Consider the following 288,358-nt stretch of genomic DNA (forward strand, 5'->3'; position numbering starts at 1 on the left):
GTGCTACACTGTTTTATGATTCTATGATATAGATTACATTATAAAAATAGTGCTGGAACCTGATATTGGAGAGGTATTCTACATTTTAAGTACCTTTGAAATAGAGATTATCTTGAAAAATTAAATTGTTATTTGCGATAATACCTATCCTGCCATCAGAGAAACTGTTGACCACTGCAAGTTGCAGACCATAAGACATAGGAGCGGAAGTAAGGCCATTCGGCCCATCGGGTCCACTCCACCATTCAATCATGGCTGATTTCAACTCCATTTCCCCGCTCTCTCTCCATAGCCCTTAATTCCTCGAGAAATCAAGAATTTATCAACTTCTGTCTTAAAGACACTCAACGTCCCGGCCTCCACCACCCTCTGTGGCAATGAATTCCACAGACCCACCACTCTCTGGCTGAAGAAATTTCTCCTCATCTCTGTTCTAAAGTGACTCCCTTTTATTCTAAGGCTGTGCCCCCGGGTCCTAGTCGCCCCTGCTAATGGAAACAACTTCCCTACATCCACCCTATCTAAGCCATTCATTATCTTGCAAGTTTCTATCAGATCTCCCCTCAACCTCCTAAACTCCAATGAATATAATCCCAGGATCCTCAGACGTTCATCGTATGTTAGGCCTACCATTCCTGGGATCATCCGTGTGAATCTCCGCTAGACCCGCTCCAGTGCCAGTATGTCCTTCTTGAGGTGTAGGGCCCAAAATTGCTCACAATATTCTAAATGGGGCCTAACTAATGCTTTATAAAGCTTCAGAAGTACATCCCTGCTTTTATATTCCAAGCCTCTTGAGATGAATGACAACATTGCATTTGCTTTCTTAATTACGGACTCAACCTGCAAGTTTACCTTTAGAGAATCCTGGATATGGACTCCCAAGTCCCTTTGCACTTCAGCATTATGAATTTTGTCACCGTTTAGAAAATAGTCCATGCCTCTATTCTTTTTTCCAAAGTGCAAGACCTCGCACTTGCCCACATTGAATTTCATCAGCCATTTCTTGGACCACTCTCCTAAACTGTCTAAATCTTTCTGCAGCCTCCCCAGCTCCTCCATACTACCTGCCCCTCCACCTATCTTTGTATCATCGGCAAACTTAGCCAGAATGCCCCCAGTCCCGTCATCTAGATCGTTAATATATAAAGAGAACAGCTGTGGCCCCAACACTGAACCCTGCGGGACACCACTCGTCACCGGTTGCCATTCCAAAAAAGAACCTTTTATCCCAACTCTCTGCCTTTTGCCTGACAGCCAATCGTCAATCCATGTTAGTACCTTGCCTCGAATACCATGGGCCCTTATTTTACTCAGCAGTCTCCCGTGAGGCACCTCATCAAAGGCCTTTTGGAAGTCAAGATAGATAACATCCATTGGCTCTCCTTGGTCTAACCTATTTGTTATCTCTTCAAAGAACTCTAACAGGTTTGTCAGGCACGACCACCCCTTACTAAATCCATGCTGACTTGTCCTCATCCGACCCTGCACTTCCAAGAATTTAGAAATCTCATCCTTAACAATGGATTCTAGAATCTTGCCAACAACCGAGGTTAGGCTAATTGGCCTATAATTTTCCATCTTTACCTTAAACTGGAGATCTATTTCCAACATCACTTCACATCAAAACTTAAGCTTTTTGAAATTTTTTTTTTGGATCTGAGCATCACTAGCCAGGAAGTCTGTTATTGCTCATTATCATTTAGTAGCCATTTTATTTTGATCTGCTGCAAATAGTTTAATACAACTAAGTGAGTTGCTGAGCCACTTCAGAGGACAGTTAAGAATCAACCATCTTAGTCTGGGACTTGAGTGACATACAGACTAGACTGGTAAGACATCAGCACACCAATTAGGTTTTCATGGCACTGCACCAATTTCTTGGCCTTTTTACTGTTTATTTATAGTGTTAACAACACAGCTGATATGAATAATGGCAATTGTTATGGGCCAGGGTTGAGAGAACCCCAAAGTGTATCAAGGAGTTCACCTGACCTAAAACTTTTAATAGATTGTGGTTATGGGAAACACACGGGCCTACCTTACAGGTGTAGTGCAACAGAGAGTTAAAGTACTTTTAAATTAAAACAATGTTTATTTATGAAACCAGTTAACACTTTATAAACCCACAGTAAACATCTTAACAACTATCAACACCAATAAATCCCCCAAAGAATACAGTACTCGATAAGTAACTCTTAATCTTTCCTTGCAACATCCATAAGACAAAAAAAACCTTTTTACAGAAAGACACTAGGTTTAACATCTCTACTGAGAGCAGTTACCACTTTGAAATCACCAAATTCTTTAGCTTGCAGAGATTCATACACATCTTGCTGTAACTGCAGCTCCTCCAAATCTAAAACTAAACTAAACACACCCTGTAGCAGACAGCCCAAAGCGAAAGTAAAAGCAGACAGACAGCCCAGCTCCACTCACACTCTGAGAGCACTGATAAACACCCATTTCTCAAAGGTACATCCACCACAGCTATTTTATAAATACCCATTTTTTAAAGGTACTCTCACATGACACAAGTCAGATCCCATAGTGAAAACCTTGCTTGATAGATCTTAACTTTGTTATATAAACCATGGATGAAAGTTACTGAACAAATTCACAGGAGGAGTCTACTGATGATCTTTTCATACAAAGAATAAAATACTAAGTAAACAAAAATAAATAAATTATATTACACTAATAAAAACGTAAGTATTTCAATACAAACAGAAGGAACTGATTCAAACTCACACTATTCTTTTCCCCCCAGCAATATCTTTACAGACACATACAAATGCAGAAAGATCAAACAATTTGTAATATCTATCTCATACTATAACATTGAGTGTAAGTATGAAGCACATATGAATTAACAGGTAAACTGTGGTCATGCACGCAACACACCAAAGTAAATGGCAAATGCGGCCAAAGCTGATTCCATGGATTTCTCAACAACCCACCCTGACATTTGTCATATTGTGAGCCAACCATTCTCACTGAAACATTATCTTTCTCACGAGGATTTCCAATCTCTGCATTTAAAGAAATCTCCAAATGTCGCTCCCACTCAGATGGCTTTTAAAAAATAAATTTGGAGTACCCAATTATTTTTTTCAAATTAAGGGGCAATTTAGCGTGGCCAATCTACATACACTGCACATCTTTAGGTTGTCGGGGTGAGACCCACGCAAATACAGGGAGAATGTGCAAACTCCACATGGACAGTGACCCCGGGCCAGGATTGAATCCGGGTCCTCAGCACCGTGGGGCAGCAGTACTAACCACTGTGCCACCGTACCACCCAGCATGCAGACGGCTTTGACAAGGGACAACCTCCAAGATTTAAATCTCCCCCTCTGAGATTCTTCTCCCCTGGATCTCTGGGTCCATTAAAACTTCACCGTACAAGCAGAATTTCAGATCCCCAGCCATGCCAAGCCAAACACCGCTGCACCAAAAAGTCCGCATCAGGAACTCAACAACCTACGGCTGCCTTCTCGGATATTCAGGACTTCTCTCAAGCCTGTTTCGCTTCAATTCTGCCAAGAAGCAAAAAGGTTCTGGCTTCCAAGTAGGATCCTGCGAAACTCTCTCATGCCCCCTTTTATGGCACTAGCTGCCATATTCTGGTTAGTGTTCAAAAGTCCCCAAACCTTTTAGTATGTTTGTGAATTAGTATATGAATGAACAGGTGAGTGTGTAGCTGTATAACTTGGTAGGTGGGTTAGGTAGGTGAATAGGATGCTAGATGGGTAGAGTGACAGCTGGGAGTGGCAGCTGGGTGGGTGTAGTTAAATGAGTTGTGGGTTGGGAGCTGGTCAGGCCAGGTCAGAGGTGTGGCTGGTGTCATGGGGGCCAGTCATATGAGGTTTGGGAAGTCATGGGAGGTGGGGTTCAGAATAATCGGAGAGTTTAAGACTTTTCTGTTGTTGGTCCCTCAATTTTGAATTATTTGTCACAATCCAAAACATGAAATTGGTTGAAGTAAAACTCTTAGAATGGTTTCACATTACGTTTATGCAAATTAGGAGGCGTGTCAGAATTACAAGAACTTTTTTTCCCTTGTGAAAAATCCCTTAATATGTCAGGGAGTGAGGGAGGTGTGCTTCAGTCTGATTACCTAGAGCTACCGGATTAAAAAACTGACTGGGATGTTCAACAGCGTGTGGCATATTTTCCAAGAATAATGACGATGAAACAGGTTGTTAAGCGACCGAACAACACTTGGGAAGAAGGAACATTCTGTGACAGCGCTGGCAAAACTTCATAGCAGAGCCAAGTTTGGCTTTTGAGCAGGTCTGTGGTTATGGAGGATGCAGAGTGGGGTGATGCTCCCACTGGGGAGGATTTCCTTTTGTACACCATCGAGGAGGAGCGGTCGAGCCTGATTTCTGAAGGCAATAGCCAGAAGGTGGGGGAGCCAGGAAGCGACCCTGACAACGAGTTCCTGGATGAGCCGGCAAAAGGAGTCAGTCACCCGGACATGGCACCGGACTCGAACGGTAATACATGGTTGTTTTCACAAATTGTCCATAAAAGACTGTTTATTAATTTATTTACTAGTGACTGCAATAAATGGGTTCTATTTTGTTTGAAGTTAAGGGCGACTTTGCTTATTTAAAAAAAAATTGAACTGCGTGGAATCCAATCCTTTTTTGAAAAAAAAACTCTTAACATGTTATGTTAGCATAATTAGAGTACAGTATGACGCAGGCCACAAATAACTGCAATTCGGTGTGTCCTTGATTTAAGCCATTGATGTAAATATATGCAATTGTGGGCCCATTTAAACCCTGCTGAACTCCACTTATTACTCCCCCGCCCCAGCACACATCAACAGCGTCCACCCTACCACCATTCACAAACTTTATAACCTGAATCTCCACACCCTGGTGTGTAACCAGTTACCTCCGATTTGGAACTTTTAAATACTTCCAAGAAGACATTTTATGAGGGTTTACAACAAGTGACTCTTGATTTGACTTGCTCAGAAGCAATGGGGGATTGGCCAAATACATCTTCCTCCTTCCCCGTTGATTGCTGTTAACTTTTCTAATTAATTTCATAATTTGACCTGGCATTGAAATAAGACCATTGGGATGTTGTTTTGTTTGTCTGTTCTGTCGCCTTTCTTTGAGTATGGCCATCCACGGGCCTGTTCCAATTTCCTGCCATTTTGTCCCAGTGTCCAATGACTCCCCAATGATAATTGGGAACTCTCAAATCTGTTTCCTATTCCCTATTCTCTTTCTCTGTGTCAGCATTGTAATTTTAGAAAACTAACACTGCTTAAGACTTTCGCCTCATTTATATCACCCTGGGCTTTTCAACAGTTCTTTCATTTTTGGAGTAATAAAATATTCAAGGCCTTGTGAGTATGTTGAGGAAGTGATTGTTCAGAATTTATATTATTCCATGCTCGCCCTAAGTTTTAAGTCTGTTTGCGTGTTTAAATCTTCCGACCTCTTTAATAGCCTTACTATTATGGTACACCTCTACTTGGTGAAATTTGCTTTTATTTGACAATGTTAATTGACACTTCCACCAGAAATTAGGAACATGGGAGTAGGGCATTTGGCCGATCGGGTCTGCTCTGCCATTCAATATGATCATGGCTGATCATCCACTTCAATGCCCTGTTCCCACACTCCCACTCTATCTCCAAATTCCTTTGTCATTGGTATTTAAAAGTCTGTCAGTTGTTGCTTTAAAAACACTTGATGGCTAAAATTCCACAACCACAGCAGAGAATTCTAAATGTTTGCAATCCTCCTGAGTAAAAACGGTTCTCCTCATCTCGATTTCCCTCATATATATTTTGAAATCATGTCTTCTGGTTCTATACTCCAACCAGGAGGAACATCTTGCCTGAATCTATCCTTTAAATATTTTGTAGGTTTCAATTCAATCACCTCTCATTCTTTGAAACTCTAGAGATACAGGCTAATTGCTAAAACAGACTCCTGAAACAACAGCTCTATCTGGAACTTGACCATGGCAGGAGGACTACATAAACCCTTGAGGGATGTCCTCAACGCACCCCTGAAGAGGCCAACTCATTGACGTCCCTTGCTTGTGACCGATCAAAATAGAGAAGGTTCATTCGAATAGGTACGGAGAGACTTTGTCAGGAACATTCAGAAGCAAAGACAAGTCATCGGAGAGAGTACACAAACCTCCAAACAACTCATCCAACTGACCTTCCAGGCACCACCTGTCCTGCATGTGGCAAAGTCTGCAGATCACACATTGGATTTGGCCACCTCCGGATCCACCAAACTGAAGTGGAAGCAAGTCCTACTCAATCAAGAGGAAAAAGATAAGATCTAGATGGGGAATGCACGTTGGCGAAGGGGGCTCAAATGAGTTTGTCTCCTCATTTACATATGTTGCATATGTTTTTAAGAGTGGATAAAGGATGCATATTATTTGTCATTAGCAAATAGGGTGAGTGGTGTACTTCTGACTGGAAATGTGTGCATACTTTCTGCAGCTAAAACGGCTCGCGTTGGAACTACATTGATAAGTCTGGCATCTGAAACAGAAAAAAATAATTAAGATTTTGTATGATAAAAGAATCATTTTAGCGCACCACTGCAAAATGTGGACCTGTGCTCAAAGGAAACATAGGTCAAAGGGAGCTTTTTAGTACAACACTATTGTTCTTAATGTCCAAACCTTTTTGCTCTCGGCATTTGCAAAATGTAACCCATCTTTGTTATTTGGGTACTGCAGGGCCTGATGTGTATTTTCTGATTTGATTTTGAGTCAACCCATAGCTTCCCTTTTGTTATTATGTCAATTAGTATAAACTTTGGAGTTCTGTCACTTCATGTACTCCATTCACAATGAGGATTGGCAAAAAAATCTTCTAATAGAAAAGATATGGCTGTGGGCATCATGCTGTTTATCAAGAAAGCAATGAAACGAGGAAAGACTATTATTACAGTAACCCTGTATTTGAATGGAGTATCTCCGAGGAAAGAGCTAGAGGACAATAAGGCTTGCAAACATTTTGAACAGGAGGATTTGGAGCAGTAATATTTGAAAATGAGGAAAAATAGGGGGAAACATTTGATCCCCTGATGCTGCTTGAAGTGGTGGCTCTGCATCAAGTACATTGATTCCCCAAGGGTGGGCAGCACTGTGTGGCTCACTTGGCATACTTCAATGAGCTATATAATACATTTTTCCCCGATAGTATGCTGTACTGCCTGTTCTACTTTTTACAAAGATACATGTGGGACCCATGTTTTTGATGCTTGTTCTTCTAATTACTATGTGACAAAACAGTGTCCTAACACTATCAGTGATTTATAGGGGATTGAATTTGGATTAAAGCACAGAGTGTGTTCACTCTGATCTATGTGACGGATGGAACTTGCTGATTTCTAACCCAGTTTGTTTCATTTATGTTTTGACACTTTTTTCCTCAACTTATCTTGAAGGTGTTGGCTTACTAGGATACAACATTGCGCTTTAATAGCTTGTCAAGGTCCAACATCAACTGTCAGAAGAAAAGCAGTTACGTGCAGACTTTTTTTTTCCGCCGTCAGGATAGTCTTCATGAAGAATTTCCACCCAAAACAGTAAACCCTTTTTCTCTGATGAACCTGCTGTTTGCAGCAATTTATTAATCTGAAATAGAAATAACCCTTTGTTCAATTTATTCAAATCACCTTCTGCAAGTAGTCATTCTTTGTGTGTGAACCTAGACAATGGTGACAAGCTACTTGACTGAAGGGGCATCCCAGATACATCCTAGCCTGGCATCTGCACATATGAGCAGGCGCAAATGGTTAGAATTCAGAAACAAGTGGGTTGGATTTTATTCCTTCAAGCAGGGGCATGGAGGACCAAAGTAGCTTCCTTGTTGTCACCCTGACAAAAGCCATCTAGCAAAGCACATCAAAATGGACATGTCTGTTTTTGGTACACAGATACCACAAATCTAAGACTTGGTATTTGCCCAATTTTAGCATCATTACTTATAAGGAAAATTGCAGCTATGCAGGAATGCAATTCTGCACTTTTAGTGCAAGAATCCCTATTCAGATGGAGGAGATTTTCTTTGTTATCAATGTTATCGTAAGCTATATCACCCCAACTTCTGTCATCAAGCTGTAGTATGCCAATGACGCCTGCGTGTGCACACTCAGCCAAACTATAAACCATCGCGCATTCATCAAGGCGTATGAGAGAAGGAGCCTCTGAGTTCTCTCCTAGCCCACCACTGCCCCCCCCCCCCCAATCGAGATCCACGGCAAGCCCCTGGATAACATGGACAATTTCCCATACCTCGTGAGCCTCCCCTCAGTGCGAGCAGACATCGATAATGAAATCCAACATCAACTCCAATGCGCCAGGCTAACCTTCAGATGCCTGAGGAACAGAATGTCCAAAGACCTCCAGTCCAGCACCAAGCTCAGAGTACCCAATTCATTTTTCCAATTAAGGAGCAATTTGGTGTGGGAGCAAAATCCAGGCAAACACTGGGAGACTGTGCAAACTCCACTTGGACAGAGACCCTGAGCTGGGATCAAACCTGGCACCTCGGCGCAGTGAGGCAGCAGTGCTAACCACCGTGCTGCCCCACCAAGCTCATGTTCTACAGAGCAGCCGTGGTGCTCACCAACTTGTACGCATCAGAAACATGGACCATGTACAGCAGACACCTCATAATAACCTGGAGAGATAACACCAGGTTTGTCTCCGCCAAATCCTACAAATCCACTGGCAGGATAGGTATACCAATGTGAGCATCCCCCGCCCCAAGCCAATATCCCCAGTAAGGAGGCACTGGTCACATTCAACCAGCTGCAATGGGTGGGCCATTTTGTCTGCATGATCAACACAAGACTTCCTAAACAAGCGCTCTACTCCAAGCTCCACAATGGCAAGCGATCACTAGGAGGGTAGAGGAACCGCTACGTGGACACTCGGTGTCCCCACTGACACATGGGAATTGCTTGCCTAGAACGTACAAACTGGAGAAGAAGCATCTGTGAAGGCACTGGCCACCTTGTGCATCACCACATGGAGGCCAAGCATAAGCAGCGGAAAGAGCGCGCAGAATCCAGAGCCACAAAATCCAGTGTGAGTCCCACCCACCCACCTCATCATTCACCACTTGCGGCAGAGTCCATGGCTCCAGGATTGGTCTACTCAGGCACAGCAGAACTCGCTCTCTTTGAGTGGAATGCATAGAAGAGTGCTGAAAGGGGCATTAAGTCCATCGAGTCTGCACCAACCCTCCAAAAGAGCACTCTATCCTCATAACCCTGTGCATTAATCAAGGCCACTCTACCAGGATCAAGTCATCCTTGACCTTGAGGCTTTGAGGGTACAGCTCCGATTGCTGCCCGAACCTGGACACTGCCCAGTTAAGGAGTAGTAAGATACAAAAAAAAATTGGGAATTTGAAAGTTGATTGTGCTCATTATGAACAATGAGGTGAATTTTCTAAATATCGGGGCGGGATTCTTCGAGCCTGTGCGCCAATATCACTATTGGCGCGGGGCAGAGAATGGGTGTTGACTCCAAAATCCGGTGCGATGCGCTCCTGCGATTCTCCGGTCCCTGGAGAATCGCCGCAAATCGCGCGCACGCTGTGTACGCAGCGCGGGTAGGGGCCATTGGCAAGTGGCCCCCACGGCGATTCTCCCATTTGAAAACTGGCCGAGCTTCCGACGGCATGGTTCCAACCACGTTTTGCCTGTCGGGAATGGCCAGTGGCACGGACTCCCGACCGGAAGTGCAGGGCCCCGTATTGGCAGCCAGAGCTCAAGGAGTACTCCGGGGCCCTGCTAGCCCCCTTCAGGTAGGAGAATCACTCTGGACTCTTCAGGAAAGACTCTCTTCAGGAAAGTCCGTCCAGAGAGAAATGCCCGTGCTTTGAGTGGGGACATAGCCCCATTATTGGAGAATCCTGCCCAAGGAATACTACACAACAAACCTGTCATTAGAAAAGTATAGTATGGGACAATTTTGTTAATGTGTGCTCTTGACAGAGATTCACTGAATTGAGGTCTTTCTTGCTTGGGTAAAGAAACTCCAAATGCTATCTGTTTATAACAGCCTATTACTGAGATTCCCACTGGTGCTAGGAGCGATCCCGATAGGCCATGGCACTTAGAAAATGTTTTGAAGAATCGGCTTTTACAGACCCTTCCATGGCACACCAGGGTCTATGCTGAAGCTGAGAGGGGTGAGACTAATCTCTCCCCTCACTTCCTGAGATCAGAGTGCTGTTTTTAATGAGTGCTCCAATCTCTCATAACTGCTGTAGTAGCCCCTGCAGATACACTTTTTAGGAAGCACTGAAGCACAAAAAAAGCAGACTCTTTTGTTTTAAAAACATCTAGGAAAGCACCTGTTCCCCTGGGTGAATGGATCCCTGTAGAGGGATTTAAAAAAAAATAAAAAAATCTGATGCTCCCCTTTTTGAACCTGCCTTGACCTGTCAATTATGAAGCAGGCAATGGAATGTGAAATTGCTTTCCAGCCATACACAGATTTCCATACTTTAAAGGGCAAATGAAATTGACTGTAAAAACCACTTTCAATGGTTTCCACTACTTTTTAAAGGGCTTACTTTGTAAAGGTACGAGAGATATTGTAGGCCTCGTCAAAAAGAAACAGGAGGCATTTGTCAGGGCTAAAAGGCTGGGAACAGACTAAGCCTGTGTGGAAAATAAGGAAAGTAGGAAGAAATTAAGCAAGGAGTCAGGAGGGCTAGAAGGGGTCACGAAAAGTCATTGGCAAATAGGGTTAAGGAAAATCCCAAGGTTTTTACACGTACATAAAAAGCAAGAGGGTAGCCAGGGAAAGGGTTGACTCACTGTAGGGTAGGCAAGGGAATCTTGTGTGGAGCCAGAGGAAATGGGCGAGGTACTAAATGAATACTTTGCATCAGTATTCACCAAAGAGAAGGAATTGGTGGATGTTGAGTCTGGAGAAGGGTGTTTAGATAGCCTGGGTCACATTGAGATCCAAAAAGACGAGGTGTTGGGTGTCTTGAAAATATTAAGGTAGATAAGTCCCCAGAATACTGAAGGAGGCTAGAGAGGAAATTGATGAGGCCTTGACAGAAATCTTTGGCTCCTCACTGTCTTCAGGTGATGCCCCGGAGGACTGGAGATAGCCAATGTTGTTCCTTTGTTTAAGAAGGGTAGCAAGGATAATCCAGGGAACTACAGGCCGGTGAGCCTTAAGTCAGTGGTAGGGAATTACTGGAGAGAATTCTTCGAGACAGGATCTACTCCCATTTAGAAGCAAATGGACGTATTAGTGAGAGGCAGCATGGTTTTGTGAAGGGGAGGTCGTGTCTCACTAACTTGATAGAGTTTTTCGAGGAGGTCACAAAGATGATTGATGCAGGTAGCGCAGTGGATGTTGTCTATATGGACTTCAGTAAGGCCTTTGACAAGGTCCCTCATGGTAGACTGGTACAAAAGGTGAAGTCACATGGGATCAGGGGTGAGCTGGCAAGGTGGATACAGAACTGGCTAGGTCATAGAAGGCAGAGAGTAGCAATGGAAGGGTGCTTTTCTAATTGGAGGGCTGTGACTAGTGGTCTTCCGCAGGGATCAATGCTGGGACCTTTGTTCGTAGTATATATAAATGATTTGGAGGAAAATGTAATTGGTCTGATTAGTAAGTTTGCAGGCGACACAAAGGTTGGTGGAATTGCGGATAGGGATGAGGACTGTCCGAGGATACAGCAGGATTTGGATCGTTTGGAGACTTTTGTGGAGAGATGGCAGATGGAGTTTAATCTGGACAAATGTGAGGTAATGCATTTTGGAAGGTCTAATGCAGGTAGGGAATATACAGTGAATGGTAGAACCCTCAAGAGTATTGAAAGTCCGTGAGATCTAGGTGTACAAGTCCACAGGTCACTGAAAGGGGCAACACAGGTGGAGAAGGTAGTCAAGAAGGCATACGGCATGCTTGCCTTCATTGGCCGGGGCATTGAGAAAAAGAATTGGCAAGTCATGTTGCAGCTGTATAGAATCTTAGTTAGGCAACGCTTGGAGTACAGTGTTCAATTCTGGTCGCCACACTACCAGAAGGATGTGGAGGCTTTAGAGAGGGTACAGAAGAGATTTACCAGGATGTTGCCTGGTATGGAGGGCATTAACTATGAGGAGCGGTTGAATAAATTTGGTTTGTTCTCATTGGAACGACGGAGGTTGAGGGGCGACCTGACAGAGGTCTACAAAATTATGAGGGGCATAGACAGAGTGGATAGTCAGAGGCTTTTCCCCAGTGTTGAGGGGTCAATTACTAGGGCGCATAGGTTTAAGGTGCGAGGGGCAAGGTTTAGAGTAGATGTACGAGGCAAGTTTTTTACGCAGAGGGTAGTGGTACCTGGAACTTGCTGCCGGAGGAGGTGGTGGAAGCAGGGACGATAGTGACATTTAAGGGGCATCTTGACACATACATGAATAGGATGGGAATAGAGGGATACGGACCCAGGAAGTGTAGAAGATTGTAGTTTAGTCGGGCAGCACGGGCTTGGAGGGCCGAAAGGCCTGTTCCTGTGCTGTACGTTTCTTTGTTCTTTGTTGTTTTAGGGTTACAGATGCAAATAATTTCACTTTGTTATGAAAAAACTTGACTTTATGCATACTGACTGACTTGTTTAATGGGTGTAAAGGCTGCAAACTGGGAGCGCAGCCAGACCTGAGCTCCTCCAGCCCAGCACAAGCCCATGGCCCCAACCTCCCATGAAGGCATCCCTCTGCACCCTGGCAGCAATTGTTGGGAGGGTACTTGTATCTTGTCTCCCCTCGGATTGCAAGTCGCCAGGTCCACGTTCCTCAATACTTGCACCAATTCACACCAGCGGGAACCGTGGCTTGGGGGTGGTGGAGCATACCAGCTGGCTAGTGAATGGTGCATCCTGCCGTCAATCACAAATAAAATAGCTCTAATGAGCTATGCGCATGATCCCACCGGGTCAGGGCAAGAAGCCTGGCTGGGTCGTTGAGGAACTCTCTATGACCGGCAAGGTGGCATGGAGACTCCTGACCGGTCTGCCGCTTGGTGTCGTACCCGATTTCAGTTTGACACGGGATTCTGTGGGCCTTCGCAAATCCCACTCCTAGCAGGCAGAGCCAGAGAATCCCAACCATTTTTTATGCCACGCTATTCTCGTGTTGGCAATTATTAGAATTTATTGGGTCCTAAATCCAAGTTGACCAAATAAAAAGCACTGCTGAAATCCTCTAATGTTTACCTTCTCGTTTCCCTCCCCCCACCTTTAATTTTCTCACACTCGCTCTCCAACTTCTTTCTCTTCTACCAATGACTGGTTGAGCAATAAGCATTCAGAATATTGTAAATTGGTGAAAGGGTTAAAGTGAAAGGGGGTGATTTAATTGTTGATGAATGATGTTTGAATTTGCTTCGTAAACAGGAAATTTTTGTTCTGTCGAAATAGAGTTCGTAACTCTGATTTCAAGTTAATCATCTGTATCCGTTGGGATAAGAAGCCGAAGTGCTCAGCATCTACGGAGGGATGTGTATCCTCTTCCTGTAGTCAGCAAATTCTGAAAATGTTGTTCTAACTGTTGGAAGTTGAATTCGTGCAGGTTTTGAACTTTGCCTTTTCCCAGAGTGACATGGCAGATAACCGTGAAGGAGAAGCAAACATTTGGTTTAGTCAATAATGGTTCAAAAGATCCAGAATTTTTGGTACTTTAATAACCTGAATCCAGGGCCTTAAAATCACTAGACAATTCTGGAATTAAACACCTGATAGAACACTGGTTCTTGAATGTTCAATCATCATGACTAGATTTGTTGACTTTCGTGTAAAACTATAGACTAGTCTGCTACCAGATTTTAAAACATAATCCGTGTAATGCGTTGTGTGCTACTTGGCTGAAGTTTTAACGGGAAATTTGTAATTCAATGGCAATGGTGTGCAAACTAGTTTTTCTTCTCCCCTCCCCCGCAACACAAGTTACATTTGATTTGAATTGTAAATTATAGTGAAGGGCTATGTAAAGAAAAACCTGATGGTTGACATTCCTGTCATTACTATGCTGCAATGCTAGTTATTCATGAAAATCCTCCAGGTCAACTACCCTTGACAGGTTTGAAAAAGCGCCTGCTCATTTGCATTATAAAAAGTAAGTAGTCAATAACTTTACTGTGTTAATGATTTTTTTAAAAAACATACAATTTAAAAAAAAAACTGAAATTGCTCTTGATTTTTTATAAAACCCAGTTTTATTTTTATTGAAATAATCTGATCTTTATTATTGTAGGCTCTTGTCACAAGTGGGCTTACTGCAATGAGGTCACTATGAAAATCCCCTGGCACTTAGAAAATGTTTTGAAGAATCTGCTTTCCCTGGCCTTTCCATGCCACACCAGGGTCTCTGCTGAAGCTGAGAGGGGCGAGACTAATCTCTCCCCTCACCTCTTGAGATCAGAGTGCCCTAAGTAAAGTTGCAAGTACATAATGAAGCCGAAAATCATAATTGACAATTTGAAATAAGAACATTAAAATTAAGAGTTGGAATAGGCTAATTGGCGCCTCGAGCCTGCTCCACTAATCAATAAGATAAAATGGAAAAAAAAGATCATGGCTGATCTTCAGCCTTAACTTTATCCCTCACGAACCCCATATCCCAGGGCAGCACGGTAACATAGTGGTTAGCACAGTTGCTTCACAGCTCCAGGGTCCCAGGTTTGATTCCCGGCTTGTGTGGAGTCTGCACGTGCTCCCCATGTCTGCGTCGGTTTCCCCCGGGTGCTCCGGTTCCTGCCACAGTCCAAAGATTTGCAGGTTAGGTGGACTGGCTATGTTAAATTGCCCTCCGTGTCCAAAAGAAAAATGGTTAGGTGGGATTACGGGGATAGGGTGGAGGTGTGGGTATAGGGTGGAGGTATGATTTAGGTAGGGTGCTCTTTCCAAGGGCCAGTGCAGATGTGGATCATCTGAATGGCCTCCTTCTGCACTGTAAATTCTATGATTCCTTTTGAGCTTGTTTTGTATATACTTAAAAACTGAGCACCAGTGCTCTCTGGGGGAGAAAAGATTTCAAAGGTTCATGAACCCTCTGAATGAAAGAATTTCTCATAATCTCAGTCATAAATGGCAGACCCCTTGTACTGAGACTGGGACCTCTAATCCGAGACTCCACTAGCACAGTGGGTAGCACTGTTGCTTCACCGCTCCAGAGTCCCAGGTTCGATTCCTGGCTTGGGTCACTGTCTGTATGGAGTCTGCAAATTCTCCCAGTGTCTGCGTGGGTTTCCTCCAGGTGCTCCGGTTTCACCCCACAAGTCCCGAATGATGTGCCATCAGGTGAATTGGATATTCTGAATTTACCCTTTGTGTACCCGAACAGGCGGCGGAATGTGGCGACTAGGGGCTTTTCACAGTAACTTCGTTGCAGTGTAAATGTAAGCCTACTTGTGACAATAAAGATTATTATTATAAACCGAGAACATCCTCCCTGTGCTTACCCTGTCAAGGCTCTTAACAATTTTGTGTTTCGATCAGATTGTCTCTGATTCTTCTGAACTCTTCGGAGTACAGGCCAAGGCCGGGATTCTGCAATACGGTGGCTAGTGTTGACGCCGGCGTAAGCACCGGAGTGTTTCACGTCGGCATCACCGGGCCACCTGGCCCAGCGAGTCTGTGGCCCACAGGGGGCCAGCACGGCGCCGGCGCCGATATGTGGCCGTGCACTACTTCCGTGCTGGGCCCGCACAACATGGCGGAGCCACATAGCGGGCCGGAGTGGCAGGAGACGGGTACCCCCCGCATCGCGCGCGCCCACCGATCGGTGGCCCCCGATTGCAGGCCTGGCCATCGTGGAGACCTCCCCGGAGTCAGATCCCTCCTGCCCCCCCCACCAGGATGGCCACTGCTGCCGCGGGTCCGAGCTCCCACCGGATGGAACCATGTTAGGACCACGCTGGCGGGAACTCGGCCGGTCGGCCGCGGAGAATCGCCTCGTTCAATGACGCCACGCCGATTGCGTGACTGGCGGCGATTCTCCGGTCGCCAGAGAATTGCGTCCCGCCGTCGGACCGGCGGCGCGGGCCATCAAAGTGTCAACTCCAATTTTCCGAGCCAGCGCGGGCTCAGAGAATCCCGGCACAGGTCTGTTAAATCTCTTCCCCATAGGACAATTCTCACATCTCAGAAATCAGAACATTTATTGCAATCTCTTTGAGGCAAGTATTTTTTCAAAATACTTTTATTCAAGGTATTTCAACAAAATATAAATGTGCAAAATATCAAAAGAACAGCAAAACATCACATCAACCCACCCAACAACTCCAATCCTGCTAACCCACATCCCGCCTTCCCCTTTTTAACTTCCCTTATCGCCCCCTCTCCTCGCTGACCCCTCAATCTTCATTGAAGAAATCGACAAATAGTTTCCACGTCCAAATGAAGCCTTCTACCAACTCCTGCAGAACAAACTTGATTTTCTCTATCCGCAGGAATTCTGCCAGATCTCTCACCCAAATCCCATGCCTTCAGCAGCTCCCAAGTCCCTCCAACATAACAAAAATCCATCTCCGGGTTATCGGGGAAGCAAAGGCCAATACATCGGCCCCTCTGTTTCCCCACCCCCCTGTATTCCTGGGTCTTCCGACACCCCAAATATGGCCATCACTGAAGCAGTACCATCCTTGCCCCCAGAACCTCGGACATAACATCCGCGAACCCCTCTGTCCTGGACATGCCCAAAACATGTGGCCATGATTCGCGCATTCCCCCCCCCCCCGGCGCACTGCCCACACCTGAAGAAACCTTCTCCTCGTCACCGTTATGTGGGCCCTATTCTCTCATCTTAAATTGGATGAGGCTTAATCTCGAACACAAAGAGGACGCATTAACCCTCCGCAAAGCCACAGCCAATGACACAGCTCCTTCCCCAAATCCTCCTCCAACTTGCGCTTAACATCCTCCACCCGGGTGCTCTCCCACTCCATCAATTTCTTGTAAATATCCAAAACCTTTCCTGTATTTAGTCCTCCAGCAGAAGCTTATCTTACAGCGCCGGAGGTGGCAACCCCTGGAAGGACGGCACCTCTCTCCTCTCAAAATCCCGAACCAGCAGGCCCCTGAACCCATTGCCCTTGAGCAACTCCAGCCTTGCAAATTTGCCCCCTATTAACCAGTCCCTGAAGTATTCCATCCCCACCTGCCGCCACCCCCGGTACCTCTCATCCAGTCTCGCCAGCACAAACCTATGGTAATCGCAAACAGGCGGCCACAATGACATGCCCTCCAGCCCCGAGTGCTGCCTGCACTGCCCCCACACCCTCGGAGCCAGCACCACCAGAGGACTAACCGAATACCTGGCAGGTCAGAACGACAAGAGGCACCACCAAAGCCCTCGGGCACGTCCTCCTACACAATGCCGCCTCCACACGTGCACAAACCGACCTCTTCCACAGCCCATTCCCTCACCATCGCAATATTTACAGCACAATAATAATATATCAAATTCGGCAGGGCCATCCCCCCCCCCTTCCACCCCGCTCCAGAAAAGCCCGCTGCACCCATGGGGCCTTCCCCACCCACATGACACCCGAGGTCAACCCATTGACTTTTCTGAAAAACGACTTGGGGGCAAAGATGGGGAGGTTCTGAAAAACAAACAGAAACCTCGGTAGCACCTTTTATTTTAACTGTCTGCACCTACCCTGACAATGGCAAAACATTCCCCTGCCCCCACCCCATTCATTTCATTTTCACCTGCCTTCATCCCCTCCACCAATCGAGCAAGCTCTTCCCCACCACCCTGAACGGCAGCTTCCCTAACCTCCTTTCCTGTCCCCTAGTATTGATCGGGAACACCTCACTCTTTGCCATATTCAAATTATACCCCCAAATTCCCTCAAAAACCCTACCCCCCCCCCCCTGCTCAATCCCTTGACGTTCTGAGTGCCATTGCCAGTGGCTCTATTGCCAAAGCAATGGGGAGATCATGCGCTCCTGCCTCGTCCCCGTCTTCTCCCCCCCCCCCCCCTTCCCCAATCAACCCCGGCACACAGTCCTCAATTCACAACGTAAGTACCTTCGGCAGTAACTTCGCATCTACATTCAACAGGGACATCAGGTGGTATGACCCACACTGCTCTGGATCCTTATCCTTTTTAAGAATCAGGGCGATAGTAACCTGCGACAAAGTAGAGGGGAGTTTCCCCCTCTCCCTGGCCTCATTATACGCCCTCACCAGCAGTGGCCCCAGCTCCGCTCCAAACTTCTTATAAAACTTTACTGGGAACCAGACCAGACACCGGCTTTCCCTGCCTGCATCGCCCACATGTCATCCAACACATCCAGGAACCGCCTCAACCCCTCCTTCCCCTCAGGGACTTATAAAAGGCCTCAAATGCCCCATTCACCCTCTCTGGATCCATCACCATCTTGCCTCACTCGTCCCTCACTCTCTAATAATCTCCCTAACCAGTGCCTGCTTCCTCAACTGATAGGCCAACATCCTACCTCCCTTCTCCCCGTATTGATACACTGCCCCTCTGCAACTGCCCCACCACCTGCCCCATTGACACTAAGCCAAACTTCTTCTGCAACCTCTGCCTCTCCTTCCAGAACCACTCTTCCTGCGCCACTGAGTGCTCCTATTCAACCTCAAGATCTCCTCAACCAACCTTGCCCTATCGTCCCCACTTCACCTCTCAGTGTGAGCCTGAATCAAAATAAACTCCCACTTACTACTGAGTGCCTCCCACAGCCTGGCGGCTGTGACCTCCCCCACATCATTCACCTCCACATAACCCCGAATGGCAGCCTTCACCCGCTCTCACAGCCCCACGTTTAACCATCAATGTGGTCTCTCTCTCTCTCTCTCTCTCTCTCTCTCTCTCTCTTTCCCCCCCCCCCCCCCCGCCTGCATAAATCAATCCGAGAATACATGCCGTGCACATGGGAGAATTCTCTTTCCCTCCCTCCCCCCGGCTGCATAATCAGCTGAATGTGTGCCCCCCCCCCCCCCCCCGGCAATGGGAATTCCTGGCATTGAGCTACAGTAATGTCGCCTAAGCTGTCAAACACATTAAATAATTTTCACAGGCAGCAGACCAGGAAATGAGAAGCATTCATCTTTTTTTTCTCAAACTTTTACACCGAGCAAAATAAAAATGGGGACATTTACATGGAACAATGATAGAAGCTGAAATATATTGAGAGAACTTAATTGTGTTATAAAAAAAAAGGTATTCTTACATGGGAGATGGGCCTCGCTGGCTAGGCCAGCATTTTTATTATTCATCCCGAACTACTCACCAGAAGATGGTGGTGAGTTGCCTTCTTGAACTGCTGCAGCCCATGTGATGTAGGTACACCCACAGTGCTGTTAGGGAGGAAGTTCCAAGATTTGCACGAAGCAACAGTGAAGGAATGTTGTTATATTTCCAAGTCAGGATGGTGAGTTGCCTGGAGGGGAACTTCCAGGTGGTGGTGTTCCCATGTTTTGGCTGTTTTTGTCCTTTGTAGGTGGTAGAGGTTGTGTGTTTGGAAGGTACTGTCTAAGGAGCCTTGGTGAGTTCCTACAGTGCATCTTGTACATCACACACTGCTACCACTGTGTGCCAGTGGTGGAGTGAGTGGATGTTAAAGGTAGTGGATGTGGTGCCAATCAAGCAAGCTGCTTTGTCCTAGATGGTGTTGAGCTCCTAGTGTGGTTGGAACTGCACTCATCCAGGCAAGTGAAGAATTTTCTATCACACTCTCACTCCTAATTTGTGCTTTGGAGATTGTGGGCAGGCTTTGGGGAATCAGAAGGTGAGTTACTCTTGTGATGAATGTAAAAAATTGTATATTTGTGGCAGTAATGTTATTTTTTAAAAAAGCCCTGGTCTAAAATACATAAAGGCAGTGGGCTGGATTCTTCGACCGTGCCCACCTCAAATTGCCATGGGTGGGACGTGGACTATGTAAAGGTCCATTACCTTGGGCGTGAATTTCCAGCCACCGGTCAGGCACAGATGGAGAATCCGCCCAGTGTGTCCACGGAAGTTGTAACTAAAGGGTTGTGAAATGTGAGATAACCATGGTTTCTAACCGTCTACCTGTTAACATATAGTGACTGAGATATTATTTTGCTTGCTGGAGATTCCCTGGAGCATGGGTAATTTGAAGGATTGTGTTTAGTCCTAGGTATGAAGGTCATGGGACATATTAGTGGGATATAGATGATGTAAATAATGTGAGGTGTCGGGTCTATCTGTAGTTTACAGTTTTGCCAAATATTGTAAACGTTGGACTGCAGTTTGCCGTAGAATTTGAGTCTGACAAGACCGAAGGATTTGGTAGGTTGTTTCTGAAAGTGTCTCTCTCCAAACGCCTGCGCAGATAAGCAAGTAAACCTGTTTTGTTAACTTTATTTATAAGTGACATTTGAACTGTATTGGGTTGCTTGGTTGGACTGTATTTACAGTAAAGGTGGTGGGCATAAAATTTTTCATTTTATTTCAGAACTATTTAACTGTTAATTATAAAGCTATTTACTTGAGAGTGCTTAATTCTGTGTTTAAATTAAAGTTTGTTTCAGCATAAAAGATATCTATTGGTCAGAGTCATCCCTCTTGGGGTGAAGTATCCTTTCCTCACAGTTTTGCAAATTGTTAGGGTTTCTCTTACGATATCCTAACAAACGTTGGGGGTCTGGACTGGTATCCTAACACCCTCCACAGAATTACCAACCTCTGATTGGCTCTTGTAGCCACAGTATTTATATGACTGGTCCTGTTTAATTTCTGGTCAGTGATAACCTACAGAATGTTGATGGTGTGTGATTCCACAATGGTAATCCCAGTGAATGTCCAGAGGAGAGGTTTGATTCTTTCTTGTTGAAGATGGCCATTGCTTGGCACTTGTGTGGTGTGAATGTTCTGTGCCATTTATCAGTCCAAGTGTGAATGTTGCCCAGGTCTTGCTACATCTGGGCATGGACTCCTATCCGAGGAGTCATGAATGGTGATGAGCATTGTGCAATCATCAGTGAAAATCCCCACTTCAGACCTTTTGACAGAGGGGAAGGTCATTGATGAAGAAAGGCAGCCAGCATAATTAACGACCCCACGCACCCCGGACATACTCTCTTCCGTCAGGAAAAATATACCAAAGTTTGAGGTCACGTACCAACCGACTCAAGAACAGCTTCTTCCCTACTGCCATCAGACTTTTGAATGGACCTACCTCGTATTAAGTTGATCTTTTCTCCACACCTTGCTATAACTGTAACATTACATTCTGCAGTCTCCTTCCTTCCCTATGTAAGGTATGCATTGTTTGTACAGCATGCAAGAAACAATACTTTTCACTGTATACCAATATATGTGACAATAATAAATCAAATCAAAGATGATTGAACCTCTTACACAACCTTGAGGAACTCCTGCATTGATGTGCTCTGACTGAGTTGATTCACCTCCAACAACCACAACCATGTTCCTACATGCCAGGTATGACTCCAACCAATGAAGAGTTTTACCCCTGATTCCCATTGACTCCAGTTTTGCTCGGCCTACTTGATGCCACGCCCGGTCAAATGCTGCCTTGATGTCAAGGACGATCACTCTCTCCTGACTGAGTTGAGCTCTTCTGCCCATGTTTGGACTAAAGCTGCAGTGAGGTCAGGAGCTGAGTGGCACTGGCAGAACCCAAACTGAGCATCAGTGAGCAGGTTAATGCTGAGGCAGTGCCACTTGATCACATTGTCTATGACCCCTTCCATCACCTTTTTACTGATGATCAAGAGTAGACTGATGGGGCAGTAATTGGCCAGGTTGGATTTGTGCTGTATTTTGTGGACCGAACATACCTCGGCACTTTTTTCACATTGCTAGGTAGATGCCAGTGTTGTAGTTCTACTGGAATAGCTGGGTTAATGGCGCATCTACTTCTGGCCTATGGCCAGAATGTTGCCAGGACCCACAGCCATTTCTTAATATTCAGTGAAGTGAATCAAACTGACTGAAGACCGGTATCTGTGATGCTATCTCCGGAGGAGAACCAAGATGGATCATCCATTCTGACACTTCTGGCTGAAGATTGTGACAAATGCTTCAACTTTTTCTTTTACACAGATGTGTTGGGCTCCCCCATCGTTGAGAATAGGAGAGCCTCCTGCTCCAGTCACTTGTTCAATTGTCCAGCACCATTGGTGACTGCATGTGGCAGAACTGCAGAGTTTAGTTCTGATCTGTTAGTTATGGGATTACTTGGCTCTGTCTATCACATGCTGCTTCCACCTTTGGCCTGCTGTGCTGCAGCTTCACCACACTGACACCGCGTTTTTAAGTATGCATGCTTCTGGCATGCCCGCCTACATTTTTCATTTGAAGCAGGGTTGATCCCCAGTTTGATAGTAAATGGTAGGGTTGGGTTATGCCAGGTCATACGGTTGTATCCAATTCTGCTGTTGCTGTTGGCCCACATGCCTCACGAATGTCCAGATCTGTTCAAAACCTATCCCACTTAGCATAATGGTAGGGCCACAGAACACGATGGAGGCTCTCCTCAACGTGAAGACGGGACGTCTCCACAAGGATTGTATAGTGGTCATTCCTACTAATACTGTCATATAAGATGCATCTGTGATAAGTAGATTGGTGAGGGCGAGTTGAATTAGGGTTTTTCCTCCCTCTTGTTGCTTCTCTGACTGACTCACCGAGCAGGTCCAGCAGCTATGCCATTAGCACTCCTTCTTTAAGACTTCATGGGATCCAGAATCAATGTTGAGAGCTCCCTGGGCAATTCCCTCCTGACTATATACCACTGTGCCACCACCTCTATTAGTGACAGTGGTGTCCTCGACATAGTCATACTCATAGAATCATATTAATCAGTCTGTTACTTGACTAGTCTATGGGACAGCTCTCCCAGTGTTGGTACACGCTTAGATGTCAGTAAGGAGGAGACTTTGGAGGATCATAGATATATGGACAATAGAAGCAGGAGGAGGCCATTCGGCCCTTCGAGCCTGCTCCTCCATGCTGGTCATAATGTTGAATGCGCCCCCCCCCCCCCCCCCCCTAATAAGTATTAATCTTCTCAAATAGTCATGAATCATAATGGTGACAAAAAAATTTAATATCATTCCATCCTCTTTAAGGACCAGATCAGTAGCAGTTGTTACTCAGATCTCTGTTTTTAAAAAAAAATATTAAATTGCATTGGACAAGTCAAAACTTTGTAGGGACTTTCTACAATGTGAGAGTGGAAAAGGGATAGTGCCCACCGAGTCAATTAATTTCACATTGTTGGCCCTTGGTGGGGGTCTGTAAGTAAGCAGTGACTAACAGATACCAACTTTGTTACAATCCCCTGATAGACCAGCAACCGTGAACACCAATAATCTGATAACAAGATCTTGGGCGGGATTCTCCGACTCCCCGTTGGGGGGCGGCGTGAATCCCGCCCCTGCCAGCCGTCAAATTCTCCGGCACCGAAACTTGAGCGGGGCGGGAGTAGCGCCGCACTGGTCGGCGCGACTGTTTCTCCCCCCCCCCCCCCCTGGTGATTCTCCGGCCGGCGATGGGCCGAAGCCCTGCTGTTGTCATGCCAGTCCCGCCGGCGTGAATCAAACAACCTACCTTGCCAGCGGGACTCGTGGCGCGGGCGGGGTCCTGGGGGGGTGCGGGGCGATCTGGCCCTGGGGGGTGCCGCCACAGTGGCCTGGCCCGCGATCGGGGCCCACCGATCCGCGGGTGGGCCTGTGCCGTGGGGGCACTCTTTTCCTTCCGCCTCGGTCATTGCCTCCGCGATGGCCGATGCGGAAGTGTCACCCCCACCCCTGCGCATGCGCAGGGTTGACGTCAGCTGCCGCTGACGCTCCCGCACATGCGCGGACTTCCGCCGATGGGCGCAGTCCCTTCGGCCCCGGCTGGCGTGGCGCCAAAGGCATTTCCCTCCGGCCGACGGTGCGCCAACCACTCCGGCGCGGGCCTAGCCCCTCAAGGTGAGGGCTTGGCCCCTAAAGGTGTAGAGAAATCCGCACCTTTGAGGCAGGCCCGACGCCGGTCTGGTTCCCGCCACTCCAACCCGATGGGACCCCCCACCCCGCCTTGTAGGGGAGAATCCCAGCCCTAATGTTTTAAGACTTTTACTTTAACAAACAAATTCAAATCAACATTGCTTCCGCATTACTTAACAGGCAATGAATGCATTAAACTACAGAAAAGTTATTCCCTATTAAGTTCTGAGCACAACCAAAAACGTCATGCTATGTTTATACATTACACAACATTCTTCACAGAAATGTAGACTTGTGTCTAAGGACCTAAGTACTTCTTGGCTTTAATAGGATCACTTCTCCCTGCCCCAGCAGGGTGAATCTTAGTGTCCTTTTACACAAAGCCCCTTCAATCAATCTTCTAAGCATAATCAAATGATTTCCAATAATCGGGCACCCTCTGATCTTTAAATCTCCATATACCTTTTTCTTCCAACTAGGAATCCGTTCGTACTTGATAATTAACCAAGAAATAGTCCCTTTTCTTCTGTGTGACACAGAAGCACCTGCTGTGGGTCGTCTTCCCAATTCTATCTGTCTAACTGACTGAGAGTCTGTGAGTCAGTTTGCCGTAGAACAACCTGCCTCCTCCTTTGTACCCTAGTGTTCAAACATGCACTTTACTTTCAGTGAGTTTTGATGAGTTTCTGTCTCCATAACAAGTTTCATCTATGAAGAGAGGCTGGTTAGGATGGGGTTGGTTTCCTTGGAGCACAGAAGGCTGAAGGAGGGAATGATTGAGGTATACACAATTTTAAGGCATATAGATGGTCAATGGGAAGAAACCTTTCCTCTTAATCGGTGGTAAATAACCAGAGGGCATAGATTTAAGCTTAGGGGCAGGAGATTTAGAGGGGATTTGAGGAAATAACTTCAGGATTTCCACACTAACCTGCATTTGAACTTAATCCTGAAGTTGCAGTCAGATTCAGTGGGGAAATGACGGTGAACCGCTATTGCGTTGAGAATGATATTCTTTCTAATTCAATGCATTCTAGCACAGGGTACATTGGAAGAAAACAAAGCATCTTTTTTGCTTCCAGAAGAGCCATCACATGATTCTACCAGCGTGGGAAATTGGGAAACAGGTGAGGATGATCCACAACGTATATAGCAGCAACTACATAATTCACTGAGATTGGCACTTAATTTTCCTACTGAGCTACTTGGTGATGAATGAGAAAATGCATTCTCAAAAGCTAGTAGTAATGACAGGAAGTAATTAGTAGGAACTGACTATGCAGATAACAATTCCTAATGTGCAATGGCTAGTAATGTCAATACAAACTATTTGTTTATATATCAAAGTAAAGTGTAGTAATTTTGCCTTTTGTTTCCTTGATAGATATTTTACTCAAATTGATAATGAAGCGACAAACAACAGGACTTCCTGATGTTCAGCTACAGGACAAGCTGAGAGGAAAGCTGCGCATTCTAGAGAATGACTGTGGAGAGGTCATAACCCTCTTTAGTGTAAGTGACCTTAGCGAAGACTTTCCTCTTCATTGCACACTAGGCCAATTACTCATCCCAACAGTCTACCCTCCGTAAAGTGATGGAAGAGGTCATTAACACTGCTGTCAAGCAGTATTTGCTTAGCAATAACCTGCTCACTGATGCACGTTTGAGTTCTGCCAGGGTCATTCAGTTCCTTACCTCATTACAGCCTTGGTTCAAATATGGATAAGAATTAAGGTGAGAGTGACTGCCTGACATCAAGGTAGCATTTGACCGTGTATGGCATTAAGGAGCTCTAGCAAGGCTGCAGATAATGTGAATCAGGGTGGGTGGTGGGGGGCGTTGCGGGGGGTGCGGGGAGCGGTTGGAGATCGCTCCACTGGTCAAGAGTGTTGGAGGCCAATCATCTTAGTTCCTGCATAATACTGCAGGAGTTCCTGAGGGTGGTGGTCCTAAGCCCTACTGTCATTGTTTCATCAGTGACCTTCCTTCCATCATAAGGTCAGAATAGGGGATGTGCTCAGCACCATTCACAGCTCCTCTGATACCAAACCTTATCAAAATGTAGCAAAACTAGGACAATATCGAGGCTTGGGTTGACAAGTGGCAAGCAGCTTCGCACCACACAAATGCCAGGCAATGATTATCTTCAACAAGAGAGAATCTAACCATTATCCTTTGACATTCAATGGCATCACCACTGCTGGGTCCTCAATTAGCAACATCCTGGGGATTACCATTGACCAGGAACAATTGGACTAGCCATAAAGATACTGTGAGTACAACAGCAGGTCAGAGACTAGGAATCCTATGGTCTCTAACTCACCTCTGGCCTCCCCAAAGCGTGTGCACAATCTACAATGCACAAGTCAGGAGTGTGATGGAATTCTCCCCACTTGCCTGGATAATAACACTCTAAACTCAATACCATTCAGGACAACGCAGCCTGCTTAATTGGCACCCCTTCCACGAACATACATTCCTTCCACCACCGATAAATAATGGCAAGCGTGTGTACCATCTACAAGAAGCACTACAGGAACTCACCAAGGTTCATTAGACAGTGCCTTCAAATCCCACAACCACCACCATCTAGAAGGACAAGGGCAGCAGACACATATGAACACCACCACCTGTAAATTCCCCTCTGAGCTGCAGACCACCCTGAGTTGTAAATATATACCGTTCCTTCACTAGCCCTGGGTCAAAATCCTGGAACTCCTTCCATAACGGCACATGGACGATAGCAGTTCAAGAAGGCAGCTCACCTCCACCTTATCAAGGGCATTCAGGGAGGGGAATTAAATGCTGGCTTAGCTAGTGACATCCAGATCCCATGACTGAATATAAAAAAGGTGCGTTTAAAAATTAATAGGGAATGGGAAATTCACGCAGTTGGGTGTCTGTCCCCACTATGTGACCTTGGAATTTACTGAGGAACCCCCTACTGGACATAACTGAGCATGCACCTGCCCGTGGCACAGGCCCAGCATTATTACTGAAATGAGCGACTGTTCCTGATTCTCCTATTTTAACTTACAAAGTATCCTTCCCAAGATTCCTAGACTCTGATTCTCTGAAAAGCTGGAGCTGGAACTTGCAGGTAGATCCCCTGGGGAAAGGTATGCCTGACAAAGGGATCAGGAGCAACTGAAAGATGGAAGTAAGTTGCAAATACGATTACTTCCTTTCTCTTGTGGTGGTTCCAGGAGAATCCTTAAGTTTCAGGCTTTCTAGCTGTTGCTCTCTTTATCTAATTAACTGCCCACACATCTGTGGAAAGAGAAACCCGAGTTAACATTTCATGTCTGTGACCTTTCACCAGATCTGTTTTATTCTCTATTCAAACCTGCTTCTCTCCAGTTATTCTTTGCTAAACAGTCCGCAGCTATTGTACCTTCCCATTAACACACTCACCTCTCACTATTGTTCTGTTTCCCCGTCTCTGTCGTAACTGTTCAGACGATCCAATCGTCAGCATTAGAGCTTCAAAAATGTTTTCCTTTTGCTGAGGATTCTGTACGCTCCCAGCGTGGTTCACTGGCCCTCTGCCGTTTCATGCACTTCTGCTTTGACCCCTTCCTCCGCCCTCCCAGAACCCTGCTTCTCCTTACCTTCCATCTCATCAACCTCTGTATTCAATGGATCAGCGTCCGCCATCTCCATCTTGATACCACCATCGCAAAATTCTTTCCTAGCCCTTCCCTTTCAGCGTTCCAAAGGGCCCGTTTCCTCTGAAGCACCATCCACTCCCCAGTCACCCACTGCAACCCCTCCTTTTCCTACAGTAAATTTCTTGTTGCTTATCATTTTAATTCTCCACCTTGTTCTGTTATTGGGAAAAAAACTAGAATCAATTATTAAAGAGGTGGTATCAGGCAAAATCAACATAGGCTTGTAAAAGGCAATTGTGTTTGACAATTTAATAGTTTTTTGAGGATGTAACCAGTGGGGTGGATAAAGTGGAACAAGTAGATGGAGGTATTTGGATTTCCAAAAAGAGAAGGGCATATTGTTTTAGGGTGATATATTAGCATAGATAAAGGACTGGCTAACTTAACAGGAAACTGAGAGCCAGGATAAATGGGTCCATTTTCAGCTTGACAAACTAACTAGTCCGGGACCACAAGGATCAGTGCTGGGGCTTCAACTATTTACAGTCTAGATTGATAACTTGGATGAAGGGACCAACTGTATTTTAGCCAAATTTGCTGATGTTACAAAGATGGGTAAGAAAGCAGGTTGTAGGGAGGATACAAAGAGTCTGTAAAGGAGAGAGATTTGTGAAGTGACTGCAAAATTTGACAAATCGAGTATAATGTGTGAGGTTGTCCACTTTGAAAGGCAGAATAGAAAAGCAGAATATTATTTTAATGGAGAGAGACTACAGAGTTCTGTGGTACACGGGGACCTGGGTGCCTTGGTATTACAAGAAGTCATCATGCAACTATAGCCAGTAATTAAGAAGGCATATGGAATGTTTGCCCAGGGAACGTAATCCTCATGTGGTGAAGCTGGTGTATGGATCAGAGGATGAGCTATGCCACAAGAAAGCGAGTGCAGCTGGAGCAGGAAAGTTATTGTGGTGTACCACAGGTGCAGAGGGCAAGGGGGCAGCACTGCCCGCCCAATTTCCGATTGTAGCAGCTGATGGAGTTTTTGAATGGCAAATTCCACCAGCAGAGGAAAGAGGCTTTGTAGGAGTTGGCCAAGATGATGGAGCCGCTCAGAGCTGCAATTGAGAGTGGAGCAGAGACTGGAAGCTCGGGGCCTGGCGATCCAGAAAGTGGAGGAGGCGGTGGGGGAGCATGAGGAGTGGACGGTCTCGTTGGAGACGCAGTTGAGGATGGTTCTGGACTGCCAGAAGAGACCAGAGAAAGATTTGGAGGACCTGGAGAAGAAGGAGACAGAACTTGAGGATTGTTGGGATACCCAAGTGCATCGAGGGAGCGGAGGCCACCAAGTATGTGGTGAGCAATCTGGAGAAGTTGATGGGGGAGGGGGCCTTCAACCGGCCCCTCAAGGTTGATCAGGCGCATACCGTGTTGAGCAGGAGACCGCAGGTTGAGGAGCCGTCGACGGCGATGTGGTGAGGCAGCATTGATTCTTGGACAAAGAAATGATCCTGAAATGGGCAAGGCAAACCAAAAGTTCGGGCTGGATTTCGATGGGGGAAGAGGCGATGGTGAGCGTGCCCTTTTGTTTCTCTTTGTTTGTTGGCGGCTTGGAGGATTGGGGGCAGGTGGTGGACTGGAGAGATATGGGGAAGTCAGTGGCCTTGGGCAGGGGCCACCATGCTAGCTGGGTGGAATAGTTAACGGAAGTGAAGTGGGGGGTTGCCAGGAGAAAAGTGTGGGGGAGGGGGGTAATGGGGTTGGGAAGGGGAGGGTTACTGATGTGGGAGTGGTTGGTGTGGCGCAGTTGCGGACATCCGAAGGCGGGCCTGAAGAGATGCGTGACATGGGCCGGGGACTGGCTCAAAAAGGGGCATGGCTGATTAGGGCTGGGGAGCATGGAGCCCCCGACCAGGCTGATTACACCCCCCCCCCCCCCCCCCCCCCCCCTCCCGACCAGGCGGTCACGTGGGACGAGCGGGGATTAAATGGGTTGGTTAAACGGTCGCATGTGTTCATAGATTTGAGGAGTTTGAAGGCATGTTGTGTTTTTACAGGAGACTCACCTAAAGCTGGGGCACTAGAAGGGTTGGGTAGGGCAGGTGTTCCATGCAGGGGTGGATATGAAGACGAGGGGGATGACCGTGTTGGTTAATAAGAGGGTGGTGTTTGAAGTGGTGAGCATTGTGGACGAAATGGGGGGTGGGGGTGGTGTAGATATATGATGGTCAGTGGGAAGTTGGAGGGGATGCCGGTGGTCCTGGTAAACGTTTATGCCCCAAATTGGGACGACAAGGAATTTGAGACGGATGTTGGGAAGATTCCGGACATGGGCACTCATCGGGTTGATTTCAATATGGTCCTGGACTCTAGTCTGGACCGGTCGAGTCCTAAGTCGTTGAGGGTGTCAGCAATAGCTAGGGGGTTGAGGGAGTTCATGGAGTGCAAGGGGGCAGGGGTTTCTGACCACGCGCTGCACTGGGTAGATCAGGAGGTGGTTCGGGGGAGGCCCATTGGCCGCAATGGTGATTAAATGAGGAGGCAGTGTCGTACATAGAAAAATACAGCACAGAACAGGCCCTTCGGCCCACGATGTTGTGCTGAACCTTTGTCCTAGGTTAATCATAGATTATCATTGAATTTACAGTGCAGAAGGAGGCCATTCGGCCCATTGAGTCTGCACCGGCTCTTCGAAAGAGCCCCCTTCCCAAAGTCAACACCTCCACCCAACACTAGGGCAATTTTGGACACTAAGGGCAATTTATCATGGCCAATCCACCTAACATGCACATCTCTGGACTATGGGAGGAAACCGGAGCACCCAGAGGAAACCCACGCAGACTCCGCACAGACAGTGACCCAAGCCGGAATCGAACCTGGGACCCTGGAGCTGTGAAGCAATTGTGCTATCCACAATGCTACCGTGCTGCCCTTAAGAACAAATAAATCTACACTATATAATTTTACCGTAATCCATGTACCTATCCAATAGCTGCTTGAAGGTCCCTAATGTTTCCGACTCAACTACTTCCACAGGCAGTGAATTCCATGCCCCCACTACTCTCTGGGTAAAGAACCTACCTCTGACATCCCCCCTATATCTTCCACCAGTCACCTTAAATTTATGTCCCTTTGTAATGGTTTGTTCCACCCGGGGAAAAAGTCTCTGACTGTCTACTCTATCCCCCATATCATCTTATAAACCTCTATCAAGTCGCCCCTCATCCTTCTCCGTTCTAATGAGAAACGGCCTAGCACCCTCAACCTTTCCTCGTAAGACCTACTCTCCATTCCAGGCAACATCCTGGTAAATCTCCTTTGCACCTTTTCCAAAGCTTCCACATCCTTCCTAAAATGAGGCGACCAGAACTGTACACAGTACTCCAAATGTGGCCTTACCAAAGTTTTGTACAGCTGCATCATCACCTCACGGCTCTTAAATTCAATCCCTCTGTTAATGAACGCTAGCACACCATAGGCCTTCTTCACAGCTCTATCCACTTGAGTGGCAACTTTCAAAGATGTATGAACATAGACCCCCAAGATCTCTCTGCTCCTCCACATTGCCAAGAACTCTACTGTTAATCCTGTATTCCGCATTCATATTTGCCCTTCCAAAATGGACAACCTTACACTTTTCAGGGTTAAACTCCATCTGCCACTTCTCAGCCCAGCTCTGCATCCTATCTATGTCTCTTTGCAGCCGACAACAACCCTCCTCACTATCCACAACTCCACCAATCTTCGTATCGTCTGCAAATTTACTGACCCACCCTTCAACTCCCTCATCCAAGTCATTAATGAAAATCACAAACCGCAGAGGACCCAGAACTGATCCCTGCAGTACGCCACTGGTAACTGGGATCCAGGCTGAATATTTGCCATCCACCACCACTCTCTGACTTCTATCGGTTAGCCAGTTCGTTATCCAACTGGCCAAATTTCCCACTATCCCATGCCTCCTTACTTTGTGCATAAGCCTACCATGGGGAACTTTATCAAATGCTTTACTAAAATCCATGTACACTACATCCACTGCTTTACCTTCATCCACATGCTTGGTCACCTCCTCAAAGAATTCAATAAGACTTGTAAGGCAAGACCTACCCCTCACAAATCTGTGCTGACTATCCCTAATCAAGCAGTGTCTTTCCAGATGCTCAGAAATCCTATCCTTTGTAGTGGCATTGTCGCTGGACGAGTAATCCAGAGACCCAGGGTAATGATCTGGGGACCCAGGTTCGAATCCCACCACGGCAGCTGATGGAATTTAAACTCAATAAAATGTCTGCAATTAAAACTCTAATGATGACCATGAAACCATAGCCGATTGTCGTAAAAAACGACCTGGTTCACTAATGTCCTTTTTAGGGAAGGAAATCTGCCGTCCTTACCTGATCTGGCCTAAATGTGACTCCAGACCCACAGCAATGTGGTTGACTCTTAACTGCCCTCTCAAGCACAATTGGGCAATTAGGGATGGGCAATAAATGCTGGCACAGCCTACGATGCCCGCGTCCCATAAATGAATTTTTTAAAAATGTGGGGCTGTTGACGGATGAAGTGGTGTGTGAGCGGGTGAGGGCTGCAATACGGGGCTATGCGGAGGTGAGTGATATGGGGGAGATCACAGCCGCCAAGTTGTGGGAGGAAGGCTGTAGTTAGGGGGGAGTTTATTTCAATTCTGGCGCACAGGAAGAGGGTTGAGTGGGAGGAGAGGGCAAGAGATTCTGAGGGTGGACCGGAGGTATTCGGTGGCTCTGCAGTAGGGGTTGTTGAAGGAGAGGCAGAGGCTCCAGATGGAGTTTGGGTTAGTGACTAAGAGGAAGACGGTGGGGCAGTTGCGGAGGGCCAGAGGGGCGGTGTATGAGTACTGTGGGAAGGAGAGTAGATACGATAAATGTGTTTCATTTGAAAGAAAGGAAGATAAAATAAAGCATTATGTTCTCCTACATTGCCTGATTGCACTGTTTCCTGGAAGATTTTACATTTATGATTATGCAAATAGCTTTTAGTGGGAACCTGAAGCATGGGGCGGAATTGAATGGAAAAAATTTCTTAGTTCATTTGTGGTGGGCTTTTCAGGGATTTTCCTGCTGGCGAGTTCCTTACCGATATCAAATGTCACTTAGTCTCTTTTTTGGGCCCTGAGGAGTTTCTCACCGGTTCAGCTCAAACTTGGGGCGTGATTCTCCCCCCTCATTATGCTCTCGCTCAAGCGAAATGAGGCAGGTGAATAGCGGGAGGGGCAGAAAACGAGAACCGCGCCAGGTGCCAAACAGTTTCCGATGCAACCGGCCTGCTCCCGTAGGCGAAATCAGGATAGCGTGGTGAAAAAACAATTATCACCACCTAAGCCCCATTCGCACACAATTAACAGGAGCCACCATTTATCCTACGGCCTCCCACATTCAGCGGCCTCCCCAGCAAATGGGGATGCCGATTAGTACTCCTTTTTAAAAAGGTGAACCTGGCAGAAGGGCTTCTGTGGGGAGCCGAGGAGGTGAGTAGCCATCTTTGCTCACTGGCAAAGAGCCCTGGGATGCTGGGCTTACAGTACACTGCCCAGAGGGTTGCCTGCTTTTGTGGTGGTCTGCTATGCCCTCTACAATGTCACACAGCAGTGGGGCGATGTGCTGCAGATTGGTGATGAAGAACATGTAGCCACCTCCGAGGAGGAGGACAACGTCGTGCACCAGGTTCTCTATAGCGTCCGCCACCCTAGCGGTGTTGTCCTGGTGCCATGCATTGCCGGAGACATCTCCTGCTCCCGTAGCTTCTGAGACTCCTCCAAGCAGCTATGGATCTGCTTGTCACTGACATCTCCCTCTGAATGTCCCAGCCACTCCCTAACGTCTCCACCAGCTCCGGGTAACCCATGTCCAAAGGCTCAGCATCAGACAGGGTCCCAGCTGGGTCCTGGGATCCAGCAGGCCTCCGACTGCTGGCTCGTCTGGGGGTTCCTACCTCCACCTGATGTACATCACCAGCCAGTGCTGCCTGGGACGAGATGTCGGCAGCTGTGAGCGCCAGGAGTGTGACCAGGAGGATAGGCCTCCAGTGCAGGAAGAAGGTCAGTGTGGTGCTCACCAGATTGTGGCTCCGAAGCCTGTCCACTAACATTTCCCACCAAGGTCTGGGTATCTGTGCTGGTGAAGGGCAGGGATGACAGTTGTGCGGCGACTGTTATGGTGGCATCCTCCGAGCTCTCCTGTTGGGAGGCTGGAAAAAGTGCCGCCCGGGATGGGCCGGCTCCGTCGGCTGGAGGACCTGCGGGTGAATACACATATGGGACGAAATTCTCCGGAAACGGCATGATGTCCGCCGACTGGCGCCCAAAACGGCGCAAATCAGATGGGCATCGCGCCGCCCCAAAGAATACCAGTGCAAGGGACACCACTGCCAGTCTGGCTGCATTGTGGCTAACCAGTGACTCCCGGGGGAACAGGACATCCCTTTGGCCTCCACGGTGTCTAGCAGCCTCCTCAGGTCAGCATCCCCGAATCTTGGGGCTGCTCTCCACGCCTCCATTGTTGCGAGCTGGCTGGGGTTGGCCAAGTAAGTGCTACTCAACCTGGTTAGCGGAGGGCTGGCATGCACAGTGCCGGTGAATCGGCTGGCGAGCCTTCATTTGCGCATAGATACCCGTGAGGATTCGTTAAGTGGACCAATTAACATTGAATAGCGTTGTTGGCCTCGCTGGGCCGAGCACTGAGAAGCTCACGGCAATTCCCGCTCGCTACAAATCTTTTTTTTTAATATAAACATTTTATTGAGGTATTTGTGGTTTTACAACAACTAAAATAAACAATGTACATGAATTTATAAACATAGTGCAAAAGCCGTCTTCCTCCCTTACAGGTCCCACCTTTACTAACCCCCTACTCGAAACTAATCTAACCCCCAGCTCCCCCCCCCACCTCTTCTGATGGTTAATTTTCCGCAAAGAAGTCGCCGAACGGTTGCCACCTCCGGGCGAACCCTAACATTGACCCTCTCAAGGCGAACTTGATTTTCTCCAAACAACAGAGAAAGCTAGCCATGTCAGTTAGCCAGGTTTCCGTCTTTGGGGGCTTTGGGTCCCTCCAAGCTAATAGAATCCGTCTCCGGGCTACCAGGGAACCAAAGGCTAGAATGTCTGCCTATTTCTCCTCCTGGATTCCCGGGTTTTCCGACACTCCAAAAATCATCACCTCTGGACTTGTTGCCACTCTTGTTTTTAAACACCTTGGACATGACCTCCGCAAACCCCTGCCAGAATCCCCTAAGTTTTGGGCATGCCCAGAACATATGGACATGGTTCACTGACCCTCCCGCACACCTTGCGCACCTATCTTCTACCCCAAAGAACCTGCTCATCCGGGCCACTGTCATGTGGGCCCGGTGAATGACCTTAAATTGTATCAACCTGAGCCTGGCACATGTTGTGGACGCGTTGACTCTGCTCAACGCGTCCGCCTAGAGACCATCCTCTTTCTCTCCTCCTAACTCCAATTCCCACTTGTGTTTCAACTCCTCGGTCTGTGTCTCCTCTGACCCCAGAGTTTCTTTTTAAATGTCAGAAACCCTCCCTTCTTCCACCCACACTCTAGAAACTATCCTGCCCTGTATCCCCCTTGGTGGCAGGAGCAGGAAGGTTGAGACCTGCCTGCGTAGGATGTCCCGCGTCTGCAGGTACCTAAATTCATTTCTCCTCCAGCTCCCTCAGGCTAGAAAAGCTCCCCTCTATAAACTTATCTCCCATCCTCTCAATCCCTGCTCTATGCCATCTCCAAAACCCTCCCTCCAGCCTTCCCGGGCCAAACCGGTGATTATTACAGATTGGAGACCACACCAATGCTCTCTCCGCCCCCACATGCCTCCTCCATTGCCCCCAGACCCTCGGGGCCGCCACCACCACGGCGGGAATGACAGACGCCGTTACCGACGCCCCCAAACTGATGCCCTTGCATGAATCTGCCTCAACACGCTCCCATACCGACCCTCCCCCACCACCCACTTGCTCATCCATGGCTATATTCGCTGCCCAATAATAATTCCTGAAGTTTGGCAGTGCCAGCCTGCCCTCCCCCCAGCTCTGCTCCAGCATCCCCTTTTTTACTCGCGGGGTCTTGCCCGCCCATACAAAGCCAGTGATTACCTTATTGACAGGTTTAAAAAAGGACCGTGGAATAAAGATGGGGAGACACTGAAACACAAACAGAAACAACAACCTGACCCAGTCAATAAAGCCCAGCCCAAATCCAAATCGTCCCAGTACCTCCCACAGACCACTACCTCCACATCCCTACCTTCTGGGGGCATCATGATCATATTTAACAACCTTCTTGCATTGGCCACCAACTGCCTATCCTTAACGAAGCCCGTCTGGTCCTCCCCAATTACATCCAGAACACAAGTCTTCAGTCCTAGAGGACAAGATTTTGGCCAGCAGTTTGGCGTCCATGTTCAATAGGGATATCGGCCCGTAGGACCCACATAGCTCCGGGTCCTTGTCCAGCTTCAGGATCATGAGATCGTGGCCTGTGACATTGACGGGGGAAGCACCCCATGCTCCCTTGCCTCATTGAATGTTCCGCTCAACAGCGGCCCTGAGATATCTCAGAGAACCAAAGAAAAGAAAGGTTATCAGAGGGGGGATCAGAGGGGGGATTAGGCAGCCATGGCTGACAAAGGAAGTTAGGGAATGCATCAAAGAAAAAGAGAAAGCCTATAATGTGGCAAAGAGTAGTGGGAAGTCAGAAGATTGGGAAGGCTACAAAACAGAGGATAACAAAGAGAGAAATAAGGAAAGAGAGGATCAATTATGAAGGTAGGCTAGTCAGTAACATTAGGAATGATAGTAAAAGTTTCTTTAAATACATTAAAAACAAATGGGAGGCAAAACTAGACATTGGGCCGCTCCAAAATGACGCTGGTAATCTAATGATGGGAGACCAGGAAATAGCTGAGGAACTAAATAAGTACTTTGCGTCAGTCTTCACAGTAGAAGACATGAGTAATATCCCAACCATTCCGGAGAGTCAGGGGGCAGAGTTGAATATGGTAGCCATCACAAAGGAGAAAGTGCTAGAGAAACTAGGAGGTCTAAAAATTGATAAATCTCCAGGCCCAGATGGGCTACATCCTAGAGTTCTAAAGGAGATAGCTGAAGAAATAGTGGGGGCGTTAGTTATGATCTTTCAAAAGTCACAGGAGTCAGGGAAAGTCCCAGAGGATTGGAAAATCGCTGCTGTAACCCCCCTGTTCTTGAAGGGAACAAGGAAAAAGATGGAAAATTATAGGCCAATTAGCCTAACCTCGGTTGTTGGCAAGATTCTAGAATCCATTGTTAAGGATGAGATTTCTAAATTCTTGGAAGTGCAGGGTCAGATTAGGACAAGTCAGCATGGATTTAGTAAGGGGAGGTCATGCCTGACAAACCTGTTAGAGTTCTTTGAAGAGATAACAAATAGGTTAGACCAAGGAGAGCCAATGGATGTTATCTATCTTGACTTCCAAAAGGCCTTTGATAAGGTGCCTCACGGGAGACTGCTGAGTAAAATAAGTATGGTATTCGAGGCAAGGTACTAACATGGATTGACGATTGGCTGTCAGGCAGAAGGCAGAGTGCTGGGATAAAAGGTTCTTTTTCGGAATGGCAACCGGTGACGAGTGATGTCCCGCAGGGTTCAGTGTTGGGGCCACAGCTGTTCTCTTTATATATTAATGATCTAGATGACGGGACTGGGGGCATTCTGGCTAAGTTTGCCGATGATACAAAGATAGGTGGAGGGGCAGGTAGTATGCAGGAGGTGGGGAGGCTGCAGAAAGATTTAGACAGTTTAGGAGAGTGGTCCAAGAAATGGCTGATGAAATTCAACGTGGGCAAGTGCGAGGTCTTGCACTTTGGAAAAACGAATAGAGGCATGGACTATTTTCTAAACGGTGACAAAATTCATAATGCTGAAGTGCAAAGGGACTTGGGAGTCCTAGTCCAGGATTCTCTAAAGGTAAACTTGCAGATTGAGTCCGTAATTAAGAAAGCAAATGCAATGTTGTCATTTATCTCAAGAGGCTTGGAATATAAAAGCAGGGATGTACTTCTGAAGCTTTATAAAGCATTAGTTAGGCCCCATTTAGAATACTGTGAGCAATTCTGGGCCCCACACCTCAGGAAGGACATACTGGCACTGGAGCGGGTCCAGCGGAGATTCACACGGATGATCCCAGGAATGGTAGGCCTAACATACGATGAACGTCTGAGGATCCTGGGATTATATTCATTGGAGTTTAGGAGGTTGAGGGGAGATCTAACAGAAACTTGCAAGATAATGAATGGCTTAGATAGGGTGGACGTAGGGAAGTTGTTTCCATTAGCAGGGGAGACTAGGACCTGGGGGCACAGCCTTAGAATAAAAGGGAGTCACTTTAGAACAGAGATGAGGAGAAATTTCTTCAGCCAGAGAGTGGTGGGTCTGTGGAATTCATTGCCACAGAAGGCGGTGGAGGCCGGGACGTTGAGTGTCTTTAAGACAGAAGTTGATAAATTCTTGATTTCCTGAGGAATTAAGGGCTATGGAGAGAGAGCGGGTAAATGGAGTTGAAATCAGCCATGATTGAATGGTGGAGTGGACTCGATGGGCCGAATGGCCTTACTTCGGCTCCTATGTCTTATGGTCTATAAAACTCCACTAGGTACCCATCCGGCGCCGGGGCTTTACCCGACTGCATGGCCTTCAGACCCTTTATCTCTTTCGACCCGATCTGGGCCCCCAGCCCTTCTACCAACCCCCCACCCCGTCTACCTTCGGAAAATTCAGCCCCCCTAAAATGTGCTTCATCCCCTCTGGCCCCGCTGGGGGTTCTGACCCATACAGCCTACTGTAAAACTCCTTGAACGCCTTATTCACCCCTGCTGAGTCTCCAACCAGGTTCCCGTCCCAGCCCTTAACTTTCCAAATCTCCCTGGCTGCCTCCCTCTTTCTAAGCTGCTGCACGAGCATTCTGCTGGCCTTCTCCCCATGCTCATAGATCGCCCCCCCTTGCCTTCCTTAGCTGCTTTACCACCCTCCTTGTAGTTAACAAGCCAAACTCCGCCTGTTGCCTCCGTCATTCGCTTAAAAGCCCTGCCTCTGGGTCTCCTCATACCTCCTGTCGACCTGCAATATCTCCTTTTATCAGTCGGTCCGTCTCTGCTCTGTCTGCCTTCTCCCTATGGACCCGTACCGGGATCAGCTCCCCTCTAACCACCGCCTTCAATGCTTCCCAGACCACCGCCGCCGAAACTTCCGGACGTCTGGGAAGACCCTCACCAATAAATTCTGGTGGAGAGGAAACCCGAGACTCTACACGTGTAGTGTCTCCCACCCGCCCTCCTCCTCTAACCTAATAATAAAACCCATTGGTCTGAGGTAAGTACCATATTTTTATTATATTATTATTATTTTTTATAAAAATTTAATTTAGTTGTTAGCCAGATCTTGGTAGAAAGTTAGAGGAATGGCAGGGAAGGGAGTGCAATGTTCCTCCTGCAGGATGTTTGAGGTGAGGGATGCAGTTAGTGTCCCTGCTGATTTTACCTGCAGGAAGTGCTGCCATCTCCAGCTCCTCCAAGACCGAGTTAGGGAACTGGAGCTGGAGTTGGAAGAACTTCGGATCATTCGGGAGGCAGAAGGGGTCATAGATAGCAGCTTCAGGGAATTAGTTACACCAAAGATTGGAGATAGGTGGGTAACTGTAAGAGGGACTGGGAAAAAACAGTCAGTGCAGGGATCCCCTGCGGTCATTCCCCTGAGAAACTAGTATACCGCTTTGGATACTTGTGGGGGGGACGACTTACCAGGGGTAAGCCATGGGGTACGGGCCTCTGGCACGGAGTCTGTCCCTGTTGCTCAGAAGGGAAGGGGGGAGAGGAGCAGAGCATTAGTAATTGGGGACTCTATAGTCAGGGGCACAGATAGGAGATTTTGTGGGAGCGTGAGAGACTCACGTTTGGTATGTTGCCTCCCAGGTGCAAGGGTACGTGATGTCTCTGATCGTGTTTTCCGGGTCCTTAGGGGGGAGGGGGAGCAGCCCCAAGTCGTGGTCCACATTGGCACCAATGACATAGGTAGGAAAGGGGACAAGGATGTCAGGCAGACTTTCAGGGAGCTAGGATGGAAGCTCAGAACTAGAACAAACAGAGTTGTTATCTCTGGGTTGTTGCCTGTGCCACGTGATAGTGAGATGAGGAATAGGGAGAGAGAGCATTTAAACACGTGGCTACAGGGATGGTGCAGGCGGGAGGGTTTCAGATTTTTGGATAACTGGGGCTCTTTCTGGGGAAGGTGGGACCTCTACAGACAGGATGGTCTACATCTGAACCTGAGGGGCACAAATATCCTGGGGGGGAGATTTGTTAGTGCTCTTTGGGGGGGTTTAAACTAATGCAGCAGGGGCATGGGAACCTGGATTGTAGTTTTAGGGTAAGGGAGAATGAGAGTATAGAGGTCAGGAGCACAGATTTGACGTCGCAGGAGGGGGCCAGCGTTCAGGTAGGTGGTTTGAAGTGTGTCTACTTCAATGCCAGGAGTATACGAAACAAGGTAGGGGAACTGGCAGCGTGGGTTGGTACCTGGGACTTCGATGTTGTGGCCATTTCGGAGACATGGATAGAGCAGGGACAGGAATGGATGTTGCAGGTTCCGGGGTTTAGGTGTTTTAGTAAGCTCAGAGAAGGAGGCAAAAGAGGGGGAGGTGTGGCGCTGCTAGTCAAGAGCAGTATTACGGTGGCGGAGAGGATGCTAGATGGGGACTCTTCTTCCGAGGTAGTATTGGCTGAAGTTAGAAACAGGAAAGGAGAGGTCACCCTGTTGGGAGTTTTTTATAGGCCTCCTAATAGTTCTAGGGATGTAGAGGAAAGGATGGCGAGGATGATCCTGGAGAAGAGCGAAAGTAACAGGGAAGTTATTATGGGAGACTTTAACTTTCCAAATATTGACTGGAAAATATATAGTTCGAGTACAATAGATGGGTCGTTTTTTGTACAGTGTGTGCAGGAGGGTTTCCTGAAACAATATGTTGACAGGCCAACAAGAGGCGAGGCCACGTTGGATTTGGTTTTGGGTAATGAACCAGGCCAGGTGTTGGATTTGGAGGTAGGAGAGCACTTTGGGGACAGTGACCACAATTCGGTGACGTTTACGTTAATGATGGAAAGGGATAAGTATACACCGCAGGGCAAGAGTTATAGCTGGGGGAAGGGCAATTATGATGCCATTAGACGTGACTTGGGGGGGATAAGGTGGAGAAGTAGGCTGCAAGTGTTGGGCACACTGGATAAGTGGGGCTTGTTCAAGGATCAGCTACTGCGTGTTCTTGATAAGTATGTACCGGTCAGACAGGGAGGAAGGCGTCGAGCGAGGGAACCGTGGTTTACCAAGGAAGTGGAATCTCTTGTTAAGAGGAAGAAGAAGGCCTATGTGAAGATGAAGTGTGAAGTTTCGGTTGGGGCGATGGATAGTTACAAGGTAGCGAGGAAGGATCTAAAGAGAGAGCTAAGACGAGCAAGGAGGGGACATGAGAAGTATTTGGCAGGAAGGATTAAGGAAAACCCAAAAGCTTTCTATAGGTATGTCAGGAATAAGCGAATGACTAGGGAAAGAGTAGGACCAGTCAAGGACAGGGATGGGAAATTGTGTGTGGAGTCTGAAGAGATAGGCGAGATACTAAATGAATATTTTTCGTCAGTATTCACTCAGGAAAAAGATAATGTTGTGGAGGAGAATGCTGAGCCCCAGGCTAATAGAATAGATGGCATTGAGGTACGTAGGGAAGAGGTGTTGGCAATTCTGGACAGGCTGAAAATAGATAAGTCCCCGGGACCTGATGGGATTTATCCTAGGATTCTATGGGAGGCCAGGGAAGAGATTGCTGGACCTTTGGCTTTGATTTTTATGTCATCATTGGCTACAGGAATAGTGCCAGAGGACTGGAGGACAGCAAATGTGGTCCCTTTGTTCAAAAAGGGGAGCAGAGACAACCCCGGCAACTATAGACCGGTGAGCCTCACGTCTGTAGTGGGTAAAGTCTTGGAGGGGATTATAAGGGACAAGATTTATAATCATCTAGATAGGAATAATATGATCAGGGATAGTCAGCATGGCTTTGTGAAGGGTAGGTCATGCCTCACAAACCTTATTGAGTTCTTTGAGAAGGTGACTGAACAGGTAGACGAGGGTAGAGCAGTTGATGTGGTGTATATGGATTTCAGCAAAGCGTTTGATAAGGTTCCCCACGGTAGGCTATTGCAAAAAATACGGAGGCTGGGGATTGAGGGTGATTTAGAGATGTGGATCAGAAATTGGCTAGCTGAAAGAAGACAGAGGGTGGTGGTTGATGGGAAATGTTCAGAATGGAGTACAGTCACAAGTGGAGTACCACAAGGATCTGTTCTGGGGCCGTTGCTGTTTGTCATTTTTATCAATGACCGAGAGGAAGGCGCAGAAGGGTGGGTGAGTAAATTTGCAGACGATACTAAAGTCGGTGGTGTTGTCGATAGTGTGGAAGGATGTAGCAGGTTACAGAGGGATATAGATAAGCTGCAGAGCTGGGCTGAGAGGTGGCAAATGGAGTTTAATGTAGAGAAGTGTGAGGTGATTCACTTTGGAAGGAATAACAGGAATGCGGAATATTTGGCTAATGGTAAAGTTCTTGAAAGTGTGGCTGAGCAGAGGGATCTAGGTGTCCATGTACATAGATCCCTGAAAGTTGCCACCCAGGTTGATAGGGTTGTGAAGAAGGCCTATGGAGTGTTGGCCTTTATTGGTAGAGGGATTGAGTTCCGGAGTCGGGAGGTCATGTTGCAGCTGTACAGAACTCTGGTCCGGCCGCATTTGGAGTATTGCGTACAGTTCTGGTCACCGCATTATAGGAAGGACGTGGAGGCTTTGGAGCGGGTGCAGAGGAGATTTACCAGGATGTTGCCTGGTATGGAGGGAAAATCTTATGAGGAAAGGCTGACGGACTTGAGGTTGTTTTCGTTGGAGAGAAGAAGGTTAAGAGGAGACTTAATAGAGGCATACAAAATGATCAGGGGGTTGGATAGGGTGGACAGTGAGAGCCTTCTCCCGCGGATGGATATGGCTGGCACGAGGGGACATAACTTTAAACTGAGGGGTAATAGATATAGGACAGAGGTCAGAGGTAGGTTCTTTACGCAAAGAGTAGTGAGGCCGTGGAATGCCCTACCTGCTACAGTAGTGAACTCGCCAACATTGAGGGCATTTAAAAGTTTATTGGATAAACATATGGATGATAATGGCATAGTGTAGGTTAGATGGCTTTTGTTTCGGTGCAACATCGTGGGCCGAAGGGCCTGTACTGCGCTGTATTGTTCTATGTTCTATGTTCTATCTGTGTCGTTGACTTCCAGGTAGTTCTGAATACATTTCCTCAGCCGCCCGCACACCTCTTCATCAGCTAAAAGCCCACGTCCAGCCTCCAGAGCGGGCGCTGGCCACTCTCCCTGCTAACCTGTTGGTCAACCCAGTGCGGGGCATGATCCGAGATTGTGATCGCCGAATACCCCATGCCCACTATGCCCTTCAGGAGAGCTCTATTCAAAATAAAGAAATCAATCCGGGAGTACACTTTATGCACATGTGGATAGAAGGAGAACTCCTTCACTCTCGGCTGCCCAAATCTCCATGGGTCTTTCCCCCCCCCCCCCCACCGCCATCTGCTCCATAAACCCCTTTAGCTCCTTTGCCATTGCTGGCACCCTGCCTGTCCTTGAGCTCGACCGGTCTAACCCAGGGTCAATAACTGTGTTAAAGTCACCTCCCATGACCAACTTATGCGAATCCAGGTCCGGGATCGTCCCCAGCATCCTCTTTATAAACTCCACATCATCCCAATTTGGCGGGTACACATTTACTAGTGCAACCTGCAACCCCTCCAGTTTCCCACTGACCATAATGTACCGGCCTCCCACATCCGCAACTATTCTTCCCGCCTCAAATGCCACTCGCTTATTAATCAGGATCGCAGCCCCAACACAATTGCCCTAAAAAAATAAAAATAAAACACGATAAACAGAAGAAAAGATCAAACAGATGATCCAGCATCTACTACAAACACACCTCCAGCCCCCATCAGTGCAAATGTAAACTTTTAACTCACTCAGCTCTGCAACAGGCCCCAAATAGATATAGAAGGCATTACAAATAATGCCCCCAAAAAAAGAAAAACAAGAAACCTTTTTAACGTGAGCGCTGCTGCAAAGTTCAAAGTCCTCAGACCGCTACTAGTCCTTTCCTTCTAGCGAAGTCCATCGCTTCCTCGGACGACTCAAAATAAAAATGTTGCTCCTCGTACGTGACCAGAGACGGGCCAGATACAGCAGTCCAAACTTCACCTTGAGGGTCACCTTTATCTGATTGAACCCCGCTCTTCTCCTGGCCACCTCCGCACTCAGATCCTGATAGATCCGCAGGATGCTGTTCTCCCATTTACAACTCCGTGTCTGCCTGGCCCACCAAATACGCTCCTTGTTCAAGTACCTGTGGAATCTCACCACCATTGCTCTCGGGGGGTGTTCCCCACTCGCGATTTCCTTGCGAGCGCTCTGTGAGCCCTGTCCACCTCCAAGGGTCGGGAGAATGCCCCATCCCCCAGCAACGTCTCGAACATGCCTGCTATGTATGCCCCAGCGTCCGCACCTTCGGACCCCTCCTGGAGACCGACGATTCTCAAGTTCTGCTGGCGGGACCTATTCTCTAGATCCTCCACCTTCTCTAGGAGCCTTTTCTGCTGGTCTCTCAGCATCCCCACCTCCAACTCCACCACTGCAAATCTTTCTGGAGAATCGTGCCCTCAGAATTTTTTCAGCACTGGGGAGCTGAACTCTGAGATCAGGCTGCCATTTTGAAAGGGTGCCTGATCTCTAAGTGAGCTTGTGGGTCCCCCACCCAAGGGCCATGTCACCCCTCACACATAAGTGCACTACTCCACATCCCCCCCCCAAGTGAGGACACCCTGCTATGGGGTCCCTGGAGGCCCCCTCTTCAGGCCCTCCTAAGCCCCCTTACAGCACCTCCCCTACTTTGCTGTCATGCACCCACCCACCCTTCAAACCCCAGCTCCACCCTCCTTTCATGGGCATGGCCCACTCGGGCCCTGACCCTTGACCGTGCCATCCAGGCACCCTTGCACTGGCAACCCAGTTGTGCTCCTGCCAGGGTGGCAGTGCCATGGTGCCAGATGGGCAGTGCCAAGGTGCCCACATTCCAGGGGAGGGCCAAAGGGCCACCTTGCCCTGTCCCTGACCACCAGTGGCCTCCGATGGCCCGGGAGACCCCCCCAGGTGCTGTTCCGCCTGGTCCACTTTGTACTGGATCAGTACTGATCACCCCGCTGCAGCCTCCCTGGTAGATCGAGGGAGGCCAGTAGATCCCGGGTAGCTTAGCCTCAAGTAGGTTTAAGACCTACTTTAGCGAGCGCTGTTTGGTACCACCCCTTTTGGGTGGAGTTCCGATTCCGATGCTGCTCGGTACTCTAGTAGATCCTGTGAGGCACACAGGCTGTCGGGAAGCCCGTGGGAGGCTTTACCCAGGATCTACTGTCTGCGTTGTGCTCTCACTCGAGCGCATCGAGGCCACTGAATCGTGCCCATAATCTAACTTGTGGTTTCAGGTACATTTCAGACACAATTCCCTGGTGATGCCAAAACAACAATTCCACAACCTATTTCCTCCTTATAGCAGTTTCTCTATGTGTAATCTCCGGCCTGCATGATTCTCCGGTCCTCTGGACTGGGAATAACATGGACGAGAACCACTGCGGGTCCTGATCAACGTGGTCCTGACGCGGCGGACCTCGCAGTGTGTCAATGGGGTAACTCTTTGAGGGAGTTGCCCCCAAAGTTCATCTGAGGGCCAGCCCCTCCCCGATACCCACTAAATGTGAGACCCTTGTCAGGAAGCCCACACCCTCCAGAACAGAGACATCTGTCTGGAAGATAGAGCGCACCGCAGACAGTGGCAGTGAAAAAACTCACTGCTTTAACATTGACCTGGGCAATACACTTGTGGCTTAGACACGGGGAGCAGCACTTGTCAATTCCTGGAAAGAGAAAATGCGTCTCTTTGCTATTGATTTTACGAAGCTGTGATTGACAGCTTCCAACCCCAGCTCTCATTCACCTTCCTTCATGGTTGAGTAACTCTGAAGTGGTCTAACCTCAATGTTTTATAAACATAACGCTTTGATTGACAGCGCTTTGACCACTTCAAACATAATTAAGTGTTTTCCAATCACGACCCTTCACGCTCGACTGGTTTTAAAGTGGTCAGCTAGAAGTTGATGCAGGGAGCGAATCGGTTTGCAATGTAACCGGCTCGCTCCCGATGGCGAGTTCCGGATCACGCTCAAATATGGCGTGCATATCATTGACACCAATTAGCACCAATTTCCATACCATTAGCAAGATTGAAGTTGAGTGAGCATGACCAATCCATCTTTCACCTGTGGGAGGAAACCCACGCAGACACTGGGAGAAAGTACAAACTCCATACGGACAGTCACCCAAGGCCAGAATGTAACCTGGACCCTGGTGCTGTGAGGGCAACCATGCTAACCACTGTGTAACCATGCCGCCTACCTGAACATGAAGGGGTTGTGCTAGTGGGTGCCAGGAGGATCTGAGCAACAAGCACTAAAACCGATGTGGGGAGGATGTGAGCCAATGATTTGTGGGTGGGGGTTTTGAGAATTTGAGAGGAGGCAGGCAGAACCAATGCCTGGAGAGAGGTGGCAACTTACACTTGCAGCTAGGTGGAAGTCATTGGTCTTCTTCCTACATTGGACGGTGATCCTCAGTTCATGTCGCCAGCACTGACGTCCGTTGCCACTGCCTCCCAGGCGGCATTGGTGGCCCTGCTGCTGGTCCTCCCAACACCCTTGAGGGAACAGGATGTCCCATCTCGGATCCACTCTGTTCAGAAGCCTGGCCAGGCTGGTGCTGCCAAAGTGAGGAGCAGGTCTGCATGGTACCATGCTTGTGTGTCGACTGGAGTGAGTGGTGAGGAAGCGTTTAAAAGCAGCTCACTCTTGTTTGTGCGAGCTGCCGAGAGGCGAGTCTGGTGAATCAGATGGTAAGACAGCCAGTAATGGTGGAATGCTCGAGGGGTTTCATGTTCGGCACTTGAAGTGCCGTTAAATACGGGCCACAATTATTCTTGACGACGACAATTCAATCTCCTCTTCCACATTGTGGGAAGCTCTTAGGGCCATCCTTAGGGGGATATTATTTCTTATTGTGACAATGTGCTAAAGAAGAAGTTGGAGCAGCAGAGGTCGGTGACTCCATTTTAGAGGTAGATCACCAGGTAGATCACTCCTCACCCTGTCTTCACTGGCCCCTATCCTCACCTTATATTACCTTCGCTTGATCCACTCCAGAGCTAGCAGAAAAAATTTGCAGACCCAGTTTGAACTACTGACCACTAATCAGGCTCTACGTTAGATACAGCGCTCCCAGGATACTTTTTGTGAATATGGCAGAAGACCATATTCAAATAGAGGTCAAGCCTCTATTTCCTTGCTCCTTCAGAGGAACAAGGACCCGACCGAGTGCAGTTCATACTGCCCCATCTTGCTTTTAAACACTGATGTTAAGCAGCTCTCTAAGGTTCTAGTGCTCCAGGTGGAGCTTTGTCTTCCGTGTATAATTTTGGAGGATCAAACCGGCTTTGTAAAGGGCTGTTAATTATCAGCCAATATACGTCGCCTTTTCAGTGTTATTTTTTTACCCCTCCCCAGCTGCCGAGCCAGAGTGATGGTATCTCTCAGGGTGGAATGGGATTATTCATTTGATATTTTCAGGAGATTTGGACTCTACCATAAATTTGCCTCTTGGATCCGCTTGTCATACAATGCCCCTACGGCCAGCAGTCGCACAAACATTTTATATTCACACTACTTCCTCTTGAAAAGAGGCACTAAGCAGGGCTGTCCACTTTCTCCACTTTCATTCGTCCTGGCAATTGAGTCGCTCTCTATAACCTTGAGGATTTCTAATCAAATGGGGCTATTAGTCAAGATGGAGTGGAACACCGGGTATCTATGCAGATTACCCAATTCCCTTCATCGAAGGCAAAATGAAGGCACTTAATGCATTCTGCTATAGGTTAAATCTAGGCATGAGTGAATGTTTTCAGGTCAACCCCCTGGAAGACGAGCCCAGTTAGGCTCCCAGTACAAGTTTTTGTTATTTAGTTACTTGAATTCCCCTGGAGCTACTCTATGTATGAATATCCTGTTGTACGTCCTATTACCAACAGATGGGTCACTCTAGTCAAGTGATGGATGTCTGATACCACCTGCTGGCTGGAGGTCATACCGACAGTTATGTGCACCGATATACTAATATATACATTTATGTGTTCATGCATATCACCACATGGATCAACGATCCCGTTTCAATCTGTAGCCTAATGGAGGTTCGCTCTTGTACAACATCCACTCACTTTGCCATAGTTACTGCACCGTTGCCCTTTTCTCCTGCTAGATTTTCCTCAAACCCACTGGTGGTCGTCTCTCTTCGAACCTGGAAAAAAATTTTAAACTTTTAAACTTCTCTCCCTGTTTTCACTGGCCCCTATCCTCACCTTCTATTACCTTCTGGGCTGGACTCTGGAAATTGAAGGGTCTTGAACGCTTTTCATGGAGGGGAGGTTTGCTAGTTTTGAGAGAGTTAGCGAACAAATTTCAGCTACTCGACTCGCGTCTTTTTCGCTATTTTCAAGTTCGCGATTTCTCTCGTACTACTTTCCCTTCCTTGGCTCCACCTTCCTCTGCTTAGCCTGGTAAAGGGTCTATGTCAGACCTATATGGCCACATTCTCTTGCCTAAAATCTCCCCTCTGAACGGGGTTAGGGTGAAATGGGAGAATGAACTGGGCCCTATACTCACTAGCGAGGCTTGGAGAGGGGCCCTTTACAGGGTCAACTCCATGACCTCATGTGCCCGGCTGAGCTTAATTCAGTTTAAGGTGCTACATGAGACACACCTGACCAAGGCAAGGATGAATGGATATTTTCCAAACGCCAAGGACAGATGCGATCGCTGTTTGCATGCCCCAGCTGATCATATGCATATATTTCAGACCTGCCCAAGACTTGCCAGCTTCCTTTTTAGCACCATGTCGGAGATACTTCGTTTGGAATTACTCCCATGTCCGCTGGTAGTCATATTTGGGGTTTCGGTTTCACTGGCTGTTCACTCTGGGTAGAGGTGGAGGTTGTTGCCTTTGCCTCACTGATATAGCCCGGAGGCTGAAACTGCTTGGTTGTAGGTCTCAGTTCCACCCAATGCCTGTGGTTTATTAGAGGACTTAATTTTCTCAAAGAGCAAGGACATTAAATTTACCATCAGGGATTCAGTGGAGAGATTCTACCTGAGAATGGTGATGCACGATCAATGACCACCAAAGCGAGGTTGTAGTCCAACTGAAGGCTTTAATAAGCTAGATGTTTCCCCCAGCAGCTCAGGTACAGAATGAAGGCTGCTGGGGCGGCACAGGCTCTTATACCCCGCCTAGTAGGGCGGAGCTACCATACACCTTGACCAATAGAAAGCATACAGTTTCCACAAATGGTGCTCCAGCATACCAGGTACCGTAATACCGTGCATCTTGGCCTTTGCAATGTCTGCTTTGATGCGGCTGAAGGCCTGGCGGGCCTCTATCGACAGGGGAAAAGCTGTGGATTGGATCAGGGGACGGGCCTTGTCCGCATAGTTGGGGACCCACTGGGCGTAGTAACTGAAAAACCCTAGGCAGCGTTTCAGGGCCTTGGAGCAGTGAGGGAGGGGGAACTCCATAAGGGGGCGCACGCGTTCAGGGTCGGGGCCTATAACTCCATTTCGCACTACGTAGCCGAGGATGGCTAGGCGGTCGGTGCTAAACACGCATTTATTCTTGTTGTATGTAAGGTTAAGGATTTTTGCGGTCTGGAGGAATTTTCGGAGGTCGGTGTCGTGGCTGCAGATGGTGACATTATCGAGATACGGGAATGTTGCCCGTAAACCATACCGGTCAACCATTCGGTCCTTCTCGCGCTGGAAGACCGAGACCCATTGGTATCACCGAAGGGAACCCTTAAGAAGTGATAGAGCCGCCCATCTGCCTTGATGGCAGTGTATTTGCGGTCACTGGTGCGGATGGGGAGCTGGTGGTCGGCGGACTTAAAGTTCCACCGTGGAGAAGACCTTGTAATGCGCGATCCTGTTTACCAGGTCGGATATGCGGGGGAGAGAGTATGCATCCAGCTGCGTAAACCTGTTGATGGTCTGACTGTAGTTGAAGACCACCCTATGCTTCTCCCCGGTCTTTACCACACCACTTGAGCTCTCCAGGGACTGTTGATGGCTTCATTGACTCCTTCCTTCAGTAGCCTTTGGACCTCTGACCTAATAAAGATCTGGTCCTGGGTACTGTACCGTCTGCTCCTGGTGGCGATGGGTTTGCAATCCGGGGTGAGGTTCGCAAACAGGGAAGGCGGGTCGACCTTCAGGGTCGCGAGGCCGCAGACAGTGGGGGGGGGGGGGGGGGTATAGGGCCTCCGAATTTGAAGCTTCGACTTTGGAGGTTACACTGGAAGTCTAAGCCTTGGAGTGTGGCCGTGCAGAGGTGGGGAAGGACGTTGAGACGGAAATTTTTGAACTCCCTTCCCTGGACTGTGAGGTTTGCTACACAAAACCCCTTTATCTCCACTAAGTGGGAACCGGAGGCCAGGGAGATTTTTTGATTAACGGGGTGCACGAGGAGAGAACAGCACCTTACTGTGTCGGGGTGGATGAAGCTCTCTGTGCTCCCAGAGTCAATTAGGCAGGACGTCTTGTGCCCGTTGATAAATAGAGTTGTTGTAGCAGTTGAGTGTGTTCGAGGCCGGGACTGATCCAGAGTCACCGAGGCTAATCGCGGCAGTTGAGTGTTCTCTTCGGGAAGTGTGTGGTCAGCCAAGCTGGGGTCCTGGGGGTTCATCCAAGATGGCGGCTCCCATTGATCGCACGTGGCTGGGGGTGCACAAAATGGCAGCGCCCATCCCTCTAACGTGGCGTCCGCGGGACAAGATGGCGGTGCCCGGGTGCTGCACGTGGCCCTGGAGTAGGAAGATGGCGGCGACCGCTCGTCGCACGGGGACTGTGGAGAGGTTTATGTTGGCGATCCGCAATCGCCGCCGGAGACCGCGGCAACCGCAAGGGCCTGGCATACCCCCACGAAATGGCCCTTTTTACTGCATCCCTTGCAGGTGGATGCGCGGGCTGGGCAGCGCTGGTGGGGGTGCTTGGCCTGCCTGCAAAAGTAGACGCGGGGCCCCCCGGGGTTGCCAGGCCGCCTTGTAGCACAGGCTTGTGGGGGGATGGGGGATGTCTCGGGGTCGGCTGAGGAGGGGTTCCACGCTGCCCAGGGGACTGCCGCGCAGTCGGGAACGTACGAGCGGGCGTTTCTGGAGGCCACATCCAGGGAGCCTGCAAGGGCCCGTGCCTCCTTGAGACCTTGAGTGTCTTTTTCTAGCAGTCACAGGTGGATTTGTGAGGATAGCATACCTGCCATGAAAGCGTCCTGGACCAAGAGTTCAGTGTGTTCGCTCGCCGAAACTTGCGGGCAGCTGCAGTTTCTCCCCAACACCAGGAGTGCACGGTAGAATTCTTCCAGCGATTTCCCCAGGGGTTTGTCGCCTCGTTGCTAGCAGATGTCGGGTGTAGACCTGGTTTACCGGGCAAATATAATGTCCTTTTAGCAGCTCTATTGCTGCATCGAAGTCTTCCGCTTCCTCGATGAGGGTGTAAATCTCCGGGCTCACCCTTGAGTGCAGGACTTGCATTTTCTGTTCTCCCGTGGGTGTGTTTTCAGCTGTCCCGAGATACCCTTTAAAACACGCCAGCCAGTGCTTGAAGATTGCCGCTGAGTTCGCCGCGTGGGGGCTGAGTTGCAGACACTCCGGGAGCTTGATTCGGAGCTCCATCCTTTTTTTAAAAAACTAGCTTATTAAATTGATGCACGATCAATGACAACTAAAGCGAGCTTGTAGTCCAACTGAAGGCTTTAATAAGCTAGATGTTTCCCCTAGCAGCTCAGGTACAGAATGAAGGCTGCTGGGCCGGCACGGGCTCTTGTACTCCGCCGAGCAGGGCGGAGCTACCATAAATCTTAACCAATAGAAAGCATACAGTTTCCACCAATGGTGCTCCAGCATACCAGGTACCGTAATACCTCTACCACCACAGATGACAACAGTTAATTTCCTTTTTCAATGTTCTAGACACCATCAGCTCTTTGGAGGTTTTCGGTATAGTGCTTAAGTTGGTTACTTTTTCTTTGTTTAAGGTATTTGCATTGTTGTGTTTTTGTTGATTGTTTGTTAACATGTACGACTTTAAAAAACATATTTTTAAAAAAATAGTTTGTTCTGCCCAAAGGCTCATTGACTGCTGGTACTTCATCCTGAGCACTCTTTTTCTGAAATTTTGTCACTACTGGTTTGCCATGGCCTTCCACTCTGGGAAGCAGGGCACGAAGGCAGATCCCAAGTCTACCTTAGCTGGAATGGGAATCAATCGGCGGCACGGTAGCAACAGTGGTTAGCAAAGCGCCAGGATGCCAGGTTCGATTCCAGGCTTGGGTCACTGTCTGTGCGGAATCTGCACATTCTCCCTGTGTCTGCATGGGTTTCCTCCGAGTGCTCCAGTTTCCTCCCACAAGTCCCAAAAGACGTGCTGTTGGGTAATTTGGACATTCTGAATTCTCCCTCTGTGTACCTGAACAGGCGCCGGAATGTAGCAACTAGGGCTTTTCACAGTAACCTCATTGCAATGTTAATGTAAGCCTACTTGTGACAATGAAGATTATTATTATTAATAAACCCATGCTATTGGCCTTATTTTAAGTCACACGGAAGCCATCGAGCCGACTGGGCTAACTAGCCTCTCATAACATCAAAAATGCTTGTGTCATTTTATGACTAGTTATATTTTTTAAATTTAGCATTCTGAAGTAAATATGCTTTGGTTTAAGAGTATTGCACTCTATACAAGTTATCATTCTGCCATGCATCATCTCCCTTCTAGTCACTTAACGCAATATTTTTTTTCTCCCTCAGGAGCTTTCAGCCAGGCTGCTGTCCATACATAGTGACCAAGACGTGATTGTGATCACTTTTAAAACATTTGAAGAAATCTGGAAATTTTCAACATATTACTCATTAGGTAGTAACGTTTCTTCTTTCAATGTAATTTCAATATCACCGATGCGGTGATTGCTTTATAGTTCACCTTTAATTAAAACAACAATGGCCTGAAAAAATGCTATCGAAGAAATATGCTTTATATGCATTTGTTGTAATTTTTAATCTCTGTTGTGGAGATCTATTGTTATCAATAAGTAGAAAATAGTGAATGATAGATATCTAGATGATCAATGGTCTGCACTTCATCATAACCCGCAATTACAATTTCTGTTGCTGTTTAGGTTTTGTTGGCCACTGCATGGAGAACCTATTGTTAGATCAAGGCTTTTGGCTGAATTGTCTCGATGAAGAGGAAGCCAGGATTGAAGTGCAGATAAATCAAGAGTCTCTCCAAATAATGTGCAAAAGCCTTCTTTTACAGGAAGGTGAGGATCTGTTATTCTGAATTGTATTTCAATTTGGAGGGGAAAACTCCTAATAAATTCAACAACTTGCATTTGCAGAGCACCCTTCCCACAAAATGTCACAAAGCACTTCACAGGACCATTATCAATCAAAATTTGATATCAAGCCACATAAATTATTTGAACAGGTGACAAAAGGACTTGCTCGAAGAGGTAGCTTTTAGGGGCAATTTTAAAGGAGGAGCGAAGAGAAGAGAGAATTAAAGAGGCGGAGAGATTTAGGAAGGGAATTCTAGCGCTTGGGGCTGTGGTGGAGCCATGAAAATCGAGACTGCAAATTGGGAAGAGTCATGACATGAGAAGATTTAAAAATCCGGATACGAATTTTAAAATCATGAAGAACTCCTGCTCTGCACCTCACTGATATCGGATGCCTGAAATAAAAAGTCTTTCAAACTCTTAGTGCCAACACGCTTGCATTTAAATTAAAATTAGCACTGGGGCTATTGGACCAAATAGCCCTTTCCTGTTTCAGTTGCCCAAATTTCAGTTCCTTGTTCCAAACAAGGAACCCTAAATCCATGGCCCTTATGGTGAACTTCCATTCACCACAAACCAGGTCAAGTTAATCAGAATGGGACTTTATCAGAGAGAATGGGACTGTCAGACCAGAGGTTTATTTGTCTGTCATTTGGACACATCTAGGAGGCCACTGAATACCTTTACAGGCTGTGGTCCTCTCAAATTTAATGATCCCTACCAGAATAACTGCCTGTCACGTCAAACAGGCACAGTAGTAAACAGATAACATCTCTCTGATCCCACACACTCTGGCAGCATCAGAAGTGAACATCACCAAATGTTTGAAAGTTCATATTTACACCTTTTTTTCCCCCTTAGGAGTGTTTTTTGTCAGTCATCCATTCAGTCTTCAGAAAAGCGAAGAAAATGACCAGGAGCCCAAACAGAGTGATCTTGTTATTGTTGAAGATGCAAAAAGTGGTTCCAAATGGTCAGGACAGTCTTTGGTCAATGGAAAGAAGGTTTTGGTCCCCAACTCACATGTGGAGCTTCTCATCCCTTTTCATCAGTAGGTGCCAGAATTTTCCAGTTTCTTGTTAGGGAGAGGCTGGGAATTATGCAGCAAGTAAATCCGCTCCGTCATCTACAATGCAAAAATCAGAAGTATGATGGACTTGTATCCACTTGTTCAGATAAATGCATTTCCAACAACATTAAGATGCTCGACACCATCCAGGACAAAGCAATTACCATGATTGGCACCCCATTCACCACCTTAAACATTCACTTCCAACGCCACCTGCACACAGTGGCAGTGGTGTGCACTATCTACAAGATGCACTCCAGCAACTCACCAAGCCTTCTTCGACAGCATTTTCCAAACTCTCAACCTCTTATTACAAGAACAGCTGATGCATGGGAACATCACCTCTCCAATCTTGTACCATATACCACCTCGACACTTGCTAGCTCTTGGATTTTTCTCCCATTCATTGCTATGGGCAGAAAATGGCAGACAGGCAAAAAAAAAAAGTGGGAAACTTTCAAATATGAGCTATCACAATCCTAGACCAGACCCCCAATAGTGGCTAGTATACTGGACAAAAACCCCAATATTTTAGTTTATTTGTAAGACTGTGTAGAAAGAATGATTCGCTCCAGGAGTGATTGCGCAAAGAAATAGGGCTTGGTTATTTTTAAAACACAACTTATTATGAATACAACATTAAACTTTTCACCCAAAAAGAACAGCTTACCGCTTAAACGCTACTACTCAATTTCTCATTCAACAAGAAAAGAAACCTACAGCTCACAATCTATCTTACTGTGGGAGAATTGTGGACACGGTGCCAGGCAGATCAGAATTCAACTTCTCTCTCTGCCTTCCTTAGCTCCACCCAGCAATGACCTCATCTCCCCAAACAGAAAAACAAATGATCCCTGCAGGCTGCAAAGCACGTTGGTTTCCCCAGGAACTATTCCAGTTAAACCACAGTCCACTAGTCCAAACTGAAAAGCACATTCCTTTGTCAATTTCATCTTCCGGCTGCTAAAAGCACCCAGACCCTGCAAAACAGAATTATTTTTAAAAACATGACCATTGCAGCCAAACACAATCTAACCCCAGGCTTTATACTCTTCAATTGCCCCGGCGTAAAATTCAGTTTTTCTAAGATTTTCCACTCGTCACAGAACATATTTTACAAGCTGGCGAGAATATTCAGGCTCAAGGTTTAAAATAAATTATTACGTGGGCTGAATCATTTTGAACTGGATGTTTCTGTTTTTAGGTGGTTTTTCAAAAGGTACAGTGAAGGCATTGGTGTACGGAATAACGTGGCAGCAGAATTTTCTAATCCACTTGGTAAGTTGGTCATGTTTTACAAAGTGTCTGAATTATTTTAGAGAAAGATACAGGTGGAGAAAAGTGGTTAAAGGTGGCTGAGAAAAAGCAGCAAATAGATGACAATGTGGCAACAAGTTGGTTTTAACATTCTTTGTTTGTTTACCCAGGACAGGGGTCCTGCATGGCTGTGGTTGATTACGATGGTGTTGGACTTGATGAGCTGAGCTTCCAGATGGGGGACAAGATTGTGGTCATTGGTTTCCTCAGCACATGTCTGCAGTGGTTTCTGGGGAGGAATGAAGCAAGTGGAAAAATTGGATTTGTGAAAATAAATCATGTGAAGCCGAAAGACTTTATGCCACTGTAAGTACTTTTTCTTTTAGAGTTCATGTGTGAACACAGGTCATTAAATTTAGCTACATCCATCCTATGGTTCAACAACCTATTATTCATTGTCAATCTTAAACAAGGAATCAGAGACTGTGCATACCTTTGAAATTATACACTCCACTTAAAAAGAATAGCATCAAAGATTATATAAATCAAGAAATTGAGAACTGGATCTCGTACAAAAAGCATTTAAGAATAAGATCAACCATGTGCAAGAAAATGAAAGGGAGATCCTTTTACTGAATTAACTAAAATCCCTGAGAAATTTCAAAATCTGTTCATTATTAATATTGCATAGTACAGATTAAACCCATTCTGTGTAATTCTGATTGCTTTCCTCTCTAAACTATGTTAACATGCTTTCCTCTCTAAACTATGTTAACATTAACATGTTGAATAGAGCCTAGTGAAGGGTAGCCAGGATTCTAAAACTTAAAGCTCTGTGGCATGTGAAGAAGCTGAAGAACTGGAATTCAACCTGGAAAAGTGTGAGGCAATGCCCTCTGGGAGGCGGAACAAGGTAAAGGATTACACTATGAATGGTAGGACCCTGGCAAGTACTGAAGATCAGAGGTACCTTGGAGTGCAAATCCACAAATCTCTGAAGTTTGGCAGGGCAGCAGAAAAGGCAGTTTAAAAAGGCATATTGGGATATTTTGCCTTTATCAGCCGAGGCATAGAATACAAGAACAGGAGGTCATGCTGAAACTGTATAAAATGCTCCTTGGGCCACAACTGGAGTACTGTAGTTCTGGTCACCACAGTTTGGAAGTGCAGTCAACTGCCCAATATTAATTGGGATAGGCAAAGTGTAAAAAACTTCGAGGAGAGCCTTTTGAGCCAGCACATAGATAATCCTACAAGAAGGGGGTGGTACCTGACCCAAGTTTAGGCAATGACACTGGGCAGGTAGTAAACGTGTCTGTGGGGGAGCATTTTGGTGATGGTGACCATAACTCGGTAAGATTTCAAAAAGATATATTTTCATTCAAATATTTTCCATTTTATACATAACGTCAAAACAACACTCTACCCAAATCATAACCCCCTGCCTTACACTCCCCTTTAGCAATTAACGGTGACAAGCTCTTTGAAATTCATAATAAATGGCTGCCATCTGCGGTAGAAACCTGGGATTGCTCCCCTCGCGGTGTACTTGATTTTCTCTTGTTTCCTCCCACAAGTCCCAAAAGACGTGCTTGTTGGGTGAATTGGACAGTCTAAATTCTCCCTCGGTGTACCCGAACTGGCGCCCAAGTGTGGCGACTGGAGGATTTTCACAGTAACTTCATTGCAGTGTCAATGTAAGCCTACGTGTGACACAAATAAAGATTAATATTGTTGTTATTATTGGCCCCCATACCCGTCTGCAGCTTCAGCAAGCCTGACACCCCAAATATGGCCACTAAGGGACAGGGCTCCAGCTCAATTTTCAGAATTGCTAACGTGATGCTGAAGAAGTAGACCAAGAATCCCACAAGTGTAGAACACGACCAGAACACATGGTTGGCGGACTTCTAAATGCTCGCACTTGCCCTCCACTCCCACAGAGAACCAACTCATTCCAGACCTAGTCAGATGAGCCCGATATACTACTTTAAGCAGTATTAAGCCAAGCCTCGCATACGAGGACATGGAGTTCATCCTCTGCAGGATCTCACTCCACACCCCATCCTCCAACACCAGCCCCAACTCCTCCTCCCACTTGGCCTTAACCCCTCCACCGATACTGCCTCTTTGGACATAATCCTTTAATCCTTTATAGATGCCCGAGGTACTCCGCTCTGACCCTGCGAGTGAAAGTACCCTCCATCAACGAGGTTAGTGGTGCTACAGGGAATGTCGGAAAGATCCATTGCACAAAGTTGCGAACCTGCAGGTATCGGAATGAGTCAGACTGCGAGAGCCCAAATTTTTTAATTAACTCCTCCAAACTCACAAACCATCCCTCCAATGACAGATCTCCATTCTTCCAACTCTTCCCACCCCTTGCTATCCAGGAGCTCTGGAATGGGATCACTTGAGCTTCTGCCATCTGCCTCCAAAATCTCATCTATCAACCTTTGGTGTTCCTCCTTTTGTGTCCCAATCGATCTGCGCCTTATGTGAGATTATCTCCGTTCTTACCACTGCTGTCAGGGCCTCCCACAGAACCGAGGGCAATACCCCCTCATTCTTAATAAACCCCATGAAATCATTGATCTGCCAACAGCCCCACATCCAACCTCCATCCCAGTCATTGAACCAGTCCCATCTTCAATACCACATCTACCAGATATGGAGCATGATCCGAAATAACTATTTTGGAATATTCCGCTCACTCCTGGAAGCAGAGAACTCCCCATCATGAAGGAGTCAATCCCGAATATACTTTATGCACTGGAGAAAATCAATAATTCGGTAAGATTTAAGGTAGTGAAGGAAAAGGATAAAGATGGACCGGAAATAAAGGTTCTGAATTGGGGAAAGGCCGATTTTTAATGGGATAGACAGGAGCTGACCAAAGTGGACTGGGAACAGCTACTTATCGGAAAATACACATCATAGCAGTGGAAGTCATTAAAAAAGGTAATTGAGAGAGTACAAAGCCAACATATTCCTGTAAAAGTAAAGGGTGGGACCAAAAATGCCAGAGAATCCTGGATATTGATGGATATACAGGATTGGGTAAGGCAAAAAGGATGGCTTATGGCAGATACAAGGACTGAAAACAATGGATGCCCTAGAGGAGTATAGAAAGTACAGGGGGGGGAATTGAGAGTGAAGAGGTGGCATTGTGAAATACTGGAAGGTAAAATAAAGGAAAATCCAAAGGCGCTTGATAAGTATACTAAGGGTAACCAGGGGAAGAGTAGGACCCATTAGGGACCAAAGTGGCAACTTATGTGTGGAGCTGAAAGACATAGATGAGGTATTAAGTATTTTGCATCTCTGTTCACTATGGAGAAGGATGATGTAGGTTTAGAAAACAGGGAGGGGTCTATGATATAATTGGTTGGATTATCATTGAAAGGCTTGGATAATACTGCTTAAAGTAGTGTATAGTTGACCGTTTTAGTGGGCATAAAGTGGATAAATGCCCAGGCATAAAGTGGATAAATCCCCAGGCCCAGACAAAATGTATGCTAGGCTTCTGCGGGAGGCAAGGGAGGCGATTGCAGGGATTCTAACGTTAATTTTCAAATCCTCTCTGGCCACAGCTGAGGTGCCCGAGGACTGGAGGATTCTAATGTGGTACCATTACTTAAGCAGGATAGTAGGGAAGAACCTTGCCTGTACCTGAAGCAGCTCTTCTTTAAATATCAACCATTATTCTGTTACAGATTTTCCCATCAGTTTCTGGTTGCATTTACATTGGCTTCTCACCCCATTGAAATTAAGCCTCTTCCAGTTTAGAAGTTCTATATTAGATTGTTCCTTGCTCTTCCCCATTATGAATCTCAATTTTATGATGCAGTGATCCTTACCCAATGTTTCCTCACTGATACTGAGTCTACTCGTCCCAGCTCATTTCCCAGCACCAGATCAATGCCTCCCTTCTAGTTTGGTCAACGACATACTAATCAAGAAGTTTTCCTGAACATATTTCAGAAATTCCTCCCCCTCTTTACATTAACATTAATTACCCAAATATGGATTGGGATAAAGTCCCCTTGTGTCACCGCTCTCTATCGTTCTTCCACATCTGTGATTTCCCTGCAGATGTGTTCCTCTATCTCTCAAGACTTGGAGGCCTGTAGAATATCCCAAGTGATCTTACCTTTTTGCTTCTCAATTCTAACCAAATGGACTTTCTCCTTGCCCCTAAAGACATCCCTGTTTCCAACACTGCAAAGATTTGCGTAATTAATCCATCCACCCCACATCCCTTTTTTATTTGTCTAGTTTTCTGAGTACTTCTATCGCTGTACACTAAGCATCCAGTCCTCCCTATCTTTGAGCTCCCTTTTTAGTTGGGAAAAACTTTGTACCTTAAGCAGCTCTTTCTTAAACATCGCCCTGTTCTGTATTAGTTTTTCCTGTCAGTTTTTGGTTGCATTTTACACTGCTGGACCCCTGCTCACCACATTGAAATTAAACCTCTTCCAATTTAGAAGTTCTGTATAAGATTGTTGCTTGTTCTTCTCCATTAGGAATCTAAACTTTGTGGTGTGATGATCAGCCTTACCCAATGTTCTCCCCCTTATTATTGATACTATCCTATGCTGCTATTTGTGCTTGTAACTCACTAATCCTATTCACCACATTTCTCATTTCTCTACAATGATTTAAAATTATTTTAAACCATATACTTTATTAAAAAAAGTTTTTTAAAAATTAAAGCATGTTTATTTTAATTTGTTTTAATACAGTCATAAATTTATTTTACTATCGTTGAATTGAAGTTACAAATGAAGGTTTTAAGTACTTTTAACTCCTTGCAGCGCTGTGTGCGAATACTTCAAGTTGATTGTTTGCCTACTTGCTTGCTGATATCACTGCTGCTGCACAGCAAGACATCCCCTTGACTCCTTGTCAGATTTAAATCAAGAGTGGGGAAACTCACGCCACAAGAGATTGCTAGATCTTTGATGTCCTCAACGTTTCCATCAAGGAAATTTCATGTTTGGCTGGCAGAAGACAACATTCAAATGAAATTAGATCACTTAAATTAGTTTCTGCCTACTTTGGAACATCCGAAAACTGCAAAAACTTGTGACCTTTTTGCATGAGACTTAAAGACTGTCATATATTTATGATATAGGACCATCCATTACACTAGCCAGATGCGCGCTGCAGTAAATGTACATCGTTGCATGAATTTTGTGCATGTACTCAACTTTAGTACTTATGTCACTGCTGTTTCAAAGCCTGTGATTATACACTTACCTTTTTATTTATTTTGTAATTCAATATACCATTCCATTCAAGTAGACCATTAACTCATGTTAAACAAGCGTTCACTCCGTAATTAAAATTTCAAATCCTATTTATTGGTTTGATTAAACAGACGGGGATTGGGGGATTTCTACTTCGTGGAGCCCTGTGGACACCTTCATTTCAGCAGCAGCAGCACTGCCCCCCCCCCCCCCGCCCCGCAACCAAACCAAATGATGCCATTCCCCTCCCAGCCCTGGTCCCTCTCAGCCCTGGGAGCCAAGCTGCCCCTTGCCTACTCCCCTCATTGCTCGATGGCTGCTGACATCAACTGCTGGCTCACGCCTCGCCTCGCTGATGCTGGTTTGCCTGCCCTCAGCCCTGGATCGAGAAACCTGCTGGTTGTGCCTTTTTTTGCAAAAGTAAAACATAAGGTCTTTTGCCTCTCTCCCTGCTTGCCTAGTCACCACTCGTTCCTTGTGCGTGCCTTAACGTTCAGACCAGTCTGTTATCCCACTCTTAAGGGGTTTTGACCAATCAAAGTCTGATGTCGCTCTGCAATGCCTGCTGATCAGCTAATGCAGAGTTTCAGGCTCTGATTGATGCTCATATACACTGGCTGAAGCGGGGCCACACCATAGGTTGGGGGCTTGTGCTTAGGTAGAGTGTTTTTCTTGTAAATCCGTCTCTGATACATGCCAGTTTATGCACATGTTGTCAGCTACAGTGCGCCATGTTACATACTGGTAGCGTTTGAAGTTAATGCAACTATGGTGATGTGCATGAAGTTTCAATCCTGGCATGGTTGGACAATGGTGAGCAGAGACCAGGGGATTCCTTGCTGGGAGAGCAAACTGGAAGTATGGCAGAATCGTATCTGGTTCAGACTGTTAACTGGCATGTAACTCTCCAGTTGCTTAGACCAGTTTTCTCTCCAGATCGTGAGCCTCTTTTAAAGCAAATGAAAATGAGTGGGCATGGTGTATGCGGTTACTCTGAGGGGACGGGCCCTGATAGAGCCGACACCCAATTCTACAGATATCGGTGCACCACCATTAAAAGGCACCCCAATTAGCACTGAAACCTAACAGCCCCAATATGAAGGTATTGGGGGCTCCACCCCCCCCACCCCCCCCCCCCCCCCCCAACAATCATCGCCGGCACTTCTCTCCCCACCACACACACGTACTGCCCCCAGTACATGTTGGCACTCGCACCCTTTTTGCCAGGGAAAGTGCCCAGGCATGTTTCTCTCCCCCCCCCCCCCCCCCCCCACCCTTCTATGGCCCTGGAGGGGGTCACCTCAATTGATTCAAATTTGGCCAATCCTGTTGTAAATCTCGCTGACGGGACGTCGCATTGGCACGGTATGAATATTTCGTGAGGGGGGAAATCATGTGGTGAGGAGACCAGTTAAAATTAAAATCATTTCAATCTATTTAAATGAGGTCCCCGCCCTTTAGGGTCATGCACCTTGCAACGTCGCCAAGGAGGGGCAGGGAAAATCGCAAAACATGATTCTCTCCAGATTTTATGCCCACGTTGCCCACCCTGAGCACGGTTAGTGCTGGTTCCAAATCGCCACCTATATTTACCCAGCAGTAATCCCTTGCACCTCCTTGTGGACTGTTACAGAATGTCACACTGTTTTCAAAATGATTTGATTGTCCTTAGGGCAAATGATCTACTGTTCATTGATGAAGCGGAAAAATACTTTTTTGCGGAGCTGGATGAGTTCAATGAAAAAGATTCCTTGAATGCACTGAAGGAGATGGCTCAGACTGATATCTGTAAAGTGTATCGAATGGGTAAGTGAGGACTGCAGTAGTAGGCTGGGGAGCTTTGTGGTTATGAGACTAGACTACCAATTAAGAAGCCATAAGTTTTAATCCCACCATAGCATATTTTAAAATTGAATTTAATAAATATGGTAATTTGCAGACTAGCGCAATAAACCCAATAGACTCACTAATGCCCCTGAGTAGAAGGACCTGCCAACCTCACCTAGACTAATTTATATGTGAACCCAGTCCCATAATAGATCAGATAGAAGCAGGAAGGTTGTTTCCAACCAGCGACTGCCATTCTCAATAAAATTGCCGGTAGCGGCCGTTGGGCGCTTCTCCCACGATTGGAGCCACCACGGGACTGCCATGACCCTCCCAACACTCGCCCGCAACCCACCATCCATGGTCATGACCCACACTTTGAAAAAACCTGGCCCATCCCATTCCTATGAGTAAAGAATAAAAATAATACTGTATCACATTCTAGATATTTCAAACCACTTCATAGTCACTAGATTACTTTTGAAGCTTGGTAGGAAACCATGTTACACATGCAGAATTTTTTTTTAAATCGCATTTACATTGTGCCTTTACTGACCATTGGCCATCTCGAGAAGCTTTGCAGTAAATAGTTACTTTTGAATTGTAGTCACTGTTGTAATGCAGGAAACGCAACTGCCAATTTGTTCATACCCAGCTCCTGCAAACAGCAGTGTGATAATGAGCAGATAATCTGTTTTTTATGATGTCAATTGAGGGATAAATGTTGTACAAGACACTATATGAGGGATAATTTAATGTTGATTATAGAAGATAACAAGTGCTACCAGAAGGCCTTGTTTGGTGAAAGAAGACTGAACATTCAACTATTGTTCCCTCTATGAAATTACTGTAAATCTATCAAATTTCACCTTTTTAGCCTCTCTGCCAGGCTTCTGATTCATCTAATAACCTTTTTGCACTAAGACCTCCGAAGAATGTATCAATTGGGAGTTGAAGTGCATTTGTTTTATACTTTCCCTTCTTCCTGAAGCTTCTAATACCTTGCATTAAGCTGCTCCTTAACGACATTACAGAGAAGGGGGGATTTTATGGCGCCTATGAGAGGGAGAAATGTGGGATGATTGACTTGGGGGGAGCTGAAATATCGCTTTACCGAAGGCAGGTTGAAATATAGAGATTATGTCAGCAGTGTTTGTGGTGTGTTTGGCCTCACAACACCCTGTGACAAGTACCTACTTGCCATGAATACTAATAATATTGAAACTTTAAAAAGATATATTTTATCTATCAAGACATTTATATAAACAACAAACAAAACAAATAAGAGCAGAAGCAAAATCATACAACCTAATAAATAACCAGTGCCCACACCCCTCCGCCCTTTCCCTCCTCCTCCTGTCCAGCCTCCCCATTCCCTGTGGACATGGTTTGCAGGCCTCTCCACACCTGTCCTCTACTGCCTCAAGAACGACTCCTCCTTGCTACTGTCATATGTGCCCTGTGGACTACTTTAAACTGAAGACTGAACCTTGCACACAACGAGGACGCAGTCACCCTCCACAGAGCCTCCTCCGACATCCCCCCGCCCCCGGCGTGCAACCTGTGGTTATCACAGATCGGTGCCCACGCCAAGGCACCCTCCAGTAAGTGCTGCCTCCACTGCCCCCATACCCTCCAGGCCGACACCACCACCACTGGACACACTGGAGTGCCTGGCTGGCGAGAACAGCAGAGGCGCTTCCAACAATGCCCCCTAAACCCGTTCCCCTGCAAGAAGTCACCTCCATCCGCCCCCATCCCGACGCATTTCCTGACCATAGCGATGTTAGCTACCCAGTAGTAATTCATTATATTTGGCAATGCAACCCTCCCCCTCCTCGTCCCCGCTCCAAGAAAACCCTCTTGATCCGCGAGGTCTTTGCCGCCCACACAAACCTTGAGATCAACGCATTGACCTTTTTAAAGAATGACTTCGGAACGAATATCGGAAGGTTCTTGAATATGAACAGGAACCTTGGCAGCACCATCATCTTCACTGTCTGCACCCCTCTCACCAACGACAGTGGCAGCACATCCCGCCTCTTAAAATCCCCCTTCATCTGCTCCTCCAACTGAGCCAAATTCATCTTGTGCCGCTGCGCCCAACCCCATGCCACCTGGGTGACCAGATACCAGAAACAGCCCCCACCACCTTGAATGGCAGCTCCCCGAACCTCCCATCCTGCCCCCTGGTCTCAGTTGGGAACACCTCGCTCTTTCCCATATTCAACTTGTATCTGGAGAACCGACCACCCTCCAAAATCTCCATAATACTGCCAATGCCCCCCAATGGGTATGAAGTATAAAGCAACAGGTCATCCGCAAACAGTCAAACCCTGTGCTCGACCTACCCCCACCCCATCCCGCCCAATCCCTGGATGCTCTAGGTGCCATTGCCAATGGCTCTAACACCAAGGTAAAAAGCAACGGAGAGAGCGGGCACCCCTGCCATGCCCCACGGCGCAACCTGAAATGTCCCAAACTCACCTGGTTCGTCCGCACACTTGCAACCGGTGCCTTATACAGCAGCCGGACCCAATCCACAAACCCTTGCCCAAACTGTCCCAGCACCTCCCACAGATATTCCCACTCAACCCAGTCGAAAGACTTCTCCACATCCACATCCACCTCCACTTCCACTTCCTGCATCTCCGGAGGCAGCATTACCTCCCCATCACAAACCCTGTTTGGTTCTCACCTATCATCCCCAACACAGTCCTCAATTCGCGAAGCCAACACCTTCGCCAACAACTTGGCATCTACGTTTAACAATGATGTCGGACGGTAGGATCCGCACTGCTCCGGATCATTATCTTTCATCATTATCAGGGAAATGGATGCTTGCGATAGTGTCAGTGGGGTTCTCCCACCCCCACCAATTTTTTATCAAACTCCACCAGGAACCCATCTGGTTTCCCTATACACTTCATTGCCTCCCTCAACCCAATGGAGGTCCCCAATCTCTGCACCATCTCCTCGTCCACCTTGGGAAACTCAAACCCATCCAGGAACCGCTGCATTCGCACCCCCCCCCCTCCCCCGGGGGCCGCGGGCTCTGATTCATATAACCTCCGATAAAACTCCTCAAGCACCCCATTCACCCCCACTGGGTCCAGTACCACCCTTCCCATCCCGTCCTTCACTCTGCCAATCTCCCTCGCCATCTCCTGTTTCCTAAGTTGGTGGACCAGCAACCTGCTCGTCTTCTCCTCATACTCGTACATTGGCCCCCCCCCCCCCCCCCCCCCCCCCCCCCCCGGCCCTCCGCAACTGCCCTACCACCTTCCCCGTAGAAACTAGCCCAAACTCCATTTGGATCCTCTGCCTCTCCCTCAACAACCCTGTCTCCGGGACCTCTGAATAGCTCCTGTCCACCCTCAGAATTTCTTCCACCAGCCGTGCCATTTCTGGACACTCGTCCTTTTCCCTGTGTGCCCGAAGCGAAATAACCTCCCTCCTAACCACCGCCTTGAGTGCCTCCCACAGCGTGGTGGCTGTGACCTCCCCTGTATCATTGAACTCCACATACCCCTGGATGGCAGCCCTCACACGCTCGCACACCTCATCCGTCAGCAGCCCCACATTCAACCTCCACTGCGGGCACTGCCCCCCCCCCCCCCGTTCACTTGCACAACCCCCCCGCCCCCCGATCACTCGCAAATCCACCCAGTGTGGCGTGTGGTCTGAAACCACAATCTCCGAGTCGAGCACCTCTGCCAACAACGCCTTGTCCACCACACTGGCCAGCCCAGGAGTACCTGGTGCACATGGGGAAAAATACGAAACTCCTTTGTCCTTGACCTCCCACAGGTCCACCCCCCCCCCCCATCGCTCAGCTCCTTCGCTACCGCCGACACCTTCCTTGATCTCTGGTTTGACAGGTCCAAACTTGGTTCAATGACTGCAATAAAGTCCCCCTCATGATCAACCGGTGCAAGTCCAGGTCAGGAACCTTCCCAGCACTCGCCTCATAAACTCCACATCGTCCCAGTTATGGGCATAAACATTTACCGAAACGATATCCCCTACAGCTTCCCAGTTACCATCACAAACCTTCCCCCCCCAAATCTACCACTATGTTCCCTACCTCATACGCCATCCTCTTGTTTATCAGCACCGCCGCCTCCCCTCGTCTTCATGTACAGTCCCGAATGGAATACCTGCCCTACCCATTCTTTCCTCAGCCTTGGCTGGTCCCCTATTTAAATGCATCTCTTGTGAAAAAGTGACATCTGCCTTCAGGCTCCTCGGGCGCGTGACCACTTGACCAGCCCATTCCGCCCTTTCAACGTGACCAGCCTGGTTACGGGGCTCTCTCTTTTTCCCCCCCCCCCCCCCCCCCCGCCGATCAACCATATCCCTTTTTGTGCCCCCAGCCCATGTCACACAACCCTCCATGCCCAACCTCGGATGTCCACCGTTATCGCTCCCTTTCGAACTGTGCCACCATGCCCACACCTCAGTCAGCACCTCCCCTCTTTTTCCCCTCCCAACCCAAACAACAAACCCATTCCCCTTCCCTGCACCAACCCCCTGACCTCCCCCCACTGCCCTCCCATTAACTAATCCCTGCCCAAGGCCTCCCAACCCCCTACCCTGCCCCTCACCCATCTGCTCTCCCTCAAGAAACAAAGGAACAGAAAAAGGTGCACTCACCCCAAGTACTCCCCAAGCACCCCGCCATCAAGCCCAACAAAACATCCTGATGGAGAAAAGTGTTCAACAACTACCAAAGGGAAAAATCTCCTCAAAGGTTCAATGTCCTACTTCTCCTGCCAGTCCATTGTCTCTCAAATATTCCATCACCTCCTCTGCGTACCAAAATAGTGCACTCGATTCTGGAAAGTCAGTCAGAGGCGGGCCAGATACAGCACTCCAAGCCTCACCCTCTTGAAGAGGGCAGCCTTGACACGGTTAAACCTGGCCCTCCTCTTTGCCAGCTCTGCGCCCAGGTACTGGCACACCCGCAGCTCGTTCCCCTCCCAATTGCACTTCCTCGTCCACCGCAGAATCATCTCCTTGTCCAACCGCACCACCATTGCCAGTGGCTCGCCCGCCTGCGGCCTCCTCATCAGCTCTCTGTGCGCTCGGTCGACCTGCAGGGGCCAGTCAAAGGCCCCCTCCCCCATCCGCTTTTCCAACATCTTGGCTACATACGTGCTGGCCTTCGCTCCTTCAGTGCCTTTAGGCTTCCTACGATAGGCAAGTTTTATAATCTGGAGTGGTTCTCCTGATACTCCACCTACTCCTTCAGCTTCTTTTGGGTCTCCCGCATCTCCCCCATCTCGGTCACCAACGAGGCGAGCTGTTCCTTGTGGCTCCCCATTGCATCCTCCATTTTGTGGATCGCCTGGTCCTGGGACTCCAACCTCTGCTCCACACGGTCAATCCCTGCTTTGAGCAGCTCTACCACCTTGGCTAGGTCCTCTTGGGCTTTCCTTCTCTGCTGCTTGAACTTCTCATTTAAGAAGTCCACCAGCTGCTCCGTTGACCAGTTGGGCGAGCAGGACAGGCCCTTTGCCCTCCGCTACCTTGACCTGTGGCGCACGAAGATTCTCCTGCTCCACCAGCTCCCTTCTTCTCGACCCACTCCAGGTCCGTGGATCTATCCACCAGCCACACCAGAGGAGTCACACTTTCTCCTGGCACTGCTACGCCTTTTTCCATCCAAACATCCACCCTACGAATGGGGAAAGGACCAAAACAACCAACCTTGAGCTTGAGCTCCTAAATGTGCGACCGCTCACTCCGTGGCTGCCACCAGAAGTCGATATTGAAATAATTACACCCTACCTTAACGATCAAGACAGTTCACAGGAGAATCTTGAGGCACCCAGTTCACATTTGTTTAAAGGTGGCATGCCACAGTTGCTTTTATGCTGTTGTGTCTAAGGAGCGGAGCAGGATGATGGCAGCTTGCATGACCTGAAAGGGCAAGGCAGTGGGCAGTGGAGGGGGTTGAAAGGTTGGAACTTGGGTGCATAGAGGTGCGCAGGAAGGACAGACTGGACCTCCTCCATGTCGTGGTAACATGACCGAGGGGGTGGGGCAGGTTTTGTGGTTTTACAGACAGTAAAGATGAGGGATTTAAAGGGTGGGGTTGATACTTTCAACATTTTGGTGCTGTGGGTCGAACTGATGGTTCTGAGTGACAGAGGGAAGAGTCACGGCGTGGGGGTGGGGTGGGGGGAGAGTAGGATTCAGTAGGGGGCAGGTTCAGTGTCTTGGTCGGGAAGTGGAAGGTCTCAAAAGGCTGAGGCATGGCAGAGGATGGGAACAATGAGGCTGATAACAGAAAGGTTTTGGGTCAGGGTAGGCATCTCGATGGGGGTGGATGGAGGCAGAGTGGGGAAGAGACGACGTATCCAGGTCAGTAGAGATAGGGTCCAATGGGAAAGATTCAAGGATTACAGAGGGAAGGTTATGTTGGGTGGGTCTAGGCTAATGGGGTACAAGTGTAAAGGTGACAGGAGGAGGGTGGAAGGTATATGATTGGATTTCGAGGGATAACCCACACAATTGTGGTGGCTCACTGCAAATGCATGTTAGGAGGGAAGGACTGCTGATCAAGGTGGGAGGAGGCTTGTGTTGGGCGGGTGAGATTTTGGGTGTGGACAGATTTTGGGTATAGACCATGTGACGATTGATGGTCTGCTCACTCACATGGGTGAGAACCATGGACAAACATGTTTTCATTTAAATGCCTGCCCTATTAACACAGCTCAATTGCATGAATAACCATTCATGGTTAACCATTAATGGGTCTCATTCACCTAATATTCCTGTAATCTTCGGAGCAGGGGGAGAGGATGCAACAAAGGAGAGCTCTTCCTGCTCAGGAACAGAGGCTGAAACAAGAGGCAGCACCGGAGAGGGAGGTTTGTCTGATACAGCCAGCCAAAAAAGGCATTGTCAAAGATTGACACTGGCACGTCAATATATTCATAGAATCATAGAATTTACAGTGCAGAAGGAGGCCATTCGGCCCATTGAGTCTGCACCGGCTCTTGGAAAGAGCACCCCACCCAAGGTCCACACCTCCACCCTATCCCCACAACCCAGCAACCCCACCCAACACCAAGGGCAATTTTGGACACTATGGGCAATTTAGCATGGCCAATCCACCTAACCCGCACATCTTTGGACTGTGGGAGGAAACCGGAGCACCCGGATGAAACCCGTGCAGACTCCGCACAGACAGTGACCCAAGCCAGGACTCGAACCTGGGACCCTGGAGCTGTGAAGCAACTGTGCTAACCACTGTGCTACCATGCTGCCCATCAGATAACTGAGGGTGTCCCAGGAAATGGTAACTTGAGACATGTGAAATCATTGAGCCACTTAGTTTTGTTGGCAGCACCATGCCTGTGGCCCTCAAGATCACTGTGACGCTCAATTTCTTTGCCAGTAATCGTTGCAAGGGGCATATCAATGGCTCTCACACATTGGTTCATAAAGGAGGTGACTAATGCCTTCATCCATCATTCCAATGACTTCAACTTATCTGCAGATGATGACAGCCAGGAGGCAAGGCCGTTGGGGCCACCGCTCATTTCCCTAGGTCACAAAGGTCATTGACTGCACTCATGTAGTCATGAGAGCTCCCTGGGTCCAGCCAGCTGCATTTGTGAATCGCAAAGAATTTCACTCCTTTAAACTTACAGCTGGTGTGTGACCACAGTTTGGAGTAATGCAGGTCTATGCTCATTTCCTAGGGTGTTGTCACTGCATGCAACTTGTCCCACTCACAGCTGCTGGAGATTTCTGAGACTCCAGCTCAGGTTGACGGGTGGATCCTGGTAACTGCAGAGTGCAGCACCTGCACCTTTCTCAGTTCTACCCATTGAGACTAGTCTGGGCCAATCATCTAGAGAGTGTGTGCAAGTGTGGGGGGGCAGGGGGAATCTCACCCTACATCTCCTAGCCATACCCCACAGACTGATGAGTACAAACTGGAAACTCACATGAACATTCAACAAAGATTACATGGAAATGCAAAATATCGGACGGAATCTTACCAAAGTGTTGGCTCTGTTGTGAAAACCGGTGTGAATCCCGTCGGTGGGAAATCTCTCAAATTATTGATCCTCTTTGACTATTTGTTTTGGCCTCCCACTGATAAGCTCAGCCCGGGGCAACTTAATTGTTGCAATAAGTGGTGAGTTCCATATAAACGCCTCCCTAGCTCTCGTTCCAGATCCGTTCAAGGGGATTGCTGACAGGAAGCCAGCACTGCATTTCTCAGAGGGAACCCTGTCCAGACTCCTGGATGATGAGCAGCAGAGGTGGGATGCCCTGTATCCAAGGTCACAACACATCCATACAGCAAGGTGACCATCTCTGGGGAGGCAGCAGCAGCCCTAGTCAGGGCCAGCTCACTGTAGAAGAGGACTGGGTAGCCATGACTCAAGAAGATGAATGACCACATTTGCGCGGCGACTATACCCCCCCCCCCCCGACTAATTCCCCCCTCCTGACCCAACCCCATGGTCTCGCCAAGTATCTACTCTACTACTCACATCCCTGCTCCCACTCAAGGTTGCAGGACAAACTCTAGCAATAACAGGCATGAGTGGGCATAGCCACGTGGAGTCATGCATGAGCTCCGATGCCTCAACCTTTCAGGAAAGACCCCTTGAGCTGGCCTACGGGAGAGCAAGACCGCTCCCGTGCAGGGGTCGAAGTGGGGGCTGCAGACAAAAATGGAAACCCTCAGGGACACGGTCATTCTTCAATTCTCATGTGAGCAAACATTGTCTCATCATTTATCCCTCGTGATGCACTAATGCCATCTCGCTTCCCTTGCAAGGCAATGAGTCGACCATCCTGGTGCCCATTGGAGCCCACGGACACGAGTAGCTCTGTGATCGACTTCTCAGACATCACCATAGAAGAGGCATCACATCTGTTACCCGCACCCTCCACCGTACATATATTCACACTTTAGAGTGATTAAGTAGTAGGTGGATTTCTGCAAAACTCACTAATGAGCACTTCACAAATGAAGATCCACAGCAGGTGAAGGCAGGGACATCCCAGGGAACTGGCACTCTGAGGGATGCCAGAGCCCAGGATTTTGCTGAGCCCCTGACCAATGATGTGTCCCCTGGTCCGGTCATCCCAGAGCTGCTGGAATTGCAACAGCAGTCTCGAGCATCAGGAAGAGATGACAGCCTCTCTGCTCTGAGGGAAAGGCCAACTGGAGAAGTCCCATCGCCTTCTGTCTGAGGAGATGGTGTCATCACTCCTATGCAATGAGGCACTGCGAGGGTGGCGTTCACATTGGATACATTGGTGCAGTCCTTGGTAGGTTTGTCCACTCAATGGCTGAGGGCATGAGCTCCATGGTGAAGGGCTTAAACTGCATGGTGCAGGCACTGGTGGGAATCTACAAATGTCTACGCCCGAGCGATGAAGAGACTCTGACAAAGTGCACGAGTTAAGAAAGGTCATCATTGCAATATAGATCTTGTAATTAAACATCACTTTTTTCACCAGCTGATCTACCACCCTGTCATTTCATGGCGCCATGCTCCACAAATCCCTGTGCGTACTTGGTGCTTCATCCCTGTAGGGTGTGAGAATGGCAAAGCTATTTCTCTCTCATCTCCCACACTGATGACTCAGTAAAGATGCGCTGCTGCTGGCATGGACCCCCTCTCTGGCCTCTCATTTCTGCCACTTCTCTTTCTAGTGATGAGGGAGCCATGGCCTGACAAAGTGCACAGAGACCGCCCACTTCAGTCACTAGTTGGAGGAAAACACCACTGAGGGGGCTGCAGCAGATGAGAAGTCATCCAACGTCTTTGAGCCTCATGATAAACCTGTTCATTGGCATAATGCATTCTTCTCTCTGTCAGTCAGGAGTCGGCCATTTTGTTGAGGATGAGAGGAGCATCGCTCTGTCCTCCATGTAAGCCATCATCATTCTTTCGCAGAGTCCAGCCAATGGCTTTCGTGCCCTGACCATGAATTTGGAAACCATCACGAGAATCTAGCACTGGCACCATAGTACTGATGAGATGTTACATCCCACTGTGGCTGAAATTCTCCGCCTCTCAATGCCACAATTGTGAACCGCAGTTGGGTGGAGAATCAGGCGTTCAGATAATTGAGGTCTGTGCGCGACGCTGATTTGAGCACCATGCTCTAGTCCTTCACGGTGGCGATAACCAGGTTTGTGCCCTGCGCCGACAGTGGCATACAAAACTGGCATTTGCATGCATTTAAATATGATTAGCGTGTTGGACACTGTTCTGGCTTTCCATGATGCTCCACTCCTCTGAGGTGACCGTCTGACGGGTGTGAATTACTACCTTACTACAAGTATTGACAAATGAAAACTGGCCACCATGGTTGCAAAGGAGAGCAGGAGGCTAAAAAACCATTGAAAACGATCAGGCTTGCTGGGAGATTGCTGCCCAAGCCAGGGGCAGTAGCAGCTAGTGACTTAGTGCCAAGTCCTTTGACTTCGGTGTCCCCCTCGGGATCGGGGTGGCCTGGCTCAGACCGCCATTCTGCAGTCTGTCTTTTAAACGCACACCTTTGGTGCTACTTACAGGCTCCTAGCTGCTCAAGTGCTGCCTGTGTCCTTTAAATGCTCAGAAGGTCACCTGGCAGCCCACCTCGGCTGCCCCTCTGGACACCCTAAGCTCAATCAGGAACCCAGCAGGTGTTGGCCCTCCTCCGAAGCGTTGCCCCGTTGCAGAGGATGCAGGAGATCAGCAGAACCTGCCCCAACCAGATGACACCTGCATCACAGCTTTTGGAACTCCCCTCCCCTCATGATCACCAGCTGTCTCCTCCTGGTGAGACTGACAGCGCTGACTGTCTCTGCCACCCAGGCAGTGTTCAGGTTAAAGGTATAGTCGCCATCATCCCGGATGACCATAGGCTGCTTTCCCCTTTTGAGGGGGAGAGCTGACTGGTAGGGATTTAATCTGAGAATCACCACACCTCAGGTGAGGGGCAAGGCTGAGAAGGCGTGCCTTCATGAATAACTTTTACATCGGGGAAAAATGGGTTCGGCGCTCAAATGCAGCTGGGATCCACGTGGGCGAGATTCACTTGTGCTCTCTAATTGTGAACCCCCAACCACCGAATTGCCTGGATGCCTCCCTCTTTCCCCCCCCCCCCCCCCCCTCAGGACTCCTGTAATATAGGGACCCCCTGCCTTAAGGAACCCCCTCCATAAAATAGATCTCTGTCTGGAAGCTGAGAGTGGACAAGACCGGGATGTGGGAAGCATTATAGCTGTAATACTTGCCTTGCAGCTCCACATGTCCAATCCTCAAAGGTGAGCAGCTGTACTTGCGTCTGGCTCCCATAGATTCACTGTCTGCAATCCATCCATGGCTTTTAAGTAGTCGTTTGTGATTGAAAGCTCACAAAAACCATCTGCAGCTTTGATCCATTCGTATCCCATCACCTTCAGTGACCTAAATGGTGAAACCCCAATGTTTGTAAACATTGCCCACAAAGCAAAGAGATATAAGTTGCACTAAGTGCATTCCAACCACTCCAGCGTTTAATTTCACTGCACTTACCTCTCTTTGATATTTGTCGGGAGAACATAGTCTCCCAAACAGAGAATCTTCCCCTTCGTGTTCCAAACAAAGAATTTCAGCCTGCATTTTGGAGGTGTTCTGTTTTCTTTTTCAAAAATTTGCACTGTTCATTAAATCTGTGATACTTAACCTGTTTTGCATTCTTAGAGACGAACATGCGCTTCCTTCACTATTGTTATTTTTCTATCCAGATAAATTGGAACCATTGGATCCACAATATGAGGATGATAAAGGTAATAAAATAAGAAGTTATTTAATGCAAATTGAACATTAATTTACATTAGAAGGGCTATCACTTATTCAAATGGAATTACGGACCTTCAATTTTCTTGCAACCATGAATTTACAGAGCCCTTTTAGCTTTGTACTATGGACGTATTACTGTAACTAAGTTCATCTTGTGTGTAAAACAAAATTTAATCCAAATGTTCTGTCAAGTTTTGGAATCCATTCCAACAGCGTGCCAAATTATTTTTCTATTGCACAGATAGATTTGGATGAAAAAGGCCCTTATGTCCTTTTGATGACATCCTTCCAAACTAGCAACAATACCATCATCCCATACAGCTTTTAACTGTTTCTTCAATGATTCCAATATCCTGGGTTTAACCACATTTCTGAGCAACAGTTCTGGCTGCTGATCACTCTCTCTGAAATGTTTCCATATATAACAGAACCCTAGGCATAAAGAAATCCTTTTCAATCTCCGTTTTAAATTTTCTGCTTCCCCTTGGATCAATACCTTTTCTGTCCTTCTTTCTTGGCGTATCTGGAAGTATTGTTTCCACTGTACCTTCTCCAACCCATTAAGAATTTTATATGCTTCTTTGAGACATTCCTCTTCCAGGTTGAAGCACCTGAGCATATTAAATTGTTTCTCTCAACTCTTTCCTCAGGGGTGCTGCTTGTTTGTCTCTGCACTGATTGAATGGCTGAAATACCACCATATGTTATGGAAACCAGACCTACTATAATAACGAGCAACGTGCATTTATATAACACCTTTTAATGCAGCAAAATATCCCACGGTGCTTATGTACCAAGTACTCATGCAGTACTCTCAATGTAGTGAAAACAAAGCACGCTATAGTTTCACTTTGAGATAATGGTGCTGTATTGTGCCGATTAAATACTTCACTTTAAACTGCTTTGAGCTTGTCATTGATACTCCAGGGCAAATCTTTTCACAAATGTTGAAAGGAAAGTATCCCATTAATACAAAGCTGTCATCAGAAAGGTTAATCATGTGGGCATTCATTTGACAATATAACCAAATACGTCATTTCAACTTCATATAACTCATTTGGAAGGTCATATTTAAACACTGTACGCAGAACAATACTTTTCACTGTACCTCAGATGTTGTGGGGGGGGGCGGGGAAGGGAAGAGTTGCATGCAACACCCCCCCCCCCCCCCCCCCCCCCCCACTCCTGGAAGCAAAGTCGCCGTATAGCCACCCTGCTCCATGCTGGCCTGCCCCGCACTGCAGGCAAGCTAAACAAGGCTGAATGGGACTTCCACCCCACACTTGGGAGAATGTCCTACCCTCGGCAGCTACTGGCTTCTCAGACTAGCTGGTAGCTCCATCAGTCCTGGCAGCAAAGAGCATATTGGGCACTGCCAGGAAGAGGAAGAGGCTCATGGATCCCCAGAGATGGACAAGTCCAGGTCTGCAGTCTTGCGTTTCCCCCCCCCCCCCAAAAAAAACCATATAATACCTGCAATGATACTGAGACTATGGGCAGGAATTCCCCATTCATCACACTGGTGGGATCTTTTGGTCCCGCTGAAGTTGAGCCCCCCATGGCGGGTTGCCCAGCGGCAGGGCGGGCGAACCATGTAAATGCCTGTAGACTTTGGTGGGACCTAAGGGTCCCGTGGGTGGCCAATGGCTGCTGCATCTACCATGGGAAGATCATGCGGGCGCTGATTAGGTCCACACATGGCCCATTCATGAGTTTGCACAATATACAGCAAACTATGATCTGATTTGGGTAGCCATTATCTTGCTGGATGGTGTTGATGCACCTTATTTCAGCTTCAACGAGGTGTCTTTTTTATATCAGTACTCAAACTGTAAAGCAATTAAGTATTCTGATTCTACCATCACAGTTTAATAAAGTGTTTTGAGTATTTATGGAATAAGCTAGAATCAATGCTTTGCTGGATTTTACTTTAATGCTGTAGTTTTGATTCTGTCGGTAAATAACAATTTCTTCCTCGCAGGAGAACGACAAACTCCAAGTACTCAAGAAATCAAATTGTTGAAAACCAAGCTGCATAAGACTGTAAATGAGTTAAAAGAGAAAAACCATATCCCATCAAGTAATGAGAGGGAAACCATTGAAAGGAATTCTGTGAGATGTGATCAGGAAGATGGACTTGTCTCTGAGGAGCCCAGGTTCTTTATAGGCCACACAGGAGATCTGGACAATCGTGAAATATTTCACCCTTTTTTAGTCATGCTCAATAATGAGGAATACAACAAGGACTTCAAAATTCTGTACGACTCCTGTTTTTCCTTTCTAAATTCCACTTTTTATGGCTATAGCGAAGAGGATGAAGTAGTTCATTATCTTGAAGTGGCAAGAGAGGCAGCAAGAAAGAGACGGATGCAGTGGGCTCAAACAAGAATCTGTTTTCTCCTGGGCAGAATGTGTGCCAAGATACTCAAGTATTCTCAGGCCAGAGTTTATTTTGAAGAGGCTCTCAGTGTAATGAAAGGACAATTCAGAGACCTGTTTCTCTTAATCGCTCTGTATACAAACCTTGTTGCTATATACTTGAAGCAGAAAAACAAAGAGAAGTGCTCTGCTATTTTTGAGAAGATTGCAGCCTTACTCTTTGGTATCCCAAACACCATCTGTACCACTGAAATGGAAGCTGAAGTTCTGAAATACGTTTTAGGAAGGGCTGTGCTGTCTGAAAATAGACATGCTGAAGCAAGGGCATGCTTTCTTCTAGCTAAACTTCACATCAGTCTTAAACAGTATGACGATGCATTGCCTTTCATTGAAAGACTGCAGTTTTTGAAAAATACCATAATGTTAGAAAGTAGGAGCAGTTTAGACTTTCATTTTACATTGGGATCACTCTATTTTCGAAAATGTCTACCAAACCTTGCTATAAGCTGTGTAAATCTTTCATGTGTACAGCCTACAAGAACTTTAATGGATTGTTTGAAAAGTGCTAACTTTGTCATGAAAAGGGCCTCACAGCTCTGTGGAATGGGTAAAGTCACTCCCACAATTCCAACACAAGTAGCACCCTACCTCAAATGGGCACTTTCATTGGCAAGCATCCTTGAGCGGGACAGCATTAGCCGAGCACTTTGCCTCAGTTTGTCAGAGATTTACAAATTGCATGGAATGTATGGAAAGGCAGTTCATTACATGAAAATGGCTATTAACACCAAAGACTGCATGAGTACTGGGGAGATGGTTGACGCATTAATTTCTCTTGCATGGCTGCACATTCTAAACAACCAGCCTGCTAAAGCCGTTGCCTTTTTAAATACAGTACTGGAGTCGCCTTCTGTTCAGAGTTGTCCCTTACAACAGGGGATTGTTTACAATATGGTTGCTATCTCCATGAAAAGAATGAGAAATGTCAAGGAAGCTGCTAAGAACTACCAAAGAGCCCTTTCGATCTCTGTGGATTCAGGACTGAAATTTAATCAAGCTATTGCAAATGCTAATTTTGGCTTGCTCTGCCTTTGGTCAAAGGACCATCGTCTTTCAGAACAATTTCTTTTAAAGTCCATTCATATCTTCTCTGAACTGCAAAATGTTGCCTCTGGTGCAAGTTTTATTCAGGTTCTAATTATGCTGGGCGAGTACTACATTGAACAAGAATTAAAAGAAAATGGGGTATTTTGTTATGAATGGGCACTACTAATTGCACTGAAAGCAAATCTTATTGAAAGTAAGTATTTTTTTAATAGAATGAAGTCATTTATTACCAAATGTTTTATAAAGTCAAAATAAATTACCATTAAAGGTGCAATACTGCAGACTCATTAAGTTTGTGTGACTGTGGTTGTGGGAACTTGTATTCATTGCTGACCCAATCCCAAATGTTTCTGTGCAACCTTCGGCTTCTATTTATTCTGGTTCGTACCAATTTCCTGTCTTTTGTAGTGGAGAGCTTAAAGAGCAGTATGAATTTGACTGTTTTAGCAGAAATAATTAATGTTTTAATTGGTAGCTTATGTTAGGTTCATGGGTGTGGGACCTTTGAAAAGTATGTCCCCCTTTTTAAAGTTGCCTCTTCAGCAAATCCACTTTAGCATTGCATATATAATGGAACTGGAATGCGTATTTTGCATTGGGATTTCCACGTTAGCGTTGTTTTCCATTGAGGACTCCATAGCATTGCATGACCAAATGGGTGTCATTTTGGAATTTATTTATTTATCTTTATTGCCATACAGTGCAAAGCACAAAGGCACAGTATTAAAAACAAGAACATCAACAACAACAACAACAACTGCTACAGTAGTGAACTCGCCAACATTGAGGGCATTTAAAAGTTTATTGGATAAACATATGGATGATAATGGTATAGTGTAGGTTAGATGGCTTTTGTTTCGGTGCAACATCGTGGGCCGAAGGGCCTGTACTGCGCTGTATTGTTCTATGTTCTATGTTCTATCCGACAATACATACATTGAAATCACACTCTGTTTCTAACAAGTCTTCTAAAAGTCATTGCATTTCAACATTCACAACAAATTCAGATAAAGCATTCCAAGTATCAGCTTTTTTATGTGAATTTTAATTTATGGACGTGAGCCAAATTTCTGTAGTTTATAATGATGGCCTCTCCACGTCAACTGTCTCCTCCTTAACCATCCCACTCGCTGCTTCCCTCCCACTCACTGCATCCATCCTGTTCGCTGCATCCCATCCTGACACTCCTGCTCCTTGCTTCCCTTCCCACAACCCATCTTAAAGATAGCAGGAAGATCTCTGATCAAAACAGTTAGTAAGCACTGGCTGCTCATTTTACATCTGATTGGCATGACACTTGAAATCTGTTAAACAGAAGGCTTGTATTTTGTTCAGTTTTGGCTGTTAACTATAGCAGTAATATCTGGCAATTAGCAGCTCAGTGAGAAGCACAAGTCCCAAATTATTACATCTAAAGCATTTTTTTTCAAGCGTCAAACACCATTCACTGTGCTAATGCAAGCTGGCACCATGCCTCACTTTTATTAATAGCCTTAACTAAGAGATTTTTCTGCTGGTGTCTCAACATGTTTTGGGATGAGGAACACAAAATAGTAGTACAAACAATCTGTTATTGCTTTCTGCTGACTTTGTTCCGCTGTTTATCTATATCTAACCCGTTCAGATAAAAATTTAACCCAGATTAACTAGCTTGTTCATCACTGCAACAAAAGCTGTAAATTTGGTGTTTCTTCTATTGTCATACCTTGGATTAACTGGCAAAATTCATGTCAAAACATACAAGGGCTAGTGTGCAAAACTTAAGAGAAACAGAATATAGGAAAAGATGCATGTCACTGTCAGTAAAATAAATTAATATTACTCAGTCAATTCTCCAATGTATTGTGTGATACTGTTTGGTACTTTTGGAACTGGTTGCCAAATCAAGAGAATTTGTCCCAGGGTGTTGGTTCTTACAACTAAACTAGTTAATGCCTTTTGCTGTCCTACTGCATACATGGGATCTGTTCTAATAATACATGGAATGCAGATTTGATTAGAATTATTACAAGCAGGAGATGTACTGATTCAGAATCATTAAGATAGTTGTTGTCCTGTACTTTGTCTTCAGCATCTTGCCTATACTTCATATTTCAGTTTTTCTTTTTGAATCTAGGCCAAGTACGAACCACTCAGTTGCTATGCCAGTTTTACAATTATGTCCTACCTAATGAGGCCCAGTGCATCATCTACAATGAGTTTCTGCTTTACCTCACTCGTAAGCTGGCAGACAAGGAACTGGAGGGTCATGTTTTACAAAACACCAGTCAACTATACCTCACCCTGGGAACTGAAAGGTAAAGGGATTGAATTAAAGGATGCTCAGTAATGTTAGATTTTCCAGCTAATTGTTTGATTGATTTCACAATTGGTGTGTGGTGGATGATGGAATCATTTCCTTTTGTATTTAATGTGTTATTCTGTTGTATCCTTCAAACTTCACAAATTTATGGAAGGGTTACTGCTGTGCCAAGCTTATTCCGCTTTGCATTAAAATAAATCGTAGAGAGGAATTTTATACAAGTTTGTTACATTCTTACCTGCAGTAAATGGTTAAAAGATGTTTTTCCTACATTGGTGCCAGCAACAACAGGGTAAGTTTTGCAGAAAGAAAACTCTATTCATGAAGCTGTTCAGCAGTTGCCTTCAACCCAAGGCAACAGACCATTGGTCTGTTGCAGCAAATCCACACCGTGAACCTGCACTACTCTCTCAAACCTGTTTCCAGCACGCAAGTGAGTCCGTGGCTGGAAAGCTTTCTGGTCAGATAGCTGTCCCCTTGGTATCCAAAATGACCCATATTTAGCTGTTAAGATGGGTCCATTTGGGTATATCGATAACTAATGTTTTGTGTTCTTCTCTCCTTGGCTGCTCTTGATTCCGAATTCACTTATAATTTAGAAAATGCGGTGAGAGGCAATTTCATATTATTGGTTTTAGAGACCTGAGGAATTAAAAGTGTTTCTTTTTCAATTAAACGTTAAATTAGGGCCATAGTCTGTGTCTGCTTGCTTAGATGCTTAGGTGGATGTGAAAGATATGCCAGTGTTTCAAAGAGAAGATCGTATTTCTGGTGTGAGCAGCCAGCATTTGTACCTCAACACCACCAAAATAGATTAATTGCTCATTCATCTCGTTCCCATCATGTGGTACCTGGCTGTGTGAAATCATTTCCGAACATTTATCCATGGTGCTTGCAAGACTTATAGTCGGGATTCTTCCTGAGCTGCTGAAGTCGATGTGAAGTTGTTCCTGCGACACTGTTAGGAAGAGTAGCTCAGGATTTAAATCCAGTGTAGATTGAGAAACAATGACGTGCTCAAATTAGGATGGTGCTAGACTTCGAAGGGAACTTGGGATGGTGTTCCCATGTACCTACAGCTCATGCCCACCTAGGTGGTTCGGCTGTGGGTTTGAGAAGTGCTGCATGCAAAATACTAATTACCACTAAGTAATTGTCTCCCAAAAACATTGTAATGTCTCAACGGCATAAAAGGCCATCTGTAAATGCAAGTTTGTTCTTCCTATGCAATGTGTCTGAAGCACAATGAAGCCAGGCAAATGGTTGAAGTATCAGTGGGGGAGCATTTTTCAGACCGCAATCATCAGCGTGATCTGTCAGCTGCGTCATGCCCGGTGCAAATCCGAGTAAGCCGGTTAGACTGTGGGAGAGGCAGATATCGGGATCCATGCAGGGCACCAATGGGTTTCCGATCTAATCAGCCCCCTCCCGTTGACGAGATCTGGATCCTGCCTAGACGTGGGGAGAAACCAATAATCACCAATTACGGCCAATCTCTATCATCGTCAACAGAACGGACCCCCTATCTAAAGTGATCTAACTGGCTCCACGTGGGGGAGGAGGTTACCCATTCCCAGTGGCCGTCAAGGTCACAACAGCCCTGAACTTTTATGCCTTGGGTTTATTGAGCGGCGACTTGTGTGGCATATCCCAACCTACAGCCTGCAAGTGCATCCGTGAAGTCACGGAATCCCTGCTCGCCCCGGCAGCTGACTATATAAACTTTGAGCTGGATCAAGCCGATCAAGTTGCTCAGGTAGTAGGATTCTCCGCCATTACCAGGATGCCCCAGGTCTGGGGTAATAGATGGCACACATTGTCATCCGTGCACCGGGTGGCCCTGGAGCATCCTTCATCAACAGAAAGGGGTTCCACTCCCTGAACGTTCAACTTCTGTGCACCTCAAGATCATGCATGTGTGTGCTCGCTTCCCAGGGAGTGTGCACGACAAGTTGTCGGAGATACCTGGCATCTTCGAGGGACACCACCGGATGGACGTTTGGCTCTTGGGATATAAGGGGTACCCGCTGAGGTCCTACCTAACCAGTACAGAGGCCAGAGACCGATGCGGACACCCAATATAATGAGGCCCATGTGGCCACCAGGGCTATCATGAGAGGTGCATTGGACTACTGAAAATGTGGTTCTGATGCCTCGACTGTTCTGGTGGTGCTCTGCAGTGCACCCCCAGAGAGTCGCCCACTTTGTGGTGGTCTGTTGTGCCCTCCACACCCTGACACAGCAGTGAGGTGACACGGTGGAGGAGGAGGAACATGCGGCCTCGCCTGAGGAGGAGGAGCCAGACCAGGAGGGGCTGGAGGATGAGCCCGGGGAGGACCTGCCGGAGCAGCCAGAGGATTGAGGACAGGTGGTGGCGAGAGTCCGGCATGCCTGGAGGGACAGGGAGGCCCTCATCCTTGCTCGCTTCTCATAGAACGTGGCTTCGTCCGTCATCTCGCCCCCTTCACACTCGTGGTCCCAGCCCCTCCCTGATCCACCTCTTATTCCGCCCCCCCCCCCCCCCCCCCATCGCCCTGTTCTAACCTCTCAGGTTCTGTGTAACATCACTCCAGGGTAATGGGCCTGTATCGACAGTGTCAGCGGGTCAATATACAAGTCAGGAAGGTGATGGTAACCTGCTGTGAGCTGAGCTCTGGTGCTCCTCAATCTATTGTCTGACTCCTGTCTGTCTGCTGAAAGAGTGTTCACACCCATCACTTGCATGTGGTATGCCTCTGGGTGGGACCCGGATCTACGATCACTAAGCCCAGGAGGCCAGAGGGCAGTGGGGGTGGGGATGCAGGCTGGACCACAGTGCAGAATAACATGCCAGAAGCTTCCCATGTCTCGGGTGTAACATGTTTTAATGGTGTACAGTCGTGTCTCTAACTGTCCTAGCTACCGATGGTGCTGCCCTTTGATGCTCCTGGCAGGTGTCCTCTGGGGGCCCTGGGGCCAGAGGATCCTGACCAACTTGCTGGTGGCGCATGCCTCACCATACCACCTTGTTCCGCCCGTTGACCCGAAGATACGCTGTTGCCAGGAGGGGGGACTCTGGAGAGAGGCTCTGGGTCGGCCTCTGGAGCTCCCTCCTCCTGGTCAGTGCCCATAGGGCCCTGGGGCTCTCCATGGGATGGAGGGGCAGCTGATGTGAGCTCCAGCCATGTCATAAGGCTCTGCCAGCCCTGGCGGCTCCCCATTGTCTGCATCACGAGGTTGACACAGTCCGTTTTTATCTTTTCTGCAAGCTTACACTCTTCTTCTATTTTCCCCTTCCAGATTAAACCCTTTGTCCTTCTCTGCTGAATTTTCAATTTCTCCCTATCCTCAGGCTTGCTGTTCTTTCTGGTCAATTTATATGCCTCCTCTTTGGCTTTAATACTATCCCTGATTTCCCTTGTTAGCAATAGTTGGGCCACCTTCCCTGTCTTACTCTTGCGCCAGACAGGGATGTACAGTTGTCACAGTTAATCCATGTACTCTTCAAATGTCTGCCATTGCCTGTCCACTGCCAACCCCTTAAGTATCCTTTGCCAGTTTATCCTAGCCAATGCACGTCTCATACCACCAAAGTTAGCTTTCTTAAGTTCAAGACCCTCGTCTCAGACTTAACTGTGTCACTCTCCGTCTTGATTAAGAGTTCTACCATACTATGGTCACTCTTCCCTAAAGGATCTCACCATAAGACCATAAGACATAGGAGCGGAAGTAAGGCCATTCGGCCCATCGAGTCTACACCATTCAATCATGGCTGATTTCAACTCCATTTACCCGCTCTCTCTCTATAGCCCTTAATTCCTCGAGAAATCAAGAATTTATCAACTTCTGTCTTAAAGACACTCAACGTCCCGGCCTCCACCGCCTTCTGTGGCAATGAATTCCACAGACCCACCACTCTCTGGCTGAAGAAATTTCTCCTCATCTCTGTTCTAAAGTGACTCCCTTTTATTCTAAGGCTGTGCCCCCGGGTCCTAGTCTCCCCTGCTAATGGAAACAACTTCCCTACGTCCACCCTATCTAAGCCATTCATTATCTTGTAAGTTTCTGTTAGATCTCCCCTCAACCTCCTAAACTCCAATGAATATAATCCCAGGATCTTCAGACGTTCATCGTATGTTCGGCCTACCATTCCTGGGATCATCCGTGTGAATCTCCGCTGGACCCGCTCCAGTGCCAGTATGTCCTTCCTGAGGTGTGGGGCCCAAAATTGCTCACAGTATTCTAAATGGGGCCTAACTAGTGCTTTATAAAGCTTCAGAAGTACATCCCTGCTTTTATATTCCAAGCCTCTTGAGATAAATGACAACATTGCATTTGCTTTCTTAATTATGGACTCAACCTGCAACTTTACCTTTAGAGAATCCTGGATTAGGACTCCCAAGTCCCTTTGCACTTCAGCATTATGAATTTTGTCACCGTTTAGAAAATAGTCCATGCCTCTATTCTTTTTTTTCCAAAGTGCAAGACCTCCCACTTGCCCACATTGAATTTCATCAGCCATTTCTTGGACCACTCTCCTAAACTGTCTAAATCTTTGTGCAGCCTCCCCACCTCCTCCATACTACCTGCCCCTCCATCTATCTTTGTATCATCGGCAAACTTAGCCAGAATGCCCCCAGTCCCGTCATCTAGAACGTTAATATATAAAGAGAATAGCTGTGGCCCCAACACCGAACCCTGCGGGACACCACTCGTCACCGGTTGCCATTCCGAAAAAGAACCTTTTATCCCAACTCTCTGCCCTCTGCCTGACAGCCAATCGTCAATCCATGTTAGTACCTTGCCTCGAATACCATGGGCCCTTATTTTACTCAGCAGTCTCCCGTGAGGCACCTTATCAAAGGCCTTTTGGAAGTCGAGATGGATAACATCCATTGGCTCTCCTTGGTCTAACCTATTTGTTATCTCTTCAAAGAACTCTAACAGGTTTGTCAGGCACGACCTCCCCTTACTAAATCCATGCTGACTTGTCCTAATCCGACACTGCACTTCCAAGAATTTAGAAATCTCATCCTTAACGATGGATTCTAGAATCTTGCCACACCACAATGTTGCTAATTAATCCTCTCTCATTGTACAATGTACAATATTGTACATTGTCCAATACCCAGTCTAGGTTGGCCTGCTCTCTAGTTTGTTCCTCACCATGTTAGTCAAGAAAACCATTCCTTATACATTCCAGGAAATCCTCCTCCATCGCATTGCTACCAGTTTGATTAGCCCAATCAATATGCAGGTTGAAGTCACCCATAATAACTGCTGTACCGTTACTGTACGCATCTCTAATTTCCTGTTTGATGCCATCCCCACCCTCCCAACTACTGTTTGGTCTGTACACAACCCCCACTAACATTTTTTGCCCTTTGGCATTCTGCAACTCCACCCATACAGATTCCACATCGTCCTGGCTAATGTCCTTCCTTTTTATTTTGTTAATCTCCTCTTAAACCAGCCATGTTACCCCAACTCCCTTTACTTTCCTTCTATCTTTTGCTGAATATTGAGTACCCCTGGATGTTGAGTTTCCATCCTTGGTCACCCTGAAGCCAGGTCTCCGTCATCCCAATTACACCATATCCTGAAGGATCCTCTTATCTCTCTCCAGGATAAGACACTCAGTCCGGTTGAAGAGGTTACAAAGCATTATTCCTTTTCAATAATTCACTTGGTACATTTGCACAAAATTAAATCAAAAACTTTTGAGAGTGCATTGAAAAGTCCTTGAGATACTGTAAGAGTGAAAGCAAAAAGCTTCAAGATAAAAGTAACTCCAGATTTACAAATTAAAAGTCAATTCAACAAAAGGCTTTTTTAACAGTAATTTTCACGAATGCTTCAAGAATCTTGGAAGGCTAAAATTCTTCTTCTAATCAGTCACACGGATCACATTCTGAAGGAAATACTTATCTATGGTTTAGCCACTTAGTTACTTTCATTGCTTCTAATTCTCAGTTGAGATCCCTTTGATTCGTTCAGGAACTGTCAGTCACTTAACAGGCGATTGGTTAATTAGACATTTAACAATTACTCCAAATTAATTATTCTTTTCATGGCTCCTGTCCCACAGTCAAACACCCTACGTCACGTCTGGTCTCAGTTATGGAATTGTTGCAAATTCTTATCGCTTCTCTGCAGTACATCTTTTGCAACATTTGAGACCGTCATGGTCAGGATTCAAAAGTTGGGCAATTTTATAACTTGATCATATTTCTACAAATTCAATCATTTTCAAGAATCATTTTATTTTCTAGTATCTGTTAGCTAATTATTTTAAAGGACCCCCCTGTAATTGTTAATGATTGTTAGCGCAGTTAATTCATCAATCTTATTACAAATGCTCCTCTCGTTGAGACGCAGCTTTCAGGCTTTTCTTTTCATATTTATTGCCCTTTTAGAATTATGATGTAATGTGGCCCTTTTTGATTTTTATCTTTGGTTTCTCTGACTTCCACTTTTCCTTTTACTGCCTTTTGCTTCTGCCCCCACCTTACTTCCGTCCGACTGCATCGGTTTCCATCCCACCACCATATAAATTTAAACTCTCCCCAACAGCACGAGCAAAAACTCCTCCTGGGACATTGGTTCCAATCCTGATCTCCCTCTGGCCCCTTCAGCCCTGCTCTATCCTCTTCAGCCAGCCTCGGATATTCCAACCTGTCCAGGAAGTCCCTCATCCCCCACTCCGCCCCCTATATAGATCCCTATAAAACTCCTTGAATAGTTTATTGATATGCCCTGGGACCACCACCATTTTTCCCCATCTTATCCCGTACCCGAACTATCTCGCTGCCACCTCTCTCCGAAGCGGGCTGGCCAGCATATGCCCTGCCTTCTGGTGCTCATAGACCAACCCCCTCACCCTTCTCAACTGGCGCACTGCTTTCCCTGTGAACAACTGGTCGAATCTCACCTGCAACTCCTTCCTCTTGACTAAGAGACCCAGGTCCCCTGCATACCTCCCATCTACCTCCAGAATCTCTTCTCCACTAGCGCCCCCATCGCTATCACATACCTGCCCCCGTGGCCCGCCACCACCTTCTCCATCTGAAACCTCACCCTCTTTCCCACCAGTACCGCTACCCCCCCCCCCCCCCCCCCCGAGCCCTGCTGTCGATGCCAAGTGGAATATCTGACTCGCCCAACACTTCCTAAGCCTCACCTGATCCCTCACCCTCATATGGGTCTCCTGCAGCATCACCGCGTCGGCGTTTAAGCTCTTCAAATGTGTAAAACCCTCAATCTCTTCACCGTCCCCTCCCCTAACCCCCTCATGTTTCCATGTCACTATTCTGACCGGGGATCTCTCAACCTCCCCACCCCCTGCCACTCCTATCCACCATCATCATGACAAAGGTAAATTACCCTCCCCCTTTCAACCAACCCAAAAACCTAGCTGTTTCCCCCCCCGCACAAATACATAAGAAGAAACAACCAAAAAGAGAGAGAAAGGCTAAGCACAGTCCCCATCCCCTCAGTCCAAGTCCCAACCTCAGTTCCATCTCTCATTTCAATCCTTTGGCCTTCATGAATGCCTCCACCGTCTCGAAGTAGAAGTCCCTCGAATTGTAGGTTACCCTCCGCTTCGCCGAGTAGACCACGCTAAACCTCACGGCGTTGCTATAGAATGCCGTCTTCACCCTTCCGAAGGCCACCCGCCTTCTCGCCAGTTCTACTGTCAAATCTTGGTATATTATAATATCAGTGCCTTCCCACTTCACCTTACGTCTTTGCTTCGCCCAACTCGGGACCGTCTCCTTAATGTGAAACTTATGGAAGCATATTATAACTGCGTTTTGTGGCCCGTTTGCTTTCAGCTTGCGCCTGAGCGACCAATGTGCTCTTTCCAGCTCATATCGGGAGGATCTCCCCACTCCCCCTCCCCCAACAACTGTGCTAACACCTTTTGCAAAGTACTCTGTCGACCTCGGACCCTCCACCCCCTCAGGCAGGCCCACGGTTTGTAAGTTCCGCCACCTCTACCTGTTCTCCAGGTCCTCCACCTTGGCTCTGAACCCTTTGTTAGCCTCCGACACCCTCTGGAGCTCCTCACCCATCGAGGTCAACTGGTCACTGTGCTGTGACAGAGCCTCCTCCACCCCTTCAACTTCTCTCCTTGCTCCCGTACCTTGGCCGATGTCATCGACACTGCTGCCTTTATCGGGGCAATCGCCTCCTCCACCCACTCCTTCGTCGCAGCCATCATGTCCTTCCGCAGTACCTCCATATGCTTAGTGAACTGCCTCTCGAATTCTCTGGCCATCACCTCGGTCAGAGCTTCCACTGTGAGGGGAGCTGCCCCACCAGCGATCCAGCCACTGCCATTTTTCCTCTTGCCAGTCTCACCCGTTCACTCAACAACGGACTTTCGCTCGCCCCTATCTTCTGGGTTTTCAACATCCCCCACCTTCCTTATACCTTCCTGCACCAGCTCATTCAAAACCTCCCCTGAAACAGGGCATTAAAATCCAGAAACCAGAGGCTCCAGCCGGAGCCACCCAAAGTGCGACCTCCACCTACATGCCTTCACCCGAAGTCCCCCCTCTATGATTCTATGATAACGAGGGCTCAAAACAGCAGAAGGCTGTTGAGAGAGGCAAGGGAGGAAATAGCAGGGACGCTGGCAATACTTTTCAATTGCTCTCAGGCAACAGGAATGGTGCCCGAGGACTGGAGGATAGCCAAAGCCTACAATGAGGAAAGGATAAACCAAGAAACTACAGGCCTAACCTTAGTGGTGGGGAAACTATTGGAAGCAATTCTGAGAGACCGATTTAATCTGAATTTGGAGAGGCCGGGATTAACCAGCAACAGTCAGCATGGTTTTGTTAAGCGGAGGTCATGCCTGACCAACTTATTGAATTTTTCGAAGGGGTGGTCAGGTGTGTAGATGAGGGCAATGCATTTGACATATTCAACTCCACATGAAGGGGCAGCACGGTGGTGCAGTGGTTAGCACTGCTGCCTCACTGCGCTGAGGACTCTGGTTCGATCCCGGCACCGGGTCGCTGTCCGTGTGGAGTTTGCACGGTCTCCCCGTGTCTGCGTGGATCTCGCCCCCACAACCCAAAAAGATGTGAGGGTGAGGTGAATGGGCCACACTAAACTGCCCTTTAATTGGAAAAAAAGAATTGGGTACTCTAAATTTTTTTAAAAAGGTCCCACTTGGAGACCGATAGCGAAGGTATCCCAGATAGCCCATGGGATCCAAGGAAATTTGGTAAAAATGATCCCAAATTGCCTGAATGGCAGGAAACCGAGGGTGATGGTCAAGGGATGTGTTTCTGACTGGAAGCCTGTTTCCAGTGGGGTCCCACAAGGAACAGTGTTGGGGCCCTTGCTCTTTGTGATTTATATAAATGATTTAGACATAAATGTAGGAGGGTTGATCAGTAAAAGTTTGCGGATGATAAAAAATTGGTGGGGCAGTAAATAGTGAGGAGGATAACCTTAGATTATATGAAGATATGGACAGGCTGATCAGTGGCAAATGGAATTCAATCCAGATAAGTGTGAGGTATTGTGCTTGGGCAAAACAAAACAAGGCAAGAGAATACATTATAAATGGCAGACTCTGAGAAGCACCGAGGATCAGAGAAACTTTTCCAAACTTTTAAGATAGCAGAGCAGGAAGATACAGTGGTTACGAAGGCAAATGGTATACTTGCCTTTATTAGCTGAGGCATAGAGTTTAAGAGCAGGGAGGTTATGCTGGAACTGTATAAAATGTTGGTTAGGCCACAGCTAGAGTATCGTGTGCAGTTATGGAATCCACATTATAGGAGGGATGTGATCGTATTGGAAAGGATGTCGAGGAAAGTTACCAAGGTGTTGCCTGGGATGGAGAGTTTTAGTTATGAAGAGAGATTGGATAGACTGGGGTTGTTTTCCTTGGAGCAGAGGAAACTGGAGGTAGAGGGGGGGGGGGGGGGGGGTGGCGGGGCGGGGCATGATTGAGTTGTATAAAATTGGAAGGGGCATAGATAGAGTGGACAGGAAGAAAGGTTTCCCCTTGGTGGAGGGGTCAATGACCAGGGGACATAGATTTAAGATAAGGAGCAGATGGTTTAGAGGGGATGTGAGGAAAACCTTTTTCACCCAGAGGGTGGTGGGAGTCTGGAACCCGCTGCCTGAAAGGGAGGAGGTAGCGACCCTCATAACATGTAAGAAGTATTTAGATGTGCACTTGCGATGCCAAGGCAGATAAGACTATGGGCCAAGTGCTGGAAAATGGAAATAGAATAGTTGGGTGTTTTTTTTGACTGGCGCATATGCAAACAACCAATAGGCCTTTTCTGTGCTGTAGACCTCTGACTATGCCACCAGAGAAGTGTGTGAATGGCACACCACTCACTCCCAATTGGTGTTGACGTAGAAATCTGTCTGAAAATGTTACATTTGATTCTTATAGGCTCATCACCTCTTTCCCTCCCTCCATCCAATTCCCCCGTGCCCCCCAAATATTAATTTGTCTTCCAACTGCCTGGGGAAACAGTTCACTGTGAGGTCAGCAAGACCTCTGCCATTGTGAAGCAGATCCTGAAATTGTAGAACGGAGTGAATTCCATTATTAAAAATCATTCCATTTTGCAGAATATCAATCTTTCATCTGCATTTGAAATTTATATTTTTAGACACCATAAGTTGAGTATAGTCCTGTATCTAAATGGACATAAGCTAAAGATAGGCCTTGAATATTTCAATTGTTGGGGCTATGATTGTTTCAACTTTATTATTTATTTATTGCAACTTTAAAATAAACTATTGAAACCATGTCAATAATTAACAGTAAAATTAATGTCACATTTTTGTCCTGGTGATTAACATTTTTCTTCCCATTTTATGTGAACTGTAAAACTGCCAGTGGATAAAGATTCTTGGATGCTGTGTGAAATGTTTTATCTTGTTGGCTCTGGGGATTGCTGCAACCTGCTGTAGTTTTGCAGGGTTCTGTTATTCACTGAAACTCAAGGCCAGAAGGAAAACAACTGTAAAACATGAAATGTGGAACTCCAATTTGTACCAATCATTTCCAAGTTTTACTGGATTTTACTTGTCAGTGGATACTGGTGGACTGTAAAATCATCTCAAAGGCAATTAAATTGGGTGCACATCTGATGGATCTCTGTGTCTATTCGGAACCCTGAATATCCGTTATCCCTTCTCAATTCCCAAATCACAGAGGTCAAGTCTGTGCTTTTTGGCAAAGTCCACTTATACTTTATTTGTCAGCTGTGCCACTAGTAAACTTATTTTCAATACAAAATTGTGAGTTTCTAACTAGCTCTGCAGCAAGCTAGTCAGATTGATTGCCTTTAGCGAATACAGTAGTTGAGTTTTCATTCAATTACAGATTGTAGTAACTCTTCAAATCATAATACACAGGATAAAATAACTAAGTAATTTAAACAAAAGAAAGATGCCGATTAGCAAAAGCAAGTAGCAAAGGAAATAGGTTTCAGAAATATATATGGGGTGATCCCGGGATGAGTTTTTCCATCCCGGTAAGTGATTCTTAAGGAGATTATTATCTTAAGGTCTTGCCTTCGTTTTACTTCTGATTGGCTTTAACTAATTTATAATTTACTCAATTCGGCCAAAATGTCTCTCCATCAATTTAAGAGATATAAGTATTTAAATATATTGGTGCAAATTTCCCATTCCATCGCCTGCCAATTTTCCAAATTATCCACACCTGCATCTAACATTAATTAGAAAAACACAGTTTTCGTTAAGGCATTATCACCCTAGACTGACTGTTACCATAGAAACGGGACTACTTGTACTGTACAACAATGGGGCCTTTTAGCTCGTTGACGTCACTGACCTTGTAGCCTCAAGCAACCTGCTAATGTGAAACCTAAGAATTTACAGAAATTAAAGTGTATGATCTGCATTAACCCTTAGTGGATTCCCAGCTATTGTTGCACTCGCGTAATGCTTAATATGATTATAGTTAATTATTCTTAATGAGTTCTCATTGAACCCTTTTACCTCTTATCATCTCCCCTTACTCTCATGGTTATAGCTGACTAGAAAAGTCAATTTCTATCAACATCTAAAAAGAACCATTGAGTCATATTAACAAATGACTAGATTTTATGCTAATTGAATGGGCACAAGTTTTTAGAAAGTTGCGTGTTCAACAATTGAAGAGGGTTTGGTATAGTGGCATTGTCACTGGACTAGTAATCCAGAGATGCAGATGCTTTGGGGACCGGGGTTCGGAACCCACCACGGCAGAAGGTGAAACTTGAAATCAATAAAAACCTGGAATTAGAAGTCTCGTGATGACCATGAAACCATTGTCAATTTGTCGTAAAATCCCATCTGGTTCACTAATGTCCTTTAGGGGAGAAAATCTGCTGTCCTTGCCTAGTCTGGCCTACATATGACTCCAGACCCACAGTAATGTTGTTGACTCGTAAATGCTCTCTGACATGTCCCAACAAGCCACTCAATTCAAGGGGCAATTAGAGATGGACAATGAATGCAGGACCAGCCAGCGACATCCACATCCCATTAATTAATTTTTAAAAATCAATTATAGATTGACAGCCCCCAATGTTGTTTTATAATCGAGAGGGAGGGAATAACATTTTTGCAACAGAATTTTATTTATGTTTGGAGATCTCTCGTTTCCTTTGCTGGATGCAGTTAGATGGGTAAAAAAAAATGATTCATTTTCTTTCATCACAAATGTCTTTTGCAAGGCACCAGAGATAACTGGGGTTTTCAAATAAAATGGAGAAAATATTCCTCCCGCACCCCCACCCCCAAAAAGACTGGAATTCCGTTTTGCCATCTTCTCAAACAAGCAGTGTCCAGTGCCTCCCAATGGAGACCAGTCCGAGTATTTACATAAGCCGATAAACAGAATACTGCAATGTGGGAAATCAGAACTAAAAACAGAAAATGTGGAAAAACTCAGCAGGTCAGGCAGCATTTGTGGAGACAGAAGTAGAATTAACATTTCAGACCTGAGTTTTAATACGGAGGGCACGATTTAATGGAAAAGTTTCTAAGTGTGGTACCAAGTGGGAACAGCTGCGAGCTCCCCGACGCTCGACTCGGCGAGGCTGTCACCCGTATCGAACATTAATTGGTCCATTTAACGAAGCCCACGGGCTTCACACCGCAAATGATGGTCCTGGCCAGCTGATTCGCCGGGACCGCACCTCCTCACCAACAAGGGAGAGCAGCACTTAAAGCGATCCCGCAGAGCAGACCCCACACAGTTGGCAGCCATGCTACCGAGGAGACCAGCCCCACAATTCAGGGATGCCGACCTGGCCAGATTGTTGGGCACAGTCGGGTGCAGACTGGATGCCTTGGACACCCGAGGGGCTTGGAGGGTCATCCACAGGGCAGCCAGTGCCACCTGAGAGGAAGTGGCAGCAGCTGTCAGCTCTGGGAGTGTCACCAGGATGACCGGCACCCAGTGCCATAAGAAGATCAATGACTTCCACTGGGCCGCACAAATGGGTTGGCACTGGCCTCCTGGCACTGGCCTCTTTCCCCCCCCCCCCCCCCAACGGCCATTCACCTGGCACCGCTGCCGCCCAGCACCATTGCGTGCCCTGGCTCACCCAAGTCCAGCAGTGCTGCCCATGCCTGCCCCCTCCCCCGACCTGTCACACGTGAGTTGTTAATGCCATACAGAATGATCCTTCCCTTCTGCTGACCATTACGGGCGCAGGGGATGCGTGGCACCAAGGCCAACACTGCCAGGGTAGTGACAGCAGTGAAGAACCTGGAGCACAATGTCGGTAACATAAGTGATAGTGTCCAAAACGTGGCTCAGTTAATGAGGGCCATGGCTGAGGGCCTCGGCAGCATGCCTGACTCGCCAGGGGACGTGTCCAATCCCAAGTGGACCTTTCTGCGGACCATGTCCCAGTCTCAAGTGGGCATTGCCGAGGCACCAGAGCATGTTCTGGTGGCTGGGGGTCGTGTCCCGGTCACAGAGTACCCTGACACCAAGGGCGTCGACACCATGGTGCAGACATTGGGGATTGCAGAGCCAGATTACGCAGGGAGAGCTGGGGCTCTATCCAGAACCCCCTCCACCCTGTGTTGACTGCCAAGCCAATCGGAAGGAGGGGCGCTGGGTGCCAGCCCCCTCTCCCCTCCCCCCAACACGACAGTTCTCTGATTCAGCCCCTGGAATAGGGTGGCACGGCAAGGCATGTGCCACTGGCCGTTGGGCCAGAGCCCTCTGGTCCCAGGGTCCCCAGAGGACACCTGCCAGGGGCATCGCAGATCACAGGTCGAGGTAAGCAGCAGACTGCCTGCCCCTCTGATGTGCATCCTGGGGACACACCATGATGCAATGGTAGAACATGGAAAGCTAAGCTGGTCGAGGATCACAGAGGGCACAGGGGAGGGGGGAATCATCGGGGGCTAGGGGCAGTTAGGGACACATGTACAGCAGTAGAAAAACATTGCATCCGCGAAAATAGACTCCTCTGGCACTTTCTTCCATAATGTGGACCGACTTCCAATCCCCTGCCCCAGCCCCGGCATGTGGTCTGAATATTGCGCCCCCCCCCCCCCCCCCCCCCCACCTCCCAGGCACCCCACATGCAGGGGATGGGTGTGAGCGAACAATCAACAGACAGGCAGGAGTCAAACTATGACATAGATTAAGGAGCTCTAGCTCTCAGCGGGTTATCATCAATCCCCTGACTTCGACAGTGACCCGTTGACCGCGCCAACGCAGTCTCGTCACCCTGAGGTAATGTTACACAGACCCTGGTAGGGTGGTGGGGTGAGGGGTGGGATGACCGACGAAGCCACGTCCTATGTGATGCGGGTGAGGATGAGGACATCCCTGACCCTCCGGGCTTGCTGGTCCCCTGCTGCTACCACCTATCCATCCTCTGGCTGGTACTGCGGGTCGCTCCTGGGATCACCCTCCAGCCTCTCCTGGTCTGGCACCACCTCCTCGTCCTCCTCTGAGGTGGGTGCATGTTTCCCCCCCCCCCCCCCCCCCCCCCCACCTCCAACATTTTGTCCCGCTGCTGTGCCAAGTTGTGGAGGGTACAACAGACCACCACGAAGCGGGCAACCTTCTGGAGGGTGTACTGGAGTGCACACCAGAACGTTGGAGGCATCGGAACTGCATTTTGAGGAGTCCAATGCACCACTCAATAACGGCCCGGTTGGCCGCATGGGCCTGTTGTATCGGGTCTCCGCGTTGGTCACTGGCCTCCGTACTGCCATCATTAGTCAGGCACTCAGCAAGTACCCCTTATCCCCCAAGAGTCAACCGGTCATCCTGGGGTGCTTCTCGAAGAGGCCGGGATGTTTGACTGCTCCAGGATGTAGCTGTTGCGTGATATTCAAGTAGTGGTCACATGCGAGCTGGACGTTCAGGGAATGGAACCCCGTTAATGTAGGGCGCTCCCTGACAGCCTGGTGTGTGCAAGGCGACACACAAACTATCTATTACACCCTGGACCTGGGGCATCCCGTCGATGGTGGAGAAATCTGCTACCCGGGCATCATGTTGGACCCGGTCCATATCAAAGATAGTTTTCTTCCCGGGGAACCGGGGCATCTGTGACCTCACAGATGCATTTGTGGGCTGCAGCTTGTGAGATGCCGCACAAGTCACTGCTCGAACTCTGGAATGATCCTGAGGCATAAAGGATCAGGGCTGCAGTGACCTTGACGGCCACCAGGAGTGGGTATCCTCATCATCCACGAGGAAATGGCGCAGTTGCCGTTTTGTCCCTTTGTTGAGGTGGAGCATCCTGCGACACACATTCAGTTATCTGTTCGCAAGACCAGCGACACCAATAACCTTGGATCATTGCCGACTTCCTTTGGGTCCCTTCCTGGCCTGATGGGCAGACGGGTCCTCCGGGTGTGCACAGGACCCGCTGCCTCAAGCCTCTGTCGACGCTGTTGCCACCGTCGGCTCCGGCATCTGGCCCCCTGGCTTGCCAACAGCACTGCGAGGGCTGCCTCCGCGGGGTCCAAGATATCATCCATCCCGTGTAATATCTGTAAGGAATTGGAGAGAGTGTGAGACTGGCGACCAGCTGTGTCTACCACCCCAGGAGCCTCCATCCCCATTGCACCCCCGGCTGCAGCAAGGGGCCCTGGTCACTGAAACTTAGATCCTGTACTCCAGACACCCGTCAGTAACGTTACCAGGACAGGGCGCTGGTCCCCTACACGGTGCACACACCCATCCTCTGGTTACGGAAATGTCCTCGGTGCTGGGGTCCAGCCCCTGGGCAATCGTATGATGGCTGCTGCATCCGTGTTGTTGCTTCCTGCAGTGTTCAGGCACAACGTCCAGGCCAGATGTACTGATTAGGATGCTAGGCAATAATTCCCACATGCTACATGGCACGCCTACCCACGGGAATCCACTTGGGAGCTGTGAAGTACTCGCTTAACTCTGATTGCCAATTCCCTGTTAGCAATACCCTTCTGTCACGTGGCCAGAGGTTAGTGGGAGTTATGGGTGGTCGGTGGGCCAGAGAGGCAGGAGCTGGGGTTGCCCCCCGTTATGGGTGCACCTCATCCAGGGGATGGTATGGCCGGTCTGCAGACGCTTAGGCACCCACCACGTCCGTAATGCAGGGGTATCCACCCCTGACCGAGGCCACCCTGCACGGGGTCTCCAACTCCACTCCTCCCCGTCACTGGGGTAACATCCCCTGAGCTCGTTGACTGGGAGCGAAGATGGCTACTCGGATCCCCACAGCAGACATTCCACCAGCTTCGCGTTTTTAAAAAGGTGTACTAATCGGCGCACATGTGACCACTTGCTAGCATGGTGGTTAGATGACAGGAGGCGGAAAGTGGCAGTAAGACTGCAAACTGATCAGCGCTCGGCACGGTTCCCAATTTTGGCCTCTCCTGTTATCTAACATTAACTCTGGTAGGAGTTGCATTGATCTATAAAGGTGCAGCATAAACAACCCACTGGCTGACTTCCGCTTGTGACCATGGAGTGATTGGTCACATAAAGGGCTGTTCCTGTTCAAAGTCACAGAAAAGGGCTCTTTTTACCCAGATCCAGGTGGAATTTTGATGAAAAGGCGTAGGTGAATGTTAGAGGAATAGTTTACCCCATGGACTGGTCTGTCTTCTGATCACCGGACCCGGCAGAAAACAGTGAGGGGTTTGGCTGGAAAGTTGAAACAGTCTTGTGCTTCATAGACAGTCTCTTCGGCATGCAGGCGGAGGAGGGGCAAGCTGTAAGGCCCCAGATACAGGAACTGATGACTTTTATCAAGGAGGAATTCCATAAACAGAGGAAGGAAATGCATGAGGATCATTCAAAAGACCATTGCAGAAGATGTGGTACCCCTGAAGAGTACTTTGGAGCGGATGGAGAGGTGTTTGGAGGTGCAGGGGTCACAGATTCGGGAGATTGAAGGAGTGATCTCGGACCACAGCGATCGTGTGGTGACTCTGGAGGCGGAGGTGGGGCTCCTAGGAGACCTTTTTAAAACACTGCGGGCAAAGGTTTAACCTGCGAATAGTGGGCCTGCCTGAAAGAGTGGAAGGTGTGAGTGCCACGAGGTACGTCTCGAGGATGCTGGCGGGACTGGTGGCAGAAGGGGTGCTAGATAAGGCACCTGAAATGGACCGAGCGCATAGGTCTCTGAGGCAAACGCCTAGAGCTGGGGAGCTGCCATGGGCGGTGATCATGAGACCCCATAAATTTGTGGAGAAGGAGAAAATTCTACGGTGGGCCAGGGAGAAGCGTAGCTGCGACTGGGAGGGAAATAACGTCTGGATTTATCAGGACATCGGAGCCGAGTTGGCAAAATGGCGGGCAGGTTTCAACAAGGCCAAGGCCATGCTGTACAGGCGGCAGACCAGGTTTGGGGTGAAATTATGGGTGATGTTCGGAGGTTGGGAGTATTATCTCGAGACCCCAGAAGCGGCCAAAGACTTCATTAAGGAACATAAACTGGGGGAGAACTGAGTGGACAATGCTTGGGAACCGGGGTGCTGGCACTTTGTAATGGTCGGGAGAATGTTTGAAGTGGGGGTAGGGATTGGGGGATTTTCGCCTTTTTTTGTGGGGGGGGGGCGGTTACTGTTCAATGTTGAGATTGTAAGGAGTTGTAGGGGTGAAAGGTTTATGTGGAGATGGATGTTCCTGTGGTAAACCACTGTATTGTATTGTTACATGCCTGGGCTTGTCCCTGCTGGCTCCGCCTGTGGCTCCTCCCCTTGGGCTCATGTATAAAGGTGGCTGGTCTCTGCCTCTGATCCAGTTCGGGATCAGAGGCCAGGAGGCTTTCTGTTTGTGTATTAAAGCCTCAGTTACGTTCACCACTCGGCGTGTGTTCATTGATGGCATATCAATTTAATACACTAAACATCTAATATGAATTTGTCACTCAAGCCTGATCGCCTGGAGCTGGACCCACAGGCAGCCGACGCCACTGCAACGTTTGAGCACTGGCTAAGCTGCTTCGAAGCGTACCTCGGATCCTTCACCGACCTTCAAAAGAAGCAGATCCTCCACGCATCGGTGAGCCCGCAAGTCTTTCTTCTCATCAGGGACGCCCCCTCATATACGGAGGCGATAATGCTGCTGAAGGGACACTGTTAAGTCTGTGAACGAGATGTACGCTAGGCACCTTCTTGCCACGAGACGACAACACCCTGGGGTGTCATTAGCAGAATTGCTGCGTGCCTTGCGGGTACTCTGCTGGAGCTGTGACTGCCAGGTGGTATCGGCTACCCAACACCCGGAGCTGTTGATCAGGGACCCTTATGTCATGGGCGTGAAATCAAACTACATCCGCCAGCGATTGTTAGAAGGGGTACACTCGGCCTACCAGAGACAGTGTGGCTCTCAAACACGCTGGAGGTGGCCTACCAGAACATGGAGGCCGACACCTCCGACTGCCGGCACCCTCGTGGACCTCGTGGGCGCTGCTATCATCCGACCCGGGTGCGGCGCAAGCCTGTGCCGCGCAGCAGCCCGCCAACGCCGGAAGCCCCAAGTGCTACTTTTGCGGCCAGAGTATCATCCCAGACAACGCTGCCTGCACGGAACGCAACTTGCAACGGGTGTAGGAGGAAGGGCCACTTTGCGAAAGCCTGCCAGGCCCGATCTCTCCCTAAAGCTGCTAGGCCCAGCAGCGCTTCCTGTTACCTGTCGGGGCCGCCCCCAGCTGCCGCGCCACCATCTTCGATTTTGGCCACCACGTGCGACCCATGGGGGCCGCCATCTTTAACGCCATTTTGTACTTCACACGCGACCCACGGGGGCTGCCACCTTTTGATGCCATCTTGGGACCACTCCGCAGCCTCCTGGGAGCCCGGCTCTCCCGATCGTATGCTGGCCGCCGCTACCTCCGACCGGCCTACCCATCACCTTCCAAAGCTCGCCTCCATCATGCTCGACCAGTCCCGGCCTCATCACCTCACAAAATCGACGGTGACCATCCGGATCAGCGGGCACGAGACGGCCTGCCTTTTCGTCTCCGGGAGCACAGACGGCTTCATACACCCAGATACGGTAAGGCGCTGCTCCTTCCCAATCTTACCTGCGACCCAGAAAATCTCCCTGGCTTCCGGATCACACTCAGTAGAAATCCGGGGGTACTGTGTCGCGACCCTTAGTGTACAAGGTGTAGAATGCACTAACTTCAAACTCTACGTCCTTCCCCATCTCTGCGCTGCCCTATTACTGGGGCTCGACTGCCAGTGCCCCAGTAAGGTTCGGCGGACCTCTGCCCCCCCCCCCCCCCCACACTATCTGTAGCCTCGTGACCCTTACGGTCGCCCCACCCTCGCTCTTTGCTAACCTCACCCTGGACTGTAAGCCCGTTGCTACTAGGAGCAGACGATACAGTGCCGGGACAGGGCGTTTATCAGGTCGGAGGTCCAGCGACTCCTACGAGAGGGGATCATTGAGGCTAGCAAAAGCTCCTGGAGAGCCCAAGTGGTGGTCATCAAGACTGGGGAGAATCACCGGATGGTCATCGACTACATTCAGACCATCAACCGGTACACTCAGCTCGATGCATACCCCCTCCCCCGCATATCTGACATGGTCAATCAGATTGCACAGTATCAAGTCTTCTCCACAGTTGACTTGACGTCCGCGTATCACTAGCTCCCTATCCGCCCGGAGGACCGCCAATATACTGCCTTCGAGGCAGATGGCCGCCTCTACCACTTCCTCAGGGTTCCCTTCGGCGTCGGCGTCACCAATGTGGTCTCGGTCTTCCAACGGGAAATGGACTGAATGGTGGACCAGTACGGGCTGCGTGCCACGTTCCCGTACTTAGACAATGTCACTATCTGCGGCCATGACCAGCAGGACCATGACAAAAACCTCCGGCACTTCCTCCACACTGCCAAACTCCTGAACCTCACTTACAATAGGGAAAAATGCGTTTTCCGCACAACCCGCCTAGCCATCCTTGGCTACGTTGTGGAAAAAGGAGTCCTGGGGCTCGTCCCCCACTGCCCCAAGGCCCTGAAGAGATGCCTGGGTTCTTCTCCTACTATGTCAAGTGGGTCCCCAATTATGCAGACAAAGCCCGTCCGCTTATTAAATCCACTGTTTTTCCCCTGCGGGCTGAGGCCCGCCTGGCCTTCAACCGCATCAAGGCAGATATTGCCAAAGTCGCGATGCACGCTGTGGTCGAGTCCATTCCGTTCCAGGTGGAGAGCGATGCGTCGGACTTTGCGCTGGCCGCTACCCTCAACCGGGCAGCGCAGGCCCATGCCTTTCTTCTCCCATACCCTCCATGCCTCTGAAATTCGACACTCCTACGTCGAAAATGAAACCCAAGCCATTGTAGGCATTACCTGGCCGGCAGGCGATTCACTCTCCTCACTGACCAACGGCCGGTTGCCTTCATGTTCAATAACACACAGCGGGGCAAGATCAAGAATTACAAGATTCTGAGGTGGAAGATTGAACTCTCCACCTACAACTACGATATCTTGTATCGACCTGGGAAGCTCAATGAGCCCCCAGATGCCCTATCCTACGGTACATGTGCCAGCGCACAAGTTGATTGACTCCGGGCCCTCCACAATGACCTCTGTCACCCGGGGGTCACCCATTATTTTCACTTTATCAAGGCTCGCAACCTGCCTTACTCCATCGAGGAGGTCAGGACCATGACCAGGGACTGCCAGGTCTGCACGGAGTTCAAACCACACTTCTATCGGCCAGACAGAGCGCACCTGGTAAAGGCCTCCCGCCCCTTTGAGCGCCTCAGCGTCGATTTCAAAGGGCTCCTCCCCTCCACTGATCGTAACATGTACTTCCTCAACACCATTGACGAGTACTCAAGATTCCCCTTTGCCATCCCATGCCCTGACATGTCCTCTGCCACCGTCATCAAGGCCCTGCACAGTCTTTTCACCTTGTTCGGGTACCCCACCTACATCCATCGCGATCGGAGTTCCTCCTTCATGAGCGACTAGTTGCATCAGTTCCTGCTAAGCAAGGGCATTGCCTCCAGCAGGACGACCAGTTACAACCCCCCGGGGCAACGGACAGGTGGAGAGGGCGAATACGATGGCCTGGAAGACCATCCTCCTGGCCCCACGGTCTAGAGGTCTCCCAGTCTCCCGCTGGCAGGAGGTCCTCTCCGATGCGCTCCACTCCATCCGGTCGCTCCTGTGTACTGCCACCAACGAGACCCCGCATGAACGTGTGTTTGCCTTCCGCAGGAAGTCCACCTCCGGGGTCTCGCTCCCGTCCTGGCTGACAGTCCCAGGGCCCGTCCTCATCCGGAAGCATGCGAGGAGTCATAAATCAGATCCCCTCGTCGAGAAGGTCCTGCTCCTCCATGCCAATCCACAATATGCCTACGTGGCACACCAAATCGGGCGACAGGACACAGTCTCCCTTCGGGATTTGGCACCTGCAGGTTCCCCAGCGACCATCACCACCACCCCCGACCCTACACCTAAATACCTAAATACTCTACCCACATACCTAAAGAACTGGCACTCGCAGGCCCACCGGCGACCACCACCCACCCCACCACCTCTTTTCCCCCCCCCCCCCCTCCCCCCTCCCACCGACTCAGCAACTGGGTGAAGAAGAGGACAACACGCTCCCGGATGCACAGGTCTCGACACCGGTGCCCACACCACAGCCGGGATTGAGGCGATCACGGCGGAAGGCCAAGGCCCCTGACAGACTTGATCTTTAAGCCCACTTCACCTCCGCTGGACTCTTTTTTTTTTTTTTTTTTTTTTTTTAACAGGGGATGAATGTGGTAAACCATTGTATTGTATTGTTAACATGCCTGGACTTGTCCCTGCTGGCTCCATCTGTGGCACCTCCCCTCGGGCTCATGTATAAAGGTGGCTGGTCTCCGCCTCTGATCCAGTTCGGGATCAGAGGCCAGGAGGCTTTCTGTTTAGTGTATTAAAGCCCCAGTTACGTTCACCACTCGTCGTGTGTTCATTGGATGGCATATCAGTTCCCATCCCCCCCTCCTGTTTTATGGGACTGTTTGTGTTTAACATCTGTTTGTTTGCGTTTGGAGAAACCTGCCTGGAGTTCAGTTGAAGTCCTTGTTTGGGTGGGGGAGGGTAAGGCCAGCGGGAGGCCTTCTTCTTTGAGCTGAAGTGCGGGGGTAGAGTGGGGGGAGGTCATTAGCAATATACCTTTGGGCAGGGGCAGCCGCACTAGCAGGTTATGCTGGTGAACGGAAGTGAGGTGGTGGGGGAGATGGCTGGGAGGGGGGGGGAAAGGGGAAGTGGGGGGGAAGATGGGGAAAAGTGGGGGGGGGGGGTTTCTGCGACGCGGCAGGGGGTGAGAGATGACGTGGTCAAGGGCGAGGAAAGGGGCCATCTGGGATGGGCTAGGTACAGAGTGGAATTAAAGGGGCAGGAGTTAAGTGGGGAAGATGACGGACGGTAGAGGGGATTGGAGGCGCAAGCCTCCGGTAAGTTTGGTAACGTGGAACGTCTGGGGACTGAATGGGCCGGTTAAAAGGTCGCGGGTGTTCGCGCATCTCGGGAGCTTGAAAGTGGGGGTTGGCTTTTTGCAGGAGACACACCTCCGTGTGAAGGACGAGGTTAAGTTAAGGAAGGGGTGCATCGGGCAGGTTTTTCACTCTGGGTTTGATTTGAAATCGAGGGGTGTGGCGATTTTAATGAGCAAAAAAATGGGATTCGTGAGTGCGAAGGAGGTGAGGGATTCAGGTGGGAGATATGTGATTGTGAGTGGGGTATTGGAAGGGGTATCGGTAGTGTTGGTAAATGTGCATGCCCCAAATTGGGATGATGTGGGTTTTATGAGGGTGTTGCTGGCAGCAGTCCCGGATTTGGCCACGTACCTAGTTGATTATGGGAGGAGAGTTTAACTGTGTCCTGGAGCCGAGGGTCAATAGATCGAGCCCCAGGTCGATGGGTAGGGTACGAATGTCAAGGGAGCTGGGGGGGTTTATGGAGAGGATGGGTATGGTGGATCCATGGCACTTTCAGAACCCAGGGGGAAGGGAGTATTCCTTCTTTTCACATCTATAAGGTGTATTCGAGGATTGACTACTTTGTAGTGAGTCGGGAGATTTTGGTTGGGGTGGAGGGGTTAGAGTATGCGGGGATAGTTATCTCGGACCATGCACCCCACTGGCTGGATATGCGGTTCAGTACGGGAAGAGAGCAGAGGCCAGGGTGGAGGTTTGACTCGGGGTTGTTGACGGATGGAGGTTTTTGTGATAAGGTGCGGTTGGCAATTAGGGATTATGTGGAGTTCAATCAGAATGGGGCGGTGTTGGCGGGCATTTTTTGGGAAGCACTGAAGGCAGTGGTCCAGGGAGAAATTATCTAATTTACGGTTCGTGCGAATAAGGGAAGGAGGGCGGAACATGACCGTCTAGTGAGCGAGATAATGGAGGTGGACAGGGAATATTCGAAGGTGCCCACCGTGGAGGGATTGACGAGGAGGAAAAAGTTGCTGGGGCAATTTGACAGGCTGACAACGGCAGGGGGTGACAGGCTGACAACGGCAGTAGGGCAACTGCGTAGGGCAAGAGGGGTGCAAATGAGTATGGTGAGAAGACGAGCTGCATGCTGGCGCACCAGCTGCGGAGGTAGGCTGCGTCCAGGGAAATATTGAAGATACGGACTGGGGCTGGGGATGTGGTGTCAGAGCCAGGGGAGATAAATGAGGCATTTAGAGAGTATTACCAGGGACTTTATGAGGCAGACCCAGGAGGCGAGGAGGGGGACATGGGGTGGTTTCTGGACGAGCTGGAATTTCCCCAGGTGGTGGAAGCAAAGAGGCAGGCGTTGGAGGAAACCCTGGGGCTGAGGGAGGTGCTGGATAGTATCAGGGGTATGAAGTTGGGGAAGGCCCCTGGGCCGGATGGGTACCCGGCAGAATTTTATAAGGAATTTGCGGCGAACCTGGCACCACGTCTGTTGGGGGGTTTAATGAAGCACTGGAGAAGGGGGAGTTGCCGGAGATGATGACGCAGGCAGTAATCACACTAATCCCCTAAAAAGAGAAGGATCCGGTGGAATGTGGGTCATATAGACCCATATCACTATTGAACACGGATGTGAAAGTATTGGCTCAGTTGATGGCGGGGAGGATGGATGATTGTGCCCCGGGGTCGTTGCAGAAGATCAAACGGGCTCCGTGAAGGGCAGGCAACTCGCGAGTAATTTAAGACGGTTGTTGAATGTGGTGATGAATCCGTCGAGAGCTCTGGTACTGGAGGTAGTGGTGTCCATGGACGCGGACAAAGCATTTGATCGGGTGGAGTGGCGGTACTTGTTCAAAGCTTTGGGAAGGTTTGGGTTTGGGCCGAGATTTGTGGCATGGGTGCGGTTGCTGTTTGTTGCGCCAAGAGCGAGGGTGAGGACGAATGATATGAGCTCACGAAGCTTTGACTTACACAGGGGTACGAGGCATGGGTGCCCGCTGTCGCCGCTGCTGTTTGCGCTGGCCATAGAGCCATTGCCGATGGCTCTCAGGTGGTCGGCAGAGTGGCAGGGGATAATGAGGGGACAGAGGGAGCATCGGGTGTCGCTCTATGCCAATGACCACTTGCTGAATGTTTCGGATCCGTTGGAGAGTATGGGAAGGATTATGGGCCTGTTGGGGAGGTTTGGAGGGTTCTCGGGATACAAGCTGAATGTAGGGAAAAGCAAGGTATTCCCGGTGAATGAGCTGGCACAGCGGGCTAATTTAGGGGGGATGCCATTTATGGTAGCGAGGGATAGGTTTAGGTATTTGGGGATTCAGGTAGCGAGGGAATGGATGAGGCTCCGTAAGTAGAACTTGACAAAGCTGATGGTGGAGGCCAGGGAGGATCTTAAAGAGGTTGGATACACTGCACTTAACGTTGTCGGTGAGGGTCCAAGTGGTGAAAATGAATATTCTGCCGAGGCTCTTGTTTATCTTTCAAGCTTTCCTGATCTTTATACCAAAGGCCTTTTTTCGGAAAGTGGACACAATCATTTCTGATTTTGCATGGGCGGGGAAGGTGCCGAGGGTGAGGAAGACCCTACTACAGAGGCAGAGGCAGCAGGGGAGGTTGGCGTTGCCAAACTTGCTTCATTATTATTGGGCGGCGAATGGGGACAAGGTGCGGCGGTGGTGGGAAGGAGAAGGGGTTGAGTGGGTTCGGATGGAGGAGGAATCTTGTAAGGGGGTCTAGTTTGAGGGCTATGGTGATGGCAGCATTACCAATGGCTCCGAGTAGGTATTCAGGGAGCCCAGTGGTGCAGTCCACAGTGAAGATATGGAATCAGCTGAGGAGACATTTTAGGTGGAAGGGATATCGGTAATGCCTCTGTGCGAGAATCATGGGTTTGAGCTGGGGGGGGGGGGGGGGGGGGGGGATGGAGAGTGTATATAGGAGGTGGAGGGTAGTGGGGCTGGTCAAGGTGAGGAATTTCTATTTGGAGGAAGGGTTCGCCAGTCTGGAGGAGCTCAGGGAGAGGGTCAAGCTGCCGAGGGGGTGAGTTCAGGTATCTACAGGCTAGGGACTTTGCACGAAAGGTCTGGAAGGGGTTCCCTAGATTGCCGGGATACACCCTGCTGGAGCGACTGCTGCTTCCGGATATGGAAGTGGAGGGAAGAATTGGGGATATATGCAAGTGGCTGGGGGAGCAGTGAGGCGAGCGGGAGGTGAAGATCAAGGAGAAATGGGAAGTGGAGTTGGGAATGGAGATCAATTGGGGTGTATGGAGTGAGGCACTGTGAAGGGTAAACGGGACCTCCTCTTGTGCAAGGATGAGCCTGATCCAGTTTAAGGTGGTGCACAGGGTGCATATGACTCGGGCGAGAATGAGTGGGTTCTTTCAGGGGGTAGCAGATGAGTGTGAGAGTTGTGGGCGGGGCCCAGCGAATCATGCGCACATGTTTTGGGGTTGTGAAAAATTGGGAACATTCTGGGCGGTCTTAGCCAGGATAGTGGAGGAGGAGGTGGACCCAGACCCTTTGGTGCCGATATTTGGGGTTTCAGAGAAGCCGGAGCTCATGGAGAGGAGGAAGGCCGATGTCTTGGCCTTCGCCTCTCTGATTGCTCGGCGACGAATTTTGCTGGAGTGGCGGTCGGCATCGCCACCAGGGGTAGCGGCATGGTTGGGTGACCTGTACGGCTTCCTGCGGTTAGAGAAGATAAAGTATGAGTTAAGGGGTGTGCAGGTGAGTTTGAGAAAAGGTGGGGGATGTTTGTGACTGTGTTTGAGGAGCTATTCATCGCGGGCGGAGGGGGGTGGGGGTGGGGAGAGGGATGGGGGGTTGGTGTTGGGGAGGGGGGGGTGAAAAAAGAGAAAAATCTGTACAAACTGTATAGTTGATTGTTGGGAAGTATGTTTCCCGGGGTGTTTATTTGCTGTAACCTACTTTGATACAAGTTTGAATAAAATGTGTTTATAAAAGAAAAACAACACACTGGCTGTTTGAAGAACTGGAGGTTCATGGCCAGAATCTAAGGGCACCAAGTAAATTTGCCTATGAATGTTATAATCATTTTTGAGGAAATCTCACAGATGATTTTGTGACCATTGGTGTTCAATTATGAGTAGTTTTGTACTGTGGATAAATCCCAGAACTGGCTTAAAATGTAACTCAAATGAGTTCATGTGTGATCATTGCTGTCAAGGAAGTGCAGTGTTTCAGTGATGAAAGAACAATGTGGTAATTGCTGTACCACCCTGTCTTGTAACAAAGTTTACTTTTTAAATTAAGGGCATTCAGATCAGCACTGGAGTATACCAAACAGAGCCTTGGAATATTTATAGATCTGGAGAAGAAGGAGAAGGAAGCATATGCTTGGCTACAGGCTGGAAAGATTTATTACGTACTTGGAGAGGATGAATTGGTGGACCTGTACATACAGGTAAAAATAATATTTGAGAACTGAAACAGGTAGATATGGCGATCCAATGGTCTCTCTGGGATTTGTGCATCAATTGGGATTTGTGCATAAGTTATCAACTTCAATAGATGTGTTTACAATTATCATTTTATCATGAAGGAATGCACTGTTATTTCCTAAGTACTGCGCACTACCTTCCTTACTTTAATCCACCACAAGATTGCACCACTTACATCCAAACTTTTTTTCCCCAATGAATTATGGAGGAAATTATTTATTTTTTTGAAAATGTTAATGTACCCAATTAAATTTTTCCCATTAAGGGACAATTTAGCATGGCCAATCCACCTAGCCTACACATCTTTGGGTTGTTGGGGCGAAACCCACGGAGAATGTGCAAACTCCACACGGACAGTGACCCAGAGCCGGGATCGAACCTGGGACCTCGGCGCCGTGAGGCAGCAAGGTTAACCCACTGTGCCACCGTGCTGCCCTGATTCAGGAAATTATGATTTAACATTTGTAAAAGAAGATTTACACCAAGAATTGCACCATTCCATACTTCCTTAGAATTTTAACTGGTTCACAGTTGTCCCTCACTGAAAACAGCTATATGGTTATTTTTATAGCTCTGTCCACATTAAAATTAATAGCAATCATGGATTTGATGCATTTACACCACTGTCATTCAGACTGATAAATAATGGCAGTGGCTATAAGCCAGTGATGTGGTTTATGAGTTTATTCAAGATAGTGTAGCAGAGCTGTCCTTTCTGCTTAAGTTGCCTCATTATCTATACTTGGCACATGAAAGATCAATCCAAAGAGAACCTCTAAATTAATTATCATTATCAGAATCTCAGTTACTGTTCTGTTATAGGAGCTCAACTCAGCAGCTGATAAAACAATGATTAGAGTAGCCTCGCTGAGATTTAGCACCATTCCCATTGTAATAAGCATCAGAATGATATTACAGCTGATCCTTCACAAATTAAATGAATCCTAAAAATCGCTGTGGCACTTTGGGCAACTAAAGCTGAGATGGGATGCAGATTCTAATTATTAGTAAGTATTATAACTACAATCTATTGGTATTAATAGATCTGAGTTTACAAAAACTAGACAATAGTTGGAATTATTTACAAGCAACCTAATGTTGGATCTATACATTGGTCACTTGCTGAGGCTCTTTGTATTCACTGCTATGAATCAGAGAATCCCTAAAGGAGGCCATTCGGACCTTCGGGTCTGCACTGACACTCTGAAAGAGCAGCCTCACCCAGGGTCAATCCCCACATCCCCATAACCCCATTACTCCACCTGACCTTTGGACACTAAGGGGCAACTTCGCATGGCCAATCCACCTAACCTACACATCTTTGGACTGAGAAGAAACCGGAGCACCCGGAGGAACCCATTCAGACACTGGGGGACCTGTGCAAACTCCACACAGACAGTCACCCTAGGTCAGAATCAAACCCGGGTCCCTGGCGCTGTGAGGCAGCTATGCTAACCACTATCACCGTATGCTTGCTGTGATATATTTTATTTATTTTTCCAATTAAGGGTCAATTTAGCGTGGCCAATCTGCCCTACCCTGCACATCTTTGAATTGTGGGGGTGCGACCCACGCAGACACTGGGAGAATGTGCAAACTCCACACGGACCGTGACCGGGGGCCAGGATTGAACCCGGGTCCTCAGTGCCGTGAGGCAGCACTGATAACCACTGAGCCACCATGCCACCTCTGTGATATATTTTAATCCAAGGTTTCTTAAACTGGGTTCTGTGGAACTCTGAAGTTCCATGAAACCCTATCCAGGAGTTCCGCGGTAGATCCCGCCTTTTCAAATTTTTAAAAAACTATCCTTCCAGCTTGATCAATCAAAGGTGTTTTTTCACTTAGCTACTGTTGGGCACGCTAATCAGCAGCCAATGAGCTCCGAAGACTACCTCTGATTAGACAAGCTGGAAATACCGGCAAAGTTAGTAAAACTTCAATTTAAACTCACGGGCAAAGCCTTTCGCACCCATGTGGCGGGAGAGGCTGGAACCTAGCGAGGTGGGGGCCGAGGTCAGGAGGGGAAGGGCTGCTGGGTCTGAGAGAGTTCAAGGCCATGGGGTCCCGAGAAAGATGTGTGAGTGTGTATATATGTGTCCATGACGCGAGTGTGTGGGAGAGGGGTGAATGTGTGTGTGCTTGTTTGGGTGAGTCGGTGTGTGTGAGCAGGCATGTCTGAAATGAGAATCCAGCTCTCCAGCAGCATTCCCAGTATTAAATTAGTTTGTGAGCAAAAAGTCAGCATCACTCCTCCCATTAAAAATGGTTGGAAAAGTTTCGGAAACCCTGGGCGGGATTTTCCTACCCCCCGCCGGGTCGGGGAACCACTGGGGGGGCGGCATGAATCCCGCCCCTGCCGGCCGCCGAATTCTCCGGCACCGGAGATTCGGCGGGGGCGGGAATCGCACCTCGCCGATCGGCGCCCACCCCCCCCCCCCCTGGCGATTCTCGGGCCCGCAATGGGCTGAAGTCCCGCTGCTGTAATGCCGGTCCCGCCAGCGTGAATTAAACCACCTCCCTTACCGGCGGGACCAGGCGGCGCGAGCGGGCTGGGGTGGGGGGGGGGGGGGGGGTGCGCAGGGTGATCTGGCCCCGATGGGGTGCCACCACGGTGGCCAGGCCCACAATCGGAGCCCACCGATCCGCGGGCGGGCCTGTGCCGTGGGGGCACTCTTTCCCCTCTGCCTCGGCCATCAGCCTCCGCGATGGCCTACGCGGAGGTGGCCCTCCCCCTGTGCATGCGCGGGGATGACGTCAGCAGCCGCTGACGCTCCCTCGCATGTGTGGAATTCTGCCGGCCGGCGGAGTCCCTTCGGCCCCGGCTGGCGTGGCGCCAAAGGCCTTTCCCGCCAGCCGGTGGCATGCCAACCACTCCGGCACGGGCCTAGCCCCTAAAGGTGAGGGCTTGGCCCCTAAAGGTGCAGAGGAATCCGCACCTTTGGGGTGGCCCGACGCAGGAGTGGTTCACACCACCCCATCCCGTCGGGACCCCCCGCCCCGCCGGGAAGGGGAGAATCCCGCCCCCTGTTCTGATCAGTTCTCCAACAGGGAGCATGCCTGTCAAACTTATAATTTTTGTTGTCAATTTAATCATTGCAGCTGCTTCTAGGCTGTTATAAACAACAACAACCACCGACATTTATATAATACCTTCAGAAAAGTTAAACAGCGCTTCACAAGTTTATTAACAAACTAAATTTGGCACCAAGCCGCACAAGCCAAGGTGTCAACAGGCTTGGTTAAAGAAGTAAAAGAGTATCTTAATGCAGGAAAGGGATGCAGAGAACTTTAGGAAGATAATTTTCTTTAAAAAATATTCTTTCATAGGATGTGGGGGTCACTGCCCATCTCTAATTGTACATGAGAAGGTTGTGGTGAGCCAGCAGCCTTGTACAGCTGAAGTCCATCTGGTGGAGGTAAACTCAGTGTCATTAGGAAGAGATTTCTGTGGCAGTTTAATGGAACTGAGTGGCTTGCCAGGCCATTCGAGAGGGCAGTGAAGAGTCAACCACATTTCTGTGGGCCTAGTGCTCATGTGGGCCTAAAGGACACCAGTGAACCAGATGGGTTTTTACGACAGTTGTTGTTAGTTTCATAAACTAGCTTTCAACTCCAGATTTATTCATTAATCGATTTTAAATCCAGCAACTGCCATGGTGAGTTTGGACCCCTGTCCACAGAGCATTAGCCTGAACCTCTAGCACAATGAGGTTACTGACTCCCCTTCCAGAGCTCTGGGCCTAGGCAACTGAAAACATGGTTGTCAATTGTGGCATGATGAAAATTGGGGGAGCGCAAAAGATCGGAATTGGAGGAGCACCGAGATTTCAGAGGGCTGGAGGAGATTTATGAATTAGTGAGGGATAAAGTTATTGAGGAATTTAAAAACCAGGGTGAGAATTTTATTTGAAGCGTTGATTGGAGCAGGTGCCACTAAGTTAAACGAGCGCAGATTTTAAAAAATATGTAGATTTGGAATACCCTTATTCTTTTTTTTCCAATTAAGGGGCAATTTAGTGGAGCAATTTAGAGTGGCCAATCTATCTATCTTGCACATCTTTGGGTTTGTGAGGGTGAGGCCCAAGCAGACACAGAGAGAATGTGCAAACTCCACACAGACAGCGACTGGGGTTAGGATCGAACCCGGGTCCTCGGTGCCATGAAGCAGCAGTGCTTACCATTGCGCCACCGCGCCAGTCATACAAGCACAGGGATGATCATCATAGTTTACAGCATGGAAACAGGCCCTTCAGTCCAACTTGTTCATGCCATCTAGTTTTTACCACTAAGCTAGTCCCAATTACCTGCATTTGGCCCATATCCCTCTATACCCATATAACTGTCTAAATGCTTTTAAAAAGACACAATTGTACCCGCCTCTACTACTGCCTCTAGAGCTCATTCCAGATACTTACCACCCTCTGAACCCTTTTGTATCTCTCCCCTCTCACCGTAAACCTATGCTCTCTAGTTTTAGACTCCTCTACCTTTGGGAAAAGATGTTGACTATCTAACTTATCTATGCCCCTCATTATTTTATAGACCTCCAGAAGATCACCCCTAAGCCTTCTATGCTCCAGGGAAAAAGATCCCAGTCTATCCAGCCTCTCCTTATAACTCCGATCATCAAGTCCCGTTAGAATCTGAGTAAATATTTTCTGCACTCTTTCTAATTTAATAATATCCTTTCTATAATAGGGTGACAAGAACTGTACACAGTATTCCAAGTGTGACCTTACTAATGTCTTGTAAAACTTCAACAAGACGTCCCAACTCCTGTATTCAATGTTCTGACCAATGAAACCAAGCATGCCAAATGCCTTCTTCACCCTGTCCACCTGTGACTTGTCTAAGGAGCTATGAACTTGTATTCCCAGATCTCTTTGTTCAATAACTCTTCCCAACTCCCTACCATTCACTGAGTCGGTCCTGCCCCGATTTGATCCTGCAAAATGCATCACCTCACATTTATCCAAATTAAACTCCATCTGCCATTCATCAGCCCACTGGCCCAATTGATCAAGATCCCATTGCAATCAAAGATAACCCTCTTCACTGTCCACTTTGCCACCAATCTTGGTGTTATCTGCAAACTTACTAACCATGCGTCCTAAATTCTCATCCAAATCATTAACATAAATAAGAGTGAACCCAGCACTGATCCCTGAGGCACATCGCTGACCACCTCCTGTTTGAAAAACAACTCTCTGCAACCACCCTTTGTCTTCTGTCATCGAGCCAATTTTGTATCCAATTGGCTACCTCACCCTGGATCCCGTGAGATTTAACTTTGTACAACAACCAACCATGAGTTATCTTGTCAAAGGTCTTGCTAAAGTCCATGTAGACAACTTCGACTGCACTGCCTTAATCTACCTTCTTGGTTGCCCCTTCAAAAAAATTCAATCAAATTTGTGAGACATGATTTTCCACTCACAAAGCCATGCTGACTGTCCCTAATCAGTCCTTGCCCCTCTAAATGCCTGTAGATCCTGTCCCTCTGATGAGTTAACCAAACACGCCTGTGAGTTAGGTTATAGGCAGTCGGGTTTTGATGTGCAAAAAGCCAGGATAACATTTTGTGTTGAATATAGAATATTTTTCAGCTTCTTTATAAAAGCTGACCAGATAAGGGGGGAGAAGAACAATATGTAAGGTTGATGGACTAAAACCTAATACTGTTCCAAAAAAAAAAATCAGGATTAATTGTCTGTGACCATTTTGCTAGCTTTATTTAAAAAAAAAAAAAAAAGTTCAGAAGGGGCAGCACGGTGCCACCATGGTTAGCACTGCTGCCTCACAGCGCCAGGGGCCCAAGTTTAATTCCAGCCTCGGGTGACTGTGTGGAGTTTGTACATTCTCCCCATGCCTGTGTGGTTTCCTTCGGGTGCTCTAGTTTCCTCCCGCTGTCAAAGATGTGTAGGTTAGGTGGATTGGACATCCTAAATTGCCCTCCGTATCCAAAAGGTTAGGTGGGGTTACTGGTAATGGGGATAGGGTGGGCTCTTTCAGAGGGTCAGTGCAGACTTGATGGGCCGAATGGCCTCCTGCACTGTACAGATTCTATGATTCTTTGGAAATGCTGGCTAATGTACAACGGTTAACTCAGTGGAACAAACAATAAGAAAAATATTAAGCGGCTCCAAAATTGTAAGAAGCATAGTGGAAGAACATAAGGGAGACCGATATGACTGATGTAGATCCATGTTTTAAAATGGTTATCTTTTTGTTTTGCTACTTGCCATTTTTTACTCTAACCAGCCCAACAAGATTTGTGGTGCTAGTAATATTCCAGCTACACATGGTTAAGTATTACTTGAGTCAATGCTGTTTTGGAGCCCCAAATGTTCCATTAACCTTAGGACTTTCAATTATTTTTATCATTAAAATTATAAGGATGGTGTCTACCAGTTACCCATTGTAGTCTTGGCAGATGATCAACAGAAAGCCCACAGAAATGGGGCAAATGGACAATTCTGCTGTCTCTGCCGAAGTTATGGCAGGAGACTGGAGAATTTCCATGGAAATTCTAGCTTCAAGTGTCTTTCATATGATGTGTTGAGCTGAGGCTCTGCCTTCTGTAAAGATCCTCCTGTAAATCCTTGTCACTCCCTTGTTTTCTTTTATTCCCTGTTCTTTGGCTTTTATAATTTCTGTGCCTGGACAAGAAACTCATCTATACCTTTAAGATGAACTGTACCTTTAATTCAAAACCATGTGATCCCCAGCAGGCTGTGCTGTTACTCTAACATCAATGATGACACATCTTCATGGACTTGGCTGTCTGCCAATGGGCTGCTTTGTGTTTCCAAGTCTTAACTGACACTCAAATGCTGATTGGTACATAGAAAGACTAGAGATAAAATAGGCTGATTTTCCTGGTCCAGAGAAGATTAAAGGGATTAAAAATAATCTCTTTTGATAGAATAAATAAGGAGAAGAAGTAGAGACACATTTTAAAGGTAAAAGATCAAGAGAAAGGTGAGATGGGCAGAATTTTTATGCAGATTCAATAATCACTTTCAAAGGGAAATTGAACAAATACTTGATGGGGAAAAGAATTGCAGCGTCTTGGAGAAAGGGCAAGTGTTGGGACTAAGCGACTATGTCTTGGCGGGCCAGCATTGGCACAGTGAACCAAATGGCCTCCTTCTGTACTGCCTCATAATTCTATCACCTTGAATCGTGCATTGCAAATTTTGCTTATCAATTCTACGGTCAGGAAGACATTGAATAAGTTGAGTTTGCACATTTGTTTCAGAAGTGACCCAGAAGATGGGATAATCTGCTTCAATGAAAATGAAATTAAATGAAAATCGCTTATTGTCACAAGTAGGCTTCAAATGAAGTTACTGTGAAAAGCCCCTAGTCACCACATTCCAGGGCCTGTTCGGGGAGGCTGGTACGGGAATTGAACCATGCTGCTGGCCTGCCTTGGTCTGCTTTCAAAGCCAGCGATTTAGCCTTGTGCTAAACCAGCCCCTATGCGTTAATGAGACAATGTAGTTATGGTACAATGCAGATTAGGTGGGTTCTTGGTTTACTTCATGGCAGTGCTGAGTTAGCTTCTTGGCAAAACACCATTCTCCGATTCCCAGGATGAGAAGGGAGAAAAATTCAGCCAGGGTTCACATCCTTGACTTCTAGTTGGTGATTTAATTCGGATGACAGATCGGGTTAAGATAGTCCTTGGCTATGATCATATTATACTGCTAACAGCATCTATGACACTAGAATGAGCAAATATCAGTAGCTTCAGGAGAAAACTTAGGAATATAGGTGGATTCCAAAAAGATTTGCAGGTACTGATTTAAATTCACATTTTGTAATTAAGGTTGCTCAAGATGCTGCTATGAGCACAGAAAAATTGGAGTTTGCAATGGAGATTTTTGAAGCTGTAGGGGATGTGTATTTTAATGGATCCCGGGACCAAGAGAAAGCCATTTCCTTCTTTCGGGTAAGTATCTTCTGTAGCACTCGGCCATCACGTCAAATGAAAGCTCAGTTAGCAAATTTTCAGATTTCTTGTATGTGTTAACAGGACCGAGCACTTCCCCTTGCTGTTAAAGTTGAAAATGCGAAGGTGGAGCTCAGACTCTGTAACAAGTTGACGGAACTATTACTGCATGCGAAGATGTATGTAGAAGCACTAGAATATGCCCAAACTGCTCTGACACGAAGTGTCACCCTTGGTAAGACGAGCCTTTGGGTTCTTTTTGTATGTTCTCTCTTGCATTTGCGAATCTCCTTACGCGGGGGTGGGGGGCTGGATTTTCATTTTTGGGCCTAGCCTCATTATGTACACTTGGTTAAGAGCCTAGACATCTATTAGAATCATAGAACACCTGCTACCCAGAGGAAGCATAATTTAGCTCAGCTTCTCTGCTTCAATTTCACTTTTTGCATAGTTCAATTGGTTTCACATGCGGCTGGTTTGTTTTTGAAACTTCAAACGGCCTGGATGATTGACACTAGCTTCCATTCCAGATGTTTTTTCCACAGGAGAAACATATTGAAGTACATTTTTCCAAGGTGTTTTTCACGCTTCCAACTAAATTGGTTCTAAAATGTGTACGGTGGGCCAATGGACATGGACAATGCCAGAGTCTGGCATAGGGGCCTGATGGAGTGGGTTGGGAAATGAGATGGCATGGATTGGCCATGGGAGTAGTTGGAGGGTGAAGGCATGTGAGGGCTGGAGAGTCATGGTGAACCTTTTTAAACAGCCTGTCTCCACACTTGCTTCTGGTCAGCCAGCCTGACTCCAGCTTGCACCTGGCCCCAGCAATGAAGATCCTGCCTTGTGGGCACCTTGTTCCGAGGCAGGTGAGCTGAGCCTGGAATTTTCCTGACTCTCCTATTTGCCTCGAGGATGATAATCCAGGTCTTAGCGCTAGAAATGGAAGTATCACAGTTGTGCTCTTGGGAGATACCCTATTTGACAGTTAGATCTAAGATAGAGTAGAAAAAAGGAGCTTTCACTACGATATCCATAAAAGGAAAAGGGGCTTGTATTTATGTAATGCCTTTCGTGAACGTGAAACATCCGAAAGTGTTTTCCAGAAAATGACATTTTTGAACTGTCACCACTGTTGTAATGTCAGAAACCATCCTGCATTAAAGTCTCACTGCAGACTAATGAAAAATCTACAATATTACATCTTCAGTTCAAACCTTCGCATTTCCATTTCTTTCAACTCTTTTGCTGGTGTTCAATCGTTTTCATTTATTTTTCTTTTAAGTTCAAATTTCTGAATTTCTCTATCTTTCTGTCTCAAGCTGCCTCATCTGCAAATCAATTCTAGCTATGGTACAAGCATGGGTCCCAGTTTTGCCTGTCTCTTTATGGAGTATGTGGAACACTCCTTGTTCCAGTCCTACTCCGGCCCATCCCACAACTCTTCTGTCAGTACATCGACAACTGTTTTGGTGCCACTTCATGTTCCCGTCTGGACCTGGAAAAATGTACTAATTTCACTTCCAATTTCCACCCTCTATCACCTTCACATGGTCCATCTCCGACATAATAATGATAACCTTTACTGTCACAAGTAGGCTTACATTAACACTGCTATGAAAAGCCCCTAGCAGCCACATTCCGTCGCCTGTTCGGGTACACTGAGGGAGAATTCAGAATGTCCAGTTCACCTAACCAGTCTTTCAGGACTTGTGGGAGGAAACCGGAGCACCCGGAGGAAACCCACACAGACACAGGAGAACGTGCAGACTCCACACGGACAGTGACCCAAGCAGGGAATCGAACCTGGGACACGAGTTGTCATCCCGAGAATGAAGAGCTTGTCGTATGAGGAAAGGTTGAGGACTATGGGTCTGTACTCGTTGGAGTACAGGGCGGCATGGTAGCACAGTGGTTAGCACAGTTGCTTCACAGCTCCAGGGTCCCATGTTCGATTCCTGGCTTGGGTCACTGTCTGTGCGGAGTCTGCACGTTCTCCCCGTGTCTGCGTGGATTTCCCCCGGGTGCTCCGTTTTGCTCCAACAGTCCAAAGATGTGCGGTGGATTGTCCATGCTAAATTTCCCTTAGTGTCCAAAAAGGATGGCTGGGGTTACGGGGATAGGGTGGAGGTCTGGACTTAGTCAGGGTACAGACTTGATGGCCTCCTTGAACACTGTAAATTCTATGAGATTAGAAGGATGAGGGGGGATCTTATTGAAACTTACAGGATACGGCGAGGCCTGGATAGAGTGGAGGTGATGAGGATGTTCCCACGAGTAGGAAAAACTAGAACCAGAGCGCACAATCTCCGACTAAAGGAATGATCCATTAAAACGGAAATGAGGAAGAATTTCTGCAGCCAGAGGGTAGTGAATCTGTGGAACTCTTTGCCGCAGAAGGTTGTGATGGCCAAATCACAGAGTGTCTTTAAGACAGAGATAGATAAGTTCTTGATTAATAAGGGGATCAGGGTTATGGGGAAAAGGCAGGAGAATGGGGATAAACACAATATCAGCCATGTTTGAATATGGGAGCAGACTCAATGGGCCGGGTGGCCTAATTCTGCTCCTGTGTCTTATGGTCTTATGGCCGTCCTGAGGAGGTCGTGCAGTTTATTCCGTCACTGCTGGCTGGTGCGGATGGTGTTGCCCACGGCGCTCATAGCCTCTGCCACCTGCGCCCAGGCACGGAAAACGGTGGTGGCTGGCAGCCTCCTTCCCAGCCGGGGTGCAGGATCATCCGCCTTTCCTCCACGACATCCAACAGGGTCTCCAGCTCGGCGCCTGTGAACGTCGTGGCTGTTCTCCTCGCTGCCATCTTGTTGGCTGGGGTGCTGTGTGTGAGGGGGAACTGTTTATATAAGGCTGCAGCTTGTCAACCTTTTGAGTGTCAATCGCAAACCTGGCACCATTTTTCCACATGGCACCGGTACTGGCCCCTTAACAGTAGCGGAATTGGTTCAGGCGCGGCATCAGTTTTTCTGTCATGAAAGTCCACAAATTCTGCGTTGGCGTCAACACTTAGCCTCAGAAACGGAGAATCCCGGCCTGTATCTTTACAATATCTTTCCTATACACTCAAGTTCCGGGTTAATATGATGTACATGTGAAGCACAACCTGCTGGACACATTTGACCTGTTGAACACACATAGAAATTCAACTGTGGGCTGCAGGGTGGAGCAGTGGTTAGCACTGCTGCCTCACGGAGGCGAGGAGTAGCACATTTCTCCCCGTGTCTGCGTGTGCCTCACCCCCACAACCCAAAAATGTGCAAGGTAGGTGGATTGACCAAGCTAAATTGCTTCTTAATTGGAAAATCCTTTTAAAACATTTTTTTTAAAGAAATTCAACTGGAATCCGATTTAGAATTCTGTGGGTGCAGGGGTTGAACCACTGGTTTAAATTATTCTGAGTGACACACAAAATGTCTAAATCTGACTGAAATGTCATAAATTATTAGTCTTGTAGTTTTGTGGTGCCTTGTTCATTCAAAATTAATTTTATAGAAAAAACAAGGTTATTGATGTCCCTATTCAGTAATGAAAACTTTAACAAGAGCAGGATAATCTAATATGCATTTATAATGTAGATGTTGGAGTTCTATAAATAAATAAATAATGCATATAGTACAAGAGAATATCGACAAAACAGCGCCCTGTCAGAATTAGTTATTCAGTTATTGGGAAATTGTGAAAACGAATTTCCGTGCAAATTGCTCACTAGCACAGATGATGCTTTTTTTGTTCAGTCTTGCCTGCTATTGATTAGTTCATGGATTGCTTAGTTGAAAACCTGTAGGGCGCAATTCTCCCATCGGGAGACTAAGTCCCGACGGCGGAGTGAAAGCCGGAGTGTTTCACTCCGGCGTCGGAGGCCGTTCCCAGCCCCCTACTCTCCGGCCCCCGGGGGGCTAGGCGCGGCGGCGCATCATCTACGCGCCGGGCCTTGGCGCCGCGTAAATGACATGGCCAGCGCCGCATGAATGACATCATCCGCGCATGCGCGGTTGCCGTCCTCCCCCAGGCTGCCGTCCTCCCCCAGGCTGCCCTGCAAGAAGATGTCGGATGGATCTTGCGGGGCGGCGGAGAAAAGGAGGCCCTCCTTCAGAGAGGCTGGCCTGCCGATCGGTGGGCACCGATCGCGAGCCAGACACCTTTTGAGGCCCACCCCGGTGCAGGAACGCCCCTCCCCATCCCACAGGCCGCCCCCCCCCCCCCCCCCCCCCAGCGTTCTCGCGCTGTTCCCGCCGGCAGCGACCAGGTGTGGACGGCGGCGGCGGGAACCTGTTGTGTTGGGCAGGCTGCTCGGCCCATCCGGGCCGGAGAATCGCCGCTTGCCCGTTACAAACGGCGAGCGCCGATTCTCCCAGCGGCCAGCCGTGATTCTCGCCCCGCCGGTTGTGGGGGGGGGGGGGGAGAATCGCGCACGGGTGCCGGGGCAGGTTGATGGGATTCACGCGGCGACCTGGCGATTCTCCCACCCGGCATGATTGTGGGGGGGGGGGTGGAATTCTGCCCATTGTTTTTTTAAAAAAATACTCTCCTATGTGTCATTTGAGATTTTTTACTCCAGTGGGCCTGGAGCTTCTATCTCATTAGTTTGAAGTAAAACTCATGAATCGTTGACTTAAATATTTCTATATTACTGAAGAAGCTTGGGATTATTTATTATAACCATGACGAGTGGTGAAAATCTGAACCATTCTCCTGCAAAATGCTGTGATAATGGTATAATTGAAACCTGTAACTGGACTATGCTAGTTTCTAATTTCCAACCCAAATGTTGAATTTAAAATTAGACTCGCACTTCTGTGGAATCTGCCTCAAGACCCAGCAGAAGTAGACAAAGAGTTTTGACAAAGAGTCTTCGGACTCGAAACATTAGCTCTTTTCTCTCCCGACAGATGCTGCCAGACTTGCTGAGATTTTCCCTTTTTTGTTTCAGATTCCAGCATCCGCAGTAATTTGCTTTTATCCAGAAGTAGAACGTTTCTGCAGTTGTCATTTTAGCTTATCAAAAGTGACTGTTCAATAGAAGGATTCTAGCCAACAGTAAAATGAAAGCAAAATACTGTGGATTTGGAAATCTGAAACAAAAGCAGAAAATACTGGAAAGACGCAGCATCGTTTTAATGTTTTGAGTCCTCAACGCGTTTCTCTCTCTACAGATGCTGTCAGATCATCTGAGTCTTTCCAGCGTTTTGTTTTTATTTAAGACAATGCTGTTTTGTGACAATAACAAAAGGGAAGGTCTGTGATAGAGTGAAAGACAAGAGACTAAATGACAAAAAGGTTGATGGTGCAAGGCTAAAGGAACTGGTTATGAGACCAGTAAAGATATGTCTGGAGGAGGTGTGAATGGTAGAATGATGAACAACTGCCATCTGCAGTCCAAAGATGTGCAGGTTAGGTAGATTGGCCATGATAAATTGCCCTTAGTGAGCAAAAAGGTTAGGAGGGGTTATTGGGTTACAGGGATAGGGGGGGAAGTGAGGGCTTAAGTTGGTCGGTGCAGATTCGATTGGCCGAATGGCCGCCTTCTGCACTGTATGTTCTATGTTCTATCCAAGAGCAATCCAAGGAAAAAGAGCAAAAATCAAAATGAAAACAAAATGGGAGCAGTCTGAAATTGTCAAGTGTTGAGTCTGGAGGCTGTATAGTGCCTAATTGAAAGATGAGGTACCTTTGTTCAAGTTTACATAGAGTTTCATTGGAACATTGGAAGAGGCTGAGGACAGCGAGGTCGGAGTGAGAGCAAGGTGGGGAATTAAACTGGTGGGTGGCTGGAAGCTCACGGTCATGTTTACTGGCTGAACAGAGCTGTTCCGAAAAATGGTCACCTAATCTGCATTTTGTCTGACCCATATAAAGCAAACTGTATTGTGGGCAGTGATTACTAAATTGAATGAAGTAAATGTAAATCACTGTTACATCTGCACAGTTTGTTTAGGGCATTGGATGGACAATAAGGAGCGAATAGGAAAAGGGAATAGGGTGTTGGAGGTGATTGAGGAGTACACCAGTATATCGTGGAGGTAATGGTCCCTTCAGAATACTGAAAGGGGATGGAAAGAGAAGATGTTGTTGGCTGGATGTGGCGGAAATGGCAGAGAATGATCTGTTGAATACAGAAACTAGTGTGGTAGAAGGTGAGGACAAGGGAAGCCTTGTCATGGTCCTGGAATGTTGGATGAAATGTGACAGACATGGTCACTGCCCTGGTCAACCACTGTGTGGGGAACGTTAGTTGAGGTAAAAGGAAGAAAAATCCGAAGCCCTGGTATGGATGGTTGTATCCTCAGAAGAGATGTGATAGAGGCAGAAATTGGGTCCTTTCAGGAAGTGGGGGGTGTGAGGAAGTTTACTCATAGTCATTGCGGAAGTAGATGGGTTTATACTGAATATTCATTGATAACCTAACCTCCAAAATGAAGACAAAGATGGGTAGGGAAGAGTTTGGAATGGGCCATGGGAAGGTGAGAGAAAGGTGGAATTGGAAGAGTTGATTAATTTTTCCAGTTCTAGGTAAGAACTGGAAACAGCAACAGTAGTTATCAATGTACAGGAAAAGGGGAGAGGGAGTCTTGAGTAGGACTGAAACAAAGAATGTTCCATATATCTCCTAAAAAGACAGGCAACCTCTGCGTGGGAAATATAGAATTTTTTCCAATGTAATTTTTTGGATCAATTTTAGACTTGTCCAAGGGCAGCACGGTGGCGCAGTGGTTAGCATTGCTGCCTCACGGCGCCGAGGTCCCGGTTCGATCCTGGCTCTGGGTCACTGTCTGTGGAGTTTGCACATTCTTCCCATGTTTGCGTGGGTTTCACCCCCACAACTCAAAAGATGTGCTGGTAGGTGGATTGGCCACGCTAAATTGCCCCTTAATTGGAAAAAATGAATTGGGCACTCTAAATTTTTTTATTTTTAAAATTTTTTTTAATTTACAAAAAACATTTTTTTAATGAAAAATTTTTTTTTTAGACTTGTCCAAATGAGAAATGTTAATTGTGGGGGTGGGTGGTTGCGTGGGCAGGCACCTATTCTCCGCATAAAGCACAGCTGGATCACTTGTAACATCGTGAGTAAAGCTGTCTGTATTTTATTGCAACAGTATGCTGCAACCTCCACTTAAGATTTCACCCTTTCCAATTGCCTATTGTCTCTTTGAGTGCAATTGTCAATTGGTATCAAATTAGGGACCATGTTGGGCTGTGCACCACGCTTTAGGAATTAGACTAAGGCATGTTTTACACTGGAACTTTACAGCTGAGAGAAAGATTGTTATCCCATCTGATTTGTGTTATCTTATTTACTGTAATATATGTTACTCACTTTGCTTTATACCAAGATGCTCTTAACCTCTATGTTGATTAACCTTCGTAGTCATCCAATGAAAGCAAAACATTTATTGAGGAACTAAACAATTAACCTGTGAGTTTGATTTTGTCAATACTTTTACTAGCTATGATCACTTAGCTGCAATGACTATACATTAACCCCTTATGTATATACAGATATACAGATCACTACAATTTGGACCTGTGCTTCAATGTCCAGCATCTAACCCACTGACCATCCATTTCTACTTCCACTTTTTATGAACTAAACATCTTTCAGAAAATGCACTTTTCTCTTTTCCAAATTCAAAATTTTCCTCACTTGCACCTGTATTTGAGCCTGGTGCAACTGTATTTGACAGATGTAATCAAAACTGTTGTTGGATATCCTCGGAAACAAAGTTTTGAAGCAAAATTCAACGGTTTTCATGACATTTTTAGGAAGCTGTACTTATAAATAGAATACTGTAATAAACAATAATAAACAAAGTTATCTTTCCGGCCAAGTCTTGAGCTCTGGCAATTAATTTCGGATGCTAAATAATGGCAAATAACTTCAGATTGTAAATGATTGGCACGTTTTTTAAAGAAAAGGCTAGAATTTGTGCCTGACTGTTGTTATCATCAGATTATGTAAAGTTTTAATGTGTTCTACATCAAGCATTTATATATACTGCGTTTATATGTACTGCTGTGTTCAGGTTGATTTGATGTGGAGACTGGGGTGAGCACAGTAAGAAGTCTTACAACACCAGGTTAAAGTCCAACAGGTTTGTTTCGATGTCACTAGCTTTCGGAGCACTGCTCCTTCTTCAGGTAAATGAAGAGGTATGTTCCAGAAACGATAGACAGATTCAAAGATGCCAGACAATGCTTGGAATACGAGCATTAGCTGATGATTAAATCTTTACAGATCCAGAGATGGGGTAACCCCAGGTTAAAGAGGTGTGACTAATATGTACCAATATTTGACGTTCTCAACATATTCATCAACAACAACAAATTTGAAGGGCAGCACGGTGGTGCAGTGGTTAGCATTGCTGCCTCACGGCGCCGAGGTCCCAGGTTCGATCAAGATAAAAATGAATTGGATACTCTAAATTTATTTTTAAAAACATCAATTTAACATTCTGAAGAGAACTCGTAATACTGACTCGAAAGCGATGGTTTAACCGAAGTCACTACATCTCAGGCGAGGAGCAAGGTTGAGAAGGCGGGGCCCTCTTGAATAACCTCAGCCAGGAATTGAACCCATGCTGTTGATATTGCAGTGCATCACAAACCAGCCGTCCCAGCTAAGACTGACTCTGCTATCATTGTTTTCTGAAATGCTCATTACATATATCTCTTTGTTCAATAGGCGACACACTAAATGAACGGGTTACTTATCATCGACTAGCAATAGTTCATCAGTCCCTTGGTCAGTGTGAACTGGCGGAACACTTTTATCTGAAGGCACTTTCCCTTTGTCCCTGTCCATTGGTGTTTGATGAGGAATCAATTTACTATGTCAGAGTATATGTACAACTGGGAGATATGACGTTCTATGATCTTAAGGTAAGAAACATACGGCACGATTTAACTAAACGGGAACAAAGTCCCATAGCGAGCGCGTTTAGTCACGTGTTTCCTGGCGCTTACAGCTCAGCAAAACACAACGCTGTCGAACGGCATTCGGGTTAGATAATCTTTATTGTCACAAATAGGCTTACATTAATACTGCAATGAAGTTACTGTAAGAGGCCCTTAGTTCCCACATTCTGGCCCCTGTTCGGGTACACGGAGGGAGAATTCAGAATGTCCAACTTACCGAGCAGCATGTCTTTCGGGACTTGTGGGAGGAAACCGGAGCACCCGGATGAAACCCAAACAGACACTGGGAGAATGTGCAGACTCCGCAGAGACAGTGAGCAAAGCCAGAAATCGCACCTGGGACCCTGGAGCTGTGAAGCAACCCTGATACCCACTGTGCTACCGTGCTGCCCAAGATAGGGGGCCTCAGCGGGGGAACATGCAGCCGAGGCCGCACATAAGTCCCGTTTTCTGCACCGAGGAGATCCGCTCACCGGAAACTCCTCAGTGATCTCTGAAGCTCCCGTGCAATCCCCAACCCCCCCCAACTCAATGAGGGGGTCCCTCCACCCCCCCCCCCCCCTCCCAACACCACCACCCCCCAACAAATGTACAGAGTACACTCGGTCCAATTGCCACCGTGCGAGATATGCCAGCTTGGCACAACCAACCTGGTACTCCGGCAGTGCCCCAGACAATTGGCAGTGCCAGGCTGGTACCCGGGATTGTACTGCCAGGATATCCAGCTGGCACAAGCAGTGCCAGGGTACCACCCTGCCCAAAGGGCATGCACCTGGAAGCTTCCAATTCCCTGTGAGACCCCCACAAGTGCTGTTCCGTCTGGTGCTAGTTTATGGAGACCAGTACTGAATGGCGTTCGCCTAGGTCTCTGAGGTGAAGAGGATAGATCCCAACACCCGGGTGCCTCGGGAAACTGCTTATTAAAATGAGGGTAGCTGCCTACTCTAATATGCAGATTTGTCAAAAAGTGATCCCACCCACCATGGAAGAGACCTACATCGCAAGGATTGCGTTATATCTTGTGAGGGGTTGGAAATCAGATCGATCCCGGGAGCAGGGTCTCCTGGCTTCTATCAGCCATGTTGCGCTTGGAGCATTACTTTTCGGTCGCAGTGTGGCCATTGGCTCGCATTATATTTCCGTGGCAAGACGGTTGTAGTGATATAATCTAAACAGAATATTGAGATGTGCAGTTGTGCCAGTCAGAGGCTGGTTAGCTCAGTTGGCTAGGTAGCTAGCATGTGGTTTAAAATTTTAGGGAAGGAAATCTGCCACCCTTGCCCAGTTTGACCTCCATGTCACTCCAGACTCACAGTAATGTGGTTGACTCGTAACTGTCCATTGAAATGGTTTAGCAAGCCATTCAGAATATTAAGGCTGGACAACAAATACTGGTCTTGTTGGCGATGCTACATCCCAAGAAAGAATTGATAAAAAGATAATGCCAACAGCGTGGGTTAGATTCCCATTCCGCTGAGTTCAACTTGGGACCTGTCTACTTGCCCTTTCCCCAAGTGTGGAAGGCATTGGCAAACCACCACTGACAAAAACTGCCAAGAAAAATGGTTCAGGATGAAGCATCAGCAGACAATGAGCCAAGGAGCTGCCTTCGGGCAGAGCGCACATCATGCATGAAAGATGTGCTGGTTTAGTGAGATAATACTCATAAAGCTACACAGACTATTTTGATGTGGAGATGCCGGCATTGGACTGGGGTGAGCACAGTACAAAGTCTTACAACAGTAAGACCTTAGACTATTTTGAGATTGAGAAGGAGAGATCTGCCTCTATTTACATGCCACTAACCTTCTCACATTATGTACTGTGCCACAATGGTAGGGTTTGAGTTTCTAAAGCAAGATGATGTTATGAACTCCAGAGAAACGGTGCAAAGGGCAGATAATGCTGTTGGTCTAGAATTTCAGCTGAAGATTAGGCAAGACATTTGAGACACTCCTGTGGATGTCACTGACTTAATAAGATCATTTTCAGTAGATATATGTGCGTCCGTTACTTTAGCCCTGAAATAAAGGGTGGAATCTTCCGCTCTGTACTGGCTGAGGTGAGAAAATTAGCATGTAGCTCTCCAAATTGTAGTGCACTCTGTGCAAAATAGAATCTAGGGGTGTGGTTTTTGCCATCAGTGGCAGGAGCCTGGTAGAACCAGCAATGCCAACTCCACAGAGATCGCCCCCTCCCCCAACGGATACCAGGAAAGTCCCCACAAGCATCAGGCCTCACCACCACCAAACATAAGGGAAATCCACCCCCAATGGGGCTCTCCAGAGGGCCGGCCCCGGGCACTGCCCAAGCGTGTCCCTCTCCCTGGGGGCCCTACATACCTTTGCACCCCCGGCATGTTCCCCTCGACTGATTCCCATTTTTATATTCTTGTTGTAAACGTCAGTGAAGTATGAATATTTAGTGGGGGCTGGGGTGGCGTCATATGGCTAGAAAACCCTTTAATAACATTTTAATATATTTAAATGAAGTTCCTATTACGTCAAGTAGAGCGCTCCGGGAAAATCGAGAAACAAGATCTCACCAGCGAGAATCTCTTTTCCGACTCTTGCGGGACTTTGGGCCGGCATCGGCATTTATGCTGACCGACAACGTGGGTTCAAAATTCAGCTCAGACTATTCATTTATCTGTAGACGAGGGCTGAAGGATAATGAAAAATAGTGCAGAATTCGAACAGTGGGGACACTTCAAGAAAAGATCTCTTTACATAGAAGTTTGGCTGCTGTATAATTTTCCAATGCACAATTTCAAACTCTTAATGCTAAATTAGTACATTCAAAGGGGGCCATTTCAGATGCTTAACTGTATATGGCTGACTATTTCTGTTTCTATTTATACAATGCAATATTTAATGGAAATTAGTTGACTTCTCTTTTTCCTGCATTGCAGGATCCACATGATGCAGCAGGCTATTACCAATTAGCTCTTGCTGCAGCCATGGATTTGGGCAGCAAGAAGTTTCAGCTGAAAATCTGTACCAGGCTTGCCACGATCTACCACAATTTCCTTGTGGATAGGGAAATGTCACTCTATTTCTATCAGAAAGCAAGAAAATTTGCCAATGAACTCAATATTCGAAGGTTAAATCTATCTCCAACCCAGTATTATAAAACTGTAGCAAAGGCTCCTTCAAAATCCATCTTTTAAAAGGAAGTGGCTACACTGCTCTTCAAAACCTAAAGGGACAGGAACAAAGATCGATCATTCTGTTTTGGTGCAAAATATATGCTGCTGACCTTGAAGGCCTCTTTCTGGATTCACCTTCACTTCTTCCTCCTCCTCCTCCTTGTATCGTCTGACTGAGATTTGGATTTCCTCCTTACAGGAACGTCAGTCAGTGCCAGAGCTGTGAAACATGTTTCTTTTCTTTAAAAAAAGATTAATTCCAGGTTATGTTGGTTTCTGGTTTCTTAAAACTGTACAATTAGAAATAGTTACCTGTAAACTTTTTTTTAGGGTCGAACAATGTAACAAAAATGTATAAAAGAATAAGTTTCAAATTCAGACGCACCAGTAGTTGAAGATTGAAGTGTAATGGGAATGTCAGTATTGAGCAGTGACATTATTGCCATTTGAACTGAGCTAGATCATTCCTTATCGCAAAGATGCATTGTAGTCCCCTTATCATTCTTCTCTCCTTACCATTTTTCTCCATAATTTTATTGGCAGGACCATTTGACAGAATTCATATTAGCTGCACGCTGTAACTATCTGCGGCCACATTCATTAAAGTATACCCATTCGTGAATAATACAGTAAATATTTGTCAATCAAATACCACTAATTATGGAGACATTGCTATTTACAGACATTGCATGGGTTGGTCCTAAACGCTTCTGGGACAGTTGTACTGCTCATTGTTTAGTGAATGGCGTTTTTAAGAAATCTAAAGGAGGGATAAAATGGTTGCTTGCTGGTGTACTGAAATGTGAACAAATATATCACTATTCATTTGTCATCAAGTTGTAGATTTGTATGTTCTTTGTTCTTAAAAGTTCTTTATTATTTTTCCAACTTCAAAACAGAAGTTAGATGCAAATCCGAACCGTATTCTTTCTTTAGCCACGTTTTTCAGCACTCATTTATTGGTGCGGAAAATACCTATTGCCTTATACCTTTATTAGACGAGGTATTGATTAGAAAAGCAAGAATGTAATGCTGGAACTGTATAAGACACTGGATAGGCCACAGCTAGAGACCCTAGGATGAAGTCCATCAGGACCCAGGGACTTGTCGTCTCACAGCCCCAACCATTTACTCAGTACCACTACCCTGGTAATTGTAATTTTCTTGAGTTCCTCCCTTCCATTTCCTGATTTATATTTCGAACAAGCGCACATTATTTCTTCCTACTGTGTGGATATTGTTTTGGGGGCCTCTGCACCACTCCCACAAGTCACTTCTTGCCTTTATGATTTCTCAGCTCTCCCCGAACTGCTTCTACAACCTGGGGTGGACCTCTCTCATTTTTGAGACTGTGTGCAGTGCCGGATGGCTCTGGCGATACCTGTCCCGGCAACCAGAATATGGGATCACCGCACCAGATTCCGTATTCAGAACCTCATTGATAATGCACAAGTGACTTTTCCTCTGACTCTCCTGGCGGGCCGGCAGCTGATTCACCTACCCGCTGTCAGCTGACGGATTCAGCGGTCCCGGTTGCATATATGACACCAATCCAGCACTGCTATTACATTCTCCAACCCACCTGTCTTCACCAGGCTGGAATACAGAAGGCGTGTAACCACAAGACGAAGGCAACACTTGCTTTCATCGCCAACGCTCTCGAGGCCCTAATTTGAGGAGTCCGGGTTCACCAGCATGTGCTCTACCCAAGAGGTGGCTCGAGAAAGCTGAAAATCCACACAATCCATCCTGGGAGGCTGTTGTCAAAGACTTCAATGCAGCTGTCACCCACCTGCAAGCACCATCCAGTGCAAGAAGCAAATGAATGATAGCAAACGATCCGCCAAGATAAGTTCTCTCTCCGTCCCCTCCACTATAAAACTCTCAACATGGCATCTGTACTCAAACAACCACTGTCTTCACGGATCTCGCATTCAGCATTCAACCAAACATTTCTTAAGTGTCATTTTGGCAGGGTGTTTCCTGGCTTTTTGGGTGAGATCCACACTGGTATTTAAACACATGGGTCTTGGGCAGTTTCTCCCTGGTCCGGCCAACAATTGTTTCTGCCTTGCAGAGCTGACCTCTCCGGCAAGACCGGCTCCTCCGACATTGGGCCACTATTTTGGAAGGTTGCCCGGATCTCTGTGAGCTTGAGGGTCCCCTATACGCCCCGCCCATGGACAACATCACCCCCCGCACAAATGAGCATACCCCACCCCTCTGCCAAGTGAGCACACTCCCATATGGGGTCGCTGAGGGCCTCCCCCTTTTTCAGGGCATCCATCCTTCACCGCTCCCAACTTTTATGAGATCCCTTCATACTTGCCCTTCACTCCTGCGCTCTCCATACCCCTTGCCAATCCCTCGCATTCATGAGTATGGCCCCCTTCAGACACTTGGATGTGCCACCTGGGCACACTGGCACCATGGCAGTGCCCTGCCAGCCTGGCAGTGTCTGGGTGCCAGAGAGTGAGCCAGGGTGCCACCTTGCCCTGTTCCGGACCTCCTTGGGGTTTCCAATGATCTGGGAGACCTCCCATGTGCCGTTACACCTGGTCCACAGTTGTGTGGCCCAGTGCTAAATGGTGCCCCGTCAACGCCTCGCTGGGGAGGCCGTTAATTCTCGGGCACCGGGAGAATCTGCCGCAGACATATTTAAATAAGCCTAATTACTCATTTAACTAGGCTGATCTGTATCTTGCCCAACTAGGTGAGAACCAGATCGCAATGTCTTGTGAGGTTCAGTTGAACCTCGCGCGATGTCTCGACCGTCGTGAATCTTGCAAGAGGCCTCGCGCAAGATTCAACGGCCTCATCGTCAACAAGCCGGCAACGACGAGGCCGGTAAATCGCAACCATACTCTCTCAACAAGACTTCCGCAACCGTGAATGATTTAGGATTTAGTCTGTTTCTGACTAAGCCATCGGAAGAGAGGAAGTTATCTACCAAGACCGAACAGTTCTCACTAGGGAGAGATTACTCTTCAAGCTCTGAAATAGTTAAACAGCTTTCAGTTACGCTCTGTGGGGATTTTCCTGGTGTGTCGTTTATTTTCCACATGGATTCTTGTCTCTCAGGACTTTTCCCAATGAGCTTCTAGGAACTTAGATTTACACAATGTAACACACACAGTTTATGTTTTTAGTGGGATTTATTATAAACATTTTTAAAGTATAAAACTGATTTACAGAGTCTTCAAAATGTAAGTCTATTAATAGTGACATTACTAAACGAGAAATATATTTAAACATGGATATTCAAGAGCTATCTCTATTTCAAAACTTTTAACAGAGTAAAAAAGCCATAATTTCAAGTCCAGAATGACTTGTCTGATGAAACAGGCAGGAACAGAACCTTGATTCACCCTCTTGCAGGAGAAGAAGTGTGAGTTGAACTGTGTCTTTCTATACATTTTTCTTCCCTTCCTCCAGAATAGCCTGATGTTTCTGTATTAAGCAGCCTGTGTTAGGAACAGCTATTCACATTTATATTTATGTAGATGTTTATTTTTTTTTCTGAAGGACCGTGATTGCCTAGTACCTTTTTAACCTCAACAGGGAGGCAGTGGTGTGGTGGTATTGTCACTGGACTAGCAATCCAGAGTACAAGGGGGACATGGGTTTGAATCCCATCATGGCAGATGGTGGAATTTGAATTCAATAAAAATCTGGAAATAAAAGTCTAATGACGACCATATAACCATTGTCAAGTGTTGTAAAAACCCATCTGGTTCACTAATGTCCTTTAGGGAAGGAAATATGTTATTCCTACCTGGTCTGGCCTACATGTGACTCCAGGCTCTCAGCAATGTGGTTGACTCTTAAATGCCCTCGGGGATGGGCAACAAATACCGGCCTGGCCTGCAACGCGCACATCCCATGAACGAATAAAGAAAAAAACTAGTCTGTAATGGGCCAGTTTGAAGACCAAACCCTACAACCATGAATAGCTTTTTTTTTTAGGGATGGTGACTTTCACAAATCCTGTTATCAGTGTTTCATTGAGGTGCTGGTTTTAATACATCTTGAAATATGGCCAGACTAATAGTCATTCGAGCACCATATTATCTCAAGATCCTGGAGTACAATTTATCCTCTTTTGTTATGGGCCAGGGTTCAGAAAACTCCAAAGTATATCATGGAGTTCACCTGACCTACAACTTTATTTATTTTGGTTACGAGGAGCACAAGGGCTTACCTTTCAGGTGTTATTCAACAGAGGCCTGAAGCACTTTTAATCATAATCAAAAACAAATTTTATTCCACAAAGTTAGTTAACATTTTTATAAACACACACAGTAAGGATTTTTATCAACTACAAACATAAATACCCCACACAGCTACAGTACTCGATGTATAATCCTTAATAAATTTCCCCTTTAAGCTGTTCCAATTTAGTAACAAGATCCCATAAACCAGAAAGCCCTTTTCAAAGACCTGGTATGGATATTCTTGTTCCCTTTACAAAGCAGCAGGTTTGAATTCCTTCCAGAAGCAATTATTTATTTTCAAGTTATCAAGCAGTCTGGAAACAGCTTAAAATGAAGGTAGAGAGACACTCCAAGATACTTGTCTGTCTGAATACAGCAGCCAAACATGAAAATGAAAGCAAAAAATAAGCCACCAAAACAAGCCTAAACCAAAACGAAAGTAAAAACCTAGACAATGACATCACTGAAACCATGTGATAAGACAAAACATTTCATAGAGGGACTCTCCCATGACACTTTGAAGTCTTATTCATAATTCTATTTGTTACATTTCTATCTGTGGCCATCTAAAATGGCCGCCCGCAAAGGATAATGGGAATTCTGGTCAAGTTGGGACACAGACAGTACACCACCACTGTGTATTGTGCAAAGGAAAACCAGACCGAACTAAAACTTGCACCTGTTAAAGGTCAATCACCGATTTCCCCAGGGCAATAGACTCAAATTAAGTAATAGCAACAGTAGCAGACTCACCGGCGCCGCTCCTCCTTATTTGGAAAGGCATACGTACCTGGGACAATGGTGACTAGGACCTGCCCAGCCATCGAGGTACCCGTCCCTAATTGGCCAGAATCGATTAGGGTGATCGAGACCCTATCGATCCATTGGATCCTGAGTTGGGACCACCCAAAAGGGTGCGAAAAAGGAGAAGAATAAGAGGCACTGTGCAACTAGGGTTCGGTCTCTTTTGGGACCGGCCTGTGCCCACACCAATTGCAGCATAACGACCAGCCAAGTTAAAGATCCGTGATCGTTACCCGAGAGAGACGAGCTGCAGCCGAGACGAACCTGATGACCTCCAGCCGACACACGTGGGAACTCAGATAAAGGCCTTATCTACCTGCACAGAGCCGGTCACCCAGAAGTTAAGTAAAGGTCATCTTAGTTGATAGGTATAGTTTAATGCGTAGCCGCGTGTATCATTGCACATAAAGATAAGTCTTGTGTTTAATAATAAACTGTCCTTTGAACTAACATACTGGTTGTGTGGTCATTTGGTCAATACAAGAAACATACTCTCAGCATGTGGTTTGTTAATAAAACTAGCAACATATCCCAATGGGTATTAGAGATTCTGAATGATAAATCCATGATACATTTGTATTATTTTGACTTCATCTGGTTCTATGGCCAGTGTGATATCATCACACAGCATTGCCATCCCATTTATCTTGTTACTTGAACTCCAATTTCTGTCCCTTGGCTAGAGTGCACCTCACATAGGGGACATGCATTTCACCCACCCTCTGCTTCATCCCCTCTGATCACACTACTTTTGTCTCCATACAGGCAAATCTCACACACAAGTGCGAGCAAGCCCAGACAAGGGGAGGGATGGCAGTGATCATCATCCTCTCCGACTTCGAGGAGTCTGCTGCAAAGCTTGCCAGTGAGGACAGGGGTCGATCCCTGCGGTGACACAGACCTTGATCCCTCACAACAACCTAGAGCAGCACGGTGGCATTGGTTAGCACTGCTTTCTCACAGCGCCAGAGACCCAGGTTCAATTCCAGCCTTGGGTAACTGTGTGGCCTTTTTACATTCTCCGTGTGTCTGTGTGGATTTCCTCTGGCTGCTCCGGTTTCCTCCCACAGTCCAAAGATGTGCAGGTTAGGTGGATTGGCCATGCTAAATTGCCCTGAGTGTCCAAAAAGGTTAGGTGGGGTTACTGGTTTACGGGGTTAGGGTGGGGGCTTGGGCCTAGATAGGGTGCTCTTTCAGAGGGTCGGTGTAGTCTCGATGGGCCGAATGGCCCCCTTCTGCACTGTAGGGATTCTATTCTATTCTATATGAATGCATTTTGGTATGGATCTTTACAATCCTCCTATTTTGAGGTACAGCCTTCCTCACTAATGCTAAATTGCCCCTTAGTGTCCAAAAAGGTTAGGTGGGTTACTGGTTTATAGAACATAGAACATTACAGTGCAGTACAGGCCCTTCGGCACTCGATGTTGCGCCGACCTGTGAAACCACTCTAAAGCCCATCTATACTATTCCCTTATTGTCCATATGTCTATCCAATGACCATTTGAATGTCCTTAGTGTTGGCGAGTCCACTACTGTTGCAGGCAGGGCATTCCACGCCCTTACTACTCTCTGAGTAAAGAACCTACCTCTGACATCTGTCTCATATCTATCTCCCCTCAATTTAAAGCTATGTCCCCTCGTGCTAGACATCACCATCCAAGGAAAAAGGCTCTAACTGTCCACCCTATCCAATCCTCTGATCATCTTGTATGCCTCAATTAAGTCACCTCTTAACCTTCTTCTCTCTAACGAAAACAGACTCGCGTCCCTCAGCCTTTCCTCATAAGATCTTCCCTCCATACCAGGCAACATTCTGGTAAATCTCCTCTGCACCCTTTCCAATGCTTCCACATCCTTCCTATAATGTGGCGACCAGAATTGCACGCAATACTCCAAATGCGGCCGCACCAGAGTGTTGTATAGCTGCAACATGACCTCATGGCTCCTAAACTCAATCCCTCTACCAATAAAAGCTAACACACCGCACGCCTTCTTAACAACCCTCTCAGCCTGGGTGGCAACTTTCAGGGATCTATGTACATGGACACCGAGATCTCTCTGCTCATCCACACTGCCAAGAATCTTACCATTAGCCCAGTACTCAGTCTTCCTGTTATTCCTTCCAAAATGAATCACCTCACATTTTTCTGCATTAAACTCCATTTGCTACCTCTCAGCCCAGCGCTGCAGCTTATCTATGTCCCTCTGTAACTTGTAACATCCTTCCGCACTGTCCACAACTCCAACGACTTTAGTGTCATCTGCAAATTTACTCACCCATCCTTCTACGCCCTCCTCCAGGTCATTTATAAAAATGACCACCAGCAGTGGCCCCAAACCAGATCCTTGTGGTACACCACTAGTAACTGGACTCCAGTCTGAACATTTCCCATCAACCACCACCCTTTGTCTTCTTCCAGCTAGCCAATTTCTGATCCAAACAGCTAAATCACCCTGAATTCCATGCCTCTGTATTTTCTGCAGTAGCCTACCATGGGGAACCTTATCAAATGCTTTACTGAAATCCATATACACCACATCAACTGCTTTACCCTCATCCACCTGTTTGGTCACCTTCTCAAAGAACTCAATAAGGTTTGTGAGGCACGACCTACTCTTCACAAAACCGTGTTGACTATCTCTAATCAAATTATTCCTTTCCAGATGATTATACATCCTATCTCTTATAAACCTTTCCAAGAGTTTTCCCACAACAGAAGTAAGGCTCACTGGTCTATAGTTACCGGGGTTATCTCTACTCCCCTTCTTGAACAAGGGGACAACATTTGCTATCCTCCAGTCTTCTGGCACTATTCCTGTAGACAAAGATAACTTAAAGATCAAGGCCAAAGGCTCAGCAATCGCCTCCCTAGCTTCCCAGAGAATCCTAGGATAAATCCCATCAGGCCCAGGGGACTTATCTTTTTTCACACTTTCCAGAATTGCTAACACCTCCTCCTTATGAACCTCAAGCCCTTCTAGTCTAGTAGCTTGAATCTCAGTATTCTCCTCAACAACAGTGTCTTTTTCCTGTGTGAATACTGACGAAAAATATTCATTTAGCACCTCTCCTATCTCCTCGGACTCCAAGCACAACTTCTCACTACTGTCCTTGACTGGCCCTACGCTTACCCTAGTCATTCTTTTATTCCTGACATATCTATAGAAAGCTTTAGGGTTATCCTTGATCCTACCTGCCAAAGACTTCTCATGTCCCCTCCTGGCTCTTCTTAGCTCTCTCTTTAGGTCCTTCCTAGCTAACTTGTAACTCTCGAGTGCCCTAACTGAACCTTCATGTCTCATCTTTACATAACTCCCCTTCTTCCTCTTGATAAGTGTTTCGACTGCTTTAGTAAATAACGGTTCCCTCACTCGACCACTTCCTCCCTGCCTGACAGGTACATACTTATCAAGGACACGCAGTAGCTGTTCCTTGAACAAGCTCCAGATTTCCATTGTGCCCATCCCCTGCAGTTTTCCTCTCCATCCGATGTATCCTAAGTCTTGCCTCATCGCATCATAATTGCCTTTCCCCCAGATATAACTCTTGCCCTGCGGTATATACCTATCCCTTTCCATCACTAAAGTAAACGTAATTGAATTGTGGTCACTATCACCAAAGTGCTCACCTACCTCCAAATCTAACACCTGTCCTGGTTCATTACCCAGTACCAAATCCAATATGGCCTCGCCTCTCGTTGGCCTATCTACAAACTATGTCAGGAAACCCTCCTGCACACATTGGGCAAAAACGGAGCATCTAATGTACTCTAACTATAGCGTTTCCAGTCAATATTTGGAAAGTTAAAGTCCCCCATAACAACTACCCTGTTGCTTTCGCTCCTATCCAGAATCATCTTTGCAATCCTCTCCTCTACATCTCTGGAACTTTTCGGAGGTCTATAGAAAACCCCTAACAGGGTGTCCTCTCCTTTCCTGTTTCTAACCTCAGCCCATACTACCTCAGTAGACGAGTCCTCATCAAACCTCCTTTCTGCCACCGTAATACTGTCCTTGACTAACAATGCCACCCCTCCCCCTCTTACCACCTTCCTTGAGCTTACTGAAATATATAAATCCCGGCACCTGCAACAACCATTCCTGTCCCTGCTCTATCCATGTCTCCGAAATGGCCACAACATCGAAGTTCCAGGTACCAACCCATGCCGCAAGTTCACCCACCTTATTCCGGATGCTCCTGGCATTGAAGAAGACACACTTTAAACCACCTTCCTGCCTGCCGGTACACTCCTGCAACTTTGAAACCCTACTCATATAGGGATAGGATGGGGACGTGGGCCTACATACGCACTTTCAGAGTGTTGGTGTAGACTCAAAAGGACCAAATGGCCTCCTTCTGCACTGTCGTGATTCTATTCATATTCTATTCTATAGGAACGCATTTTGGTTTGGATCTTTACAACCCTCCTACTTTAAGGTTCAGCCTTCCTCACACTCAGCGTCCCCTTTTGAGATTAACATTCATGTAATGTCAACCTCACTGCATTTTGGTACCACACCCTTATGTGTTGTCAGGGAGATGTGTGTAATTATTGGTAATTTATGGTAAGTGAGTTCTCAATCATTAGTCCTCATGGGTTAGCAATTACTGAGGAGGGCTCATCATATACATGACTCTCTGAGCATCTGGGTTTCCTAATGGTAGTGGTCCAAGTCATGTCATGTATTTCAGGATGAGAGCCCTACACTGGTCCACATTTCCTTTGCAGCAGTGTTTGCATTCTAACATGGCATGGGAAGCTTCCAGCTTCAACTCACATAGCTGTTCTTCCTTGCTGGACTTTGAGTTGATAGAGTATGCACATTACCATGACATCGCTGACCACAGCTAAGATCTGACCCGAGTGAGTTGTGTGCACTTTAGGTCCGAGTGTGAATGCAGGACCCATCCTCTCAGCAATGGTGTTAGTCACCTACTGAATGCTCCCATGTGGTGCTGAGTATGAAAAGTCACACAGGTACCCAGGTGCTCCCTGGGAAAACCCAGAGGCAAAGAAATTGAGTGCTACCGTCACCTTCAGGGCCACTGGTAGGGGAAAGCCTCCAAACCCTCGTGGCATCAGGTCTTCCCGGAGCAAATGGCATATGTGATCGACCTAGGGATGAATTTACAATGAAACACACCATGCCCAGGAACAGGGCCCTAACCAACAGGGGAGGGGATGGGGGGCTGCCTGTCCGTCTGCCCTGTTGCATTTCCAGAACTGGTACTGGAGCATTCAGTCAGCTCAGCTGGAGTGCACATCAACAGGGACAGTTAGCAGGGCATCTATTCAGAGGATGATTACTCCCTGTATTTGCTGCTGACCTATCAGCGGCAAATGCAGAGCGAAATCAAACTAGTTGGATGAAAACCAAACAGCAGGAAGGTAAAGAATTGGCAGTGGCATCCAGCCCGAGGCGAGGGCGTGGCCATGACCAGGACACAGTGTGGGGAAGCCGAGAGAGGTGGCAGGAACAGAAAACATCCCTTCCCACCCCTCAAGTCAGTAGCTGGAGTGCAGGGCCCCGAGGACATGATGAGGACAGTGTGGGAAAGCAGACAGCGATTCTGGTAGCAGACCCCCCCCACCTCACGCCAAGCCAGCAGCAGGTTTGTATGGGTGAGGCAGGCTGCCTTGACGCCAGACGAGCGAGGTGAGAATGGGAGAATATGAACGGTGGGGGCGAGGGGAGACTATGAGAGTGTGGGGGGGAGGGAGAATGTGTGAGGGGATTGCAGGCGAGGAAGAATTTGTGAGGAGCTTGCAGGGAGGAAGAGTTGTAAACGAGAAATGGACAGGAGGCGGGGGGGGGGGGGGGGGGGGGGGGAGAAGAGTAATGTGTGCTGTTTAAAATCCATGATTAGAATCACAGCTTCATAGTTAAAATATGAATCCCATTTTTGCAGAGTTAGAACCTGATAAAAACATGGGATTGACTGTGCGATCACCTGCTCTTTAGACACTTTATCGGCTGCCTAAAATGAAGATCAATTTCTTTAGCAATATGAAGTGACACTGTCAATCTGGCAGTCAAAAATGCAGAAACATTAAGGCGAGGCAAGAGGACAAAGCTAAGCAATAAAGCAGTTTGTCATTTTATTTTAAAAAGCTTGAAGTATTGAACATTGCGTGTCCATCCAAAGATATGGGTGAATCCTCTGATGACTTGCTGATTCTGCAGATACCAAACCGACTACAAATATTGAACAAGGGGGACTCTGAAATGACAATGGAACTACAAGATATACAAGGGGTGGCACAGTGGTTAGCACTGCTGCCTCACAGGGCCAGGAACCCAGGTTCGATTCCGACCTCGGGTGACTGTCTAATTGTGGAGTTTGAACTTTATCGCCATGTCTGCATGGGTCCAATGATGTGCAGGTTGGTGGACTGGCTATGCTAAATTGCCACTAGGTGGCGTTACAGGGATAGGGTGGGGTTTGGACCTAGGTAGGGTGCTCTTTCAGGCGGTCAGTGCAGACTCGATGGGGCAAATGGCCTCCTTCTGCACTGTAGGGATTCTATATTGCTGATTCTGTTGAGGTGAGGGGAGAAACCTACACTGAAAACATTGCCTGCTGGCCAAAGTATGTTCCACTGAGTATGACAGAATATTTTGTACTAAATAAAACAGAAAGCATGCTTAATATAGACAATTTGAAAAAAGCATTTGTGGTTGGGGACAGAAATCAGGTTAGAAATCTTCTGAAGTCCCGTTGTCTGAGGGTGAAGAGAAATGGGATGACAGAAATTAGAAACTGGTTGATTTTTAATCTACTGTTATATTTGCAAATTATTCCCTGACCCTAGTAAAGGGAAAAAAGCATTTGTCAATGAGTACTGTAACTGGAGAAATGTTGGAAGAGATATTGCTGATCATGAAACTTCCAAAAATCATATTAAAGCTATATGTGTGTTCGTTCAAAAACGTATGTTATCTGAAAGAATTGATTCTGCGTTATCGGCATTCTGAAGAAATCCTAATTGTGATGCATGAATCTTTTTTGCTGGGCAATGTTTTTTTCTAGTTGTACTGGCCTGTGCTGCAGTGATCCCAACAGCTGACGTTTCCATCTCCTTGCTCATCAGCAAGTTCCAGGTTTGCTTGTTTTCAAAACTCACATCGCAATATTGACTATCTTTACTGCCATTCTGACAGGAAGTATGGGTTTCAGCAAGGCCACTATTCATACAGGCATGTTTTGACAAGTGTTATGGGCCAGGGTTTAGAAAACTCCAAAATATATCATGGAGTTCACCTGACCTACAACTGTTTATTGATTTTGGTTACGATGAGCACAAGGGCCTACCTTTCAGGGGTTATTCAACAGAGGCCTTAAGCACTTTTAATCGAAAATAAGCTTTATTCTATGAATTTAGTTATCATTTTTATAAACACACACAGTAAGCATTTTTATCAACTACAAACAAAAATACCCGACACAGCTACTGTACTCTATGTATAGCCCTTAATAAATTCCCCCTTTAGCTGTTCCAATTTAATAACAAGATCCCATAAACCAGAAAACCCTTTTCAAAGATGTGGCCCGGCACATAGCACTCAAGACCTAGTATGGATGCTCTTGTTTCCTTTCCAAAACAGCAGGTTTGAATACCTTCCAGAAAACAATTATTTTGTTTCATGTTATCAAGCAGTCTAGAAACAGCTTTTAAAATGCAGATAGAGAAAAACCTTCTTTCAACCTGTGCAGAACAAAACCAGTTCAAACTCAAAGCTGAAGTAAAACCAACTCCCAGAGCCACAGCCCAGCTCCACCCACACAATGACATCACTGAAGCCATGTGATAAGACAAAAACATTTCTTAAAGAGACACTCCCATGACAACAAGTGAAAAAGCAGTGATGTATTTTTGTGACTCCCACCTTTGCATTCTGTGGGCTGAGGGAAGGGGGGGAAGGGGCCCCACTAACTTCATCTCCGCCTTTGGGAGGACCAGATCTCTGGACAATGGCAGCCTTGCACCTGCACTGCGTCTCACTCATTTTAAGAAAGGAAACTCGTGAATGATAGATCCTTGGTGTTGTCAGTGGTCTCCGCAGTCTGGATCTCTGTTCTTCTGATAGATGCACATGCTCCCCCTGGCCTTATCCCCCATACAATGCCCCCTGCTGGAGCTGCGCACACAGTTACCTTTCTCTCCTTCACCTCCTGCCACACATAAGGATTTCTATACACGCTCCCTTGGCCACTGGATCCAATCTCACTTTCTCCTCCTCTCTAAAAGGAGATATTTAAGACCAGAATGGCAAACGGGTGCTGAGTACAAAGATGTGAATGACTGACCGACGGGAGACGTTGGGCAGCTCAGCTTTGGCACCTTAGATTGCATTTTTCCTACTTTACGCCTGTTCCCGTACCGGCCTCCCCAAACAGGTGCCAGAATGTGGTGACTAGAGGCTTTAGAGGCTGGTTTAGCACAGTGGGCTTAACAGCTGGCTTGCAATGCAGAACAAGGCCAGCAGCGCGGGTTCAATTCCCGTACCGAGTTACTCCGCTGTGATTCCTTTCCATTTTGCAGCTGGAATGTCTGGACTCTGTGACTCCTGTCTGTCAGCCACTGAATTTAAATGGGAACCTTAACAAAGCTCCCATTTCCAAAGAGGACTACGGACAATAAACCAGTGCAGCCCCGACCTGTTAAGTGTTGGTGTGAACCTTCCCCAATGTGCCACATTAACATGCCCCCGCCCCATAATCTGCAGTCTGTGTTCATCCCATTCCAGTAATACATGTTCTATCAATTTGACCCGCTTGTTCGTTTGCATTTCATGCAGCTTTGCTGGGGTCCAGCTTCCCTACCCTCATTCTTCCCTCTGCCCTCCCATTGTTCAACCTCTTCGTTCATCTCCATGGGTCCAGCAGCACAGTGCTGTCTAGATAGACACTGGTGTGTGGCACCCTGGAGAGGGAGGGGCGGAGGAGAGAGACGCCTGTACTCCCCAACCACAGGTGCTGAACTGAACCGAGTTGCTGACATAGAAGGACCCATGGATCCAGCAGTACAGTGCAGTCCATGAAGACCAGCTCGGCATGGCGATTGAGGGCAGGAACGTAAAAACTCCACACGACAGTAACCTCAGGGTCATAACCTGTCCTGCCATCCTTGATGTGTTTTAACTAACTACTCAATTATTTTATTCAATATATATATTTTTCCTTGTTTATGGATTTCATTTACCTTATCACCAGTTCCTGTATTATCTTAAAACCTTAGGAATAGAAAAGACCTATATCTTTTTAAAAATTAATAAAAGTCTATCTTGTGAAAAGATTTTCCTTAAGTCAAAGTGAAAAACAACAGATACCTTATATTCTCCGTCGGCGGGATCGTCCGTTTCACCGGCAGCGCACTCACACCCGCGGATTTCCTGACAGCGTGGTGGTGCCCACAATGGGAAACCCCATTGGCTGGCTGCCATGACGGAGAATCCCGCTACCGGCGGGGGTGCGCCGCACCAGAAAACGGGTGCTATGAGATGGAAAATCCCGCCCTGTATTTCTTTTAAACTGAAGATTCTGGTATAAAATTAAGAAATAACAAATACTGGAACAGATTTGTTCTATTTAATGATTTATGTTATTGGATAATATTTTTAGAGCTAGTGGGCAGGATTCTCCATTGTGAGGCCGCCTTTCTATCAGTGAGGACGAAGAATTTTGCGCTCAGCCGAATCTCCATTCAGTGCAGCGGTAACGCAGAATGCCGCCGGTGGGAAGGAACGAAAAATCAAAGTCAGTATTTTTTCTAAAATGTAACTGTGCACATCTGAAACAATCTGTATTTTAATGTATGCGATGAAGCTAGATTAAATGTGATTTATCAATTCTGGTGTTCTAATCTTATGTTTGACTGACCTCATTAATAAACTATATTAAGTGTGAAGAGAGCAAATGTATTGTGAATCAATGCTAAAATACTCATCAAATTACACTTGCTCTTTCAAGTTAAAAATTAAAAGCAAAACAGTTTATAATTAGTCATTTTGTAAGAAACAAATGCATAGTGTTACTGAATACAGTGTTTATAATTTAGCAGAACAACTGTACTAGAGCAACTCAGTATATGTACTGAGGGTTGTGATGGTGCCAAGCAATTATGCAGCAGATAGCACATGGCCATGGCAAAGGACATAAAAGAACACTGAACATGCCTATTTACAGAAAGGTTTGGGCCATGATAAATGGAAAACAAGTTACTGTATTTGTGATTCTTTATCCAGTATTCAGTGGATTAAGCTCAATTTTTAAAACTCTGACCAATCTGAAGATGTCTTACATCAAAGAGCAGCAGGTAGGACTTCCACTAATTGTTCATTGAAGTGCTTTGAAATACTATTTTCATTGCTCCAGTTTTTCTTCAACTGAACAAATGCCTTCATGTCTCCAAAACGTGTGGATTTAATGCACTGCGAATCTTGCTGAAGTGGCCCTGATAAATCAATAAATATCGTCAATCTTAGTGAATTGCACTCCACATACTGATCGAAACTTCAAGACTGTCACAGGAAGCTCACCAATAAATGCTTAGGCCCCCATATGTTCCCAGGCAAAGACTGGATGGAATTGCCCAGGAAGTTAAAACTTCCAATGGGAAATTACTCTGCACTGGGAACCATCCAATATTCAAATTAAAATTGGAGACTAAGGATGGTTCTGACTCTATTTAGAAAAATAGCTACCTGGGAAAAGTTGGAGTAATTAAAACCACTTCAACTTCTGGGTAACTATAGCACTGACATGGTGCCCCTTCTTCCCATGGGAATCCTCGACGACCCCCTCACCCCTACCTAATTATCTTTCTGATTTTCCCACCATTACCACAGCTACTTCCCCCCCCCCCATCCACCTATCCACACAACCCCTGACCACCCTTCCAATCGCTCCAACTACCCCCACACCGACAAACCTCTTAGCCTACCTCCGACTACTCCCCACCACCTAGTCTATCCGCCTAACCCCTGATGGCCCCCACCCCACCACTACACTCCTGATTCCCCCAACTATCCCCCACCACCGAGTGCCATCTCAACCTCCCATTGATCCCTTGACTTACCACCCAACATCCCCGACCCATTCTATCCACCCAATCCCTCCGACATATCCAACCCATTGCTCTGATCACCTGACCCCAACCCCTCACTGACCACTCGGACTCACCACCGCCATACCCACATCTGCACATTACCGTACACACCTACCTTCTCTCGAGCTTCTCATAGTGGCTGGATCTTTAAAATTAACTGATTTACAGCAGGTAGTGTTGTAAAAGGGGGTGTGGCTTCCTTTTGTCCGAATCTGTTGTACTGAAGGCGTGGGGGACCTGCTGCTACACATTTCTCACCAAGCCCGTGTTGGAAGGTTCGGCGAGGAAGGTACAGCTCCCGACTAAAAATAGGAAAAGAGGTGCAGTGCGCAGAGGATTTAATTTTCAATCTGAGGGAGAGGATGTTAATGGGAGTCAGGCCCACTACTGCAGGAAAGTGTTGGAGGCAGCAGCAGGATTGCACAGGTGGGCTGTTTGATAGGTCCGTCTTGGTGATCTGGGGTTTCACCCTCAGCTGTAAACCCCCCCAAAAATACAGCCCTCCAACACTCACACCTCGCTTCCTCTGTCCCACCCATGTCACCTCACCTCCATGTCATACCCACTCCCATGCCAACTATTGCCCTCCTACTCACCCCATGGCCCTTTAAAGCCCCTATGCCAAATTAATGTCAGTCGATGACCCATGCCCACCACCATTTGCGCTTACACCCTCCATGTCAACTCATCCAGTTTCCACCATGGGCAAATCTCAGGACCCATGCTGAGATGAAATAAAATAAATTCTGTCTACTGCAGATTTCATTAAAAAAAGCTCTTTCTTAAAAGCCCATTCACTACATTTACATCCCATGAACTACGTATCACACATTCATGTCTAATTTTAATGATTCCAAAGAGAAACTAACCACTACTAAAGGGCACTTTGTCTCAGTCCTGGACATCACACTACTGAAAGTAGGATCTGTTTGAACGCAGCAGCACTTTTATATATGTATTCGCTTCTGCAAACCACAGATATGCAAATTACAATCCTCCCTCATTTCCTGCTGGTGAAAATGGTGGGAGTCAGGTTTGGCTGCAGGTTTTCGGAATCAGTCTCCAGCACCATTTTGACTACCTTTATGAAAATTCAGGCCTTCGGCTTTGAACTTTGCAGTTGGGGGTGTTACGCATCTTAGTATAAGTGCTGTGATGTACCTGCCTGGAGCTATAACTAACTCTGCCACCGAGGTCCCGTAGTTTGCCAATGACAGTTACCCTGGAGACATGGGAACCTATCACTGAAAATTTAGTGGAAGATTTAGGACCAGAGGGTGAGCTGTTGGGAACCATCTGGAAATATTAGAAAACCACACCCTGACCCCCCCCCCCCCACCCCCTCTGCAATAATCCCCAAATATCAACAAAAAGGAATCTTTTCAGGGACTCAAACCTCAATCTCAAACTTGGAAAGTCACACAGCTCCTTCAATCACGAGTTGTTAGGAACATATAATTGATCTAATGTAGAGAGTCCATGTCCTGTCTCCTATTGATAATGACCATGTCTGAAGGAACCAAAGGATCTACCTGCATATGGTTACTGCAGTGCAAGGCTGGAATTTCCCAGGGACAGTTGTCAGGAATACTGGTGACTTAACAAATTTAAATCCTACCAATTCTTTTAATTCCCTTTTCAATATTGATACTAGTTGATTGCTTGTGGCGTGGAATATGGCAATCTGCAGAAATTAGTTGCTTTCTGACCTGTCTCTGATGTGTTTGTATTGCTGTTCCTCTCTTCTGCTTGTCCATTCTTGTTTTTTTTGCTTCCCTCAGTTGTTTTTTTTACCTTTAACATGGGTGGTATGGTGCAATGTGATGAGAAATAAAGCCACCACCAGGCTGAAAATGACACAAGGTGTCCTTTCTCATCACTTTCCTAATTATGTATGCTTTCCTATTATTTTCAACCACCAGCCCCTTATTCCCATTATTACCCTTTGGAGCTAGCCCCATGTAAATCCTGCATCCACCCCTTTCCTTTGCTCACCTCACATTTAACCTTATATCCATTCCACTCAATCGTGTAGTGGGTACTGTTATATTCCTTGCTTTTTCCTCCAAGATTGCCAGATATGTAGCGTTGACAAAGAATATAAAAAGTTTAAATCAAAACAAATTTATTTTGCACTACTAAACTTAGGTGCGCACACTTTACTGAGTAACAGATACTAAACTAATAATACTGAATCTATAGTACAGTAATCAATATTCTCTCATTATTAAACTGCACTATAAATTGACCTTGTGCTATATCTCTACAATGAATTCTCACTCTGCTCTCATCGGCTTCTCATCATGTTCCCCCAGAATTCCTAGAAATGCTGCCTTATACACAATAACTTAGTAACGCCATCTAGTGTTTGATTTACACCTAGTGTCTGATGTTAACCCTTTACTACACTTGTATAATACATATCATTACAGGTACCAAAAGGTGCACTGCCTCATGTTTGCTCCTTTCCTCCCTATCCAACTTCCTGTCCTGTTTCCCTTAGGGGTTTTGGTTACTTTTAAAATTGAACTTGCCTATTTTTAAATACATATATATATTAACTGAGAATGAAGAAAAATGCAATCTCATGGAAATAAGCCACGAGCACTGATATTTTCAAATTGTCAGCTGGAAATAATTAGTTGATAATTGAGGTCCCAACCTTTCCTGACAGGAACTCCATTACGTCATCGATGGGAGGGTGGGGACAATCGGGTGGTGAATTTTAGAGACACCCCCTCAATTTTCTGCCCCCGCTGTCATTCCTGCCTGCCGAAAATGGGGGCAGACAATCCCCCCCAAAGTAAGTTTGTGTTTTTTCATTCCTCTTCCAACTTTTCAAGTTTATAAAACGCAAAACCTATAATATGTGTAATTTTATTGCACTCATTATCACACACACAAGTCACCATTCTTTAAACAAAACGCAAAAATAAAATAAATACCTCAGTAAAACTTTTGAAACTTGTCCTCTTGTTTTTCAAAATTATTTGAAGTGAAGCTACAAGGCTGGAACTGCTAAGAGGCAAAGAAAGATGTTCCATCAGTCGAGCTGAATGAACAGTCCAATGCATTTTAGAAAATTAGGTGTGTACTGAGAGTACACATTACAAGTTCAGTTCAGTGTCACAATTCTGGGCAAAAGTCCCAGGAGTTGAGAACACGTTGAGACTGTAAAAATGTAATGAAAACATTAAAAGACACAGGGACAATTAAATGGGTATATTTAAGAATGTGAATTGCATACTTTCTGTATGTTGTTTAGACTATCACAATATTGAGTTATTGAAAAAAGGTCAGAAAACTTTGTGAAATTTAGGGGAACCTGGTAGTCAGATTGCATAATCTTAGGATAGTCTACATTAACTTTATGTGTCACCCAAATTTCAGGTGCAATACATTTTGGACACTTCATCTATCCAATGCCCAGGCTGAGGAAAGGACTTGGAAAATAAGCCCCACACCTTTTTGTCCAATTCAGTATGCTTGTTTTTGGTTCATTTTTTTCTTTATCAGTTTTTGACTGTAATTAAGTTTTGCAGAAAAGAGAGATATTGTCAAAGTTTTTTTGCCTTGCATCCAACAGGATAGAATCACAAGAATGCCAAATTTCAAAGGGAATGACACATTTATATTGCATGAGAAAAGGGTGCTGAATGTTTGGCAAGTGGACTCTGATTGGAAAAGATGTTGCCATGGAGAATGCAGTAGGGAACAGTTATCCGTCAAGCTTTTGTTTAACTTCAAACCAGGGAAGTTGACTCTGAATAGTGGAGGTGTTGCCATTGGGGATGCACCAAGGAATAGTTGTCCTCCAAGCTTTTGTTCAGTTGTAAAAGACACAATGCCAGCAAAGGTTTGTTTGATTGCAGAGGTTTTAGAGGACAAGTCCCTGCACATGAATATCTGTAGCTTCTGGGAAGTATGAGCATTGCAAGCCCAACTGATAATCCTAAATTGGCTATTAGTCAAGCTTACAATGTGGTTCACATATGCATGCTAGAAGCTACAAATATTAATACTGCTATATATATATTCAAGGTTGTTTCCTTTGAATTTTGGGGCAGAATTCTCCCAAAACATTTCCAAGTATGGTCTCCGGTGGGAAATGAAGTGTGATTCCCGTCGGATGAATCAGCACAATCCAGATTTCAGTCCGCCCACACTTCAAACTCTTTTGGAGCCAGGGGTGATTCACACTGTGGGATCCGAAGAGGCTGGCAAGGCTGGATCCTCCGAGATCATAGAATTTACAGTGCAGAAGGAGGCCACCTGGCCCATCGAGTCTGCACCGGCTCCTGGAAAGAGCACCCTACCCAAGGTCAACACCTCCACCCTATCCCCACAACCCAGCAACGCCACCCAACACTATGGGCAATTTTGGACACTAAGGGCAATTTATCACGGCCAATCCACCTAACCTGCACATCTTTGGACTGTGGGAGGAAACCGGAGCACCCGGAGGAAACCAACGCACACACGGGGAGGACGTGCAGACTCCGCACAGACAGTGACCCAAGCCGGAATCGAACCTGGGACCCTGGAGCTGTGAAGCAATTGTGCTATCCACAATGCTACCGTGCTGCCCTAGAAGATCGGGGTGCCATTTTTAAAGGGTGCTCCAGTCTCAGACTACAGCCTCCCACAATCACTTGTAAGAAGCCCCACCACCACCTCACCAATCACTGGCAAGGCTTGAAAAAGTTAAAGAGGAATGAAATTAAGTGTGGAAAAAACATTTCAACAGTTTCCAACACATCAAAGGGAAGACTTTTACCTTCATCTGACAGATCTTTGAACTTGACATGCTGGGAGAGACGTCAAAGGTTTTCAAGGCTACAAGGGAAGACTTACACCTTCATCTAACAGATCATTGATATTGACATGCTGGGAGAGACATCAACGGTTTGAAGGCTACAGAGTGAAGACTTTTACCTTCATCTGACAGATCATTAAAATTGACATGCTGGGAGAGAGAGTTTAAAGGTTTTCAAGGCTATGGAAGCAAGACTTGCTACACCACCCCCATCCTGGGTATGACCCCCAATCTGAGCCCCTCAAGCCCAGTCCAGCCTCCCCAACCTTGACCTCTACTGATGGACTCTCCTCGCCACCTTGGAGGTAATTGTAGAGAGAGTACTCACCCACTTGCTACCCCTTGGTGTCCCTGCTTTTAGCAACTAGTAGCGATTTGCGCCCAGGTGACTTCCACTGGCGGTGGGGTGGGGTGGGGGGGGGGGGGAAGAGAGAGAACGTGGGTGAATACTGACTGGGAGGCCACTGCATTCAATTTTAACCTCACTCATGAAATCAAATAAATGAAAATGAGTTGTCAGGTTCTCGCCCTTTCTGGGTGAGATCCTGATCATGCCAGCTGGAGTAGGCCAAGAGAATGGGAAGGCACAAATCTCTTTTTCGGGGCTCTTCCACAATTCTCCCGGCATAGCAGGATTTGCATCGGGCGCAATGCGGCCGGAGAGTTTCCCCCACGGTTTTCTTGTGATTCTGTCCTGATGGGTATTACTCCAGTTCTGTACTATCAAACAACAATTTGTAAATACATTAGAATCGCTGCTTATAATCGTTAGGTCCAAAATGTCTCTACTTGTTGGAAAGCGTTCAGGGCCTTTTTCTATGATTCACAACCAATTTTGGTCACCACTGTTAATGTTATTTCAAATAAACTCTCAGAAGTTGTTCGTTTTCAAAATAGGTCTGTTACTTGTGTTCTGGGCCAGGGTTTAGAGAACCCCGAAGTGTATCATGGAGTTCATCTGACCCACAACCCTTAATAGATTGTGGTATGGGGAGCACACGGCCCACTCTACAGGTGTGGTACAGCAGAAATGGATAAGTATTTTTTAAAGCAAAACAATGTTTATTCTACGAACTCAAGTTAACCTTTTAAAAACACACAGAGAACATCTTAGCAACCATTAATTCAAATATAACCCCCAAAGAATACAACACTAAGTAATCCTTAAGCTGTCCTTTTAACATCCATAAGATTTTTAAAAAGAACTTTTAACAGAAGCACATCAGGTTAAAGTCACTACTGAGAGCAGTTATTAGTTTTAAATCACCAAAGGATCGATTTACATTCTTTAGATTACAGAGAGACTAACACCCCTTCTGGCTGCGACTGCAGCTATCCAGCTCTGAAAACGAAACTAAAACACACCCTGCAGCAATCAGCCTAAAACGAAAGTAAAAAGCTGACAAGACAGCCCAGCTCCACCCACTCTCTGACATCACTGCAGTAATAAACACCCATTTCTTAAAGGTACTCTCACTACAGATATTTATATACACACCCATTTATAAACACCCATTTCTTAAAGGTAGTCTCAAATGACACTTGTACAAACCTCTCTTTCTCCTTCACTCTATGGTGATCGAAAAATGGATGGTCAATAGCGTCGCAGAGTTGTTTGAGTCAGTCTACTGCATGGAGACTCAATCTGAACACCACCTCAGTAATCTCTCTCTGCCTCTCTTTCGATTTCCCTCTCGAATTTTATAGGTGGTGATCTCCCACTGTTGCCCCAAATAAAACTAATTTCTGCAAAAACTATGACATCAAACCGCCCATCGTAATATTGTACTTCCAGATTGCAGGTTTTATATGTAGTCTGCTTACATAAACACTTACCAGTCTGCTCTCAAGCATATTTCTCCGTTTCACTTTGCTGGTTTTGTCAGCGTAAATTCACACAGCACACTCAATTATTGTAGACATTTCTGACCCAAGTGAAGTCCCTACCTTTTGATCCAAAATTATCCCTAAAATTGTATAAACTTGATTCCCATCTTCCACCAACAGGCTTAGTTGCCTAATCTCATATACATTGGTGGTGTGAATTAAGCTCTACATCTCCCCCATAGAATCCTGTTGTCGGATAGTTTGTCCGACCACAAGTCGGCATTGAGACAACCAGAGCTATTGACCTGCAAATTCAGGGGTGTACATGGGGGAATGGAGGATGCAATCCCTGCACCTCAACAGTGAGGTGCTACGAGTGGTTTGCTGACTGGATACCACCCCTCACCCCCAGTCCCACCTCTGTTAAAATGGGAGTGGGTGGGTTCAAGGCAGGTTGGTGTCAGGCTTGAGATTTTTTAAAATTTGACCATTCCACCTTGTTAAAATCAAATTTCATCTCCTGCTTCCAAAGTATTTTTAATTGTGCAGCTTACCTTCACATATTTTTCGTACCAAGTTGATTTCATAATGTTTAAAATCCTCATAAGAACGTACTGGGATCATGAACTTGCGGCTCCCAGCAATCCCCAAGAGTGTCTGAGCATCTGCTGCTCCCAGTACTAATACCGTAATCCCATTCTGTCTCAGCTGTTCAGCATCAGCGGCAACATCATCTGAACTCTGTCCATCAGTAATCATCACAACAACCTTGTGGATTCCAGGTCTTGCTCCCTTCTGAATACTTAAGGTATCCTCCAGTATATATTTAAGTGCTTTGCCGGTGTGAGCGCTCCCATCCAGAAATGGGCCTGTGCTGATTGCACTTTTAATTTTTCCTTCACTGTCAAAGGAATCCAAGTTAAACAGAGTTCGGGGTTTGTTGCTGTAGATCACCATAGCAACCTGTGTCAGGTCTCTGTCGATATCAAACTGTGAAATAATGTTCCTCACAAACCCTTTAACTTGACGGAAATTCTGTCTTCCAACATTACTGGAAGCATCCACAGTAAAAACCAAATCTAAAGGCTTGGAAAAACAACCTGTAAAACAATAAAGTTACACATCACTGACATATTCTAATTTATATTCCATTATCTCAGAAAATATTACATTTGATATGATTCTGAATCTCTGTAAACTCAATTAAGTTTACATTTTTACCATTGAGAGCACCTCATGCATTGATCCCTTACTTTCCAACTGTTACAAGCCCAACAGTGGCACAAATTTCAAACAAAGGATGTCTTTGGATTCTTCATATTTTGACAGAATTTCTGCATAAATTCTTGCAATACTCTTATTTACAGACAAATGTCTAGAAGCAAATTTGGAATTGTTAATGTTGTCAGTATTGTATACCTTATAGATCCTGAGGGTATACCAGAGATAACAATGGGAGCAGAAAGAGATGTCATTGCAGATGTTTCTCTGGCTATGATTCATCATACCCAGGAATGATTGTGATGAACTTTTGCCCAATACCTTTTGAATAAATTGGACACACATAAGCTGTCAAGATGGCTACTGAAAATCATGTGACTTTGTCATTTGGTCTATACACCGTATCAAGTCTCCAGTAAATACATAATTAAATATGGACATAAGGGAGGATACTTCACAGCCATTTATGAAATTCTGACATCTCGGTATTTAAGGATGGGCAAACAGGGTGGCACAGTGGTTAGCATGGGTTCGATCCCAGCCCCGGGTCACTGTCCATGTAGAGTTTGCACATTCTCCCCGTGTCTGCGTGGGTCTCACCCCCACAGCCCAAAGATGTGCAGGGTAGTTGAATTGGCCATACTAAATTGCCCCTTAATTGGAAAAAAAAATGAATTGGTTACTTTAAATTTATTTTTAAAAAAGGATGGGACAATACCTTAAGACTACGGAGTTTTCAGACGTTCTCCAAGTTTCATACTGGACAAAAGGGAAGATAGAAATGCAATGACTCTAATCAACTTTCCATTCATCACAATAGTCTCCTCCATCCAAACTAGACTGGATGGGCCTCAGAAGAGCTATCACAGCAGCCATGAAATTGAAACTGGGTTCAGGAATTGCACCCTTATTACCCCAGCACCCTGCTGATCATCAGGACCATCAGTTGTCAGCCAGTCTGAGAACAAAAGTGTGAAAATAGCTGCATGTCAGCAAGCAGCCAAAGTACTTAACCTGTTCCAGTTTCAGGAACTAGGAGCAGGAGTAGGCTGTACATCTGGAGAGATACATGCCAGTTTTCAGTCTGAAGCAGACACTCGGACAAGTTTTGCCCATTTAATCGATTCAAGAAACCACAGGAGGCTTATGTAAAGATGAGACATGAAGGTTCAGTTAGGGCGCTCGAGAGTTACAAGTTAGCTAGGAAGGACCTAAAGAGAGAGCTAAGAAGAGCCAGGAGGGGACATGAGAAGTCTTTGGCAGGTAGGATCAAGGATAACCCTGAAGCTTTCTATAGATATATCAGGAATAAATGAATGACTAGGGTAAGAGTAGGGCCAGTCAAGGACAGTAGTGGGAGGTTGTGCTTGGAGTCCGAGGAGATAGGAGAGGTGCTAAATGAATATTTTTCATCAGTATGCACACAGGAAAAAGACAATGTTGTCGAGAAGAATAATGAGATTCAGGCTACTAGACTAGAAGGGCTTGAGGTTCATAAGGAGGGGGTGTTAGCAATTCTGGAAAGTGTGAAAAAAGATAAGTCCCCTGGGCCGGATGGGATTTATCCTAGGATTCTCTGGGAAGCTAGGGAGGAGATTGCTGAGCCTTTGGCTTTGATCTTTAAGTCATCTTTGTCTACAGGAATAGTGCCAGAAGACTGGAGGATAGCAAATGTTGTCCCCTTGTTCAAGAAGGGGAGTAGAGACAACCCAGGTAACTATAGACCAGTGAGCCTTACTTCTGTTGTGTGCAAAATCTTGGAAAGGTTTACAAGAGATAGGATGTATAATCATCTGGAAAGGAATAATTTGATTAGAGATAGTCAACACGGTTTTGTGAAGGGTAGGTCGTGCCTCACAAACCTTATAGAGTTCTTTGAGAAGGTGACCAACCAGGTGGATGAGGGTAAAGCAGTTGATGTGGTGTATATGGATTTCAGTAAAGCATTTGATAAGGTTCCCCACGGTAGGCTACTGCAGAAAATACGGAGGCATGGGATTCAGAGTGATTTAGCAGTTTGGATCAGAAATTGGCTAGCTGGAAGAAGGCAAAGGGTGGTGGTTGATGGGAAATGTTCAGACTGGAGTCCAGTTACTAGTGGTGTACCACAAGGTTCTGTTTTGGGGCCACTGCTATTTGTCATTTTTATAAATGACCTGGAGGAGGGCGTAGGATGGGTGAGTAAATTTACAGATGACACTAAAGTCGGTGGAGTTCTGGACAGTGCGGAAGGATGTGACAAGTTACAGAGGGACATAGATAAGCTGCAGCGCTGGGCTGAGAGGTGGCAAATCGAGTTTAATGCAGAAAAGTGTGAGGTGATTTATTTTGGAAGAAGTAACAGGAAGACAGAGTACTGGGCTAATGGTAAGATTCTTGGTAGTGTGGATGAGCAGAGAGATCTCGGTGTCCATGTACATAGATCCCTGAAAGTTGCCACCCAGGTTGAGAGGGTTGTTAAGAAGGCGTACGGTGTGTTAGCTTTTATTGGTAGAGGGATTGAGTTTCGGAGCCATGAAGTCATGTTGCAGCTGTACAAAACTCTGGTGCGGCCGCATTTGGAGTATTGCGTGCAATTCTGGTCGCCGCATTACAGGAAGGATGTGGAAGCATTGGAAAGGATGCAGAGGAGATTTACCAGAATGTTGCCTGGTCTGGAGGGAAGATCTTATGAGGAAAGGCTGAGGGACATGAGGCTCTTTTCGTTAGAAGAAGGTTAAGAGGTGACTTAATTGAGGCATACAAGATGATCAGAGGATTGGATAGGGTGGACAGTGAGAGCCTTTTTCCTCGGATGGTGATGTCTAGCACGAGGGGACACAGCTTTAAATTGAGGGGAGATAGATATAAGACAGATGTCAGAGGTAGGTTCTTTACTCAGAGAGTAGTAAGGGCGTGGAATGCCCTGCCTGCAACAGTAGTGGACTCGCCAACACTAAGGGCATTTAAATGGTCATTGGATAGACATATGGACGGTAAGGGAATAGTGTAGATGGGCTTTAGAGTGATTTCACAGGTTGGCGCAACAGCGAGGGCCAAAGGGCCTGTATTGCGCTGTTATGTTCTATCGCAAGAGAGACCCTAAACCAGAGGCCAAATTAACTGTAATCAGTAAAAGTGCATTATCTTTATCCATATCCAATCTTTGTGTGTGCACAAGTGTGAGATCAAGTGTGTGTGACATTGTGTTAATTTAGGATAAGTATGTGAGAATAAATAACTTTCTTGATTGTAAACTCACAAGAGCTTTCTGCTGAATATTTAATTGGAATGCACACTCCAAGAGTAAGAAGGCACACCTCTTTCCGCACAAACTAGATTGATTATGGGCAGTAAGAGAGCACATAGATTCTGTCCATGACACATTAGAGAAATGAAATTAGAACCAGATGATAGCGGTTTAACCCAGCTGGACAACAATGGAGAGACTTTGGAGGAGGATGGTGTGGTCAAATGTGACATAATCTGCGGACAGGACAAGAAGGGATAGTCTTCCCCGTCGCAGTCACATAGGATGTCATTTATGAATTTGATAAATGGCATTTTGATACTGGAAGGGCGGAAACTTGATTGCAGCAATTCAAACATGGAGTTCTAGGAAGGCGAGGCATAAACATAGGAGACAAAACAGATCCAATCTTTACTTAAGATAGAAGGGGAATGAATCCACACATTCATACCCATTGAATTTTCATATACAGCTGTTCATTCTCCCTGTGTTTGAGTGGGTGTTACCCCCACAACCCAAAAAAGATGTGCAGGCTAGGTGGATTGGCCATGCTAAGTTGCCCCTTAATTGGTAAAAAAGGATTGGGTACGCTAAATTTAGAAAAAAAAGAATTTCCAGATACAGCATTAGATTTGGATACAAGCTATTTTACACGACAGGATCAGAGTTTGGTGAAATTATCTTTCGTCGTCCTATACTTCCCATGCATCCTTTGCAGTTGTCTATAATTTAAAAAGCCCAAACCTTATTTCTGCTGCAGCAAGTCACCTCACCTTCCACCCACCCACATTTCCCCCTGAGTTAAAATCTGTGCTAAAATGCAACTTATTAGACTCCAATCAACCAGACAACAATAAAACTTACCAGGTGCATTAATTCCACATATTTTTGAACTGAGCTCTGACACCTTACTGTAGAGTTCCTGGGTTTCATTGTATGCAAATGCTAGCTGAATATCCCCAGCTATGTGGTTTAGTTGATTTATTATACGTTTTTTTCCAACAGACAGAATAAATAATTCCTTCTCTTTCATGTGCTGTTCAGGGAGTATCTTCACATCATGAGATTTAGAATTGGCAAAAACCACAAGAACTTCAGGTACATCCATCCTGGAGCCTTCACTGAAACCATTTTCAGCAACATAATGGAGAGCCTTCCCTGTGAAAGTGTTACCTCCGTTAAAGGGTATGCCATCGATTGCTTTTAGCAAGTCATTGAGGTCACTGTACTGTCCCATTCCAAACTCGACATTCACATTGTCACTATACTGAGCAAACCCCACTAAGAGTTTTGTTGAAAAAGTCATGATGGATCGAAGAAGTCTTTTAGCAAAAGCTTTAGCTTGAAGGAATCCATCGAGGCCCATGTTCCATGATCCATCCACCAAAATCATCAAATTAACAGAACAGTCCTTAATGCCGGCAGATGCTGTATGGGGAATGCAAATACATTTCTTCATGAGGACAAGGCTTCGAAATGATATCTTCCATTGAGTGAATTGTTTTAATCAGGTACTTACTCAGGTATCTGTTTCCAGCTGCATAACAAAACAATAAAAGACAATTAGTGAAAAGAAATTGTTTATTGTGATTGATAAATTTGCTGTTTGTGTAAATTTCCAACAATCTTAGTCCTGTTATGAAAGGTAGGGCTGGATTCTCCATTCTCCTGCCGGAGTGAGTCACTCCTGGTCTGCAATGGCACTGGGAGCAGCGCCCAGGGGCGATTCCCTCGTCTTTTTCATGCAAATTTTAGCATGAAGGGGAGCTCATGGGATTCTGTTTGAATTCCGGTATTGGGCTGCCATTTTGAGGAGGCAGCCTAATACCGAGGCCTGGCGGTTGCCCCCTGCCCCCACAATGCAAATCCTGACCCTCTTGCTAACAATTCAGGAAATCCACCCCCACCCCCCCACCCCCAACACCACTATGCCCTCCCCCCTCACCATGCATGCACCCATGCGGATGACTCAACCCCTCATTAGACATCTGCAGCCCCATCAGAACCCCTCGACTACCCATCAGAACCCGCCATCAGAACCCCGATCTCCCCCAATAATCCACCCCCAATAGAAAGGCCCATCGAATCCCCCCCCCCCCAACAGAGACCCCAATAAGACAACTCCATCAGCCTCCCCGTCAGACCTCCCTAACAGAAACCACCATCAGACACCCCCCCCCCTTATCAGAGACCATAGTCTGGAAGCTGAAGTGCAGCTGAGGTAATAGAATGAAAAATCATTGAATTTTTACTTATCCTTTCCTAATATCTGTTGCCTCAGAAAAAAGTTCAAAGCATCAGCTGTTACAAGTGTCAGAGGCTTCCTTGAAAGCCCAGTACACTTCAACATGAAATACCTTGTTAGCCTTCGAAATACAGATCTTCCATTCAATTTCACAGAGCAATACATTGCATTAGCCAGTGATTTACAGTTTTATTATACCAGAGACAGATACTTGGTGGATTGTTTATTGAACTTTCCCTTCACGCTGGAATGCATCTCCATTAATTACCCTGCTTTGATGCTTAACCACAATGTTTATAAACACTCTTGCTAAGATTGACAGGTCCTCACCACATCAAAAGCAGCTAAGTGCTTCCTGCTGTGTAAAAAAGGAAGTCAAAGCACTTAGCTAAGAGACCTGGAGCAGCATGGGGGTCTAGAGAATCAGGCCTACAGCCTGTTAATCAGATACAAGTGGGTGCAAATGACCCATTTGCATCCCCCCGTTAGCGCGTGGCGTGTAGCTCACTACCGTTGCTGGCGGGGGACCTGAGCATCGATTTGCCCCGACCTCCACCCCATAATCTCTAAGGAGGTATTAATAGTACAAATATCAAAACATGTCATTCTCAACTATTAATTCAAGACACTTTCATTGTCTTGTTTTTGTTTATTTTACCTACATAAACTGTCAGAAAACCACTATTGCTATCTCCATCAATACTTTGAATTCATATCAGATTACTTGATCAACTGATGCTGTTTTCATACCTATGGGCGCCCTTATTCATGCAGACCGAGGTTCGGCCATAAGACCATCATAGAGCAGAATTAGGCCATTCAGCCCATCAAGTCTGCTCCGCCATTCAATCATGGCTGACATTTTTCTCATCCCCATTCTCCTTATTAATCAAGAACCTATCTATCTCTGTCTTAAAGACACTCAGTGATTTGGCATCCACAGCCTTCTGCGGCAAAGGGTTCCACAGATTCATCACCCTGCTGAAGAAATTCCTCCTCATCTCTGATTTAAAGGAATGTCCCTTCAATCTGAGGCTGTGCCCTCTGGTTCTAGTTTTACCTACCCGTGGAAACATCCTCTCCACGTCCACTCTATCTAGGCCTCTCAATATCTTTTAAGTTTCAATAACATCCCCCCCTCATCCTTCTAAACTCCAACGAGACTGAGAGTCCTCATCCGCTGCTCATATGACAAGTTGTTCATTCCAGGGATCATTATTGTGAATGGCCTCTGGACCCTTTCCAAAGCCAGCATGCCACTCCTTAGGTACGGGCCCCAAACTGCTCACAATACTCCACATGGGGTCCGACCAAAACCTTATACAGCCTCAGCAGTACATCCCAGCTCTTGTATTCTAGCCCTCTCGACATGAATGCTCACATTGCATTTCCATTCCTAACTGCCAATTGAACCGGCACGTTAACCTTAAGAGAATCTTGAATTTGGGGTCCTAAATCCCTTTGTGCTTCTGATTTTCCCATTTAGAAAATAGTCTCTGCCTCTATTCTTACTACCAAAGTGCATAATCTCACACTTTTCCACATTGTATTCCATCTGCCAGTTCTTTGCCCACTCTCCTAGACAGTCCTTCTTCAGCCCCCTTGCTTCCTCAATACTACCTGTCCCTCTGCATATCTTTGTTTAACAGGCTATGGATAGGGATGCCCTGTTGTCTTTGAAGCACTGAGCTCTAACCCTAATGCTGAGACATGTGTATCATGTACGTGCACAGTAAGATTTCAAATCTTAGAGCCATAGGAGTGCCTGATGTGTGGAGTCTATTTTGCCTTTGCATGCAATGGGTGATTGGCTGTAATACCAAACGACATAGGGCGGAATTTTCTGATACTTTTTCAAAGTGCCGGTTCCAGCGAAAAAAGCAGGGAGAATCCCGTTGGCACCGTCGGTGTAAAGAGCTGCTGTATATTTAGACTCTTTAAGAAAAGAAATGTCCACAGGTTTCGCACCATGCCTCTGGTGGGCTGCGTCTGATTCACTCGTCCCGCCACAACTTAACCTCTGCAATCAGTGGGCGCACCATTTAAGCACCTCCCCGGCATATGTTCCAAGTCCAATTGGGGGAATGGTCACCAGAAAGACCGCACAATGTTTTCCGGAGAGAGCCCTCAGCAGACTTCTCGATGGGGTCGAGCAGAGGCGTGAAACTCTCTACCTATGATCGGGCAGCCGTCCAGCAAACAAGGTCGCCAACCGCCCTGGGCGGCTGTGGCTCACTCCATAAAAGGAGGGGGCTGCAGTGTCGGAAGTAAATGAATGGCTTTCTTCATGCAGCCAGAGGAAGGCATGTCTCCCACAGCACCCCTTAACACATCTCTTTCACAGTAACTGCATTGCAATGTAAGCCGACTTGTGACAATAAAGATTATTATTATTAGTAGTATTATTATTATCTCCACGGTGATCTGACTCCCCTCATCAGAGAAAACTTTGCCTGCAGTACCAAGACGTCTACCTCTCTCGCCCCCTGGACTCCCGGGTCTTCCGACACTCCGAAAATCGCCACTTCTGGCTCGGGACAACCTTCACCCACAGCACCTCAGGCATAAAGTCAGCGAACCCTTGCCAGAATCACACCACACCAGCTTCGGACAAGCACAAAACATGTGGACATGGTTCGCGGGCTCCCAACGTGCACCGCCCACACCTATCCTCCTCCCCCTCAAAGAGCCTGCTCCTTCTGGCCCTCTCATATGCGCCTTATGAACCACTTTAAATTGAATAAGTCTGAGTCTAGCAGACAAAGAGGATGCATTCAATCTCCTCAGAGACTCCTCCCATAACCCAAACTCCACCTCCCTCCCCAGCTCTTCCTCCCACTTCCGTTTAACTTCTCCATCGGGGCTTCCTCCCAGTCCATCACTTTCGTATAAATCTCCAACACCCGACCCTCGCCAACTCCTGTTGTCGACACCACTATGCCACGCTGCTCCAAGGTGCAGCTCCCAGCGGGATCCGCCTCCCATTGTGCCCACTCAGGGCAGGCTCGCGCTCCACCTGTCCTCCCGAAACATAAGTCAGCTTTTTCATGCATTCTTTATTCATGAGGAAGCCCTCAGCTGAAAGCTTGTGAGATTCTATCCACCTCGTCAGTGTGTGGAGAAACACACCGGGGCCCCTAACCTTGGAGGAGGCAGTAGCGGCTGAGATGTGTCATTCCCCCTCTCAGTGCTCCCTGATCACCCCATTCAATGGCACATCAGCCCTCCCATCAGTCAGGGGTCAGTCAGAGTTGCAGAGGATAAGAGGAGCATCGCTCTGTCCTCACTGCAAATCATCACCAATCTCCTGCATAATTTGGTCATATCGTTTTTGTGCCCGGGCCATGAATGATGCTGCCATCATGATGACCTCCTCCATGAAAAGCTGTCATGCCCTATGGCGGGAGATGTCTTTCCATCTCAGTCCTGGTTGTCCCCAAACTGAGAGACTGTGAGAGCGTCCCCACCCCTGCACCCCATTTGGACCCTGGCCAACGCCCAAGGTCCTTCCTCCGCCTGCTCCGTGTGTTGTCCTTTTCTGCCTTCCTCAACCTCCTCATCTGAGGAGATGTGGTGCTCCTTCATGTCCTCCTCATCCAGCTGCACTCTCTGATGCGGTGCCAGATTGTGCAGAGCGCAGCAGACCACTATGATGCAGAATACCCTCTGGGGTATGTGCTGGAGGGCTCCCCTGACTCGTCCAGACATCGTATCATAAGCAGGCCTATCACCTGCTCAACCAGCGCACGGGTAGAAGCATGAGCCTCATTTTACCAAGTCTCAGCGGGTGATTGGGGCCTCTGCACTGGCGTCATCAGCCACTGCCTAAGTGGGTACCTTTTTACCCTGAGGAGCCATCCCTCCAGCCGCTCGTCTCCCTCAGTTACAGTTGGGATCCATGAGTGTCCCAAGATGTAACTGTCATGGACACTCCCTGGGAATGGGGCACACATCTGCATTATGCGCATGGCATGGTTGCACACAATCTGGACGTTGAGGGAATGGAGTTCCTTTTGGTTGATAAACTGTGCCACATGCCACCATGGGGAATGCTAATCCACGTGGGGACAGTCTATGACACCCTGCACCTCGGGCAGCCAGCTATGCGTGCGACGCCCACGGTCCTGGCATACTGGCTCGCCTGGTCCCAGTCAAAGTCGAAGTACTGGTGAGCCCTCACAAATAGCACATCCTGCACCTCCTTTATGCACTTATGTATATCAGCACTGTGGCCATCTGGGATGGCCATGTCCCGATTACAAAATGGACACTTGCAAAGAATGCAGGGAAAATTGGACAATACTAAGAAACAAGCAGGTGCAAGCTCTGTCTGTTGATTAGAACCTTAAACTCTCAGACAGGACAGAAACAACCAAGCAATCTACACACTAATGAGCCATCTCCGGGGACAAAAGGGAAACATTTAGATACACAATGTTAAGGCAGACTCCCCGGCGCCAGAAGAAACTAAGACAAAGCAGACCAATAGTCACCCAGGACCCGCCCAGCGATCAGGGAACCACCCCTCTATTGGAAGAAGATCGATACGACTGATTGTGAAAGACCCAATTAGTTGAGGCCAAGTTCAAGGCCTGCCCAAAAGTGCGCGAAGCCCTTTTTAGTATAAAAGATATTCCCCAAGGGAGAATCTTTCTCCTTTGGCTTTGGCTCTCAGCGAAGAGAGAGACCAGCCTAGCAGCTACATCAGGCCAAGTAAGTTCCAAGTCCATGCACGCTACGAGATAGACGCTCCCAGTTGCTACCCTGTAAACAGCTCAACCCAGCAACCTCAGAACCGAGCAACGGCTATTGTTCCTCTGACTGAGTGGGCACCCGAAGCTAAGTATAGGCTTTAGTAATAGCGGTAGTTTAGTTTGTAGAGTTTATGCATGAGTAGATTTGACTGTGTGTAAATAAATTAGCATTGCTTTTGAACTTACTAACTGGTGTATCAAGTCTTTGATCAGTATTCGGTTCTGAACCTTGTGGCGGTGTCGAAAGATACCTGGCGACTCTTGAGCAAACATAATTAAACAGAGCCAAATTAAGAGCCAACCAAACATTAGCAACAGCACCGGTCACCCGTACAGCCCTGAAATGAGCTGCTGGCATAAATATTCAGCGCGGCTGTGGACTTCAGAGCCATGGCCACAGATATTAATAGAACTGCCAGCTCTACTGGCTCCATGATTCTCTCGAACCAAAAACTGAAAGAGAATATAAATGTGAGCAATGCAGAGTCCTGACAATACCCTGAATGACAGCCCTCTCAAGATTTGGGACATCCACCCATGCATATTCTCCAATGTGCACATCCTCCTTTCCAATGCACCTCACTCCCTCCTCTCTCACACACTGACCATTTCCACACATTGCCCCTCTCAACTTCACAAGACAGAAGCGCTTTGACCATTGGGAGACTCAGCGGGCCAGGTGATCTCCCAAGGGTGTGGACTGAGGGCACATAAGTGCAATCAACTGACCTGTGTTCTCACCTCACAAGGTTATGGAAAGGTAAGTGTTAGCTCGTAGTCCAATGCTTGGTGGCTCAGCTCCCAAAGAGTTAACGATTGGGCACTAATCAGTGCCACACTCATGTGTTGCAATACTGACTAAATTGGCACAATTGACTTATCAAGGAGGGGTCAGGGATCTAATTAGGCAACTGGCTTCTCCCTGTGGTAGGCATGATACACCAATTCATGTTAAGATAGCAATTTCCAGTCACCTTCATCCTTAGAGGGCACCCTCATTCCCCCAGTTCTCATGGGCGGTGGATTAAACAAACCTCCCAACTTGAACAGCCAGCCACTTAGTGTTTCACCCCTGTTAACTTGGCCTCCATAACTAGTGGCTTTGCACATCCAGATAACTCATGCCCTGATGTTGCATTTTGCAGCCTGAGGGTCGGGGTTCATTCTGACCTTAAGTCCTTCCTTACGTCCTCCCCCTGCATGAAGGTCATTTCCCCTCATGTAGCCGGTAATCACCCCTTGTCAGGATCCCTCACTATGCCCATGCAGTCTCACATTTCATGGGATCCATCCAGGGACCTCATGGTCGCCCTTCTGGTGACCCTGTGATTTTACCTGCTCCCACCCACTTTCCAGCTCCCACTCCAGGAAGGCAATCCCAACACAGAGATATCACCATAAGCCCAGTAAGGGGGACCCGAAAAGCACTATCTGCACAACACCCACCAGATCACTTGAGACCTAGAGGTCCACAGCAATGAAGGGCCCCTGAAGCCTGCGAGCAAGCACCCCACCCCACCCCACCCCACCCCAAAATGCAAAGACTCAATCCCCACCTTCCCCCCCCCCCCAAAATGCAAAGACTCAATCCCCACCTTCCCCCCCCCCCCCCCCCCAAAGTCTGGGTTTGACTTATCTGGGTGCCCCAACCCCACTCTGATGCACACTCTCTATTTGATACCCTTGAGGGTGATGTCTACCTGAGCACTCACCTCCAATATTTCCTTCAGAGGTGAGGTCACAAGGTTCTCGTTTTTATACAGCTGATGTAAATCCTGTCAGCGTGACGTCATTCGGGGTTGCAATGAATATTCAGCGAGGGAGGAAGCCCCGGAGGGCTCACTAATTATATATTAATAATAATAGTCTTTTTATTGTCACAAGTAGGCTAACATTAACACTGCAATGATGTTACTGTGAAAAGCCCCGAGTCGCCACATTCCGGCACCTGTTTGAGTACACAGAGGGAGAATTGATTGGTGTCTCAATCCCAGCACTTGCCAGCCTGAATATTTCAGAACATCAAGCAGGTCCCATGTATCCGTTCCAAAGCCTATCCTGCCATTGTTGACACTTCACAGCTCCCTTAAATATCCATATAATCGAGCAGCTGTCCAGCCACCTGAACTTGACTTTGCACAACTGATACATCAAGTAAGAAGTCTTACAACACCAGGTTAAAGTCCAACATGTTTATTTGGAGTCACTCCAAAAGACTTCTTACTGTGCCCACTCCTGTCCAACGCCGGCATCTCCACATCAAGGATACCTCACAGGTAAGCAATAGATAGTGATTGGAAAGCAAAACTTCTCTATTTTCTTTTTATTAATTGAATGAGCATTGTTGGCAAGGCCAGTATTTATTGCCCTAGAGAAGGTGAACTCCCTTTTTGAACCACTGTAGTCTGGGTGCTGGGGTACGTCAATAGGGCAGTTAGGGGTAATTGCAGAATTACCCCTAACAATAGGACAGCACGGTAGCATTGTGGATAGCACAATTGCTTCACAGCTCCAGGGTCCCAGGTTCGATTCCGGCTTGGGTCACAGTCTGTGCGGAGTCTGCACATCCTCCCCGTGTGTGCGTGGGTTTCCTCCGGGTGCTTCGGTTTCCTCCCACAGTCCAAAGATGTGCAGGTTAGGTGAATTGGCCATGATAAATTGCCCTTAGTGTCCAAAATTGCCTTTAGTGTTGGGTGGGGTTACTGGGTTTTGGGGATAGGGTGGAGGTGTTGACCTTGGGTAGGGTGCTCTTTCCAAGAGCCGGAGCAGACTCGATGGGCCGAATGGCCTCCTTCTGCACTGTAAATCCTATGATAATCTATCCCCATAACACGATCTAACCTGCACATGTTGGGTTAAATTCACAACTTTATTTAAAGATTGAAATTACTTTCCCAACTATTTCATGTGGATTTCCTACTCCTGTCCAAATTTGCCCTGGTTAAAGCTGAGGGTGGGTGGGATCCTGTCAGGCCACTTTGCGGGAATTTAACCATTCCTGCCCACAAGTGAACCCTTGGCTGTTAAAATTAAAATTCTGTCTGAAATGTTTGAATTAGCTGAATCATTTTCAGATTGAGACCTGTAAATTTTATTGTTATCCATTGCTGTGAACCATATGCAAAATCATTGGGATTTGACAGTGTGGGAGGAGAGTATGGGCACCAACGAAGTATCTGTCTTGGAATCACCGGAAGGTGCTGCCATCCCACTCTAATGGCAACACTGAATCCTGGGAAGGACAGAAGGATGGAACTTTTTTAATGCGGCTCAGAGAACAAATGGATATGTTTCTGGGAGAGATGGGAGCGATTCCCTACCTCTCGCTCAGTGGCCGTTGCGAGACCCACATCATGCAGGTCAGCTCTCAGTGGAGTCCTGCAGGAATTAATATGTAAAATGTAAATGTTACCACTGGACTGCCCTTTGAGAGTTGACCCGTGGTGACTTAACGGAATAGTCACCACACCTCAGGTGAGGGTCAAGGTTGAGAAGACCTTCGTGAATAACCTCAGCCAGTAATAATAATCATTTATTATCACGAGTAGGCTTCAATGAAGTTATTGTGAAAAGCCCCTAGTCGCCACATTCCGGCACCTGTTCGGGGGGGCTGGTACGGGAATTGAGCCTCGCTGCTGGCATTGTTCTGCATTACAAGCCAGCGATTTAGCCCACTGTGCTAAACCATCCCCTGGTATGGGAATTGAACCAGTGCTGTTGGCATCACTCGACTTCCCAACCCAACCTTCTAGTCAACTGAGTTAACCGACCCCCCGGTACAGAGATGTAATTGTTGCAATTGCTGAATTAGCCTGGGAGTATCGCCAGTGATTCCAAGATCTGGGAAAGGTGTGTGAGAGATTTGCCTGTTCATCTGCGCAGAATTTTATTCAAATGCGATGGAAATTTAACAAAAGAGCCATGCAGAAGGAAAAAAACAGTTTGGACCAATATTCTGATTTCCTCATTTTACTGTTCTTTCCATCAGTTTGAGCTCTGATGAAACTCCAGGAAATACAATCAAACCTGCAGACCGATTACCTTCTTAAAATCCGTGAGAAGCTAACAATAAGATATTTTAAGTTAGATTACAGGATGAAGCGATTCATCTATGACATTGAATAGGCCAAAACATGCTTGTCACTACATCTGAGATCAGAGACTATCTATTTGTTCTCGCTCTGTATCCTTCAATCCATTTTCTCTCCTGAAACATGTAGAGTGTCCCTTGACCCCTTTCAAACGCTTCACTTCCCTGATGTTATTCGCTGCCTTATTTCAGAATGCTAACACATTCTAAATGAAAATTCACCCAATTGAAAATAAAGGGCAAGTCCTTTGTTCAAGATATCGCCATATATACTCACTGCAGTGTTTGTCCCCTCCATAACCAAGAGGGCACAAACAGCTGTACTCATCCACAGTCTCCGTAACACAAGTTCCTCCATTACGACATGGGCCTGAATCACAGGGATCTACAACAATATACAGAAAAGGAAAGTCACATTTCATATGTGTGGCATGGCAAAAGTAAGAGAGATGAGAATAATAACTTAGTATTAAAATGATAAAAATACAAACATTATTTCATTTCAGGTATGTAATGAACAGTTGATTTGTTCAAAGGTATAGGAATCTATCAAAAGTACTGGAGTCCACAGGGGATAGGGAATATTTATCACAATAAAAACAAGGATACCATTCTCGCATAAACAGAAAATGTTGGGAGTATTAACTTGCTGAGGATTTCCAACATTTTCTGTTCATTTTCCAAATTTTTAGCTTCCGGATCATTTTGCCTGTTCCATAATGTCCTCCTCATTGAAGACAGCATGGTAGCATTGTGGGCAGCACGGTAGCATTGTGGATAGCACAATTGCTTCACAGCTCCAGGGTCCCAGGTTCGATTCTGGCTTGGGTCACTGTCTGTGCGGAGTCTGCACATCCTCCGGGTGTGTGCGTGGGTTTCCTCCGGGTGTTCCGGTTTTCTCCCACAGTCCAAAGATGTGCAGGTTAGGTGGATTGGCCTTGATAAAATTGCCCTTAGTGTCCAAAATTGCCCTTAGTGTTGGATGGGGTTACTGGGTTATGGGGATAGGGTGGAGGTGTTGATCTTGGGTAGGGTGCTCTTTCCAAGAGCTGGTGCAGAGTCGATGGGCCGAATGGCCTCCTTCTGCACTGTAAATTCTATTCTATCACAAGTCTCCATCAAAGTACTTCCTCCTCTTCTTTGGACCTCTCCATATTTTCCCTAGTTAAGCAAATGGGCGTGAATTCTGCTCTCAACATCTACCAATGTAACTGAAACATGTGCAATCTCAGGTTTTCTATCCACATTGATTATATCTCCTGAAGATACAACAATCCAGATAACTCAAAGCAGATCAAAGGAACCAAGATTGACAGTCACGCATTCTAATGAATACGACTCCAAACATTCTCTTTTCCCAATGGCATCTTTGTTAATCTGACGATAATCAAGTGACAAGTTCCTCTTTCTCATCTAAACTCAATGGCTGTAACAAGGAGCTGGATTTTCTGTTCACCCACTGGCAGGTTTGAAGGCAGGCAGCTTGTTAAATCCAGCAGGAGACCTGCCCACCGTCTACATGCCTGTCCCTATCCCCATCACAATTTTATTGGCGTTGGGGGTCACCTCAGTCAGCCCACGTAAGATCCTCATCCAGCCATTGCTGGGATTTAACGGAGGGGAGGGAGGCACGGAACAAGCAACCAGTCCCTGCGTGGGCTAGGGATCAGCAGGAGGGTGGTTCCTCTTTTCAACAATACCCCTGGGCCCACCAGAGGCTGCCTCTCAAAAGATACCCCCCCCCCCTCCAGTTTGCCCTCCCCAATCCCATTGACTTCTCAAACCCCAGATCACTGGTCCCCTCCACCCTCCTTGCAATGGTTTGCCAACTTGGCACCTGGTGAGATCCCCAAACACCGCCCAAAATCCCAATCCAATGTTGCAAGTCTCTGTCCCCAAGTGTTGGAGAACTGCTGACCAGCCGGCAGCTCTCTGGGGCAGGGCTTCCTGGCCTAGAAGGGTAGAAATCCCACCTCCAGCTTATAAACGGTCATTAAATGTCTGCAGGGCAGCCGGTATTCCCCTTGGCTGACTGCACCCGACTCTTTAGCTGAGGGGAGGCGGCAGGGGGTGGGATTGGGGTGGGGGCGGAATCCACAATTTCACATAATTCAGCCCCAAGAATCAATTGGATGCTAGCAACTCCCTGCAGGAAGGAAGGGAAAGGCAGAAGGCAAATTATTCAAGATACATTCATGCAACATCTAAATAGGCAGTTGCTATGTGGCAATGTTGGGAAACACTTTTTACCTCGAGGAAACCTAAAAAGGTAGAAAGTGAAAAAATAAAAAACAGGACAACTTGGTGCTTGGAAAAGATAGAGTAATACTTCCACGGGGAATCTGTAATTTTGGCTGAGGATTGGAAGAATCCTGCAGAAATTCCAGGCAGGTATATTTACCGGGACAGATGGTGCGATAACAGCGACTCTCAATCTGATTGTATGTTCTTTTCCAGCTGAATGGATGAGAAAATCCAACGATTAAAACTGAGTAGCCACATTTCACTGTGATCTTTTAATACTGCCACTATGTATTAGCCTTTACAAAACTGATTCTAATTATCTCTTTACCATTGTTGCATTGCCACTCCAAATTGGTATATAATCAGTAAATCAACCAGCTGGTATTTAACTATCGTGTGATCATACTGAGTTCCCAACCATAATATCTTAGAACCTTTGCCTGACAGGACAACATTAAACCATGCATCATATATGTACTTGAAAAGATTGCCCTGATGGATGTGACGACAGTTTGCCAATAATCTCACGGTACATAACTGTAACAGTTGCTTCATAGTGTGTATGTTGATTGGGTTGGAAGAGTCACGGTGCAGTGCAAGTTAGTTTGAATGTTGCTTTTCTTGTCATGTCAGTCCAATTGTTAACGATGAGAACATGCAAAGGAGAATAAAGGTTTTATGCCTGCAGGTGCATGTTTGCACGTTTCTAAGTAGGTGTGTGCCAAGGATGTATACATGCATATATGGGCATGTGAAGATGCCTGCTGACACTCTCTGTCTTGGTCCCCAGCCACCATTCTTTCCGTCAGATGTCCTGTTACAAATGATGGCTGTTGATGAGCTCCCCCAAAGTATCTGCTGTTATTGAGAGCAAAATGAACTGACATGTAGAAAGGACAGAAGGTGGCTATGGGTTTTCCAGGTCGTTTTGTGCTGTCATTTATGCCTTTCCAGCAAATATGGTTTCCAAGGTATTTCTTCTCAGCGTTGACTGTTGTTCTCCGACAAAACCGTGATACCAGCTTGCAGTCTGTAAAATCAGAGGACCAAAAATTACTGGATCAAATATTTATAAATTTGGCCATGAATTTTAAACCCAAGCCAAGCAAACTAACTGTGATGAACGGTTACTGCCTTATCATCATGTAAGGTGATGTCCCCTTTAAGACCGGGCTTGGAACCCTGGGGACTCCGCCTCTGGCTCCGCCCATCTGGGAGCCATACATAAAGGCCTGCCTCATGGTCTGTATAGCAGTCAGCTCTCGTCCATAGCTGTAGCATAGTTATTAGCCTAATAAAGCCTGCTTTACATTTTAATCTCTAAGCATCATTATTGAGGGTACCTCAATTTATTAGACTAAACTAGATTCAGGATGGACGCAGGCCTAAAACCAGAGAAGCTCAATCTGTAAGCACGAACGCCGGAGGCAAAGGAAATTTTTAAATACTGGCTGCGGTGCTTCGAGGCCTACCTGGACTCCTCAGAGACTCCCATCGTGGGGCCACGCAAGCTGTGCCTACTCCACGCCCGGGTGAGTCACAGAATCTCCGCCACGCTCGTAAATGCGACGACTTATGAGGAAGCGATTGAGTTGCTCCGCAAGCGGTTTGTCAAACCCGTCAATGAGGTGCACGCCCGGCATCTGCTCTCTACCTGCCGGCAGCGCTCGGGGGAATCGCTCAACGAGTTTGTTGAGAAACTCACTGCGCTGGCCAGGGACTGTGACCATCAGGATGTGACAGGGGAAGTCCATATGAACCTGCACATCAGGGATGCTTTCGTGTCCGGAATCCGCTCGACCTACATCCGGCAGCGGCTGCTCGAAAACGGGGCAGAAGACCTCCAGGAGACGCTAACGCTCGCCTCCTCGCTGGAGGTGGCCCGACATAACTTGGGTACGTACCCCACGGACTCTGCCAGCCTCCCCGGACTTCCTCAGACTCACCCGTATTACAGGCCTGCGCCACGCGGCGACCCACTCACCATGGGGGCACACCGTGCTACTTCTGCGGGCAGGGCCAGCACCCATGCCCACGCTGCCCAGCCTGCTCCGCGATCTGCAGCGACTGTGGGAAGAAAGGGCACTTTGCGAGGGTCTGCCTGGCCAGACCCAGGGGCCAGAAAAACAAAGAACAGCCAGCCCGAAAATCAGGCTCTCAGGCCCGCAGGCCTCGCAATGCTGCTGCGCACCGACCCGACACGCCCTCTTCTGACGCATCATCAGCCTCATGCGAATCTGGTCGGCGGCCATCTTCTCGACCCGACACGTGCGACCGACGGCAGCGGCCATTTTACGAGTCCGACTCGGCTGACGACTCCGACTACCCGCGTACTGGGTGCGATCACCCTCGATCAAACTCGGCCAAAACACCTGCAGAACTCCATGATGCAGGTCCAGGTCAACGGGCACGACACTGCATGCCTCTTCGACTCCGGGAGCACGGAGAGATTTATCCACCCTGAAACGGTAAGGCGCTGCTCCCTACGCACCCATCCCGCATCCCAAACCATAGCCCTCGCATCTGGGTCCCACTCGGTACAAATCACGGGGTACTGTATTGCGGATCTCTCGATCCAGGGTGCCAAATACACCCATTTCAAATGTTATATCCTCCCTCACCTCTGTGCCCCCCTGCTGCTCGGACTGGATTTCCAATGCAGCCACCGAAGCCTGACACTGAAGTTCGGCGGACCCTTGCCCCCCCTCACGGTGTGCTGCCTTGCGACACTGAAAGTCGCACCCCCCTCGCTATTCGCTAACCTCACTCCCGACTGTAAGCCCGTCGCCACCAGGAGCCGGCGCTACAGTGCCCAAGATATGGCTTTTATCAAGTCAGAGGTCCAGCGTTTACTGGGAGAGGGGGTCATCGAGTCTAGTAACAGCCCTTGGAGAGCGCAAGTGGTGGTAGTCCGGTCCGGGGAGAAGAAACAGATGGTCGTGGATTATAGCCAGACCATAAACCGATTCACGCAGCTTGATGCGTACCCCCTTCCTCGCATCGCGGAAATGGTCAATCGGATCGCCCAATACCGAGTCTTTTCCACGGTCGACCTCAAATCTGCCTACCACCAGCTCCCCATCCGACCAAAAGACCGCCCCTATACTGCCTTCGAAGCAGCCGGCCGGCGCTTCCACTTCCTCAGGTTCCCCTTTGGTGTCACAAATGGGGTCTCCGTCTTTCAAAGGGCGATGGACCAAATGGTGGACCAGTACGGTTTGCGGGCTACATACCCGTACTTGGACAATGTCACCATCTGCGGCCATGATCAGCAGGACCATGACGCTAACCTCAAAAAGTTCCTCCAGACCGCCCGAGCCCTTAACCTGACCTATAACGAGGGCAAATGCGTTTTCCACACCACCCGGCTGGCCATCCTCGGCCATGTCGTGGAAGACGGGGTCCTAGGTCCCGACCCCGACCGCATGCGCCCCCTTAAGGAACTCCCTCTCCCCTGCAGCCTCAAGGCCCTCAAACGGTGCTTGGGGCTTTTCTCCTATTACGCCCAGTGGGTCCCCAAGTATGCGGACAAAGCCCGCCCACTCCTAAAGACCACCACTTTTCCCCTCTCGGCTGAGGCTCAATTGGCCTTCAACCGCATCAAGGACGACATCATCAAGGCCGCCATGCACGCGGTGGACGAAACCATCCCTTTCCAGGTAGAGAGCGATGCATCAGACATCGCCCTGGCTGCTACCCTCAATCAAGGAGGCAGACCAGTAGCGTTCTTCTCCCGAACCCTCACCGCCTCCGCGATTCGACACTCTGCAGTCGAAAAGGAGGCACAAGCCATTGTGGAGGCTGTGCGGTGCTGGAGACACTACCTCGCCGGTAGGAGGTTTACCCTCGTCACCGACCAACGGTCGGTCGCCTATATGTTCGATAACACGCAACGGGGCAAAATAAAAAACGATAAAATTTTGAGGTGGAGGATCGAACTCTCCACCTACTCGTAAGATATCAAGTATCGTCCAGGGGAGCTCAACGAACCCCCAGATGCCCTGTCTCGCGGCACATGCGCCAACGTGCAGGAGGACCGCCTGCAAGCCATCCACAATGACCTCTGCAACCCGGGGGTTACCCAGCTCGACCATTTCATCAAGTCCCGCAACCTACCTTACTCAACCAAGGAGGTCAAGGCCATGGTCAGGGCCTGCCAGGTCTGTGCGGAGTGCAAACCGCACTTCTATCGGCCAGACAAGGTTCGGCTCGTGAAGGCCTCGGGCCCCTTTGAGCGACTGAGCGTGGACTTCAAGGGGCCCCTCCCGTCCACCAACCGTTATGCCTATTTCCTCACCGTGATCGATGAGTTCTCCCGTTTCCCATTCGCCATTCCCTGCACCGACATGACCTCAGCCACGGTGATTAAGGCACTGCACAGCATCTTCACCCTGTTCGGTTTCCCTGCTTATATCCACAGCGACCGGGGTACATCGTTCATGAGCGATGAACTGCGTCAGTATCTGCTCAGCAAAGGCATCGCCTCGAGCAGAACGACCAGCTATAACCCACGGGGAAACGGGCAGGTGGAGAGGGAGAATGCGACCGTGTGGAACGCTGTCCTTTTGGCCCTGCGGTCGAGAAATCTCCCAACCACCCGCTGGCAGGAGGTCCTACCCGATGCCCTACACTCCATTAGGTCACTCCTCTGCACGGCCACGAATGAGACCCCTCACGACCGATTGTTTCTCTTCCCCAGGAAGTCTACCTCCGGGGTCTCGCTTCCACCTTGGCTGATGGCTCCGGGACCTGTTCTTCTCCGGAGACACGCGAGGAGCCATAAAACGGACCCCCTAGTTGAAAAGGTCCGACTGCTCCACGCCAACCCCAGTTACGCCTACGTGGAGTACTCCGACGGCAGGCAAGATACGGTTTCCCTCCGGGATCTGGCGCCCGCTGGATCCTCCACCACAGACGCCCCTTCCCGCGCCGCTCCCCTGCAGGACCCGTCGCCCCCTACAACACACCCCCTTCCGGCCCTACCACCCGTTGGTGAGCTCCTACCCTGCGCCCCCCCTTTACACACCCCGCCGGCGCCGGCTCCGCTACTCCCGGCCCTGCCTAGTTTCTCTGCCCCGACCCGGACTGAAGCTCCGACCGCTGTGCTCCCGGATGTGCCCTCAACCGGGACGTCCGTGCCCGCCGCACCACCGCCCGAATTGAGGAGATCGAGGAGGACGATTCGGCCACCGAGACGGATGGACCTATGATGGCACTTCACCCCCGCCAGACTCCTTTTTAAACAGGGGGTGAATGTGATGAACGGTTACTGCCTTATCATCATGTAAGGTGATGTCCCCTTTAAGACCGGGCTTGGAACCCTGGGGACTCCGCCTCTGGCTCCGCCCATCTGGGAGCCATACATAAAGGCCTGCCTCATGGTCTGTATAGCAGTCAGCTCTCGTCCATAGCTGTAGCATAGTTATTAGTCTAATAAAGCCTTCTTTACAGTTTAGTCTCTAAGCATCATTATTGAGGGTACCTCACTAACCACACTGGCACTGAAATTATTTGGTCATGTTTTACAAGATTGCTTTCATTCCAACTGGAGTGAAAATAGAAATGTTCGAAAAGACTGTCATATTATTGAGCTCAGTGGTTTCCTGACTTGCGGGACGTGATCAGCCAACAGTTTGGGGTTGCCACCTCTGAGCCAGCAACGGCTGCCGTGGCGCTTTGACCGAGTGTTAATAGCTGTGAGGCCCCTTTAAATCGTCATGTTTTTTTTCAAATGGTGGGCATGGCCTAACTGACCTTGAGGCTTGAGGCCTGATTGTGGCTTCAAAAAAGCCAGTGAAAATGTAGGTGATTTTTAGATAGAAACCCAGCAGTTTACACAGACCCCTGTACCCACACACCCCAAACCGTAGAGTCCCTCGCACACTTACGCAGTTCTCCCTCACCCCCACTGTCCCCCACCTTAGGGTCACAGCAAATTTCAAGCTTCAGATGGATTCAGAATGGGAAGAAAACTGTGAAGCACTGATCAAATTCACTCCAACATCTATGTTCTATTTCAGCAATCCTATTCTGTCCACCACCCACAAGTTACCTGACTCCACCAGTGCTGGTTTAAATCCTTGCTTTCCCCATGCTGCCCCCACCCCTTCCCCACACACAAAAAAGCACAAGAATTAAAAAATGTCACGAAACGGAGTGGAGTTTTTTTAAATTTAGAGCACCCAATTATTTTTTTCCAATTAAGGGGTAATTTAGCGTGGCCAATCCACCTACTCAGCACATCTTTAGGTTGTGGGGGCAAAACCCTCGCAGACATGGGGAGAATGTGCAAAGTCCACACGGACAGTGACCCAGGACCGGGATCGAACATGGGTCCTCAGCGCCGTGGGCAGCAGTGCTAACCACTGCTCCACCGTGTCGCCCTTGAAACTTAAGAGTTAAACTCAATCATCGCATTATGTTATGGCCAAGAGAATCACCAAGCTTTCATTGGAGAAAAGAATATTGAAGTTGCTCTGACCATTTTGCCGAGATCTTCTACCTAAACTCACATACCTCTGCTTCAATGAATCAAGAATAGGAAGGTTGGTAAGCGTGTATAATGCTAATGTACAATCATTTGAGAGTCACTGAAAAGCACAAGTGTCACTTGGGTGTGAAAAGTGGCACGCTTCCCGCTGTCGCCACTGCTGGCCATTCCCAACATATATTGCAAAACTTAATCAAAATAAATGCGGGAGGTGGACCCCATGATGTCATGCTGCCCACCTTTTCCCGAGCAGCCAAGTGGGAGACAGGATAGACTGCCAGGGTTGATGAGTGAAGAGCTGGGTGTGTTGTGAAGAAAGGATGTTGGAAGAAGTGGGCACAGCAACTTTTTCAGACTAGGCCCCAGGTCCATGGTTGTCTTCTAGTGGACAAAGGATGCTCCTTAAGGAGGTGACTGCGAACATCCTTGCAACAACCAGAGACAGGGCCCCAACATCACTACACCAGCCACTTTCAGGCGAGGGCTGTCCTTGAGCAAGCGATTGGCCTGTTAAAGATGCAGCCCACCTCACCTTGGCCACTCTGGAGGACCACTCCAGCATTCACCTGAAAGGACATTGAGAATGGTGGTGGCTTGTTGCATACTTCATAATATAGTGCAATGGAGAGGCATTCACACTGAGGGTCCAGAAGCTGGCAAAAGAGCCTGAGCATCAGAGGATGAGGTGGAGAAGGAGAATGCCATCACCTCAGTTGGAGATGCCACTGAGGAGCAGGGCGACAATGGGTGACATCCTGGGATGGGCAGGGGGAGCACACCCAGGTACCTATGGCTGGGTTCATACATGATGCCATTGTCGATAGGAAACTCTTAATGCAGAGATGGTTCATTAAAGCAGCACCGAGGATCTCGCTTTACATACAGCAGCAAGGCCCTGGTGAGTCATCACCACATATGTGTTCATTAACATTGGGACTGCATCCCCAACATAAGACAATGCCAACACCAACCCTTGACATTCAATGCCATCAGCATGGCTGAATCCCACACCATCATTACCTTTGGGTTCACCACTTTCCACAGATTGGCCCTGAGATGCCTTTGACAGAGGAGCCTACAATTGTATGTTAGAGACTGGCAATTAACTGGAGACAACTTCCCCTTGTGTCTAGCCAAAGCCTATCCACCATCTGAAGAGTTCAATTTGAGGTGTGATTCTGGACAGAAAAGCAGCAATTTGACATTGTGTAGGAAAGCCACATGTGATCCACCACCCCATTCGCCTCCTCTGACATTCACCACCACCGCCAGCACACAATGACAACAGTGTGTAGCATCCTCAACATGCAGTGCACCGATCCTCCTTGTCGTCCCACCTACCATTATCCTATCCCTCTGCCACCTAGATAGATAAAGGCATCAATCTCATGGGAGCTCCCACACATTGAAACTTCAGCACCCTGAGCTGTGTTGAAACCACTGTGCCTTCACTGAGGCAGAGTTGAAACTGTGTCACTAACTTCATCACAGCACTAAGGGTGGACCTACAGCCGATGAGCTGCTGCTACTCAAAAGGTTGGATCTTCAAATATACCCATGGATGTACAACAAATGGTGTAATGGCCGGACCAACCTCATTCTTTACTAGACTAATACCTGCACTGAACATCTGAATGAAGACTTTGGCTTTCACCGCAGGACCTTCATAGCCAATCCCTTCACACTCATACCGTCACATTTTGATAGACTAATGGCTGCAGTCTCCATTACCACTGGAAAAAACCTGCTGCTTTATGCTTACCTGCTAATTATAGCTGTTACTGAACAATGACAGAGCCACATCCATTGCAGGCAGTGTTGAATGTATTTACAACTATTAACATTGTGAGCGTAAATGACACCACTGAGAACTCTTTAGTGGGGTAAAGTGGCACACTGCATTCGCAAACACTCCTACATAGTGCTGCTCATATTGCCGAGGGAAAGGTGGAGCCATGCTGCTCATTCCCATGGCAATGAGGAGTGTTCTGATCGTCCTCATTGTGCAGTGAGCCATTGCAGACATACCTGAGACTGTGGGCTCTGCATTTCTGCAGGGGCAGCCATTCATTGGGGCATGTACCACAGATGAGGGTTCTGGTGGAGGACCTGGGAAGCTGTGGAAGATGAGGGTGCTGAAATGTCGTTGGAGACCTCATCCTCCTCACGAACCTCCACAGCTCTGGCTTATCATTCAGGCAGGTTAGATGGAGATGGCTACTGAGGCACAGCTACCAGTGCGACGCAGCATGGTAGCATAGTGGTTAGCACTGTTGCTTCACAACTCCAGGGTCCCAGGTTCGATTCCCGGCTCAGGTCACTGTCTGTGCGGAGTCTGCACGTCCTCCCCGTGTCTGCGTGGGTTTCCTCCGGGTGCTCCGGCTTCCTCCCACAGTCCAAAGGTGAACAGGTTAGGTGGATTGGCCATGATAAATTACCCTTAGTGTCCAAAAAGGTGGGGTGGGGTCACTGGGTTACGGGAATAGAGTGAAAGTGTGGACTTGGGTAGGGTGCTCTTTCCAAAGGCCAGTGCAGACTCGATGGGCTGAATGGACTCCTTCTGCACTGTAAATTCTGTGATTCTGTAATATCCTTTTGTGAGAATGTAGGTCCTCACAAGCTCCATGAAGATCAGTACTCATACTCTGAGCAGCCTGCTTCAGGCAACTGAGTGAGCCTTAAACCCTTTGCAGGGTGTCACTCTGCTCTTGCATACACTCAATGTGAGATTGCATATGTTTCTCCAAGAGATTAACCATTGTCTCAGGGTCAAAGTTCATGCAACCAAGTCTCTGGGACAAGGTAGAGCTCATCACCACAATGGACTCCTCCACTCGCTGTGCGTTGTGCTGTGACAGATGTCTACAAATCTGCTGCTCCAATAGTGTGCCCCAGAAGGTGACTCCTGAGGCCCTACCTCGATGCCCACAGTCATTGTGATTGCCCACCCTCCTCTGAGGGGGACAGTGCTCAGATGTTTCTGACTCAGACACCTTCTCTTGCTCCCTGGTGCAATGCCCATTACCATGCGCCACCGATTATAAACATGCTGCATCCCTCCGATCAGCTAGTATCTGTGATAGCCGAGTGTGGGCTGCTCAGATATGATGGTAGTCCCTCGGACATCGCTTTCTCTTTCTAATGCCCGAATGCTGACCCGGCTCATGGGTGGGGGGTCGGGGGGGGGGGGGGGGGGGGGGGGGGGGGGGGGGGGGGGGTCGGAAGGGGAGGTGAGAAGTGATGGGAGGGGTGCAGGCAAACTGCAATAGGATATGTGTGATTCAAAAAAGGCCAGAGTAAATCTTGGATATTTTGAGGACACATTCAGATCGAGGCCAGTGCCTTCGAACCAGAACCCTTAGCCTGCAACCCATCCTTTGTATTCCCCCACAAACCAACTTCTTAATCTGCTTGTTACACTAACACCATCACCTCCACCATTAACACCGTGGTAGCATGGTTCTTTAAGGGGGGAGGGGTGGAGTTCTGGGAGGGTCATGTGACCCAGTGAGCCAATGGGGCATGAGGGTGCGAACCGCTGGGGGCGAGAGGTTGTTTCCCAATTAGTTAGGAGTTTGAAATCTTTGAACATGACAGCTATTATCTCACTCTCTGTATATAGCTTATTGTTTTTTAACAAACTGTTCATTTGTTAATCTACCTGATGGTCGTCATCTATCAGGATACTATATTGGGAACGAGGATCAACCGGAGTGCCTTCCTGCTACTACAGAAATCGAGAGAGCAGACCTCGTATGAATACTTTCCTCTGAAGATAACTTGTTCAGCAGTCTGTGGGGGACGGAATGCCCCTTTTTGGCAAACTAGAATCACAGAATCATAGAATTTACAGTGCAGAAGGAGGCCACTCGGCCCATTGAGTCTGCACCGGCTCCTGGAAACAGCACCCTACCCAAGCCCACATCTCCACCCCATCGCCGCAACCCAGCAATCCCATCTCACCTAAGGGCAATTTATCATGGCCAATCCACCTAACCTGCACGTCTTTGGACTGTGGGAGGAAAACGGAGCGCCAGGAGGAAACCCACGCACACACGGGGAGAACTGCAGACTCCGCACAGACAGTGACCCAAGCCAGGAATCGAACCTGTGAGTCTGGAGCTGCAAAGCAACTGTGCTAACCACTGTGCTACCCTGCCACCTATCATTCGACTCTAACACAGAGCAATGGGCACTATATGTTGAGCGTCTCCATTGTTTCTTCAAGGCCAATTAAATCGGGGCTGGGGGGAAGGAAAGCAGTGGATAATGCTGGTAATGGTCTGCAGGGCTCACACTTACAACCTAACTTCTCCAGATACGACCAAGACTCCAAAACATTCGAGGAGCTGGTGGAGTTAGTCAAGGGACATTATCGTCCAAAGCCTCCGTTAATAATGCAGTGTTACAAATTTAATTTGTAGCAAGGGCCCTGGGGGACACAATCACGGTGTTCATGGCGTGCCTACAACAAATGGCTGAACTATGTGAGTTCGCGCCTGTGATGGGGTCAAAACCACCCTTACGGAATAGGTGTGTTTTGACCCATAAAATGGAAGGTGGAGCAGAAAGGTCCATCTCCTATGCCTCAAGAACTTTGACTGGTGCGGAACAAGTTTACTTCCAAATTGAAAAGGAGGGACGAGCTGTCATATTCGGAGTCAAAACATTCCACCAATAGGTCTATGAATGACATTTCCTAACTGTTACCGACTACAAACCCCTGTTGAAGTTATTTAGGGAGGATAAGCCCATTTCCCCCATAGCTTCAGCCAGGATCCAACGCTGGCCTCTATTGTTATCAGCCTATGAGTATACGCTTCAATATAGGCCGGGCACCCACATTTCGAACACTGATGCTTTGAGCCTCCTTCCCCTACCTCAGCGTACCATCGCCACCAGTACCACAGGAGATCATTTTTGCTTTGCACTTTCTTGATACATTGCTAGCATCGGCGAGGCAAGTCACGCTTTGGACCCTAAAAAGCCCCTTAGTATCTTGAGTCAAGCACATGGTCCATCACGGCTGGTATTATGATAACAGTTCTGAACAGCTACGATCCTTTCAGACCAGAAAAGACTAGTTAAGTTGTGAGGACAGCGCATTATTATGGGGAGCAAGGGTGGTCGTTCCCACCCCTGCAAGGCAGCTATTGTTACAGGAGCTACACTCTGTCCATCCTGGGATGATGAAGAGGAGGGTGCTCGCACGCAGTTATGTCTTTTGGCCCGGGATGAACATCGACATAGAGAGTCTGGTCAAACAGTGTGACCAGTGTCAAGTGCAGCAACGTTTGCCATCTGCGGCCCTCATCGTCATGTGTGCAGGGGTCATTTCTATGGAGAATGGGTCTGCCGGGAAATTTCCCAATTCCGTGTGTCCCCTCATCAGAGAAAACCTGGCCTGCAGTGCCTAAGATCTAGCAGGGCGTTAAACATCAGTGGGAACAGAAAGAAGCAGGCTGTATCCATTTGACATCGGTAAAGTGGGTTGACTTTGCCATAAATGGTGAGTAGGAAATCCTCATTTCTTGATAGTTTTTACCAGATCACGAAATGCCACAGACACTCAACACTATGGCCACAGCACCTTCAACAATGAAATGGAGCCTGAACCTGCAGTTGGAAGTGTTAGAGGGTTTTGTGAACATCCCCTTGAGCCTGCTCTGCTGGAGGTACTGGGTTAGAAAGCACGACGCAACATGGCAGAGACCTACAGTGGCCCGGCGCGGAGGAAGATAGGTCCCCACCAGGGTAATCTCGCCTGCCGATCGGTAAACTCTGATCGCAGGCCCGGCCACCGTGGAGGCCCTCCCCTGGAATCCCGCCCCTATTTTTTAAACTCTGTCCCCGAGTTCTAGTCTCTCTCTGTAATGGATGTAGTGATTACGGTGCCGTTGTCTCTTTAAGACAGCACAGCAGAAGAGGGTCACCTAGCTTGAGGAACCAATGGGGACCAAGAGCTGGTGATCATCCCAGAGGGTGGATTTCCCTCTTGGGCAGAGTACATCTGGCATGTAAGGACTTAAGCATCCGGGGAGTTGCTGCTCCCAGGCAGCCGGGGCCTACTAAACTCTGCACCATTTTTCCTTGTTAACAAACACCCTTTGTGTTCCTGACGAAGCCCGTAGTGTGCAAACTGTTACACTGGCGACGAGTGGATTATGAGGACACTGCCTATGGCTCGAGGCATGTGATTAGTGAGATGTTGAGATATAGTCAGACCCTGAGGGACAAACGCAGAGCAAGCCCCTTAGTATTGCTCTGTACAGTCGGAGGTTTAGAAATATATAGAACAAAGGGTGAAGAGAAAATAACCCTCAGAAGCAAGGGCCATGATTTTGAGTTTAAGGAAAAGTGGAACTTAAGTTATGGAAAAAAGACAAAGTGTTGCTGTAAAGTTTTTAAAAAGGGAACGGGAGAGCACAGATTGAAGAACAATGCCCCAGGGAACTGCAGGGCCTGTCACAAAAGTGCAGGAAAGTGAAGAGGCCGAGGGCACGATCCAATAGCCACACTGCGCCTTAAAGTCTGCTCGCCGCGGAGCAGCGTGGCCAATAAAAGCCAGGAGACGCTGCTCCCAGGATCTGCCTGGCTCGCAACGCCTCACGAGACCTAACCAAAACATCTGGGAGTTGGTCTTTCAGCTGGCTTACTCCTGGCTTGACTGTGAGCAACTGCTGTGGAGCCGTTTAAATGCAGTGCCCCCTTGGCTGATGTGCACAGATGACTCCTGGGGCTGGAGAATCAGATGCTTTGCACCTCAGGCGTGGCGTTTTTCATGTGGGGAAAAATAATTATTTTCAAATTGTCTGAAGGTTGCGATCCGGATCGTGCCGCCGGGGCCCGACAGAATCGCATTGATTTTTGCACCATAAATGGCACTTTGCCAGTTTTCAGAAAATTCTGCCCATTAAAATAAAAGAATTACCGCCCCCACTAAAAGGGTGGGCAGCAGACTGTCATGTGAGGATGTGAACAAGTTTGTGCAGTCATACTGGCAACAGTAATGTCTCAGTTGCAGCTGCATTGCAAATGGGACCTGTTCCATGGTGTACGTGAGAGAGGTGCTATTCTGACTTTGCACTTCCACCAGCGAGCTACCCCCACTGCAAGAACCTATTGGAAACACAACTGCACGATGGACATTTTAACTGGTTGGAAAATCATGCATTGTGTCTTCCAAAGATGGGCAGGATTCTCCATCAGTGGTATTCTCTGCTTCGCTGGCAGCGCACTCACGCCCACAGATTTCCCAACGGCGTAGGGGTGACCACAATGGGAAGCCCCATTGGACGGCTGCCGGGACGGAGGATCTCGCTGCCGTCGGCGGCACGCCGAGTCAGAAAATGGGTCTGGCGGACTGGAGAATCCCACCCAGGAAATTAGCCTGTAAATTTCCAGACACATCAAGCACCTACAGACTTACTGCATTGTGCCGAACAGAAAATTCAGGGCAATACTACCTACCTGGGTGCACATCAGAGCAGACTGTAGACTGCGTCAGTGTGGTGTACAAACCATTAACAGCATCATCATAGTGTTCTGCGTAGAACACATGCATCTCACTGGGAACGCTGGCTAAACTGGCCAGTTCTTTCCACCTGTAGATGGCATCACAAGGAATGGGTGAGGAGCAAGGCAGCAATTGTTGTTCACAAATTAAGTCAACACCACAGCTTTCTCTCAGCATGTTAATACATTCTTACCCTGGATGTTTTACTCCTACAGCAAATATTGTCATTCCACTGTTCTTCGCATACCTCAAAGGCACTGTTGCATTGTCTTGTGATTTACCATCAGTAAGAATTATAATGATTTTCAGAGCATCTTTCCGTCCTCCATGAAACCCTTTGAGCAGCCCATACTTTATTGCTCTGCCAATCTCAGTGCCACCGCCCCTAAATGAAACATTGAGAGAAAACCACAGGTTAAGTCTTTCAGAGAATCTTTGAAGTTTGCATTTAAAGATGAAGTTATGGCTCTACCTTCCAAGAATGTATCTCTGGCACCGGCAGAGAGTTTTATATTAATGATTACTTTCCACTTGTTTATTCACAGGCCATACTTGCCGAAAGAAAATCCTTTTGATAGCTTCTTTGGTTTCTTCTCTTGTGGGATATGTTTCTAAACCAAACTCCACTTTTGGTTTTGAACTGAACTGAATCACTCCAATACGAACCTATTTGAGAGTAAACAAAGACTGGAATATGGTACTAAATTTGATTTGAAGAGAGACAGAGATGTGACTATAGCTACTGTAAATGTTGTTGTGAAATCTGAATTACATAGAGCGCGGTCCAACGGCCATGCTACACTGGAAAAGCAGCTCGCCGCAAGCAGCATGGACGATGAAAGTCGGGAGATCCTGCTCCCGGGATCTACCCGGCTCACCTTGCCTCGCGAGATTCAACGCGATCTCGTGAGATGTTGCAATGTAAATCCTGCCCATCGTAGGCGGGTTTGCGTTTTGGCAAAGCTGCATATTGGAGCGAGGCAGCTAGTCTCACTCTAATGTGCAGATTCCCAAGGCACCTGAGGCTTTAGCATTCATCCCCTTTGCCTCAGAAACCTCGGAGACCGCAGTTCAACACTGGTCCCCACAACTGGGGACCAGACAGAATGGCACTCGTGGGAGTTTCTCAGGGGATCAGAGGCGCCCAGCTGCATGCCCTTTGGGCACAGTGGTGCCCTGGCACTGTTGGGCCCACCTGGACATTCTGAAACTCCGGGGGGACGCTCTCATAGTGTGTTCGACTGGGTGGGTGATCGGGGATCGTTCTGGGGGCCTAGGAGATCAGGACGCTATTTTTAAATTGTCCCCCAATCTCTCACTACACTGGAGAGGTCAGGTGAGCGGAGCTCCCCACTGTACAAAATGGGGCTATGTGTGGCCTTGGCCACGTGTTCCTCATTCAGGCCCCTTACACAATGCGAGCCACGTTGAATAGCCATGTGTTTCTTGGCACTGTAAATGCTGGAAAACATGCGGCTAAAGGTGCTCGCTAAGACTTTGCTCCCCTTTGGGAGAATCGCATCCACAGTTTTTATGCATTTGATCAAATTTATGTTTTGATCAGACTTGTTAAACATATGTTATCTGAAACTGTATCCAAATCTCCAGAGGTACTTGACTGACAAAACATAAATTTTAAGTTTGTGACAAATGTAGTTTTTTGCACTACATAACTGAATGTCAGGTTTTAGACATGTTAATCCGTGGCCCAACTGATTGTCCAAAGGTGACGTATTATTTCACCTGAGCAACATCTGTCGCATAAAATGATGTGAAATATTGTTGCTACCAATACTATGATGTTCTTTGCCAAGGAGCAGAATGGCTGAAATCCAGTTCTGTGAATTGGTTCATGATAAAATGGGAATCCTTTGAACTAAAGCATTTTGCTCAAAGGAATACTTTATGGTAAGAGACTTCAGGGTGGGAGTCTGTAAATTTTTATCCTTAAATATTAAAATAATATACAGCAGAATGTTATTTTTCAAAACATCTCTTATTGGTTTGACTCCGTTGGTAGGATTCTAGTCTCGAAGGTTAAGGGTTCAAGTCTACCCATGGACACTTCAGAGCAGAGCTCAAGGCACCATCTTGCAGATGAGACATTGAACTGAGGTCTCAGCTGGGAGATCATGTCAATGGAAAAACACCATGTTGCACTATCTGAAGATCAGCCAAGAGTTCTTCATAGAATTATAGAAATTTACAGCACAGAAGGAGGCCATTTGGTCTGTTGTGCCCACGGAAAAGTGCAAGTCGAAAAGTAGCCATCTGGCCTAACATCACTTTCTAGCTCTTGTAACGTAGCCTTTTTAGGCTGCATCATTTCAAGTGTGGATCCAAGTACTTTTTAAAAGTTATGAGGGTTTCTGCCTCTAGCATCTTTCCAGGTGGCGAGTATTGATATTATTCCCACCATCATCAAAACCCACTGTTTGTGGGGATTGTTCTGTGTGCGAATTTACTGCTGCGTTTGTCTACGTAACAATAGTGACCACACTTCAAAAGTAATTCATTAGATGTGAAGCACTTTGCGATGTCTTACGATCATGATAAAATGCCTGGCACACTTCTGGATTTCTGATTATGACAACAAGGCTTTAAAGTAATATATATTTTTAAAAATATACTATTTAGCTAAATTTAGATTCTGCTCATTGGAATGATAGGACAGCAAGATTTGAAGATGTGGATTTAGATTCAGGTAGGGTTTCTAACCCAGTGCGCTTCAGTATATTAAAGTGTTTGTTCACACTATTGCTCCTTTATTTAAACTCAGCCACTAGGTATGGATAAGATTTGCTAATTGCCAAGGTATTTTCACTGACAACATTAAGATGAACAATCAGTTAAAAACAATGCATTTGCACAAACAAATCAATCCAAATTTAGAATAAACATCGGTGTTTCAATTTTCCAGCTCATTTTATTACATTCATTCTCTCTTACCCTGTCAGGATTAATATCAAGAACATCGCACAGTTTGGCAGCAAAGTGCTTTGATCGTTCAAAGCTTCCTTTTCCTATGCTGTGGGATCCATCCATCAGCAATAAAATGTCAATAGCTGACGAGCACTGAATTACTCAAAAAGGAAAGAAAATATGGTTGAGTGTTCACAATTAATAGTTTGCAAGTATGCAAGTAATTATGATAACGAGACATATTTTCACATTCAAATGTTCGTATAAGTTCATGCAAAACATGGCACAATAATGCAAATATTTTATTAAAATATTTAAAGGAGGGACAATTCTTGTAGGAGGTCTTGAGTTTCAGTAGGTAGCACCCTGCCTCTGAGCCAGAAGCTCTGGGTTCAAAACTCACTCTAGGACTTGATGTCCAAGGAAGCTGTGCCCATAACCTGGCCAATCAGATTGAGGATCAACTTGTATATCCTTCCAATATATGGCAGTGACAGCAGGACGGATTCCTGGTCAGGCATATGATGGAATGAAATTTGAGCCTCTCTCATCACTATCCATAGCTCCAGGCTGAAACATACATGTAAAAATGTATCCATAGCTCCAGGCTGCAACATACATGTAAAAATGTATGTTGCCACAGCAACTTGAACTCTTTGATGGGCTGGTTAGCTCTGTTTACTGGATAGCTGATGTGGATCAAATTAGTGTCAGTAGCGCAGGGTTGAATCCCCGTTCTAACTGGGGTGGATTTGGGACCTGTCTCCTGGCCCTAGCAGTGGTGGAGGTCATGGCGCTCTGGGTCAGACCTGCATGTGAGCAGAGAACTCAAGAAGACTGTTCTTATCACAGAGTTTAAAATAGTGATGGGATGTCGATTAATGACACATAAACTGATGCAAGTTGGGTCATCAGGAAAGGGTTTGACAAAAACTTTTCAATGATGGATTGAACAAGAATTCCTCTAAACATGTGTTCAACGCCATAGGGGTTTCCCTTGACTGCCTCATGTATGCAAATAATATTCCATCACTTTGTACTTGGGATATTGTATGCAAGTGTCAGGCACATGGAATACAACATAACCCCAGCTGATTGAGTTTTACCGCTGATGCATTTACATTGTTGGCTTGGTATCAACAGCAATTCCACTCTCACTGACAATCTGTAATCCAAACACAGCAATATTGCCTCATCCAAACGTGATTGGCATCTCCATCCACTATTCTCCTCATGCGCTTGTCTTATTCTGTACAGTACAGACCAGCAAAGTGGTTTTAAAAGACCTTTCCTGGGCAAGTTATTTGAGCAGGGTATCAGTGTCAGTGAAGCAGTTCATTCCTAACCTTGCTTCGCACACGACTGCTCTTCGCCACCTGGTCAAAAAGACAACGGAATTCGAGTGGCTACCCGCACACCAGAGTGAATGGGAGGAGCTCAAGGTCAAGCTCACCACTGCCCCGGTACTGGCATTTCTCGATACCACACGGGAAACAAAGATCTCAACTGACGCCAGCCTGTCTGGCATTGGGGCGGTACTCCTGCAACGGGACGACACCTCATCATGGGCCCTGGTCGCCTATGCGTCGCGGGCCATGACCCCCACAGAACAGCGCTATGCGCAGCTCGAGAAGGAGTGCCTGGCCTGTTGACTGGCATCGACAAGTTCCAGGACTATCTATATGGTCTTCGGCAGTTCACTGTGGAGACCGACCATCGCCCCCCCAGTCGGCATCATTCAGAAGGACCTCAATGACATGACCCCTTGCCTCCAGCGCATTCTGCTCAAGCTCCGGAGGTACGACTTCCAACTTGTCTACACCCCGGGGAAGGATCTCATCATCACAGATGCTCTGTCCAGGGTGGTCAACACACCGTCCAACCCGGAGGGGTTCGTTTGTCAGGTCGACGCACAGGTAGCCTTCACATCGGCCAATCTGCCGGCCACTGATGCACGTCTGGCCCACATTCGCCGTGAGACTGCGGCTGACCCCCTTCTATAACGTGTGATGCGCCACATGACGGAAGGGTGGCTCAAGGGGTAGTACCCACAATTTTAAAACGTCCGGGACGACTTGGCCGTCATTGATGGTGTCCTCTTGAAGTTGGACCGGATCGTGATCCCACACAGCATGCACCGGCTTGTCCTCGAACAGCTGCACGAAGGCCATCTCGGAGTTGAAAATTGCAGGCGGAGGGCCCGAGAGGCTGTGTACTGGCCGGGCATCAGCGACAACATCGCCAACATGGTGCTCAACTGCCCCACCTGCCAGAGGTTTCAGCCGGCCCAACCCCCTGAGACCCTTCAGCCCCATGAGTTGATCACGTCCCCCTGGTCGAAGGTGGGCGTAGACCTCTTTCATGCGCTCGGCAGGGACTACATTATTCTTATTGACTACTTCTCAAGTTATCCAGAGGTCATACGCCTGCACGACACAACGTCAACAGCTGTCATCCGGGCATGCAAAGAAACCTTTGCTCGCCATGGAATTCCGCTCACCGTCATGTCTGACAACGGGCCTTGCTTTACGAGTCAAGAATAGTCTTCCTTTGCCACTTTATACAACTTCACACACATGACGTCCAGTCCCTTGCATCCTCAGTCGAATGGCAAGGCGGAAAAGGGCGTCCACATTGTGAAGCGGCTCCTCTGAAAGGCTGCTGATGCCGGATCTGACTTCTGTTTAGCTCTGCTGGCCTATCGCTCGGCCCCACTGTCCACGGGCCTCTCGCCAGCCCAGCTGTTGATGGGTCGCACCCTCAGGACCACTGTGCCGTCCACTCATGTTCCTGACCTCGACCATGCTCCAGTATTGCGAAGGATGCAACAACAGCGTGCTCAGCAGAAGGTGGCACATGACACTTGGGCGACTGATCTTCCTGCCCTGGCGCCTGGAGACAACCTGCGCATACACCTACCGGAGGGTGGCTGGTCGGCAACCGCCGAGGTTCTCCGCCACGTGGCTCCCCGCTCATTCCTGGTTCGTATGCCTGATGGCTCCATTCGCCGCCGTAATCGGCGGGCCCTTCATCTGGTTCCGCGTACGCTACAGGATCATGCACCGGTGCCACAACCTCCTGTTGTCCCTGATGTCGACTTTGTTGAGCTTCCTGCCACTCTGCCTCTTCCTCTCTCGACCGTGGCCAGATCCATTCCTCAGCCGGTGGATCCTGACCCACCCTTGAGGCGGTCAACCCGAATTTGTCGCCCACCTGAGAGATTTGACTTATGAGCCTGTTAGCGCATTGGCCTCACTGAATTGTTTTACAGTACTGTTAACGAGTTTCTTTTGGGGTTTTTTTCTTGTCGTTCATTGTTCCAGAGTTTTCTCTCGTCGTTTGCTGATTGCATTTGTTTTGTTATTGGTACAATCTCGTTGTTCTGTTGCACCTGACACCTTCCTATGTATATAGTTTAGCCTCATGTACATGTTGTAAATATTGCACACACATACTCAGATGCACTCAGTACACATTTCTATTTATTCGCATGTAAGCACATATCCTTGTGAAAGGGGGGGATGTCATGATATCCACATCAGCATATCATGGTGCAATCACACACACACTGATGGACAGGCAGTTGGACCAACCAACACACACACAACATCACAGCCAATCACCAGTGAGAGCACACGCACTATAAAACAGGGAACGCCACAGTTCCCGCTCATTCTACCAGGAGATAGCTCAGAGCACAGAGCTCACAGCGCGCCACTCAGACATAGACCATGTGCTGAATGCCTCACTAAGATAGTGATAGGGCTTGGTTCACAGATTAGCTGGTGAAGCACGTACCCAAGCCAGTAGTTAGTTGTTACCGTTGATTAGACAATAAAAGAGAGTTGTACCATCTACAGCCGTGTTGGATCATTTGTGCATCAGAACACCCAACACAACAAAGGGCACTATTTGGTAATAAAGCAACTTTAGAAATGACAGGAACCTGGGGCGAAATTCTCCGGAAACGGCACGATGCCCGCCGACTGGCGCCCAAAACGGCACAAATTAGACGGGCATCGCGCCGCCCCAAAGGTGCGGAATTTCCGCCCCGCCAGCTGGCGGAAAAGGCCTGTGTTGCCCCGCCAGCTGGTGCGGAAATGACATCTCCGGGCGGCTCATGTGCGGGAGCGTCAGCGGCCGCTGACAATTTCCCACGCATGCGCAGTGGAGGGAGTCTCTTCCGCCTCTGCCATGGTGGAGACCGTGGCGGAGGCGGAAGGGAAAGAGTGCCCCCCCACGGCACAGGCACGCCCACGGATCGGTGGGCCCTGATCGCGGGCCAGGCCACCGTGGGGGCACCCCCCGGGGCCAGATCGCCCCGCGCCCCCCCCCCAGGACCCCGGGGCCCGCCCACGCCGCCTTGTCCCGCCGGTAAGGTAGGTGGTTCAATTTACGCCGGCGGGACAGGCAATTTATCGGTGGGACTTCGGCCCGTCCGGGCCGGAGAATCGAGCGGGGGGGGGCCCGCCAACCGGCGCGGCGCGATTCCCGCCCCCGCCGAATCTCCGGTGCCGGATACTTCGGCAACCGGCGGGGGCGGGATTCACGCCAGCCCCCGCCGATTCTCCGACCCGGCGGGTGGTCGGAGAATCTCGACCCAGATATAACACCCTTCTGGGATCAAAGCACTTTTGAATATTACAAGGAAAAAATGTAATCAGAGTTCGATGAGCTGAAGTCACGCTCAACATGAATATATAGTCGTGTTAGAAGTAATTAAGGTTAAAGGTACCTTGAACAATCAAGAGGAAAACAAAGTTACTTTACGATAATGTCATATGAACTTAATAACTGCTAGAAAGGAAATATAAACGCTAAATCGGTAACAGCCAGCAGAGTCAGCTCTCATAGCTGCCCTAGGTCATGGGAAGGATAGAACACAGAAACTGAGCGGAACAGCGAATCCATCAAGAGAAAACCAAAAGCTAAAGAAGAAAGATTGTCAAGGCAGGCCTGAAGGTCCAACAACTGACCAGGAGGATCCAAAGAAAAGATCTTTTAACCCTTCTGTAAAAACTGTGATTTCATCTTTTAAAAGAAAAAATATAATAATAAAATAACTTAAAGTTTTTACCTGAAACAGTGGTTATTACAAAGTTTACTTTACTTACTAAGCAACGCGGGACCCAGGATCAATGCTACTAAGTGGTAAGTAGATGCAATCTTCTATGAAGATACGGGTTATACCGGGAAATAACTTGAAAATATCGATTGACCCGAATAGCATCCACCTAAATCTGCATTGGAGTCAGGGAGTGAGAATCCCTGTTCAGCATTTAGAATGTCGAATTGGCCCTTTTTGGTGTTGGGGGAATTCTAAGAATAGTGTTTTTTTACTTCTGTATGATGGAATATTTCATACTAAATAAAACAGAAAACATTGGTAACATGGAAAATTTGAGAAAAGAGTTTGAGGCTGGAAACCAAAATCAGGTTAGAAGTCTTCAGAAGTCCCATTTTCTGAGGGTGAAGAGAAATTGGGATGACGGAAATTAGAAATTGGTTGATTTTTTCAAAAGCTTCTAAGGCAGTCAACTGATATGTTTGCAAATGATTCCCTGACCCGCGTAAAGGGAAACAATCATTTGTCAATGGGTACCCCAACCTGAGAAATGTTGGAAGAAATGAAATGAAATGAAAATCGCTTATTGTCACAAGTAGGCTTCAATGAAGTTACTGTGAAAAGCCCCTAGTCACCACATTCTGGCGGCTGTTCGGGGAGGCTGGTACGGGAATCGAACCATGCTGCTGGCCTGCTTGGTCTGCTTAAAAAGCCAGCGATTTAGCCCAGTGTGCAGAGATATTGCTGATCATGAAACGTCCAAAACTCATATTAAAGTTACGTGTGGGTTCATTCAAAGATGTAAATTATCTAAAAGAATTGATTCTGCACTATTGGCTCAGTTTGAAAAGGAGTGCTCTTATTGGAGGAAAGTGCTGCGACGTGTTGTTGCCATGGTCAAACTGCTGTCTTCTTTGGGACTACCTCTAAGAGGACATGAATTCTACAGTGAATTTGATGGGCTTCTCAAAGAGCATTTGAAAAGTTGTCCATATTGTGGCTGAGAGAAGACCAACCTTTTAACACACCAAACCTACGATGACTTCATCACTAGACAGAGCGGCTCAGAAACCAATTCACGAATGAAGTCGAAGATGCCAAATACTATTCCAGAAAGTTGATTCAACACCTGGGGCGAAATTGTCCGGAAACGGCGCGATGTCCGCCGACTGGCGCCCAAAACGGCGCAAATCAGTCGGGCATCGCGCCGCCCTAAAGGTGCGGAATGCTCCGCATCTTTGGGGGCCGAGCCCTAACATTAAGGGGCTAGGTCGGCGCTGGACGAATTTCCGCCCCGCCAGCTGGCGGAAAAGGCCTTTGGTGCCCCGCCAGCTGGCGCGGAAATGACATCTCCCGGCGGCGCATGCGCGGGAGCGTCAGCGGCCGCTGACAACTTCCCACGCATGCGCAGTGGAGGGAGTCTCTTCTGCCTCCGCCATGGTGGAGACCGTGGCGGAAGCGGAAGGGAAAGAGTGCCCCCATGGCACAGGCCCGCCCGCGGATAGGTGGGCCCCGATCGCGGGCCAGGCCACCGTGGGGGCACCCCCCGGGGCCAGATCGCCCCGTGCCCCCCTCAGGACCCCGGAGACTGCCCGCGTCGCCTTGTCCCGCCGGTAAGGTAGGTGGTTTAATTTACGCCGGCGGGACAGGCATTTTAGTGGCGGGACATCGGCCCATCTGGGCCGGAGAATCGTGCGGGGGGGGGCCCCCCAACCGGCGCGGCGCGATTCCCACCCCCGCCGAATCTCCGGTGCCGGAGACTTCGGAAACCGGCGGGGGCGGGATTCACGCCAGCCCCCGGCGATTCTCCGACCCGGCGGGGGGGTCGGAGAATCTCGCCCCAGATGTGAGTCATGTGGACCAATTAACATTAATTTCAAGATGTGACCAGCGATGATGAAGGTGTAGAGCGATTTTGTGTTTGTTTTGTCCAGCTATAGTCCCACACTTCTGAATGTCTGGAAACATCTGTTTGGAAATTATTGAACATTTAGATTTGAACATCAAAAATGATTGTTGACAGATCTTCGATAATGCTGCAAATATGGCAGGTCTCAACAATGCAAGCCCCTGTGCATTATTCATCGTATGTTCCAGTCACTTCTTGAAATTAATCTGCAGTGCTGCAGCTGAATCCTGTGAAGAGATTGTACATTTTTTTGACTTTGAACAAAACATGTATGCCTTTGTTTTGTTTTCCATGCACCGGTGGAATATGTTGCAATCGAGCTCGGCGCAGGCAAATGGAAAACATGTGACAGTCAAAAGAATTTGTGACACCAGGTTGTCCGCTTGTGCAGATGCTGTTTTGGCTTTCAAAATAAACATTGCTGATATAAAGGAAACCTTATTAGACATAGCTGTATCAAAAGCTGAAGCAAAATCCTTTGCAGAGAAGTTTGAAAAGTAGGATATTGCAGTTTTAACTCTTTTGGGAAACCATTTACTTCAAAGAATTAATACGCTGCAAAATGTTGATACAACTTTATTGAATGCTGCACAATTGTTAGGCTCAGTTAAAGGTTTTGTCATGGAAGTTCAAAATAAATATATCTCGGTGGAAGCAGGGGCACTAACATTAATAAAAAGTATAGGTCTCTCTGAGGAGGAGTTAGTTTCGGCAGTGCAGTTTCGGGAGCGGCTACAGGGAGCAAGTGGTGCTGGGAGAGGTAAGTACTGTTTAAAAACTTCCTTACCTTGCAGGTCAGCTGTTAGTTTCGGCAGTGCAGTTCCGGGAGCAGGCCTATTGGCTGACTGTAAATCAGGAAGGATACAAAAGGTGTGGCTGAAGTGCCTTTAGAAACAGAGTGCTGGAAGCAAACAGAGTGTATCTGAGTTTGGGTAAGGCTGAGTTCGGGTAAGAGGTGAGTGAGGGCTGTGTTTTTTGGTGTTTGGGGTTGAGTTTCCCCCCCTCCAAAAAAAACACCAATTGATTAAGTAAATTAATTAACTGGTTAAGGGAATTTGGTGCTCATCTCAAGGAGGTGCACAGAAGCAGACCTGTGAGGGAGTCTCGGGAGCAATTACATCACAGCCAGCAGGTAAGTGATTGGCTTGTGACTGGTAAGTGATTTTTAAATCTTTTCTCTCTTTGACTTTCTCTTAGCTGTGTAGTGTAGTTCAAATTTAACTTCAGGTTTAAGTCATGGCAGGAGAGCTCAGACCCGTGTCATGCTCCTCTTGTGAGATGTGGCAATTCAGGGACCCTTCTGGTGTCCCTGACTCCTTCATCTGCAAGAAGTGTGTCCAACTGCAGCTCCTGTTAGACCGCTTGACGGCTCTGGAGCTGCGGATGGACTCACTTTGGAGCATCCGCGATGCTGAGGAAGTTGTGGATAGCACATTCAGTGAGTTGGTCACACCACAGATTAAAATGACTGAGGCAGATAGGGAATGGGTGACCAACAGACAGAGGAAGAGTAGGAAGGCAGTGCAGGGATCCCCTGCGGTCATCTCCCTCCAAAACAGATTTACCGTTTTGGAAACTGTTGGGGGAGATGGCTCACCAGGGGAAGGTGGCAGCAGCCAGGTTCATGGCACCGTGGCTGGCTCTGCTGCACAGAAGGGCGGGAAAAAGAGTGGCAGAGCTATAGTGATAGGGGATTCAATTGTAAGGGGAATAGACAGGCGTTTCTGCGGCCGCAAACGAGAATCCAGGTTGGTATGTTGCCTCCCTGGTGCAAGGGTCAAGGATGTCTCGGAGCGGCTGCAGGGCATTCTGGAGGGAGAGGGTGAACAGCCAGCTGTCGTGGTGCATATAGGCACCAAAGATATATGAAAAAAAAGGGATGAGGTCCTACAAGCTGAATTTAGGGAGTTAGGAGTTAAACTAAAAAGTAGGACCTCAAAGGTAGTAATCTCAGGATTGCTACCAGTGCCACGTGATAGTCAGAGTAGGAATGACAGGATAGCTAGGATGAATACGTGGCTTGAGAGATGGTGCAAGAGGGAGAGTTTCAAATTCCTGGGACATTGGGACCGGTTCTGGGGGAGTTGGGACCTGTACAAATCGGACGGTCTGCATCTGAGTGGGACCGGAACCAATGTTCTCGGGGGTGTGTTTGCTAGTGCAGTTGGGGAGGGTTTAAACTAATGTGGCAGGGGGATGGGAACCGATGTAGGAAATCAGTGGGGACGGAAACAAAAGGCAGGAAGGGAGAGTGTGTAAAGCATGACCAGAGAAAGCAGGGCAGAGAGCAAGGAAAGTCTACATTAAACTGCATTTATTTCAATGCAAGGGGCCTGACGGGCAAAGCGGATGAACTCAGGGCATGGATGGGCACATGGGACTGGGATATTATAGCTATGACTGAAACATGGCTAAGGGAGGGGCAGGACTGGCAGCTCAATGTTCCGGGGTACAAATGCTATAGAAAGGATAGAACAGGAGGTAAGAGAGGAGGGGGAGTGGCGTTTTTGATTAGGGAGAACATCACGGCAGTACTTAGAGGGGATATATCCGAGGGTTCGCCCACTGAGTCTATATGGGTGGAACTGAAAAATAAGAAGGGAGAGATCACATTGATAGGACTGTACTACAGGCCCCCAAATAGTCAGCGGGAAATTGAGGAGCAAATATGTCAGGAGATTACAGATAGCTGCAAGAAAAATAGGGTGGTAATAGTAGGGGACTTTAACTTTCCCAACATTGACTGGGACAGCCATAGCATTAGGGGCTTGGATGGAGGGAAATTTGTTGAGTGTATTCAGGAGGAATTTCTCATTCAGTATGTGGATGGACCGACTAGCGAGGGGGCAAAACTTGACCTCGTCTTGGGAAATAAGGAAGGGCAAGTGACAGAAGTGTTAGTGAGGGATCACTTTGGGACAAGTGACCATAACTCCATAGTTTTAAGATAGCTATGGAGAATGATAGGTCTGGCCCAAGAGTTAAAATTCTTAATTGGGGCAAGGCCAATTTTGATGGTATCAGACAGGAACTTTCAGAGGTAGATTGGGGGAGACTGTTGGCAGGCAAAGAGACGGATGGTAAATGGGAGGCTTTTAAAAATGTGTTAACCAGGGTTCAGGGTAAGCACATTCCCTTTAGAGTGAAGGGCACGGCTGGTAGAAGTAGGGAACCCTGGATGACTCGAGATATTGAGACTCTGGTCAAAAAGAAGAAGGAGGCATATGACGTACATAAACAAGTGGGATCAAGTGGATCCCTTAAAGAGTATAGAGATTGTCGAAATAGAGTTAAGAGGGAAATCAGGAGGGCAAAAAGGGGACATGAAATTGCTTTGGCAAATAATGCAAAGGAGAATCCAAAGAGCTTCTACAGATACATAAAGGGAAAAAGAGTAACTAGGGACAGAGTAGGGCCTATTAAGGATCAACAAGGACATCTATGTGCAGAGCCACAAGAGTTGGGTGAGATCCTGAATGAATATTTCTCATCGGTATTCACAGTGGAGAAAGACATGGATGTTAGGAAACTAAGGGAAATAAATAGTGATGTCTTGAGAAGTGTGCATATTACAGAGGAGGAGGTGCTGGAAGTCTTAAAGCGCATCAAGGTAGATAAATCCCCGGGACCTGATGAAATGTATCCCAGGATGTTGTGGGAGGCTAGGGAGGAAATTGCGGGTCCCCTAACAGAGATATTTGAATCATCGGCAGCCACAGGTGAGGTGCCTGAAGATTGGAGAGTAGCGAATGTTGTGCCCTTGTTTAAGAAGGGCAGCAGGGAAAAGCCTGGGAACTACAGACCGGTGAGCCTAACGTCTGTAGTAGGTAAGTTGCTAGAAGGTATTCTGAGAGACAGGATCTACAAGCATTTAGAGAGGCAAGGACTGATTCGGGGCAGTCAGCATGGCTTTGTGCGTGGAAAATCATGTCTCACAAATTTGATTGAGTTTTTTGAGGGGGTGACCAAGAAGGTAGATGAGGGCAGTGCAGTAGACGTTGTCTACATGGACTTTAGCAAAGCCTTTGACAAGGTACCGCATGGTAGGTTGTTGCAGAAGGTTAAAGCTCACAGGATCCAGGGTGAGGTTGCCAATTGGATTCAAAATTGGCTGGACGACAGAAGACAGAGGGTGGTTGTAGAGGGTTGTTTTTCAAACTGGAGGCCTGTGACCAGTGGTGTGCCTCAGGGATCGGTGCTGGGTCCACTGTTATTTGTGATTTATATTAATGATTTGGATGAGAATTTAGGAGGCATGGTTAGCAAGTTTGCAGATGACACCAAGATTGGTGGCACAGTAGATAGTGAAGAAGGTTATCTAGGATTGCAACGGGATCTTGATCAATTAGGCCAGTGGGCCGACGAATGGCAGATGGAGTTTAATTTAGATAAATGTGAGGTGATGCATTTTGGCAGATCGAATCAGGCCAGGACCTACTCAGTTAATGGTATGGCGTTGGGGAGAGTTATAGAACAAAGAGATCTAGGAGTACAGGTTCATAGCTCCTTGAAGGTGGAGTCGCAGGTGGACAGGGTGGTGAAGAAGGCATTCGGCATGCTTGGTTTCATTGGTCAGAACATTGAATACAGGAGTTGGGACGTCTTGTTGAAGTTGTACAAGACATTGGTACGGCCACACTTGGAATACTGTGTGCAGTTCTGGTCACCCTATTATAGAAAGGATATTATTAAACTAGAAAGAGTGCAGAAAAGATTTACTAGGATGTTGCCGGGACTTGATGGTTTGAGTTATAAGGAGAGGCTGGATAGACTGGGACTTTTTTCCCTGGAGCGCAGGAGGCTTAGGGGTGATCTTATAGAGGTCTATAAAATAATGAGGGGCATAGATATGGTAGATAGTCAACATCTTTTCCAAAGGTAGGGGAGTCTAGAACTAGAGGGCATAGGTTTAAGGTGAGAGGGGAGAGATTCAAAAGGGCCCAGAGGGGCAATTTCTTCACTCAGAGGGTAGTGAGTGTCTGGAATGTGCTGCCAGAGGTAGTAGTAGAGGTGGGTACAATTGTGTCTTTTTAAAAGCATTTAGATAGTTACATGGGTAAGATGGGTATAGAGGGTTATGGGCCAAGTGCGGGCAACTGGGACTAGCTTAATGGTAAAAACTGGGCGGCATGGACTGGTTGGGCTGAAGGGCCTGTTTCCATGCTGTAAACTTCTATGATTCTTCTATGATTCTAGGTGTACAAAATGCATCGATAATGATGAGCTCTGTGCTCCGAGATCACCAGTTGATTGGTACAGACTTGTATGTGATAGTTTGTAGGCAACCATTCCATCTCATTGCTCACCAGCAAGTTCCATGTTTGATTGCCTCAAAACTCACGTCGCAATATTGACCATCTTTCCTGTTATTCTGACAAGGGTGAAACTTGGATTTCAACTCAGAAATTATTCATACGGGCGTGCTTCTACAAGTTAAAAAGTAGTGATCAATTAGAGTATTTTTATGGCTTCCACCTTTGTGTTCTGTGGGGTGAGGGTTGGTGGGGTCAGGAGGAGCATGAGGTTGAGGGGGGGGGGGCCTCACAAACTGTAAATCTGCCTCTGCTTAGCCTTCACATCCAGACATTGCTATGGAACCCTTATATTCTCAGTATCATTCTGATGTATCTGTGCTGCACTCCCTTCAAGGTTAGTATATCCTACCTGTTTGTGTGGTATCCAGGATTGAGTACAGCCCTCCGGATGGGGACTAAACAAAGCTTTCTATAACTGTCTCCAGGGTCTCCTCTGAATTGTGAAAGGCGATCAGGAAAAGTGCCGCGGACAGAGGTGTACTGCTGTCAGAAATAGGTTTAAGGCTTGGGGCAAGATAAAAAGAGTTTTCAAATGTATCTGGCCAATGATTCACCTGGCCTCAGAGTGCTTGATGCTGATTTGGGGTATTTCCTTCCTTTTAAAACAAATACATTTATAGTACCCGATTTTTTTCAATTAAGGGTCAATTTAGCGTGGCCAATCCATCTAACCTGCACATCTTTGGGTTGTGGGGGTGAAACCCACGCTGGCACGGGGAGAATGTGCAAACTCCACACGGACAGTGACCCGGGACCGGGATCGAACCCGGGTCCTCAGCGCCGTGAGGCAGCTTTGTTAACCACTGTGCCACAGTACCACCCAGGGTATTTTTTTTCTTTGCACTGCACTGTATTACAATGTTCTCTTGAATCGTACTGGTGTCCATCAGAGGTGGCGCGGTGGCACAGTGATTAGCACTGCTGCCTCACAGCGCCAGGGACACGGGTTCAATTTGGCCTTGGGTGACTGTGTGACGTTTGCACTTTCTCCCGCTTCTGCATGGATTTCCTCCAGGTGCTCCGGTTTCCTCCCACAGTCCCAAGACGTGCAGGTTAGGTGGATTGGCAATGATAAATTGCCCCTTAGTGTCCAAATTGTTAAGGGGGTTACTGGGTTACGTGGATAGGGTGGAGGCATGGGCTTAAGTAGGATGTTCTTTCCAAGGCCTGGTGCAGACTCGTTGGACCAAATGGCCTCCTTCTGCACTGTAAATTCTATGATCATTGGCCAACCATGTAGACACAGTTTCACGTCATGAGAACGTTCGTAACACTGAATTAGTAAATAGATGATAATCAGGTATATTTTTCAGGTAACTTACATATTTGGCTTCAGGGTGTCACTAATCTCGGTTTGTATGCTTGTGTGATAAACTCAACTTACATCTTCCTGAAGACAAAATCTTCACAATTGTTTCTTGGTCAGCCATGAGCTGTAGCAAGCCACTGCCTTGGGAGGCTGCTCAAATAAATAAATGAATAATAAATAAGTAAGTCGTTACTTTAAAATCAATGTTCCAAATATTATTTCATCAGTCAATGTAAACTGCTCCATTGTCTATACACTCATATTTTCTACTAGTCCTTCCTTAAACAGAGCATGACCCTGGCCTCAGATCATAGCAATTTCCCATTACTGTGTTCCTCTTGGCCATGCACATTTGACTAGCATCTCTGACTAGCAGTGTTCACACATCAGTGCTTCAGATGTTTTATTTCATTCACTACTTTTAGGCCAATGGTAATTGGTTTTTGAATGGGTTTAATGTCAACCTAAAAATATATAAAGGGGAGTTGATTATGGGCATGACAAACAATGACTTATGAACTTTGCTGATTGCAATTATGTTATCTGGACTTCCGGGTGCGGCAATGACCAGCTGAGTCGCACGTTTCGGCAACTCCCGTTGGAACGGACTTTTGGGCTCTTAATAGGAGCCCCAACGGCAATTTAAACGGCAAAAACACTGTGCGGTAAACCAGAAGGGAATCCGCCCGGACACGCATGGAAAAGAGAGAGGATAGCGGCCGGATTGCGGAGGATCCTCTGGAGCAGCGGCAAGGAAGGGAAGCTCAAAGCAAGATGGCGTCGGAAGGTGGCCATTTGCTATGGGGCCCGGAGCAGCAAGAGTTCCTGCGGCGCTGTGTGGAAGAGCTGAAGAAGGAGTTGAAGAAGGAGCTGTTGGCCCCGATATTGCAGGCGATTGAAGGACTAAAAGAGGAGCAGAGGACCCAAGAGCTGGAGTTTCGGGTCGTGAAGGCAAAGACTGCTGAAAACGAAGATGAAATACAGGGCTTGGTGGTGAAGGCAGAAACGCACGAGGCACAGCATAAAAGGTGTGTGGAGAGGTTGGAAGCGCTGGAGAATAACTCAAGGAGGAAGAATTTAAGAGTCCTGGGTCTTCCCGAAGGCGCATATGGTCAGAGGGGAACTGATATCCATAAGGGCACATAAAGGGAAGCAAGAGGGTAAAGAAAGGGAGCGATTGATGAAAGAACTTTTGAGGGTGGACAGGCAATATGCAGAGGCACCGGAGGAGGGACTGTACAGGGAAAGACAACGGTTACATGTGAAGTTTGACCTGCTGACCACGGGTAAGGCAGAGGCACAGTGGAGGAGGGCACAGGGTGTACAGTATGAGTATGGAGAGAAGGCGAGTCGGCTACTGGCCCACCAATTGAGGAAGAGGGGAGCAGCGAGGGAGATAGGTGGGGTGAGAGATGAGGAGGGAAAGATGGAATGGGGAGCGGAGAGAGTGAACGGGGTGTTCAAGGCATTCTATGAAAGGTTATATAAGGCTCAGCCCCCGGAAGGGAAGGAGGGAATGAGGTGTTTCCTGGGTCAGCTGGAATTCCCGAAGGTGGAAGAGCAGGAGAGGGCAGGACTGAGAGCACAGATTGAGATGGAGGAGGTGGTAAAAGGGATTGGGAGCATGCAAGCGGGGAAGGCCCCGGGACCGGACGGATTCCCGGTGGAATTTTATAGGAAATATATGGACCTACTGGCCCCGCTTTTGACGAGAACCTTTAATGAGGCCAGGGAAAGGGGGCAGTTGCCCCCGACTATGTCGGATGCGACGATATCGCTCCTTTTGAAGAAGGATAAAGACCCGCTGCAGTGTGGGTCCTACAGGCCCATTTCCCTTTTAAATGTAGATGCTAAGCTCCTGGCCAAGGTGATGGCGACGAGGATAGAGGACTGTGTCCCGGGGGTGGTCCACGAGGATCAAACTGGGTTCGTTAAGGGGAGACAGCTGAAGACGAACATACGGAGGTTGCTAGGGGTAATGATGATGCCCCCACCAGAGGGGGAGGCGGAGATAGTGGTGGCGATGGACGCCGAGAAAGCATTCGACAGAGTGGAGTGGGATTATCTGTGGGAGGTGCTGAGGAGATTTGGTTTTGGAGAAGGGTTTATTGGATGGGTACAGCTGCTGTACAGGGCCCCGCTGGCGAGTGTGATCACGAACAGGCAGAGGCCTGACTACTTCCGTCTTCATAGAGGGACGAGGCAGGGGTGTCGCCTGTCTCCATTACTGTTTGCATTGGCGATTGAGCCCCTGGCCATAGCACTGAGGGGCTCCAGGAAGTGGAGGGGAGTACTCAGGGGAGGAGAAGAACACCGGGTATCTTTGTATGCAGATGATTTATTGCTGTATGTTGCGGACCCAGTAGAGGGGATGCCTGAGATAATGCAGACACTCAGGGAGTTTGGGGAATTTTCGGGGTACAAATTGAATATGGGGAAGAGTGAGTTGTTTGTGGTGCATCCGGGGGAGCAGAGCAGGGGAATAGATGATTTACCGCTGAGGAAGGTAATAAGAGATTTCAGGTACTTAGGGATTCAGATAGCCAGGAGTTGGGGAACCTTACATAGGCTTAATTTAACAAGATTGGTGGAACAGATGGAGGAGGATTTTAAGAGATGGGACATGGTGCCCCTGTCACTGGTGGGTAGGGTGCAGGCGGTCAAAATGGTAGTCCTCCCGAGATTCCTTTTTGTGTTTCAGTGCCTTCCGGTGATGGTCACGAAGGCTTTTTTCAAGAAAATTGAGAAAAGTGTCATGAGTTTTGTGTGGGCCGGGAAGACTCCGAGAGTGAGGAGGGGGTTCTTGCAGCGTAGCAGGGATAGGGGGGGGCTGGCACTACCGAGCCTAAGTGAATACTACTGGGCCGCCAATATCTCAATGGTGTGTAAGTGGATGGGAGAAGGGGAGGGAGCGGCGTGGAAGTGATTGGAGATGGCGTCCTGCAAAGGAACTAGCTTACAAGCACTGGTGACGGCGCCGTTGCCGTTCTCCCCGAAGAAATACACCACAAGTCCAGTGGTGGTGGCAACACTGAAAATTTGGGGGCAGTGGAGACGACATAGGGGAAGGACGGGAGCCTCGGTGCGGTCCCCGATAAGAAATAACCATAGGTTTGTCCCAGGGAGAATGGATGGGGGATTTGGAGCATGGCAGAGAGCTGGGGTTGTGCAACTGAGAGATCTGTTCGTAGGCGGGACGTTTGCGAGTCTGGAAGCGCTGACGGAAAAATATGGGTTGCCCCAAGGGAATGCATTTCGGTACATGCAACTGAGGGCATTTGCGAGGCAGCAGGTGAGGGAATTCCCGCAGCTCCCGACGCAGGAGATTCAAGACAGAGTGATCTCAGGGACATGGGTGGGGGATGGTAGGGTGTCGGATATATACAGGGAAATGAGGGACGAGGGGGAGATCATGGTGGATGAGCTGAAGGGGAAATGGGAAGAAGAGCTGGGAGAAGAGATTGAGGAGGGGCTGTGGGCTGATGCCCTACATAGGGTAAACTCGTCGTCCTCATGCGCCAGGCTAAGCCTGATACAATTCAAGGTTTTGCACAGGGCGCATATGACCGGAGCAAGGCTCAGTAAATTTTTCGGGGTGGAGGATAGGTGTGGGAGATGCTCGAGAAGCCCAGCAAACCACACCCACATGTTTTGGTCATGCCCGGCACTGCAGGGGTTCTGGGTGGGGGTGGCAAAGGTGCTTTCGAAGGTGGTGGGGGTCCGGGTCGAGCCAGGCTATATTTGGGGTTGCAGAAGAGCCAGGAGTGCAGGAGGCGAAAGAGGCTGATGTCTTGGCCTTTGTGTCCCTAGTAGCCCGGCGAAGGATGTTGCTTATGTGGAAGGAAGCCAAACCCCCGGGCGTGGAGACCTGGATAAATGACATGGCAGGGTTTATAAAACTAGAACGGATAAAGTTCGCACTAACGGGTTCGGCTCAAGGGTTCACCAGGCGGTGGCAACCGTTCATTAACTACCTCGCAGAACGATAAAGGAAATGGGAAGGCAACAGCAGCAACCCAGGGAGGGGGGGGGGGGGGGGGGGAGGGCTCGGGGGGGTCCTCAGGGGTGTTTTTGTATAGATATTTGTACTTGGTTATGTATATTGGATTGTTTGATTTTATCTCTGGAGAGTTATTATTTTTGTTATGGCAGTTGCCATTTAGTTTATATATTATTTATTTATTTGTTAAAACGGTCACTGTTATATATATTGTTTTATTGTTGTAAAAAGGTAAACCTTTGTATTGTTTTGTTTGACTGGAAAAAATTTGAATAAAATATATATTTTTTAAAAAGAAATTATGTTATCTATCACTCATTCCTGTTGTTTCAGCGCTGTTTTAAGAAATGGCTCTATTCTAATATCACTTAAAGTCTCCTGTAATAGAAAGCTACTTTGAATTTCGGTTTGGAGTATTAGAGCACTGAATTTTCATCTTCAGGATTTGGCTTCATAGATAATTAGGCTAATAACCCTTCTGTTGATAATGCAAAATAAAATGAATCTGGGACCTCTTAGTCTGGTTCCAAGTGGATTCAAGCACGGAATATAAAAGCTTCAATATTATTTGTACTAATAATATAACTGGCAGCATGGATGAGTCAGAATGTTGAAATATGAAGAGCTCTCCAGAACTATGGCATACTACGAAGATACCGTGGGCAGCATGGTAGCACAGTGGTTAGCACTGTGGCTTCACAGCTCCAGGGTCCTAGGTTCGATTCCCCGCTGGGTCACTTCTGTGCGGAGTCTGCACGTCCTCCCCGTGTGTGCGTGGGTTTCCTCCGGGTGCTCCAGTTTCCTCCCACAGTCCAAATATTTGCAGGTTAGGTGGATTGGCCATGATAAATTGCCCTTAGTGTCCAAAAAGGTTAGGAGGGGTTACTATGATAGGGTGAAAGTGTGGGCTTAAGTGGGGTGGTCTTTCCAAGGGTCGGTGCAGACTCGATGGGCCAAATGGCCTCCTTCTGCACTGTAAATGCTATGTTCCAATATAGGAAATCTCTTCTGTATCTCACTTTTCATCCTCAAGGAGTATTTAATGCTCTCACACAGTACAAAATAATTAATTATTTCCTTCAGTAGCACTGCCATCCTTCATTTCAGAGCGCACATGCCACAATGAAGCAATAGATATGCAGCATAAAAGACATTGTTTACATTGTGAGATTTTAGTGATATTAGAAAGTAGATTTTGATGTTCTTACCAGAGGGAGCTCAGTGTCTATAATTGGCTTGAAACTCACTTGCGGATGTGAGATTGCTTGCCACAGGTAGAAACTTGGACAATTGACCCCTGTATCTACTCCTCTAAAAGCAAATACTCTCCAAGCTTTCACTTCAGGTAAAGAGAGTTTAAGAAACAGTTCTCACCCAAAATCATAAGGAAAAGGGCATAGTACGATCTTCCGCTGAAGGATCCCATCTCTAGATTCATCTAAAGATAAAAAGCAAATAGGAAATCTTACAAATATGACAAAGTGACCTAATTAACTTTTGTTGTAAAATAATTCAGCTATTCAGTCCTAAATGTAACATGTAACAATGTAACAGGAGCTGGGGGGGAGGGAGGGGCTACGGGGGGAGGGAGAGGCTGAGGGGAGGGGGAGGGGCAGTGGGGAGGGGCTGTGGGAGGGGAGGGGGAGGGGCAGTGGGGAGGGGCTGTGGGAGGGGAGGGGAGGTGGGGTTGGAGAGGGTGCGTGATGGAGAAGGTGCGTGATGGAAAGGGTGCGTGATGGAGAGGGTGCATGCCGGGGAGGAGAGGGAGGGGCTGGGAAGGGTGAGTGATGGAGAGGGTGCGTGCCGGGGAGGAGAGGGGGGCGGTTGGGGAGGGTGCATGCCGGGTGTCGTGTTATGTACTCTGGGATAACACAGGCTGCAACTGGATGCAGCTTTAACCAAAAGATACTCCAGACCTTGAAGTTAGTTCAATCTGATTTATTGAACCAATAGCACAGTTAGCACAGTTCTCTATGAGTTCGACTCTCTGCTAACCTAAGTGTGGTTACTCTGTCTGACTGAACCAGACTAGCTCTTAGCCACATGCTGGAGGTGTGATACTGTAAATACACCCTGACTCACTCTGTAGATGTTCATCAGTGGAAAGAGACGGAGTGTGAGTGCCTCATGCCTTTGAGAGTGAGATACCACCCCTGAGTGTCCTGCCTGCTCATTGGTCATGTCCTGTTCTCTGTGTTCATTAGCTGCCTGTCTATGCTGTCTGTATATCATTATCTGCATGTCTGCATATCATGACATCTCCCCTGTTTTTCTCATGTTTTGTTGGCTTATGGGAACATACTTACATGTGCTGGCATATATTAACATATTTACAAGCGGTGGCATATGTGAATGTATTTACATGTGAAGACAGCTGTCTAATGTGAGAAAAGAGCACAGAGCAAACAAAACAAGTGTTCATAAGTCCAGTCTCTGGGGCTTGCGTCTGATCCTGGTCGACCGCCGGAGAGGTGGTGGTGGGGACGACAGCGCCTTGACAGGTGGGATGGAAACCTGTCTGGTGGCCTCGTAGTTCGAGGTATCAGGAGGTGGCAAAATAATGGACGGAAACGGAGAAGAAAGTGGTTGCGGGCAGGCAACTTTGCGCAGGTCCCGTCTGTTTCGTCGCACAACAGAACCATCATACGTACAACATACGAGCGGGGAGCAGCCTGTCGAACAATGGCAGCTGGAGCAAACCAACCAGCATTCGGTATCTTGATCCTGACAGTGTCTGCCGGGGATAACACGGGCAAATCAGTGGCATCAGCACCATAGCCCTGCTTTTGCTGGTTTCAGGAGGTGGTCCAGGTTGGGCAAGTGTATGGCTGGAAGTGTCGTCCGCAGGTCCCTGTTCATCAGGAGTTGAGCCGGCGACATGCCAATGGACAGTGGGGTCACCCTGTACGCAAGTAGCGTGAGGTAGATGTCAGAAGCAGAATCCACGACCTACCAGATGAACTGTTTCACAATGTGCACCCCTTATTCAAGCTTCCCATTGGACCGCGGATAGTGTGGGCTGGAAGTGACATGTTTGAAATGGTATGACTTCATAGAATCATATCATAGAATTTACGGTGCAGAAGGAGGCCATTCGGCCCATCGAGTCTGCACCGGCTCTTGGAAAGAGCACCCTACCCAAGGTCAACACCTCCACCCTATCCCCATACCCCAGTAACCCCACAAAACGCCCGGGCGTACGGCCCCGACCACGCGGCAGCCCCTTGGGCTTCGTGGACCCCCGTCGCGACAAACCCCCCCCCCACCCCCACCCCACAGGCTTGCGCGGTTCAGACTCCAAGTCGTCCCGGGGGGGCCCGCTGCTATTTCTGCGGCCAGGCGAAACACCCCCGGCAGCGCTGCCCGGCCCGCGCAGCGATTTGCAAGAGCTGCGGGAAAAAGGGCCATTTCGCGGCTGCGTGCCGGTCCCGGGAGGTCGCCGCTGTCCCAGGAGAAGAAGGAGTCCTGCGCGTTTCTAACGCTCCCCAACCCCCCCAGCGCCCTATGTACGTCCCGCAGGCGCAGCCATTTTGGGTCCCGGCCACCGCTGTCCCCGGAGAACAAGGAGTCCTGCGCGTTTCAAACGCTCCCCAACCCCCCCAGTGCCCCATGTGCGACCCGCAGGCGCCGCCATTTTGGGTCCCGACCACCACGAGGGGAGGAGGGGCGCCGCCATCTTGGGAACCCCCAGCCCTGTGCGACGCATGGGGGCGGCCATTTTGTCCACCCCGCCGCCATCTTGTGACCCCCCAGCCATGTGCGATGCATGGGGGCGGCCATTTTGTTCACCCCCGCCGCCATCTTGGACGGCAACAATGGACCCCAGCATCGACGCCTCAACGGGGTTCGAGGAAGACGCTGAAGCACTACGACCACGTCTGGCCTCAATGACGCTGGACCAAGCACGGCCCCGGACGCTCCAGATGACGACAACAACGGTGCTGATCAACGGGCACGAGACACCATGCCTGGTCGACTCCGGGAGCACAGAAAGCTTCATCCACCCCGACACGGTAAGACGCTGTTTTCTGACCATCCATCCCAGTGCGCAAAAGATTTCCCTAGCTGCAGGCTCCCACTCCGTACAGATCAAAGGCTACTGCATAGTGACCCTAACGGTGCAAGGGAGGGAGTTTAAAAACTACAGGCTCTACGTCCTTCCCCAACTCTTCGCGCCCACATTACTGGGATTAGACTTCCAGTGCAATCTGCAGAGCCTAACTTTCAAATTCGGCGGCCCAATACCCCCACTCACTATCTGCGGCCTCGCAACCCTCAAGGTTGAGCCCCTATCCTTGTTTGCAAACCTCACCCCGGATTGCAAACCCGTCGCCACTAGGAGCAGACGGTACAGCGCCCAGGACCGGACATTCATTCGGTCTGAAGTCCAGCGGTTGCTAAAGGAAGGCATAATCCAGGCCAGCAATAGTCCCTGGAGAGCACAGGTGGTAGTAGTAAAGACAGGGGAGAAGCAAAGGATGGTCATAGACTATAGCCAGACCATCAACAGGTACACACAGCTAGATGCGTACCCTCTCCCCCGCATATCCGACATGGTCAATCGGATTGCCCAATATAAGGTCTTCTCCACCGTGGACCTCAAGTCCGCCTACCATCAGCTCCCCATCCGCCCAAGTGACTGTAAGTACACAGCCTTTGAGGCAGACGGGCGATTATACCACTTCCTAAGGGTCCCATTTGGCGTCACAAACGGGGTCTCGGTCTTCCAACGAGAGATGGACCGAATGGTTGATCAACACGGGTTGCAGGTCACGTTCCCGTATCTCGACAATGTAACCAGCTGCGGCCACGATCAGCAGGACCACGACGCCAACCTCCAAAAATTCCTCCAGACCGCTAAAGCCTTGAACCTCACATACAACGAGGACAAGTGCGTTTTTAGCACAAACCGGCGAGCCATTTTGGGATATGTAGTGCGCAATGGGATAATAGGTCCCGACCTCGAACGTATGCGCCCCCTCATGGAATTTCCCCTCCCTCACTGCTCAAAAGCCCTGAAACGCTGCCTGGGGTTCTTTTCATACTACGCCCAGTGGGTCCCCCAGTACGCAGACAAGGCCCGCCCCCTAATACAGACCACGACCTTCCCTCTGTCGACAGAGGCTTGCCAGGCCTTCAGCCGCATCAAAGCGGATATCGCAAAGGCCACGATGCGCGCCATCGACGAGTCCCTCCCCTTCCAGGTCGAGAGCGACGCCTCCGATGTAGCTCTAGCGGCCACCCTTAACCAAGCGGGCAGACCCGTGGCCTTCTTCTCCCGAACCCTCCACGCCTCAGAAATCCGCCACTCCTCAGTGGAAAAGGAAGCCCAAGCCATAGTGGAAGCTGTGCGACATTGGAGGCATTACCTGGCCGGCAGGAGATTCACTCTCCTCACTGACCAACGGTCGGTAGCTTTCATGTTCGATAATGCACAGCGGGGCAAAATTAAAAATGACAAGATCTTAAGGTGGAGGATCGAGCTCTCCACCTTCAACTACGAGATCTTGTACCGTCCCGGAAAGCTGAACGAGCCGTCCGATGCCCTATCCCGCGGCACATGTGCCAACACACAAATAGACCGTCTCCAAGCCCTCCACGAGGACCTCTGCCACCCGGGGGTCACTCGGTTCTACCATTTTATAAAGTCCCGCAACCTCCCCTACTCTGTGGAGGAGGTCCGTACAGTCACCAGGAACTGCCACATCTGCGCAGAGTGCAAACCGCACTTTTTCAGGCCAGATAGAGCGCACCTGATCAAGGCTTCCCGTCCCTTTGAACGCCTCAGTCTGGATTTCAAAGGGCCCCTCCCCTCCACCGACCGCAACACATACTTCCTGAACGTGGTGGACGAGTACTCCCGTTTCCCCTTCGCCATCCCCTTCTCTGACATGACAGCGGCCACAGTCATTAAAACCCTTAACACCATATTCACACTGTTCGGTTGCCCCGCATACGTCCATAGCGACAGGGGGTCCTCCTTCATGAGTGACGAGCTGCGCCAGTTCCTGCTCAGCAAGGGTATAGCCTCGAGCAGGACGACCAGCTACAACCCCCGGGGGAACGGGCAAGTAGAGAGGGAGAACGGCACGGTCTGGAAGACCGTCCTACGGTCCAGGGATCTCCCAGTTTCACGGTGGCAGGAGGTCCTCCCGGACGCCCTCCACTCCATCCGGTCGCTACTGTGTACCACTACTAACCAAACGCCTCCTCCCAGGTCCGACCAGAAGTGAAGCTGAAGCAGAAACCGTAAAGCTCCCGGAGGCGACAACACTGGAACAAGCACCACCACCACCAGGGCTGAGGCGATCGACAAGGACGACCAGACCGCCCGACCGACTTGTGGCATCGGTGTAACACTAGAATGTTGTGGACTTTAACGAGAATTTTTTAACCTTTTTCCCTCTTACGAATACTGTAAATAGTACAAAACAAAAAAATACCCTGTACATACTGTGATGACATGCAAAAGTTTTTCCTCCCAGGACCAGCCTTGTAAACCTCTACCACCATGCGAAGCACCACCCCGCCGGGTTCATTTTTAACAAGTGGTGAATGTGGTAGTATGCATTAGGGGTCATGTGGGACTGTGAAGCCGTGATGTGTGGACCTCTAGCTCCGCCCTGAAGGCGGAGTATAAGAACCAGGAGTTCTCCCCCGCAGGCCAGTCTGTTACTGAACTGCGGGGAACAAGTCACGCTTAATAAAGCCTCATCGACTTCACCTCTATTCGTCTCTCGGGAGTGTTTGTGCGCTACAGTGGGGATATGGGGAAGGGGGATACGGGGAATGGGGAATATGGGGGGATATGGGGGAAGGGCGGATATGGGGGAAGGGGGTATATGGGGGAAGGGGGTATATGGGGGAAGGGGGGATATGGTGGTGGGGATATAGGGGAAGGGAGGGATATGGGGGAAGGGGGGATATGGTGGAAGGGGGATATGGGGGAAGGGGGGGATATGGGGGAAGGGGGGGATATGGGGGAAGGGGGGGATATGGGGGAAGGGGGGATATGGGGGAAGGGGGGGATATGGGGGAAGGGGGGGATATGGGGGAAGGGGGGGATATGGGGGAAGGGGGGATATGGGGGAAGGGGGGATATGGGGGAAGGGGGGATATGGGGGAAGGGGGATATGGGGGAAGGGGGGATATGGAGGATATGAGGGAGGGGGGATATGGGGAAGGGGATATGGGGGAAGGGGGATATGGGGGAAGGAGGATATGGGGAATGGGGATAGGGGGGATATGGGGAAGGGTGATTGAGGGAGGGGGATATGGGGGATATGGGGAAGGGTGATGTGGGGAAGGGGATATGGGGGAAGGGGGATATGGGGGAAGGGGGATATGGGGGAAGGAGGATAGGGGGGAATGGGGATAGGGGGGATAGGAGGGAGGGGGGATATGGGGAAGGGTGATGTGGGGGAACGGGGATATGGGGGAAGGGGGATATGGGGGGAAATGAGGGAAGGGGATATGGGGAACTGGGGATATGGAGGAAGGGGGGATGGGGGAAGGGGGAAAGGTGGCAAGCAGTGCGAGGGGTCTCACTTGGCGCTGCGCGGCGGGCGGCCATCTTGCCGGGTCTCCGGGGGGGCATCTTTTGTGCAGTGACGCCGCGCGGCGTCACTGATGGCGCGCGCGTCCATGACGGGTGACACCGTCTGGAATGGCGTCAAGCCGCTACTAGCCAATTCGGGGCCGGAGAATGCGCGACGTTTCGGGGGACCCGACGCCAGAATGATTCGCGCCGTTTTTGGTGCCAGGTTCAGGCCATCGCGCCGATTCATGGAGAATCCCGCCCGTGATGTTCTTCAAGAATGATCTATTGTGCTTATTTTCCTGGATTTATAGAACAAGGGACCACTTAGGCAGGGCACCTGTGGAATGTGCTCCAATGTGGTTCAATGATTCTATAGAAAAAAAGGTTCAAACTGAAAATCCTCACTGGCATTCCACCTCCCCCCGGCCTAAGAAATTCCTCTCCGGCATTTCCCTCCCCCACGACAAAACCCCATGGACAATGCATCCTTCTGTTAGTTGCTGGCATGAGCCTATTGGTGACCTGTGGTGCTGAAAGGTATTTATAAAATTCTCCGTCGCACCAGCTGAAGAAGAGTACAAAATATGGCAGATGGTGCCTGCTCCAGTAGAGAGGGGTTACTGAAAATATCTGCAATGTGATCACTGGCGTTCTTCACAGGGAGGACTGAAAAACCTGCAGAATCTTCTTAAAATCTTCTGGCATCCAGATCTAGATCATTTAATATGCCCTATTTCCACCAAATTGCAGGGATGCACCTCGTCACACTGCACTTTCACGAGGCTAAGATGCAAAAACCCAAATCGAGGAGTTTCCTAGCCTTGTATGGTTTTCTCTATTACAGAAGACTACGTTTGGGGTGAACGGATTCATGTTCCTCACCAGGGACGCTCAACGTTGGGAACATTCATTCAGAAAGTGTTTCCTCATAAGTACACTGAAGAAGGAAACAATTCTATACTTGTTTTCATCTTCTCCAGGAAAGAAACATCTTTCAATTGTCATGAGACAATTGAGATATTTAAAGAAGAGAATAGCAAGGCACATTTTTTGACTTAGCCTTTATATTTTGGACCTGAGCTTTGTGTTAGGGAAATAAAAAGTTCAACGGTATGGGGTAATAAGTTGCCATGGTCCTCATAGTTAGATACAAATTGGGAATAATCAATGACCACAAATGATTACAAACTTATCTCTATTACCAAGAGATCCTTGAACTCGAAGATATAGGGTGGAATCTTACCAGAATTGACAAAGTGTCAGGTTCAGATTGTAAACTGGCGTGTAACTCTCCAGTTGCACAGACCAGTTTTCCCTCCAAACATGGAGGCCCATTGAAGAAAAAGATAAATTGAAGAAAAAGAGCAGTTTACGCTGTCACTTTGGTGGGCAGGGCTGAGAGAGCCGGCAGCCGGCTCCACGGAGATCAAGGTGGCACCCCGATCAGCACTGCAGCTGAATGGGCCCAGCCCTCATCATGGAGGTATTGTGGGCTCTCCCTCTTCCCTGAAAATCTTCACTGGCATTTCCCCACCAACCCTCCCAACATTCTTCTGCGGCATTCCTCTACCCCCTGACATCCCTCACTGGCATTTGCCTTGCCCCACTGCAACATTCCTCACCCTCACCCTGCCCCTGCGCCCCCCCCCCCCATGTCTGCTCTCCCTCCCACCACACATAAATGAACCCCCACCCCATAGAGCTCCCACTGGGACCTGCCCCATCACTATCCCCTTGCACAGGTTGGCACAGTGCCAGTCTGGCAGTGCCAATTTGACAGGGCTAACCAGTGTCAGGGCATGACCCCCCCCCCCCCCCCCCCCCCACCCCCTCCGGGTGTTATACTTGGCTCTGCGCCGCTGGAAAGATCCCGACTTCTTCTCGTTTGGCCAAACTTGTTGTGAACCTCACTGACGTGATGTCACATCGGCAGGTATGAATATTTAGTAAGGGGGGGTCATGTGGCAGGGGGACCCGCTAATAACATTTAAAATCACGCAACCCTATTAAAATTAGGTTCATGCCCTTTGCGATCTCTCCGGTTGAGTATCCTGGGGCGAAATTCTCCGGAAACGGCGCGATGTCCGCCAACTGACGCCGGAGGAATTTCCGTCCCGGCAGCTGGCGGAAACGGCCTTTGTTGCCCGCCAGCTGGCGCGGAAATGACATCTCCGGGCGGCGCATGCGCGGGAGCGTCAGCGTGCGCTGACAGTTTCCCACGCATGCGCAGTGGAGGGAGTCTCTTCCGCCTCCGCCATGGTGGAGACCGTGGCGGAGGCGGAAGGGAAAGAGTGCCCCCACGGCACAGGCCCGCCTGCGGATCGGTGGGCCACGATCGCGGGCCAGGCCACCGTGGGGGCACCCCCCAGGGCCAGATCGCCCTGCGCCCCCCCCAGGACCCCGGAGCCCGCCCACGCCGCCTTGTCCCACCGGTAAGGTAGGTGATTTAATTTACGCCGGCGGGACAGGCAATGTATCGGCCCATCCGGGCCGGAGAATCGAGCGGGGGGGGGGCCCGCCAACCGGCGCGGAGCGATTCCCGCCCCCGCCGAATATCAGGTGCCGGAGACTTCGGCAAAAGGCGGGGGGCGGGATTCACGCCAGCCCCCGGCGATTCTCCGACCCGGCGGGGGGTCGGAGAATGTCGCCCCGGTTTCCTGATCTTCGCGGGATTTTCCATCCCCCCTCCCCCCGCCGGGTCGGAGAATCGCCGGGGGTGGAGTGAATCCCGCCCCCGCTGGCTGACGAATTCTCCGGCGCCGGGGAATTGGCAGGGGCGGGAATCGCGCCCGCCGATCGGTGGCTGCTGGCAGCGGCCCCCCCCCCCGGCGATTCTCCGGCCCGCGATGGGCCGAGTGGCCGCCCGTTTTCGGCCAGTCCCGCCGGCGTATGTTACACCAGGTACCTGGATGCGCGGGCGGCCTCCGGGGTACTCGGGGAGGGCGCGGGGGGATCTGGCCCCGGGAGGTGTCCCATGGTTGCCTGGCCCGAGATCGGGGCCCACCGATCCGCGGGCGGGCCTGTGTCATGGGGGCACTCTATTCTTCTGCACCGGCAGCTGTAGCGGTCTACCATTGCCAGTGCGGAGACGAACCCCTCTGCGCATGCGCTGGGATGACGCCAGCACACACTGGCACTCCCGCACATGCGGCAACTCACGCCAGCTGGCGGAGGCCCTTCAGCGCCGGTTGGCGTGGCACCAAGCTCCTTCCCCGCCGGCCGGCACGGCGCAAACCACTCCGGGGCCAGCCTAGCCCCTGACGTGTAATTGCCCCGGCGGGGGGTCGGAGTATCTCGCCCAGGATGTCATTTCAATGACACATAATGCTGTCATAGATGATAAGTGCCTTGTTTGTGACTGAACAGCATTCTCAAGTGAAATCCAGTGTGTGAATGCCTGAAGAGACAGAGGCGTGAGCAGATTCAAGCGAAAATGGCAGGAGCAGATCAGGGAAGCAGAAACATAATGATGGGTTGAGGTCAGGATTTAGGGAGGCAAAGTGCAGAAGAGGTGAGCAATGAAAGGTGGGAGGACAGGGCAACAGGATTGGAAGGGAACAGATATATGAGGCCAACAGGCGCCAAGGGAAAAGATGAGGGGCAGTGAGATACCCTCAATTACAACTCGAGAGAGATGGTTGGTAATACAAAGGCTTTAATTAGCAGAGAACCAGGCAGCTACCGAGTAGTGTGCTCACTGCACACTGCCCACTGGATATTAACTTATATATGGCTCACTGGGGGGTGGAGCCGGAGGCGGAGTCCCCCAGGGTTTCAAATCCAGTCTTAAAGGGATCATTACATTAAAGGTGCAGTAACCATTTATCACATTCACCCCGTTTCAAAAGAAAACAGAGTCCGTCGGGGGTGAAGTGCAATTACATGTCCAGTATTTTGGGTGGTCTGATTGTCCTTGTTGACCTCCTCAGCTCCGGCGGTGGTGCGGCGGACACGGGCGTCTTCAGCGGGGGTATATCCGGGAGCACGGTGGTCTGAGTCTTTGCCCGTGGTGGAGCAGGGGGGTATCTGGGGTAACTAGGGTGATTGGGGTCGGCGCCGGCGGGGGGGAGGGGGGGAGGCATTGTCGGTGTCGGCAGCCAGTGCGGGGAGGGGAGCGTCGGTGGAAGGCGTCAGTGGGAGAGCCAGCAGGTGCCAGGTCTCGCAGGGAAACTGTGTCTTGCCTGACATCGAGGTGCTCAACGTAGGCGTATTGGGGGTTCGCATGCAGCAGCTGGACCCTCTCGACTAGAGGGTCCGTCTTATGGCTCCTCCGGAGTAGAACTGGTCCCGGAGTCGTCTGCCAAGGTGGAAGCGAGACCCCAGAGGTGGACTTCCTGGGGAAGACAAACAAGCGATTGTGAGGGGTCTCGTTCGTGGTCGTGCAGAGGAGCGACCTAATGGAGAGTAGGGCATCGGGTAGGACCTCCTGCCAGCGGGTGGTTGGGAGACTTCTTGACCATAGGACTAGAAGGACAGTCTTCCAAACTGTCGCGTTCTCCCTCTCCACCTACCCTTTTCCCCGCGGGTTATAGCTGGTCATTCTGCTCGAAGCGATGTCCTTGTTGAGCAGATACTGACGCAGCTCTTCGCTCATGAACGATGTACCCCGGTCGCTGTGGATATAAGCGGGGAAACCAAACAGGGTGAAGATGCTGTGCAGTGCCTTGATTAAGGAGGCCGAGGTCATATCGGGGCAGGGGACAGCGAAAGGGAAGCGGAAGAATTCGTCGATGATAGTGAGGAAGTAGGTGTTGCGGTTGGTGGATGGGAGGGGCCCTTTGAAGTCCACACTTAGTCGCTCAAAGGGCCCAGAGGCTTTCACCAGACGAGCTTTGTCTGGTCGATAGAAGTGCAGTTTGCACTCCGCACAGATCTGGCAAGCCTTGGTCATGGCCTTGACCTTCTCGGTGGAGTAAGGTAGATTGCGGGACTTGATGAAATGAGCAAGCCGGGTGACCCCCGGGTGACAGAGGTCGTCGTGGATGGCCCGCAGACGGTCTTTCTGCGCGTTGGCGCATGTACCGCGGGACAGGGAATCTGGGACTCGTTGAGCTTTCCCGGACGATATGTAATATCGTACGCGTAGGTGGAGAGTTCGATCCTCCACCTCAAAATTTTATCATTTATTATTTTGCCCCGTTGTGCGTTATCAAACATGAAGGCTACCGACCATTGGTCGGTGACGAGGGCGAACCTCCTACCGGCTAGGTAGTGCCTCCAGTGCCGCACAGCCTCCACAATGGCTTGTGCCTTCTTCTCGACTGCAGAGTGACGAATTTCCGAGGCGTTGAGTGTTCGGGAGAAAAATGCTACTGGCCTGCCTGGTTGAGGGGAGCAGCCAGGGCGACGTCTGATGCATCGCTTTCTATCTGAAAGAGGATGGTTTCGTCCACCGCGTACATGGCGGCCTTGATGATATCGGCCTTGAAAGGACTGAAAGCCAACCGGCCCTCAGCCGTGAGGGGAAAAACCGTGGTCTTAATGAGTGGGCGGGCTTTGTCCGCATATCTGGGGACCCACTGGGCGTAATAGGAAAAGAGCCCCAAGCACTGTTTGAGGGCCTTGAGGCTACGGGGGAGGGGAAGTTCCTTAAGGGGGCGCATGCGGTCGGGGTCTGGGCCTCGGACCACGTTTTCCACGACGTAGCCGAGGATGGGCCGGGTTGTGTGGAACACGCATTTCTCTTTGTTGTTGGTCAGATTGAGGGCTTGGGTGGTCTGGAGGAACTTTTTTAGGTTTTCGTCGTGGTCCTGCTGGTCATGGCCGCAGATGGTGACATTGTCCAAGTACGGGTAAGTAGCCCGTAAGCCGTACTGGTCCACCATTTGGTCCATCGCCCTTTGAAAAACGGAGACCCCATTTGTGACACCAAAAGGGACCCTGAGGAAGTGGAAGAGCCGGCTGGCTGCTTCGAAGGCCGTGTAGGGGCGGTCCTCCGGACGGATAGGGAGCTGATGGTAGGCGTATTTTAGGTCAACCGTGGAGAATACCCGGTACTGGGCGATCTGGTTAACCATTTCTGCTATGCGGGGAAGGGGGTACGCATCGAGCTGCGTAAAACGGTTTATGGTCTGACTATATTCCACCACCATCCGTTTCTTTACCGCAGACCGAACTACCTATACTTGTGCTCTCCAGGGGCTGTTGCTAGCCTCTATGACCCCTTCTTTCAGCAACCGCTGAACCTCTGACTTGATAAAAGTCATATCTTGGGCACTGTACCGCCGATTCCTGGTGGCATCGGGGATGAGGTTCGCGAAGAGCAGAAGTGGTACAACTTTAAGTGTTGCAAGGCTACATACCGTGAGGGGGGGCAAGGGTCCACCGAGCCTCATTGTCAGGCTTCGGTGGCTACACTGAAAGTCCAGACCGAGCAGCAGGGGGGCGCAGAGGTGAGGGAGGAAAATAAAATTTGAAACGGGCGTATTCGGCGCCCTGGATCGCGAGGTTCGTAACACAATACCCCGTGATTTGGACCGAGTGGGACCCGGAGGCGAGGGCGATAGTTTGGGAGGTGGGATAGGTGCGCAAGGAGCAGCGCGTTACCGTTTCTGGGTGGATAAAGCTCTCCGTGATCCCGGAGTCGAAGAGGCAGGGAGTGTTGTGCCCATTGATTTGGACCTGCATTATGGAGTTCCGCAGGTGCTTCGGCTGTAATTGGTCAAGGGTGATCGCTCCCAGTTGCGGGTAGTCAGAGTCCTCAGCTGAGTCGGACTCACAAAATGGCTGCCCGGAGTCACGAAATGGCCGCCGCCGTCAGTCACACGTGTCGAATTTTGAAGATGGCTGCCGCCAAGATAGCCGCTCCCATGACTCGCACGAGGCTGACGACGCGTCAGAAGGGGCGTGTCCGGCCGACACGCAGCCGCGTTGTGGGGCCTGTGGGCCTGGTAGCTCGATTTTTGGGCCCAATGAGACTTTTGTTTCTGGGCCTTGGGACCAGCCTGGCAGACCTTTGCGAAATTGCCCCTTCTTTCCGCAGTCGTTGCAGATAGCGGAGCAGGCTGGGCAACGCTGGCGTGAATGCTGGCCTTGCCCACAGAAATAGCACGGTGTGCCCCCGGTGTGAGCGGGTCGCCACGCGGCGCAGGCCTGTAGCATGGCCGAGTCTGGAGGGGACCGAGAAGGGCTCGCAAGGTCCGTTGAGTATGTGCGGAGATTATGGTGGGCCACTTCCAGAGAGGAGGCGAGCGTTACCGTGCCTTGAAGGTCTTTTGCTCCATCTTCGAGGAGTCGCTGCCTGATGTATGTGGATCGTATACCGGACACGAAAGCATCTCGGATGTGCAAGTTCATATGGACTTCTGCCGTCACCTCCTTGTGGTCGCAGTTCCTAACGAGCGCAGTAAGTCTTTCCATGTACTCGTCTAGCGTTTCCCCGGAGCGCTGTCGGCAGGTCGAGAGCAAATGCCGGGCGTGTACCTCGTTTATTGGCTTAACGAAGCACTTTCGCAGGATTTTGACCGCCGCCTCGTACGTGGTGGCCTTCCCCATCGAGCAGAGCATCGGTGCGAGGGCGGCACCGGCTTTTTCATCATAAGACTAGACACATGCTCCGGACATAGCCTCAAAACCGGAGAATCCAGCCCGAGATATATGGACTGGGCCCCAGAGCGGAAACCATAATTTACAGACTGTGAAGAATTCTTTGAGATCCTGGAAAAAACAGATGGCATATTTTATGTGACTTTAACTTGAGGCTGTTGATGCTGAATGATTGATGAAAGTGTCCACAGTTGATAATTGGGGGTTACCTGTTAATCAACACTGCATACAATGAATGATTTACAGTGTGAGTTTGTAATCTTCCTCAAGGCCTTGGGTGAAAGTTTGAGAGGTTTGCACTCCTAAATACTACACAAATTATTTATTGTTCGGTACAAAAATACTTCCAATACATATAGGAGAGATGTTTTCAAGAAAGTCAAATTGTACATTAAAGGCAACGGGTTATACTGTCTCAGAGACGTGCTTGGTTGAATTGACAGCCACATTAAATCACTGCAGTCTGGAACGGTTCATCTTGCATTCCTCCACTTGAAAATACGAAGTGGAATCTGAGATTTTAATTTTGCTTGTTCCAATAGGAGTTAATTTGAGTGATTTGGGATAATGAGTAAAGAACCAAATATGTGCAGGGATAGGTGGATTGATCATGCAAAAAAAAATTGCCCCTTAGTGTCCAAAACTGTGCTGGTTAGGTGGGGTTACGGGGATAGGGCGGGGGATCGGGCCTCGATTAGAGTGCTCTTCCGGAGGATCGGTGGGTTAGGATGCTCTTCCGGAGGGTCGGTGGGTTAGGGTGCTCTTTTGGACGGTCGGTGGGTTAGGGTGCCTTTCGGAGGGTCGGTGGGTTAGGGTGCTCTTCCGGAGGGTCGGTGGGTTAGGGTACTCTTCCGGAGGGTCGGTGGGTTAGGGTGCTCTTTCGGAGGGTCGGTGGGTTAGGATGCTCTTCCGGAGGGTCGGTGGGTTAGGGTGTCTTTCGGAGGGTCGGTGGGTTAGGGTGCTCTTTCGGAGGGTCGGTGGGTTAGGATGCTCTTTCGGAGGGTCGGTGGGTTAGGGTGCTCTTTCGGAGGGTCGGTGGGTTAGGGTGCTCTTCCGGAGGGTCGGTGGGTTAGGGTGCTCTTTCGGAGGGTCGGTGGGTTAGGGTGCTCTTCCGGAGGGTCGGTGGGTTAGGGTGCTCTTCTGGAGGGTCGGTGGGTTAGGGTGCTCTTTCGGAGGGTCGGTGGGTTAGGGTGCTCTTTCGGAGGGTCGGTGGGTTAGGGTGCTCTTCCGGAGGGTCGGTGGGTTAGGGTGTCTTTCGGAGGGTCGGTGGGTTAGGGTGTCTTTCGGAGGGTCGGTGGGTTAGGGTGCTCTTTCAGAGGGTCGGTGGGTTAGGGTGTCTTTCGGAGGGTCGGTGGGTTAGGGTGATCTTTCGGACGGTCGGTGGGCTAGGGTGCTCTTTCGGACGGTCGGTGGGTTAGGGTACTCTTCCGGAGGGTCGGTGGGTTAGGGTGCTCTTTCGGAGGGTCGGTGGGTTAGGATGCTCTTCCGGAGGATCGGTGGGTTAGGGTGCTCTTTCGGAGGGTCGGTGGGTTAGGGTGCTCTTCCGGAGGGTCGGTGGGTTAGGGTGCCTTTCGGAGGGTCGGTGGGTTAGGGTGCTCTTCCGGAGGGTCGGTGGGTTAGGGTGCTCTTTCGGAGGGTCGGTGGGTTAGGATGCTCTTCCGGAGGGTCGGTGGGTTAGGGTGCTCTTTCGGAGGGTCGGTGGGTTAGGGTGCTCTTTCGGAGGGTCGGTGGGTTAGGGTGTCTTTCGGAGGGTCGGTGGGTTAGGATGCTCTTTCAGAGAGTCGTTGGGTTAGGGTGCCTTTCGGAGGGTCAGTGGGTTAGGGTGCTCTTTCGGAGGGTCGGTGGGTTAGGGTGTCTTTCGGAGGGTCGGTGGGTTAGGATGCTCTTTCAGAGAGTCGTTGGGTTAGGGTGCCTTTCGGAGGGTCAGTGGGTTAGGGTGCTCTTTCGGAGGGTCGGTGGGTTAGGGTGTCTTTCGGAGGGTCGGTGGGTTAGGATGCTCTTTCAGAGAGTCGTTGGGTTAGGGTGCCTTTCGGAGGGTCAGTGGGTTAGGGTGCACTTTCAGAGGGTCGTTGGGTTAGGATGCCTTTCGGAGGGTCGGTGGGTTAGGATGCCTTTCGGAGGGTTGGTGGGTTACGGTGCTCTTCTGGTCCTGTCTAGTTGAACGATTGGCGTTCGCCCCAGAAGCATACCTGTCTCCATGTTGAGACGAACGAAGCGGAATTTGGTGTTTTGAGAAAGGGGAAATCTCCTCCCCCCCCCCCGCCCAGCCACACGGGAATCCCGAGAACATTTATTGCAGCGAGGAAAATGCTTCAAAATAATTAGAATAACCTCATAATTTTGTCAGAGGGGCAACGCTTTTGAATAATGATGTTGCGATAATTATTTACAAACAAGTTTTTCAGCAATAAAGTTCGAATAATAAAAGAAAGCACAAAACCTCCAATCTGGAAGATAAGTTTGCAGACTTAAGACCGAAAAAAGGACCACCCTCAATATTTAAATACATGACATGCATCCCTTAAGTAACGTGCTATTCCGATTAAGGAACTGTAGCAAATAGAAGCGAGCAACTTTCAAAATCGCCGATAATTCGCCATGAATAATGTGTGAAGCGTGTTTCGAGACACGGCCAGGGTGTTCCAATGTTAAACACTCAGCAGATTTTCGCGCCCTGCACAAAATCTTTCAATAACTAATCGCTTCTGAATAGTGCAGCCCTCCAGGAAGATGTACCACGGACTATCCCAGATTGTGCGCACTCTGGCTGGCGGATCGGCGAACCCCATCCCATCCTCTATCAGTCACCATACCTGAAGGGTCAAAGATTCACGTCCCCACTTGGCGCAGACAGGGCGGGAGCAGGCTCACACTCAGATTCCTCGTCCTTCCCCCTGCTGCTCAGGTTCCTACTGTCAAATCTCCCCCTGCATTTACAACATCTCCCCTCACATACCTGCATCAACTATAACCTCCAGCCACGCCCACAGATATCTCTCTCTCTCACACACACACACACACACACACAAGGGGTTGGGGGGGGGGGGGGGGGGGGTAAATCTAGTAAAAGTTCATAGAGGTTGGAAAACAAAATCCGTGTCAGGTGCCACCGGAAGCGTCACAACACATGGCGTATACCGTCATGGGCTGAATTCTCCGTCTGCTGACGCCGGAATCGCGAACCGCAATCGGGCGGAGAATACAGCGTCAGACAGAAATCGAGATCGGCGCGGGCGCCAGGCAGAATGTCATGCTCCGGTGCCTCAATAGTGACGTGGATGCATTCCATGCCCTGCGCCAGTAACGACCATTAGCATCTCATTAATGGGCCTGACCCGGTCGTCTTCAGCTCCGTGCGATGCTCCGCCTGTGCCAGGCAAAAGTGACGATGGCGAGGTTCGCTTGTGGTATTTAAAAATGAGGACCGGGAGCCATGGCCAATGAGGAAGTAAGTAAAGTTTCCAAAGGCGCAATGGTGGGCTGCTAGCTGTGCCGATGGCTGGGGGTCGTCTGCCAAGGCCGGGGGGAGTACTGGGGGCAGGATGACCAGGAGAAGAGCCGTGGGGTTAGGGTGTCCCCCTGGGACCAGGGTTGCCTGGCACGCATCTGGCTGTGCAATCGACTGACTGCCCAAAGTGTCCCGTGAATGCGCAGAGCGCCTCTGGCCATAAGGGTGATCCCTGACCCCCCCCAGGGCCAATAGCCAGGAACCCTCAGACCGCAGTTGCCCCATCAACGGGTTGGGTGTGGCCCAGCGCAGGCAGTGTTGGCACCCTTCAGTGCACCTAACCGTGGTGTGCCACACTACAGGGATGTGGGGGGTGCAGGGCACACACCTAACAGCAGCTGCATGCACCGTGGCCCTTTCCGTTCTCCCTAACACACTGCCCTCTCCTAGGGCAAGTGCCCCACCAGTGGAACTACCAACCTGCCCACCCCGCAGAAACATTGGCCGGCATCAGGTCCTGCCTGCCAACTGCGCCCCTGCTCCCTTCCATCCTGCTCTCGGGTAAGTGGACACAACCTTTGCATCACACACAGGACCCACGGCTCCAACAGGCATCCACCCCCTTCCCAGCCCCGTCCGCGGTCCCCGGCCGCACGCATGCCACCAAACATGGAACCAGCTAGTGGCACGTGGTCCCCCACCCCACCGTAACCGGGTTGCACCCCGCTGGCGGGGTAGCACAGGGACGGGCGGCGGGGCAGGATGCCCCCCAGTGACAGGCAACAGCAGAGCCAGAGACACGGTGCAGATGAGAGGAGTGTTGGGGTGAATGGCCGGTTGGTGGGGCCAGGATCGGAAGGGGAGAGGGGGACATGCGGGGGCATAGGCTGCAGTGTAGCCCATTGGACCTGGTTGTGCACGGGAGTACTCGCCAAGCTAACATGTCTGCTCTATTATAATAATCTTTATAATAACCTTTATTGTCACAAGTAGGCTTACATTAACACTGCAATGAAGTTACTGTGAAAAGCCCCTAGTCACCACATTCCGGCGCCTGTTCGGGTACACAGAGGGAGAATTCAGAATGTCCAAATTACCTGACAGCAGTCTTTGTGACTTGTGGGAGGAAACCGGAACACCCGGAGGAAACCCACGCAGACACGGGGAGAACGTGCAGATGCCAAACAATGACCCAAGCCGGGAATCGAGCCTGGGACCCTGCCGCTGTGAGCAACAGTGCTAACCACTGTACTACCGTGCTGCCCTTAATACCCCTGGATTTTGGTGTATAGCCGGGTGTGGTTGACATCTGCCTGCCGCTGCAGCCCTGGCAGACGCACTGAGGCTGCAAGAGCTGGAGATGCTCTGGAAGGATCCTAAAGAACAGGAGCCTACCCCAGAGGAGCTGGGGCCAGCCGGTGATGATGGAGAGTCGGCCGCCCAGCCGACCAAGGAGGAGGCGGGGAGGAGGCATCGCATCAGGCCTCATTGATGAGAGTAGTGGAATAATCGAGGCTTTATTGAGCAAAGATGTTGTGCCTCCTCTAGCTGCCACCAGAATGGCTGCAGCACCTGCGAGCACACACATTTATACGCCACCTACTGGGCGGAGCCAGCAGGCAGAGATTACCATGAACCTCTAGTATATATGTCTTACCGTAATACATATAATACTGCTCGTGGTGACTACCACACTCGTGTATACTGGCAACGCCTGTCGTACAAAGAGCTGCCGAACCGAGCATGTTGCCGCGACTGTGGCTGAGCAGGGAGACCATGAGACATCTTTGCAGGGTCATGGCACACCTGGAGCCACAGGGGTATGGGGGAGGACACCCGCTCCCGGTGGCGTCAAGGTGACGGTCGCCCTGAACTAGTAAACCACGGGTCCTTCCAGGCCGCGAGCGGGGACCTCTGCAGGATCCCCCAGACCTCTGTGCATCCGTGCTGTGGCAGATGGCCTACATGCCCGGGCAGCACAATATATTGCCTTTGGTGTGGACCAAGCCCACCAGGTTACCTGGGCAGGAGGAATCAGCACCATCACTGGCATGCCCCAGGGACACCTGCAAGCACTGGCGCATGAGAGTGTGCCTTTATAAATCAATTGGGATTCCACTCCCTCAATGTGCAGTTGGGCATGTGAGCACCAGATACATATCGTGCACGTCTGCGCCTGATACCTAGGCAACATGCATGACGCATTCAACTTTCTGAACTCAACAGTTCCCGACACATTCGACGCGAACCCATGGGTGTGGGGTTGGCTCTTGGGAGACAGGGGTTATCGGCTGCGGTCGTGGCTGACGATGCCTATCCAGAGGCCTCAGAGTGACGTGGAGAATCGCTACAATGACACCCATGCAACAGCCATGGGCGTCATCGAGCGGTGCATCGTGTGCTCAAGATGAGATTCAGGTGCATTGACTGTGCTGTGGGGCCCTCCAGTACAGCCCTGGGAGGGTCTCCTGCATCGTGGTGGCCTGCTGTGTTCTCCACAACATTGCACTGCAGAGGGGAGATGTGTTGGAAGAGGAGGAGGCGAAACGTCATGCCTTGAGGAGGATGCAGAGGAAGGCCAGGATGGGCAGGACATGGGGCTGGGCCAAACACAGGAGGCTGCACAACGTGTGCGCCAGGGCCGCCGTGCACAGGACAACTTAATCACCTCCAGGTTCACTGACTAGGGGGCCTGGCCACCGGCAGCTGAACCATCCCATCCCACCTCCAGAACCCCACCCGAGACTCCTTCCCTCATGGTTCCTCCTCCCCTGTACCATATCCACCCACCCCTTACCCCGCCTCTCCGAGCCTCCCACCAGCTGCACCATGGGGTGTGGGCCCTAGGACAGCAGCATCAGTTGATCTGGTCCATGGGGTGGACCCCGCCCCCGACTTCCCCCCTCCAACCCCTCTCCGCCACAACCACCACCCACCCAAACTGGCACACACTCTGCAGCCAGTCCAGCCCATTCCCACAGCCTACAGACACAGGGCCGAGGCAGGTCTGAACATTGGTGAACAAGTGTTTATTGGTGACAGTGCTATGCACAATAACTGTGCCCTAGCCCCTAACGCTATCCTATGCGCTTCACCCATGCCAACTTAACTGGTGTCTAACTTTCTAGCCTTATGTGCCCTAATGCTCCATCTAGGTGGGTCAGCAGACAGTACACTGGAGTGATGGTGGCCTGCTGCGATTTCCGCCCTGTGACCTGGGTCCCCTTTGGCTGGTGCCCTCTGGGGCGACTGGGCCTGGCCGGCAGTCTTTGAGGTATCATGCGTGGTGTGGTGCCACTATGTTCTCCCCACTGTCCTTCGGATGCACCAGGGACAGGTGGGGGGGATTCCGAGGTGCTGTGGTGTTCCGGCACCTCCCCTGCAAGGGTCACCGGCATGAGCCCCATCACCTCCTCCTCCCCCAAGGTGCCTGATGACCCCGGAATCCTCCTTGGGATAGCTTTCTGGCCGGAGTGAGCTCCGGGGGCACCGCCATCGCAAGGTGCTGCCAGACCTGGAGATCCGCACTCGTCTCGCTCAGGATTTCAATACTTGCAGTCATTGAGCACAGGGACTGTGCCACATCATTCGGTGACCGTGCCAGGTCCCACCCTGACTGGCTCAGGTCATCACCGCCAGGCCAATGCTCTCGATGCCTGCAGCCATGGCCGTTGTGACTGGGCCAAGCTCTGGAGCGCTGCAGCAATGTCCATGTGTCCCTGGTACATGGCTGCCTGCAACATGGCTACCTTGCCCAGTGCCTCAGCCACTGCCTGCCCCAGGCCTTGGACATTGTGACACATGGCCGTGACCCTTGCACACAAGGACTCCGCCGCGGTCGCTACCCATGTGGTGTTGGCCTGGGTACCACGCATTGTCAGCAGGGCCTCGTGTTCCTGCAGGCTGTTGGATGGTTGCTGACAACCCCTCATGTAGCCCCTGGCTCTGCGGCTGCATTTCCAACATCGATGGGACCGCCCTTTCCAGAAGCACGAGATCCGTCTGGATGGCAGCTAGTCCCAGCGATTGGGCCGCCCTCCGACCGCCCACCCACTCAGGGTTTCCTACCAGCACCTGATGTACTGCTGCATGGGTGTGGTGCGCAGTCGATGGTGCCCCAGGAGCCCCTTCACTAAAATACCCAACCGAGGTGAGTGTCCCTGGGATGGTGGAGGGTGCCGGAGACAGCTGTGACCAGTGGTCGGTGTCAGCCCTGGACATGTGCTCCGAGGGTTTGCGGGTTGCGGCGGGTGGGCATGGGACCCCTTCGCCTGGTGCGTGGCAGGGTTGCGGCTGAGGGGGGGGGGGGGGGGGCGTTGGGGACAACAGCCTGCCCTGCCTTGTCGGGCGGTGATCCTGCAGACAAAAGACAAGACGAATGGTTAGACCACTGGTAGACATGGTGTGGGGCGGAGGGGGGACTCACATGCTATAGGGACATCGCAGCGGATTGGGTGTTCACTTGATTGTGCCATGCCGACCTACACCTCGGCGACTGCCCATCTCCCACCCCACAGACAAGGTCCAATGCCCTCTGCTCTGCGTCGGTAAGGGGCCGCAGGCCCGGCGGGCCTCCTTCAGTCATTTCCTGCTCCATGCGGTTGTGGGCCACCTTCTCGTGGGTGGACAGATAATGCCCAGTGTGAGCTACAGCAGGTAGCTCAGGGGGTCTGCGGCTGGTGGCCTTTGTGTGCAGACCACCCGACCATGGCAGGCGGTATGGTATTGGCATGTGGTGCAGGGTGAGGTGCGAGTGGGCTGACGACGGGCACGGTGCAATCGCCCTCTAGGGGGATGGGGAGTGCATGGTGTACGGCTGGGGCATGTGGGACTGACGTGGTACCAAGGGGCATGGAGATGATGGCACAGCACGTCTGGCTAGGGTGTTGCCTATTGTGGGCCAGCACTGCCTGCTGGTCCGTCTGCTTAGGGCTGAATGGGGGTGGTACAGGGGCAGTGGTGGTGGGGATGAGGGGTGGGGAGTGCATGTGGGGCAGGAGTGTGCCAGGTCACGGTACATTAGGAGTGGAGATGGGCCCGGCAATCATCTGGGCGTCACGTGTGGTGTGCTGCCACCATGTTCTGCCCGCTGTCCATCAGATGCGCCAGGTACAGGTGGGGATTCAGAGGCGCTGCAGTGTTCCGGCGGCAGGGATTGTACCACGTCCCTCTGGGACTGTGCCACATCACTCAGTGACTGTGCCAGGTCACTCTGTGTTTGTTCAGGTCAGCCAGAGCCAGGCCAATGCACGGTGATAGTGGTGACTCACAAGGCCACCCTGAGAAGGTCAGGCAGCTTCTTCCAGCACTTTGCCCGGTTCTGACGGTGAGGCCCACAGCACTCGTGGCCTCTGTGCCCAGGCCCAGTTAACTACAGCGAGTGACTCGCCTCTCCTCCACCCTGTGATCTGGAATATCTCCAGTTCTGCACCTGCGAATCTTGGGGCCGCTCTCTGGGGTGGCATTTTCTTGGCTGGAATGAGAGCTTGTGGGGAGCGGAGTGCTTATATGTAGCTCCAGCTTGCCAGGCCCTCCAGTGTCAATCTCAACCACAGTGAATTTGACGCCGCCGTCTGTTGGAATTGCACTAGTTCCACATGGCACACGGGCTGGCCCATTTACATGTCCTGAATTGCTCCACAGTCACATCCCCATCGTCATCATGGAAGTCCCGTTATTCAGACCCGGCATCAGCACTTAGTCTCTGAAACGGAGAATTCATCCCATGTCTATCTATTTATAAAACGGAGGAGTACATGTGTTTTCACATTTGGTATTAGAAAGGTGGGGGAGCGGGAAGAGAAATCATTGCAGGAGATTCTTTGGCTACAACTAGTTGGCTAGAGTGGAGCCAATGTTGTGACAGGAGCATAAACAATGATTGGACAAGTTCAGATATGAACTTGTGGGAAAGAGAGGCATAAATCTGGTAGGTAGAAGCACGTTGAAGGATTTTGAAGGAAAGAGACTCTGATAATGGCAATGAGGCAGTAGTTTACAAGATCAGAGAAATCAAGTGCATCCTTTTGAGCAGGAGGTGATTCCGGCTGATTTGAAAGGGAGGAGGAACAATGCCTGGGATGTAGAAACAATTTATAATATCAGCTAATGTGGCATGAGTAAAAGAAACCTGGCCAGCAGCAGTTGTTTGGAAATGCCGAGAAAAGTAGGAGGTGTATCTCATAGACAGTAGGAACTTGGAGAGGATATGAGGTGTGTGATGATGTGTTTGTGTATATATTCTGTGTAGATAAGGGTAAAACTATGTCATCCATGGTTAATCAAATGAGAAGTTGTTGGAGCCAGATTGCCTGAGGAATCTAAGGGATGAAATATAACGGTGTTATCGTTTTGCATTTTGTAATGAGGCCTTATAGTGGGTCTTAACTTACAAGTAAGCAGAGTGGGTCTGAAATTTGCATTTGGAGGTGTATTGAAATTGATGTGTTGCTGTTTCATTCCAAAGGAGTGTCATAAGCGCCAAAGAACATTTTTATTTTGCAGAAGATTCGTGAGCAAACAGGTTAAATTGTATTGACCTGAAATAGAGATAAAATAGGAACATGAAAGGTTTAATTATGTCGCAACCTGAGGCTTCAAAGAGATATCTGAAGACAATGGAGAACCAAGATGAAAGGGGTAAAAAGGGTATTTATGAAAACAGGGTTTCACTATAGCGAGTTGCTGTGGGGCACATCCCACTGAAAGCCAGCTCCTGTGCGGTTGGAGTGTGCTGAAAAGCTGTGGAAATCTTTCAATTGAAGAAAAGCAACTCAGGTTTGGCCAGGAAAATAATTGCCCTTTGAATCTCACTCTGGAAAAAAGCACAGCAGCATGGATTAATTTTGGAATTGTACTTCAGTTTAAAGCAATTTCCCAGTTTGGGTAATATTTCCAAGATATTATGGTTAAGAATCTATAAGGACTGTTGCCAAAATTCACTTATTTTGTGTACCTTAGATGAAGCATTTTGGCGGTTATTTTGTAAGTTTCTTCCTAACCGTGCATCTTTTATCTTGTATGTTTAAGTTTTCTCCAGTCTGGCAGCTACCCAGCTCAACACAACAGTGCAAATCTTCATGGGTACTCTCTGACCAACACAACTCCCCTGGCTCCCAATCCTGAGCAACATCCCACCCCCTCACATAAGGAGGGATATCACAAAACGAAAGCTGCTGGAGAAGATTTACATCAACCGAGAGACAAGGAATAACAGCAGAGGCCTCAAGAGTCAAGGAATCCCCATTCCATGTTGATCCCATTGTGTTAAAATACAAAACTACTTAGTTTGAAGGGGTCCCATATTAAAATCTAAGGGTTTAGATTTGCCAAGCCACTGACTTACCTGAAAATCCTTTGGAGTGCAAAATATTTTCCACATGACCCTGGAGACTTTAGAGGTGTTTATATGTCAATCTTTGTGTTGGACGCTGTGGTGTCAATTAGATAATTGATTTTCTTTTCCTCTACTATAATGTTTACACAGTTACATGTAGCAAGCACAGCAAGCTACATTTGTCCATAAAAACCCATGCTAGAACCTTAAAGTTCCATTGTAGATGCGTCTGTACCTCTTTGCGGTACTTTCTGATGGGCCTTCTCACACAGATGTTCCACCAAATGTTCACTCTCATTGAGGCCTCTGGACACAATGGCCAACGACGCATCCTTGATCCAGTCTTGGGTCGCTGGCTCTTTGGATGTCTCTTGTCGTACTACAAAGCCTCCTGCCAGTTGGTAGGTAGACTATCCAACCAGGCTTGGCTTTGAAGGTTCGGTTTCCTTTGCCAATGCCCAAGCCCCCAACAATACTGGAGCAGGTTCAACTTCCCTTGTGGATATTGGTAGTCTCAACCTTTTCACCATCTGCCCCTTCCTGGTCTTTCCAATTCGTCTGCCATGACCTGATGCCTGTGCTGTGGAATCCTGCCAACTATGGCAAAATGTAATATGACATTTAAGAACACAGATTGCACAAATGTTACTAAAAACAAGATTCCTTTATTCCATTGGCATCAAAATTGTGTATACTGTCAAGGGACAACATAACTCTAGGAACCAACTATTTACAGAGAATATTCTCCGCCGATGCTGCAGACCTCTATGCCTTAGTTGTGGCCTTAGCTTCTCAATGCAACACTCATCGGGGTGTTCAGGCATGTCCTGCTGCCCTGCTCCTGGCTGGATCCCGCTCTTCTCTCTTTCCATGAGGTTTCTCAGACTCTGGGGTGCGGCCAATCAATCTGACCAGGTGATGTGAGTCATTGATTAGGTGCACCACAGCTGCAGTCCGATTTCCTGGCCAGGCCCCGCTTGTGCCAATTTGCTGCACAAACTTGGTCAGTGTGGAAAAGGTTGAGGCGTGCCCAATGTTGGCGTGGTGGGTTGAAACCAGGAGGGCGGGCTTTAGGATCAGTGATGAAGAAGTGGCTTTTAGTGGTGGCATATTGGTTCCATTCCTACTTCCATAGGGTCTCTGCTGTTATTCCTTGTCTCTGGGGGCCTTAGCTGTTATTCCTTCTCTCTAGAGGCCTCTGCTGTTATTCCTTGTCTCTGGGGGCCTCTGCAATTATTCCTTGTCTCTAGGGGCCTCTGGGTGCTCCGGTTTCCTCCCACAGTCCAAAGATGTGCAGGTTAGGTGGATTGGCCATGCTAAATTGCCCCTTAGTTTCCAACGGTGTGCAGGTTAAGTAGATTGGCCATGATCAATGTGCAGGGTTACGGGGATACGGCAGGAGAGTGGGCCTAGGCACAGTGCTCTTTCGGAGGGCCAACGGTGACTCAATGGGTCAAGTGGCCTCCTTCTGCACTGGAAGAATTCCATAGAATGATCAAGCAATATCTGTTAGATATCGGTACTTTTATTTTTCCCCAAATCTGGGCAGTTAGAACAGGAGTGTTAAAATATTTTGGAACATTTTTGGAGCATATTGCTACTGTCATGCTTAGAAATAATGCGCTTGATCCAAGATGCTTTTAAACAAATTCAGGGCAAATGATAAGAAACATCACAAAACATTTCAAATTGGCATAATAGGAATGTGCAATGATATTGACATTTTTTATAGAGGTCAAGATGCACTCTGAGGTGCTTCAATACAGTAATGAGAACATTGCAAACTTTTCAATATTTTCATTACCAAGTGTACAATGCTGTTCATATTATATACACAGGTCTTGTTGCATTCTGAGGCACTTCAACACAGTTACATTTACTATATACAGTCAAGAACAAGCTTACAGACCAAAGGGCTTATTTTCTAATATTAGCTTCGCCAAGCTGAGAGGGCGAGGAATGTTACTGAGCTTGCAACAAGCCAAGCAGAGACACTGCTTTAGTTATGAAGACTGTCATGATATTCAGGTAAACATCATAGTGCAAACATACATACATACTGATGGACAGATCAACGGACCAATCAATACACACACAGCACCACAGCCAATCACAGGCAAGAGCATACACACTATAAAACGGGGAACACGATACTTCCCGCTCATTCCAGCAGGAGACAGCTCAGGGCACAGAGCTCACAGCAAGCCGCTCAGACATCCACCATGTGTTGAGTGCTACTCCAAGATAGTGTTCGGGATAGGTCCACAGATTCAAGGGTAATGAACGGACTACAGTAACCAGTTTAACATTGTAAATATAGTTAGTAATGAAATTGAGTTGTCCCATCCGCAACCGTGTTGGTTCGTCTGTGTAGCAGAGCACCCAACACGACAAAGACCAGGCCTTGAATTGAGACACAGTGAAGTACAATGTTCCAGCAACATGGCAACATCCTTTCCTGGGAAATTGACTAAAAGGGGCTTCACATAATGGGAAATTAGTGGAGAAAGCAAAAGAAAGATGGGCAGTTTTCTTGGTGGATGCAAACCATGATTTAAACAAATGTTGCAGAATATAATTTGTTATTGTGCTTTTAAAAGAAGTTTGAAAGGGCAGTGCAGCTTGTCAATAGAATAAATTAACCTCAACCCCGGAAAAAAGAATATACAGGATTGAACATACTACAAACCTGGATTGCATTTGAAGGAAGAAGGCCCAACTAATTGTCCGCAGGAAGTCGGAGAGAGAGAAAGAGAGAGAGAGCAAGGGTTAGAATCCAACTGATCAGGAGAAGGAACTGCAACCACAGAAGATGGCCACTTCTATTGATTAGATTACCATAGTTAATGCTAAATTTGAGCTCGAGATTGGTCAGTTGTTTACTTGCTGGAAGTAAAGTAGCATATTTGAGTTTTCTGATCAGTGAAGAGCTGAGTTTCTGGGAATAAAGTAACAAAACGGCTTCTGTTATTTTTAATTACTCAGTTTTTCCAATGTGTTAAGTATAATTATTTTTTGTAACCATTTTAATTCTCCTGTGACTATTTCAAATCTGTGCCCATAATAAGTCTGAAATCGTGGATACAAAAAATTGAGGCCATTAAGTATAAAGGCCTTTCGAGTGATACAACTTTTTCTCTTGAAGTTTGTTAGCCAAAAGAACTATAATGAAAAATGAAAATCGCTTATTGTCACAAGTAGGCTCCAAATGAAGTTACTGTGAAAAGCCCCTAGTAGGTAAGTAGGTAAGATCAGAACTCCTACAGAGGCAGGAGTTACTTGAAAGTCTGCAATACATATGTCATGATATCCACATCAGCATATCATGGTGCAATCACACACACACTGATGGACAGGCAGTTGGACCAACCAGCACACACATATCATCGCAGCCAATCACCAGTGAGAGCACACGCACTATAAAACAGGGAACACCACAGTTCCCGCTCATTCTACCAGAAGATAGCTCCATGTGCTGAGTGCCTCACTAAGATAGTGATAGGGCTGGGTCCACAGGTTAGCTGGTGAAGCACGTACCCAAGCCAGTAGTTGGTTGTTACCGTTGTTTAGACAATAAAACAGAGTTGTACCATCTACAGCCGTGTAGGATCATTTGTGCATCAGAACACCCAACACGACAACATAGAGTGGATAAGTCACCAGGTTCGGATGACTTGCACCTTGATTGCTAAAGGTAGTGGGTTGGAGATAGTGGGAGGACTTGCCTCAATCATCTAATCTGCCTGAGATACAGGGGAGATTTCAGAGGGCTGGAAAATGGCAGGTGTCACATCGTTATTCAAGAAAAGATGTAAAGACAGCCTTAACAACTATGAGCCCGTTAGTTTACCATTAGTGGCCGAATCCATAGAATCCATAGAATCTCAACAGTGCAGAAGGAGGCCATTCAGCCCATCTGCATAGACCCTCTAAAAGAGAACCCTACCGAGGTCTATGCCCCGGACCTAATACTGAAAACAAACCTGCACATCTTAGGATACTAAGGACAATTTAGCATGGCCAATCCACCTAACCTACACATCTTTGGACAAGGTTTTTGTTATAACCCGCATGGGTCTTAGGGGTAGGGATATGATGATGCACTACCCCATAGAGTTTGCAGAATATGTGCTCCCCAATATGTTCATATGCCTTAGTATAAATAGTGGAACTTATATTTAACTTATAAATAAACTGAGTGATTTGAATTCAAGGAGAGTCAGTGTGATTTGTCGGGGATGTTGAAAAGGGTTGAGATACAGCTTAACCCAATAATCACTTATTCAGAATTTATAAACTTTGAGTTATTAGTTAAGTTCCATCATCCAATCAGGGTTCTCATGCATTGCAATAAATAACGAGAATCCACGGCCACCGATTCCCCGTTTGGCTGAGTGCCAGCAGGATGGCATCGTAGAGCACCCGGCTCTAGCTGCCGATACGCCCAGAGAATTGCCAGGTCCGTGGCCGCCCGTGCGCATGGTGGCAGCCTGCAGCAGACGTGCCGTGCAACATGGCGGCTGCCTCGCCGACCCGGCCCACAAAATAGTCCCCCCCTTCGGCAGCTCAGGCGCCCCAGGCCATCCCCCACAGTGCCTTCAGCCCCAAATGATGTCCCCCCCCACTGCCTGCGGATTGGCTCCCCCCCGACTTTGGCTGTGCTGGACTGAGTCTGCAGCCGCCACGCTGAGTTCCTGATGGTTGAGACCATGAAAGACCCACGCCGTCGGGTACTTGGCTGGTCGGGGGCGGAGCATTGGGGGCCGGGCCTCAGGCAACTGGTTTTGGCGTAACTTGGATTCTCCAGCCAGTCGCCGAACATGATTTTGGTGTCAGCGACCGGAGAATCCAACCCCATTGCTTTTCTTGGTATTTCCATTCCACTTTCCTAATCAGAGCTATGCTTAATGTCAATTAATAACCACGAAGCATCATTAAAGCCCAAAATATGACAGAAGCTACAGTCCTGTCGGCCACAGCAATAGGCATTTATCTCCTCATTGAAGCACATGATTTAACCAGAAGTGTAATATTGTGGTTTTGTTTTTGGTTGCAGGGGGCTGTCATACCTATTGCAGATTGTTTATCCAGAATAAACTATTTCTCATTACGGCATTGATGGATAGGCGTGGAAAGATTTAATTCACATTTTTGTTACGTGTAGCCAGACTTTCACCATTAAGAAAATATGCATTTGTGACCCATCATGTAGCATTCCACACTAAGCATTGCTCAGATCTACAGGTTAGCCAGGCAATCAAGTCACTACTTGAAAAGAATGCCATGCTGTAAATAGAAAGTAGCACAGGCGCTTTCTTCTTTTCGGGATATTTAAGTCTAAAATTAAAGGATATTTTTGACAAGGTATGTAATTATAATTCTTTGCAATTCAAACTTTTAATTAAATTTGCATTCCAGAAAATGTAATTAATTTTTCTAAGAGATCACTGTTGTTTTTAATTACACACTGAAATTATACATAATTTTGACTTTCCATGATAATATGACCTGGATGATAGCGAATCAACAGCCTCTCTACACCTCTCCCAACTTTTTTGGAAACAAGAAGAAAGAGTGATGCAGAGCGATGTTGATTCACTTTGTTTGATTTATTCTAGTGCACGATATCAAAATTTACCCCATAGATAGACAAATGGTTGGACACGGTAGCAGTAAGTCTTTGCACAATCTAGCAACATCATGCAGCTGAAAGCCATCATTATAAAGACTCGTTTATGTCTGGCGATCTTCAGGCAATTACAACTTACTTCTTCTGTTAAGCGCCAATGGCACAGTTAAAAATACAACCATGAATCATGGAATCATAAAATTCCTACAGCGCCGAAGGAGGCCATTTCGCCAATTCAGGCTGCACTGACCATTCAAAAGACCACCCTACCTAGGCCCAATTCCCACCCTATTCCTGCAACCCCATCCTAAAGGGAAATTTAGCATGATCAAACCACCTACCCTGCACATCTTTGTACTGTGGGAGGAAACCGGAGCACCCAAAGGAAATGCACACAGACATAGGGAGAATGTGTAAATTCCACACAGTCATCTGAGGTCAGACTTGAACCCAGGGCCCTGGAGCTGTGAGGCAGCAGTGCTAACCACTATGCCACTGTGCTGTCCTAATAACTGCATGCAGATGGACTTTTAAAGATTACATCCCCCTTCAATAGTCTCTTTTACTATCTTAAAATATAAAAATTGTCAAGCGAATCCATGTGAAAAATGAGCAAAATATGTGACTTGGCTTGAGTCATTATAATGAACTTGTTTGGATAAATGTGAGTGGGTGGAAGGATGTGGGGGTTGAATTCCTTCATAGCTTCTCCACAACGGCACCTTAACTTAAGCAGCAGCTCAGGGGAAACATATTTAAAGCATAAACTGGGATTCTGCTCAGCTTCTTTTGAGGTTTGTCTGTTGTCCTCATAGCCATGTTAAACTGCCTGAGCATATTTCTGAATTCAGGGAGAAAGCAACATACAAAAGTGAATAATTACTGATGGTTGCAGGTGAGAAACGGGAAAAAGTTTTATTTTAGTGGTGCCAGGATGATATATGTTGGTAAATAATTCATCTTACTACTTGTTATGGGAGAGGCGTTTTCAGAACCCCAAAATGTATCATGGAGTTCAACCAACCTCTCCCTTCAATGTATTGTTGCTTTTGAAGCACACAGTGTTGGAATGCAATTATGGACACGTGGGTTTTTAAACACAAAACAATGTTTATTCCATGAACTCACCTTAACCTTTTAAATAAACATTGGATCACTTAACACCCCTTACTTCCAAGATAACCCCGAAAATGATACAACAATAAATAATCCCTCAAAATGTTCCTTCAAACTTCCAAAAGACTTCGGGCGCGATTCTCTGCTCCCGCGCCGGTTGGGAGAATCGCCTGGCTCGCCAGGTTTTCCCGCGATGCCGGTCCGATGCCCTCCCGCGATTCTCCCAAGCGGCGAGAACGGCCCCATCGAGTTTCGCACGGCGCAGGCCGGAGAATCGCCCGAGACACCCAAAATGGCGATTCTCCGGCACCCCTGCTATTCTCAGGCCCGGATGGGCCGAGCGGCCAGCCCAAAATGGCGAGTTCCCCCCCGGCGCCGTCCACACCTGGTCGCTGCCGGCGGGAACAGCGCGGGAACGCTGGGGGGGTGGCCTGCCGGGGGGGGGGGAGGGGGGATCCTGCACCGGGGGGGGGCCTCAAATGGGGTCTGGCCCGCGATCGGTGCCCACCGATCGTCGGGCCGTCCTCTCTGAAGGAGGACCTCCTTTCTTCCGCAGCCCCGCAAGATCCGTCTGACATCTTCTTGTGGGGCGGACTTGGAGAGGACGGCAACCATGCATGCGCGGGTGACGCAAGTTATGCGGCGCCGGCCGCGTCACGTATGCAGCGCCGCCTTGACGCGGCTCCAAGCTTGGCGCGTGTAAATGACGCGGCGCCGCTCCTAGCCCATTATCGGGCCCTGAATCGGTCGGGATAGGGGCCGTTTCGCACCTTCATGAACCTCGACGGCGTTCACGACGGCACGAACACTCTGCTTCCATTTCGGAGAATCCCGCCCCCTACCTTTAACAACAGACATGAGGTTACACTCAATATACTTATAGTCTTTGGATTTTCAGACATCACCAGATCAGCTCCGTGTTTTTCTTCTTGCAGCTCTTTGCAAAACACACAAACACTCCCAGCTTTCTCCTCAAAACTGGCTTTCTCCTTTTCAGCAGCTCTCATCAAACCAGGGGCTGGTTTAGTACAGAGCTAAATCGTTGGCTTTGAAAGCAGACCAAGACAAGCCAGCAGCATGGTTCAATTCCCATACCAGCCTCCCTGAACAGGCACCAGAATGTGGCGACTAGGGGCTTTTCACAGTAACTTCATTTGAAGCCTACTTGTGATAATAAGCAATTTTCATTTCATTTCAAACCAGCCAGGCACTTTTCAGCTTTCTTCTCAAACTGAAACTTAAAAAACTGCAAAATGGCTGAACTAAAACCAAGCTCCACCCACACTCTGACATCACTGCATTTCTTAAAGGTATATGACTTAAACATCCATTTCTTAAAGGCACTCTCACATGACATACTTAATTACCAATTGAAATTATTGAACCAATTTTCCAACATCATGCTTCCCAGACGTGAGTTTTTGTGCTATTTTTTAAGTAGTTAAAGAATTATGGGCGGGATTCCCCATCGGCAGATGTCGAAATCACAATTGGGCAAAGAATCGGTTCCGACACCAAAATCGCAGTGGGCACCGATTTCATGCCAAATTGCAATTCTCCGTTGCCTCGACAGCGGTGTCAATGCATTCCGGAACACACATACAGTAAACACCGTTTGCATATCATTAGCAGGCCTCATCCGGTATTCACCGGGGCCTCCGTGATTCTCCACCTCCGATGGTCCGAATTCCCGATGGTGCGGTTCACTTGTGCTTTTAATAAATCATGACACCAACGTCGTGGCTGATGAGGGAGAGAGAGGAGGTAGGACACGGAGAGGCTCGGCTGTGAGCTGCTGGGCCGGACACTGGCCGGGCTGGCTATGCTGGCTGGGGTGGGGAGAACCCTGCCAATGCTGGTGGTGGGGGGCCGGGGGGGGGGGGGTTGGCAGGCATGGACTGCCATTACCTTGTCCTGCAAGGCAGCCATCCTGCGGCACACCCCACTGACCGCCCACCTTGGCCTTGGTTCTGCAGAGTGACACCGGCCATATGGGTACCCCCACCACCCCTGCATCCCTGCACACCCCCATCCTCCTCCATACCACCCACCATCCAACCGGCCACCACCCGCCGGCGATGCACATAAAGCGGCCTACCCAGGGCAATGTCCACTGTAGACCCTATAGGGGCACCGAAGGGGTGCTGCAGAGCTTCCCACTGGAAAGGTCAGCGCAGCCGCTGAAACGCTGACGGCAGAGTTGGGAACCAGGGTCCATGTCCCCGTGGTGCCGGGCACCGACAGAGCCAGGGGAAGGACGCCTGTTCCTGGTGGCCCTGAACATTTATGCCATGATACATACCTACCGTACTAAGGGCCTGCACGCCCTGGGTTGGCAGTAACAGCGAGTCTGGTCGATGGGGGATGATGCCAACCCACTCTGTGATGAGCTCTGGTGCTGAGCAAGGTTTGGCAACGTCTGACCCCTGCCTATGGTAGCACCTTCCACCGTCCACCTGGGTGATCCCTGCATGCGAACTGGTCATTCCATTACATGTTCCCATCGGATCACTGCGGCGACAGTGGTGGGGGCGGTCATCGAGGGAGGGTGGGGAACCCACGATATCCGCTCATTCCCCCCCCCCCCCACCATGCGCCCCCTCTCCAGCCAGCCCAGACCAGCCCATCCCTCACTCCCATCTGACAGGACACCGAGTCAGGTTGTAACAGTGATAACAGGTGTTTAATGTGCACAAATATTTTCACCGACTGGATGCTCACTGACAACCCCTCATATAGTTCCTGGCTCTGCGACTGCATCTCCACAATCGATGGGACTGTCCATTCCAGAAGCCCGAAACCCCTCTGGACGACAGCTAGTTCCTGGGGTTGGTCCGCCATCTTGTTGGCTGGGATGGTGTGTGTGGGGAGTGAAGTGTGTATATGCGGCTGCAGCTTGTCAGCCTCCTGAGTGTCAATCGTGAAACCGGTGAATCCAGCACCGTTTCTCATTGGAATCGATTGTGTTCCACATGGAGCCGGTGCTAGCCCCTTAACAGTAGCAGAATCAGTCCAGTTTTGCCGTCGTGGAACTCCACAAAGCCTGCCCCAGTGTCAACACTTAGTCTCAGGAACGGACAATCCAGCTGCATGTGTCTGAATTGCCAATCAGCACAATTTTACAAGTCAGTAAATTAGTCCTATAATTCAAATGTGACACCATGGGCAAAATATTTTGAATACTGTGCTAGAACTCAAACAGCAACCCATTTATTTGGATGATGAGCAGCAGATTGGATTTGAGGTATTTTCACCTGGGGCAAATCACATTAGGTTCAACACAGAACTAGTTGGGAGATTTTTAACTTAAATAGCCAGGAAAGCATTCACCGAGTTCTCGAAGGGTACAGAACTGTCTTATAATTTGATGTAAATTGACAGCCTCACTCACTGAGACCATAAGACTGACTGATCTGAAAAATAGAAATAGTCACTCCAGTTTATTAAAACATGACTGGGGTTAATGCTCATTTTTATTCTTTCACATTGTGTGGGCGTTGCTGGCTAGACCAGCATTTATTGCACATCCATAAATTGCCCCTGAGAAGGTGGTGGTGAGCTGCCTTCTTGAACAGCTGCAGTCCACTTAGTGTAGGTACACCCAGAATGATGTTAGGAAGGGATCTTGACCCAGCGCCAGGGAAGAAATGGTGATTAAGGGCATGTCCTACCAGCCGCATTGCGCCCGAAAAGCAGCACTGTGCTGCCGGTAGCTGTCGGGAGATTCCACTTCAGGGATCTACCTGGATCACCACGCTTCACGGGCTCGAACACGATCTCATGAGAAGTTGCGATGTGAATCCCACCCTTTGTGTGTGTGATCACTTTTTAGCAAATCTGTATATGAGAGTGAGACAGCTAACCTACTCGTCTTGGAGGCCTCGGATGGAAGCCATTTGATGCTGATCTCCACTAATGGGGAGGCCCCCAGGTGCTTGTCCTCTGGGCATGGTGGCACCCTGGCACTGCTGGTGCCACCTGAGCACCTTAGCACTGCTAGCCTGGCACCCTGACAGCATCACCTGGGTGCCAACCTGGCACTGCCAAGGTTCCCAGGTGACACTGCCAGTTGACAGGGGGGCACTGCTAGCGTGCAAAGCTGTCTCCGGTGAGCTGGGGCTATGGGGGTCGCAAGATCGGGACGTCATTTGAAAAAGGCATCCCGATCTCGTTCTCCGGTGGGCGGAGCTCCTCAGTGCAGAAAATGGGGCTAAGTGTGGCCTCGTGGGGGTGTTCCCCGCTTGAGGCACCATATCTACCTGATGGGTGTTCAATAGCATGGTCTTTCTCGGCACTCCGAACACTGGGAAACTCCCGGCTAACGTCTCTCGCCACAGGACTCTGTTCCCATTCAGGTAGATTGTGCCCTATAGTTCCAAGTCAGGATGGTATGTGGTTTGATGGGGAATTTGCAGCTGGTGGTGTTTCCATGTGTCTGCTGGCCTTGTCCTTCTAGGTAGTGGAGGTTGCAGGTTTGGAAGGCGTTGTCGAAGGAGCCTTGCTAAGTTGTTACAGTGCATCTTGTAGATGGTCCACACTGCTGCCGTTGTGCATCAGTGGTGGAGCGAGTGAATGTTGAAGGTGGTGATGTGGTGCCAATTGTCGTGATAATAATTGATTGTGGTTGTGGACTCCAGTATTAGGTACGATACGGTACCCTCTGTACTACACATGGGGTCACCTAATCTGGAATAAACAGGTCTAATGCATGGTTGCTAAATGTGATAACACAAAGTTAGGTGAGAAAGTTAGTTATGAAGTGGACATAAGGGGCTGGATTCTCTGGTTGCCAAAATTGCATTCGGCGGTCGGCCTGAGAATCAAAGTTCACGACCAAATCGGGGGCGACTTAACAAAGTACCTAAGGCAGGTTCAGGCAAGATGGAAAGGATTTTTCCTTCCATGCCTTTTTTTACGCTTTCTATTTTACGGCTGTGTCACATGAACAATCTGATGGAGCCGTCCTGATTTAGGCCTCTGTCTGCTTGAAAACAGAGTGCAGTCAAGTAAAAAGAATTCCAGAAGGTTCCACACATTGTTAAGAGGTCTATAATTCTGGATATATTATAAGATGCTCTGTCTACCAGATAACGGGTGGGAAATTGGAATTGTTTGTGTCTGTGAGGTGCTGTGAGTGCCCTCCAAAGCGGGCTACTCGCAGAGTACACCGCGCCGCGTATCGGCGGCCTCAGGACATTGCCTGAGGCCCGCCCCACGGTGCTCTGCCCCCCGACCGGCCAAGTTCTCGGTGGCGTTGGTCGCGTATGGTCTCAGCCTTCAGAAACTCGGCGTGGCGGCTGCGGACTTAGTCCAGCACCGCCACAGTCGCGAGAGGGTGGGTCCGCGGGCAGGGCGGACTTTGTCAGGGGCTGGGGTCACTGCGTCGGGAGTGGTGGTCCGGGGCGCGCGAGCCGGCCGAAGGGTGGGACTGTTTCGCGGGCTGGGTCCATGAGCGGTCGCTGGCAGGTAACACGGCGTAGCCGCTGCAGGCGGCCATGCGCCTGCGTGGCCATGGACTCGGATATTCTCCGGGCCGTATCGGCAGCTAGAGCCAGGTGATCTACGCTGCCGGAATGCTAGCCCCCAGCCAAATGGGAATCAGTGGCTGTTTTATGCGTAAAACAGCTCCGTTCCCACGCCGGTGTGGGGACATAGCCCCAGAATCAGAGAATCCAGCCCAAGGAGTCTGCAAAGGTTAAGTGTGTGGGCAAAACATTGGACAATTGAGTGTAATGTGACAAAATGGGAACTTATCTACTTTGGCAGGAAGAATTGAAAAGCAGCATTTTATTTAAATGGTCAGAGATTGCAGAACTCTGCAGTACAGAGGGATCTGAGTGTCCTTGTGCATGATTCACAGAAGATTAGTCTGCAGGTATAGCAAGCGATTCAGAAGGCAAATGGAAAGTTGTTGTTTATTGCAATGGGAACGTAAAATGAAAGTAGGAATGTTTTGCTCCAGTTGTACGGAGCTTTGGTAAGACGATGGCCAGAATTCTCCGGCCATTGGGAATTTCTGTTCCTGCTGGAAGTGCACCCTCTCCCGCCGATTTCCGGTGGTGTGGAGGCGCTTCAATGGGAAATTCCATTGACAAGCAGCGGGAAGAGAGAATCGTGCTGCCAGCGAACAGCCCGTCGCTGAGAAACACACGGCTGGGGGACGGGAGAGTCCTGTCCCATATCTGGAGTACTCTGTGCAGTTTTGGTCACCTGATTTAAGAAATGATATCAATGCAATAGAAGAAGCCGTTCAGAGAAGGTATACTCGGCTAATACCTTGGAGAGGGGGATTATCCCATGAGAAAAGCTTGGCATGTATCCATTGGAGTTTAGAAGAATGGGAGGTGATCTTATTGAAACATATAAGATGTCGAGGGGCCTTGACAGGATGCTGAAGGGATGTTTCTCCATGTGGAAGAGACTAGAACTAAGGGACATAATTTGAAAGTAAGGGGTCTCCCGTTAAAGACAGAGATGTGAAGAAACTTCTCTTCAAGGGTTGTGAGCCTTTGGAGCCCTCCTCCCTGGAGAGCGGTGGAGACAGGGTCATTAACTGTTTGCAGGCCGAGGCAGATAGATTCTTGACAAGAGAGTCAAAGGACATTGGCCTGGGAAGCATTTGGAATTGTGGTCACAATCAGATGAGCCATGATCTTATTGAATGGTGAGCAAGCTCGAAAGGTGAAATGGCCTACGCCTGCTCCAAACTTGTACATTAAATTACTGTGTGTTGCTCACTTTGGATCCCGCAGCCAAAAATCCTGCTCCCAGTCAACATCAACCCCCAACGTCTCAACTGCCATAGCATTCAAGGAACACAATTCTGTGATATACTTCAAATAGAGGTCTTACAACACCAGGTTAAAGTCCAACAGGTTTGTTTCGAATCGCTAGCATTCGGGGCACTGCTCCTTCCTCAGGTTAATCATCCTTCCCAGTTAGGTAGTGTGGTGTGAGGATCTCACCTTGTGTGGCATGACTTCATGTTAATAGCAACTTCATGATATAAATTAAAATTTTAGTGGCAGCACGGTGGCGCAGTGGTTAGCACTGCTGCCTCACAGCGCCGAGGCCCCAGATTTGATCCCGGCCCTGGGTCACTGTCCGTGTGGAGTTTGCACATTCTCCCCGTGTTCGCGTGGGTTTCGCCCCCACAACTCAAAGATGAAAGGGTAGGTGGATTGGCCACGCAAAATTGCCCCTTAATTGGAACAAATGAATTGTGTATTTTAAATTTCTAAATTTTAAAAAAATGATACAAATTAACTTTCAATTCTCGATAGCCGAAATAAGCAAAAATCTCGAAATGAGAGAAACACTAAGCACGCAAGGTAAAACTTCTCTAGCGTTACACATTGTCTGTTTCTTGCAGCATTGAAACAATAATTTTGCCAAAACCTTTAGGATCTTTATATTTATATGCTATTTTCGTCACGAATTACGCTTTGTCTTTTTAAATGGGACGTGTTAATTAGGACTGACAGCCACCTTGACATGTTGGACTTGCAAGTAGCCTGCTAAACAGCCTTTCTAACCAATAATGACTGCGTGTCCACCATTTGGATGAGGCGAGAGTTAAGCCATTATTGATGTTTAAGAAATGCATCAGTGAAAACATAGAAGCAGCTCATGACAGATGCAATTACCTGAAGAAAATTGAACTGACTTAGCAAAGTACCTAAGGCAGGTTCAGGAAAGATGGAAAGGATTTTTCCTTCCATGCCTTTTTTTACGCTTTCTATTTTACGGCTGTGTCACATGAACAATCTGATGGAGCCGTCCTGACTTAGGCCTCTGTCTGCTTGAAAACAGAGTGCAGTCAAGTAAAAAGAATTCCAGAACGTTCCACACATTGTTAAGAGGTTAATAATTCTGGATATATTATAAGATGCTCTGTCTACCAAATAACGGGTGAGAACTTGGAATTGTTTGTGTCTGTGAGGTGCTGTGAGTGCCCTTAAGAGCTTCAACGCAGCATCCATGACACGTGCATGGTATTGTGGGGTGAATCTTGCCAGATGACACATAAGTAAGGACGTTAGTGTGTGTAATATGTAGACTGACAAATCAGCGATGACATTTTTGGAGCTCAGCACTCCGGCAAACATATAATAATAATAATCTTTATTGTCACAAGTAGGGTTACATTAACACTGCAATGAAGTTACTGTGAAAAACGCCTAGTCGCCACATTCCGGCGCCTGTTCAGGTACACAGAGGGCGAATTCAGAATGTCCAATTTACCTGACAGCATATCTTTCGGGACTTGTGGGAGGAAACCGGAGCACCCGGAGGAAACCCACGCAGACACGCGGAGAACGAGCAGACTCCACACAGACAGTATCGCAAGCCGGGAATCGAATCTGGGACCCTGGCACAGTGAAGCAACAGTGCTAACCACTGTGCTACTGTGCCGCCCTGTTGATTTCTTCTGGCTGTTGATTTGACCCTACAAATGTTTTGATGATGTCCATTGCTGTTTAAAGTTGAAGAAATATACAGAGAATGTTGTGGCCGGTACTGAAGGAGATTTTGATGACTTAGCCCAGTTTCTCCCAGACATGGGTGCTCCAGTAAATATTCCCCTTTGAATATAATAATAATAATAATCGCTTAGTGTCACAAGTGGGCTTCAATGAAGTTACTGTGAAAAGCCCTTAGTCACCACATTCCGGAGCTTGTTCGGGGAGGCCGGTAAGGGAATTTAATCCGCGCTGCTGCCTTGTTCTGCATTACAAGCCAGCTGTTTAGCCCACTGTGCTAAACCAGTGCCTGCAAGACTTGGATAATACAGAACAGAGGTCACACAGAGTAGAACAAGCTGCTAAAAGGAGAAGGGAGAGAAGGGCTCTCTGTAAGATGACACATCTTCCCAGGGTGTTCAGAGAGAAATTCTCCTACCTGGATCTCTGTGAGGAACAGTGGGCTGGAGCCCCAAAGCCAGGCTAGTTAATTGCTTGATCAGCAGAGAATTGGCTTGGGACTTCCGGAGAATCCCAAGGCAGAGTTTCCCCCAGCTTTTTGGCCCCATTATCACCTGCACTAAATTCAGCCCAGTAAATATGAGATCTGTGTTTCTATTCTAGCCACAACTGCACTCTCAATGCAGGACAAGTACGGCAGAGCTACCCGAATGGGAATAGAGTCCCACAACGAGGGGGTTTAGCTGAATGTTTCCCGGCGCATGGAGCATAGAGAAACACCACACCATTGAACGTCCATTTGGGTAAGTACGGGGCCTCAGCGGGGAACGCCCGATTAGGCTGCACTTAGTCCTATTTTCTGCACTGAGGAGCTCCGCTTGCCTGTTGGCACCCAGGTGGTATTGCCAGGGTGCCAGGCTGGCAGTGCCCAGGTGGCACTAACAGTGCCAGGGTGCCACCCTGCCAAGGTGGCAAGCACCAGGGGGTCTCCAATTCCCTGGGAGACTCCCATGAGTGCTATTCCATCTGGTCCCCAAATGTGGGATTGGCTAAAAAGCGACCCCGCCCAATTGGGCAGGATTCACATCGCGACGCCTTGCGAGATCGGGTTAGATCTCACGAGATGTGGCGAGTCGGGTAGTTCCCGGAAGAGGGACCTCCCAGCACCTACCCGCCGCACTGCGCTGCCTTTCGGGCATAACACAGCCGGTATATCACGCCTGGCATTGCCAGTGGCTATTAAAGAGACCCAGGTTGTGAACTTTGCTGCTTCTGGCACTTTCCAGGCTGAAGCTGGAGATACTTGCAACATCTCTGTTTGCTGTCCACTATTGCTGAAGGGAGTACACAGAAGATTTCCATTCAAAGACAGCTAAACACATTTTCTTCCAATGTTCCTCACTTGAGTTCCAAATAAGAGTCACATTGGACTTGAAATGATAATTCTGTTTCTCTCTCTCCACAGATGAATATTTCCAGCATTTTCTGTTTTGATTTCAGGGGCAAAATTCTCCCGAAACGGCACGATGTCCGCCGACTGGCGCCCAAAACGGCGCCAATCAGACGGGCATCGCCCCGCCCCAAAGGTCCGGAATGCTCCGCATCTTTGGGGGCCGAGCCCCAACATTGAGGGGCTAGGCCGACGCTGGAGGAATTTCCGCCCCGCCAGCTGGCGGAAACGGCCTTTGGTGCCCCGCCAGCTGGCGCGGAAATGACATCTCGGGGCGGCGCATGCGCGGGAGCGTCAGCGGCCGCTGACAGTTTCCCACGCATGCGCAGTGGAGGGAGTCTCTTCCGCCTCCGCCATGGTGGAGACCGTGGCGGAGGCGGAAGGGAAAGAGTGCCCCCACGGCACAGGCCCGCCCGCGGATCGGTGGGCCCCGATCGCGGGCCAGGCCACCGTGGGGGCACCCCCGGGGCCAGACCGCCCCACGCCCCCCCCCCGGACCCTGGAGCCCGCCCACGCCGCCTTGTCCCGCCGTTCAAAAGGTGGTTTAATCCACGCCGGCGGGACAGGCAATTTATCGGCGGGACTTCGGCCCATCCGGGCCGGAGAATCCAGCGGGGGGGCCCGCCAACCGGCGCGGCCCGATTCCCGCCCCCGCCGAATATCCGGTGCCGGAGACTTCGGCAACCGGCGGGGGCGGGATTCACGCCAGCCCCCGGCGATTCTCCGACCTGGCGGGGGGTCGGAGAATGACGCCCCTCCAGATTCCACGGTATTTTGCTTTTATATAACTACATTTCACTCTCACCTGCCAGACAGAACCAGCAACGTGAGCATGTGACTTCATTATAGGATTAAAGGCTTCCCAATGGTGTCATTGACTACACACAAGTCCACCATTTTATGCTACCGCTTTCAACTCTGCGCTATTAAACGGCTCTGGTTCCTCAAGGTCTAACTGTTTTGTGATTATAGGCAGCAAACCATGGCGGGAAATGCCTGGGATCCTGGCAGCAGTCATTATTCCTTCATTCTGAGGAAGTTCGCTGTGCCAGCTGCATTTAAGCAACCACGACAAACCCAGGGTTGGTAAAGAGCAACAAGGGCTATCCTCTGAAGATATGCTTGATGACTCTGGAGGACAACATAGACACACCTACAAAGCATTTATGCAATGAAAGCCATGCAGCCACACAAAATATGCGAAAGCAGCCTGTTTGTCTGCTGAAACATTGCTTCAATCTGGAGGAGTTCCGCAGTAATCAACAGAATATGTATCAGCTTCATCATCTTGAGGGACTGCCCTTGCCATCATCTTTATTGTGAGAAGCTGAGGAGGGGGGAGGGTGGAGGATGACCAGGATGGTGGGAAGCGTCCAACAAAGCCCCTTTCCAGTCGAGTTGTCGGTGAAGAACTCATTTGAGTATGATATCAGGAAATTTCCCATTCGACCACAGTCCCACACCTTACTTCCCTCAGGCACTGACCTTCACAGCATCCTCTTGGCCAATAATGCAAAACTAAAAGCCACCATCCTCTCTCAGTTGATTAGTCAGTCCTCTTCCATGATGAACACAACTTGGAGGAAGCACTGAGAATAGGAGGTAAGGGTGCATTATATACTCTGGGTGGAATCTTCAATACCCATCACTATGAGTCATTCACCAGCAACTGGGCGAGCTGAGTACTGATGCACATAGCTGTCAGACTGAACTGGCAGTAGATGGTGAGAGAGTCAACACAAGGGACAAGCCTACTTGCTCATGCCTTCACCAATCTACCTGTTATAATTACATGGAAATATTCACAATTCATGTGGCGACCAAATCCTATCTTCACACTTAGGGGATCCTCCAATAAGTCATGTGGCACTATGTGTGTGCTCAAAACTAAGCATACATGAGGCGCAGTGAGCCATCAGCAGCAGCAGGATTGGATGCCACCAAAATCGGTAACCCCGAGGCCTCACTTTTCCCTCATTCCTGAGTGACCATCAATGCAGACGACCAACTCTGGTTCAATCAGAAATGTAGAAAGAAGATGCCATGAGCAGCCCCAATGCCAGCCTGGGTGGAATGACAACACATACATGCTAAATAATGAAAGCAGTTTGTTTACAAAAAGAGCCAAGTGTACCAGGTCATGGCTATGTAGTCCTGCCACATCCAGTTGCAACTGGTAGTGGACAATTAAACATCTAACAGGAGGGGGAGGCTCCTTGAACACCCCCATCCTCAATGACAGCAGAGCCCAGCACATGAAGGCAAAAGACGAGGCTAAAGGCTTTCAACCATCTTCAGCTTAATGGATGCCCCTTCTGAGATCCTGGCCGCCACAGATACCAGTCTTCAGCCAATTTATTTTTTATTAAAAAAAAAATTTAGAGTACCCAATTATTTTTTCCAATTAAGGGGCAATTTAGCATGGCCAATCCACCTAGCCTGCACATCTTTGGGCTGCGGGGGTGAAACTCACGCAGACATGGGGAGAAAGTGCAAACTCCACACAGACAGTGACCCAGGGCCGGGATTCGAACCCAGGCCCTCAGCACCATAGGCAGCAATGCTAACCACTGTGCCACCGTGCTGCCCTGTCTTCAGCCAATTTGCTTCACCTTACATGGTGCCAGGAACTAGCAAAGACTATACATACCTGCTGTGATTCTGGAGACTTGTGCTCCATAACTATTTGCACCTCTAGCCTAGCTGTTCAAATACAGTTACAGCACAGTCATCTTCTCAACCATGTTATCAATTACATGGAGGCACAATGTGCAGTGGTTAGCACTGCTGCCTCACAGCACCAGGGACCCGGGTTCCATTCCAGCCTTGGTGACTGTATGGAATCTGCACTTTCTCCCCGTGTCTGTGTGGGTTACCACCGGGTGCTCTGGTTTCCTCCCACAGTCCTAAAATGAGCAGGTTTGGTGGATTGGCCATGTTAAATTGCCTCTTAGTGTCCAAAGATGTGTAAGTTAGGTTAAGGGGTTATTGGGATAGGGTGGGGGGAGTGGGCTTGGGTGGAGTGCTCCTTCAGTTGGTTGATGCAGACACAATGGGCCGAATGGTCTCCTTCAGCACTGTAGGGATTGTACGATTACCCAACTATGTCCTGCCTGTAAAAGGCAAAACAAATCCAATCCAGTGCAGCCAATTACAATCCCATCAGCCAATTACATTCCCAAAGCCTTCTCCCAGTGACAGATGTGACAGAAACTAGCTCACCAATCACCTGTTCGCTTACTCATGTGTGTTTGGGTGCAAACGTGCAAGGCCTCACACGGAGATTGAAGAATGCACCCTAAACATCTCCAACTGTAACATTGGTGGCAGAAATTCAGGAATTCTGACAGTACTGCCTTGAGCACAGGCATTTAGTACCGGAGCGGATCCTGGACAAAGATCAAATCCTTTTCATAACCTCTTAAGATTCACAACATTCCAATGCCAGCTGTATCTGGACACTCTGCAGCCCTGTACATATAATGAGCAAGAACAAACATTACACACTTCTACCATTCTCAACAGCACTTCCTCAGGGAATGAGGTGTCAGAGTGGATTAAAAAACAAGCCCTCCCATCTGCATGACCTGGTTTCAAATCCAATCCAAAGGGATGAGGTGAAAAGTTCTTCTCTGATGACAGACAAGAGAATAAGAGAATCACATAGTCTCTGAGCAACTCACCATGGGTGCCCACAATCCTCCTTCCTTTTCCCTCTTACTGTTCAAATGACACATGTATCATGCAAGAGTGCCTTTAAGAAATGGATGTGTAAGCAATGTACCTTTAAGAAAACAGTGACGTCATAGAGTGGGTGGAGCTCAGCTCAGTTCAGCCATTTTGCAGTTTGGTTTTGCAGTTGGAGAAAGCAGGTTGTGTGTGTCTGTGTGTGTCCAGAGAGCTGCAGGAAAAAAAACAAGGTGCTGGAGCTGAAGTCAACCAAGCTAATATATCTCTGCCATTCTACAGAAAAAATATATATCCTTTAACCTGATGTGATACTGTTTAAAGGTGTTAAGTCTCTTGGAAGTTTGAAGGAACATTTTAAGGAGTTATTTACTGTTGCAATATTTTCTGAGTTATCTTTGAAGTATGGGGTGTTAAGAGATCCAATGTTTATTTAAGATGTTAAGTTGAGTTCATGGAATAAACAGTGTTTTGTGTTTAAAAACCCACGTGTCCATAATTGTAATCCCACACCTAGGGGAAAAGCCGTGTGTTAGGAAAAGCAACAAATCCATTAAAGGGAGAGGTTGGTTGAACTCCATGATACATTTTGGGGTTCTGAAAATGCCTCGCCCATAACACATGGGTCAGCAAAGATTAATTGTTACTACCCTGTAGAAGGAAGTCAAAGTATAGTCAACATTAGAATCCAAAACAAAAACATTTAAAAATGGCATCCCAATCACCAACCTCCCCCCAGCCCGAATGCATTATGAGAGGGTCCTTAAACCCCCCCACCGCACCCCCTAACACCTATATTATTCTCTAAGTCTGAATGAAGACTGAAGACTTAGTTAACACAAGCTCTTTATTCAAAGGGTTTGTTCTGCTTCCAGAGCTCAACTAGATGTAAAACAGTCAAGAGGTATGACCAGTGAAACTAAGGTAATCTGCCTATGCTGCGCTGTCTCTGTCTGCTGCGGCTCCCTAGCTCTGTGCTTCTCAAAGAGGCGGATCCTACCTTGGGCTCGACCCTTTATACCCATCACTGATGCTGCCCTCTAGTGGTGCTGTGACTGTTACATCTGGGCTGCAGTCCCTGTTGTATGTGCAGATATATGTACATATGTACAGATCACACCCAACACGCCCTGGCCTGATCGCACGCGTGCAAAACAATGCCAGCTTGGCACCTTGGCAATGCCAACCTGACACCCTGGCTGTGCCTCAGCTGGCAGTGCAACATGGGCACCTTGGCAGCCTACACCACCCCCACCCTCACCACCCCCACCCACAGGCTCACCCCCACCACCCCCGTGGTCTAATCATGCGTCTTGTCTTGTGTCTTGCAGGACCTGCTGGTGATGGGTGGTTCCATCCGGTGTCCCCCGCTCCCAGCCAGTGCCACAGCCGAAGCCCCCTCGGTGAGCCGAGCAGCGACAAGGAGAGAAGCTAGAATGGAAGCCCTCTGCCTGTGATCCCAGGAGACCTGGAGCTCGGGTCGGAGGATGACACTGACTTTCCATCACAGCTGTCTCCAACAACCTCCACCATCTCAGAGACACTCACCTCGGTTGAGTACTTCAATGAAATGGCTCCTCAGGTGCTCATCACGCAGCTGATCGGGTACAGCAGGTGGAGGTAGGAACTCCCAAGGGGCGGGCGGACGGAGGGCAGGCCCACCCCAGGAACCAGCTGCCATCCAGACACGATTTGGGCTTCTGGAACAGACAGTCCCATCGATTGTGGAGAGCCAGAGACTGCATGAAGGGGTGTTGACGAGCCTCCAATACCTGCAGACGCAATTGGAGAAGTCCAACCGAGTGCAGGAGCAGGAGGTGGTGCTGGCCATGCGAGCAACCCAGGCCGGCACCGCACGGGCGGTGTTCGTGGTGGAGGCATTGGGGGCGAGGGTTTTGGCTATGGGTCAGGATGTCCAGTACCTGGGGCATTCTGTGCAGGCATTGGTCGAGGCCCAGGACAGGGTTGCCGCCTCACAGGCAACCATGTCCCAGAGCCACGGTAGAAATCACAGCGGCGCCCCTGAGCGTGGCCCAGTCGTAGCAGGCCATGGCTGGGAATGTCAGCGGCATTGCCCAGGCGCTGGCCGACGTGGCACAGATGCAGAGGGAGGAGGCCCAGTCCCAGAGGGAGATGGCGCAGTCACTGGCTGATACGACACAGACCCAGAAGGTGGTGGCACTGTCAATTAGTGATGTGGTGCAGTCCCAGACGGCGATGGTCCACCCCCTATGCTCCATGGCCTCGAGCATACAGACCCTGGTCGAGACCAAAGCGGGCCTCCAGGACTGGCAGTACCAGGTGGCGAGGGAGCCTCAGGGGATAGCTCCCCTCACACCCTGTCCCATGGAGTAGCCCGGGGGCCATCGGGCACCCCGAGGGAGGAGGCGATGATGGGGCAATTGCCAATGACTCTGCAGCACCTCGGAATCCCCACCCCTCCTGCCCTTGGTGCATCTGGTGGGCAACAGGTGGTGCAGGGTGGCATCACGCCACCTGGGACACCCGAGCAGCAGCCGGGCCCATCAAGGCCCGGTCGCCCCAGAAGATGCCCACCAACGGGATCCCAGGTCGCAGGGCGGGAATCACAGCAGGCCAACTCCACTCCTACGGTACCATCTGGGGACCCACCTAGACGTAACGTAGGACCCGTAAGGCCAGAAAGTTAGACATTAATTGAGTTGGAATGCGTGCAGAGCACTGTTCGTTTATAGGGGCCAGGGCACAAATCTGTATATACGTTGTCACATTAAACATTTCTTACCACCATTGCAACCTGCCTCGGAGCTCAGTCAGATGGGAGAGAGGGGTGGGCTGGTCTGGGCTGGCCAGAGGGGGTGCATGGGCGGTGGTGGGGGGGAATGGGTGGAAGTTGTGGGTGGCCCTGCCCACCCCCACCCTGCGACCATCCCCATCACAAAACCCCAGGGACCTGATGGAACCATGTGATAGAATAGCCAGCTCACATGCAGGGATCACCCAGATGGACAGTGGAAAGTGCTACCATGGGCAGGAGTCAGACATTGTCATACAAGGGGAGGGGAGGGGGGGCGGTGTGGGTGTGGATTGCGGTGTCCGTGCCACTGGCCAGTCCCCCAACCCCAGTTGGTGTAACTGGAGGCGATCTGAGCGTCCCTTGTACTTTGGGCCTGGTGCACACATCGTGCTGCCTCCCATGCCTGCCTGGGTCCCATGTCCTGCCCATCCTCCACCTCCCCTGCATCCTCCTTGTCGGACGAGGCCTGGCGTTCCTCCACCTCCTCCAGCAGTCACCCCTCTGCTGTGCGATGTTGTGAGGGACGCAGCAGCCTGCCACGATACGGCCGACCCTCTCAGCATCATACAGGAGGGCCCCTCCAGAGCATTCCAGGCACCTGAACCGCATCTTCAGGAGGCCGAAGCACCGTTCGACATGGTCGCTGTATGGGCGTTGTTGTAGCGGGTCTCGGCGTTGGTCTGCAGCCTTAAGATAGGTGTCATCAGCCAAGACTGCAGTGGATAACCCCTGTCACCCATAAGCTAGACCCCCAGATGGGGGGTGGGGGTGGGGGCTCTCAAACATGTCAGGCATCGCTGAGTGTGCCAGGATGAAGGTGTCATGCACTCTGCCTGGAAATCGGGCACAGGTGTGTAGGATGCACTGTTAGGTAAATTGAACATTCTGAATTCTTCTCTCTGTACCCGAATGTGGCGACGAGGGGATTTTCACAGTAACTTCATTGCAGTGTTAATGTAAGCTTACTTGTGACAATAAAGATTACTTTACTTTTTGCTTTAGAATTCAGAATGTCCAATTCACCTAACAGCCCGTTTTTCGGGACTTGTGGGAGGAAACCGGAGCACCCGGAGGAAACCCACGCAGACACAAGGCGAACGTGCAGACTCTGCACAGACAGTGACCCAAGCAGGAATCGGACCTGGGACCCTGGAGTTGTAAAGCAACAGTGCTACCCAGTGTGCTACTGTGCCGCCCACATTCCAGTCGCGTTGTGCTCTCACTCGAGCGCAACGCAGTCACAAAATCACGCCCTCTATGATTCTTTGTATCTTGAAGCCCTGTCCCTTTACCGAGCAGAAACAATATTAGCTGAGCAAAAGACAAAGTGGTTGATCCCTGGGGTTTGTGAGTTCCCTGTAACATCAAATGATGATCAGGTGTACACTTCACTCACATGGGTAATGCACAATATACTGATGGCTGACCTGATACGTTTGAACCAGGAACAAATCAAGAACAAAGAACAAAGAAATGTACAGCACAGGAACAGGCCCTTCGGCCCTCCAAGCACGTGCCGACCATGCTGCCCGACTAAACTACAATCTTCTACACTTCCTGGGTCCGTATCCCTCTATTCCCATCCTATTCATGTATTTGTCAAGATGCCCCTTAAATGTCACTATCGTCCCTGCTTCCACCACCTCCTCCGGTAGCGAGTTCCAGGCACCCACTACCCTCTGCGTAAAAAACTTGCCTCGTACATCTACTCTAAACCTTGCCCCTCTCACCTTAAACCTATGCCCCCTAGTAATTGACCCCTCTACCCTGGGGAAAAGCCTCTGTGACTATCCACTCTGTCTATGTCCCTCATAATTTTGTAGACCTCTATCAGGTCTCCCCTCAACCTCCTTCGTTCCAGTGTGAACAAACCGTGTTTATTCAACCGCTCCTCATAGCTAATGCCCTCCATACCAGGCAACATTCTGGTAAATCTCTTCTGCACCCTCTCTAAAGCCTCCACATCCTTCTGGTAGTGTGGCGACCAGAATTGAACACTATACTCCAAGTGTGGCCGAACTAAGGTTCTATAAACCTGCAACATGACTTGCCAATTCTTATACTCAATGCCCCGGCCAATGAAGGCAAGCATGCCGTATGCCTTCTTGACTACCTTCTCCACCTGTGTTGCCCCTTTCAATGACCTGTGGACCTGTACTCCTAGATCTCTTTGACTTTCAATACTCTTGAGGGTTCTACCATTCACTGTATATTCCCTACCTGCATTAGACCTTCCAAAATGCATTACCTCACATTTGTCCGGATTAAACTCCATCTGCCATCTCTCCGCCCAAGTCTCCAAACAATCTAAATCCTGCTGTATCCTCTGACAGTCCTCATCCCTATCCGCAATTCCACCAACCTTTGTGTCGTCTGCAAACTTACTAATCAGACCAGTTACATTTTCCTCCAAATCATTTATATATACTACAAAGAGCAAAGGTCCCAGCACTGATCCCTGTGGAACACCGCTGGTCACAGCCCTCCAATTAGAAAAGCATCCTTCCATTGCTACTCTCTGCCTTCTATGACCTAGCCAGTTCTGTATCCACCTTGCCAGCTCCCCCCTGATCCCGTGTGTCTTCACCTTTTGTACTAGTCTACCATGAGGGACCTTGTCACAGGCCTTACTGAAGTCCATATAGACAACATCCACTGCCCTACCTGCATCCATCATCTTAGTGACCTCCTCGAAAAACTCTATCAAGTTAGTGAGACATGACCTCCCCTTCACAAAACCATGCTGCCTCTCACGAATATGTCCATTTGCTTCCAAATGGGAGTAGATCCTGTCTCGAAGAACTCTCTCCAGTAATTTCCCTACCACTGAAGTAAGGCTCACCGGCCTGTAGTTCCCTGGATTATCCTTGCTACCCTTCTTAAACAGAGGAACAACATTGGCTATTCTCCAGTCCTCCGGGACATCCCCTGAAGACAGTGAGGATCCAAAGATTTCTGTCAAGGCCTCAGCAATTTCCTCTCCAGCCTCCTTCAGTATTCTGGGGTAGATCCCATCAGGCCCTGGGGACTTATCTACCTTAATATTTTTTAAGACACCCAACACCTCGTCTTTTTGGATCTCAATGTGACCCAGGCTATCTATACACCCTCCTCCAGACTCAACATCTACCAATTTCTTCTCTTTGGTGAAAACTGATGCAAAGTATTCATTTAGTACCTCAATAGTACATTCAATTACAAAATCCATGATGAGCCTAAGATTCCCCCATGCTATTGTAAACTAGCTGACTTTGTTGCAGTGGATGCACTTCCCGAGGTAGGGCCATGTCTAATTGCTGCAAAAAAATGATCAAGAACAACATTAACAAGCCATTACTGCACATTTTCTCATGTATGGCGAAACTTTTTATAAAGTACAAATTCTTAAAGTTGTGTTGATCACTGAAAATATTCCCTCAGTGCTATTTAGTCATTCTTATTTTTCACTCAAATTAGTGAAGGAAGGAAAATAGAGCCATAGTCCTTTTTAAATTTATTTGTAAAATATTAAATTGTAAAGTATTAAAGTATTTGATACGAATAATCTTTAGCCCAACCCTCAAAAAATGAATGAGTGGAGAAGAAAGTGAATTTAGAGAATTCACTTTCACTATGCAATAGGACTCTGACATGAGCTCCTCCATTATTCAGACAACATTATAGTTTTTGATCATTGGTTATAATTGTTATTTTATAAAAACCTGTCCAAAATTTCAGCATAATTGAAGGGACAGTAATTTGATGGTTTAAAAGACTTACGTCTGTAATTTAAAAACATCTGGCAATCATAAATCACTTAATTGTACACAACTGGGAAACTACAAAGGAATATTTCATTAGATCTTGAAATCAATGATGCTTGAGCAAACATCTTCACACATTAATTTATTCAAATTACCTCAGCCTTGCAACTAGAATAAAAAGGCTGAAATAAACTTTTAACATTGCATTGGCCTAATCCTTTAATTCTTGTTGGCACCCAATTCCTACTATTAAAATGTATTTTTTTTGTTGTCTTTGAATCTTCATCTACAGTAACATTGATCGTGTGGAATCATGGAATGGTTTCAGTAGAGTAGGAGGCCTTTTATCCATCATGTCTATGCTGGCTCTATCAGATAATCCCACTCCCCTGCCCTTTCCCCATCGCTGCAAATATTTCCCAGTCAGCCGCTTTTGAAAACTATGCCTCTACTACCCACTCTGGCAGTGCGCTCCAGATCCTTACCATTTGCTGCACAAAAAATAGTTTTTCCTTATCGCGCTATTGCTTCTTTTACTGTTCCCCTTATATTGGTGTCCTCTGGCTCTCAACCCTTCTGCCAATGAAAACAGTTTCTCCCTGTCTACTCTAATTGGATCTTCCAAGATTTTGAACACCTCTATCAAATATGGGCAGCACAGTAGCACAGTGGTTAGCACTGTGGCTTCACAGCACCAGCACAGGTTCGATTCCCAGCTGGGTCACTGTCTGTGCAGAGTGTACATGTTCTCCCTGTGTCTGCATGGGTTTCCTCCGGGTGCTCTGGTGTCCTCCCACAAGTCCCGAAAGACGTGCTGTTAGGTAATTTGGACAACCTAAATTCTCCCTCTGTGTACCCGAACAGGAGCCGGAATGTGGCGACTAGGGGATTTTCACAGTAACTTCATTGCAATGTAAGTCTACTTGTGACAATAAAGATTATTAGTATTATTATCTCCTCTCAGCCTTCCCTTCTCCAAGAGAACACCCCGAGTTTATTAATTCTATCCATGAAATTTAAGTGACACATCACTGGAATCATTCTAGTAAATGTTGTCTACGCCCTCTCTAAAACCTGACATAGGACTGGATTCTCCAATTTTGAGGCTATGTCCAGAGAAAACGTCTAGTTTTACGATGAAAAGGTTGGCGCTGCTGCTGCACCGATGCTCCGCCCGGTGGGGAACTAGCAGCCGCACCACGTAAAGCCTCTGACAGAGAATTGTCGGGTCCGTGGGCGCGCATACGCATGACGGCGACCTTTGGCGGTCGCGCCGTACAGCATGGCGCCGGCCACGTGCGGACCCGGCCTAACAGATAGTGCCCCCCTGTACCCCTCCTCGCCATCCCCAGATCACCGCCCACCAGTCCCCCCTGCCGAAGTGTCCCCCCCCACCGGCCAGTGGAACGGCTCCCCCCCCACCGACTGTGGCAGCGCTGGACACAGTTGCCGTAAACTCAGAGCACACGTGTCCCACACCGTCGGGAAGTCGGCCCATCGAGGGTAGAGCATCGGGGAAGGGCCTTCAGGTGACATCCTGAGGCCATCCCAACGGCGTGCGGCGTGTTCACCGATGATGCCGTTTTCAAGGGGGCGGAGCATCTGAAAACAGACGCCGCCCCCGATTTCGGGGTCAAAAGGATTCTCCGCCCGATCGTCGAATACGGTTTCAGCGTCGGCAAATGGAGAATCCCGCCCATAATTCTTCAAGTCTGCTGCCCAGAATTTAATTCAATGCTCCAGCTCAGGCCAATGTTTTATAAAGATTTATCATAAATTCCTTACTTTTGTCCTCTTGAGTTTCTAGTTTTAAAGCCCAGCATCGCATCTGTCTTTGCAAGCACTGGGTTTTTCCAGGAGCTTGTTTTTATTTCAGATTTCTGAAGTATTTGGCCTCTTTAACTACTTTTTCAGCCACCCCAGCCACCTTCAATGATTTGTGTACAACTGTCTCTGCTCCTGCGTCACCTTTAGAATTGCACTCTTTATTTGACATTGCACCCCCCCCCTTGTTCATACCAAAATGTATCACTCCACATTTCTCCGCATCAAATATCATCTGTCACATATCATCCTATTCCACCAGCCTGTCTATATCTTCATGGAGTCCATCACTAGCATCTTCACAGTTCAAAATACTTCCATGTTTTGTGTCATCTGCAAATTTTCCAATTGTGCTCTGTCTAAATCATTAATGTATATCAAGGCAAGACAAGCAATGATCCGAGTACTAATCCTATGGGAATGCCACATCAACTTGTCTCCAATCCAAATGATTATTGTTCACCACTGCTCTTTGTTTCTGTCACTCAGACAATTCTCATCCATGCTGCCAATCTCCCTTTCATTCAGTGGGCATCAACACTGCTGGCAAAACTACTATGAGGCACTTTATCAAATGCCTTTTGAAAGTCCGTGTGGTCCTTCCATAGAAAAGCCAAGTTCAGGAGCAGAGTGCAGCAACATGGAAGACGAGGCTAGGGTTCAGTACTCAGTTCAGCCCTCATTTGAGCTAGATCGCCGCTAACACCACAGCATCATATTCCCATGTGACTATCTGCACCTACAGCTCACCAACCTTATTTCCCACACTCCATGCATTCACATTCATACACTGTAATCATAATTTAGACCTCATTATAAGCCCTCTTACCCTGGCCCCACTTAATTATTGTTACTATTTCTTGCTCAAGTGCCAGATGCCTATCACAATTTCTTATGTACCATGTTTTTCCTCTCTAATGTTATCTCCTGGTTCCCATCCCAGTGCCAAGCTAGTTTGAACCTTGCCCGACAACATGAATAAATCACCCCACATGGAAATTGACCCCGGCTCCCTTGAGGTGAAATTTGACAGCCTATGTAGGTCCAACCTCCCCAGACTCTCTCCCATTGTCCCAGGAATCTAAAGCGTCCCCTGCTACATCATCTCTGCAACCACACATTCACCTACTTCCTACTTCTACTTCCACTTCCACACTCACTGACACATGGCACCAGGAGTATCTGGAGATTTTTGCCTTTGAGGTCCAGCTTGCTGGTCTTCTCCAAGCTTCCTAAAACCTGCCTACCTCATTCCCCCTTTCTACCTATGTTGTAGGTACACATGTGGACCATGACCAATGGCTGTTTATTCTCCTCCTCAGAGGATCAGTGATTTCTTGGCCCTGACACCAGAGAGGTAATAGATCCCGGATTCACAACTTTGGCTACAGAAATGCCTGTCTGTTTCCCCTAACTATAGAATCCCCTATCAACACTGCTTTCCCGAACTTTCTCCTCCCTCCTGACACATGAGCCAACCCTTGGGCAATGGACCTGGCCCTGGCTGCACTCCCCAGATGAACCATCTACCCCAACAGTATTCAGAACTATTGAAGAGCAAGATGCACTGAGGAGAGTCCTGCACCATCTGCTTGATCCTCCTTGACTGCCTGGCAGTCACCGAACCATAGAACCATAGAAATGTCATGGCACAGAACGAGGCCATTCAACCCATTGTGTCTGTGCCAGCCAAATAAGAGAGAAAGAAAGAAACTAGGCACGAGATTTCACCCCACTGTGCAGCACTTGGTTAACCTTGCAGGTTACAGAACTTCAGGTACCATTCCAGGTACCTTTTAAATGAAGTGAGCATTTGATCCTTAACCATCAATTCAGGCAGATGGCCACCAATCTCTGGGTGAATTCTTTTTTCCTCATGTCTCCTCTAATCATTCTACTAATCACATTGAATCTATGTCCCTGATAATTGACTGGAATCCTGCCCTTTAGCATATCCAGTTCAGTCTAATATGAATATTTTCCTGCAGAACATTTACCTTTGGCAACCATCTTATTATGTCCCTCTCTCTGGAATCTTTTGCTGCCCTCTCTCTGCTGGTGTGTTCAGAGATATGAGCTTAGCGCAAGAATTTACAACATATTGAATATGGTACAAGAGCTCAAAAAACTTGGATGACTGAGCATAAAACTAAGAGAAAAGGGGTACAAAGAAAACGCGAAAATTGCACACATCGAGGCAAATGGGAAAACTAAGAACAGAAATGAGTGCAAAACAGATGGTAAGAGTGACACAAAAAGTCTATGAAAATAAACTTACAAGGGATTTCAAATTAGCAACAACAATTATTAGGAAAAGAAACGGTGGTCAGGAGCAGCTTTGACTTCTTAAACTGTTCAGCATAATGTCAGTGAAAATTAGGGACATGTTGGGCACGATTTTCCCACGGTTGTGCCCGGTGCCAATCTGGGGGCACCAGGTGCATCGCGAGAGAGGTTCAAATCTGGCTTTGTGCCGGGTGCAAAACCACCTGCGAGATCACCGACCCGCGGCACGCGGCACAACCTGGATCACGTCTCCGCTGGGCCTGATCCAGATAACATATTTAAATTATCCATAAGGCTCATTTAAATGTGTACGGCCTACTTGAGGCCACCAACTGCACCGGCGAGGCCTCAACCAGGTGCCGATTAGTGCTGGTCTCCACAAGCGGAGATCAGGTGTGATGGCCATTCTGGGGGTCTCAGAGGTCACTGGAGCCCTCCAGGTAGTGGGAGACAGGGCAGGACAGAAACCTGGCTCTCCCCCAGTCACCCGGCACCCTGGCAATGCTGAAAACCTGATTGGTTCCCGGTTAGCCCTGCCAGGCTGCCAAGGGCACTGACCGGGTGCCAGGATGGCAGTGCCCATGTGTCAGGTTGGCACTGCCAAGGGTCGAGGCCTGAGGGGGGGCCATGCCCATGAAAGGGGAGGGTAAAGGGATCTATGAAGGGAGGGGGTGAATGGGAGTATGAAGGGGCTTCATAAACGTTGGGGAAGTCCTGAAAGGGGGAGGTCTAAAAGGGGGTTGGGGGTGCCTGAATGGGGGGGGCCCTCAGCAAACAGGGAGATACTCCCCAAGGCTCAAAGAAAACAACTTGATCTCATCCAAAAGGCTGGCAGGAAATACCCCACCAAACCCGCCCAAAATGACACTGAGCAATATTTTGGGTGAATCGTGCTCGTTGACTCGCTACTTTTTGTCTTTTTTGCATTGGAGGAAGAGATAAGCATGCAAGACATCCCAAGGAAAATATTATCAAATTAAGGGCAAGGTTGGCGTCTGCATTGGTGGCTTGGAGGCAAAGGTTTCGGCTATGGGTCAAGTTGTCCACGGCCTGGGGCAACCTGTGCAGGCGGTGGGCGATGCCCTGGGCAGGTCTGTCCTGTCACCAGAGCCACCTAGACATTGCAGTGGCACAACAGGGCGTGACCCAGTCACAGAAGGCCATGTCTGGGGGCACCGGCGGCATTGCCCTAAACAATGTCCGATGTCGCACAGACACGGGGAGGTAGCCCAGCCCAGAGGCGCAGTCACTGGCTGATGTAGCACAGATCCAGAAGGTGATGGCACAACATCCGGTTGTGACCATGGAGTGAATGGTCACATACAGGGCTGCTCCTGCTTAAAGTTACAGAAAAGAGCTCTTTTTACACAGAACCGGGTAGACTTTTGATGAAAAGGCGTAGGTGAATGTTAGAGGAGTAGTTTACCCCTGGAGTGAAAGATTTGGCTGGAAAGTTGAAACAATCTTGTGCTGCCGTCTCTGCCAACATGCAGGCGGGGGAGGGGCAAGCTGGAAAGGCCTAGATACAGGAACTGATGACTTTTATCATGGAGGAATTCCATAAACAGAGGAAATAAATGCGTGAGGATCATGCAAAGACCATTGCAGAAGCCGTGGTACCCCTGAAGAGTTCTCTAGAATGGGTGGAGAGGTGTTTGGAGGAGCAGGGGTCACAGATTCATGAGATCGAAGGAGTGATCGCAGACCACAGTGATCGTGTGGTGACGCTGGAGGCGGAGGTGGGGCTCCTCGGGGACCTGTGCAAAACATTGCGGGCAAAGGTGGAGGAGCAGGAGACTACCTTGAGAAGGCAGAACCTGCGAATAGTGGGCCTGCCTGAAGGAGTGGAAGGTGTGAGTGCCCCGAGGCACGTTTTGAAGATGCTGGCGGGGCGGGTGGCAGAAGGGGTGCGAGATAAGGTGCCTGAAGTGGACCGAGCGCATAGGTCCCTGAGGCAGAAGCCTAGAGCTGGGGAGCCGCCGCGGGCGGTGATCGTGAGACTCCACAAATTTGAGGAGAAGGAGAAAATTCTGCGGTGGGCCAGGGAGAAGCGTAGCTGCGACTGGGAGGGGAATAACGTCCAAATTTATCAGGACATCGGAGCCGAGTTGGCAATACTGCGGACAGGTTTCAACAAGGTCAAGGCGGTGCTGTGCCAGCGGAAGATCAAGTTTGGGGTGCTCTACCCGGCGAAATTCTGGGTGACATTCGGAGGCCGGGAGTATTATCTCGAGACCCCAGAATTGGCCGAAGCCTTCATTAAGGAGCATAAACTCGGGGAGAACTGAGCGGACGATGCTTGGGAACCGGGGTGCTGGCACTTTGTAATGGTCGGGAGAATATTTGAAGTGGGGGTAGGGATTGGGGGATTTTCGCCTTTTTTGGGGGGAGGGGTTCTGTTCAGTGTTGAGATGTAAGGAGTTGTAGGGGCGAAAAGTTTATGTGGGGATGGATGTTCCCATCCCCTCTCCTGTTTTATGGGACTGTTTGTGTTTAACATTTGTTTGTTTGCTTTTGGAGATGGCTGCCTGGAGTTCAGGAGAAGTCCTTGTTTGGGTGGGGAGGGTAAGGCCAGCAGGAAGCCTTCTTTCTTGAGCTGAGGAGTGGGGAGAGGGAGGGGGAGGTCATCAGGAAGTGCCTTTGGGCAGGGGCAGCCCCGCTAGCAGGTTATGCTGGTGAACGGAAGTGAGGTGGTGGGGGAGAGGCCATGATGGAAGTCCGGGTGAGGGGGGAAAGGGGAAGTGAGGGGGCAAGAAGGGGAAGGGGAAAAGTGGGGAGAGGTTTCTGCGACGTGGCAGGGGGTGAGAGATGACATGGTCAAGGGCGGAGAAAGGGGCCATCTGAAATGGGCTAGGTACAGAGTGGAATTAAAGGGGCGGGAGTTCAGTGGGGAAAATCTCGGACGGTAGAGGGGATTGGAGGGGCAAGCCTCCGGTAAGGTTGGTAACGTGGAACGTCCCGGGACTGAATGTGCCGGTTAAAAGGTCACAGGATTTCACGCACCTCAGGAGCTTGAAAGCGGGAGTGGTTTTTCTGCGGGACACGCACCTCCGTGTGAAGGCCCAGGTTAGGTTCGGGAAGGGGTGGGTTGGGCAGGTATTTTACTCGGGGTTTGAATTGAAATCGAGGGAGGTGAGGGCTCTGGGTGGGAGGTATGTGATTGTGAGTGGGGTATTGGAAGGGGCACCGGTAGTGTTGGTAAATATGCATGCCCCAAATTGGGATGATGTGGGTCTTATGAGGAGGTTGCTGACAGCAATCCCGGATTTGACCACGTTCCTCGTTGATCATGGGAGGAGATTTCAACTGTGTCCTGGAGCCGAGGGTGGATTGGTCGAGCCCCAGGTCGATGGGTAGGGTACGAATGGCAAGGGAGCTGGGGGGGTTTATGGAGCACATGGGTATGGTGGAGCCATGCCATTTTCAGAACCCAGGGGGAAGGGAGTATTCCGGAGGAAACCCACGCACACACGGGGAGGATGTGCAGACTCCGCACAGACAGTGACCCAAGCCGGAATCTAACCTGGGACCCTGGAGCTGTGAAGCAATTGTGCTATCCACAATGCTACCGTGCTGCCAAGATAGTTATCTCGGACCATGCACCCAACTGGCTGGAGATTCGGTTTAGAGTGGGACGAGAGCAGAGGCCGGGGTGGAGATTTGATTCGTGGTTGGTGGCGAATGGAGGTTTTTGTGATAAGGTGCGGGCGCCGATTAAGGAGTATGTGGAGTTGAATCAGAATGGGGAGGTGTCAGCGGGTATTTTTTGGGAAGCACTGAAGGCAGTGGTCCGGGAGAAATTATTTTGTTTACAGTTGGTGCAAATAAGGAAAGGAGGGCGGAACATGACCGTCTAGTGAGCGAGATAGTGGAGATGGACAGGAAATATTCGAGGGTGCCCTCCGTGGAGAGATTGGCGAGGAGGAAAAAGTTGCAGGGGCAGTTTGACAGGCTGACAATGGGGAGGGTGTTGAGGCAACTGCGTAGGGCAAGAGGGGTGCAATATGAGTATGGGGAGATGGCGAGCTGCATGCTGGCGCACCAGCTGCGGAGGCAGACTGCGCCCAGGGAAATATTGAAGATACGGACTGGGGCTGGGGATGTGGTGTCGGAGCCAGGGAAGATAAATGTGGCATTTAGAGAGTATTCCCAGGCAGTAATCACACTAATCCCCCAAAAAGGGATGGATCCGGTGGAATGTGGTTCGGAGAAACATGGATGTGAAAGTATTGGCGAAGTTGTTGGCGGGGAGGATGTAGGTTTGTGTCCCTGGGGGTGGTTGCAGAAGATCAAACAGGCTTTGTGAAGAGCAGGCAGCTCGCGAGTAATATAAGCCGGATGTTGAATGTAGTGATGAATCCGTCGAGAGCTCTGGTACCGGAGGCGGTGGTGTCCATGGAAGCGCAGAAGGCATTTGATCGGGTAGAGTGGCGGTACTTGTTCAATGTTTTGGGAAGGTTTGGGTCTGGGTCGAGATTTGTGGCATGGATGCAGTTGCTGTTTGTGGCGCCAAGAGCGAGGGTGAGGACGAATGATATGAGCTCACGAAGTTTTGACTTACACAGGGGTATGATTCAGGGGTGACCACTGTCACTGTTGCAGTTTGCGCTGGCCATAGAGCCGTTGGCGATGGCTCTCAGGGGATCGGAAGAGAGGCAGGGGATAATGAGAGACAGAGGGAGCATCGGGTATCGCTCTCTGCCGATTACCTCTTGCTGTATGTTTCGGATCTGTTGGAGAGTATGGGAAGGATTATAGGCCTGTTGGGGAGATTTGGAGGGTTCGTGGGGCACAAGCTGAATGTAGGGAAAAGCGAGGTATTCCCGGTGAATGAGCTGGGACAGCGGGCTAATTTAGGGAGAATGCCATTTACGGTTGCGAGAGATAGGTTTAGGTATTTGGGGATTCAGGTAGCGAGGGAATGGACATGGCTCCATAAGTGGAACTTAACGAAGCTGGAGGAGGAGGCCAGGGAGGATCTTAAGAGGTGGGATACACTGCACTTAACGTTGTCGGGGAGGATCCAAGTGGTGAAAATGAATATCCTGCCGAGGTTCTTGTTTATCTTTCAGGCTCTCCCGATCTTTATACCAAAGCCTTTTCTCGGAAAGTGGACACGATCATCTCGGACTTTGTATGGATGGGGAAGGTGCCGAGGGTGGGGAGGACCCTGCTACAGAGGCAGAGGCAGCAAGGAGGGTTGGCGTTGTTGCCGAACTTGCTTCCTTATTATTGGGTGACGAATGTGGATAAGGTGCGGCGGTGGTGGGAAGGAGAAGAGGTAGAGTGGGTTAGGATGGAGGAGGAATCTTGTAAAGGGTCTAGTTTGAGGGTGTAGCGCACAAAGACTCACGAGAGACGAATAGAGATGAAGTCGATGAGGCTTTATTAAGCGTGACTTGTTCCCCGCAGTTCAGCAACAGACTGGCCTGCGGGGGAGAACTCCTGGTTCTTATACTCCGCCTTCAGGGCGGAGCTAGAGGTCAATAGCCAACCAGGACCCGGGATCTGTCAGCCAATGACATCACGGCTTCACAGTCCCACATGGTCCCTAATGCATACTACCACATTCACCCCTTGTTAAAAATGAACCCGGCGGGGTGGTGCTTCGCATGGTGGTAGGGGTTTACAAGGCTGGTCCTGGGAGGAAAAACTTTTGCATGTCATCACAGTATGTACAGGCTTTTTTTTTTTGTTTTGAACTATTTACAGTATTCGTAAGAGGGAAAAAGGGAAAAAAAATTCTCGTTAAAGTCCACAACATTCTAGTGTTACACCGATGCCACAAGTCGGTCGGGCGGTCTGGTCGTCCTTGTCGATCGCCTCAGCCCCGGTGGTGGTGGTGCTTGTTCCTGTGTTGTCGTCTCCGGGAGCTTTACGGTTTCTTTTTTTTAATAAATATTTTATTGAAAATTTTTGGTCAACCAACACAGTACATTGTGCATCCTTTACACAATATTATAACAACACAAATAACAATGACCTATTTTATAAACAAAAAATGAATAAATAATAAATAACAAAAATGAAAACTAACCCTAATTGGCAACTGCCTTATCACAAGTAACACTCTCCAAAAATATAATTTAACAGTCCAATATATAATTATCTGTAGCAACGACCTATACATATTATACAGTATATATTAACAACCCTGAGAGTCCTCTTCTGGTTCCTCCTCCCCGCCCCCCCCCCTCACCCCCACCCCCCCCCCCCTCCTCCCCCCGATCCTGGGCTGCTGCTGCTGCCTTCTTTTTTCCATTCCATCTATCTCTCTGTGAGGTATTCGACGAACGGTTGCCACCGCCTGGTGAACCCTTGAGCCGACCCCCTTAGAACGAACTTAATCCGCTCTAGCTTTATAAACCCTGCCATGTCATTTATCCAGGTCTCCACCCCCGGGGGCTTGGCTTCTTTCCACATTAACAATATCCTGCGCCGGGCTACTAGGGACGCAAAGGCCAAAACATCGGCCTCTCTCGCCTCCTGCACTCTCGGCTCTTGTGCAACCCCAAATATAGCCAACCCCCAGCTTGGTTCGACCCGGACCCCCACTACTTTTGAAAGCACCTTTGTCACCCCCATCCAAAACCCCTGTAGTGCCGGGCATGACCAAAACATATGGGTATGATTCACTGGGCTTCTCGAGCACCTCGCACACCTATCCTCCACCCCAAAAAATTTACTGAGCCGTGCTCCAGTCATATGCGCCCTGTGTAATACCTTAAACTGAATCAGGCTTAGACTGGCACACGAGGACGACGAGTTTACCCTGCTTAGGGCATCTGCCCACAGCCCCTCCTCGATCTCCTCCCCCAGCTCTTCTTCCCATTTCCCTTTTAGTTCATCTACCATAGTCTCCCCTTCGTCCCTCATTTCCCTATATATATCTGACACCTTACCATCCCCCACCCATGTCTTTGAGATCACTCTGTCCTGCACCTCTTGTGTCGGGAGCTGCGGGAATTCCCTCACCTGTTGCCTCACAAAAGCCCTCAGTTGCATATACCTGAATGCATTCCCTTGGGGCAACCCATATTTCTCGGTCAGCGCTCCCAGACTCGCGAACTTCCCATCCACAAACAGATCTTTCAGTTGCGTTATTCCTGCTCTTTGCCACATTCCATATCCCCCATCCATTCCCCCCGGGGCAAACCTATGGTTGTTTCTTATCGGGGACCCCCCCAAGGCTCCAGTCTTTCCCCTATGCCGTCTCCACTGTCCCCAAATCTTCAGTGTAGCCACCACCACCGGGCTTGTGGTGTAGTTCCTCGGTGAGAACGGCAATGGAGCTGTCACCATAGCCTGTAGGCTAGTCCCCCTACAGGACGCCCTCTCTAATCTCTTCCACGCCGCTCCCTCCTCCTCTCCCATCCACTTACTCACCATTGAAATATTAGCGGCCCAATAATACTCACTTAGGCTCGGTAGTGCCAGCCCCCCCCCTATCCCTGCTACGCTGTAAGAATCCCTTCCTCACTCTCGGGGTCTTCCCGGCCCACACAAAACCCATGATGCTCTTTTCAATCCTTTTAAAAAAAGCCTTCGTGATCACCACCAGGAGGCACTGAAACACAAAGAGGAATCTCGGGAGGACCACCATCTTAACCGCCTGCACCCTCCCTGCCAGTGACAGGGATACCATATCCCATCTCTTGAAATCCTCCTCCATTTGTTCCACCAACCGCGTTAAATTTAACCTATGCAATGTGCCCCAATTCTTGGCTATCTGGATCCCCAGGTAACGAAAGTCCCTTGTTATCTTCCTCAACGGTAGGTCCTCTATTTCTCTACTCTGCTCCCCTGGATGCACCACAAACAACTCACTTTTCCCCATGTTCAATTTATACCCTGAAAAATCCCCAAACTCCCCAAGTATCCGCATTATTTCTGGCATCCCCTCCGCCGGGTCTGCCACATATAGTAGCAAATCGTCCGCATACAAAGATACCCGGTGTTCTTCTCCTCCTCTAAGTACTCCCCTCCACTTCTTGGAACCCCTCAACGCTATCGCCAGGGGCTCAATCGCCAGTGCAAACAATAATGGGGACAGAGGGCATCCCTGCCTTGTCCCTCTATGGAGCCGAAAATATGCAGATCCCCGTCCATTCGTGACCACGCTCGCCATCGGGGCCCTATACAACAACTGCACCCATCTAACATACCCCTCTCCAAAACCAAATCTCCTCAACACCTCCCACAAATAATCCCACTCAACTCTAACAAATGCTTTCTCGGCATCCATCACCACTACTATCTCCGTTTCCCCCTCTGGTGGGGCCATCATCATTACCCCTAACAGCCTCCGTATATTCGTGTTCAGCTGTCTCCCCTTCACAAACCCAGTTTGGTCCTCGTGGACCACCCCCGGGACACATTCCTCTATTCTCATTGCCATTACCTTGGCCAGGATCTTGGCATCTACATTTAGGAGGGAAATAGGTCTATAGGACCCGCATTGTAGCGGGTCCTTTTCCTTCTTTAAGAGAAGCGATATCGTTGCTTCAGACATAGTCGGGGGCAGTTGTCCCCTTTCCTTTGCCTCATTAAAGGTCCTCGTCAATACCGGGGCGAGCAAGTCCACATATTTTCTATAGAATTCGACTGGGAATCCATCCGGTCCCGGGGCCTTTCCCGCCTGCATGCTCCTAATTCCTTTCACCACTTCTTCTACCTCGATCTGTGCTCCCAGTCCCACCCTTTCCTGCTCTTCCACCTTGGGAAATTCCAGCCGATCCAAGAAGCCCATCATTCTCTCCCTCCCATCCGGGGGTTGAGCTTCATATAATTTTTTATAAAATGTCTTGAACACTCCATTCACTCTCTCCGCTCCCCGCTCCATCTCTCCTTCCTCATCCCTCACTCCCCCTATTTCCCTCACTGCTCCCCTTTTCCTCAATTGGTGTGCCAGCAACCTGCTCGCCTTCTCCCCATATTCGTACTGTACACCCTGTGCCTTCCTCCATTGTGCCTCTGCAGTGCCCGTAGTCAGCAAGTCAAATTCTACATGTAGCCTTTGCCTTTCCCTGTACAGTCCCTCCTCCGGTGCTTCCGCATATTGTCTGTCCACCCTCAAAAGTTCTTGCAGCACCCGCTCCCGTTCCTTACTCTCCTGCTTCCCTTTATGTGCCCTTATTGATATCAGCTCCCCTCTAACCACCGCCTTCAACGCCTCCCAGACCACTCCCACCTGGACCTAGCTTTACGGTTTCTGCTTCAGCTTCACTTCTGGTCGCACCTGGGAGGAGGACCGATCCTCCCGGGAAGGGGGCAGTCGCGGGGTGCGCCGGTGGCAGGGAGGGGGTGATTGGTGTCGGGGGGGTGTGCGTGTTGCCGGCGGGCGCCAGATCTCGCAGGGAGACCGTGTCCTGTCGGCCGTCGGGGTACTCCACGTAGGCGTACTGCGGGTTCGCGTGGAGGAGGTGAACCCTCTCGACCAACGGGTCCGACTTGTGCGCCCGCACATGTTTCCAGAGCAAGATGGGTCCTGGGGCCGCCAGCCAGGTCGGCAGCGACATTCCAGAGGAGGACTTCCTGGGGAAGACAAGGAGGCGCTCATGAGGCGTTTGGTTAGTAGTGGTACACAGTCGCGACCGGATGGAGTGGAGGGCGGCCGGGAGGACCTCCTGCCACCGTGAAACTGGGAGATCCCTCGACCGTAGGGCCAGTAGGACGGTCTTCCAGACCGTGCCGTTCTCCCTCTCTACTTGCCCGTTCCCTCGGGGGTTGTAGCTGGTCGTCCTGCTCGAGGCTATACCCTTGCTGAGCAGGAACTGGCGCAGCTCGTCACTCATGAAGGAGGACCCCCTGTCGCTATGGATATACGCGGGGCAACCGAACAGTGTGAATATGGTGTTCAGGGCTTTAATGACTGTGGCCGCTGTCATGTCAGGGCAGGGGATGGCGAAGGGGAAACGGACGTACTCGTCCACCACGTTCAGGAAGTATGTGTTGCGGTCGGTGGAGGGGAGGGGCCCTTTGAAATCCAGACTGAGGCGTTCAAAGGGACGGGAGGCCTTGATCAGGTGCGCACTATCCGGCCTGAAAAAATGCAGTTTGCACTCTGCGCAGATATGGCAGTTCCTTGTGACTGTACGGACCTCCTCCACGGAGTAGGGGAGGTTGCGGGACTTTATAAAATGGTAGAACCGAGTGACCCCCGGGTGGCAGAGGTCCTTGTGGAGGGTTTGGAGACGGTTAATTTGTGCGTTGGCACATGTGCCGCGGGATAGGGCATCGGACGGCTCGTTCAGCTTTCCGGGACGGTACAAGATCTCATAGTTGAAGGTGGAGAGCTCGATCCTCCACCTTAAGATCTTGTCATTTTTAATTTTGCCCCGCTATGCATTATCGAACATGAAAGCTACCGACCGTTGGTCAGTGAGGAGAGTGAATCTCCTGCCGGCCAGGTAATGCCTCCAATGTCGCACAGCTTCCACTATGGCTTGGGCTTCCTTTTCCACTGAGGAGTGGCGGATTTCTGAGGCGTGGAGGGTTCGGGAGAAAAAGGCCACGGGTCTGCCCGCTTGGTTAAGGGTGGCCGCTAGAGCTACATCGGAGGCGTCGCTCTCGACCTGGAAGAGGAGGGACTCGTCGATGGCGCGCATCGTGGCCTTTGCGATATCCGCTTTGATGCGGCTGAAGGCCTGGCAAGCCTCTGTCGACAGAGGGAAGGTCGTGGTCTGTATTAGGGGGGGGGGCCTTGTCTGCGTACTGGGGGACCCACTGGGCGTAATATTAGAAGAACCCCAGGCAGCGCTTTAGGGCTTTTGAGCAGTGAGGGAGGGGAAATTCCATGAGGGGGCGCATACGTTCGGGGTCGGGGCCTATTATCCCATTGCGCACTACATATCCCAAGATGGCTAGCCGGTTTGTGCTAAAAACGCACTTGTCCTCGTTGTATGTGAGGTTCAAGGCTTTAGCGGTCTGGAGGAATTTTTGGAGGTTGGCGTCGTGGTCCTGCTGATCGTGGCCGCAGATGGTTACGTTGTCGAGATACGGGAACGTGGCCTGCAACCCGTGTTGATCAACCATTCGGTCCATCTCTCGTTGGAAGACCGAGACCCCGTTTGTGACGCCAAATGGGACCCTTAGGAAGTGGTATAATCGCCCGTCTGCCTCGAAGGCTGTGTACTTGCGGTCACTTGGGCGGATGGGGAGCTGATGGTAGGCGGACTTGAGGTCCACGGTGGAGAAGACCTTATATTGGGCAATCCGATTGACCATGTCGGATATGCGGGGGAGAGGGTACGCATCTAGCTGTGTGTACCTGTTGATGGTCTGGCTATAGTCTATGACCATCCTTTGCTTCTCCCCTGTCTTTACTACTACCACCTGTGCTCTCCAGGGACTATTGCTGGCCTGGATTATGCCTTCCTTCAGTAGCCGCTGGACTTCAGACCGAATGAATGTCCGGTCCTGGGTGCTGTACCGTCTGCTCCTAGTGGCGACGGGTTTGCAATCCGGGGTGAGGTTTGCAAACAAGGATGGGGGCTCAACCTTGAGGGTTGCGAGGCCGCAGATAGTGAATGGGGGTATTGGGCCGCCGAATTGGAAGGTTAGGCTCTGCAGATTGCACTGGAAGTCTAATCCCAGTAATGTGGGCGCGCAGAGTTGGGGAAGGACGTAGAGCATGTAGTTTTTAAACTCCCTCCCTTGCACCGTTAGGGTCACTATGCAGAAGCCTTTGATCTGTCCGGAGTGGGATCCTGCAGCTAGGGAAATCTTTTGTGCACTGGGACGGATGGTCAAAAAACAGCGTCTTACCGTGTCGGGGTGGATGAAGCTTTCTGTGCTCCCGGAGTCGACCAGGCATGGTGTCTCGTGCCCGTTGATCAGCACCGTTGTTGTCGTCGTCTGGAGCGTCCGGGGCCGTGCTTGGTCCAGCGTCATTGAGGCCAGACGTGGTCATAGTGCTTCAGCGTCTTCCTCGAACCCCGTGGAGCCGTCGCTGCTGGGGTCCATTGTTGCCGCATCCAAGATGGCGGCGGGGGTGAACAAAATGGCCACCCCCATGCATCGCACATGGCTGGGGGGTCACAAGATGGCGGCGGGGGTGGACAAAATGGCTGCCCCCATGCGTCGCACAGGGCTGGGGGGTCCCAAGATGGCGGCGCCCCTCCTCCCCTCGTGGTGGCCGGGACCCAAAATGGCGGCGCCTGCGGGTCGCACATGGGGCGCTGGGGGGGGGTTGGGGAGCATTTGAAACGTGCAGGACTCCTTGTTCTCCGGGGACAGCGGTGGCCGGGACCCAAAATGGTTGCGCCTGCGGGTCGTACATGGGGCGCTGGGGGGGTTGGGGAGCGTTAGATACGCGCACGACTCCTTGTTCTCCGGGGACAGCGGCGACCTCCTGGGACCGACACACAGCCGCGAAATGGCCCTTTTTCCGCAGCTCTTGCAAATCGCTGCGCGGGCCGGGCAGCGCTGCCGGGAGTGTTTCGCCTGGCCGCAGAAATAGCAGCGGGCTCCCCCAGGACGAATTGGCGTCTGAACCGCGGAAGCCTGTGGGGTGGGTGGTGGGGGTTTGTCGCGACGGGGGTCCACGGAGCCCAAGGGGCTGCCGCGCGGTCGGGGCCGTATGCGCGGGCGTTTCGCGCGGCCACATCTAGTGAGGCTGCAAGGGCCCGTGCCTCTGAGAGTCCTAGCGACTCTTTTTCGAAAAGTCTTTGGCGGATTTGGGGAGAGTTCATACCAGCCACAAACGCATCGCGAATTAACATGTCCGTGTGTTCAGTCGCGTTTACCGGCGGGCGGCTGCAGGCCCGTCCCAAAATTAGCAGCGCGGCGTAGAATTCGTCTAGCGATTCTCCGGGACTTTGCCGTCTCGTTGCGAGTTGGTCGCGTGCGTAGATCTGGTTCACTGGGCGAACATAGATGCTTTTTAGTGCTGCGAACGCCGTCTGGAAATCCTCTGCGTCTTCTATGAGAGGGTAAATTTCCGGGCTTACCCTTGAGTGCAGGACCTGTAGTTTCTGGTCTTCTGTGACCCGGCCGGGGGCCGTTCGGAGGTAGGCTTAGAAACAAGTCTGCCAGTGTTTAAAAACTGCTGCTGAGTTCACTGCGTGGGGGCTGATCCTCAGGCATTCCGGGATGATCCCATAGTCCTTTACGTACGCTTAATAAATTGTAGCGCACAAAGACTCACGAGAGACGAATAGAGATGAAGTCGATGAGGCTTTATTAAGCGTGACTTGTTCCCCGCAGTTCAGCAACAGACTGGCCTGCGGCGGAGAACTCCTGGTTCTTATACTCCGCCTTCAGGGCGGAGCTAGAGGTCAACAGCCAACCAGGACCCGGGATCTGTCAGCCAATGACATCACGGCTTCACAGTCCCACATGACCCCTAATGCATACTACCACAGAGGGCTATGGTGACGGCAGCATTGCCAATGGCTCCGAGTAGGTATTCAGGGAGCCCAGTGGTGCAGTCCACGGTGAAGATATGGAATCAGTTAAGGAGGCATTTTAGGTGGAAGGGATGTCGGTGCTAACGCCTCTGTACGAGAATCATGGGTTTGAGCTGGGGAGGATGGATAGTGTATATAGGATGTGTAGGATGATGGGGCTGGTCAAGGTGAGGGATTTGCATTTGGAGGAAGGGTTCGCCAGTCTGGAGGAGCTCAGGGAGAGGGTTAAGCTGCTGAGGAATAGTGCATTCAGGTATCTGCAGGTTCGGGACTTTGCATGAAAGGTCTGGAAGGGGTTCCCTAGGTTGCCGGGATTCACCTTGCTGGAGCGACTGCTGCTTCCGGATGTGGAAGGGGGGGAAAATTTTGGGAGATAGATAGGTGGCTGGGGGAACAGGGAGGTGAGTGGGTGGCGAAGATCAAGGAGAAATAGGAAGCGGAGTTTTCAATGGAGATCAATTGGGGTGTATGGAGTGAGGCACTGTGAAGGGGAAATTGGACCTCCTCTTGTACAAGGATGAGCCTGACACAGTTTAAGGTGGTGCACAGGGTGCCTATGACTCGGGCAAGAATGAAATAAAAAATGAATGAGTGGGTTCTTTCAGGGGCTAGCAGATGAGTGTGGGAGGTGTGGACGGGGGCCAGCGAATCACGCGCACATGTTTTGAGGATGCGACAAATTGGGAAGATTCTGGGCAGTCTTAGCCAGGATAGTGGAGGAGGAGGTGGACACGAACTCATTGGTGGCGATATTTGGGGATTCAGAGAAGCCGGAGCTCATGGAGAGGAGGAAGGCCGATGTCTTGGCCTTCGCCTCTCTGATACCACGAAAGCAAATTTTGCTGGCGCGGCGATCGGCATCGCCACCGGCGGTAGCGACACGGTTGGGTGACCTGTCCGACTGCCTGCGGTTAGAGAAGATAAAGTATGAGTTAAGGGGTGTGCGGGTGAGTTTGAGAAATGGTCGGGGATGCTTGTGACCGTGTTTGAGGAACTATTCGTCGCTGGAGGAGGGGGGTTGGGGGGAGAGCGGGTGGGAGAAAAGGGAGAAAACTCTGTACAAACTGTATAGTTGACTGCTGGGAAGTATGTTTCCTGGGGTGTTTACTTGCTGTAACCTGCCTTGATACAAATTTGTAACAAAATTCATTTAATAAAAAAAGGTAGTGGCACAGTCGCAGCGTGATGTGGCACAGTCCCCGAGGAAGGTGGTGGCACAGTCACAGCGTGATGTGGCAGTCCCCGAGGAAGGTGGTGCCACAGTCACGGCGTGATGTGGCACAGTCCCCGGGGAAGGTGGTGGCTCAGTCACAGCGTGATGTGGCACAGTCCCCGGGTAAGGTGGTGGCACAGTCACAGCGTGATGTGGCACAGTCCCCGGGGAAGGTGGTGGCACAGTCACAGCGTGATGAGGCACAGTCCCCGGGGAAGGTGGTGGCACAGTCACAGCGTGATGTGGCACAGTCCCCGGGGAAGGTGGTGGCACAGTCACAGTGTGATGTGGCACAGTCCCCGGGGAAGGTGGTGGCACAGTCACAGCGTGATGTGGCACAGTCCCCGAGGAAGGTGGTGGCACAGTCACAGCGTGATGTGGCACAGTCCCCGAGGAAGGTGGTGGCACAGTCACAGCGTGATGTGGCACAGTCCCCGAGGAAGGTGGTGGCAAAGTCACAGCGTGATGTGGCACAGTCCCCGAGGAAGGTGGTGGCACCCTCACAGCGTGATATGGCACAGTCCCCGAAGAAGGTGGTGGCACAGTCGCAGAGTGATGTGGCACAGTCCCCGAGGAAGGTGGTGGCACCCTCACAGCGTGATGTGGCACAGTCCCCGGGGAAGGTGGTGGCACAGTCACAGCGTGATGTGGCACAGTCCCCGAGGAAGGTGGCGGCACAGTCGCAGCGTGATGTGGCACAGTCCCCGGGGAAGGTGGTGGCACAGTCCATAAGACATAGGAGCGGAGGTAAGGCCATTCGGCCCATCGAGTCCACTCCACCATTCTCTCGTTGCTGATTTCAACTCCATTTACCCGCTCTCTCTCCATAGCCCTTAATTCCTCGAGAAATCTAGAATTTATCAACTTCTGGCTTAAAGACACTCAACGTCCCGGCCTCCACCGCCCTCTGTGGCAATGAATTCCACAGACCCACCACTCTCTGGCTGAAGAAATTTCTCCTCATCTCTGTTCAAAAGTGACTCCCTTTTATTCTAAGGCTGTGCCCCCGGGTCCTAGTCTCCCCTGCTAATGGAAACAACTTCCCTACATCCACCCTATTTAATCCATTCATTATCTTGTAAGTTTCTATTAGATCTCCCCTCAACCTTCTAAACTCCAATGAATATAATCCCAGGATCCTCAGACGTTCATCGTATGTTAGGCCTACCATTCCTGGGATCATCCGTGTGAATCTCCGCTGGACCCGCTCCAGTGCCAGTATGTCCTTCCTGAGGTGTGGGGCCCAAAATTGCTCACAGTATTCTAAATGGAGCCTAACTAATGCTTCATAAAGCTTCAGAAGTACATCCCTGCTTTTATATTCCAAGCCTCTTGAGATGAATGACAACATTGCATTTGCTTTCTTAATTACGGACTCAACCTGCAAGTTTACCTTTAGAGAATCCTGGACTAGGACTCCCAAGTCCCTTTGCACTTCAGCATTATGAATTTTGTCACCATTTAGAAAATAGTCCATGCCTCTATTCTTTTTTCCAAAGTGCAAGACCTCGCACTTGTCCACGTTGAATTTCATCAGCCATTTCTTGGACCACTCTCCTAAACTGTCTAAATCTTTCTGCAGCCTCCCCACCTCCTCCATACTACCTGCCCCTCCACCTATCATTGTATCATCGGCAAACTTAGCCAGAATGCCCCCAGTCCCGTCATCTAGATCGTTAATATATGAAGAGAACAGCTGTGGCCCCTATACTGAACCCTGCGGGACACCACTCGTCACCGGTTGCCATTCCGAAAAAGAACCTTTTATCCCAACTCTCTGCCTTCTGCCTGACAGCCAATCGTCAATCCATGTTAGTACCTTGCCTCGAATACCATGGGCCCTTATTTTACTCAGCAGTCTCCCGTGAGGCACCTTATCAAAGGCCTTTTGGAAGTCAAGATAGATAACATCCATTGGCTCTCCTTGGTCTAACCTATTTGTTATCTCTTCAAAGAACTCTAACAGGTTTGTCAGGCACGACCTCCCCTTACTAAATCCATGCTGACTTGTCCTAATCTGACCCTGCACTTCCAAGATTTTAGAAATCTCATCCTTAACAATGGATTCTAGAATCTTGCCAACAACTGAGGTTAGGCTAATTGGCCTATAATTTTCCATCTTTTTCCTTGTTCCCTTCTTGAACAGGGGGGTTACAACAGCGATTTTCCAATCCTCTGGGACTTTCCCTGACTCCAGTGACTTTTGAAAGATCATAAATAACGCCTCCACTATTTCTTCACCTATCTCCTTTAGAACTCTAGGATGTAGCCCATCTGGCCCTGAGATTTATCAATTTTTAGACCTCTTAGTTTCTCTAGCACTTTCTCCTTTGTGATGGCTACCATATTCAACTCTGCCCCCTGACTCTCCGGAATTGTTGGGATATTACTCATGTCTTCTACTGTGAAGACTGACGCAAAGTACTTATTTAGTTCCTCAGCTATTTCCTTGTCTCCCATCATTACGAGGAGAGGTTGAGTAGACTGGGACTGTACTCGTTGGAATTTAGAAGGATGAGGGGGGATCTTATAGAAACATATAAAATTATGAAAGGAATAGATAGGATAGATGCGGGCAGGGTGTTTCCACTGGCGGGTGAAAGCAGAACTAGGGGGCATAGCCTCAAAATAAGGGGAAGTAGATTTAGGACTGAGTTTAGGAGGAACTTTTTCACCCAAGGGGTTGTGAATCTATGGAATTCCTTGCCCAGTGAAGCAGTAGAGGCTCCTTCATTCAATGTTTTTCAGATAAAGATAGATAGTATTTTGAAGAATAAAGGGATTAAGGGTTATGGTGTTCGGGCCGGAAAGTGGAGCTGAGTCCACAAAAGATCAGCCATGATCTCATTGAATGGTGGAGCAGGCTCGAGGGGCCAGATGGCCTACACCTGCTTCTAGTTCTTATGTTCTTATCACTAGATTACCAGCGTCATTTTGGAGTGGCCCAATGTCTGCTTTTGCCTCCCGTTTGTTTTTAATGTATTTAAAGAAACTTTTACTATCATTCCTAATGTTACTGGCTAGCCGACCTTCATATTTGATCCTCTCCTTCCTTTTTTCTCTCTTTGTTATCCTCTGTTTGTTTTTGTATCCGTCCCAATCTTCTGACTTCCCACTACTCTTTGCCACATTATAGGCTTTCTCTTTTGCTTTGATGCATTCCCTGACTTCCTTTGTCAGCCATGGCTGCCTAATCCCCCCTCTGATAACCTTTCTTTTCTTTGGGATGAACCTCTGGACTGTGTCCTCAATTACTCCCAGAAACTCCTGCCATTGCTGTTCTACTGTCTTTCCCACTAGGCTCTGCTCCCAGTCGATTTTCGTCAGTTCCTCCCTCATGCCCCTGTAGTTACCTTTATTTAACTGTAACACCTTTACATCTGATTCTACCTTCTTTCTTTCAAATTGCAGACTGAATTCTACCATATTTTAATCACTGCCTCATAAGTGTTCCCTTACTTTAAGATCTTTAATCAGGTCTGGCTCATTACATAACGCTAAGTCCAGAATGACCTGTTCCCTTGTGGGCTCGATCACAAGCTGTTCCAAAAAGCTCTCCTGTAAACATTTAATGAATTCCCTTTCTTTGGGTCCACTGGCAACATTATTTACCCAGTCCACCTGTATATTGAAGTCCCCCATGATCACTGTGACCTTGCCTTTCTGACATGCCCTTTCTATTTCGTGGTGCATTTTGTGCCCCTGGTCCTGACCACTGTTAGGAGGCCTGTACATAACTCCCATTATTGTTTTTTTGCCTTTGTGGTTCCTCAACTCTACCCACACAGACTCTACATCATCTGCCCCTATGTCGTTTAGTGCTATTGATTTAATTTCATTCCTAATGAACAAGGCAACCCTGCCCCCTCTGCCCACCTCTCTGTCTTTTCGATAGGTTGTGAATCCCTGGATGTTTAAATGCCAGTCCTGAACCCCCTGCAACCACGTCTCTGTGATGGCCACCACATCATACCTGCCAGTCACAATCTGGGCCACAAGATCATCTACCTTGTCCCGTACAATGCGCACATTTAAATATAGCACCTTTAATTCTCTATTGACCGTCCCTTTTTGTTTTCTTAGCGTGGTGGACCTTGGTTTACTGAGCCTTTCCATACACTGTCATATTTTGTGAGATGGGGACTATCGTAACCTCTCCTGAGTTCTGTCTTCCCGTGCTTTTTTGTATTCCTAAGCAGCTACGCTTCCCACTGATTACTTCACCTCTTGGTTCCCTGACTTTCCATTCCCCCCCCAATCTCTAGTTTAAAGTCCTATTGAGCACCCTATTGACTCTTTTCACCAGAACACTGGTCCCAGCTCGGTTCAGGTGGAGACCATCCCAACGGTATAGGTCCCCCCTCTCCCAAAACTGATGCCAGTGTCCCATGAAAAGGAACCCCTCTTTCCCACACCACTCTTTCAGCCACGTGTTACCTTCCCTTATTCTTGCCTCCCTATGCCAATTTGCACGAGGCTCGGGCAGTAATCCGGAGATTATGACCCTTGAGGACCTGTTTTTTAATTTGAATCCTAGCTCTTTATAATCTCTAAACAGGTCCTCTTTTCTAGACTTGCCTATGTTGTTGGTACCGACATGGACCACAACAACTGGATCCTCCCCCTCCCTCTCCAGTATTCTTTCAAGCCGGTTAGAGATGTCCCGCACCCTAGCACCGGGCAGGCAACATACCATGCGGGACTCTTTATCCTGCTCACAAAGGATACTATCTATCCCTCTGATAATAGAATCCCCTACAACTACAACTTGCCTATTGACTCCCACCCCTTGAATGGCCTGCTGAACCATGGTGCCTTGGTCAGCTGACTCATCTTTCCTGCAGTCCTGTTCGCCATCCACACAGGGAGCAAGTGCCTCGTACCTGTTGGACAGGGTCAAGGGCTGAGGCTCCTGAGTTCCTGACTGCTGGTTCCCTTTACCTGCCTGACTTGCAGTCACACCCTGCTGTCCCTGGCCACTGGCAGGATTTAAACTACTTTCTCTGACAGGTGTGACTGCCTCCTGAAACACAGTGTCCAGGTAAGTCTCTCCCTCCCGGATGTGCCTCAGTGTTTGAAGCTCAGACTCCAGCTCATCAACTCTGAGCCGGAGCTCTTTGAGCAGCCAACACTCACTGCAGATGTGGTCGCTGCAGCTCGCAATGGGATCTGCCAGCTCTCACATCAAGCAGCTCAAGCACAATACCTGACCAGCCATCTCTAATTAATTAATTAGTTTAATTTAAGTTCACAAGTTTAGCTGTGTTTTTTTTTAAATTTGGGGCAGATTTGCGATCAACCAATCAGATCACAGCTTCCCTCTCACGTCACTTTTGAAAAGAAAAGTGGAAAACAGGAAGTTACCGTTTGGTTTTTATACTCACACAGAGACGGCTCCTCCTCCTCCGAACGGCTCCCGAAACTAGGCCGCGATCTTTTTAAATCTCTGCTCCGTCTCGCAGCTCCTGCACTTTTTAAATCTCTGCCCTGACTCACAGCTCCCGCGCTTTTTAAATCTCTGCTCCGACTCGCAGCTCCTGCTCTTTTTAAATCTCTGCTCCAACTCGCAGCTCCCGCGCTTTTTAAATCTCTGCTCCGACTCGCAGCTCCCGCACTTTTCAAATCTCTGCCCTGACTCGCAGCTCCCGCGCTTTTTAAATCTCTGCTCCGACACGCAGCTCCCGCGCTTTTCAAAGTTGCTCTGTAATGGGATGCGGGGATGGGAGCAATGCAGCCACAGAGGCCGTGGCCCTGAACCGAGTGGTGACAGAGGCTGAGGCAGTGAGCGGAGCATTCACAAAGTCTGTGAGCGGAGTAGTGACATTGGGCCAGACTTTGAGCAGAGTGGGCACTGAAACAGAGGCCATGAGGGAGTGGACACTGTGATTCAGACTGTGAGCAGAGTGTACTGTTCACAGGGCCTGAGGCCTTGAGTCTTGCTCCCTTGCTCTCATTCTCTCTCGCCCTCTCTTTCTCACTCTCTCATTTTTCTCTCTCTGTGAGTCTGTGATTGGAGCTGGAAGAAACATTCACATCAATCATCACAACACAACGAGGCGTGTCGAGTTAAATCTGTAAACATTAAATTTAATATCAACACGGCGAATAAAAGTTTGATCAATTAAATAATTAATTAAAAACAAAAAATGTAAACTTAATTACAAAGTAAACTTAATTAAATACATAACATTAAGATTTCTATTTTACACATTGTATATATATGAACAAAGGCATCTTATATCTGTAAACATTTTAAATTAGTCCATATACAACTTTATCTAGATTATGAAATTGGATGGAACACAAGTTGAATTTGAGTAAACAGTCCGTTTAGGTGGGGCGTCTTCATTCGGAGATTGTGGTGGGTGGGCTCTGAAGCATCGCACCAGGTCTCTGATGATCTTAGTATCCATCTCGCTGCCGTCACCACCCATTTATCCGCGCTGCTGGTCTCACGCTCGCTGCTACCGCTCCGTTATCCATCCCTGCTGATCCAGCGATCGCTGCTCTCGCCGCTCTTTATGCTTCCAGCTGGTCTCTGCAACATTCAGGGAACAGTAAAAACAAGAACATATAAGAATTAGATAAACTCTGAAAAAGAATAATAAACAACCTAGAATAAAAAAACACTTGGGGCCAATTTCAGCGGATTGAGAATAAATCTATGCCGGATTAATTTGAACCAATTATTGGCAACAAAACTGTAACAGAACTGCAGTCCCAATTGGAAATGTAATATTCAGGTGCCGACAGTGATTATTTGTACAAGAAGGAAAAGCAGGACAACTCATTGGGCTCCCAGGATGATAAAGGAACTGAAGTGTAAGATGAAGCAGAAATAGGGTGACTAACGTCAGCTAAATAATCAGGTGAGAAACAAGCTGAATGAAGAAAATTCAGAGAGGAATTGACAAAAGAAATAAGAAGGGTAAAGCGAACCTCTGAGAAGAAACTGGCAGCCAAATTCCCATTGAATTCAAAGACCGTCTATGGGCATGTGAATAGGAAGAGGTAGAATGGAGCTGATTTGTATCAAATAGGGGATTAATGCATGAGAAAGGACATGGCTGAGGTACTAAATGGGTGCTTTGCATCGGTCTTGAACAAGGAAGAAGATGCTGTCGAAGCCACAGTGGAAGAGGAGGCTCTTAAGTCACTAGATGAGCCTAAAATTGTTGGAGGCGATATTTGACGGACTGGTTGTACAAAAGTTGATAAATTACCAGGATGCACAAGCTATGATTTTCCAAAGTTCCTTGGATTTGGGAACCGTCCTATCAGATTGGAAGTTTGCAAACGGTAGACTGCTATTCAGGATGAATAAACAGTGCTCTAGGAGGCCAGGCAGCCTCACATCATCCAGACATATGGACACATGAATTAGGAGCAGCAGGAGGTCATTGCCCCCAGCTTGTTCCATCATTCAATAAGATCATGGCTGATCGGATTGTAACCATTTTCTGGAGGACAAAAGCTCACTTTGTTCATGTTGTAGTTTTCAAATATCTGTAGGAGCTGATTTTAAGTTTTTTAGATTTCTAGCTAACTTTCTCTTTTCTTCTAATCTTTTCCTCCTTATTTGCACCTTTGAAGTGAGCGATCTAATGGAATTCAATCTAAATGTGGGAGTGAGCGGGAATTGGCAGGTGTTTCATGATGGACGACCCAGTCGGACCCTCAACGGTACCGAACATTAATTAGGCCAATTAATGATGCCCCACGGGCTTCACGTCGCAACTGACTGTCTACCAGCTGATTTTGCCAGAAATATTGGCACCCAGTGCCGCAAGATGCTCAATAAACTCCATGGTCGCAGGGGTGATTTAGCATCTGCCCCCTGGCACTCCTCCCCGGCTGACCCCCTATCCCCCACAGCCCTGGGGTGTGCACCGCAAACCCCCAAGCACAAAACCACACCTGTGCCCCAACACACCCTAGCACCCACCTGTGCACCATACCCATCATCAGCAGTGGTGCCGATGCCTGTCCGCGCCCAGCCCCCGCATACCCCGCAGCCGGCGATGCATGAAGGGTGCAGCTCACTATGTCCTCTCTCTGTGCCCACAGGAAAAGTTGGCCTACAACAGGTGGGAAAAGGCCCAGATATACAATGATCTTGATTTGAGGGCAGCATGGCAGCACAGTGCTTCACAGCTCCAAGGTCCCAGGTTCGATTCCCGGATTGGGTCGCTGTCTGTGCTGAGTCTGGACATTCCCCCTGTGTCTGCGTGGGTTTCCTCCGGGTGCTCCGGTTTCCACTCACTGTCCAAAGATGTGCAGGTTAGATAGATTGGCCATGCTAAATTGCCCTTAGTGTCCAAAAAGGTCCGGTGGCGTGACTGGGTTATGGGGATAGGGTGTGGGCTTAAGTAGGGTGCTTTTTCCAAGGCCCGGCGCAGACTCGATGGGCCGAATGGCCCGCTTCTGCACTGTAAATTCTATGATCTATCATGTTGTGATTTAGTAAAGAAACATTACGATTCTAAGTTGTCCATAATCCTCACAACAAATAGTCCAGCATTACTGATTCAACACAGCTGGGAGGAACCCTGGGAAATCCAGGACAGAATTCCTGCCCAGATGAAGGAAACTGGCCAAATATTGCATGTTTGCCCCACCCCTGACCAAGATGCTACATGATTCATGTGGGATCTATAATGTCACCATACAAAAAACATTGTTGGAATATCCCACCCTAAACTTCAAAACGGCGAGAGAATTAGCACTATCCCTGGAGAACTACAAGAAAGAGGCCAAGAACTCCAAGGCGTGATGGACACTAACATTCTCAGCTCGTGGGGGTAACAACCCTCAGAGAGAAAAGCCAGAATTCCCAGTGAAAGGTCTCATGTGCCTCACCCACCATCAACTCAACATTCAGCAAGGACATTCTGGCATCTCAAAAGACAGACGCAAATCCCTAGGGACTGGATTTTCCGATTTTCAACCTAAGTGCAGACGCCAGCGTGGAAACATTGGTGTTTCACAACAGGAAATACGGCACAACAGCTGCACCGATTCAGCAACTCGAAATGGGCTGGCACCATCGCCACGTGGAACTCAACCAGTTCCATGTAACACGGCGCCGTATTTGCCGGGTCCGTGATTGGTGCACATGAGGCTCACGCGCCACAGCCGCACTTAAACGATCCATTCGCCGCGCACACCGTCCCAGCCAACAAGAATGCTGTAAGGAGAGCAGCGTCACGGTTCACGGACGCTTAGCTGGACATCCTCCTGGACACCGTGGAGGAGAGGCGGATGACCCTGTACCCTGGCCTGGGAGGAACGCAGCCAGGCTCCGCCGTTCACCATGCCTGGGCGCAGGTGGCTGAGGCTGTCAGAACCATGGGCTGGGGCTGGGCAGCAGTGCCAGAAGAAACTCCACGACCTCCTCAGGTGTACCTGGCACTAACATCGCACCTCCACCCCCCCACCCCCCCCCCCCTCCCCCCCACAGGGCCACAGCGCTGCCTACTCACCCTGGGCACCTGAGGAGGTCGTGGAGTTTCTTCTGGCACTGCTGCCCAGTCTGGGCGCCGTTGCCCATTGCGCTGACAGCCTCTGCCACCTGCGCCTAGGCACGGTGAACGGCGGTGCCTGGCTTCCTTCCTCCCGGGCCGGGGTACAGGGTCACCCGCCTCTCCTCCACGGCGTCCAGGAGGGTGTCCAGCTCAGCGTCCCTGAACCGTGACACTGCTCTCCTTCTACCCATCTTGTTGGCTGGGACGGTGTGTGTCGGGGAAGAACCGCTTAAGTGTAGCTGCGGCGTGTGAGCCTCATGTGCGCCAATCATGGACCCGCCCAATACGGCGCCGTTTTACATGGAACCGGTTGAGTTCCACGTGGCGATGGTGCGAGCCCATTTCAACTTGCTGAACTTGTGCAGATGTTGTGCCATTTTTCCTGTTGTAAAACATCACTGATTCCATGCCGGCGTCTGCATTTAGTCTCAAACTCGGAGAATCCAATCCCTCGGGATTTGCGTCTGTCTTTTGAGATGCCAGAATGTCCTTGCTGAATGTTGCGTTGATGGTGGGTGAGGCACATGAGACCTTTCACTGGGACTGCCGGCTTTTCTCGATGAGGGTGTTCCCCCCGCCCCCCCCCCCCCCACCCCCCTCCCAGCTGAGAATGTTAGTGTCCATCATGCTTTGCTGTTCTTGGCTATTTTCCTATAGTTCTCCAGGAATAACGTTAATTCTCTCGCCGTTTTGTGGTCCAGGGTGGGGTCTGTCAACAATTTGTTTTGTATGGTGACATTATAGATCCCACATGAATCATGTAGCATCTTGGTCAGGGGTGGGGACAACTTGCAATATTTGGCCAATTTCCTTCATCTAGACAGGAATTCTGTCCTGGATTTCCCAGGGTTCCTTCCAGCTGTGTTGAATCAGTGATGCTGCAGAATTATTGTCAGCCTCGGGTTGTAAAAGTTCTTTACTAAATCCACAAGATCATTGAACATCTGGGCCATTTCCCGCCTGTTATGGACCAACTTTTCCTGCAGGGACAGAGAGAGGGCATTGTAAGCTGCCCGCTTCATGCATCGCTGGCTGCAGGGTATGCGGGGGCTGGGGCGCGGGCAGGTACGGCACCGCTGCTGATGATGGGTAGGGAGCACAGGTGGGTACGAGGGTGTGTTGGGGCACAGGTACGGTAATGCTTTGGGGGATGTACGGGGAAAACCGCAGGGCTGTGGGGGGGGGGGGGACGGAGGTCAGCCGGGAATGCAGGTGGGACCAGTGCCAGGGGGCGGATGCTAAATCACCCCTGCGACCATGGAGTTTATTGAGCACCTTGCGGCACTGGGTGCCAATCCTTCTGGCGAATCAGCTGGTAGACAGCCAGTTGCGACGTGAAGCCCGTGGGGCATCATTAATTGGCCTAATTAATATTAGGTACCGTTGAGGGTCCCGCTGGGTTGTCCGTCACGAAACACCTGCCAATTCCCGCTCACTCACACATTTAGAACAAATTCCATTAGATCGCGCCCATCAAGGGCGAAAATAAATAGGAAAAGATTAGAAGAAAAGAGAAAGTTAGCCAGAAATCTAAAAACCTTTCGTATCAGCTTCGACAGATATTTGAAAACGAAAAGCTTGAACAAAGTGAGCTTTTGTCCTCCAGAAAATGGTTACAATCCGATCTGCCATGATCTTATTGAATGATGGAACAAGCTGGAGGCAATGACCTCCTGCTGCTCCTAATTCATGTGTCCATATGTCTGGATGATGTTAGGCTGCCTGGCCTCCTCGAGCACTGTTTACTCATCCTGAATAGCAGTCTACCGTTTGCAAACTTCCAATCTGATAGGACGGTTCCCAAATCCAAGGAACTTTGGAAAATCATAGCTTGTGCATCCTGGTCATTTATCAACTTTTGTGCAACCAGTCTGTCAAATATCTCCTCCAACAATTTTGAGCTCATCTAGTGACTTAAGAGCCTCCTCTTCCACTATGGCTTCGACTGCATTTTCTTCCTTGTTCAAGACCAATGCAAAGCACCCATTTAGTACCTCAGCCATGTCCTTTCTCGTGCATTAATCCCCTATTTGATACAAATCAGCTCTACTCTACCTCTTCCTATTCACAAGCCCATTGACGGTGTTTGGATTCCATGAGAATTTGGATGCCAGTTTCTTCTTTACCCTTCTTATTTCTTTTATCTATTCCTCTGAATTTTCTTCATTCACCTGATTATTTAGCTGACGTTAGTCACCCTATTTCTGCTTCATCTTACACTTCAGTTCCTTTATCATCCTGGGAGCTCAGCATCGTTTTATGTGCTCCCCCTCCCCCTGCCGCCCAGGAGAAGGCACCTGGACAGATTCCGCTACAGTTGAGGGGCTAGCACCGTCGCGACATGGTGCACAATCGATTCTAATGAGAAACGGTGCCGGACTCGCCGGATTCACAATTGACACTTAGGAGGCTGACAAGTTGCAGCTGCACATACACACTTCACTCCTCACACACACCACCTTGACGCCGCACTCCAGGGAGAAATTCGCTAAGGCCCCCCAAAAAATGATTAAGTCTGGGTGAATACCAATCTGTGTCTCACACAAAAAGCCAACAGGAAAAACCCCACCAAACTTGCCAAGATTCCATACTCAGGCAACATTCCGCAAATGGAATAAATTTACAATAGTTATACAAGTACTTTAAAAGAAGAGAGATAAATTCACGATAACTTCCCTGTTTGTCTTTTCGCCGTCCCAGTCTGAGCCTCTGATGAGTCTAATTCGACGGTCCTCTTCCCAGCCGCCTGCGGATCTTCTCTTGAACTTCTGCCTTCCAGCTTCTCATGCGCACTGCCGAGCGTTCAACGATGTTCCTGGTGTCTGAAGCGACTTGACGTTTTTCCAGGCCCTTCTTCACTTGAGCTGACTTGTCAGCCAGCCACGACTGCATTCTCTCAACAGATTGTTTCAGAGATGGTTTTCTAGCTGAGAGAACTGGCTTGTACTCACTATGCCCCATGGTCAGGTACGGCAACCATGAAGCTCTGAATGAGTCAATGCTCCCGGAGTCCGATGAGGATTCTGCGTCGATGTTTTCCATTTCTTCATCAGCTGTTAAATTTGCAAATGCTCCAGCTGGGGTATTGTCCACAGCGGCTCCCTCAGTGTTGCTGAGCAGTGAGGTTTGGTCCTCTGGGTGATGATCGATGGCAACAGAGGAGACCTCACCGGCAGATTCGTCTTCCGCATCACTATTGCCATTGACGCTATTTTCCTGTTCAATTTGGCATTCAATGTCATCAAGACTAACAGCTGGAGTAAGAGATTGATTCATTGGTTCAGGTGAGCTGCTTGTCCACTCAATCATGTTACAGTCTCTTACACCTTCACTGATCTCCAGGGAAACTGCCAGCTCCTGCTGGTCATTCTGTACGCTGGTTACCAGGATCGCCCTCCTCCACAGCAGCTGACCTTCGATCTCTGACACGAGGGCCTGGAGGTTCAGCTCCTCTTCATCCTCAGCATCTGACTGTTCGGTTCCAACTTCAGGCTCCTGGACAGACACAACGGCAACTGAAGTATTTTGACAGTTGACATGTTGTGCCTGATCTCCACCGGGGGTAATTTCTTCACTTCCGACAGTTTTCACTTCGTCAATCTTTTCGATAGAAACGGAACAACCTGCTCCGTGTATTTTTCCACTTGCCCAGCAATATACAATCCACGTAGTCACGATCATTGTTCAGAGCGCCTGGATATAATGTTCACTCTTAGCAATCGTTTTCCGTCTGAGCAGTTGGCAGGTGGAACACCAAATCAATGGTAAACATTCTGTCAACAGCGAGTTAAACGGAACTCTGTCAAAATAGCATCATACCCGACAGTGTGATGTCACAGGGACCCACAATTCCTCAATTTAGAGAATCAAGTCAGGAAGCAAGAACAAGGGGCAGAATCTCTGTTTGAGAGGCTAAGCGTAGACACCAGGACTGAATGGGGAATGTTCCACGGTCCTGATGGGGGTGTGACTGCCGGAGTCACTCAGGACATGCTAATGTGACAGCACTCACACTACGTGGTGTGAGTGCAATTCCAGTGCATGTTGCTGTGTGACTCACTGGAGTCGGAACTGCATTCGAGAGCCTCGCAAGCTGCTGCTGCATATAATCGCTCTGCTCCCCACACACTGTCATTGCTGCCAAGATGATAGCCCATGGATAGAGGGCCCGAGGTCCACAGACACAGAGTTCGAGCTATTGCTGGATGCCATGGAAGCGAGGTGGGACACCCACGTCCATCCAGACCTGGTTGACTTCAATGGGTGGGAAGGAGGCTTCCACCCACTGAAGTCAACAAGGTCTGGATGGACGTGGCAGAGGCCCTGGGCCCTATTGGGAAGACTGGACAGCAGTGCCGTTATAAGCTGCATGACCTCCTTAGAGCAGCCCAGATGAATAACTAGTTCTGGGACCACCCTTGTCTCACACATCCCATCCCACACTCAGCACCGCCTCACTCACCCCCCACCCCCGTTTGCAGACCCCACCAGGCGGACAAGTAGGCAGTGCTGGGTGAGGGTGGACAAATCCACATGCCAGCCAGGGTGAGTCACCAGCTCCCTGCCCCTGGCACAGCCCTCGCTCCACCCTCCCGAGCCCCACCTGTCAGCAGACCGTGCGTACCCCACTGCCCACCGTGGCTGGGTACACACAGGCCACTCGCTGCGGAA

General features: G+C 48.6%; 2 protein-coding genes across 5 annotated transcripts; one reads left to right on the forward strand and one right to left on the reverse strand.

Moving 5' to 3' along the window:
- Positions 1–4,046: 4,046 nt before the first annotated feature.
- Positions 4,047–128,486, forward strand: LOC140408575 (SH3 domain and tetratricopeptide repeat-containing protein 1). Of its 4 annotated transcripts, none has more exons than XM_072495963.1 (17): positions 4,047–4,502; positions 25,022–25,111; positions 25,369–25,496; positions 52,720–52,825; positions 53,088–53,231; positions 54,111–54,300; positions 55,523–55,596; positions 55,746–55,941; positions 62,500–62,633; positions 74,413–74,454; positions 76,449–78,146; positions 80,070–80,250; positions 107,428–107,578; positions 115,453–115,575; positions 115,660–115,810; positions 124,274–124,470; positions 127,418–128,486. In XM_072495963.1, exons 1-17 carry the CDS (start codon positions 4,307–4,309, stop codon positions 127,673–127,675), a joined length of 4,059 nt encoding a protein of 1,352 aa, XP_072352064.1. In that variant the 5' UTR covers positions 4,047–4,306; the 3' UTR covers positions 127,676–128,486. The 4 variants fall into 4 exon arrangements, with proteins under 4 accessions (XP_072352064.1, XP_072352065.1, XP_072352066.1 ...); XM_072495964.1 differs by having other exon boundaries at positions 25,067–25,111; XM_072495965.1 differs by lacking the exon at positions 25,022–25,111 and having other exon boundaries at positions 4,048–4,502.
- A 14,223-nt stretch (positions 128,487–142,709) lies between these two features.
- Positions 142,710–220,770, reverse strand: LOC140409387 (von Willebrand factor A domain-containing protein 2-like). Its single transcript, XM_072497836.1, has 15 exons — positions 220,637–220,770; positions 204,113–204,176; positions 198,814–198,888; positions 185,168–185,301; positions 182,775–182,884; positions 182,412–182,603; positions 182,173–182,306; positions 169,098–169,242; positions 168,370–168,425; positions 166,246–166,353; positions 156,399–156,416; positions 155,744–156,307; positions 150,984–151,529; positions 146,732–146,804; positions 142,710–143,132 (listed from the first exon to the last, which is right to left on the reverse strand). Exons 2-14 carry the CDS (start codon positions 204,174–204,176, stop codon positions 146,788–146,790), a joined length of 2,163 nt encoding a protein of 720 aa, XP_072353937.1. The 5' UTR covers positions 220,637–220,770; the 3' UTR covers positions 142,710–143,132; positions 146,732–146,787.
- Positions 220,771–288,358: the final 67,588 nt, after the last annotated feature.

The sequence above is a fragment of the Scyliorhinus torazame genome, chromosome 3 (assembly GCF_047496885.1).
Source record: "Scyliorhinus torazame isolate Kashiwa2021f chromosome 3, sScyTor2.1, whole genome shotgun sequence".
NCBI lineage: Eukaryota > Metazoa > Chordata > Chondrichthyes > Carcharhiniformes > Scyliorhinidae > Scyliorhinus > Scyliorhinus torazame.

What these genes read in the sequence shown, in the direction of transcription:
- LOC140408575 (XM_072495963.1), top strand. Translation starts at nt 4,307, where the DNA reads ATGGAGGATGCAGAGTGGGGTGATGCTCCCACTGGGGAGGATTTCCTT. An exon ending in AGGTCATAACCCTCTTTAGT is followed by an intron (nt 25,497 to 52,719) that starts GTAAGTGACCTT and finishes TTTCTCCCTCAG; the next exon opens with GAGCTTTCAGCCAGGCTGCT. An exon ending in CCGAAAGACTTTATGCCACT is followed by an intron (nt 55,942 to 62,499) that starts GTAAGTACTTTT and finishes GATTGTCCTTAG; the next exon opens with GGCAAATGATCTACTGTTCA.
- LOC140409387 (XM_072497836.1), bottom strand. Translation starts at nt 204,176, where the DNA reads ATGAATCTAGAGATGGGATCCTTCAGCGGAAGATCGTACTATGCCCTT. An exon ending in TTGATATTAATCCTGACAGG is followed by an intron (nt 182,885 to 185,167) that starts GTAAGAGAGAAT and finishes ACTCTCAAATAG; the next exon opens with GTTCGTATTGGAGTGATTCA. An exon ending in ATGTGGAATTAATGCACCTG is followed by an intron (nt 151,530 to 155,743) that starts GTAAGTTTTATT and finishes ATTGTTTTACAG; the next exon opens with GTTGTTTTTCCAAGCCTTTA.